A 288,358-nucleotide genomic window follows, 5' to 3' on the forward strand; every position below is an offset into this window, starting at 1 on the left:
CCGTAGAGAGAAACACACACCTCATTTTTTTGTTTATTTGTTGTTTTCATTTTAACACCGACCAAAAGCTGTTGTAGATGAGCTTGGCAGGGCGCTAACTTGGCGGAAACATGCTCACTTCACCCTATGGTTGGTTAGTGTGAAGCACCGTTGTTAAGCATCATGGTTCACTGTTACCTTTCGGGGTATCTCAATAACTTGTGAGGCTGACATAATCTTGCTTTTCACTCACATTTATTCATTACCTCTCTCTCCTTCTCTCTTTCTCCACCTCTCTCTTTTCTTTCTCTCCACTCACCTTTCTTCCTCACCCACTCGGGGTTGACAGAAGGCCCCTTGTTCAGATGCACACCGGGCTTCACACAGTTTTTCATTCCCCAACAATGAAAGGAGCTTTCAGCAAGGCTGGTTCCAATTCATCTGTGATAAATGAGAAGATAAGGCAATCAGAGCACACCATGACACGGTGTGCAGCTAGTTAGGCACACTTCGAGCCCATTCAGGTGTGCCTGTGAGTCCTGACGTTGGGGGGGCCCTCTATATATACGTACACAGTCCTGATGGTGGCCAACACTCGGGCAGGAGCTGGATGTTGGTTCCTTAGTGTAGCTTCTTTCTGTTGACAGGTCAGGTGTTGCAACGTTAAATGAATCAGAAAGCATGGAGTATGGGAGTGAGAAGATTCTCTTATCGCATGTCTCAGTATTGAATGGACAGTTGAGGAGGTCAGTATTTTCACTGGAGGCCTATGTGAGGGGTTCATGAAGGCCCTTTGAAGAGGGTCTCTTGGGACACCAGGAACACTTGAGACAGGTAAGTGGATGGTGTGGGCTGAGGGATGTTGCCACGGTTTTACTTTAGATTGACAACCTTATTGAAGTACGTCAGTTTGGATGTGGTTCACTGGTATGACAGGTGTCTTTTCTTCTTTCTTGCCTACCTGCAATCTCACTCACCGTTTATTAACATTTTCTTCTCACACAAATAGAAAGCAGCTAAATGAATTTCAAATGTGCAACCTAAAGGAATTCCTCAACTGTCTATTGGAATTCCTGCCATTGACTGACATGTCTAAACTGTTATCAGCTTTCTCATGTGCTGGGAAGGGCCAGGTTCACTCGAAGTTCAGAAGAACTTAAGATGGACGTCTTGTTAAACTAAACAGCAATTCGGAGATTTTAATATTCTTTTGCCTAAAGGTAATTTGATTTGTAAATGAGTTCGGTAATTTCACGTGTGGGTGGTTGAGAGTGCGGGTTAGCCAAGTTTGGAAAACTTTTACATATTCTGATGGCAAAACTTTGTACTTTCTAATTTAATTTAAATGTTTGTATGTATTTTTTTTGTTTGTTTTAATTATGTAGTTGTATGTAGTGGCCTTCTCTATCTACCTACTCTTTCTGACTTTTTCCGTTTCGCTACTGTTTTGTTTTACTAGTATGATACCTCAGACTCTCCTATTACCATCATTGCATGCTGTCTTCCAAAACCAGACTTTCACCTCAAGTTCACTACCCCATTCCTGTCAGTTCTATCACTTATCTTTCTTGTGTGTTTACACGTGAGCATTAGAAATATAATTATGCATTTAGAAGGGAAGTTCAATTCAGTTACCACACCTGGTTGACGGGTATGTCCTCTCAAATTAACATTAACTTTAGAATAGTGATGCCGCGTACATGTGACTGGCCAAATATGTGAGTGCTTGTACAAGTTAGTGCATTATGGGGTGGGGTGTAGAAGGACCGAACAGCATTGTGGGGGTTGCTAGTCAGTGTTTGTAGACAAACAGGCCTGCAGCTTGGTGATGTGAAAGAACAGGCGTTCTCAGACTGAATGGTGGAGGCCATACAAGCTCTCCCAGTCTACGCAACGGTCATTCACACCATTAGAAATTGAGAGCTTTGTTGCAGTACTTTGCTTATGAATAGTTTGAATAATTTTGGGTTTATTGAATTCTTAAAAAAAAAAAAACATTTGTTTTGAACTCCCAATCCTTCATTTCAGAAATTTTATATTTTCAGTATTAATTTATTTTTCACCTTGTACTATTCAAACTAAAGCAACTAATCAAATGGTAGAATTCTATATACTGTAGCTCAGAACACACACTAATATTTTAAAAACCCTGTACTTTATTTTAATGACGCAATCTCTGCACTAATTAGAAAGTTTTTGAATGAACTCCTTCATTAAGTATCAGGGTGTGAGATTGACAGCAATAGTGCATCTTAAACTTCTGACAGCTTTAAGTGCCATAACCCACAAAAGTCTCCACCTTGATTAAATGAAGTGAAAATTGTATTCTCGTCTCGCTTGATATGAAAATGGAATTTGCTATCATGAAATATACACAGTTGTCACTTCTTAAAAAGGTGTCAGCAATTTGCTTCACTGGGTAAGGTGAATATTTGCCATGACAGGAGAAGAAGAAAAGGTTTGAGAGAGAAAGACGGGGAAAAAAAGTGTGATGTCTGTGATCAATGAAAGACTTCATTGCCTTGCGCTTCGTTGATTTTTAAATAAGAGACTATAGATCTCTAGAGTTTCTGAGGTTTTGTAGCATCCATATTTCGGGTGGCATAACAACACTGCCACCTAGAGACTGATGACTATTCCTGAGAAATCTGCCTTGGTGTGTGTGGTTGTGCGTGTGTGTTTTAGCAGAGACAGATGCTCTCATTCCCACCTTTTTTTCACCCCTCTATGGACAGGAGCACATTTGGATGATGTTCATTTTGCTGCTACAACACATGGTGGTTTTATTTGAATTCCGAATTGAATTCCTAGTGTAATACAAAAAACGCTGTGTGCCTTTCCCTTTGCAGTCAAATTATATGGTTTTAGCCAATTGTCTCCTAGTGGTTCAACCCAAAATATTCCTCTTTGACTTTCACAATGTTCAACTAGAAGAAATTCAACATGCTTGGTTAGAAGTAAATTACAGTTATTGAGCTTCAGAAGAAACAGTTTGCTCAAAACACCACTTAGAACATTTTTTGTAGTTACTCAAAAGTTACTCTAACGTATATGCAAAGTGTTCTGTTTAGTACAGTTTGAAAAGGATTTGACCATTTAGAAATAAATACCCAAAATTGTCGTAGATGTTGTGTCTTTATAAAAATCCTGTGAAATGTTTTTATTTGCCAGTTACAGTTATTGAGTTTCTCTCACAGATATATGTGTTTAGACCCCAAAATCAAGCTTGCTGTTGATTGCAGGCAAGATTAAGTTGCCTCGCAGGGATTCACAGACCTGTCAGGTGTGCCAAAATACTAATGAGCGAGACTGCGCATCTAGCCATCCATCTGCAGAGGGCCTGCTGAACACCCTCAACCCAGCTGCTCCCTTCTCATGACCCAGGTGAGTCAGGCAGGGACAGGGTGTTGTGTGCAAGCCCATGATCCCCAGGAAACCTGGTTCCCGCATTGGGATCACAGATCAGTTGGTTCAGTGAAGTGGTCTAGTCTGGTGCTTTGAAGATGGAGCAGGAGATCTGGTTGTGTTGAAGCCAGGTTGTAGAGCAAGAGTTATGGGCAGAAAGCAGACTAGCCACAGGGATGCTTGGATGCTGGTGGGATTGAATGGAGTGAGATGGGCGGCATAACTGAGAGGTGCTTGTGCAACTGTTTTTGTGCATAATTTAGAAGACCATTATTTTATTTAGTTGATTTAATGTATTCTGAATTAATATTCAGAACCAGTTCTAATATTGTATCTTAATTCACTGAACATTGATATCAGAAAAAGAGTAGTTAATTACTTGAAAGTGATTTCAATTGATTTGTACTTACTTCCAATAAGGATCATTAGTTTAAAATGTAATTCAAATATAATTTAATTAAAACACATATGCAATTGTTTTTTAACAGGTGTAATATACCATAATATGGTATTCTGGAAAATATTCTTTGCATTAGTTTGTAAATTTTCATATCTTAGGCCGCAGTTTCTCTGATAAAATCCTATTAATGTTGTTGTTGTTGAAGTTAGATTCCATTTTGTGTCCTTTTCATGAGATATTGTTAGGTTTGACACAGATGTTCTTAGTATAACCCTGGCCTGCCCTGTCATATTGATTCACCCTCTGCAACGTAGGTGCTATTACAACTGGGGTTCATGGTGTATCTCCAGCAATACTGTGAAATGTCACTGAACATGAGGCTCACTGAGGAGCTGATTTTCATACGTCTAAAGAGATCAGAGCTGTTGCACTTGGGAATATGGTTTAAAGCAGTTGCATGTTATTGTGAGCCTGCCGGTTTGTCCCCACCAGGATAGATAGACAATCACAGCAGGTTTCTTTTTTGTGAATATCACCACCTAATGATGTATGGAAATTTTTATTGCATTGCATCAGCATGTCAAAGCTGTTTTGAGAGTGAACTTTGTGTTGAAGATGTTAATGGCTGCTGGACTGAATTCTTGATTAGTGCGTAGAAAAGTCAGGTAAACAGAAGTCAGAAATTATGAGAAAATATATTTGTGTTCGGTATAATATGTTTAGATGACTTTGACATATTTGGGGCGTTTGTTGTTTCTGTAAAAGACCTCAGAAGACAGAGGAAGAAACTTTACAGAATTTATGTGATTTATACAGTTCTACAGCCTTTTGTTGTCTGGAGTTATGAAGCCCTGCAGTAATGTCCAGTACACCCACACACAATTCACAGACAATAACACTCTGCAACCTGAGATTGTCCAATTCCAACAGGCACCTGTCAGAATGCTGCAGCCCTGTCGCCGTGTGGGAAATTCCTATTCGATTGCTCTCTCCCGAATGAGCTTATGTACAGAGAGTACCAAGAAAAGGATGCCAAAAAAGAACTTTTTATGTCAGACAAAGATTACTTTCTGTCGTGAACTGTTACCTACAATATTATGGGAGCCAATTTCTTCCAAATTTTTGTTAGGCAATTGTGAGATGAAGTTCAAAATGAGAAATCAAGTCACCTTATAAGATGGAGTTGCAATTATTGATTTACTGTATTTCTCATTTTAATTTTTTCTTTTCATAATTACATTTTAGTCATGACATTTTTATTTATTTATATATAACACTCCAAGGCAAAAATTGCTTCCATAGTATACAGCTGCTATTTGGAAATATATGTAGAAGGTAAATTTTGTAAAAGAATCCATCATTTTGAGAATTGTTATTTAGTTTTGCAACCAAAAATAAATCAAAAGAGAAAAAAAAAAAAAAAAACATAGTGTAGATACATTTTTCATGTCAGGAGTCTGAAGCTTTATCTCCAAAGTCCCGTCCCCCAAAGATTTTTCACTGGTGAACATACTTAATACAATAATGAAGAAGGTATATTTTCCCTATGTTCTAGTACACCAGGATCTTTATTTTTACATCTTGAATGATAGCCTGTAATTCACCTCCTTGGTGTCAAGACGTGTATAAAAAAAAGGAGTAAAGCAGTTGTGGTGTGGGGTTTTAATTGAAGCTCCCATGCACAACGAGCTGCTCTATAGGATCAATGTCAGGACCTGCGGAGGCTGGGGCATCTGAGCAGTGCTCCCTCACAGGCACAGGATGGCTGGAGCGGTGACGAGCTTCTAATTGTGCTCCACAGAGAGCGAACTCCCCTGTGGACGAAAATGAAAGAGCGCCCAGCCTGGCTGCATCTCTATTGTGTGAAAATAAATACATACAGTCGCCGCCCAGGGTGTGAAATAACACACCAGCCGTCGGATTTCACTGGTCATTTCACCCCCAGCTGCAGGGCCCAAAACAAAACGATATTGTCTTAAACGGTGAGAAGGGAGAGACTATTGTGTTTTTTAAGTGGGGACCTTGCTAAGGTTTACAAAGCGGTTCATCCATATCAGAAAGCGGAATCTGGAAAGATCTGGAAATTGATAATACCATCTTTCTCTTTGTTATTGTTATGTGAAGTAATAAATTTTCAAATGCAAAGGTCAGAAAGCAGACTGGCCACAGGGATAGAAATGGATAGTTTGCCCAAAAATAAAAATTCTGTCATTAATTACTCACCCTCATGTTGTTCAAAACCCGTAATCCTTTTGTTCATCATCGGAACACTAATTAAGGTATTTTTTAATTAAATCTGAGCGATTTCAGTTCCTCCATTGAGAGCTACACAACTACCACTTTGACGCTTCAACAAAGTTCATAAAGAGATCGCAAAACGAATCCATATGAATTGAGCGGATTAGTCCAAAATTTCTGAAGAGACATGATCGCTTTATATGATGAACAGATTTAATTTAGGCTTTTATTCACATATAAACATTGATCAGCAAACATTAAACAGAAGCTCAAACGAATCTGCTTGACGCGCGAGAACAACCCTCTTGCGGAAGCTCAATCGTGCTGCGTAACACACGAGAATAAACCTCATTGGTTCTCGCACGTCAAGCAAACATGCTTGAGCTTCCGTTTACCACAACTGACGTGTGAGTTGATGAATGTTTATATGTGAATAAAAGCCTAAATAAATCTGTTCAGCATGCAAAGTGATTATGTCTCTTCAGAAAATTTGGATTAAACCTCTTAATTCATATGGATTAATTTTACAATCTCTTTATGAACTTTTTGAAGCATCAAAGTGGTAGTTGCGTAGCTTTCAATGGAGGGACAAAAAACGCTCAGATTACGAAGATGAACAAAAGTATTATGGGTGTGGAATGACATGAGGGTGAGTAAATGATGACAGAATTTTCATTTTTGGGTGAACTAACCCTTTAACAGACCAGCAAATGTGGTAAACCATTTTGATAATACCAAGTGAATTAGGATTGGATGCACCACATTAGAAGCCATTGCACAATTCCAAAAAAATACACAACTTTGACCGCACATTCTACTGTATGTCAACATGCCCTGTTGCTACATTGATGGGAAAAAAAATCCGATAACTATCAATAATGTTTTTTCATCAATTGTGATTGTTGCCACAGTTTTGTAGAAGAAACAAGCCACACTGTAAAAAGAATTGTTGGTTTAAATTAAAAAAAGTAAGTTACCTATTTGCTTTAAAATTTTGAGTTCATTGAAATTAAAAAAAATTGAGTTAATACAATGAAAGCAGTTGGTTTAATCAACAGAAACTCAAAATATTATGTCTCATTAATTATTAAGTTGATTTGACAAAAGAAAAAATGTTCTGATAAAAAATCATGAAAATATTTTTTTTTTTACAGTGTATGCATTATAGTGATTTTTCCATGGATAAGGCTTTATCCTGTAGTAAAATTTCTGTGAAACATGTTCTCTTTGGCTTATTGCTTTAATAGAACCTATCTTTGCAAAATGATGGCCATTTCTATTGCCATTTTACTGAAATGGTGAAGAAGGTGTTGTTAGAATGCCAGCCAAATGCCTTTCTTGTGTCTATTTAATAGACAAGTAAAAATATGACATTTCAGATTGATTTGCACTTTTAGTGCCAGCAGAGACATATCCTGCCCTCGCAAACCACATCTCAGCCTTCTCTAAATAACTAGCTTGTCACCCAAACAGGAGTGTTAATGTAGGTCCTACGACAACTGTCTGATTTATTGTCCGATTCGCTCAAGACGGCGACAACAAAAGGCTGATGTTTCTTTTTTCCCTTACACCCAATTTAGCAGCCACCCGTTTAAGTGGCATTGTCCTGAACAGCATGGCAAGCAAAGAGATGTGGGCCGTCTGCTTCTTGTCACTTCCTATTATTAAGAAGGCGCTCCGTGGCACCTGGGGGAATGCCAGTCTCCGCTGTTCCCATCAGAAATCTGCATAACGCTGCCTGATGGCTGTGGCCGTCCAAACGTCCAAACACAACCTGTCATGTCTCAATGTTACCCAGTATGCCATGAGCAGCGCTGGGCCTGGGGACGCTTTCCAGCGCCCTAACACTCGATGTCTCCGTCAACCACACTAATCCAGCTCTACAAATCAGAGAAGTCACCAGGCATATTTTTACTGCCAGGCCAAGCACAACAGCCTTTCGCCACCACCGCCAGTCTAAACAGGAAACTGTACAGCAGGTTTCAGCAGTGGTCCGTTTGTCACATTATATGGGGTGAGTTGTCACAGTTTCTACATTATTATTGGCTTTGCAGCAGAATTTAAATGGCTAACAACTTAATTAAAATCTACCTTCATTTTACAGTCGATTCTGGTCTAAATGTATGCAAGTGTGACAAAAAATTGTCAGACAATTGATGCTACTGTAAAAACATACCAGTTATGGGAAAAGATTTAGATTATCATAACTGGAAAGTGGAAGATAATCTGTCAAATGGGTTAATATTTAGGAAGCTTTTTGAATTCTAACCTGTCTGTATTGTTCTTTTTCCATATTTCTCTTCTGCACTGGTCTTCTCTCTGACATTTCAACTTCTCTCCTTTATACATTTCGATTTGGGCAGAAGTGTTCCACACCACAGTTCACACAGAAAGTATGCTCTGTTTTGTAGATTACATCCTGCCAGACTTTTTACAATCCATTAGATCCTGGAGGTACATCAGAGAGAAATGGAGCTGGAGTGGAATTCCAGTCAGACGCAGGTGTCAGGATCAAAAGTTGAAAACATTCTCTGAGCAGCAGGAGGGGGTGGCATGCTTGTTAGACTTGAAAAATAACAATTAGCATCCACCATGTGACATGGCTCATCATAACATTGCCATAGTTGTCTTGAAGGTTCCACATATATGTTCTTTTAAGAGCATTGGCTGGTAAGATCTGGCTAACTTTTCATCATCCTACTAATTCGGAGTTTGTGAGATGAAATATTTGTCATGTTGTATAACATGTGCTTTTTCTTTTGACCAGATGGCTGGTCGTGGCCTTGGGTACTTCAGGTCTGGCTGTCGACCAAGTGGGTCATCAATAGGAACAGAAGAGTTTTAGCACAGTTCATCTGGTAGGGTCAGATGGATCATCTCTGGTGTGTTTTACATATGTCCACTCCATCAACTGTCCATCGAGATCAGTGCCACCCTTTTTATCCTTGTCCAAACCAAACTAGTGTCTTTTGACCAAGCCCCCCGGTAATAAGATTGATGTTCATTTAACCATCAAACGTTTGGCTAAATACTTTGATGAAGAGGTTACCTTTTGATGTCAGTGCATTATTTTAATGCCTCACTTGTTTAAGAGATCAAATTTAAACTTGTAATTAGTAACCTCTATTGCCTCTTAAAATATACACTGTAAAAAAAATGATTGTGATTTTAACAGTAAAAGACTGTAAAAATGCTATAGTAAAAAAAAATGTTAATTGGTTAACAAAAAGTTTCCGTAGATTTAACTATACATTTAATGTAAGTTCACAATAAATGTTAATTGGTTAACAAAAAGTTAAAAAAAAGTTTTTTTAAATGTTAATTGGTTAACAAAAAGTTTCCGTAGCAAAAAGTAGCAAAAAAAAAAAAAAAAAAAAGTTAAATTTACAGTTTTAGGAAGTGAAGAAGAACATGTCATTGTATAATTTACAGTGAAAACCGTAAATTGACATTCCCAGTATTCCTTCTGTGATACTTCACATTTTATGCATTTTCATTAAAATAACTCTAATGTCGTTAAATTAATGTTTATTGCATTTTTTAAATGTCATATGTGTTACCATGATGGTGTTTAGTGTTTGTGTGAATGACAATGTGTGATTTCTTTATGTTAGTATTGTCCTTCTCAGCTTGTGGAAAAGCTGCTTTGGTTCATCATGTGACTCTCTCGTCATGGTGGTTGTCTGTGTATTACAAAAATGCAAAACGGATATTAGTATTACAATAGGTTGGTAAATTAACATTATATAAGTTAAAGTGTTTACCCAAAAATGAAAATTCTGTCATTAATTACTCACCCTCATGTCGTTCCACACCCGTAAGACCTTCGTTCATCATCACAAATTAAGATATTTTTGATAAAATTCGATGGCTCAGTGAGGCCTCCATTGACAGCAAGATAATTAACACTTTCAAACGCCCAGAAAGGTACTAAAGACATATTTAAAACAGTTCATGTGACTACAGTGGTTTAACCTTAATGTTATGAAGCGATGAAAATACTTTTTGTGCACCAAAAACACAAAATAATGACTTTATTCAACAACATCTAGTGATGGGCGATTTTAAAAACACTGCTTCATGAAGCTTCGAAGCTTTACGAATCTTTTGTTTTGAATCAGTGGTTCAGAGCGTGTATCAAACTGCCAAAGTCACGTTAAGCATTGAAATTTCGAAATGATGTAATGAAGCCTCGCTAACTGAAATCACATGACTTTGGTAGTTTGATACACGCTCCAAACCACTGATTTGAAACAAAAGATTAGTAAAGCTTCGAAGCTTCATGAAGCAGTGTTTTGAAATCGGCCATCACTAGATATTGTTGAATAAAGTCGTTATTTTGTGTTTTTGGCGCACAAAAAGTATTCTCGTCCCTTCATAACATTAAGGTTAAAACCACTGTAGTCACATGAACTGTTTTAAACATGTCTTTAGTAGCTTTCTGGGCATCTGAAAGTGTTAATTATCTTGCTGTCAATGGAGGCCTCACTGAGCCATCGGATTTTTTCAAAAATATCTTAATTTGTGTTCCGAAGATGAATGAAGGTCTTACAGGTGTGGAGCGACATGAGGGTGAGTAATTAATGACAGAATTTTGATTTTTGGGTGAACTAACCCTTTAATGAAATGCGCTTTTTTTAGTGTAAATTTAAGTTAAATCTGTAAAACCTAAAATGTTGCTACCTTGTTTTTTATGGTAAATTTCTTGCAACCACAGATGCCAGGTTTTTTTTACCGTAAATCTAACAGATTTTTTTTTTTTTTTTTACAGTGTAGTCTTTGAATTGTTAATACCATGGGATCCATTTGCCTTTCGAACACCAAAGCTTTGTGAGCAATTATTTCTTGTAGATAGGATACTACTCATTACGAGTAAATGATGTCGAAGAACAGGGGTGAAAAACAACCCGACTGCCACGCAAGTGTAAACACAGGTTGTCTTTATGAGTGAGACGAAGGTGTGGCTTTTCTAATAATATACTGAGATGTCATGCCAAGAGGTCACAATCCAGTCCCACTACTGCCTGACCTGCTCCGTGTTGGGCTAACAGTGGCTTTTTTGTGTATACAATAGCGGGACTTCCAAGTGTGAGGAAGGAACGTGAATATTTGCTCAGTGAGGGGGCGCAAATTAAAGGGGGCGTCGCATTAGCCACACCACTTTGTCCCTTTCAATATACTTTTCTGCCTTACTTTTAAATCAAAATGCAGCCAGACGCGTGTTTTAATTGGCTCCTGTTCGGGCATCCAAAAGAATTGAGATGAACCTTTCAAATGGTGAGTAAGTTTGAAGTACGGTCAATTGTTTCTGTTGTAGTCGAACAGGTGTCGTTTCTTAGAGACCTTGATGTGTATTTTGTGACATTCGTCAGTGGAAGATTGGCAGGTTATGATGATGGTGCTGCAGCAGACGTGGAGCGTTTAATTAATACGAGAGGTGTTGCTTGCTTCTCTGGAGCTCAGCAGGGTTTTGCAGAGAACAAGAATATGACTGCAACATGCGGCTCCCTGAATTGAATGTTATAATAGAGTTAAACAGGTAATCATAGAACATACTGTGCAAGGAGATTCGTGGGATTTTTTTCTGTATATACTTGGATAAATGTACTTAAAACACTTTATAAATTTGCAATCTGTGCACTTTTTTTGTTTAAAAAAAAAAAAAATTGGGGGAAGTCAGTTTTGATTGCCATTACGATCAAAAACTCTGCTGACTGTGGTGTCAATGACCCTAATTCCTTACCCTATATTTATCTAATTGAACAAAGGGGGATAAAAAGAACAAAGCAGGTCTGGGAACCCACACTAAAGGCAGCGGAGGTGTCTTGAATGTAACATGCGACTCGGCTGCACCTGCCCCTTACGTCGGTCAGGCGCAATGACTGTGGGTTGTGGGCTGGATATCAAAGCCTAGTGCCACTGTCCTAGGTGGGAAGGGATGGGGGGGGAGGCTTGTGGGTGAGGCTGGAGCCAGGCCTCCTGAAGGGGATTAGTGTCTCCCAGGGAGAGGAGAGAGGATGTGGAACGAACACCTGCTACGTTGTCAATAGAATGCCAGAGAATCACGGCAATCATACACAGCACGGCCTTACTCAATGCAGGCTAGTGGCGGCTGGTGGGGGGTACGGAGGAAAGAAAGCATTGAGCAATGAGCAAACGAGTGCAAACCAATATCACAGGCACTCAAATACACAATAGCTCAAAAAGTTGCTGAAAGCATCAGCGCAGATTTGGACATGCTAGCAAATGCAGTAACTTGCAATGCTTGAGTATAAATTCATGTGCTGATTTTATGGTTACATTTTTGTGTGAATTCGTGATTTTATCCATGAATGGATTTTGAAATGTAGGCATTATATACCAGAAATGAATCCGTAGCAAATTTGAGTTGTTTAAATGGCTTTTTGGCTTTTGGTTAAAGAGATAATTCACCCAAAAATATAAATTATGTATTATTCGCCCTCATGTCGCCCCAAACGTCCCAATGCTTTTCTTTCTGCTGTGAAGCAAAAAAGATATTTTAAAGAAAGTTTTTGTCCAATGAAAGTCCAAAACAACATTAGACTCCAGTGACTTTCATTTTATTGACAAAAAAAGGGTACAATATTTTTTTAAATAATATGCACCAATGAATTTCTCAAAATAAATGTAAACTGTGCTGATTTGCACTCATTGAACAGACTCTTGCAGTTCTTCATAGTTCAACAAAAGCATGATTTCTCTGTTTGCTTTCATTTAACTTCTTTAAAGTCCTAAATATGGCTTAACAGTACTATTGTAAATGTTTTCAATAAGCCTGCACTTCATGTATAGCTGCTCCTTTTTAATTTTCTCGCTATTCAAATGACAAGAAACAGAGATTTTCCTTTTATCCCTTTCAATTTCATTGTACGAGCATTGTATGAGCCTGTCTGTTTTTGACTGCACCAGCACAATATCGCTCCATTATTTGGGAGTTTCAATTGTTAGCTCGGATAATGACCCAATGATGCTAAAAAGGGATCATATCCCCCAATTTAAAAATGGTGTGACCTCCGCACAAATTCTCCAACACAATAATTCTAAAGACAACAGTTTGTCTTTTCTGGAAAGGTTCACCAGACTCTTGTAGAGGCCTATCTTCCCATTCTCTTCTCTTTGTCAAACCCTGCACCTGAGCAGCCATTTCAGAGGGCCCTGCCTTTCATAAAGAAGTCCAAGCTGTCATTCACCCTCTTCTCCACGGTGACCTGTGTTCCTCCTTACCCCGCTTTAAGTGTTAAGTTGAAGTAGGTGATTAAGAGCCCTTAGCTCAGGCTGAGAAAATGGGGGAATTGTTAGCCTCTAGATTTTGCCAAATTGAGAGAGAAAATGGAAGCGTCGGAAAGTTCAAGAGTGGAATAGTCCTTCTAGATGATGACTGCTTTGTTAAACTTGACATCAACATCTCTCACGGCTGGCCTCAATTACAGCCAGTCGCCATTAATTATAGTACTGAGTAGTTTAAGATTGAGTCAACTTGCAATGGTTTCTTCATCTATATGCAATCTTAATTTCTTCTGTAAAGATTAAGTGTTAAAGAGATATTCTAAATTTAATGCAAGTTCAGCTCAATTAACAGCATTTGTGGCATACAAAAAAAAAATAATTATAATTCGGCCTTCATTTTCTTTAAAAACCGGAAAAAATTTGGTTATGGTGAGCCACTTACAATGGAAGTGAATGGGGCCAATGTATGGAAGATTAAATGGAGAAATATGAAGCATTTATTCCTTCATTCTTCTGTTAAAATTGTTTATTATTTGTATTATCTGTAATGTTGTTCTCATAATTTTTAGTCATGGCAATGGAGAAAAGGATAGTAATTTTGTTTCTCACTTAAACCATGTTAACACACTTACTGTTTACATCTATACTTTTTTTTGAACATTTACAGATGGGACTCATTCTTTTGCATTATAAGTGGCTCATTGTAACCCATTGTATTCACAAAACTCACTGCTATTTATCTTCAATATTAAAGGATTAGTTCACTTTAAAGTGAAAATTACTCCAAGCTTTACTCACCCTCAAGCCGTAAAATATCTAGCTTCTGCCAGACCACCTTCCTTATTCAACTTACAAAGAAAGTGTAACATCTCTCGCAGTTCAAAACGCTTATGTTACATCCTACGCCTTCCGTATTCAACTTACGGAAAAAGCGTAACTGACGTCGCGTTTATTCGTAGGTTGAATACGGAAGGCAGTCTGGCGGAAGCTAGATATTTTACTTCATAACTTGTTAAATATGGATATTTTTCTTATACAAACGCATCGATTCACTTCAAAAGGCCTTTATTAACCCCCGGAGCCGTGTGGAGTACGTTTATGATGGATGGATGTACTTTCTTGAGCTTCATACTTGTTGGTCCATTCACTGCCATTATAAAGCTCGGATGCATCAGGATATTTATTAATATAACTCTGATTGTGTTCATCAGAAAGAAGAAAGTCATATACACCTAGAATGGCTTGAGGGTGAATAAAGCTTGGGGTCATTTTCATTTTAAAGTGAACTAATCCTTTAATGAAGGCAAAATCAGACGTTGCTTTGTGCATTTCTATAATTCCTTTAGTGAATCAGGCACAGAACAGGGCACACAGCAGGCACAATTCATTCTAAATTTCCCTCATGCCTTGTTGAATGCATGAACTCTCACTGTAAAAATGAAAAATGAATTAATTTGGAATTCATTCAAATTAACTGTTGTAAACAGAACTGTCGATTACCACCTTGTAGGAGAAAACTCATCATCATTGTGACATTTGAAGACTTTTTGAACCATTTATTTTCACAGAAAACTTTCTTTTTTTTTTCATTTGAAGAGGTTGGGTTGAGTTCCACTGTCAACAGATTTGGAAGAGCCGTCTGAAACATACCTTAGCATTGTAGGAGTTACAGGCAGGTGATCGAAAGTCTATGACAGAGTGATCCTAATTGCTGTCTTGACAGAGAGTACACTGCTTTTCGTAACAGCATAATTAAGATTCCCATTAGCTGATGCAGTCCTCTGTAATGTTTTGACAGAGGTTGTTAGACTTCTTATCTTTATCATCACCTGTCTAGCGCTTCGTTTTTCTTCCGAGCCTAACCATATTGCCTGGCTTTCTCTTGTAATCGATCTGTTTGCCTCCCTTTCGCCGTTCAGCTCTTTTATTTATTTACTAAATTTGGCCACTTCATTTTGGCAGCTCTCAACAGTGATATCATTACCCATAATACTCCATCTTAAAGACGTAACCTCTAGAATTTGGCAAATAAGTGGAGTATTGACAGAGCGCTAAAGATGCCAGAGTGTCATTGTAAACCAAGTAGGCACGGCGGTCGCTCTCCTTCCATTAGTTTCTGAATGGCGGTGCCAATACAGTGAAGAGAGTATTCGGATCAGAGGGCGCATGTCAGAGTTCACTGATTGAGCCTTGTGCAGAAAGCCTCGCTGACAGTGCAATCAATGCAGCGTTGGGTATCGATTCGGCAATATCACAGCTGTCTCTTAATGAAAGGGTAGTGGAGAACGAGTCAGCGGTGGAGTGAGGGGAGAAGGGCCGAATCATCGCGCGGGCTGGAATTACCTTTCGATTGGCCCGAGTCCACTGTGTTGTGACTCTCATTTTGCTGCGGCACCTTTCTCGGCTGATCAATACGACATCAGCCAGTGAGGCGGTAATTACCATCCCTCCGGCTCCACACAAAGCCCGGCAGCAAGGGCCAGGGGGGAACGGAGAGGTCATGCAAAAAGCAGCCGGCCACGCTGAAGGTGACGGGAGGTGGGGGGAAGAAAGGATCCCCTTGCGCTCAGCGGAGTACTTAGCTGCCTTTTTAATTACTGTAATTTTCCACACAAGTCAGGAGAGCGAGCTGATGAAGTCAGACACTCTCCTCCCTGCTGTTCCTGATGAGGCTTGATGGGCCTTCAAATTACGCATTGACTTTGCTGTTTCATTTCCCAGTGTTTAGTGCTAATAACCTGTAGAGCCCCCTTTTTTCTCCTTCTCTTTGCTCCCTCCCCCCTCCGCCACCGCTACACACTTTCTACAGTCGCTTATACACATACACACACATTTTTTCTCTCTCTACCTCTGAGTCCTTGGTGTCAGTGCGGTAATTACACTGTGTGAAATCTCTACTGCAATCACAGCTGTCTGGCCCTCTTCTCGCGCCCAGGTCAACCAGGCCACAGCTAATCTGCAACGCCATCAATGACAAGATGGTAGACCGCTCTCTTTCTTTGGGTGTTTCTTCAACTATGGCTACTTTTGGCCCTGTGGACTTTAAAATAAAGTGTCTTAAAACACTTTTCTCACACTCACTAATTTAATTGATTTCTCTACTAAAAATGTACTGCATACTTCACAGAAAAGTTGGCTTTTTCCGCCATGCCTTGACATTTTCACCAGTCTCATTTCTGTCACATATCAAATTATATGTGTTTGATAATATTATGTGGTGGAAATGACATTTTAAACATTTTTGGAATGAAATAGCAGACTGTTTTGTCTATCTAAGCTTAATTTCACATCTAGCATTTTATGTTTATTAAAGGATTAGTTCACTTTAAAATGAAAATTACTCCAAGCTTTACTCACCCTCAAGCCATCCTAGGTGTATATGACTTTCTTCTTTCTGATGAACACAATCAGAGTTATATTAATATCCTGACGCATCCATGCTTTATAATGGCAGTGAATGGGACCAACTAGTATGAAGCTGAAGAAAGTGCATCCATCCATTATAAACATACTCCACGCGACTCCGGGGGGTTAATAAAGGCCTTCTGAAGCGAAGCGATGCATATGTGTAAGAAAAATATCCAGACTGCTTTCCGTATTCAACTTACGAAGAAAGTGTAAAACTCTCGCAGTTCAAAATGTTTACGCTACATCCTACGCCTTCCGTAATTCAAATTACGAAAAAAGCTGACACGACGTCAGTTACGCTTTCTTCATAAGTTGAATACGGAAGGTGGTCTGGCAGAAGCTAGATATTTTACTTGTTAAATATGGATATTTTTCATACACAAACGCATCGCTTCACTTCAGAAGGCCTTTATTAATGGATGGATGCACTTTCTTGAGCTTCATACTTGTTGGTTCCATTCACTGCCATTATAAAGCTCTGATGCATCAGGATATTTATTAATATATCTCCAATTGTGTTCATCAGAAAGAAGAAAGTCATATACAGGATGGCTTGAGGGTGAGTAAAGCTTGGGGTAATTTTCATTTGAAAGTGAACTAATCCTTTAAATGGACATGATTAATAGCATATTTTCATATTTTTGCAAAATTGGATGCTTTTAAGTCTGTTAGTTTTAATAAAAAGTCTGAAATATGTTCATTTTTAAAACATTTTGGAATTAAATCACTCTTTTGTCTTGCTAAAGCTAATTTCATAGCTACCATCAAAATTTGATGCTCTTCACTTAAAGGGATAGTTCACCCAAAAATGGAAATTTGCTGTTAATTCACTTACCCTCAGGCCATCCAGGATGTTTGGATGTCTTTTTTTCTTCAGTAGAAATGTGAAGAAGATTTTTAGCTGAAATTGTGGTCCTTGGTGATTTATATAATGCAAGTCAATGGCTACTGTCACTTTGAGAGTCAAAAAAACATATACAGGCAAAACAAAATTAATACCCGCGGCTCTTGATAATACATTGAGGTCTTATGAAGCTTATGAATGCGGTCTGTGCAAGAAACTGAACATTACTTGCAACATTATTACCTGTAATCCACAGCCTCGGCAAACGGTCCTGAGTGCATTCATGGCATTCGCAGCGCATTCGTGTTCTGAAGAAGAACATGTCTTACAGGTTTGGAACGACATGAGGATGAGTAACTGTTGTTCGTTGCTCGGATTTTCACGGAAGCTTTTATCGCTTATCAGTCTAACATGCTTGACAGACTTCTGCCTGTCAGCAGAAACAAGGCACCATAAAATCTTTATTAAAAATACATTGTGATTCTTTTTGTAGTGCAAACCGACTGCATGGCACTATACCCCACCTCTCTTCAGCGCTGGGTCTTTCACAAAGACCGTGAAGTCACACCCTCAGTTTAGCAGGTTACTTGCTGCTCCCCAGGCCTCGACACTCGCTGCAGAGAAAACAGTTGGAGTTCGAGTGTGACCGCTGATGCATAACATTCCAATTTCAGTGCCATCCCATACTGGAAGACTGCAAATGAGATGAGGGGAGAGACGAATCCTCTGCTCTCAAAGAGATTTGGGGCTGCCACGTGTTGTGAAATTCTGCTAAAGAGACAACTGTGGATGGGGGCTTCTAGATTTCTTGCATGCCAATTATCACAGTGTTTATTTCATATTTAATGGAATAGTAGAGTGTGCGATTTCTTTTTAACATCCTTGTGTTTTTTGCAAACATACTGACATATTGAGTTTTAAACTCACAAAACTAGAATTTTGGCTATCAGGATGAAGTTCTACACTGACTTTAGTGGTCTCCATATTTTTTTTATTCATTTGTACACGGTTTTGTTCTTATTTAACCAGATATTTGATAAAGCTCATATCAGTTTAACCAACTAATGTTGTTTTCTTCAACAATACCTCATAGTGTAACCTTCAATGCAACTTTGCTTTACTTTTTTTGAGCTTCAGAAGTTTAGAAAATACACTGTTCGACTCAATCGATGTGTTATTTTTGTCTATATGGCAGCCTGAGGGACCTATAGTGAAGCGTCAGTTGTCGAACTCTGGAGATGTGGCATTTCTACAGTCTTCTCTCCATTGAAAACAATGGACCTTTGGTTGCTTATTGATTTGTATACATCACCCTTTTTATCACTCCGGCTTCACTCCCGTCCTCAGAATGAATAATTGATTTGTCATGATACAAAAAAAGGTGAATGATTGGAAAAGTAGGGAATAGAATGAAGGAAAAGAAAGTGAATTGATCTCAGATGAGAGAGTAATCAAAGACCTCTCAAATACAGTAGCCCAATGATACAAAACCACTCAAAGAACTGTTTTGGAGGCCTTTTGATGCTGCTGGGCTTTGTCCAGATATGAGGACCACACTCATGCATGCCATGTTTGATTCCGACAGTTCTGTTGTGTTGGTGGCTGAGTGAACTTGAGGGGGAAATGAGGAGGCTTTGAGCAGTGGGGCCCTGTTGGTCCTGCTTTGCTCGTCCATGAAAGCAATGCTGTTCATTAGCTCGGCCAGTTCTGTCTGCCTCACTGAGCCCAAACACATACACACACACACAACAGCACACCCTCTAGACAGAGCAATTGGACCTTGCACGTAAGCCACCCAAAGACCCGTTCACACAATGAGCTTATTTATCTTAGTGAGTTGCGATCCGTTCTCAGGAAGAAGTGCGCTGGACTGAAATGGTCAAGGTGAACGCTAATTGCTTCTTTTGCAAAAAGAAGTTGAGAAAGACGTTTAATAGTCTGTCTATATTGTCTGCCTGTCTATTGTTTGCTTAATCTGTCTATATCTGTTGATAGTTTGTAATTGTATAATCTTTCATTTACACAGACACAGTCTTGGTTTATATACTTCTGTCTGTGTGTATGTATTTTACAGCATAATATCTTATGGCAAGACTTGGAGCATAGCACATAAGTTCTGTGGTCTCCATCCACTTTCATTGTGTGAAGAGTGCAGCATAAACATTCTTCAGAACTTCTCCTTTTGTGTTCCACAGAAGAAAGAAACTCATTCCAATTTGGAACGACATGAGGGTGAGTAAATAATGAACTATTGCTTAAAATGTATTGAATTTAGGTTGTAACAATTGATAAAAATTTAAGTTTGCATAAAAAGCATTGCATGTAACTGCCTAGTCCATTTGAACCTTACACTTTTGAGGTCAATTTCATCTCAGGGCTTCACTGACCTATAACCTAAGTCATATCTTGAAGCTGTCCACCATCTGAATGCTTTTGTATCTCTCCTCTCCGGCTCCAGATGTCAGGGTGAGCGCTCATGACAACAGCAACTGGAGGAGAACGAACCTTTCAGGCAACCGCTGGTGTCTTAAGCTGCGGTAGAAATAAACTATGAGCATATTGGACAACAGCAAGACTGTCATGCTGTGCAATGCCATTTTCCTGCAGGCTCCTTCTCTTACTGTCTTCAAACACTGCTGGGGTGGTGTGTACATGTGCGTGTCTCTCTGTGTGTGTATGAACAGAGCACTCGACTTTAGAGTTGATCAAAGCTAGCAGGCCTCATCCTCGCACTGGGGCATCACCGAATTGCTAGTGCTGAGTTTGTCAGCCACAAGTGGCCCAGCAGATCTACGTACCCCGACCGCGACAGAGAGTGGATTAAAGAAAGTACATAGAGGGTGAGAGCTGTTTATGAGCAGGCAAATAAATCAACAAACCACGCTGCTCAAAGAAAAATAGATCAAATGTGAGATTGTAAAACACCAGAAACAAAATCTCATGGTATTCCTGTGGCCATGTGTGGCTCTTTTATTTTTTTACAAATCTTTATTCATTTAATGTTTATTTTATTAATTAATCATCCAAAATTGAAAATAAATTAAAAAATAATGTTTTAATTTTTTTATTTGACAGTAACTTTGTAACCTTTAAGGCCCCGGTGTACTCACAGCGAAGATCTTTTTCGTCCTTTGTTTAGGGGTAAAACAAAGTTCGAAATACGTGAGCAGCGATATATGAGAATGAAACAGAAGAGATGTTGAATAAAGTCATTATTTTTGTTTTGTTTTTTGCGCACAAAAAGTATTCTCGACCCTTCATAATATTAAGGTTGAATCACTGCAGTTACGTCGACTTTTTTAACAATGTCTTTTTCAATGTCAATGTCTGGACCTTGACAGTGGTAATTAAATTGCTGTCTATGGACGAGTCATATAGGCTACATCTCGGATTTCATCAAAAATATCTTCATTTATGTTGCGAAGATGAACGAAGGTCTTATGGGTGGGTGAGTAATTAATGACAGAATTTTCATTTTTGGGTAAACTAACCCTTTAAAGCAAGCAGCTTTACAGTATCAAACATGAAAACCAGTCAGTGCCTCATTTTATCAGAAGCACAACTTCATTTAACACTATAAAGCGGCTATCCAATGTGTTTATGAGATCTTACCTCGACGACGGACTCAACAGCCGAAAAGTCAGAGAAGAGTTCTGCGTGAAAGAAGACGGAGCCTCGCGCACACCTCCTATTACGTTGTCGTCACGGACCGATAGTGTTTTCCAGCTGGAACGAACTTTTTCTGAGCGTTCACTTTTGAAAGACGTTCCGAACTCACAGAACGAACACAAAACGAACTTCGTTTTGGCCTGATTTTGTTCGAAATTACGCCACATCAGTTCGTTCTTCGATTTCGTCTGAAGTATATCGGGGCCTCGTGGTTGCAATCTGAGGTTTCATATTTCTTTGCAGCTCAAATAACATCTGAAATTTCTCGTTTTTCTAGTAAATGTTTGCCAACTATATTATCTGGAAACAGAAATGATAGGCTACTCAATCAAAAAACTTTATCGATCTTATTTTACATTTCAAAAAACAAATAGTTGTTGCAGGAAATAACTTCACTATCATGAAGCATTATTATTGGAGGTTCAATTTCAAAGTTTTCGGAAATATTTAAATATTATATTATTTACAATTGTTAAATCCACATCTTTATAAAGAAATAACTTTATATTTGTTTAAAACTATGTAATGTCTGTTAAAGTATTTTCTAAGCATTTTTACATTTAAGGCCTATTTGCAGCTTATGATCAAGGTGTGGATTTATCCCTACCAGTTTTCTCCCTGGCACCATATAAAGGCAATCAAACACCCATAATCCTTTGAAACACCAATGAGAAAGAAGCTTAGTCACTAGTCTAACAGAAAAACACAGAACCGAAATGAAAGATGGTCAAACAAGTTCGCAGAGGGTGTCATGCTGTCCCTGGTGGCCTGCAAACACCCCTGCAACCCCCAACCTCTCCTGCACACTCTTATGTGCCCTGACAGTCGATAAGAGCAGCCAGCTGGGCGGGTGGCTTGGGTGTGACCCAACTATCACATTCATACTCATGCCAGGCAAAATTCTCCATCTTTTTCTCATTCTCCCTCTGTTCTTCTGGGCTCAGAGGGTGTGAAGTAGGCGTTGACCTGTGCCGCTGGGTCTCCAGGGAGAGAGCTGTATGTCCGGCTTCATTTGCCACTCACCTCTCAATTAGAAGCAGAGCGGGGACGATTCCCGTCGCCTGTGTGTGGGAAGCAGAGCCCTGTCTCTTTCTGCCTTCGTGTGGTTTGATGAGTGCCGTGAGGTCTTGTATTAGTTTCACTCACTGTCTCCGTGGGCAGCTGGAGATTTCAGATGCTGCTTTGTGTTGAGCGCCGAGATGGTGCAGTGATGAGGGCCATAGAGTTTCCATAAAAAAAGGCATGAAAAATTGCCCTCTTTCAAACTGCTTTTTACAGTATTTCATCAGTAATTCTACCACTGCAATTGGTTATTTATAACTGCATTATTCTCAGCAAGTAAGACTTCTTTTTTAGGAATATTATGGGTTGAAAACAAGCTTTGTGGCATACTGTTGATTACAACATTTTGATTCCTCCCTCAAAAAAAAAAAAAAAGTGTGTATAATCCATTTAAAATGATCTATAGAGCAAAGCACTCTTGAGGGTTTAAAATTAGAAATGTGCAGCTCTTCTGTTTTTTAAAGCACTTTTAAGCTGCGAAGTTGCCTATTTCAGCCTTTCTCCAAATCGGGGTCTTGGGGTCCATTCTAAATTGCCAGGGGTCAATTCCTGTCTTAAAAAAATAAAGTCTCAGAAAATCATGAGAAGTGATATAAAGCCAAGTCACTGATGACAATTCACTATAAAACTGGATTTACGTCAAGTTTATCATTTATCTGTGTGTGAACACTCCTAAAAATAAGGTTCTTTATTGGCATATTCCATAAAGAATCTTTAACATCCATGGAACTTTTTCATTGCACAAAAGGTTCTTTATAGTGGAAAATAAATCCTTTAGATTATTAATATGTTGCGGGGGGGTTCTTTTAAACTTGTTCACTGAAAGGTGAACAATTGCATTGGAATGAAAACTTCTATTTGGAATCTTTATTTTTTTTAAGTTAAGTAAAACACTCATGATTCAGTTATTCAAAGTATTTTTACAAGAAGTATATGCACATTTTGAATATTGATGCATAAAATAAGATAATTACAAAGCATGCCATGTAGAAAGGGTCTTTGGTTTAAAAAAGTTTGAGAAACCCTGGTCGAAATTGTCGAGTTAGAAGGAGATCTACTTTTCTAGGAGGATTAACTGGTTATGGGTTACCAATTGGATTTAAAGCCCTTTTTTTGTGTGTATTTTAACATTCATCTGGGTGCAATATCATTTATATAGGCTATATTTATGTATTATATGTACAAAGTGAAGCTCTGAGAGACAGAGAGTGCTTTAAATAAACTGGTAAAATTCTATTAATTAAATGTCCATCTTAGAGCTATTGCAAAAAGCATAGCCAAAATAAATAAAATGCTTTCAATTTAATGTACAACAGCTGCCTGTTTTCTGTAAAGTTTCATTTTTGCAGCTTTTTGTGTTATTAGACTCTGCAGGCCCATAAAATTACTTATGAGGTCAGAACCTCGCTGAGCCCAATACTAATCCTCTATGGCCCCCTACTGGTCAGATGCATTAAATTCGTGTTGCATGGGTTTGTCACAGTGCCTGTTTGTCTGTCGCTGTCTCTGACATGATAATTCTCTGTGTCTGTCTCCTAGGTTCAAGAGCTCTTCCTGGAGCTGGAGTTGAGTGGCTTCTCCCTATGCTTATGAAAAGTCTATTTCCTCTCTTGGATGAGTCATGTGGTCCTCCCAGCTTCCACGTATAATCCTTCAGAGGCTGGGGTCACAGGCAGGCTGTAGTTCAACGGGCCCCTGACTATTTGTTTGATGAGTGTCCCTGGGCCCCCCTTGGAAAGGGTACAAGGTTTATGTAACTTAGAGGGAGGCACATGGGCTGACCATTTTTGTAATATTGGTGAATAATCGCTCATTGATGGGAGTCCTACTGTCCATGTACCGGAGTTTCTTCCAACAGGCACAGAGCACTGCTCTGCCAATAATGCTTTGATAATGGATGGTTTGGGGCAAGGCCCACAGAGTGGCATATGAAATCATAGTGGCATCTTCCTCTCTCTCTATCTGTCTCTGCTGTCCTGCCTGACGGCTGTATGACAGAGAGAGTGGAGAGTGGGCTTTTTCCTTCATGTCTGACTAGTCACTGTAATGACTGCAGATGGGAGAGCTGCGGGGGGCCCGAGGCTCCGGGGCCCTGTCATTGTTTTGGGGCCGCCCTGACCCACTCCTCTCATCCTCTTTTGCCTTCTGACGCTGAGCAGTAATTGAAAAGTATATTAAAGCAAATTGCTTGTATCCAAAGACACAATTTGTCCGAGCCGGCATGTATTTATTCTGAAATAAATAAGAGAAAGCACTTCCAGAAGTTGCGATGGATCTCCACAGCATTCACGTATTAGATTGTTTATTATTTGTCAACAAACACCGAAATCATTTGTCCACGGTGATGGTCCTCCCCTGGGATGAGGAAAATTTTAGAAGGATTAATGATGATCTGCTTATTGACTTGAATTAATGTCACACTTCGACTTCAGCCGCTTCATGTTTAGAAACACACATGTTTGTCAGAGAAAAACACCTGCTATTTTGACTGCGTATATCAACAAAAAGTTTTTGATCCTCGTGGTTTTAAAGTTTAGATGTGAGTAATACATGTTATTGTTTTGCTATGTTCCAGACATAACAATGTTTCGTTTTAGTCTGGAAATGTTTTTTGTTGTGTTCTAAAAACATCACATTGCTTTCATCTAATGACTTCAGATGTAGACACTGCTACTCTTTTAGTTGTTAATTTGAATGACGGCCGGAAGTGGGCCACAGAATGGCAGGAATTGGTCTCAGGGGACCCTCAGGCTTTGCTTATGGCCCCTGAGATGAGGGTTAGTGTTCCCAAGTGAGGGGCCACGGGGAGCAGCAAGCAGCTGTGTGGAGTCTGGCCTCCATCTTGCCTGGTACATCACCTTAGGTTGAGCTAAGCAGCCATCCAGAAACAATTTGGTTTTGTCCCCCAATGCTGTTGCTCAAGCCTGGACTCTCTTCACTTTCTTCTGACTGTACATCTTTGTTTTGAATATGATGGAAAATGAGTGTAGAGTTTTTACCCGTTATTTGCAAAATAATAATTATATATCTCAAGGTGTTGTTTCAACTATGGGCTCTTTTGACCTTAACACTCTCACTAGTTTATTTCATTTATCCAGTAAGTGGATGTACATTTAACACAATTTTTTTATTATTATTATTTTGTGTGTGTGTGTGTGTGTGTGTGTGTGTGTGTGCATTTTTTATATCCACACTGTAAACCCAAATAAGAATCAGTTTCCTCAAAATTTTTAAGTTAAGAAATTCAAAGTTTAAGTAAGCCGAACTGGCAGATTTTTATTTTGGTCTACTCACACATTTTAATTGTTCTTAACTTGAAATAGTACACTTATACATTTAACTTAAAATTATCATGTAACCCCAATGTGAACCTTTTTATTAGTGTAAAATTAGCTACCTATAACAAGCTAATTCAGAAAATGCTAATTTGCTAACATGTTAACAATAGCTTGGTATAGCATGAATGAGTGCAGCATTATGGTAACTCTCCAAAAACCCACATTAACAGAAACTCTTCTAAATTAGCATAACAAAATATTAATCACAATATTAATCTCCCACTTAACATGAATCTTGCACAAAACCACATAATTTAGCGTTTACTCTCCCTTTCGAGTGCCATGGGCAAAGCATGCAGGGAAATAGAAATCCCAGCCCAGTTTCAGTTAAACTTAAGTTCATCTAAATTAAAAGAAATAAGTTCATAGAACTAAAAACAATGAAACAGTTCAGTTTACTTAAAATACATCAGTTCTGTGAACTTGAAAGAAAAAGAAAGTGCTAAATACTCATAAAAGTTAATTTGACTGAACTAATTTGTTTAATTTAAGTTTGTCCCACTCAAACCAATTAATTATTTTGTTAGGGTTAGGGTTTTTAGGGTTTAAACCTGTTAGGGTTTGCAGTGCACAGTAAAAGAAACACCCATAAATATTGTTTGCATTGTGATGTTCATTATGTATTTATGCTATTTATATAGTGTTTATCTTACATAATATTAATTTGTTGTGATCTGCATTTATACTATTTATTCAATGATTCATGCCTTTATTGTACGTAATTTACATAAGCCAAATTTTTTATGGATGACACACCTTGAGTTAGCCTACAGCAAATTGAATACGTTACAAAATATTTAATAGCAGTGGGCCTACAACAATTAGAATATAACAAATCTTATATGATGAGACAATAATGTAAAGGGTTATGTTGAGTTTAGAAGATATTTCTGTTTAAACATGATGAGATGTTAGACTTTTACAGCTCTTCAGAACCTTATAGGAAGAGTTAGTCTTTACTCCAGACCTTCACTGACATTAGCCCTGAACTCTATAACCTCTATTGTGCTAGCACAAGCTTAACAGACCCCTCAGGTTGATCGGATTCATGAGGTCAGATTCATTTCTCAGTGAACAATGATCTGCATTAAGTCAGGATCGATAAGTCACTGTTTGTGGATGATCAATGTAGTAACATTTGATATAATGTTATAAATATTATAATTTAACATATTCACATATCACTAAGGCTTCAGCATTGGTTTTAAATTAACAAGTTAATGCATTTAATAATAATCAGGCTGAATGAAGCCTGGAACTCATGAAGTACTTCATAAAGTAGTTGCAACAATTGTGAAGTTGTCATGAAGTCCGCTTGGACTACGAATGAAATGAGAGTTTGTAAAAAGGAATTATCTTTGAAATAACAGTAATTCGCTGTACTCCGAGATTACTTCACTCTTGCTCTAAGCTCTGAAAGACTCTTGATCAAATGTTGAAAATTTCAAGGTTGACTGCTTTGAAATCAAAGCTAATTTAGGACAGATGTTGAGTGTCTTTTCAAGCAGTTAATTGATCTGATGTTTTGTCTAACTCTGAGAAGAAAACGTGGCATTAATCAAATTAGTCTCGTAAGAGAGTGTGAATGTCTTAACATTTGCTAATTAGTCTATTTCTGCTTTGGGTTTGTTAATTTGATTAATTATATTTCTAGGAGAACACTTTGATAATTAGATGAAAAAATTATCTCATGTACTTGATACATGTGCTGTTTTGTGTAATTTAAAAATTATAGATGGTTTACATGAAAAATAATGCAATCATTGTTTTGAATTAAAAAATTCAAAGTACTTAGTAGTATGTTTCACATTTAATATTTGCAAAATGCTCTATTTTTTGTACTAATATCTAAATATTAGTCATAATCTTGTAGTTGTGTACTACTGAACCAAAGCTTGTACTTCCTTCAAAAGCTGATAAAAAATCCTATATCCTCAACCTAATGCATGTTCTCATCTTGCTTACTCCATAGGCCTCTGTTTCAAGCTAAGCACACAACAGTGATCGAGAGAACTACCACAGCTGGAAAGAAAGGAATTACTAGACCCGAACGAGGGACGCCTCTCCGGCAGGACAGGGCTCAGTGTTTGCGGGACTTAATAAGCTGCCAGCCCTAATCTCAGTTTGAGGTGACCCCTGTCACTGTCTCTTTCCCCTTCACATCAGCGCCAAAGGGGGAGAAGATGCTCTCATCACAAGAGGATTAGCCGGGAAACAAGGGACCCAGCGTGTAGTAATGTGCTGACCAGGGATCCTTCTTTGCACTGGCTTAAAGTAACATAGCAAGTTATTTTGGACACTGTGAGAGTATAAACAAACATGGCACATGAGCTCACTTTGTTTAAAAAGGCTTTTATATTTCAAAATTGCAGGTTACTTTATTTGTGAGGTACTTTCTTTTAAATGATTCATCAGTTCACATCAAGGCCATAACCATGTCTTGAGGAGGATTTGTATTAGGCATACAAATACTTATTTGTATGCCTAATATGTCAACCTGATCTTACGGCAATTCATACGTATTTTACGAGGTGGCTAATTCGCGTGAACTCACTCGTACGACCTCACTCGTACTAATTTGTATGATTTTTGCTAAATCGTACGTATTTTACGTGTTGCCAAATTCATATAAATTTGTACGAATGATCTACCCTTAACCCCGCCCCTAAACCTACCCGTCACTGGGGTTTAGACAAATCGTACGAGTGAGGTCGTACGAATTTGTACGAATTAGCCAACTCGTAAAAAATAAGTACGAATTGGTCGTGAGATAGCTTTGAATATATTGAAAACGTTTCTTGTCTCATCACACTCAGTTAGGAATTACATGAATCACGTAAATTTGTTTCTTAATATTGGGGGGACTTGTCCCCCTCAATGCCTATGGTGGTTACGGCCCTGATTCACATTACTCCAAAAAGTATAACGTATAGTCTTTGAAATTTTGAAAAATAACTTCATTTAAGGCAACTTCCTTTTCCAATGACATCATTCAGGCCACATAGGCTATTGGATAATGTTAACGAATATGCAAATAGTTTACTATATGACATCCTATTTCACTTGTCGCACTATGAATGTAAATTAACTGCAAATTGGGATTCATGCTGACTAAATAAATTTCACTGCGCACCCCAAAAGACTTATGTGAAACTTCTTTTGACATTTGTAAGTAGTCCTATATTTAAACTGTAAAATTCAAATCTAGAGTGATAAAATGAGAGCTCTCTCCTTGTTTAAGTTTAGCGAAGTGAATAAACTTGAAGGCTTTGAATGCATGTGAAAATATACACATGAACCGAAGATAATAATTGCAGTGTATTCGAATGAAACTTTTTCTTTCTTTGAAAGAAGATGATATGTCTTCCCACACATTATGCATTAATTAGATAGGTGCAATTCTGTCTGAGGTGGCGATGCACTCGCTGAGGGCAAGTCTTTTCGTTAACTCAACGGAAAGGTGCTGTTTAAAAGTTGCATCTACATAACATATAATTAGACATGCTTCAACTCAAAGAAACTTAAGTTATTGTAGGGGAGGCGTACAGAGGCTCATATTACACATGTAATGTCTTTTTTGTCAGGCTGGTTTGTTCGTTGTATCTCAGTACAGAATGGCTCTTTTAGCATCCAGGTATTTGGAGAATGTAGTTTTGAATAGATTCCATTACATTAATTTGTCACAGCAAACTGAATTCGGAGAGTCACACCAGGTCTTAATTTTCGACAACAATACTTTTCCTAACCACATCTGCTTTCTGTTACTAGGACATTTCATTTGTTATAGTTGGGTTTTCAGGTGATTTCTGGTTCAGCGAACCTGGTGAGGATCAGTGAGTCGAGCTACGGTCTGTTCGTTCAAATCGACATGTGACTGGAATTGATTCAGACTCATCTGGATTTCACACTTTCTCACCCTGATGTTCCAGAATTATGCAGTTTAAAACAAATTTAAAAAAGCCAAATTGCTTCGGTCTATCACTGCAGATTTTGTCTCATTATGCTACATGACTCACAAACAATCTTTCCCATGAACTTGCCTGAAGTAATGGGCTTTACTATATGATTTAAAATTTCCCAATAGGGTTCTTACAGCCCAAAGCCTTGCACAAGTAAAGGAAAGGGAGTTATTTGCGGTAAAAGGAGTGTGAAATCAATGAGTGTGTGAGTTAGTCTAAGGCCGATACATAACAGATAGCACAGGTCAGCTCTAAGCTCTGCTGATTTGCTTTGCTTTACTCTAATACGTGTCAAGCGCAACAATCTTCTCCCTCGCTGCCTCCCCTCCAGGGCCGGAGATCCGGAGAAGGGATTGTCCTCTGAAGCTTAATCGCAGAAGATGACACCATCTCAATCGCCGGATCACTGTTGAGTAATCTAATCTGTTCCAATGAACTCGGAAACTCAGAAAGGCATAATGTTCCATGAGTCTAGTCACTAAATTTATCTAATGAGGAAAATGATGTCAGTAACACGGAATTAGACATGGTTGGGGGCTGAGGTGGCTTTCATGTTGGTCTACGGTTTTGCACTTGGGCATTAGGTTAGCTGATAATACACAGGCACTAAGCAGTAGTGCAGTAGTGCCATAGTTGAGCGAATACCAATGTGCTCAAACAGTAGGGTTGGAAATCTACTGTGTAGCATATATATATATATATATATATATATATATATATATATATATATATATATATATATATCGATTTGATTTACTTTAACGATTCCAGTTCCAATTCCTCTTAATGAAGAATTAAGTAAGTAAACAAACAAATAATTGTGGTAATCTATTTCATTCAGGCTACTCACATTTTTATGAAATAGTAGGCCTACTGACAAAAACTAGCCTACAATTTGTCAACAACTAGCTAGTCACGATTTAAGTTTCAGATGTATGCGGTGTTTGACTAAAAAAAAACAGTCATTCGTTCGGGAACTGGGGAATAGGCTACTGGTCGCAGTGTACGTAATTTATTGATTCACTATAGGTAACCGAACCCGATATTAATTAGTTCGACAGTTGAAAAATATTGTTTGCAGTGTACGTTTGTTTTTGATTCACTAGAGAACAGATTCACAACAGTCATTCTTTCGGGAATCGGACTACATACTCGCGTTTCTATGTCTGTTATTTTTTTCATGAATTCATGAAGCTTCGAAGTGTTTCGAATCAGTGGTTCAAAGCGTGTATTAAACTGCCAAAGTCACATGATTTCAGTAAACGGGGCTTCGATACGTCATAATTGTTTCGAAATTTCAATGGTTCGCCACTGGGGGGCGTGACTTTGGTATACATGCTCTGAACCACTGATTCGAAACAAAAGATTCATAAAGCTTTGAAGCTTCATAAAGCAGTGTTTTGAAATCGGCCATCACTAGATATTGTTGATACTAATAAAGTCGTTATTTTGTTTTTTTGCCACACAAAAAGTATTCTCGTTGCTTCATAACATTAAGGTTGAACTACTGTGGTCACATGAACTGTTTTAAATATGTCTTTAGCACCCTTATGGGCATCTGAAAGTGTTAATTATCTTGCTGTCAACGGAGGTCTCACTGAGCCATCGGATTTTATCAAAAAATATCTTAATTTGTGTTCCGAAGATGTACGAAGATCTTGCTGGTGTGGAACAACATGAGGGTGAGTAATTAATGACAGAATTTTCTTTTTTGGGTGAACTAACCCTTTAAGGGAACATTCCAATTTTGCAAACATAATGGGATTGTTACTTTTGAATGTTCTCTGGAACAAGTAGAACATTAAAATAAACTAAAACATTTAAGAAAAAAACATTCCATGAACGATGTATAGATAATGTATTTGTGCTAATGTTCTGAGAATTTTATGAAAGAGATAACTTTAAATAAATGTTCTGTTAACATTACAGGAAGAACGTTTGTTCATAACTTGAGAGAATCTTGCCAGAACAATAGGGAAGTTCTGAGAATGTTTCCTCTAGGTTAAGTAAAATTAAATGCCATTTCAGTCTGAATAAAATGTACGAATATCCTATGACATGACTAAAGATTAGCTACATTTAAATGACATTATAAAAAAAAGTATATAAAAATGTGTTCTGCCTTAGTGATATTTACCAAAAAACATGAACAATTTAACATTAGCAGAGTTGCTAGCGCTATAGCAATTTATAAAACAATAAACGTTAGTTAAAATCCGCACAGTTACTTTAAGGTTTAAAGGGCTTGAGTAATCACTGAACTGTAACTTTACATATTCAAAGCATTTTTACTGCTTCGTAAGCTAGTGTTATTGTTTCACTCTGATTTCATATTCATAGAAATTATGTGAGGAACCTGATATGGTCTGCTACCCCTTACATCTTAACTGAAATCTGCATCCAAATGTGTGAGCATTCTACTAATAGCAGATTCACATAAAGGGACATTATTATAATAGTATTCAAATGTCAAGTCAAGTCTTGCTTCATTGTCATTCAACCACGTAGGGGACTGTTCCTCCATACAATAATACGATACAATCAAATATAAGACAGATGCGTACATAACATACAGTGTATCATGTGGTGCGTGTTGTTCACTCATTTCAGCTCCTGTAATGCAATTTAACAATGTTGCATTTGCCACCACATATTTTATAAAGACAGTATGTTCAAGCCCCCTCAACAAGTAGCCTTCACTGCTGATGGGCCCAGATGTGTTAAAGGCACAGAACAATACTTCCACCATGTTTAATAGGTGTGTAACCTTCCAGACTCATCTTCCCGTCACCATAGTTTCAGCATTAGAGCGAGCAGTGTCCCCTTCTGCATTTGAAGCCCAGTGCATTGTATTTGATTTGCTTATTGGCGAGTTTATGCCCCACTTGGCACCGTTGATGCTAAACAGAGAAACAATACACCCATAGTAAACATATAAATATTTGCCATGTGACCTTGCTTGCTCACCTTGAGATTTTAACTTTCATTTAAAGGAATATAATGATACAGGACAAAGGTGAAAGAGATGTTAAGGGATGAGAATTGTTATATGGTAATAGTGTTTAATCCCACACTAAATTATAAAGGAGAATTAGATACATTAATGAATAGAGATGTTAAGAATAAATGGATAACTGAGAAGGAAATCAAATTCATGATAAATGATCCACCCAGTTGTACCAGTATTGTACGCCCTTCCAAAAATCAGACCAGTTTTTTCTAGTATGTGCTGTATTGCACGACGTTAAATTATAAATTAAAAAATAAGAAAAAAGAGTGCCGATCTTTCTGTTTTTTCTTTAAAAAAAGCTTTGTTTTTTTACAGATCTACACGCCCTAAGTCGGTAGACCACAGTGATTTCATCCAAAAAACTAATAAAAATGACAAAAGAACATAACAAAATTATTAAAACTTAGACTAAAATGAAAAGATAATTCAAATTATGAATAAATACTAAAATAACACTGCAACAAAGTTGTAAAATTGGATATAACTACACAGAAAAGGTTATAGTAACTAAAATTATGTTAACATATTGTTTGTCTTGTAAGTATTGGCCCCATTCACTTCCATTGTAACTGTAACCCAGATTTTTGTTTTTTTAAAGAAAAGGAGGGACATATGGAAATTATCCCACATCTGCTGTCGACTGATCTTGTGTAACTGGAAAATTCCTTTAATGACTTAATGTTACAGTGTTTTTTATAATAATGTTGAGCTTTCTTAATAGATTTGTTGAGATATCATTGTTGAGATATATCAAATTATCAAGCAATTACGTTTTGTGAAATATTTTAAGAAAAATGCCTTAGAGATATTCATTGGAGAAGATAGCACATATTAGATCAGATTAGATAGCAAATTGTTGCAAAAAGCGAAGTTTCTCAATGCTTTTGTCAGCTCTTTTGGATGAATAACTCAGATCATACATAATTACATTATAGCTGAGCTAGTTTGAACTAAGACTGACACATGCCTCAAACACATTAGAGGTTCATTAATGTGTACCATGATCACCTCCCTAACACTACATGGCCTCGTTTGAAAAGGGCACATCTTCATTAGACTTCGTGTGAAGGTAACACTTAATTAGAAACATGGATTTGGAACCTGGGGAGCGCTGCAAATGGAGTTGTTGCTACAAGCCAATCAGATGAGGTGGCGAACACCTTTTCCCAGTATGCCGATGGCCGCGTGTGACTGTGTGTGTGCATGTTGGGGAGGGGGCTGTTCAGTCGAGCATGACGGCCCCTCCTGTCACCCACTGACCTGTGAGGGGGCCCCAACGAGCGGCGAGTGGTTGTCAGCCTAAGCGCTAGTGACAGGCCCCACTCCGGGCACAGCTGTGCAGGACCCCGCTGTTGTTTTCCCACTGCCTGCTGGGCAGCTGCACTGCTGAGGGGGCGACGCTCTCATCCTCTCATCCTCTCCCCCCTTTTCCCTCTCTCTATCCCTTTCCATGTCTCTTCCTCTTCTACCCTCACTCGTTTTGACTCTTTTTCTGAATCTAAACACAAATTTTTATTTTTTTGTTAATGTTGCACCGTAATTATTTTTTTACAGAAACACAAAAAAACTAAATTAAAGTTTTCATTTAGCCGAAACTGAGTTTCGTGTTCTCGGGTGATTAATTAAACCAGTTGTTCGACACAATCAAAATGTACCATCAGGGAAGTTCTAATTAAATGTTGCTATTAAATGTCACTATTTTGGTCACTGACTTCAGCTCTCCAAAACAAAACTGGAAATTTTTTGCTGTTTCAGCTGAATATTTTTGTTTGCCAAAATTTCTGTGTATCACTACTTTTTGTCGATTCCAAGCAACATGATTTTACAGGAACTCATCCTACACTCTTAGAAGAAAAGGTTCTACTGTATATAGAACCTTAAGGTGCTTCATATATAGAACCTTTTAGGGGTTAAATTTGAATTCATTTTTGTTGAATTAAACAGCTCATAAACATACATTTCACTAGAAAAAGATTAAAATATCTCAATAAACATTAAAATATTATGCAAGCATTTAAGACATGTAGAACCTTTTTGGCATAATTCAGCTCAGAACCTTAGGGTTCTATTATAGAACTCCACAGAACCTTTTTTCCTAAGAGTGTAGCGTCATTTGGGTCTATCGTGAGCGGTCTCCCCCGTAACCAGGCTGGGAAAATGGCAGTTGGGGTTGCCGTGACAACCCCCCGCTCTTACCCCAGGGTGGACGACAGGCTTGTAGCCCTTGGGGAGCCACTAATCCCTTAGTCTGTCCTCGGAACTCAGTTACTAGTTCAGGGTCATGTAAGACCTCAATAGTTCATTAAACTCTGACATGGACAGGTCAAAGGACCTGTTTTGCTGTCCTCAGTTCAACCAGTTGCTCCATTTAAAGCTTTTCGAAAGAATTTTCCTTAAAGATCTGTGTGTGCATGCATATTAGAGATACAAATAAATAAAAAAAGTCACCTTTTGGATATGTTTAATAAACTATTATTTAACATTCATTGCATTTCAATGCATCTCTATGAACTCTTTTACATCAAGCTTGATATATTGTACTGTGATGATTTGATTTAATTCAGATTTTTTCATTCAGTGTGTCAGGGTTGTTTGGTTCAGATGTTTGGTGAATAAGTGTTATTTTGGGTTCATTTGGATTAAAACCAACTCCTAGCCTCCTGCTCACCCAGGGGGATCATTCCCTTGAGGTGCTTAGGCAGGGGTTTGTAGAACTGGTCCATCTCATTCATTATGACAACGACAGCCTATGCATATTTTTCTGGGCAGGTTTGAACCCTTGGCCCTCGAGGGAATTTCCTAGAATTTGTGGACTGGGTTTTATCACAGTGTGGATCCCCTACACCATTGGCATGAGTGAGGAGGATCCTTCTTCGCCAGAGCCCAGTCAGCTGCCTCACATATTGCAGAAAGAATGCCTAAGCCCACCGCAGACACGGAGCCCGAGCCTGCCACAATGCCAGTGCCTGAGATCAATATCGTCCCTAAGCCCGAGCCCAATGGAATATCTGACCAGGTACGTGAGCCAGCAACACTGTCCGTCCCTGAGGGTGTCCTTGTGGAGTAGGAGGGAATGGAGTTGAGCCATACTCCAGAGGCTGTGGTAAATGCCAGGGATGCCCCCTTGTAATTGAGTAGAGTGGATGAATTGGCACACTGTCTATTTCTTCACCCAGCGCCATGACTGTTTCATCGTCCTGCACCAAGCCTGTTTCGTCGCCCTTCACCACGTCAGTATTGTCTGTGATGTTCCCACCCTGCCTACTACTCCCACCTCCTCTGCGTGACTCGTGTTGGCCAAGGAGGCCATTCCTGAATTATCTGCCTGTCCCATGTCAGCCAAGGAGGCCATTCCTGAAATATCTGCCTATTCTGTGTCAGCCAAGGAGGCCAATCCTGAATTATCTGTTTTTGTTCCGTGTCACCCAATTAGGCCGCTCCTGAATTATCTGACTGTTCTGTGTTGGCCAAGCAGGCTGTTCCTGAAGTATCTGCCTGTCCCGTGCTGGCCATGGAGGCCGTTTTTGAACTCTCTGCCTGCCCTGTATTGGCCAAGGAGGCTGTTTCTGAACTGCCTGCCTGACCTGAATTGGTCAACGAGGCGGTACTCTCTGCGCGCCCTGTATTGGCCAAGGAGGCCGTTTTGTAACCTTCTGCCCATGTTACCTAGTTCTTCTCCCCTGTATTCACTGGCTCCATTCATCCCTTCGGCTCCTCTTAAGCCAACTGCACCTAGTATCTTGGATCCACCTTGGGCTTCCAGATCGCCAGCTCCGCCCTGGTGTGTCAACCCTCTAGCTCCACCTAGAACCTCCAACCTCACCTTGGCTCCTTGCTCCCTCGGCTCCACCTGGGACGGTCGTCCTTGCGGCTCCACCGGGCTTCCTCATTCCTCCGGCTCTGCATTGGTCAGTCGTCGTTCTGCCTTTGCCTTGGACTTCAAGGCCTTCGTCTACGACTCGTCCCTCCACCCTTTTGGCTCCGCCTCAGTCCTCCGGCAACCTGGCTTCACCTCAGCCACTCGTCCCCGTGGCTCCTCATTGGTCTCCAGGACCTTCAAACCAACTGCTTGCATTTTGGTCCAGCTCTTTTATTTCCGTGTCTTTGCAAATACTGATTGATCAAATATTTTAATTGCTGTCCATTTTGTTTTCAATCTAATAACTTTTTCAGAAAACAAGTGACAAATTCACCACTGGACTTGTGTGATTATATTTGGTACAAAAAAATTATATTTTATGTTGTTAGTCACTTCAGACTTACCTACCTGCAGTATTCAATGGCACCTTTGACATCTCTTCTAAAGACATTATGATTTTTCTTATTACTGACTGAATAAACTTTACATTGTTTTTCATTTCTGATAGAAGGCCTGTTACATTTTTTTAATTGTATTGATTGGCTGCCACGTGTTTTGATTTTTTTTTTTTTTATTGTTTATTTTTTTAAGAGAATTTTTTAGAGAACTTTAATGTCCTCTGCATTCACTTCTGGTTTACAGTATGCATTCACAACTGTTACAGTATGCCAAGGTATGTAATGCAGTAAATGGCCATATTAGGCTAAAATGGGCATCAAAAAATTACCATAAGATTTTTTTTTTTCTTCAGAACTAAATGTAGTGGATTTACTTATTTATTTTACTGACCTCAAGATATCTTTCTAAAGATGAAAGGAGAATGGAAAACATTTTTACATGGCATCTGTCTGCCAAATGGTTAAATATTCTAAATTATGGCTTTATTACATTTAGTTTCTGAAATCAACTCGAGTCATAATTCAGTAAATAATTATGCACCATTACTGGTGCAGTCCCTGCCAAGTTTGTTACTGTCAGATTAGTTAACAACCGCTCTGCCAATAGCTGGTTTTTGGCACGTGTGCAGTTGATGTCCTTCTCTCCTGCTCTAAATAGCTTTGCATTCTCTCAGCAGCTCTGAGATTATCCATCTGCTCTCCATTCACTGCGAGATTAAAAAATGAAAAAGAAACATTGTCTGATTGTCTTTGTACATGAGCTCTGGGCTCTTGGGAGACCGACTCATTCTGCTTCAGGCGGAAACATCGTCCTCAGTACAGATGTAGGCCTTAGTGACAGACAATTTAACACTGCCTCAAAATACGCACACACACTAGTTCGGTCTTCCAATTGGTACGTTTATTGCCATGTAAATACAAATTGTCTGTAAACAAAGCAAAGCTCCGATAATGAAATTATAATCATCCCAATAATGCTTGCTGTGCCATGGATGTAATAATTATGATGTGTTTTTGTTTGTTACTGTCCTCAGTTATCATTAAGGGAACATTTTAAATGTTACATTTAAGCATTTTGCATACGCTTATCCGGAGCATTTTGCATTGCATTTAAGGTACACATTTTATCACTTCTTGGATTCCCTGCGGGAATCAAACCTGACCTTGGTCTTGCTAGCACTGTGCACTACAGTGCAACAGTAACGTGTAGGCATTTCAAATGTTGAAATGTTTTGTGTGCATAACCACCTGTAAAAAAGAAAAATCATGAATGAGAGCACTTTAATATGATTCCCCCAGACAATACTCAAACTAAATTTGCTGAAGTGTCTTGCTTCTCAGATTTGTCTCCTGAGAAAAAGACCCTACTCAGATTTGCTGAGATACCAAAGTTTACAGTCAAAACAAGTCAGAGATCTCATCATGAACTCAAACATTTCTCATACCAAGTCTAAATTATATAAAGTCTTTCATTTAATGTATATATACCGTACTATGCATATATACAATGATTGTTTAGTTTCTGTCTATTTTTTTTTATCTTAAGCAATTTTAGAAGACATTTGAGACCAAGTTGAGCACCCACAGGAAAAAAGAAATACACTTTAGCATACTTTTAAAAAGAATACTTATTACAGAGATAATATACCTAAAAGTATGCTTCAGTAAAAACTGAACGTAATGCTTTCGGACACTTAATTGAAATTGAATGAAAATGTTTTATAGTTTAAAGGATTAGTTCACTTCAAAATTAAAATTTCCTGATAATTTACTCACCCCCATGTCATCCAAGATGTTTATGTCTTTCTTTCTTCAGTTAAAAAGAAATTATGGTTTTTGAGAGAAACATTTCAGGATTTTTCTCCATATAGTGGACTTCAACCACTAACGACAGGTTGAAGGTCCAAATTGCAGTTTCAATGCAGCTTCAAAGGGCTCTACATGATCCCAGCCGAGGAATAAGGGTCTTACCTAGCGAAACAGGTTTTTCTAATATATATACTTTTTAACAAATGCTCGTCTTGCACTAGCTCTGCAATGCGCCACGCATTACGTAATCATGTTGGAAAGGTCAAGCATGACGTACACAGCAAAATCCCCATAGTGAAATCAACTCTGCTCAGAGAACATATGGTACCTGTCTACATAGAGTTAAAATAACACTGAAGCAGAGTTAAAGTTAATGAGATAGTATGCTTTTTTGTGGAGTTGTTTATTCAAATCTTGAGAGATTTAATGTCTTTTATCTTCAGTTGATTTCATCTAAGGCTGTGGCTGGAAGTCATTTGTAGTTCTTGTGTTTCTCTTCAGTGATTCTGCTTGTTAACAGCAGGTGTTCATCACTAATGCTCAATCATAACTTAATGAATCACTTAATTATCTCATTAACTTTAACTCTGCTTCAGTGTTACTTTAACACTTTATAGAGAGGGACCATATGTAATCTGAGCAGAGTTGATTTAACTCTGGGGATTTTGCTGTGTAGGCGGAAGTACCGTGGTAGGGCGAAAAACTCCATCTCATTTTCTCCTCCAACTTCAAAATCATCCGATATCGTTGTTTTACCCTTTTTTGTAAAGGCCATTTGACATTTTGCACGTTCGCTTTATAAAAAACACTTGCTCAGTACTTCCGCCTACGTCACGCGTGACCATTCTAACGTGATTACGTAATGCATGCCGCATCGCAGAGCTAGTGCAAGACGAGCACTTGTGGTTAAAAAGTACATAAATTTTAATTTTTTTTAGAAAATGACCGATTGTTTCACTAGACAAGACCCTTATTCCTCGGCTGGGATCGTGTAGAGCCATTTGAAGCTGCATTGAAACTGCAATTTGGACCTTCTACCCATCGGTAGCCGTTGAAGTCCACTATATGGAGAAAAATCCTGGAATGTTTTCCTCAAAATCATAATTTCTTTTCAACTGAAGAAAGAAAGACATAAACATCTTGGATGACTTGAGGGTGAGTAAATTATCAGGAAATTTTAATCCTGAAGTGAAGTAATCCTTTAAGTTTATATTAAATGCAATTATTTGAACTTTGCTTTTTTTTTTTTAACGCACTTGACTAAATTTGATTTATTCTAAAATTATTTTCTATTGGAACTTGCATGTCATGTATTTAAGTAAATATACATTTACGATTTGAAGTGCACTACACTATATTTTAGCAATAACATTCTCCTACGAGTTGCAAAGAGACTCAAGCTATTGTGAACCATAAAATTTACAGTTGTTTACTGTTTCAAATGACAAGATTATTCTTCTGTGATTGTGTACATCAGAGTTGTGTGGATGCATGCAAGTGCCATCAGTGTTTTGCCCTCTGCTGTGTTCCAGAGGTTACATTGTGGTAAGCTAATTAAAAGCTTGCCCAGCCACTAGCCCGGAGCTAGCATAACGCCTGGATCAAGCGTGTGCTTGCCAGTGACTTCAAGTGATGAGTGTACAGGCCACGGCTGAAGTTATGTAGAGCTTTTCAGAGTTGGATTGAGATGTCAACCATCAGACAATGAAAATAGCAGACACACAGTTGAACCACATTCACTCCATTGATCCATTTTCTACAAGAGTAAACAAATCATCAAAGCGAAGATCCGTGCCACAAGGTGGGTGGTGTAGCCATGGCAGATTTGCGCACGTCTGAGATTTAAAGTGTAACAGGCCACTGTGGATGTTTGTATCCATGCATTTGTGTGTTTCCCTGTGCGGACCTGTGTGTGTGACAGCAAGCACGTTGTCGCCGTATAAGGGGGAGGGCGGCATTCTGCACCCTTTCTCACACTATCCCCAGTGGTGCGTGTGGCTCTGTGAGGCTGCGCTTAGTCAAGCAAGCCGCCCATGCTCACTGGCATTTCCTAAATGTGGCCCAGCTGGAGGCCGACTCTCTCGCCCGCCTGAGTGGCACACACTCTCTTAGCAGGAGAGGGAGGGACGGCGGAGAAGGAGGGAGACGTGTGGCGGCTGATGGAGTTCTGCCTCTCGTTCGCCATCACCGGTACCGCTACGGCTATTAGCCACTGCAGCGACGCATTTGATGCGCATTTCCTGTCACAGTGGTCTAGCTCCATTTCGAATGCACACGAGGCGCTTAATTTTCATCAGCCGACTGTGTGATGCCCTTTCTTTTAAGTAATGTCAGTGTCTTTTTTTAATGGTATTTCTGTCAAAAGTCTCAAAAGGTAATAAATGAAGCTTACGGGGGTAGATAGCTAGTGGGCGGGAGGGGCAGAGAGAGATAATTGACTTTCCAGAAAGCTTCTGAAATTATCTCCCGACTTCAATCATTAACATGAACGAACATCTGTCAGGGAGGGGTTGCACATGCACACAAAATGCAGCCAAACATCAAAAGATTGTTTTGTTTTTTTGGCCACATAACCTGAATTTGTTACAGTGACCACAACAGTTTCATTCAATGAGGATATGATGGTGACCAAAAATGAAGCTAGTTAAATTTCACTCTCCACAGATCATATTTTAAGATAGTTTACTATGGCTTTATTTGTAAATTTATTTTTCGCATTTGCAACTTCATATCTCAGATTTGTGCTTTTGTATCTCATAATTATGACTTCATTTATTGTAATAGCGACTTGATATCTCAAATCTTGATATTTCAAATTTCTCACTTTTGTGACTTTAAATCATATAATAGTTGCTCAATTGCTTCATATCTCATATTAGGGACTTTCATATTTTACAGTTATAACTTTTTATATCTCAATTACAACTTCATATCTTAAATTTGTGATTTCATTTCTCACAATTGCAATTTTATGACAATTATGACTTTGTATCTCATTTGCCCATTCATATCTCACAATTGTGACTTTATTTTTCATAATTGCAACTTCATAAATCTCATTTGAGACTTCATAAAATACATTCATTTGTATTTTTTATTTCTTATAAGTATGACTGTTTCTCACATTTGTGGCTATTTCTCATAATTGTGACTTTATCTTTGACTTCATATCGCTCACATTTGTGATTATATCTCAAATTAGCATTTTCATATTTTAAAGTTGTGACTATACACCTCAAATTAGCTATTTCATTTCTCATAATTGCAACTTTATTTCTTACTATTGTGACTTGATATCTCACATTTCCAACATTTGCGACTGTATTTCAAGTAATAGTGACTGTATCTCACAACTGCACCTTCATATCTCAAATTAGGACTTTCATATTTCACAGGTATGACTTTATTTATCTCAATTACAACTTCATATCTCAAATTTGTGATTTCATTTCTCACAATTGCGACTTCCTCACAATTATGACTTTGTATCTCTTTTGTCCATTCATATCTCACAATTATGACTTTATTTTTCATAATTGCGACTTCATATCTCTCTTTTGTGTCTATATCTCAAATTAGCATTCTCATTTTTCAAAGTTGTGACTATATATATATCTCAAATTAGCTATTTCATTTCTCATAATTGCAACTTTATTTCTTACTATTGTGACTTGATATCTCACATTTCTCACATTTGTGACTGTATTTCATGTAATAGTGACTGTATCTCACAATTGCAACTTCATATCTCAAATTAGGACTTTCATATTTCACAGTTATGACTTTATATATCTCAATTACAACTTCATATCTCAAATTTGTGATTTCATTTCTCACAATTGCGACTTCCTCACAATTATGACTTCGTATCTCTTTTGTCCATTCATATCTCACAATTATGACTTTATTTTTCGTAATTGCGACTTCATATCTCTCATTTGAGACTTCATAAATTACATACATTTGTATTTTTATGTCTTATAAGTATGTCTGTTTCTCACATTTGCAGCTATTTCTCATAATTTCTCACAACTTTGACTTCATATGTCTCACATTTGTGACTATATCTCAAATTAGCTATTTCATTTGTCATAATTGCAACTATTTCTTACTATTGTGACTTGATATCTCACATTTCTCACATTTGCGACTGTATTTCATGTAATAGTGACAATCTCACAATTGTACCTTCATATCTCATATTTCACAGTTATACGTTTTTATATCTCAATTACAACTTCATATCTCAAATTTGTGATTTCAGTTCTCACAATTGCGCCTTTCTCACAATTATGACTTTGTATCTCTTTTGTCCATTCATATCTCACAATTATGACTTTATTTTTCATAATTGCGACTTCATATCTCTCATTTGTGACTATATCTCAAATTAGCATTCTCATATTTCAAAGTTGTGACTATATATCTCAAATTAGCTATTTCATTTCTCATAATTGCAACTTTATTTCTTACTATTATGACTTGATATCTCACATTTCTCACATTTGTGACTGTATTTCAAGTAATAGTGACTGTATCTCACAATTGCAACTTTATATCTCAAATTAGGACTTTCATATTTCACAGTTATAATTTTTTATATATCAAATACAACTTCATATCTCAAATTCAATTCTTTATTTCTCAAAATTGCATAATTTCTCACAATGTTACTGTCAAAGTGTGACTTTCATATACTGTAATAAACTTTTTTTAAATATTACATTTTTTACTATGTGGTTGAATCTGACTTCCATAATTTAATAATCTTTTACAACTTGCAAAAATCATTATCCAGATCCAGAAAGATTACAAAGCTATACTATTCTTTTAGACTATTCTTCCCTTCAGTTCTGCCATTTTACCACAAAATTGCTTCTGCATGGCTCTTAACGTAATGTTTTTTATTATATGCACAACAATATACCTGTCTGAAATGATATAGACCCAAAAATTGCATTACAGAAACTGTTAATTGATCAAGCCTATTTATGACCTCAAAATAGTCATTCATATGACTTTTCCAAGTGATTTACTTATTCATGCGTTAACAGCAACAGCAACACTGCCTCATTTCTGCATAATATTCATATACGCTATTGGATATAATAGAGCTGTCTAGTTAATTATTAGTCATCATTAACCTGTCCCTCAAAGGTTTATTCTCAGCTCATATTCATTTCATTCTTGAAGGCATAATCACGGCTCAAAGAATAAAGGCTTGCGGTTTAATAATTCTGTGTAAATACTTAAAGACACAGGGTTTTTTATTGCAATAATACATCCGTACTAGTTAAAAACACGAAAATCTCTATGAAACAGGCTGTGTTGTGAAATTATGTTTTGTCATCTACTTTAATCACTCATTGTTCTCCTTCTAACAATGGAACCTGCAAATGGAAATTGGTGGGAAATTACAGTACGCCTGTAACAGTCGACTCAAAACATTCCATTTGTTTTAAATCCATTGTTGGACCAGCGGCACAAAAGAAAAGGAAATGTTGCATTTTGCATAAACTCTTTTAGTAATTCTCCTCGCGGACTGCATTGTCTCCGCCGTGTGTTTGAATTATCCAGCTCTAATGTGTTTTTCATTAACACAGCTCTTAAAGACCCTGCGCACTGGTGGGTGTTGTGTTGACCATGTCAGATCCAAGTAGGGAAAGAGAGACGAGCAACTAAAAAAAAACTTTCTAGTGCCATTTTGTTTTGTGTGCACTGTAATTAACTTGCCAGCAGTAGCACATTAGCATTGCATTAAGCTCTCAAGAGCGGAGCTCAGCCGCTAGGTAAACAACAGGAGATTGTGTTGGCCGTGACTTGTGTTGCTTTGGAGACTCGGTGACCCCCATTAGAGCGGTGCCCTCTTCCCGGTGCCCACAAAAGCGGGCACAGCTTTAACTGTCACCCTAGCACCAGTGTGTAATGCCCACCATTCTGGCTTGGTTAATTATTACTCATCTCTGATGAGATTGCTTACCGATGTGGCTCATATTTAACTTTTGCGCAGGCAAACTCTCTTTCACATAATGTACAATGCTTTAAGCTAAAAATTTTGAAATGTTCCCTTTTAAATCTTCACCTTCCTACTGTACATGATGTTAACTTATGATTTTATATTGACCTCAGATTCCAAAGGATTGGATGTTGATTTCAGTCCATAGGGAAACCTGGGCAAATTGTCTCAAGGGTTATATGTCAGTAGGTTTTGCACAAATATGTATTAGCAGTGTTTGTTTGTTTTTCCCCCAAACACTTTAAAGCAGTTCAAGCATTCATGTTGGGGCAAGTTGTCACGTTTTATACCACTTGTATAGAATTTTGTATAGAATTTATAGGTTAGCCAAAACAATGTTTTGCTATTTTAACTAGTTAATAAATTATTTTGTGTTTGGTCATTTTTCTTTGTTTTAATTGGTTTTTGGTGGTTTTGTATGTTGATTTCAAACACTTTGTTCAAAGCATTTTTATCGGGGAAAGTTGTCACGTTTTTTGTTTTACCAATTTTAACCAATTTTATACATAATGTCTGTTAGCCAAAACAATGTTTTGCTGTTTTTTTTATTTTAGAATTAACATTTTTGCTAGTTTGTAAATCATTTTGTGTTTCATATTTGTTTTCAGTGGTTTTGTATGTTTTAAACACTTTATTCAAATAATTTTTGTTGGGGCAAGTTGTCACACGTGTTTTATACAAATGTTTTTTTTCTTTGAATTTCTTAACTCAAAAATTTTGAGTTAAGAAATTCAAAGTTTAAGTAAGCAGAACTGGCAGATTTGTATTTCGTACCCAAACATTTTAATTGTTCTTAAATTGAAATATTTGATTAAACTAATTCATACATTAACTTAATAACTTAAATTTATCATGTAATTTCAAAACAAACATTTTTGTTAGTGGAAACTTAGCTATAACTAGATAATACAGAAAATGTTAACTTGCTAATTTGCTAACATTAACAATAGCATGGTATAACACTTGCTAAATGAGTACAGCAATATAACACATTTAACATGCTTGCTCTCAAACCATGCCACATGCAACACTTTTCACCATGATGGTAACTCTCCAAAAACCCACATTAACAGAAACTCTTCTGAATTAGTATAACACACACTTAACATTAATCTTGCACAAAAAAAAAAAAAAAAAAAAAAAAAACATTATAAAACACTCTTTTTAGCATTTACTCTCCCTATCGAGTACCATGGGCAAAGCATGCTGGGAAACAGAAATCCCAGCCCAGTTTCAGTTAAACTCAAGTTTGTGTAAATTAAAAGAAATAAGTTCATAAAACTCAAAACAATGAAACAGTTCAGTTTACTTAAAATATATCAGTTCTGGGAACTTGAAAGAAAAAGAAAGTTCTAAATACTCATAAAAGTTAATTTAACTGAACTAATTTAATTTAAGTTTGTCCTACTCAAACCAATGAATTATTTTAAGAGTTAGGGTTTACAGTGTAGCTAGTTTGTGAATTGTTTTGTCGTGTTTTGTAATTGTTAAACAGTCTGAAAAAAGCCTGTAATAGGCTTGTTCCATTGTGAACAAGCCTATTACAGGCTTTTTTAAGTACTTTAAAGTTGAATTTTGATCAAATTGAGAGGATTTGCCCTAAAAAAAAAAAAAAAAGCATTTTAGAAACCCCTGAACTGCGGACTCAGTTTAGCTGTGATATGGCGTTTTTGCCAATAATTGTGTTTTATGCATGTCTTTTGTAATTTTACACCATTTCTGATAGTCATTTTCTATGTCACAAATTCCAATTTAGCTTGTTACTCAATTTTCTAATTGTTTTATTGTTTAAATTTAGTTGAAAACCCCTTCAGTAGACTGTTAATAATGGCAGGTTCCATAGTGACATTTTGCCCCATATAATGCATTAACCTTTTTTTTTCTACATTTTGATGTTCAATAATGTTCAAGTTGAGAACATTTTCCCCTAAAAAAATATTTTTTAGAAAAACATTAAGTACTACAACTTCTAAGACAACCTTCTACAGCATTCTAGTGATTTGAGTGTGGTTTGTTGAACATTTCTGCAGCTGTGACATTTCAAACCTCTGAAAATAGCCTTGAAGCATTTGGACACCTTCCATTCATCCATTCTTCTCAATATGCACTCATCCATCCATTGTTTCTGTCCATTACTCTTCCTCCAGCGTGCGGTCGCTCCTTTAGCATTCGCACCAGACTTGTCACCCCTGATGCGCAGTGGTAGCGGGAACCCAGCAGCACTGGCTCTGCGTGTCCTGTCAGGTTGCCGTATAACTTGTGTCAGGAACAATCTGTTGCCGATTTGTCCGTCTCTAGTGGTGTCCAGCCAAGCGGCAGGTCCGCGGCCTCTTTGACCTCAGGTGATAGGACCCACTGTCCTGTCACATGATATTTACAGATAGACCTGTGCACCGTGTATGTGTTTGTGAAAGTGTATGTTTGTGTGTGTGTGTGTTTGAACCCTGTAGGCTGTTTGTACAGTAATTAGCTACAGTAGGGAGGAGGTGGCAAAAGTAATTCGAACAGACAAGAGTTTTTACACTTGAAAGAGAGATCACACACACTTAGATTTTGGAGTTTGTGTATGAGGGAGTGACTGAGAAACTGACTCGTACCTCAAAGAAATACATATTTTGTTGATGTTTTAGTATTAAAATTCTAGTTATGTCCACAATATGCAAGGTATATAAACTTTAACTCATGTGGCAAAAACATGCTGTAAACTTACTATTTATGCATTTGACAGATGCTTTTAAGCAACTTTCAGTGCATTCAAGGTAAACATTTTATAAGTTTGTGTAACAGAATTTATTTAAAGGGTTAGTTCACCCAAAATTTAAAATTCTGTCATTAATTACTCACCCTCATGTCGTTCCACACCCGTAAGACCTTCGTTCATCTTCTGAACACAAATTAAGATATTTTTGATAAAATCCGATGGCTCAGTGAGGCCTGCATTGACAGCAAGACAATGAACACTTTCAAATGCCTAGAAAACTACTAAAGTTATATTTAAAACATGTGAGTACAGTGGTTCGACCTTAATGTTATGAAGCGACGAGAATACTTTTTGTGCGCCAAAAAAACAACAACAAATTAACGACTTTATTCAGCAATATCTAGTGATGGGCGATTTCAAAACACTGCTTCATGAAGCTTCGAAGCTTTACGAATCTTTTGTTTCGAATCAGTGGTTTGAAGCGTGTATCAAACTGCCAAAGTCACGTGATTTCAGTAAACGAGGCTTTGTTATGTCACAAGTGTTTCGAAATTTCAATGGTTCACCACTGGGGGGCGTGACTTTGGCAGTTTCATACACACTCCGAACCACTGATTCGAAACAAAAGATTCGTAAAGCTTCGAAGCTTCATGAAGCAGTGTTTTGAAATTGACCATTAGTAGATATTGTTGAATAAAGTCTTTATTTTATTCTTTTGCGCACAAAAAGTATTCTCATCACTTGATAACATTAAGGTTGAACCACTGTGGAACGACATGAGGGTGAGTAATTAATGACATAATTTTCATTTTTGGGTGAACTAACCCTTTAATTGTTTTTAATAAATAAATAAATAAATATTTTTTTTATTTAAAAAATTTATTTTATTAAATATTTTGTCTATTAAAAATTTAAAATAATACATATTTTATTCAAATAAAAAATGAAAATGATTAATATGTGTGTGTATATATATATATATATATTAATTAGAAATAAAATATATGGAATATATGTATAAGTAAAAAAATTGCTAAAAAAGGAAAATTTACATTTCAATGTAGCATGAGAACATAAAATAAAAAAAAATGGCCTCTTCTTAAAATGACAAAGCTTTTTTTTTTTCTTATTCTTCTTACTTTGAAGTTAAAATTGAGAGAAAAACCTTGAGAGAACGTGTCTTAAAATCTACAGAACTACAACTCTGTAGAAAACATGCTAGCTCAAGTTCGTAACATTAAAATGTAGCAAAAGAGAACATAAAATGAAAACATGAAGTTATTATGACATTAAATCATGCAGTTTCATTATGTAGTTGTGAGTCATGTCATGTTAGGCCTTTGTTCTCACAGACACAAGACAGATCTCCTCAGTCTATCTCAAAGCATCGTAGGATACGTCACCATGTCCCAACAGGAAAGGCAGGCGTGCCCGCAGTGACACGACCTTGTGTTTCTGCGTGTGTGTGTGTAGACGTGAGGTTTTGTGTGAAGTGGTCACTGTGGGGCATCGACAGCAGCTGCGGCCGTCCACTCAGGGGTGTGTGTCCTGGGGTGTGATGGCCAGTGATGGTCTGCAGAAGGTGGTTTAGCCACAGCATGGCAAAGTCGTCTGTTTGCTGAGGAGGTGACCAGGAACCCTGGGGGAAATGAAGAGGACACATACACACATTTACCCAAACACACACGCATGCTACATTTGAAGAGTCAAACCGAGCCACCATACTGGACATTAAAACACCACATGACAGCTGAATGCTATATAGACCTTATCCATTTTAAAATGTTTTATTGCTCAAATGTTGCTCTTTAAGTATTTTATTGAGGTATCAGGCATTTTTCTTTTTAAGTTATATTTATATATATATATATATATATATATATATATATAAGACACAAATGAGATATTTGTTTACATTAAGAATGTGCTATAAAACATATAAAATGTCAGTATATCAGTAGCTCAAATAATTTATTTTTGGAATAATTTGATGAGAAATGTGTTTTGTATTTAAAAAATCTTCTAAAAATTCTTGATGAGGCCGGCAGTATAAAAAGTTTTGGACCGGATAATTTGAGTAAAATATTATTTTGTCATATTTTGTTGGAAAATGTTTGTTGTGCATCTTCTTCAGGGCCATTTTTAAGATTTTATCTCTTAATATTTTTAATTTTAAATGTTAAAAAATCAATCAAAATTAGTATTTTTTTGTTATTCAAACTTTAATTAAAAATTAAAGTTTTCATGTTAATTTTGTTTTCCATTTAAAAAAAAAAAAATCCTAATTGTCTCCAGTGTTCATAGCATAATTTGTGTAAAATATTATTTTGTCATATTTTGTTGTTAATATGAAATATCTGTTGTGCATCTTCTTCAGGTCATTTTTATGATTTTATTTTTTAAAGATTTGATCTCTTATTTAAAAAAAAAATGTTAAAAACTGTGTTAAAAATCTTTAATGAAAAATATATTTTAATAATTAATAAAAACAATAATAAAATAATACAATAATTTAATAAAATGTAATATTAAATGTCTTATTAAATCTTTAAATGAATATAAAATGTTTTTATTTTAAATAAATTTAAAGCAATATAGTAAAACTAGTAGTAATAATAAAGAAAATAAATATTCTTTTTTTAAATTAAAAATGCATATACTTCAAGGGGTGTGTAAACTTATGAGCACAACTGTTCATACACATGTAAGTGTGTGTGTGTGTGCGTGTGTGTGTGTGTGTGTTTGTTGCCTTTGATGCTGCAGGTGAGCCGGCCCCAGAATCAGTCGCCTCCTTTGCATAAGCACTAATGACAGCAGCCAGCGCATGTAAATGAAGACGCTTCGCTCTGATTGAGAGAAAGCAATGTGGCTGAGTAGCCGCACACTAATCATCCCAGCGGGGAGCTCCATCTGATTCAGTCCCATCATTCCGCATGTGTTCAACATCGGCCCATTTAAATGTCAGGCCTTGATGGGCCACCCCAACTGCAGACAGGGGAGGGGTGGGAGATGGGATGTTTGGGAAAGGGGGGGCGCGGTTGTGATCTGATGAGACGAAATTACCTTTTAATTAGTCGATTCTTTAGACTTTCATAATTGTTTTGGTCTTACAACAAATGTGAGGCCTGTAATTTTAAAAGCTATTTTCAGGATGAAAGCCCAGAGAGAGAGTTCGAGAGTTGAATATTATAGCGACAATTCAGTGTTCGTACTGTCATTGAGTGTTTATGTGATGTGTTTTAACTTCATGTTACTGCTCATGACTGGTTACTATTTTGAATCATACTTTTTAACAGTAAAAGGTAGTGAGTCTGATCCCAGGCTAGTTTCCGTGACAGGGACCTTTGACCTCAGCTTTGCTTGTCATGTCATGTTGGCTTTTTTGGGAGTCCACTTTTCTTTCAGCTCTCTGAATTATTGATTCTCTTTTGAATGAAATATTAAGATGCTCCATGTGTGTCTACCTTACTGTGATCTACTCCTGTGAATCTTTTATTTCAATATAAACAGAACAATATTGAAAGTATAAAGAGAAAGTATAAGAGACAATGAGTTTATGTGTTTGTTTCTATGGCACTAGAATGTAAAGGCACACTCAGATCTGTGACCTCACCCTCGGGACACACGCACACTCACACGCTAACACTCATATTTGCTGGAAGACACAAGTGACATTTATATTTCAATGTTCTGATTCTCTGTTCTGAATATATATATAGAGAGAGAGAAAGAGAGAGAGAGAGAGAGAGAGAGAGAGAGAGAGAGAGAGCAAGTATAGCAATACCAAAAATGTTGATCTTGTGGGGAGAGTTTTTGGTCTCATAAATCATACTACATTGTTTTTTTGTTTTTGTTTTTTTAATGTAAAAATGCAGTATTCTGTGAGGGTTGTGGATAGAAAAGGTTTAGAGGATAGAATATACAGTTTGTACAGTATAAAAATCATTATAACTATGGAAAGTCCCCATAAAACATGGAAAACCCAACGTGTATATTGCATATTTATATATAAACTGAAAGAAAGAAAGAAAGAAAGAAAGAAAGAAAGAAAGAAAGAAAGAAAGAATGAAAAGCTCTCTTGACAATGTAATGTTGTGTCGATCATGGAGTTCTGTTTCCCCCTAGTGGTCAAAATAAATACAACTGCATCTTAAATTATTTCTTTTATCACATACTTTGTAAACAGTGGAAACCCATTATATATGGATGTCCTAATTTTGCATAATTTTAAAGAAAAACAAATGGATTTTTGATGCACCCATATTTTATATTTTCATTATTATTACCTATTATAAATTTCTTATCTTTTGTGTTCTATACTTCCAGGTTTTTAAAGGGTCAGTTCACCCAAAAATGAAGATTCTGTCATTAATTACTCACCCTCATGTCCTTCTACACCCGTAAGACCTTCGTTCACAAATTAAGATATTTTTGATTAAATCCGATGGCTCAGTGAGGCTACTATTGAGAGCAAAGCAAAGATCCATAAAGCTACTAAAGACATATTTAAAACAGTTCATGTGAGTACGGTGGTTCTACCTTAATGTTATGAAGCGACGAGAATACTTTTTGTGCGCCCAAAAAACAAAATAATGGCTTTTCAACAATATCTAGTAATGGCCGATTACAAAACACTGCTTCGGAGCTTTACGAATCGAATCAGTGGTTCGGAATGCCAAAGTCACGTGATTTCAGCAGTTTAGCCGTTTGATAGGAGATCCGAATCACTAATTCGAAACAAAAGATTCGTAAAGCTCAGAAGCAGTGTTTTGAAATCGGCCATCACTAGATATTGTTGAAAAGTCGTTACTTTGTTTTTTTTGGCGCACAAAAAGTATTCGTCGCTTTATAATATTAAGGTAGAACCACTGAACTCACATGAACTGTTTTAAATATGTTTTTAAGATCTTGAGAGGTTCGGTGGCTTTGCTCTCGATGGAGGCCTCACTGAAAGAAGGTCTTACGGGTGTAGACCGACATGAGGGCGAGTAATAAATGACATTTTTAATTTGGGGGTGAACTAACCCTACCTTTGTCACTTGCAGGATTTGACTGCAATGTCCTTCATGGTCAACAGGGGGTGTCAGAATCCTTAAAATCACCAGTTGTGAATTCTTCATTTCATACAGACATGTAAGCACAAAACTGGTCTGTTTGATCTCAGCATACTAATTCTAATAATGATTTCATTAATTAAGAAACTACATCTAGTAATGATGTAGTTCTGAAATATTCCTATTATATGGATGCATGCACTTATTTTTAAAATATAATTTTGCATGTATTGGATTAGCATTTTTCCCAGAGGATGCATAAATAAATTAAATGTTGTTTGTTTGTTGTTTGATTGATCTTGGAAAATGCATGATGAAACCCATGGGTGTTCGAGATGAAATTCATTCTGCATCCACCAGTGCTCGACTAATGAGTTCCAAATTCTGAACTACTTGAAATAGAGACACAAAGGCTTACCTGTTGACAAAAGCAAAGAGCGAATGTCTTGAAAGAAACATATTCATCCCAACATCAGGTAGCTGAATATTAACTGTGAATACAAGCAGATTGATAACATTACTCCACAGAAAATAGAAACCATACACATATAAATGTAAAAGACATACAACTAAACAATCAATAAAATGATTACGTCAGAATTAAATGTAGCAGAGGAAGCTCAAGAGAAGAATCAAAACGTGTTTGAAGCAAACTTCAAACTAGGTGGCAAGTCCATTTCTAACCAGTTTTCTATGGCCACAAGATGGAGCCAAAACCCTCAAGACTGAGTTTTGTCGAGAACCAACACAACATGTGGTGTGGTCTATTCAAAATCTGACTCTATACTACATTTCTCACAAATATCACAATATTATATCAAAGATTCTTGCCAAAATTTGAACTTCAGAAGGTTAAATATATTAAAAGCTCTATGCATTTAGCATCATTAGCAAAAAAAAAACAGAGGAGTTTTTTAGGAGTTTATCAGCAATATATTAAACTATTATTAATTTTAAATATATTTTAACAGAGAAAAAGCATATGCTTATAGTCCAGGTTGTGAGTTTTTTGTGTTGACAAAGTTTAGTGGTTATGTTGACCGATTTTAAAGTAAATTATGGCATGTGTTCAGATTCTACTTATAAATTGGTGTAATTTAGGCATATCAAAGATGTCCAAAGGTTGCTTTCTAATGTGTACCTAATTAAGTTAATATACATCTATAAACTAAAACTTAGAATGAACTGAAAAACAATAATTGGTTTCTAGGATTAGAGAATGATAGGATTAGGATTTGTTTCAGGATCAAGATCGGGTTAAGCATAGGATTAGGATATAGGCTATATTAGGATTAAGAAAGGACACAAAAGAATAGGGGACATCTTGAAACACAAGATTAGATGAGACTGCCTGGTGTTAAACATGGAGTTAACAATTTGAGGTGTGAAAGACACATTATGATGTTGATGAGTTGGTTATGTTAGAGATAAAGTCATCATCCCTATAACATTGACATTGACTGTATAGCGTTTATTACATGCCTTCTCACCAAATAAATAAATACGTGGAAATGAATTTAATTTTAATTATTTTATATCTATATCATCTTAAAACTTCCGCTATGAAAACAATAATCCATCAAAATGTATAAAATTATCGTCCTAGCAACAAGACGAAGACCTCGTACTAATTACTGAAGTCCTCTGAGGTGATTTTACTACAATCGCTAAATGAGACAAAGATGGCGCCTGGTTTTTTTTCAAGCTGATGAACGATTAAAACACCGACAGCCAATCAGAATCCACCCTACTTTAAAGAACTTGAGCATTTAAAGCGGCAGACTACATAACATTGGTGTTGACGCTAATATAATTTCGTAGCCCCGGCCCTTTTCAGCGCAGCGCTCGTTGTCTTTTGACTTCCGGTTTGTATTTCCACAGCGATTTTATGTATTTATGAATGAACTGCTCGTTTTAAAATCTTCCCGGTCTACTGACATTTGTTAAGACATCTGCTTTAAACATTACAATGCTCATGATAACTTTTGTTAACTCTACATTAAGTAAATCCACTTCACCAGCTAATTATTCTTTGACAGCGATGCCATATAAAAATATACAGGGCTACCGCAAAAATGGAAGTTCTAAAGATGGCTGCGCGCATGTTTCGCTGGCGCATAAGGTCTATAGTTATCGTTCTTGTTATGAACGAACCTGGTACCATATAAGCGGACGCGTTGCTATGGATAACAGCGAATAGTAGTTGGGTCTGAGCACTGTGTACCATGATTTACCAATCAGATTTGAGTATTCCGAACTCCGGAGAGCTGTATATTAAGTGAAAGTAATATACCTCATGAAATGAATCCATCATGTATATATATATATATATATATATATATATATATATATATGCGCCTCAAAATATGTCTCTTTCTGTCTATTTATGGAAAACTCCACCCCTAAAGGGAACGTTCTACAATGTTACTGTATTGGTTCCACAAAATGGAGCAGGTCGTGAGTGTATATTAGAAGGTCTCAAACAGGAAACAGCACCCTGTAGAAATTCCAGGACACTTTTAAGCAGGGCCTAAAACTAACTTTTTGCCACACCTTCCAATTGCCAGTGACTTAAGAAAATTTACCGGCCACAAATATTTTTTACCAGCCATGAAACATAGATTAATCCTTATTAAAGTTACAAAAGTTATTCAGTCAAGAGCAATGAGTGATTGTTCTTTGTCTTTTGTTGTGTGATTAACATTAAAAACACAGACAGCAGCAGGAATATTAGGCTGCTGTCACTTTAAGAGCTAATGCACAGATCCAATAGACTGTTACACATGCGTTTTATTTCTCAACGTTTTACATTAAGTTTACACATAACTGACTATGTTTACAAGGATATTTGCCAAGATGGGCATTTTGACGATTTTGTTTGAATGTGTCTGTGTTCAAGCACAAGAATACATGAAGAGAACCCAATTCAGTATTCACACGCTGTCTGAGACACAGATTTCTGTCCGCGAGTAATGAATTGAGTTCCCTTTCACGTCTTCTTGAGCTTAAATATTTAAATTGGCAAGGCTTAAACTTTTGTAACGATGCATCACTGTCCCGAGCATCGTTCACGTTTGTTAACGCTCATGTTCTCACAATTTTTGCATTGTTAGAATTTGTAAAAATGCTATCGGCCAACTGGTGATTGACACCGATTTTTACTCGCATTTGGCGCATGTGATGAGTGTTAATTAGGCCCTGCTTTCAAGATATAAACGTTTTTTCTTGGGGAAAGGGTATGCAAAACCAAGCGTTGCGTCTGATCTCGCAATTTAAGTATAATCTTGAGAGTCTGACATTACGCTTTTGAAAAAGTGTACCATTTCACATCTTCTTTTTAGCATTCCGTGTTGGTTGACACTGTAAAGCGTTGGCTGATTTAACATCTTTGCCGCTGCTATCAGCGGGAGCACACGGGGTCAGAGTTGGCATCAGCCTGACATCCATCAGACGAGCACGCCAAGGCTGCGCTGACAAATGTCCACGATCAATAGCATCTGACAGGACAACACGAGGTTATGGCCATCCCTGTCAACGCTATCTATTCTTTTTCAAGTCTGACAGATGTGGGGTAATTAATGGACTTCATTAATCAATCAAAGCCGTTGCTAAACTCCCAATTGAATGTGCGAACACATTATTTACTGTGTGGGAAAGAAATCAAGCTCTTAAAGTGATAGTTCACCCAAAAATGAAAACTTTGTCCTCTTTTATCAGCTCTCACCTGTATGACTTTATTTCTTCCGTGAAACAAAAAGGACATATTTTCCATATAATGAGTGAGTGTTGACCACACTAAGCAATATTTTCAGTTGAATTTTCAGTTTGTTACTGACACAAAGCTTTCACTTGGCTTCAGAAGACACATACATTTTTATTTATTGGTCTTTTTTGGCATTTGACAGCTCTTGGTCACAATCGACTTTCACTCTGTGGGGAAAAAAAGCAGCTCAGACATTCTTCTAAAATTATTTTGTGCATAATTATTTTTTGATAGACTCTATAAAGAAAAGATAATTGACAGACATCAGATAAAAATCTTGTTGTTTTATTTGCATATAAACTTGGCTAAATGTCACAATAAAAAAGTCACAAAACATGTAAAGAAAGCATTTACAATATCAGAAATTACATAAAACCGTCTTTCTTTTTTTTTGTGCTCACAAGATTGCAGATCCACAGTGAAATATACAATGCACATTATTACAACAACTAAAAATGGAGATGAGAAATGAAATGGCTTAATGTTGTAATGTCATTTCCAGTTTCAAAACAAATGGAATACAATGGTATTGCAAATCTATACGATAAACAATTGTGTTTGAACCTTTACAGAAATTTACCAAATTTATCTTTGTATATCTCCTGAGGCAGTCACATTGCAAATTCTCGTCCACTTTTTTTGTGCTTAATGCACAATCAGATATTTATGATCTCGAAAATTTGCACATTCAGTCTATTCTAAACTGTAATTATAGGACAAAGCACCACAGCAATAATGCAAAATTAAATTCACAACACCCCATTTAAAAACCTTTCATCTTTTGACACATACTGTGCCACTTTATGATGAGAGTACAAAATGCTCGCCTGATGGTGTTTAATGACCTGGTAGATAAAGATGTGTCTTCTTGATTAGAAAAGAGCAAAGTCTGATTGCAGCAATAAATATCAAACCCAATGGACCCTTTGACTTGTGTGAAGTATGAACTTAACCATTTAATCCAAAATTGAATACACCACACAAGAAGTTCATTACTTTAAATAACTTTATAATAATTTTAAAAAGCACATTAACAATAAATCAGACATGGTCAAGTATTGCTGACACTTTTAGGAGTACCTTTATAATGCACTTTTTAAGATCCTGACCAATAAAAAAAAGGAAAAACAGAAGGCAACTGATGCAAACAAATTACAAATATGAATTCACAAGTTCTTCGCCTACAATAGTCATTCAAATGGTGTCGGCTTCAATCCGACTTTAAAAAATATTTCATTTCCATGCATTTTTAAATACAAGCAGTACAAAAAGACCATTCATTTTAAGTAAGGAAGAGTTATGTAGAAAAAAGGGGGTGGGGCTTTAATGAGTCTCAGGAATTTCCTGGGTTGGGGAGATCAAATATGATTGGTGGATTGGTGGGCTGGAAGCTGACTGTACATGTGGAGGAGTTGATAAATGTTGTGTAGCCATCTGTCATTATGCCATACCCTGAGAACGAGAAAGAGAAAATATTTTTTTATGAGTTTATTTTATGTACAATTTATTTAAAATGTTTAAATACTTGTTTATCTATTTATATAATATTTTCAAATTGTTTATTTTTTTTTTAAATATATGTATTTAAATAGATAAATAAAAATATTAACATACATATCAAAATAATATATATAAAATTATATTTAGTGCTGTCAAATTGATTAATTGCGATTAACAAACTTTTATGTTAGATGCGATTAAAGGGTTATATCACTCAACAATGAAAATTCTGTCATTAATTACTCACTTCATATCACTCTATACCCGTAAGACCTTCGTTCATCTTCAGAACACAAATTAAGATATTTTTGAAGAAATCCGAAGGTTCAGTGAGGCCTCCATTGCCAGCGATGTCACTGAACCTCTCAAGATCCAGAAAGCTACGAAAGATATATTTAAAAACAGTTCATGTGAGTACAGTGGTTCTACCTTAATATTATAAAGTGACGAGAATACTTTCTGTACTCCAAAAACACAAAATAATGACTTTATTCAACAATATCTAGTGATGGCCGATTTCAAAACACTGCTTCATGAAGCTTTACGAATCTTTTGTTTTGAATCAAACTGCCAAAGTCACGTGAAATATTGAAATTTTGTTTGATACGCACTCCGAACCACTGATTCGAAACAAAAGATTCGTAAAGCTTCGAAGCTTCATGAAGCAGTGTTTTGAAATCGTCCATCACTAGATATTGTTGAAAAGTCGTTATTTTGTTTTTTGGCGCACAAAAAGTATTCTCATCGCTTTATAATATTAAGGTTGAACCACTGTAGTCACATGAGCTGTTTTAAATATGTCTTTAGTAGCTTTCTGGGCATTTGAAAGTATTAATTATCTTGCTGGCAATAAAGGCCACACTGAGCCATCGGATTTTATCAAAAATATCTTAATTTGTGTTCCAAAGATGAATGAAGGTCTTACGGGTGTGGAACGACATGAGGGTAATAAATTACATTATTTTCATTTTTGGGTAAACTAACCCTTTAATCACGATTAATCGATTTGACAGCACTAATATATATGTATACATATATATAATATATATATATATATATATATATGTTATATATATATAAAATGAATGAAAGAGAGTTAAGCCCTGACCTTCATGGATTCCCCCATATGCGTGGAGTTTGGGTCGGACCCTCTTTTGTACAGTGTTGAGTAGTTCCACACAGCCAACTCTCTGAAGTTCTTTGGGGACCCAATCTCTGAACCCTGGACAAAGTCCAACATCACATCCTTAGTGGCGTATCATCACATTTATGATGACTTTAACATACAACAATCCATCTGCAGACACAAACTGATGTATACATGCTCTACATCTACAGTTACATTTACATTTCTTCAGTGCTTACCCAGAGGAGGCCCATGTGTCATAAGAATATCTACGTCTTCAGGGATCTGGTTCCACTTATCGAGGAGAGACTGGCCACGAGGTAAGTTAAAGCCCCATCCATTAAACCATGGGGTCCTGTGGGAGCAGACAAACGCATTTTACGCACTTCATAAATGTCAAAATCATCATACACATGCCTGTGTTCTGTTCTCACACACATACGGCAAAAGTAGAGTGTGTCTTTGCAAAACAATTTTCAAAGTAGGTTAGTTGTTAGGTTGCATGAATCTGTAGCCATTTTTAATAATAAAAAAAAAAAAAAAAAAAAATTATATTATATATATATATTAGACCATCATGATCTAAACCAAACAGTATCCAGATTACTTTTTCTTTAAAAAAAAAAAAAAAAAAAAAGTCTAAAAATGCCTCAGAGTATTGCAGCATCAGATTTGAGGCCATGGAACAACTCAAGCTATTCATTTCAGCCTCCATCAGGGTGTCCAGCGGTTCGGAGCGGAGCAGAGGTCATCTGCAGAGGAGGCAGATTGATCAAGCTGTCAGCACCAATGAGCAGAAGCATGTTAATAAGAGTTTTATTTCCCCTCTGGGATGGGCCTGCTGACAGCCTGTGGTAACCCGGGCCAGACCTTTATTTACCACTCTCAGACCCAGTCTGATAAGGGCCAAGTGTCTGGCCCCAGCTAGACAAGGCTGTGCAAGGCCAGGGCTAAATGTAGGCCTTGGTAGAGAGGGCAGGAACTGACCCCATGCTGATAAGCAGAGCTGGGTGATGGATGGAGACAGAGCAGACAAATGAGAGTTGGAAGCACTGCGGAGAGCAACGTCTGCAACTGCTCAACGGCACTTCAGAAGCTGCACTACAGTGCAGTATTTCAACACAGCTTGAAACAAACGCAAAGGACTAACTAAATTCAAGGTGCCTATATAATGTTAATGTGCGCATAGTTGTGACATCACAATCATAGCTGTTTCTGAGTGGCCTTTTTTCCAGCATAGTTTTAATAAATGGTCAGGGTGTGAGGAAAACCCTGGGGTAGGATTCATGAAACATTCTTAAAAAATGATGCACAGTTCTAGGAAATCACTATCGTTGTAGCTGAATAAACAGAAGATTGAAACGCTTTGATTAAACATGACTAATAAACACAAGACTACGACAATATATGGTTTATGTTACGTCGCTCCCCAGTCTAGGGGTATTAGGAACAACGAATAAGGTCAAATGTCGTAAGAGACAAGGAGGTTTTCCCATCTCCAACCCCAGAACTACAACCAAGACACTCAATCTGGTAAAATGAAATGAGTTCTTCCAGCCTTCAAGTATTTTCATGATAATAAAGTATATTTATAATGCAATGCTAATCGACATAGCTTTTATCACTGTATAGAATACTATGAAATAATGTGTGCCTTATTCTGTGTAAGGGGACACATCATCTTACAGAAGGATGTTATTTCAAACATTGACTGACATTATGAAGTGAGTTTGGAGTAAAAACATGTTATTAAATGTTGTCTTTTGTTGGACAAGAGATTCATAAATGCTTCTCATGATTGGAAAGATGTTTTACGCATGTTGTTTTTTTAAAAGCACATTATACACGACTCAAACTCACAGTGCTTTCAGAAGGAGCAGCATTTACTACTGATCACAGAGCCATGCTTCATGGACAAGCTGCGCATAAAAAAATAAAATCGCAACCTTTGCGATTTCATAACCGTGCTAATTTTGATTAATCGTGCAGCCCTATTTTGTATTCCCAAAAACATTTCTTAAGACTAAAAGAATCCTAAAAATCCTAAAAGAATGTTCTTTAAAATCATCATAAATAACCTCTTAAAGTTAGGACTTGTCTTAAATCCTCAAAGGTAATATGTTTAATGAATTTATTGGGTTGTTTCAAATATTAAAGGGTTAGTTCACCCAAAAATGAAAATTCTGTCATTAATTACTCACCCTCATGCCATTCCACACCCGTAAGACCTTCGTTCATCTTCGGAACACAAATTAAGATATTTTTGATGAAATCCGATGGCTCAGTGAGGCCTGCATATCCAGCAATGACATTTCCTCTGTCAAGATCCATTAATGTACTAAAAACATATTTAAATCAGTTCATGTGAGTACAGTGGTTCAATGTTAATATTATAAAGCAGCGAGAATATTTTTGGTGCGCCGAAAAAAAACAAAATAACGACTTATATAGTGATGGCCGATTTCAAAACACTGCTTCATGAAGCTTCGGAGAGTTATGAATCAGCGTGTCGAATCATGATTCGGATCGTGTGTCAACTAGCAAACTGCTGAAATCACGTGACTTTGGCGCTCCGAACCGCTGATTCGACACGCTGATTCATAATGCTCCGAAGCTTCATGAAGCAGTGTTTGAAATCGGCCATCACTATATAAGTCGTTATTTAGTTTTTTTGGCGCACCAAAAATATTCTCATCGCTTTATAATATTAATATTGAACCACTGTACTCACATGAACTGATTTAAATATGTTTTTAGTACCTTTATGGATCTTGAGAGAGGAAATGTCATTGCTGGCTATGCAGGCCTCACTGAGCCATCGGATTTCAACAAAAATATCTTAATTTGTGTTCCGAAGATGAATGAAGGTCTTACGGGTGTGGAACGACAGGAGGGTGAGTAATAAATTACATTATTTTCATTTTTGGGTGAACTAACCCTTTAAGAATTACAACAAAGGTGCGGTCACATTAGCGAAATGTCAGCAAAATTTTGTGTGCAAAATTGTCAGTATCGTAGAGATATATGAAGCACCACTCACAGAATTCACTTTAAAACCAAGCAGATTTCTGTTGGTCAGCACAGGAAGTTTGCATGACCAGCTTGAACATAAGCGAAATCTGTGCGGAGAACTTTTTTGCCCTTGCACAAAAATCCAGATCATCAAGATTCCTATTGGAATGACGGGATTTCACCCATAAAATTACGCTGAGCAGCAGTAAATGTGACCACAACTTAACAATAGATACATATAATACATACTACTATTACTAGGGATGTGCACAAGTACTCTGAAGTGACACCAAGTCAGATAGAAATTAATTAGTAATCAGTCCCTAATTATATAATTATACAAGGCTTATACACTACACATTAAAAAAAAAAAAAGTCATGCTGATTGCTGAACTCCCATCAAGCCTGTCTCGCCGAAAATAGTGTGCGTTTATTAAGGTAATCTGCAGGCAGTGCAAAAAAAGGGTGTCTTTAGCAAGAATGACTTACAAACTTCTTAGCATTTAGAAATTTCTTATCTTCTTTCATAAGTTTTTAGTAAATCCGGCTATGATGTGACCTGATTGATGAATCTGATGAATATAAAACAGCTTGAAATAAAAGAAACATTAGGGAAGGATGAGATTACAAACACTAAGTAGCTAAGTTGTAGAAGCTAAAAGCATTAATGAGTCTTAAAGGGCTTGATACTGCCCGTACTGACAGGCATACATTTATGTATGAGCACACATGCCCAGTTGTCCAGAGGTCATTTTACAACGAGCACTTGACAAATCGGAGTCTCTGAGAGGCAGAAGGTTAAGACTAGAGGGGGAAAGGGTTTTCACAGCATGTTCCCTTAGACCTGGATCTTTTTTCATTCACTGAATTATGCTGAAATAGACGAGGAACTAGGGCCCAGTCCTTTGTACCACCTCAAAATAACAAGAGAGAGAGCCCTGGAGCAGAGTATTGAAAACCAATTACAGAGAGAATGAAAAAAGGTTTTAGAGGGAAAAATAGAAACGCATGGAGTCTGTCGCTTTAAAATAACTGCCAATTAGACTTAGAGACCCAGTTAAACCTTGCAAGGGAACAGGGTCTGTCAAATAAAGTTGTTTTCAAAATATGCTTCCTCTCCAGACGCAGGTTCCAGCATCTACTCCGATTAAAACACACACATATAATTATGAAACATAAGTGCTAAATTTACAATTATTTTACAAATGTTTACAAGATTTATGAGAATTTATTTGGATTATATATTATATATATATATATATATATATATATATATATATATATATATATATATATATATATTCAAATTTTTATCTAATTACACAATGTGGCGATTAAATAATCTAGTCACACATCAAATTTGGCTGAGAAATTACCCCCAAAAGATAATTTAAAGTCATTATTGTGTTAAATGAGAAAAGCATCAGATAGACATCACAATAACAGACATTATTTCAACATAGAATTTACTACACAAACTTTTAGGCTACAACGGCCATGAGGGTGAGTAAATTACAGAATTAATGGGGTTTTTATTAATATGGAATATGAAATTATTATTTTTTAATGAAATAATGCTCTAAATAAGAAACTAAAACTACCAGTAGGTGGCAGTAAATGTCTAAATGAGTAAGTCATTGAGTCATTCACGGGCGCATTCAATGCGTTAATAATTTTAACACGTTTTTTTCCCCATAACTAATTAATTAAATGAACACGTTAAATGTATGTATATATATATATATATATATATATATATATATATATATATATATATATATATATATTTATATATTTATTATGCTATTATGCGATATATATATTATGCTATTATGCGATATATATATTATGCTACGCAACTGCCAATTTGACTGTTTTTAATGTTTAATATACATAATTATGTGTAGCAGATTTTGCTTATCGTTTTATTGCGTTATTTTATTTTTATATTTTCATTATAGTGTAACTTGTGAGTTGTCATTTTTATTAGTTTTTGTTTTTTAATGTTTCTATTTAGCTTTAATTTATTTTTATTTCAGTTTTAGTAATTTAAGTGTTTAAACTTCAGCTTGTTTTATTTAATTTAGTTTAAAAGCAACATTTCTTAGTTTAGTTTTTTAGGTTTAAGATGTTCACTTCACTGATATTATATTTTATTTTAGATTTATTTCAATTAATTTTATTTTTTAAGTTTCAATTTTATTTTACAATAACAACATTGATTGCACCACACCTGGTTACGACAAGGTGTAGGACTAGTTCTGGATTTGCACAGTTAACAGTCATTACCACCATTCTTTTGTGTTTAAGACAAAGACATAAGCAAATATTCAAATACAGGCTGTCACTTTACTGCCATCCTCCTTAACCAAACTTAACAGCGCAGTCATTTATGGATTCAACACTACACATCCATCATCACAGGCTGGGCTCATAGACCCTGCAGTATCCACTGTTTGTCTATCCATTAACGCTTCTTCATAGATTGGAGAGAATGGAGTTGATCGTGGATGAAATAGAGCCTGAACACAGGAAATGGCTGCTGAGGTCTCAGTGTAAGTGTGTGTATGTAGGCTTGTCCGTGGATGATTGATGGCAAGGCAAATAAAGGCGAGTGGTTGCTTTCGAACCAGGCCGGTACCCTTGGGTACAATCTCTCAAACCCTGCTAGTTTTCCTGCAAACATACTCAGGCTCGTCTGCTTTAACTCACACATAAACATCAGCGTCCAAGTCGGGCTTTCATCCGCACATCAAGCCAGTCGTCAATGAGATGTCATTACATCCCGACATAAAAATTAACAAATAAAGGAAGGCAGGATAAAAAATGTTCTCTGAAACAAGTAAATTTAAAGATCATAAAATAAATGATTAGGCATTTTACTAAATTTTAATGTAAATGAATCCCAATTTTAAATATATATAAAATAGATATATAATAAAAATTAGAATTAAATATAATTTTGTCAATTTTTTGAAACTCCAATAATCTTGAAAATAAATACAGAGAAAAGGGAGAAAAAAAAAAAAAAAAAAAAAAAAAAAAAAGTTTAAACACGTAAATTAACAACAACAAAAAATCTTTTAAAAAAAATAGGAGAGAGAGAAAGAAAGCTTTCACTATCAGAAACTGTGTTCAGTACTGAGACACAAGTGTATATTTGTGTCTGTGCGTGTGTGTTTGTTTTGGCTTCGTCAGCACTTTGTTTTGATGAACTCTCGCTGACCTGGACACACTCACACACACAGTGGCACACAGGAGCAGCCGGCTGAGCCTCAGTAACACACATACACACACTCGCAGTGCTTACTTTGGAATCAGTGTGCCACTCTAATGCACAAGCCTGCCAGTCCTTCAAACACCTCACATGCAAAAAGGATTACTGAAATATTTATCTGCCCCTGACAGCAGGACGGTAAAAAAGAGGGGGATCAGAGAAAGATGTGTGATTGTGAAAGTGATGCTGGAGACGGTTATCAACAGTCAGGAGAGAAAAAGCAGATTTGAACACGGGACAAAAGAGAAACAAGAGAGTAGAGAGGAAATGAGATGTTGGGATTTCCTGTCTAGTGTGATTTTGTGAAGGTACTAGCATGCAGCACACATCCCAAAGCAAGATTGGCAGCAAATATATTAGAAAAGTTTCTTATGCTCACAAAGGATCCGTTTATTTGATCAAAAATACAGTAAAAAGAGTAATATTGTCAAATATTATTAAATATTATTACAATTTTTCTGCTTCAAAATATTTTAAATGTAACATTCCTGTGATGGCAAAGCTGAATTTTCAGCAGTTTTCAGTGTCACATGATCCTTCAAAAATTATTCTATTATGCTGATTTGATGCTCAAGCAAAACTATTATCAATGTTGTGTTATCAGTTCTACTGATAATACTTTAAATATACATTTCTTTAAAAGAAAAGTCTTACTGACCTCAAACTTTTGAACAGCAGGCTAGCTGCTTATTCATTTATTGAGAAAAAAAATGTTTGAACCCCTGATTCCAAACAATCAAAAGAAGGAAAAAAAGACCTAGCCTCTCAATTAAAACAATACTTCATTAAAACCAAGATTAAAACAACTTTAATCTGTTTCCACTTGGATAGTTTACCACACCATGACTGTCAACAGCCTTGATGACTGGAATACAATAAAAATTTGCTCCTCTCCAAACAAAATACTTATACTTTTCCCAGCCAAGCATTTTTTTTTTAGTCACCAGCCACCACCAAGGTTTTTGATCATTTTCACAAAAATTTCATGGCCCCCAGAATATTTTGTTGTATGAATATCTGAACAAGCAATATATCAAAAGAAAGAACAGACCCTCTGCTTTACTCTGGCTTCATGCATTCTTTTTTTTATCAACACTTGAATATGGGTAAGTTTCATAAAAAAAAAGCAACATTTTGAGCAAAAAGCTAAGAAAATCATGTTTTTGTCAAAGACTACATCTGGATTGGATTCAGAACGATGATCAAAACACAGATGGAGTAGATCGAGTCCATCAACGCCCCCAAAGCTTACACAGTCCGGCCTGGGTCGACATTTCTTTCAGTAACGTTAGGCAGTTTTGATTTATATGCTGTTTAATGTTGGTGATCATGTTATTTTACATATGCTATTGCTTGTTTCTGCATCCTCTTCACCTGTGTTTTGATCAGGAGATTCAGTACACTTTCAGAAGATGCGTAATATCGCCCCCTACCTTATAACAGCCGTAAAATTTCGTCTTTGGCGGGGAAGCGTTTTCTCATAAAAGACGAGATAACTTGTCAATGGCGGGGAAAGAGTTAACCCTTAAATGCATATCCCGGGTCTTTATCGACCCGGGACATCATTCACTACCCTCCTCCTCATTCATTTTTCAAAGTTAGACATCAACCTTCTTAGTATTCCTCAATCAATTCATTATAAAGAATATAATAAGAAAAAAAATCATAAAATTGTAAAAGAATGCCTGTTTTCCTATTAATTTTTTGTAAAAATTGTATAAGGTCGCTAACGACCCGAGGTGTGTATCAGTGTACGTATATTTTTTATGCACAACAATAATTGAATCTTTGATGTCGGAACAAGCGCAATTCACCCTTATTCCACAAGGTGGCAATGTCTGATACACAATGATGAAGTAACATTTCATTCAGACAGAAAACAAAAGAATAGGCAAAACATGAAATGGCTCAGCGATTTACTGCAGAGCAAGTACCGAATGCAATCAAATATGAGTGTCGCTGTCACTTGATGGAGGATATGGTGAAGCTATCAGCGATCAAAATATTGATTTTGAAGATGTTGAAAATGATAGTTTTGAGAATATGTTTGAGATCGCGAATGGGCTCATCCTCGCAATCTCAAACATATTCTCAAAACTATCATTTGCTGAATGTACTGGGAAATGAGCTCTGACTAGGACAGTGATGATGGCATAAAACATCTGCTCAAAATGAGCCCTTCCAAGCTTCAAAAGGTAACAAAATATGCTTTATTTATTCTTCTGTAATGGTTATTCTAATATTAGGGGAGTTTTATATTATTGCGACAGGTGGAGATCCATCCATGTTAGATAGATCCGGGTCGCTAAAGACCCGAATATGTAAGAATGATTGGTGAAACATTCATGCATTTAAGGGTTAACAAGCCTTTACATTTGTCATGTTGCACTAAAGCTTATTAGGCTGCAGTTTAAAGACAAAACAAAAAAACTAAGGTAACAACTTGCCAACAAACTTTTAAAATAACCTCAGACCTCAAAGGTAGACTACAACTAAACAAAATATGTTGTGTCTGCACACTGCCTTCAGAAAAACAAATAAAACAATCCCCTCTGGAGATAAAAAAAAACAAGTGGCCCACTCCACTCTTGAAGCCTGTGAAGAGATTTGTTTTTGTGTGTGGTCAACATATTTCCATACAGCCTGCTTACTAACAGCATCTGATCACTTTTCTAGTTGGTCCATCGCTTTCTCTTTCACTATGCCCTCCACCCCCCTCAATTTCCCAATCCGCCGTGCCTGGTACCACAACCACCACCAGCCATCAGCAGGCCCAGCAGAGAAGATGTCAGCTGTTAATTACCACTGACAAATGATGCCACCTTCGGGCCAGGGGTCAGCTTACAATCAGTGACGTGAGCAGGTAGCTTGTCAGCAGGAGCCAGAGAAAACCGTTGCTTCTATAGAGGCTTCTGTTGATAGCTGAGAGGACAGGATGGACGAGGTAATTACATTTACGAACAGCATGCGGGTTCTGCATTTCCTCCATGAAGGTCAATAATGAATGAACAAAAAAATGAAAACATGAGCAAGCTAAAGTACAATGAGCATATGCTTCTGTAACTCAGTGGGAAGAGCGTGGTGCTCGCAACACTAAGGAACATGTGCAAGCCATCATATTGTTGATAGATGGATGTGAAAATCAGAAGAAAGATGAAAAACACTGACTTACAGATTCTTTTCAACACCTTAATTCAGTCAGCTCAATTCAGATGAGTCAATTAATATTCATTAGCAGACCTTCAAGAGTCTAACACTACCAAGGTGCCACACATGTTAACACACATTAAGCTCTCAAGATGTTAATAAGCCTGTAAAATCTTACATCTGTACTAAAGCCAGTGTATTTCAGGATTTAACGCTTCATAAAATGTTTGTATTTCTCATCCATGCCGGGGGGAATGGAATCTTCTAGAAAGGTGGCCAATGTACATAGGAAACCCAATAATAGGAAACCTTATGCTCACCAAGTCTGCATCTATTTGATCAAAAATACAGTAAAAAGAGTTATATTGTGAGATATTATTATAATTTAAAATATCCGTTTTCAACTTTAATATATTTTAAAATGTAATTCATTCCTGTGATGGCAAAGCTGAATTTTCAGCATCATTGGTGCTGTTTCCACCTGGCATTAAGGTTTTGGTCGATTGGATAACAAGTGGACGAGGGAGACACATTCCCGTTTACACCTGGTATTTTAGTCTCTTTTGTCCACTTTCAACCACTTTCGTCCTGATTTCTTCGAGGGAAGGGTCTATGGGTGGGTAAATGTATGGTGATTTTTTCCAGAAGCTTATGCAATTTACAAGCAATTTACAAATGAACGTGCCCAACGGAAAAACATACGTTGAGCATCAGCTTTCGTTTCTGCTCTGATAGCTGCAAGACCACGGCTAAACGCTGAGTGAGTGTTAGAAATCATGAATGGTGAGAGAACATTGTGCTTGGTACATTTTTTGTCTTCAAACCAAACTTCAGGTCTTCAGCCGACAAAGTTTCAATCCCATCTGGCTAGCACGCGTTCCATAATGTTTACACGTTAGGTCAGTAGGCGGAGAGTAGAAGGTCTTTTGTGGCTGTTCGAACGCATTCGACCACATGAGCATTTCCACTACGAAAGCAATCTGGTTGAAAGCATTTTCGACTACCTCTGAAAGTGGTCGAAAGTGGACAAGCTCAAAACATTTTACACCCTGTTTACACCTGTTTTTAGTGTCGTCCACTTGTGATCTGATCGACCAAAATGCATCTTAATACCAGGTGGAAATCCAGTCCTCAGTGTCACATGATCCTTCAGAAATCACTCTAATATGCTGATTTGCTGCTCAAGAAACATTTCTTATTATTATAAATGTTGAAAACAGTTGTGCCGCTTAATATTTTTCTAGAAACAGATCAATTTTTTCAGGATCTTTGATGAAAAAGTTTAAAAGAACAAAATATTATGTAAAATTATAAATGTCTTTACTGTCACTTTTGATCAATTTAATAAATCCTTGCTAAATAAAAGCATTAATTCTGTCAAAAAAATCTTACTGACTCGCAACGTTTTAATTGTAGCGTAATATGACAGCAATTTTTTATTTTAATACACTAAAATTACAGCTGTACACCAGTTGTCAGGAGTGGGGACACATTTGTTTGCACTTTGTTTTGTGGTTTCAATATAGAACAAAAGTGAAACTGCCCTCAGCTTTTGCTCAGCAAAACATTAAAAATTTTCAGCACTCACTGTAACACACTAACAAAAAAAATAAAACCTCTATACCATCCACTACATTACATGTATCGCAAACCATTTCATAAAATGGTGGGGACATAATCAGCCTAAGCAAAAAGTGGTGGGGACACTTCCCAACAGTCCTCACCTTAAATGACATCTATGCTACTAATACTTACTATCATCAAGTAATTAGCGCAATTAGTTTCACGCTGATTTGACCGCACACAGGGAGAAAATCCTCACACTTCATATCTAGTATCCGTACAAATGCAGATAAACAGCTTTGCTGTGTACCCTAAAACCCACAAATGACCGTTATATTGTCCCTGATCATTCATTTACAAGCACATCATAATCATAACACATTAGCACTGAGGATGAAGCTGTGATACGGTTTCTATGGCAGCAAGGGACACACCTCCACTATCTATCGCCTTGCAAACACTCACCCAATATGAACTCGGGTCACATGACTTACGTCTGCCTTTCCTAAGAGGATTAGAGAGCCTTTGATTTTCAAAAGCCAAACCACCGTCTAGCACAACAAGCTTACACGTTAATCAAACCAATCACAGCTGCAAGCTGGAATATATGCGAAACGTATCGGTGTGGATATCAGGCGTAACGTAAGTAGGATTACCAAACACGCTGTTATCAGTATAGCAGTTGCCAAGCTATGCAAGATAGCCCTGCTTCTATTGGATGATCTGGTTAGGCATACAAAGGTATATCGGATATTCGTCTGGTACGACAGAGAGTAATCAAGTCAAGGTCAACGTAACGTCAGGAGCACTGCCATGAAAGGGAATACGGATAAATAAACTGACATAAAACAGGCTCGTCTTCTACCTTGGGCCAGACGGGAGTCAAGCCTGAGCGAGCACTTTGTAGGGAAGAAGAATGAAGCCGTGTAAATGACCTCCTTGATAGCTGAGGCCCGGGGTCAGGCAGGTCAGAGCGGCCCACTGCGAGCATGCACTTGGAGGGGCGCACTGGGGTCGGCCTCACGTTTTGATCCTCTCTCCCAACAAAGCACCAGGATGTGTTGGAACAAAAAGCACTTCCTGCAGGAGAGGCTGGGAAAACTATGACCAAAGAGCACCCCCACCGAGACCACCCATCACAGATGTCTGGTTTTCCCACTTCTTACCAAAATTAGCATTTTAATTCTGCCTGGCTGGCTGAAGACCGTAAGATATTTTAGATAGATAGACTAAAGATTTGGTTTAAATAGTGGGTTTGATTCACTAATCGTGTTTTTGTGAAACCACACACAAATTGATAAGCCAATTAAAGAAAAAAATAAGATATAACTAAATTACTAATATAACATATTTATATAATAAAATAAAAATATGTAAATTACAATGCTGCATGCATTGATTGATACAGATGTTGAAGTTAAAGAGTTGAAAAGATGTCTCGCGATATTGCCATGATGGAGTATGAGGGTGAAATTAGTATAGAATATGCCACCTCTACGTTTACATTACGCCTCCACTGTTGTTTTGCTTTTTGTAGAAATAAAAACTATTTAATTCAGTTGGATAACGTTCGCTTCAATTCCATCCAGCTCATTTAACAAGAGCTGCAGAGTCGTAAGTAGTGCAGCAGGAATCAGAGTTCACTGATCATGTAACAAGAGTAAGTGATGAGATGACTGACAAGACCATGGCGGAGGATTCGTTGCACAACAGAGCCTCTGACAAATGTTTTATCGTCTAGATAAAAGCACCGCCACTCTCTATTCACAGAATACACATGATCTCGAAAGTAAAAGTAAAACGCGAACGCGCATTTGAGAGCAGCTCACTGATGCATGCAAATATCTCCCAAAATGAAAGCTATCTTAGGCTGAGCTGTGTAGTTGTAACCATCTCTTAGCTCTGTATCATGCTTGAAGAAAAATTTGGTCTCTGTTTGCACATTGAATATTGAGAGAGTACTTTTATGGTTGCACTTATTGTTTGCACTTAAGACTAAGAGAAAACTGTTATTCATTTTTATTTATACTGTTTTTATTTCTATAATCAATCTGTGGAAAGGAGTTTAGTTAGGAGGTCAAAAGTTGTAGAAGCTCATTAATCATGTATAGTTCTAAGGTCTTAAGAGACTCATATGAAATCATAAAGAAGAAAAGCCAGTCAGTTGAGTTTGTGGCAAACCTTTTACAGTGCTTGAGTATGTTTGTCTTTTACTGCATATGATAATTCATACTCAGAAAATACAATTGAAATGACATTCATTACTAGATGATTAGTCAAAACATTTCAAAAGCACCTGCTGACTATTTTTCTAGTCGTTTATTTCGTCATTGAAGATTTCTTAAAAATACGGTCTAAAACTTGTCTCGTTCTCGTGAGTTAAATGCCTTGTCACACCCCGTATTGATTAGGCAAATGAGATTAAATGAGATGAAATTTATTTAGAAAATCTGGATTAATTAACATCTGGTGGAAGTTTTGCATGTGAACTTCTTCTGTGCACAAACATTTTGTATGAAAGCAGTTTATATGAAATTATTAGTGAATGAGGCCTAATGTGAACCAGATACCAAGGACATATGGTGACCAGAAAATATATGACAATAAAAACCTCATTAATTTGTACATATATTTTTAAATAAAAGAGGCAACTGTCATCAATTTCAACTGACGCTTCAGCATCGTCTCCAGGTGATAAACTGCTTCTAGTAGCTGTCGACTACTGTGTCACACTGCCACAAAGCTCTCCGTGCCAAACACTGCTAGGCATCTATTCACACCTGAAATCTAACACAGCTCTGTTGGTCTCCCATCGGAGAGGGGGCAGCCCAGTGGGTGAGGGGTTAACTGAGATAATGTTCTGCTTATCAGACTCTGAGGTCTTTGCATGGAAGATGCCAATGTGTGATGACGGCTGTGTGTGGGTTAAGAGTAACAGAGGAAAAAAGATAGATGGAGTGAAAGAGAGTGAGTGAATGTGTGTATGTGTGTGCGTATGTGTGTAACACTATCTGTAGCGAGTGAGAACATGTCTCGTGTCCTGTGGAGCAAAAAGTACAACGGTGTCTAGCATAACCCAGGTCTACAGAGGTCTCTCTGTAGACAATCGGTTGATCTCAAAGTATAAGACAGCCATGAGAAATCATACAAGAGACATAAACCTTATTTGATTCCAATAAATCAAACACAAACTTAATGTAGGTAAGCAAGCCATCTGTTACTTAACTAACGGACTTGACATATGTTGCATATGGTTTGTCCATACAGAGCACTGATTGTGATTTATGGAGCTTTATCAAGCAAAACATCACCAAACAACGTGTCTTGGAAATATGGTTTACCAAACATTAAACTTAACATATGTACACAGTGATGGACGAAGGAATTAACAAGCCACTTTATATAAACTAAGCCTGGGTATGCTGCCTGACAGATGTAGCAAACAAAATGTAAGCAATTTGAGGACAACAATGATTTAGAAATGCTTACCATGGAGCCCCGTATATCCTGAATCCTTTAATGGTGACCTCAGAGTCCTGTAAGTACACACAGTTTGTAAGGAGGGACTGAACGTCGTCAAAATCCTCAGGCCTCAGCTTGGACACTGAGGGGAAACGGTAGTAATCCTGCTTTATGAGTTCTGCCATAAAGTCTTTATCGAAGGTAAGTTCGTGATTTCCAGCGATGACAACTTTGTACTCATAGGGAAGGCTGCCTGTAAGAGGAGACAGATAATGAGAATGACAGATTTTGGCAGCAAATGGAAAACAATATTTTGCATTATTGTGGCCATAGGACTATTTAAATGCAGCAAAGTGACATGTTAGGCCAGATTATTTAGTGACCTAGAATCTAAAAAAGATTACCTAAAGGCTTTGAAGAACCAGAAGCAAATATACAGCTCACTGTGGCTGCCATTCGTAGGCGGAAGCATGCAATTGATTTCACCAGATAAACAATAGTTTTGACCTCAGTAACCCTAAAGAACCTTGATTTCATCAAAGTGAATTGCTGCTGAGGCCAACGAGACAAGACCGAAGGGCACCTATTTAAGCCAACAGATGGGCATTTTTCAATTTCCAATTTGACCTCCTTCAACTCCAGTAAGGGCAAATGCCTTCCTACTTATTAGAAATGCTGTGCACATTGCAGCTTATTAAATTCAGTCAAAATTATGTAACAATACTGTCAGTTTTTGCATCGACTCAGGAAGAAGTTACAACTTTTAGAATGCAACTGGGCGTTTCTGAATGGTTAGTAGATAAATTTATGTAGTTGCTGTGGAGTTGATTCAACTCATCGACTAGCATGTGTCGTCATGTTAATCTTTTGAGCAAATCCAGCACTGAATTGACCCTCATTTCTGAAGAAGTCCGGCGTAAACTGATTAAATGGTAACAACACTCTACTACAACAACTCTTCTTCTCTAAAGCAGCTCAACATGGCCTCGCCCCCTTTGTTGCATGTTCTTGGGGGCAGGGTTTATGTCAATTTTAGGGTTAGTGATGTCACTAACCCAGGAAGAAGCTCATTGTAGTCCCTACCAACAATCAACCACCCCTTTAAAATAGGGCACTGCATTGGCGCCAATAGCCTCATGGGCAGCGCATCAACATATATCGCTGTCGCGCTTCGGGTGACCCGAGTTTGAGTCCCGACTCGTGGGCCTTTCCCGATCCTGTCCCCTCCCTTTCTACTCACTGTCCACTGGGGGGGGGGGGGGGAGAAGACACTGCCCAGATTTGCAAATACTAAATTGAAAACAACTTTGAGGTTAAAACAAATCCTAAATAGCACAGCTTTACATTTTTTGTTTTAAATTCTGCCACTTTTGGTAGATGTGATTTAAACAGTATCATTAATATTGACCTTTTGTTTGGGAGTTCATGCTGTGACAGCAGGGGAAGTGCTTGTCAGCAAAGGTGACGGGACTGGTATTGCGCACTTACCTAACCAGTCATTAAACTTCTTCACTTCAGACGGCAGGCCGAGCTCAGTAAAGTCGCCCGTGTGAAGCAACACATCGCCGAAAGGCATCTGGATTCCATCTGTCCTCGAGTGCGTGTCTGAGACGCAGACGAAACGCGTATGACCCACAGGCTTTGGCGCATCGTAGGGAAGTGGCTCTACCCTGTGAAAATTAAGAGTGTGTTTGTTTCTGAAGATATGTATGTATGTATGTTATATGTACAGATGACTTTTATTAGCGAATTAAGAAAAGGTTAAAGATACCAAAGAAAATTCTACAACTTTACAAAAAAAAAAAAAAAAAAAAAACATTTTGAATGTCTATACAATGAAAGCCAATGGGGTCCAAAACAGCCTTTCATTGTATGGGCAAAAACACACATTTGTCAAAATATCTTAAAAAGTCATATAGGTGAATTGAAAGTGTAAGGAGGAACATCCCCTTTTTGAGCTTCCTATATGTGAATCATGTCAACATTATTGCCATATATTGCGCTCATAAATTGCTCTGCACATTTGTTGCCCAAAGTACATTGCATCGGGTTACGTAATAGAATTTAACGACAAATAGATGTTTCTTCCACACTTAAGCTAAAAGCAATTCAATGGCACATGCATCCTGGTCGATCCCTTTTGCTTGTGCTGATGTGCCTTAATTGCATGGTACCATTGAAGCAGCAAAGGCTCAGCTAATCAGGCTGGTCCATTCTTTAGTATATGCACCAGGCCTCATTATGCCATCATCAGCATCAGTCAATAATCAGGTTTCTTTAGAGGTGAGCTCTGACCCTGGGGTCAAAGAGCTATTGTTAAAGAGCTAATCAACTCAACTAACCTTTGACCTTCCTCTGGTTAATAACAGTCTTACACTGTTTTAACCCTAACATCTCTATTACGATTACAATCAAATTTAGCCACAAATGCTGTAATGCTGGGAAAAATATTGGTTTGATATATTCAGAACCTAAAATGCTTATGTGTCTCTGGTTCTTGCATTTAGTCTTAAAGATAGTTCGCGGCTATAAACAAAGAATTAAGAAATAGCCACTAGATTTACACTGTGCCATTATCTTATAAACCTTGTTATGCACCCCCCAAAAATCTCATTAAAATGCCTAATCTGCAACAACATTAAGTTAAAAAGGTCAATTTAATTCATTACACCAGAAGTGAAGCCGCAGGAGCCTCTGATCACCTGGCGGGGCGAGATGAGACAAAAGCAGCCAGATGTCCTCTCTGTCAGCATTCTGTTCTGTCTTCAATCAATCAATTAAATCAATGTTTCAGTTACAGGAACGCTGTACACAGACACTCACATGTGGACGTGAGGGGGCTGGAAGCGGCTTTGGTTGATATTGTAGTGGGTGAAGGCCTGTGTCGGGTTGGAGCTGTACTCATCCACGGAGATGGTGACCTTCCCCTGGGAGGATATTCTGCGAGCCATGGCACCTGTGGTTGGGGCATCAGCAGGTCACAGTGGTGCAGTGCAGATCCGGTGAGCAAGCATCCTTTAGTCCCAAGGCTTGGATCTGAGTCACCACACACAGAGACACCAAGATGCAAAATGTTAATGATGCAAATCCAAATACAGTTTAACAGGAAGGTACTGAGACAGTGTCAACAGTATATTCAGTAATCTGACCTCAAGACAAGTTTAATCTATGTTGGCTATTGCTACAATGTATTTGTAGCAATAGCCAACAATACATTGTATGGGTCAAAATTATCGATTTTTCTTTTATGCCAAAAATCATTAGGATATTAAGTAAAGATCATGTTCCATTAAGATATTTTGTAAATTTCCTACCATAAATATATCAAAAATGTATTTTTGTGAGTGTTTATGCATTGCTAAGGACTTCATTTGGACAACTTTACAGGCGATTTTCTCAATATTTTGATTTTTTTGCACCCTCAGATTCCAGATTTTCAAATAATTGTATCTCGGAAACATATTGTCCTATCCTAACAAACCATACATCAATGGAAAGCTTATTTATTCAGCTTTCAGGTGATGTATAAATCTCAATTTAAAAAAAATTACCCTTATGACTGGTTTTGTGGTCCTTATTAAAAAAAAAAAAAAAAAAGATGACTAGAAAAAAACAATTTACATGAATTTGCATTCCACGAGAAATTTTCATTCCTGAGAGAAACGCAAAACTTTTGTGTTGCACCGACTCAAAAACTTTGGTGACTGAAATAATATGAGCTGGGAGGAAAAAAAAAAAGTTTCATGAGAGAACGCAATACTTTTGCGGGGAAAAAGAAAAAAAGTTTTGCAAGCAAACACAAGAAAATTGACATTTTTCCTCCAATCTTATTTCTAATTTATTCACATGAAGCATTGTACATTTTCGCAAGAAAAGTATTATATCAGATTATGCAAATCTCAATTTTTTATTTATATTATGTTAGATTAATAAAGTTCTTTTCATATCTCAATTTTAAAAAAAATTACCCTTATGACTGGTTTTGTGGTCCTGGGTTACATATTAAAAAAAACAAAAATGAGATGACTAGAAAAAAACAATTTACATGAATTTGCATTCCACGAGAAATTTTCATTCCTGAGAGAACGCAAAACTTTTGTGTTGCACTGACTCAAAAACTTTGGTGACTGAAATAATTTGAGCTGGGAGGAAAAAAGAAAAGTTTCGTGAGGAAACGCAATACTTTTGCGAAAAAAAAAAAAAAAAAAAAAGTTTTGCAAGCAAACGAAAATTGACGTTTTTCCTCCAATCTTATTTCTAATTTATTTGCATGAAGCATTGTACATTTTCACAAGAAAAGTATTATATCAGTTTATGCAAATCTCGATTTTTGTATTTATATTATGTTAGATTATTAAAGTTCTTTTCATATCAATGCAAGCGAAACTTTTACTTCCGTATTAATTTTATGGTGAGCATAAAACCTTGGCCATCTATCAAAGGTTTTATGCTCATCATAAAATTAATAGATAAGTAAAAATCTAGAAGTTCATGAGTCCCAAAAAAAATTACTTGGAAGAATAAAGAACCTGTAAGAAATAAAGAAATGAATAACAAACAACTCAAAATAGAGCAAAATATGTTAACATGTAGCTAAATGTTAACTAACTAGTCCATAGAAGAAGAAACATTGATTGCAGAGTGGTAGTCATATAAAATATTTATATAGGCTATATTTTACAATCTCTGTTGTGCTTCGTGTTGGGGTCCTAACCACCTTGTCAAGATGTATTTTGTGATAAATGACGCCTAACTGTATATTATCCCTTACATAACTTGTTCTTCATATTTTTTCCCCAGTTGGGAACCTCTGCTCTGCTTCCTGTTCTTGCAACATGGATTTCAAACTGTCAAACGCACCTTTCCCACAATGCTTTACTGCCTTCTCCCTTTAACAACAAAGACAAAAGCTCAATTCATTGTTTAAAAATGAATAAACTCTATTTATCGTTCTTAATTCATGTTAATACGTTTTGCAAGTAATCAAAGACATACACAAGACTGTTTTAAGGAAAAAATCTCCCTCATTGTTACCTGCATCCATTTATTTTGTTCAGCTGCACCGCCTCACACAGTCTCTGGCGGGCTAACCTTTTGCCATAAACTTGAACTTTGCTCACCCTCCCTGGACGACTTCAGACCGAACACATTAATAACACTTATGACCAACAGCTCGCGGTGAGCTGGCAGCCTCTGACTCCATAATTATCTGTCAACAAAAGCCAAGCTTCTAAACTGGCGTCAGACTGCACGAGGAAAGTCTATATTTCATTGTACTGGTAATGCAAAATCTGTTCTTCTTACTATGAGGCAGCTGAATCACAAACGTTCATTCAGATAGCATAAACAATCCGTAAATAACGCATAATTTGTGCACAAAGCAAGGCACGAGTAATCCTAAAGCACGTAATAATCAATAAATATTACAGCTTTCCACATAATTCCTTTATTCAGAAGCCGAGCTATGAACGTGAAAGAAACTTAACGGCGCGAAAATGTGACAATGTATCGCTGCGAAAATGTTATAATGTATCCGCTGCGCTGGTGTAAAAATGTTCCAATGTAATTCTAAACGATTTCCCTCGAACATGACAACCAGCCACCTCTAACCCATTACCGCTTTGTGCTCGCTATTTTTTCCCCTAGCGATCTTCTTCAAAAGCGACTTGTGTGTACCTTCTCTTTTGGCCCAAAACCGCTCGGGGGTTGTCCGCTGATGTGTCAAAGACGACGGTCATCGGATATTTCGGAAGCCGTGAGGGGTTGAGGTCGCGGCGGCCAGGGCAGAACCTTCGACCCCCGGGGTCTCTCTCCACTAGCACTCTCACTGAAATGCGACAGACGAGGAAGGAGGGAGACAGACGAGAGAGAACAGCTTCGATGAGGGAAGAGGGGGAGCCCGAGAGAGACGACTGCAATGAGCGCGCGCTGCCACTGGGGTCAGAGAGCACAGCAGTGGAGTCGAGGGGTAAAAAGACGGACAGCCATTGGGCAGCACCTTTCACCGGAAGCGCACGCGATAGGTCAGACAGCCAATGAATTTGGCAGCGTAATTTGCATATATTTTATATTAAGTACAGACTGCCATTAAGGTAAAATATTTGTATTTTTATAATCAAAAGCTGTTCCATATGTCAGTTTGGCTTTATGATCTAGCACAGGGGTTTCCAAATATATATAAAAAAGTTCAAATGTGTTTGTAGAACATTTTTTACAATTAATATTGTTACAGAACAGTTTTATAGAGAATAGTGCCTTACTAGTCCCAGTAAATTAAACAGTAACATAAAATTTCAAAACAGTTACATCAATAAATCACTGTTAAACATATTTATTAACACTTTAACAGCAATTTATCAATTCTTATTTTTTATAGCCGTTTTTGTTAAAGGGTTAGTTCACCCAAAAATGAAAATTCTGTCATTAATTACTCACCCTTATGTCATTCCACACATAAGACCTTCGTTCATCTTCAGAACACAAAAATCCGAGAGGTATATGACTCGTCCATAGATAGCAATTTAAACAGACACTTTCAAGGTCCAGAAAGGTACTAAAGACATCGTTAAAACAGTCGACGTGACTGCAGTGGTTCAACCTTAGTTTTATGAAGTGCAGAGAATACTTTTTGTGCGCAAAAACAAAACAAAAATAACAACTTAAAGGGTTCGTTCACCCAAAAATGAAAATAATGTCATTTATTACTCACCTTCATGCCGTTCCACACCCGTAAGACCTTCGTTAATCTTCGGAATGCAAATTAAGAAGATCCATAAATGTACTAAAAACATATTTAAATCAGTTCATGTGAGTACAGTGGTTCAATATTAATATTATAAAGCGACGAGAATATTTTTGGTGCGCCAAAAAAACAAAATAACGACTTATATGGCCGATTTCAAAACACTGCTTCATGAAGCTTCGAGGCGTTATGAATCTTTTGTGTCAAATCAGCGGTTCGGAGCGCCAAAGTCACGTGATTTCAGTTTGGACGCAGTTTGACACGCGATCCGAATCATGATTCGACACAAAAGATTCATAGCGCTCCGAAGCTTCATGAAGCAGTGTTTTAAAATTGGCCATCACTATAATAAGTCGTTATTTTGTTTTTTGGCGCACCAAAATATTCTCGTCGCTTTATAATATTAATATTGAACCACTGTACTCACATTAACTGATTTAAATATGTTTTTAGTACATTATTGGATCTTGAGAGAGGAAATGTCATTGCTGGCTATGCAGGCCTCACCGAGCCATCGGATTTCAACAAAAATATCTTAATTTGTGTTCCGAAGATGAACGAAGGTCTTACGGGTGTGGAACGGCATGAGGGTGAGTAATAAATTATATTATTTAAATTTTTGGGTGAACTAACCCTTTAATTAAACAATCTCTTCTCTTCCCTGTCATTATCCTTACACAGTTGCCGCAGTAAGCACAGTGAAGGCTTCCGTGTTTGCATCCGAATGCCAGCTCAGTATTGGCCAAAGCTGATCATGTGAACACCACAACGCATGTGTGTGATACTGACGCAGGAGCCGGCCAATAATGAGTCGCGTTCTGACGTAGAACCCGGAAGCGCTGGATGTAAACAACGTATGAGAATGACACTGAAGAGAAAAGATTGTTGAATAAAGTCGTTATATTTGTTTTGATTGACAAAAAAGTATTCTCGTCGCTTCATAAAATTAAGGTTGAACCACTGTAGTCCCGTCGACTTTTTAAACAATGTCTTTAGTACCTTTCTGGACCTTGAAAGTGTCAGTTAAATTGCAGTCTATGGACGAGAATATCCCTGTCCAATCAAATCCCGATGGACAAAATCAAGCCCCGCCCTAAATTTTTTCTTGTTCGAGAATCCATTTCACTCGGATATCCATCACAGTAGGGAAGAAATGACTATCGCAACTTTCACTTCATGCCGACTTTAAAAAATGTAAAAACTTTTTTCCATCTTTGTAGCTTGCTGGTAGTCTTGAAAGCCTCTGGTTTTCAGTTATCAATAAATGAATTGTTATCACTAATAAATCTGCATGAGTTTACAGAGTTCATAAAAGCAGGGCTGACATCTGGTTGATAAGGGCAGCGGCTGTGTCAACATTACAAAGCTTAAGGCGACTCATTTTTTCATTACCAGCAGGGTGGACTACTGCAACAGACTCCTTACCGGCCTTCCCAAAAAAAAAACAAAAAAAAAACAGACAGACAGCTGCAGCTCTTAGAATACTTAATTTCACTTTTATGTTTTTAAAAATGTTTCAACTTAACTTTTATATGCTTTATTTCTTATCTTTTTTATGATACAGATGAGATGCACTTTGAAATACTATTCAAATTAAATACTGTTTAATTAATTTATTTAATTGTTTCATTAATGCTGAGATGAATCAAACCTACACACTTGCATGCACATCCTGAAACCTTTATTTTGTTCTTGCATGGGCACGGTTGTCATTATTGTGTATGCATGTGTGTGAGAGAAGATACATTCTTTGAAGAACAGTGGGTGAGGGAGGCAGGGAAAGCAAGCTGAAAGAGAATTTCACTTCCATGGCAACCAGGCTGTTCAGGCTTCCGTGCCTTCTGTCATCCAGCTCTATACTGACAGAGCCTGGCATCACCAGCACTGCTCTCTTGTCTGTTCAGCACAGGAGAGCGAGCGTCAGATCATTACTGCTGTTTTTCATTCAGAGCAGAGTTGTATTGGTGTATGTGGGATTGTGGATGTGCTGGTGGGTGGGTGGGTGGCTGTTTTGGTTTGTTCTATAGCAATATTAGGTGCCTTTGTTGTGCATATTCATTGCTAAGCCTTATTTTGGTGACAAAATATGTGATGAATGTTCTCTAAGGATGGATCGACATCAAATCCTCTCATGTCAGGATGAGTCTTCCTCAGGAGATGTACCATATACAGCATACAGTGTTTGTGATGCTCGGATTCTCTGTTGTATGTTCAAAAGAGCTTTAAGGATTAATGTAAAATATTAATAATAATTAGCTTCTAAGGTATTCTTATATTTTTGGTCTCAGCAAAAAGAATCTATTAAAAAAAAGTAGTTTTTAATAAATTTTTATTTGCCCTTGATAATCAAAGAAAAAGAAATACAATACAATTGATTCCTGATGGATAAAAGAAAAGTTAAATGGGTCATTGACGAATAATGTATAAAAACATAATGGAGATATAATTAATTTAAAAGTTTTATTAAGAGTTAACAATGAGATTATGTGGTTTTTATAATCAATTAACATTGCTTTTTGTCATGTTTTACAAAAAAGTCATTCGGTTTAACCAAAATTTCGGTTTTACCGAATGACACTTTTGGTTATACCGAATGATGATATTTTTTTTAAAAAAATGCTAACAGGCTGATATCTAGCTAGGACAATCAAACATATTTTATTTTGTACAAGGTTTTAAAATATTGCAACATTTTCCAGTGTTTTATAGCAGTTGTACCAAATGACCTGATGTTTCGGGACATGCGTATGAGCAAATGAAAACATGAATTTTTCAAATAGTTAAAAGAGAGTTAGTTACTTTGCTTCATGACCATGTGGTTCTTTGCAGGTGTCTGAATGATGTCACATCCTGTCACATGACCGCATGACTTGATCCAAAAATGGTCCTTTTATATTGGTTACTCCGAATGACATTCAAATAAATTAAATTCATTTTTTCGGACATTCTTTCTCATAACAAAGCAAAGACTTCTATACATTTTAATACCATTTTGCACTACGTTGATATTTGATGTTATAAAATCATGCCAGAATAAAAAATATATACAGTTATTACATTTTAAGATATTTTAATCACAAATGAAATGGCTGTATTGGCCGGTTAAACCAAATGACCTTTTGACACTTCAAAATCTTTAAAATACCTTTATATGTAGCAAAATATAATTAAAACCTTTTGGATTCAATAAAAGAGATCTAGTTGTACTACCTTACATACTTGTCATGTCTTTGTTTTTTATTATTTATTAAGGCCTTTGGACAAAAAAATGACCCGTCACATTATTGACCCAAACTTTATCACTCAGAAATATGTCACTTTATGGAGGTAAAATGGATTGCATATTGACTTTAAAGAAGTATTCATCAAAGTCAATATTCAAATAAGGTTACATTTTCTAGCAGTAAAAACCACACGCAAAGTACAGTACAGTTGAACTAATTCTCTTTTTAAAAGATGACCGTTAGCTGACCTACAAAGTAATGAATAAGGGAACAAATCCATAATCTAGAAAGGATGAATCAATACACACTAATTCCACATAATGCAGTGGGGTTTGGGTCCTCGGCAGTGGTCATTGGGCATTTGCTGTCCCCTGCAGAGTTCTCACAATTGCAGCAGCTTTCCAGGAATCATTATGAAATGAATTGACTCTAGGGAGGTTGGGATAATTAGTGAAGGGGGCACACTTCTTTTGACAGTGACACATTCTATATAATTCAATTATAAGACAGCACCTGATTCAAACCATTCATTGTGATTATTTGGAATTTTTAGGGTTAAAATAACAAAAAATAAAATAATTTATACAGGCTTTTATAGAGGTTGTGATAAATGTATGGCTAAATTGCATTGAAAGCTGCATGTCTGGTTTATTTGACCTCATACCACACTAAACTAATGCTGAATATGAAATAGGAATGTATGTCTGTCATTGACTGATGTAGAGTTTGATATTGATTGCGCAACCCAGCTAACCCAGTTTATGTGTCTTTCATGAACATGAATATTTGTCAATATGTCAAAGGTGACATGGCACTGTCACTTCCTGGACCTTTGGAACTCCGGCACACAGTTTAACCCCCTTGGAGGAGGAAGGCATGGTGCCCTTTGACCTTTTCAATAATTACAGGAGGACTGAGGAGTATAATAATGGGGCACTCGGCTATTCCAATGAATAAGGAAAGAGGGGGCTTTTCTCCAGCACAGCTGTCAGTCATTGCAAATGACATGTAGTCAATAGTAAATGTGCATTTTCAGCATATACGTCAAAACAACAGGATGTATACTGTGTTATTAAGGGGTTATAAGAACTACAATGATCAAACTGAGATGTACAGTTATTGATCAAGGACATACACCACTACATACATCACTGATCGAACCGGCATGTACAGTGGGTGCAGTTTACATTGGCTATGTAGCAAAGAAGGATTGCAAATTGATTTTGAAGTTAACCAATCATTAGAAAAGATTCCCTCAAGCTTTTCTCACATTACTGCATGTATTGATGCTGCTTTCAGATACCAGACACATCCCTTGTGCCACTTGCTTTACGAAATGTCAACTATTTCAGTAGAATTAGACTATTATTGCTCATACTAAGGATTAGGAGTCCTTAACCTTACTACTGAATGTGAATAATACCAGAACACCCTAACAACAATCTTGCAATGCCCTAGTAACCACCCAAAACATCATAGCAATGCCCTAGCAACCACCCAGGACACCCTAGCAACTGCATAACAACACCCATGCAACCACCTAGAATAACTTAGAAACTGCAGTAAAACATTCTAGAAACCACTCACAACACCTAGCATAGCGCTGGCTTTTGCTCTGACAGGATTCACTAACAAAACAATTTCTTAAAAAAAAAGTTCACTGCAACCACATAGCGACACCCTAACAACTACCCAGAACACCATAGCATCTGCATAGCAACACCTTAGCAACCACTCACAATAACCTAGCATTGTGCTGGCTTTTGCTCGGACAGGATTCACTCACAATTTCTTAAGAAAGTGTACAGCAACCACCTAGCAATGCCCTAACAACAACCCAGAACATTCAAGCAACTACCTAGAAACACCCTATCAACTACCCAGAACACATTAGCATCTGCATAGCAACACCTTGGCTACCACTCACAAAAACCTAGCATAGTGATGGCTTTTGCATTTCCAAGCACCACTCACCATTTCTTCAGAAAGTGTACAGAAACCATCTAGAAACACCCTAACAACTGCCCAGAACACCCATGCAACCACATAGAAACGCCCTAGCAACCACTCATAACAACCTAGCATAGTGTTGGCTTTTGCACTGACAAGCACCACTTACCATTTCTTCAGAAAGTGTACAGAAACCATCTAGAAACACCCTAACAACTGCCCAGAACACCCTAGCATCTGCATAGCAACACCTTAGCAACCACTCACAACAACCTAACATAGTGTCGGCTTTTGCACTTCCAAGCACCACTCACCATTTCTTCAGAAAGTGTAAAGCAACCACCTAGCAACACCTAACAACTACCCAGAACATCCATGTAACCACCTAGAAACGCCCTGGCAACCACTCATAACAACCTAGCATAGTGTTGGCTTTTGCACTGACAAGCACCACTCACCATTTCTTCAGAAAGTGTAAAGCAACCACCTAGCAACACCTAACAACTACCCAGAACATCCATGTAACCACCTAGAAACACCCTGGCAACCACTCATAACAACCTAGCATAGTGTTGGCTTTTGCACTGACAAGCACCACTCACCATTTCTTCAGAAAGTGTAAAGCAACCACCTAGCAACACCTAACAACTACCCAGAACATCCATGTAACCACTTAGAAACGCCCTGGCAACCACCCAGAACACCCTAGCAACCATTCACAACAACCTAGCATAGTGTCAGCTTTTGCACTGATAAGCACCACTTACCATTTCTTCAGAAAGTGTAAAGCAACCAAGTAACATCCTAGCAACAACCTAGAACACCCAAGCAACAGCATGGAAACTCTCTAGCAGCCACACAAAACCTCTTAGCAGCCATGAAGCAACACCCTAGCAACCAGCTGGAACACTTTAGCAACTGCATAGCAACACCATAGCATAGTGCTGGTTTTGCACTGACAAGAAGAAAGTGTAAAGCAACACTCTAGCAACCACTAAGAACACCCTAGCAACTGCAAAGCAACGCGCTAGCAACTGCTTTACGTCCTGGCAACCACCTGAAAATCACCACTCACATTTTCTTCAGAAAATGTAAAAACAAAACAAACAAAAAAAAAAGTAATTTTCATGAGTTCAGAAAAAAAAAAATCTCCTGAAGATGAGACTAATGGGTTACACTATGTAGGATACTCATCAGAGGCTTGTTTTGGCTCTTTTCCCCTTTCTCAATTAAATCAAGCAATTAGCAAAACAACTTTTATGTGAATTGCAGTAAATGTTCTTTCTCAAAAAAGATATTGTTCGTAGAGATGTAAAAATGGAGTTTAAACTTATACAGGGCTTGACCTTACAAATGTGTCTTGACTTATAATGGGCCTGTGCCCTCTCTGACATTTATCAGGTCTTGGGAAAATTAAAGGTCTTAAAAGGAGTTTTTCACCAATTCCTTTTTTTTCCACAACAACTGATAGGTTTGATATGGCAACGGAAAGTAAATCTTGCCCAGCAAATGAAGTATTGATTTGTGTCTCTCTGGCCTTGCTATCACCTTGTCCTCAACGCTGTGATACACTGACTTGTTTCTATGGGCTACAGAGAGAGAGAGGGTAAGCAAGCTACAGATAGAATTTCATGTGTCTCGGTAAAGAGCTTATTTAGACCTCAACCTCGTTCCCACCCTTCCTGTCATCTCAGGACCTCTGTCTCTCTCAATCTCTGATTCAATTAATTCTTCTGTCATCAATCACTGATGTTGCCAAAGCAGGTTTATCAAAGGTTACAGTTCTTGCAGTCTTCCACAAAGGACAGATATACTTACTACTTGTTAAAATGAAAGAATTGAATTCTATTAAACACTATCAGTCCATCACATCCAATGTCACACGTTCCTCCAGATCGCACGGGTTTAGGACCACCGAGAGCCTTCATGAATTTTAATGCCTCAATTCTAATATGCGTTTCAAGTGTAGAGCTTGCGAAGCAGCAGAGATTACTGCAATGATATGCATCTTTTTGTGTCATAAATTTCCGGACGGTGCTGACAACTGTCGGGTTATTATGTGCTTGCATTGGCGAAGCAGCGAGTGAACTGCCTCGTCGCGACTCGCTGACGGCACAGACAGGAGCTTTGTTTGAGGAATTATGGTATTCAATTTCGCATCAGTGACAAACTCTCTTCCTGTGTCATAAAAACAACGATAACAGGACAGATTTTATGGCCATCTTCCTCGGCCTCCGTCGCTCAAAGTGGCTTCATGAATTTGAATAGAATGAAACAAAGCAAAGGGTGTATTTGTGTTCCAGCTGCTAAATAGGAAATTTGGTGCCGGTGTTGTGTCAAATTCTGACCCCCTGCCAGATTATTACCCGCCTAGTATTGGTAGGTTTAGGAGTAGGTGTGGGGGAGGGATTAGGATTAGGGGTGCGGTTAGGATTAGGTAGCGACTTCAACGAGGGGGGTAGTAATCTGGCAAGGGGTCGGAATTCGGCACAACACCAGTCATGGAGTTTTGCCTCAAGCATTAACAAACAATCTATAGCCTCTGTTCCTCATTATACATTAGATTCCTCCGCGCTGAGGAGTCGTGCCAATGCACAACCCACGTAAAGATGATAATTCCACAAATAACTGCAATTGCAGGTTTCAAACAGAGATGGCGACAAAGAGGCAAAACTTACGGACTGCAGCTTTAAAGGGTTAGTTCACCCAAAAATGAAAATTCTGTCTTTAATTACTCACCCTCGTGCCGTTTTACACCCGTAAGACCTTCGTTGATCTTCGGAACACAAATTAAGATATTTTTGTTTAAATCCGATGGCTCAGTGAGGCCTACATAGGGAGCAATGACATTTCCTCTCTCAAGATCCATAAGGGTACTAAAAACATATTTAAATCAGTTCATGTGAGTACAGTGGTTCAATATTAATATTAAAAAGCGACGAGAATATTTTAGTGCGCCAAAAAAAACAAAATAACATAATAACAGAATAACAGAATGTTCATTTTTGGGTGAACTAACCCTTTAATGAACAGTCTAAATGAAAAAAAAAAATGTGATGACTAACTTTTTAGGGGGCAGTTTATGCAACCAGCCCCTGGAATAAAACTGAGCCAAAAATAGCAATAAAGACTTTACAGCCTTATGCTGTTTTCATGTATTCAATTATTAATTACATTAAATAAATAATCTGTATGTGGTCTGAAAACATACATAATTATGAATATTCAATGTTAAATGTAATTTTAATGTTAAGGATGATAATGATGATGATTTAAGGTTTCAAAATTCAAAATTCATAACCCCAATCCTTTAGGCCTGAAAGTAAGGACAAGAATGTGAATATTTATTATGTGGGATTTTCGGCCATCTGATCACACAGTCAGACTAATTCTGCAGATTTTAAGCAGATCTGAATAGAGGAGTCATGTTCAAGATCACAGATGATGGATCTTCAGAAAGCCACAAGTAAACATGACACCTCCTCTCTGTCTTCATACTGTAATCCCCGAATTAAACCCTTAATCAGAGTGACGATGACCCAAATCCCATTAACAGCCCTGAAAGCGGCTGTTGCTGAGCCTAATTAAAAAATAAAGTTTACTCAGATCTCTGTCTAATTAGCGGCCTCTGAGAAAATGTGATATTATTATTTGTTAAAGAGATTTGTATCCAGTAACAAATTATCTTTCATTTTTTAATGAAAAATGTTTTTTTTTTTTTTTTTACAAGTTATTGTTTTGTTCCATATATTTTAAAATGTAAGACTTGAGTCAACTGTGTGTGTGTGTGTGTGTGTGTGTGTGTGTGTGTAGAGGCATATGGCGTTCTGTGATGTCTGTTTTAGCTCTCTGGCGCCTCTTGCTGTTATATCACAAATACAACACAATGCATTCACAAAAAATAAATAAGATATATACACCGATCAGGTATAACATTATGATCACTGACAGGTGAAGTGAATAACACTGATTATCTCTTCATCACGGCACCTGTTAGTGGGTGGGATATGTTAGGCAGCAAGTGAACATCTTGTCCTCAAAGTTGATGTGTGAGAAGCAGGAAAAATGGGCAAGTGTAAGGATTTGAGTGAGTTTGATAAGGGCCAAATTGTGATGGCTAGACAGACTGGGTCAGAGTATCTCCAAAACTGCAGCTCTTGTGGGGTGTTCCCGGTCTGCAGTGGTCAGTATCTATCAAAAGTGGTACAAGGAAGGAACAGTGGTGAACCGGCAATAGAGTCATGGGCGGCCAAGGCTCACTGATGCACGTGGGGAGCGAAGGCTGGCCCGTGTGGTCCGATCCAACAGACGAGCTACTGTAGCTCAAATTGCTCAAGAAGTTAATGCTGGTTCTGATAGAAAGGTCCCCTGTCCACCGCCTGAAAGTGCCAACAGTGGGCATGTGAGCATCAGAACTGGACCACGGAGCAATGGAAGAAGGTGGCCTGGTCTGATGAATCAAAATGGTTCAGGAATGGTTTGAGGAGCACAACAATGAGTTTGAGGTGTCCAAATTCCCCAGATCTCAATCCAATCGAGCATCTGTGGGATGTGCTGAACAAACAAGTCCGATCCATGGAGGCCCCACCTCGCAACTTACAGGACTTAAAGGATCTGCTGTCAACATCTTGGTGCCAGATACCACAACACACCTTCAGGGGTCTAGTGGAGTCCATGCCTCGACGGGTCAGGGCTGTTTTGGCAGCAAAAGGGGGACCAACACAATATTAGGAAGGTGGTCATAATGTTATGCCTGATCGGTGTATATAGGCAATGCTCTTAATGGAGCTATCGCTAGATTAGTTATATAAGGGGTCTGAGTCAAACTCAAATTTTGAGTCCAAACTAAAATTGAAATAACATCATATTTATTTAGCTGGGTAACAAGTAAAATTTCATACAATTCTATGATGAATGTAACTAACCAAAAAGTGTTCTCAGGACAAGGTTATTATTCAGATCAGGTGTTCAACTGCATTTTAAATATAGCTGAATTCAGTAAAATTTCTGTCCAACAAGATAATCATTATGTTATCTTTTACATTTTTTGCTAAATAACTTTGTTTGTGTGTGTTAAACTTCCTCTGAAAAGCCAGTCATAAGCTGTTTAATCAATGGCAGGTTCCATTGTGTAGCTGTATCTTTTTTCTGAGCAATAACGATGGAAAAGTTAATTCGATTTTTTCTAGTCGATACAAAATCTCCCCTGAGAAATATTCACTGCGCTGGAATAAAAAGTGTGAAGTGAATGTGTGAATGTGTGAGTCAGTGTGTCAATCTGGATTGGCTCCTCTAGATGGCGTACACATTCTTCACAAACAAAGTTCCCATGGCAACGTTAAACGCTGCTGAAAGACCTCACTTGCACGGGGTGGGGTTGGGGGGGTGTTCTTTTGGTCTGGCCATGACGTCATTAACAACACTGCTACTTTTCCAGCCGGTTCCGCGTTCAATCCCCGAAAGAAGAGTTGCACCGTTTTTGTAAACCAAATGGAGTCTCATACTGAGGTAATTTTCTACTTTTTCTAGTTATAAAATTGCTGCCTGAGTTAAGATATTGCAAGGGAATGTAAATCTAAAACTGTCTAGACAGTGTTGCAAAGTGTATTTAGGTGCAAACGATTTGATTAAAGTCATTTAGTGAAATTGAATTAGTGCAATTAGTGAATTTAATGCAAATGAACTGCATTTAGTGCATTTCTACTCACTTGCACTGAATATGAAAATGTAAATGTTTCTAAAGTGTGTCAAAACTCATTCTTTTGGACCTCTTCATGTTCAAAAGTTGTTGCCATCAGAGATGTTAAGTTGTTCAGACCAGTTTCTGACACTTGTACCTTTACTTTTCTCTCTCTCCAAGACACACACACACACTTCCCAATCTATGCGTGACTCTAGGTGGCAGAGGATCTCCAATATGACAGCTCTATGGCTAATATGAAACGTGACTTGAGATGCTCACTCGTGCATCGCTGGAGAAAAACGAAGCTTCTAGGACTGAGCCACCCTCGGCCCCCCAGCAAGTTCCATTACTCCTCACTTGGGATCATGAACCAAAGATCAGTGCAGATCCTTCAATGGACCAATCCATTGAACAGCGGAGCAGCCAAATGAAGGTTAGCAAAGCCCCTCATTTGATTGTAGCTTTAATGACCAAAATTAATGTCTGATAAGGGGGATCAAGGAACATCTTGATCGAGGAAGGATCTCGGAATATCTCGCACATTTCGGAGTGTAGAATTGGTTGGGAGCCCCGGGGTTTCCGATATAATGGAGGTAGGTTCGGAGACACGCCAACATCTCTGTCCTCATCACCAGCTTCACCAGCAACAGCAGCTTCAGAAAAAGAGGAAGACTGTCACCCATGCTCTCGAAGACCAGAAAAAAGTAAGTTGAGAATATTTAATTCACATTATCGGAAAAAATTCATAGCTATATTTTGTATTTGCTGCAAAAACATCTCTGAAATCTCCTTGTCTATTTTGCTCGTGAAGGGAACGTTTGGTAAAGTAGGTTATTTATTATTTTCATTCCCACATTTGTCTCATTCAAGAATGCTTGAAAATGGACAAATAACTTTTAAGACATTTTAAAGGAATTATTTTACCCAATCCCATATGACTTTTCCACTCTTTCTTCGGTAGAACACAAAAGATGATATTTTAAAGAACTGTTTCATCCATACAGTTAAAGTAAATGGGGTCCAAAATATATTTTTCAAAATATCTTCATTTGTGTTCACAGAACAACATGAGGGTGAGTAAATTATGACAGAATTGTCATTTTTGAGTGAACTATCACTTTCATAAACAAATACATCAAGTACTTGAAGTAGTTTCCATATGGATGGCAATTTCCGAGCCTTCGTTCACTGAATATTCCAAAACACATGTACTTAGAATAAATTAAAGCGAATGTTCAAGCAGCACGTCATCCATATGGTCTTCAGAGCATGGGGTGTTTCTATTGACAGTGGTACCCCAGATGCTCATATTCTAACAGCTGGGGCACCATCCATGTTCGTGCTTTGAAGAAGCCACATTCCATGTTAACTGTCAAATCCATTAGTTAATTTGCCATGATAAGTGAGGGTGATTAGATCTAATGATTTGCTGGGTGTTAGACAGAACTAGAGGCCCTTGTAGGAACTTAAACATCATAAAGAATCAGCCTCAAATCCCTCCAGACGTATGCCAGGCTAATTGTCTGGATGAACTAGGCTTATGATTAGCCAAAGTATGTTACCTCAAAAATATTAAAGGGATAGTTCACCCAAAAATGAAAATGTTGTTATCATTTACTCATGTTGTTCCAAACCTGTATGAGTTTCTTTCTTCTGTTGAACACAAAGGAAGATATTTTGAAGAATGTTGGTAACCAGACAGTTGACGGTATTCATTGACTTCCATAGTAGGAAAAAAAAATACTATGGAAGTCAATGGGTGCCATCAACTGTCTGGTTACTCACATTATTCAAAATACCTTCTTTTGTGTTCAGCAGAAGAAAGAAACTCATACAGATTTAGAACCTCTTGAGGGTGAGTAACTAATGACAACATTTTCATTTTTGGGTGAACTATCCCTTTAAGGGCTGAACTGTTTGTGTAGTTTTCCTAAAAGTTACACGCATACTGTGGCCTCAATTTTATGTATATATTAGGACTACTTTACGCCCCCTGAAAATATCTAAATTAATTTTAATTTAAAAATTAAACTCATGGTCATCATAAAAGATGAACAGTCAAGTGTTTTGTGCATTTTTAATGAATTTATTTCAGAATACATACATGCCAGAATACTTTTTAGGGTCACTGCATACTGGCATGTTCTTGTTCCTTGTAGAATGTTTCTATGAAACATCCAACATCAGATTTTTCCTTCTGTGGCCAATAAAGATCGAGTGTTTGCTCCGTTCACCTGCAGTGCAGCTGCACATTCATTATTACAATAAGGGTGTCATGGCTTGACAGTTCAACAAAGAACAGGTTGTTCTCACCAACACTTGGCAGACCCCATTTCTCTGAATTAAAAGGAGATGTTGATTTTATTTATGCAGGTCTTCTCCAGCAACCGTTTATGTGTGTGTGTGTGTGTGTGTGTGTGTGTGTGTGTGTGTGTGTGTGTGTGTGTGTGTGTGGTTTTCCAGCAAAATTTCCACTGAGGTCTGCAACATAAATCCAGATTAAATTGTTGAAGCCTTCCCAATGACCCCCCTCTGAATGCTTTTCTTTCACGACCAAGCTGAGCTCGGCCTGTGGACTTGTGTGTTAATTCACTGTTAGCCCTGTCATCACCATTAACTGGTTCCACTGACACGGAATCTAATCACTTTATAGGGGCCGTGAGGAACGAAGAATTGTCCAAAGTCCTCCTTCTCAGTGAAGACGAGCTTGCCAGTAGACATTAGGCTCTACTGGCCTGACTGACTAGCAAAGCTAAAGTTCTTTTCACTAAACTTTGCCGTGAGTGTGTTAGATACACATGTGAGCTGTTCTGATTTAGCTTTCTGTTCCAGGCACTCACCCAATCAGGTTCCACTGGGCTGAAGATCAACATTTTGAAGTTTGTGGTTTGCTTTCAAGTCTTTTGAGTTTTTCGATGCACAATTTTTCACTTGTTGGAGTTGTTGGTTCACCTGTACTTAGACAAATAGAATGTGGTCCAGCGTATATGTTTATATTCAATTCTGACACATTTTCACTATTAATCATTGACTGCTGTAAGTTGAGATGTTTACAAGTAACCTTGTTGAGCCAATAGGTGCATTGAGCCACTGTCTGAATAATTACAGAATTTTAAATTTTATATTTATATTATTGTAAGTTTGACACAAAATGCATAATTGCAGCACAAAATGTAAAGTATTATTTATGCAACTGCTTGCTCGAATTCGTTCGGCTGAGCGGCGTTCGCTAGTAGGTGGCGACAAGGGTCTGTCTTTTATTCATTCATTCATTCATTCATTCAGTCGATTCTTTCAGAAACACTTCATTCAAGAACGAAACAAATGTTTTCATGAGTGAATTATTGAATCATTAAGTCAACTGATTGTTCACAAACATTCAAAAACGAATGCGACTGTTTTTATGAGTGAGTCATTGAATCATTCTCTCCGATTTGTTCAAATCATTTCGTTTGAATCATTTAATCATTTAGTCCACTGATTCATTCATTCTGCTGTGACGTTTTGGAAAACAGCACAGGCATTGTTTTTCGAAGTTGTTGACAGACGATATTGTGCCTGAAATGTAAGTTACTTAATATTAACTTTGGTGAACAGTTATACTAAATCAACATAAATTGCGCAGATGTCATTTTAGATAATCGTTTAGTGATGTATTCGGTCAAGTTGCGTTGAGATGAGTAAACAACAGCATTGCAATGCAAAGAAGAATTTATTATTCGCGCGACAGGGTTCCTTTGTCAAGTTTTGTGGTTCTGTTTCTTGTGCGGGTTGTGTTTCTCACAACTCACAAAATCAAGTATATGTTGCCAAATATGCTTTGTTCTGAAATCTGACTTTCTGGGCAGTGATTTAGAGGCTCATATTTGTCAGGTTCACAGTGAAACTTCATTTATGCTGCTTTGACGTGCCATAAATACGAGTTCCCCAGTAGGAAATTGGACATGAACGCCCTCTCATGTCGTATTTACTACTAGAAAACTCGGAGATAATTATGATACCCGAGTTTCCGAGTTGGGCGTGCCATAAACATGTCAGAGGGGAGAACTCTCCAAGTAAGGCTCGCTGTGACTGGTATTCTTTATTAGTTTTTTCCTACATCGCCTTGTCTTGTCGTTAAAATAGCGCATATTTACATAAAAATCATTTAAAGCATATTGTATGTTTTATACACAGCAAAATTACCCTGTATTTGATCAAAATTCCAGAATCGTCAGCAAGCTGACTAGCGCGGTTAGTTAGGCTAATGTTTAGTTGTCAAACAAATGGCACGCTAAATATAATTTTGGCTTTAATAAGATTTCTCTAATAAATAGGCAAGGATAAACCTGTTGTCCTCCATGATTCTTGTTTTTTTTTTTCCGACAACAAAACACTTGAAGCCGACGAGCTCGTAATTACGACTTGAGAAGTGGGAAGTAGGACATTTCCAATAGCACAACAGGTCTTGTAGTGTAAAGGTACTGTCAAAAATGCTATCAGTAGCCTAACAGCTTTCTGAGCAGAGAAATGTGGTTTCAATGGACATGTGGTTTCAATGGAATACATTTTAAACAAAAAAGAGCCTAGTTTATGTAACAGTTTTGCTTATCAGGTGAATTTATCTTGGTTTAAAAGTGTTTAGACATTTTGGAAGACAAGACAAAGATACTCTAGGAATACGATTTTTTTATTTTGCATTGTAAACAGACATTATGACTGTCTTAAATGCATAATTCATTAACAGCATGAACTGGTAGAGTTAGCTAAAATGGCTCTGCCACCAGGACACCATTTGATGGTGAAGTCCCAACTCTACCTGTGTCACGCCACATCTCCACAAATCAAAGAGATTGGGCTGAGAGTGTGTAATTTTCACTTTCTTGATTCAAAAGAAGCTCCCAGTATTGTCTCACTGTCAGGACTGAGGTGCACTGGTGTTTGCTAAAAGCAGGGTCTCTCAGGGTCATGTGTGCAGCCTTTCATAATAAGATACTACATTCATCATTAATTCAAAGCACAATAAAGGGTCGGTAAACAGTTTTGGTCAGATTTGAACCCAAATAACAGACGTTTAATAGGGTTTCTGTTTGTTTCAGATGGTATTTGAAATGTAAGGATGCAGAAACACTATAAAAGAAATAATTTTCATTTTTGGCTGAACTGTTCCTTTAAATATTAATGCTTGAATATCATCCTCTCTTGCTGTGCCATTGGATAACATTCTCTGTAGGACACTTTTGTGACCTCTTCATTTACCTCTTGTAATGCTAATACACTTTTTTTTTTTTTTCTTTTTTTTTTTTTTTCTTTCTTCTCTAGTACCATCAGTTGCAGTTCATGTTAAATTAGGTGAATGACTAACCGCTATTGCATTGTGGAAATCATTTGTTTATTTCATCTTAACAATGTTTGAATTCAAAATATTACATCCTGATTTTAAATTTTAATTGTTTTGATTGTTCTCTTCACAATATACACTCTAAATGCTGGGTTAAATACAACCCAAGTTAGGTTGAAAATGGACAAACCCAGCAATTGGGTTGTTTTAACCCAGCGGTTGGGTTAAATGTTTGACCCAACCTGCTGGGTAGTTTTATTTAACTCAACTATTGTTTAAAAATGACTATATGGCTGGCTTAAAATGAACCCGAAATAGGTTGGAAATGAACATTTATTAATAAGTTTAATGAATAATAATTAAACAATAAATATTTATTAAATTGCTTATTAATAAATGTTCACCTTTTGATTATTATTGTTGCCTCTAGTAATTATGTGTCTGATTTTTAATTTCCAACCTATTTTGGGTTCATTTTAAGCCAGCCATATAGAAATTTTTAAACAATAGTTGAGTTAAATAAAACTGCCCAGCATGTTGGGCAAACATTTAAACCAATTGCTGAGTTTGTCCATTTTCAACCTAACTTTGGTTATTTTTAACCCAGCATTTTTTAGAGTGTATTATCTGTAAAAACCAAATAGGATCTATTGACCAGAACAAGTAAAAATTTGCTGAGTTCTTCAATTGAAAAATAAAAATTACCTCACTGTAAACCCTAACACTCAAAATAATTCATTGGTTTGAGTAGGACAAACTTAAATTAAACAAATTAGTTCAGTCAAATTAACTTTATGAGTATTTAGCACTTTCTTTTTCTTTCAAGTTCACAGAACTGACATTTTAAGTAAACTGAACTGTTTCATTGTTTTGAGTTTTACGAACTTATTTCTTTTAATTTAGATGAACTTAAGTTTAACTGAAATTGGGCTGGGATTTCTATTTCCCAGCATGCTTTGCCCATGGCACTCGAAAGGGAGAGTAAATGCTAAAATTAAGTGTTATATAATGTTTTTTGTGCAAGATTAATTTTAAGTGGGAAATTTAGTAGTGATTAAAGTTTTGTTATGCTAATTTAGAAGAGTTAACATGTTAATGTGGGTTTTTGGAGACCATCATGCGGCTTGTTTTGAGAGCAAGTAATGCTTAATATTGCTGTACTCATTCAGCAAGTGTTATACAATGCTATTGTTAACATGTTAGCAAGTTAGTGTTTTCTGAATTAGCTTGTTATAGCTAAGTTTACACTAATAAAAATGTTCACATTGGGGTTACATGATCATTTTAAGTTAAATGTATAAGTGTACTCAACCATTTTAAGTTAAGAATAATTAATGAGTACAAACTTATTCGGGTTTACAGTGTGGAGTTTAGCAAAGCAGAATGAGATGCATACTATGCTATACTTATCAGTGCATCGTTGCACCTTTACTGGAAAATTTTTTTTTTTCCATTATCATTTTTATGATAGACATGTTATGTCTGTCTAGAATCCATTGGAATTTAAGAGTCGTTAACATTGTATGATAAGGAAATTCCAAATCTTTCTTAGCAGATCCCGTTCCCCTGCCTATTTCTGTTCTGCTTCTTTTTGTGCTTCCTGTGAGCGGGAAGCTCAGTGGCACAGTGCACTGTAAATGGCCCCAGTGATTTGATGGGAGATGACTGGTGTTCTGATAGACTCAGGCAGCTGAGTTTTCTTTCCTTTCAACTCTGCCTTTGGCTTTGCTATTGTCTCTTAGCCCAGTTATTTTGTATGCTATTGAAGCACACTGGATAAGATCAGATGTAGATAAATATACGGTGAATTCAGGTGAATGTGGCTATACTCTGATCATATCAAGAGTGGCCTACCTGAATTCACCTTAAATGTAATAACATATTACACAAGAATATGTTTTCAAACTACCCAACTAATATAGACTACTGTTCAAAAGTATGAGGCTTGGGGTTAGGGCTAATGTAAAACAGTAATATTTTAAAGTTACAAAATAACTATTTTAATATATTTTAAAATGTAATTTATTCCTGTGATCAAAGCTGAACTTTCTGCATCATTACTCTAGTCTTCAGTGTCACATGATCCTTCAGAAATCATTCTAATATGCTGATTTGCTGCTCAAGAAACACTATCTATCTTTCTATCTATCTGTCTGTCTCTCTGTCGACAGGTCTTCTGTGAATCATAGGGGGTTTGGGTGGTAAAATGTAGCACGAGAAGTGTTTGGATGCTGAATTTTAACCCTCTTTCATTCATTCGTCCTCCATCTTTCCTTGTGGAGGAAAGAGAATGTGTCTTTTTAATAAGTAAGTGACTGGGACTGAGGGTGTGAAGACCACCTCATGGCAGTGATGCGTTCCTCCCCCATCCATGGCTTTGCTTCTCTAAATAATAGATGAAGTCTCAGAAATGCCTCACAATCAGAGTAAGGGGCTGCTGAACACAAGCCTCTCAAAGACCCCCAGATGGAATTCAATTGACTAGTTTCACAATGAGTGAGTAGTTCACTTACATCAGAGTTTATATATATATATATATATATATATATATATATATATATATATATATATATATATATATATATATATTTACAGCCTTTAATTTTCAGTGAAGCAAAGCACTTGCAGTATTCAACATATATTCCCTTGCAAAAGTGACATATTGATGTCTTCATGTGAGCAGAAGAAAGTTTTGCAGTCTTGCAAGTTTTGAAGTATTACAGCAAAAGCATGTTACTGGTCTTTGCTGTGATGGGGTCAGTCTAACAGTAGGTGGCAGCACTGCTGCAAAGTGCACACTTGCTTCCAAGATAATGATTATTCTCTATGACTGATTTTAAATACCATTTGACTCAAGCATCGGATTATGTCAGATTTGATTTAATTTTATTTATATGTACTACATAATCTGAAAATGAATTTTAAGCTTACACTTAGGGTTTGAGTTCATATAGATAAAAAGATCAAAGGCTAAAATAATTGGTCATTAGGGTCATTAGCCTGCTAACTCGTTGACCATTGGAAATTACCACTTCATTACGTGGCAGTTTCAAGAGAAGATATCTTTAGTTTTCCAAAATTAATTGTGCTTACTAAGGTGGGTATTTATTTATTTTTCAAATATTTATTTTTCTGATATTATATAATATTGAAATTTTACTTTCATATTTTTAAGTGTGCAAATCTACAATTTCTATCTGAATTTTAAAATGTCCCAAAAAGTCTCATAGATGTTAAAGGAGGGAGCCAGCCTATATCTGATTGATTGATTGATTGATTTGATTGATTTTTCACATATTTACTTGTGACATTTAAAATATTTATTGTAGTATTTAAATATTACTTTTTTTTATTGCACAAACTTACAATATATCTGCAAAAAATATCCCATACATGTTCAAAAAGAGAGTTTTGCAATGTAAAAGTGAAGTTACTTTTACTGTTTTTTTACTTCTTGCTGAAAATTCTGGAATCATTGCCACATTTATGCGTTAATCCCACCACTAACTTACTAAAGCTTGTAAACGTACTTCCTAAAGTAGTTCCTGACTTAATTTGTCCCAGTGGTTGCCTGTAGGCTGGTATATTCTGGTTCATTTTGCCATGAGCTCAGAAGTTTTTGGGCATGAGTGACATCACACATAGGTTGACGTGTTTTTGGGTTTTTGTGTGTTTCCTGCAATTAGCGTTAAGTTGGACTGCGGAGTCTAGAAGCGGGTGTGTGTTTAACCAAATATCAAAGCCATGAGGATTTGGCAGCGAAGGAGTCTACAATTGAACAGCCCCAAATATGACATTAATCGGATGGTTTGTTTTTATTTCTATCTGGCTCTGTCGACAATTGATTTAACATGTGTTCTTCCTTTCCTCTAATTCAAACCTTTTCAAACCACCTAAATGAGACAATTTGGAGAAGTGGTGTATTCATTTCTAGAAGTTTCTGAGAATGCTTAAGCTTTCAGCATTGTTCCTTCCACTTGAAGAAGCTACTGTTTATCTCATTGCAGTTTGCTCGTGCCTTGTCTCTCCGATGGGAGCAAGTAGAGCACAATTCCGGGTCCCTCAGACACCTCTTATCAGAGGCATTGTTCCGTTTGTGTTCCTGTTTCACACGTTTGCTTCCTCTAGGCCAACTGTGTCTCGTGTCGCATGCCACTGTGATTCTCTTCTCTATCTCCTTCTATTTATACCTTCTCTCCATGTTCTCTCTGTTCAAGCAGCACTGCCGATGGCTTTGACCTCCTAGCTTAGGAAGGAAGGCCATTCAAGGATGTGTAGAAGTGCTGTAGACCATAAAGATTGGTTTCAGTTGAGTAACATCTCCCATTCTCTTTCAGATAGCACAGTATGTGTGTATTGATGATTAATGCATACTTTGAGTGGTGATAGCCTACACTGTCAAAAAAGAATAGTTGGTTTAACTTAAAACAGTAAGTTACCTGGTTGCCTTAAATATTGAGTTCGTTGAAATAAAAAATTTGAGTTAATACAATGACGGTGATTGGTTTAATCAACAGAAACTCAAAATACTATGTTATCTGAACCACATTAATTAAGTTGATTTGACCAAAGAAAAAATGACATAACAAATCATGAAAATGATTTTTTTACAGTGTGGTGGTCTCTAAGCTTGTAACACAAGTAAGTTTGACCCCAGCTAGGAGTAACTTGGTCTTGTAGAGTCAGACTTTTGACCATCCGCATGAAGCTTTTTGAAAAATGTTTCTTATCCTGTATTTTATATATTAAATATATGTATTTTTAACACTGTAAGAGGCCGCTTGTCCAATATATAAAACTTGTGAAATCTTATTTGCTACTTTAAATCATTTATATCTACTTTGCTACTATAAATCATTTATATTTTTATTAAATATTATATTCATTTTATTTTTGTAAATGAGTACATTTTATAAAATTTAACATCTTTTGATTATATTTTTAGATGCATCAAACAGGACAAACTTCCTCAGAAGTTATGACTTCATGTGAAAACATAATTATTCTGATATTTTGCTACTCATGGTGTGTTCATTAGAGTCGGACTGATAATTGGTTTGGTTTTTTTTTTTTAATCATAATTAGTAGTTATAATAGTAATATTTCTATTACTAATAATTTATTTTTCACAATAGTAATACATCTACAATAGTAATAATTGGTTAATTATAAATAACACTATTAATTAAAGGTACAGTGTGTAAATTTTAGTGGCATCTAGTGGTGAGGTTGCAAAATTTCATTATAGAGAAGCTACAGTGGCCAACACAGGACAAAGATGTCATCTGAGACAGCAGAGAGTAGCCAGTCAAGCAAACGCGCTCTGTAGAGCAGTTTGTCCATTTAGGGCTACTGTAGAAACATGCCAACGCAAAATGGCGACTTATGTACATAGAAATGGCTCATTCTAAGGTAATAAGCTGAAAACATGAAAACATAGTTATGTATATTATATTGCATTTCTGTCAATAGATCCTCCTAAAATTAACACATTGCACCTTTAAAAAAAATATACAAATGTAATAAAATATTCATAATAAATATTATCTCTATCTCTAGTGTTTTATCTCTAGTGTTCATGAGTTCCAGTTTGTTTTAAAGCTTTTCATCACAACAAGCAAGCAATGTTTTCACAGATTAAACCTCCAGCTGCTAGTGTGGCTCATGCTAACAGGCTAATAAGCATTAGGCTAAGATGCTAATCTTGTGTGATATGTCACTAAAGCCCTTATGCTATCAGCAAGTTGTGAATGTTGCTTATCACTGCTGACTGCAAACTGAGCTGGAGATGAGTGGTTGTGGTAAGAGGATTCGAAAGCAGGTGGTCAGTGTTTGGTGCGACCTTCTGTGTTTGATTCTGAGCAAAACAACACATTAATTTACTTTGGAAACACCTTGTTACAGCTGAGACTCCTCTTTTGTCCTTTTTCTTCGTTGTGTGGAAAATAACATTTACGAAATGATAGTTAAATCATTTTGAGAGGCTCTTGCTGAATAGCAACCCAAATTTAAAATGATCATTTACTCATTTAATACTCACCCACATTTAATTTTTGATTGAAATATAAAGAGTTTTTATTGCTTAAAAGGTTATTTACATGAACATTGTATCACCACTGTTGACATTTGACATGAATGGCAGCGTATTTAGCTGTGATCCCTCAGAAGGTGTGATCTTTCTGTCCCTGAACCCAGCATATAAGCCTGTAACAAGATTGTTTGCTGACTTGGCATGCAAATTGTAATCTAATCATTGGCTTGGAAAAGTGGAATAAACTGCAGTGCCAAGAGTCCGTCTGCTGCCTCTCACCAAGCTTGTGAAAGGAAATACATGGGGTGGAACAGACCTCCATAATGACCCTGAGTTTACTAGGTCAAAGATGACCACTATGGGCACATCTTTAAAATTCATTATTAAGGTTGGTTGATTGATTGACTTTTAAAGTGCCACTTGTGTCTCTCTCTCTCTCTCTCTCTCTATATATATATATATATATATATATATATATATATATATATATATATATATATATATATATATACAGGTGCTGGTCATATAATTAGAATATCGTGAAAAAGTTCATTTTTTTTTATTGTAAATTATTTTAAAAAATGAAACTTTCATATATTCTAGATTCCCTACATGTAAAGTAAAACATTTCAAAAGTTTTTTTTTTTTAATTTGTTGATTAGAGCGTACAGCTCATGAAAGTCCAAAATCCAGTATCTCAAAATATTAGAATATTTACATTTGAGTTTCATTAAATGACCATCCCTACAGTATAAATTCCGGGTATCTTTTGTTCTTTGAAACCACACTAATGGGGAAGACTGCTGACTTGGCAATGGTCCAGGAGACAATCATTGACACCCTCCACAAAGAGAGTAAGTCACAGAAGGTCATTACTGAATGGGGTGGCTGTTTACAGAGTGTATATCAAAGCATATTAAATGCAAAGTTGACTGGAAGGAAGAAATTGGGTAGGCAAAGGTGCACAAGCAACAGGGATGACCGCAAGCTTGAGAATACTGTCAAGTAAAGCCAATTCAAACACTTGGGAGAGCTTCACAATGAGTAGAATGAAGCCGGAGTCAGCGCATCAAGAGTCACCACACTCAGACATCTTCAGGAAAAGGACTACCAAGCCACTTCTGAACCAGAGACAACGTCAGAAGCATCTTACCTGGGCTAAGGAGAAAAAGAACTGGACAGTGAACAGTGGTCGAAAGTCCTCTTTTCAGATAAAAGTAAATTTTGCATTTCATGTTGAAATCATGGTCCCAGAGTCTGAAGGAAGACTGGAGAGGCACAGAATCCAAGCTGCTTGAAGTCTAGTGTGAAGTTTCTGAAGTCAATAATGATTTGGGGGGGCCGTGACGTCTACTGGTGTTGGTCCATTGTGTTTTATCAAGTGCAAAGTCAATGCAGCCATCTTCCAGGAGATTTTGGAGCACTTTATGCTTCCATCTGCTGACAAGCTTTATGGAGATGCTGATTTCCTTTTCCAGCAGGACTTTAGCACCTGCCCACAGTGCAAAAACCACTTCCAAGTGGTTTGCTGAGCATGATATTACTGTGCTTTATTGGCCAGCCAATATGCCTGACCTGAATCTATGGGATATTTTCAAGAGAAAGATGAGAAACAGTCGATCCAACAATATACAGATGATCTGAAGGCTCAATAGTGCCTCAGCAGTGCCACAGGCTGATCACTTCCATGCCACACTTCACTGATGCTGTAATTTGTGCTAGGAGCAAGTCATTTGCTGTAATATGTCCTGCCGATCAAGTATTGAGTGTACAAAAGAACATACTTTAAAGAACTTGAACTTTTCTGTTTTGCAAATCCATTTTTTGATTGATCTTAGGAAATATTCTAATATTTTGAAATACTGGATTTTGGACTTTCATGAGCTGTACGCTCTAATCATCAAAATTAAAAAAAAAAACTTTTGAAATGTTTTACTTTACATGTAGGGAATCTAGAATATATGAAAGTTTCATTTTTAAAAATAATTTATAATAAAAAAATGAACTTTTTGATGATATTCTAATTATATGACCAGCACCTGTATGTATGTATGTATGTATGTATGTATGTATATATATATATATATATCTACTTTAATTTCAGAAGAGTAAAATGTTTTTCAATAGACAATTGACCTTTTGCCTGGAGTTTGATTGACAAGCGATCTAACCAATCATAACGCCGAATCCACCATTTTGTTCAACAAAGCTGTCAGGAGTTAGAAGATTAACCTTGGTGGACTTGAACTTGAAAAATGGTGTGTATTTACGTCTTTCCGCATTTGAAACAACATTCCTATTCATGTTTCATTGATGCTATATATTAACTAGTAGGAAGAGATGATTGGTTCACGAGCCGCTTGAGCTGAGGCACTACAGCAATCTGTCACGACACATTAAAGAGCCACAAAATGGTTTTTATTGTTCGAATTTCTAAACAAGTTACACAACTTTAAAGCTGGGACTTTGTTTAATATCATAAGTAACCTGCTCTGTCTTGACTGCCGACGTGTTGTCAGTCTCCTCTTTGCTCCGCGATGTATTTTTCACCGCGTGTGGCGTGACAGCGCCATGGCTTGTCGGACAAAGCAACAGTAACTAAGGGGGGCGGGTCTTTGCGAAGGGTCAATTAATGCATAGCAATATGTGGCAAAACTATTAACATTGGTAATTATAATCTTATTTTAAAATAAAATGTTTCTGAATAGGCACGTCTCTGAGTAGGTTTTAAAAATCAGTATGGACCGCTTTTGGCATTAGTCATTCTCCTGATAGTGTATCGCTATCTCTGGGTCTGCATCCTGTTCAGCAGAAGCTTGCTACTGTCGATGTGCGGCTGACATTTGGCCATGCACTCGGTTTAATGTTGGACATTATTGCCTGAATAGACTGTTTTGTGTTTATCAGTTGTGGACAGCACATATACTGTATATTGCAACAATGTTGGAGAAATAGGTATTTTTTGGTCAAAATTATTAACAAGAATCAGAGCGAGTGTGTGTCCACATGTGCATGAAGATGTATTTCAAAGTGCCTGCATAGTTTTGCTTCCGGACGTGATTGTGTTTCGGTCAGCAAGAGTGTAGCTGATTGTCCTGTGACTGTCCAGCAGCAGCACTGTGGAGATTTGCTGAAGTGGTGTGTCTGTTTCACATCCTGCACACACTTTTGTCTGATACGCTCCATTGATGCCCTCTGGTTCAAATTGTTCCAAAAGTGGGTTTTCGTGAGTGATGCCATCGAAGAACCAGTTTTGGTTGCCCAAAGAACCTTTCATTGATCAGAACTATTTTGTCTTAGTGTGAAGCACATTTGAATAATCTAAATAACCTTTTTTTCCACTATAAACAACCTTTTGTGCAATGGAAAGTTTCCATTGATGTTAAAGGTTCTTAATGGGACTATCGACGTTTGGGGTTAAACGGATCGTTGACCCCCACGGTTCGGCACACATGTGATTCATGGATTGCAAAGTTTAACCATCATAGAGTGAAAGTTTATCATTTGCACATGTTTTGTCACACCAATTTACACATTTAAGCGATTTTAAACCATTCCGGTACAAGAAGAGGCAAAAGAGAACTCAATTCGGTACTTGCACGCTGTTATGTGCACACAGCCGCACACACCCGAAGCACATTTCAGATGTGCGTGAACATTAAATTGATTCCTCTTTCGCATTTCCTTGCGCTTGAACGGATACATACACACAACATTATGTCAAAATACCTGTCTCGGGTATTCTCGTAAACACAGTCAGTTATGTCCTAAGTGAATGTAAACAGTTGAGAAAGAACTCGAATGTGCATCATTATATTGGATCCGTGCTAGGGCTGCACGATTATGAGAAAAATCATAATTGTCGATTATTCCCTTGAAATTGTAATTGTGATTATTAATTACGATTATCACAATTTACATCGAATGATTATTTAAATAGCTTTATACCATTGTTTGAAGCAACTGCATGCTATATTTTTGTTTAAAAAACAAGCTAAAAACGCTCTTCCTGAAATGTTTTGTTTTTCTATAGCATTAAACCTCAAATGTCAACTATACATTGGTTTGGTTTCTTCTTTAAATAATAATAAAAAGTCAACATATGCATGGTATAATAGAGGCTTTTGCATCGGGTTGTTCTTGAAATTTAAATATAGAAAGTAGCCACCAGTGTGGTTCCCCTAGGGCCTGAAGTGACGTAAACTGCGCTTGTTGTTGTTACTTTTATTTTGACGGCGCTGAGAACAGTTCAGACAGAGCCTGAGCACACAGTGCTCGCACTCTCCGTCTTCATTAGTTTACAATCTGTTTAACAGTCCTGTCTAATACGTTATTAGATAGAACTGGTATACAAAGAAAGTAGACAGTATTTGAAAAAGTATTAGCTTTTGCTGTGTGGTTGATTATCCAATGTCGCTAGCTCGGCAGAAATACATAATCATGTTTTGCTTGGTCTGCTCAAAATCATGCTGGATTTTCTTCTTAGCGTAAGGTTGAGAGGTCCATCAATCACTGTTTTCCATGTTTGTAGAGTTAGTTAGTTTGTGGAATAAATATATAGGCTGTGTACACGGCTTTTTAAAATGGCGGGTGCTGGTGTTTCGCGTGCGTTTGATATATCAGCGTACACTTACGTCACTGGTAGCTCCTTTTGTGCTAGGTTAGACCTTTTACACTCTGAAGTAGTCGTGATTCGCCTCTCACAACATAACCTGCTCTAAACACACCTCTTAAACACGCAGAGATATTTTTCCGTGTAATCGCGCCTTTGAACGATTATGAAATCGTGCCAATCGTAATCGCGATTAGAAATTCGATTAATTGTGCAGCCCTAATCTGTGCATTAGGTCTTAAAGTGACAGCAGCCTATAAAATCTGCTGCTGACTGTATCATTAATGTTAATCAATACTTTGTTATATTGTATTTATCTATGATTGTAATTAGTGTTTTTGTTCTTTTTTTTTTTTTTTTTTTTTTTTTTTTTTTCTTTTTTTTTGGATGATCCAAAAACTGATCTGACCCCTGACTCCAAAACGTAATATGATCCGAACCGTGAGTTTTGTGATTTGTTGATCCACTAATCAATGCCTTTAAAGAACCTTTATTTTTAAGAGTGTAGCATGGTGATAACTTGCTACTTTCATAATGTTGTACACTGTTACACTGGTAACAGGATAATGCTGGACACAGTAACCTCAGCAGGTTCATTGTCCATCCTGAGACCAGCGTGATGCTGACTTGTCCTTACAGTTTATGGTAACTGTGACCTAAGAAGTAACCTGGCATGCTCTGTCTGCAGAAACATATTGAGTGTGAAGTGGGCAGATGTCCACTCACAAGTGACCATATGGAATAAGCTGATTCTCTTGGGCTCTATTTAAAGGCTAACTTTGGTGAAAGAGTTGTTAATGAACTGGACAGTCTGCATCAGATGACCCCCTGTGGTGTGCACAGACTTTCTCTGGTCTTAAAGAGAAAATATGATAATTTGCTATTCCACAACCTAGCAAGCTGCCTATAGAAACAGCATTTAAGCTATCGTAGCTGTCCAGAAGGTTTTATTTATGATACCTAATTTTGGCCAGATTTTGAAGCAGTGTATATATCTTTCATAGAGATTGCATTGTGTGAATCTAGTGAAAAATGACTCCAAGATGGCGGATAAAGTAAGAGATTTTGTTAGCTTGTTACAGAAGTCTTGTTACAGTATTGCTTTGAAATTAGTTTCTATTTTATTTTCAGTTTGTCCATCCATCCATCCATCCATCGTTTTACCCAATATCTAAGAAAAAATCCATCCATCCGTCTTTTTACCCAATATCTAAGAAAAAAATCCATCCATCCATCCATCGTTTTACCCAATATCTAAGAAAAAATCCATCCATCCATCTTTTTACCCAATATCTAAGAAAAAATCCATCCATCCATCCTTTTACCCAATATCTAAGAAAACATCCATCCATCCATCCATCCATCCACCCACCCAATATCTAAGAAAATATCCATCCATCCATCCATCCATCCACCCAATATCTAAGAAAAAATCCATCCATCCTTTTACCCAATATCTAAGAACAAATCCATCCATCCACCCAATATCTAAGAAAAAATCTATCCATCCATCCTTTTACCCAATATCTAAGAAAAAACCCATCCTTTTATCCACCCAGTATCTAAGAACAAATCCATCCATCCATCCGTTTACCCAATATCTAAGAAAATTCCATCCATCCATCCATCCAAATTTGACCTTTTACTTGTTGGCCCAGATCTATTTATTACTATGTAAATGGAAAAACATTTATTTTTTCTGTTGCTGGCTGCAGTTCACTTAACGGCCACCATGCTAATAACAAGGATTTCGGAATTCTACATATAGCCCATTTAAGGACTCATTTTAAAAAATGAAATGTGGGTGAAATAGATTGGTCATGTGCTACTGCTATAGATGTTGCCGTCCAAAAGCAGTTTGCCTTCAAGGAGTATTCTTGTGGGTTCAATGATCAAATCCAATTTAACAACATGGGTCTGTAAAATTGATCCCATGCTGTGTGTTGTGGTTGCACATGTGTGTTTACCAAAGCCTCAACCTAGCAACCTGCACCTACCACCCACCATTCCTGCGGTACGTTTATTACTGTGTCCTCTGCTTGGTTCCCAGTGCTGTTTTAATGATCTGAAATGAGTATAATGAGAATCCAAGTCCAACACGCCAACATTGGTGCAAAAATATCTGTTTGTTGTGCAACCAATGGAAGACAAGTGGAGGGTTTGGTGGTGCAGTAGTCACAGAATTTGGATCTTTTGCACCTGTTGAGATGAGCTTGAGATATCACTCATTTTCATTGCTCTGTTTATAAGTAAACACTGGCAAACACATATCTGTTCGGTAGTAGTTAACATTTTGGTTTTTGAGATCCATGCTGGACTGGCATCATCTCCAGTTTTGCACATTCAACATAGTGTTGGAGTCGGTGGACAGTGGTTCTCAGAGGAAACAATGCATCAGTGCCCGGCTGCAGAGAGGCAATGGGTTTCACTCGTCCCCCACAGGGATTATTGGGTTCAATCTGTAGACACTCAAAACTGCTGCTCCAACAGAATTTCATCCTCCCAAAGCCTCGGCTCGGGCTGCGTGAATAACCAAACACTCCCTCTCTCAGCATGCTGTTAGAAACGCAACCGGGCATGGGAATTCAGAGACTTCCGAAAAACAGGGCGAATGAGACTTTTCAATCATGGTAAAACCGCATACAAAATTTTAACTGCAAGTAAAAATACTTAGGCTTCGAGGCAGTTTGAGTCTTTTACTGATTTTAATAATACCTAATAATAGATGTTTTTGGCAGTAGGTAAATTGCTTTGTTGAGATGACAACAAGAACAAACAATTCTCCTTACCATTTTGCCTCAATTAGTTGTACTTGTAGTTAGTTATGATCGCACAGCCAGACTGTTAAAAAGTATCCATTTGGATTTTCTTGGAACAGAATTAGAGTGAGAGGGGTTTTTAAATTGTGGTCGCAAGAAAAGTTCAAAGAAAAATTCTATTATTCTATTTAAATATTTGAATAATTATTCTAATAATTATTTATTTTTATATATCTTTAAATTTTAAAAATATATATTTTTATTTTTATTTAAATATTAGAATATATATTCTAATAATTTAGAGAATTTCTATTTTATTTAAATATTTGAGTAATTTGAATTCTAATACAAATTCATTTTTTATATCTTTACATTTTAAATATATTTTTAAAATATAAAGATTTTAATTTTATTTAATATTAGAATATATACTGATAATTTAGAGATTTTCTATTTTATTTAAATATTTGAATAATTAGAATTATTATTCTAATAATAATTTATTTTTATATATCTCTACATTTGAAATATATTTTTAAAATATATAAACATTTTAATTTTTTATTTAATATTAGAATATATATTCTAATAATTTATAGAAAATTTCTATTTTAAATATTTGAAATTATTATTAGAAAAATAATTCTAATAATAATTTATTTTTTATATATCTTTACATTTGAAATATATATAATTTTTTCTAATTTTTATATATTTTTCTAATTATTTTTATATATCTTACATTTATTGTTTTATAATAGTTGTAGTTATATTTATTTTTAAACATTTAAATTGTATTTAAATATTAGAAAAAAAATATGTATATATTATAATATTTATTTATTTGTATATATTTTTTACACTTTAAAAATTCTGTTTTGGAATCATGACATTCACAATTATTTTAATGTGTTGATAGCCCTAACTTTATTTTTTTTTTTTTTTTTTTTTTTTTTTTTTAAATATATAAACATTTTTTTTTTTTTTTTTTTTTTTTAAATATTAGAATATGTATTCTAATAATTTAGAACTTTAATGTCATGATTTCCAAAGCAGAATTTTTAATCACAATTATTTTAATGTGTTGATCGCCCTAGCTTTATTTCTCTTCAGGTTTATACATCTAACAGTACTTTAATAGTAGGTAGAAAAAAGGTAATATTTTTTCTTATTTTCCAAATTTATAATATTTTTATTTTCCCACAGTATAAATGGGTCTTTATACTTTATGAAAATATGCAGCTGCCTTTAATATTTCGAAATCATATTTAAGGGTCTCTGGCATCAAAAAGCTGTAAGCTAAAGCAAGACTTTTCTTCTTTGCTAGCTAATTGTCCATTTCTCTGGTGCATTAGCAAGAAGGGTGATATTATGGCTGATTAGGCTGTCACCCAGGGGTGTTAGCGTCGAGTTTTCCCATAAGACACATCTGCTGTCTTGCTAATGGCTTGTTAATCCTTCTCAAGCCTGAGAGTCATGCCTTGCTGCCACTGCATCTGGAGGCTGGTTACACTTCCATGTACAAACTGTAGGTTTCTTCTGCTCTGACAACAAATTGCATCCTGCCTTCCCACTTATCTGTGATTTCTGCCTGCCAGAGAGTGTCCGCTTCTCAGCAGCGGCTGCGCTGGGCTATATCGGGCGACTCCTCGCTGCTGTGGAACTAGGAGCAGGTGGCGGGCGGAGTCCAGATCTCAAGTCGAATATGGAGTAGAGCTTCATTGGACAAGAAAAACACTGAAGATGCTGATGACGGGGAAGGATTTGGCTGATTGTCATGGGAAAATCACATTATTAAAAGGTTTAGCAAGACGTCTGTGTGCTGCCAAGCTTTCCAGTGCTGCATGAATGTGAGTTTGTGGACACACTTCCCACTGCATTGCTCCAGCTGTTAAGTCAGCGTGTGCGGTTGCTCCGAGACTTGTGCCTCTGCAACCAGACAACTTTTTGCCAGCATATGCGTGGTTGAATGTAAAAGGAAAAGAAGATGCCTGCTATTCTAGTCGCCTCCAAGATGAAGTCGGGATTGCCCAAACCTGTGCATGGTACCGCTCTACCCATTCCAGCTAGGGTAGCGACCCACCAGAATGGACCTCTGAAGCCCATGCAGCCCAGCCTCATCCCCCTGAAGTCTCCCATCTACAGACAGCAAAGTCAAGGCACTGCAGCTTTACAGAAAAAGTACCAGACTGCCAAAGAAACATCAGGAGACCCTCAGGTTGGAACACTGATGCTTAATTTGTATGTGGCTTTGTGGTTGCATTGATTCTTGTTCTAATAGATGATCTTCCTGTAGGGATAGTTTGAATAAACACAGACAGTTTTATACTTGGTTTAAATAAAAAAAGTAATAAATAATTTGTGCATTGACCACTAGGTCAGTGAGTTGTTGCTCATTTCATTTTTATAGTACTTTTGACCATCTTGCACCCATTAAAAGACCTCATCAAAAATATAATTGACAACAACAGGTTTTTCTTGTAATTGTGACAATTACGACTTTGTTTCTTGCAATGTGACTTGATATATAACAATTACGACTTTGTTTTTCATAATGGCAACTTTTTATCTCACAATTGCGTCTTTGTTTCTCATACTCAAGAGTTGCGATCTTGCATTGTGAATTTTCACGTATATCTTACAATTACGACTTTGTGTCTTGTAATGGCTACTTTATATGTTTAAAATTACTCTTTCTTGTATGTACCTATAACTTTCTTGTAACTTTTTATCTAACAATTGCGACTGTTTCTTATACTTGCAACTTTATATCTTGCAGTGTGACTTGTTTCTCACAATTGCAACTTTTTCTTGTAATTGCTACTTTTTATCTCGCAACTACAATTTTCTTGTAACTTTTTATCTCATAATTGAGACTGTTTCTTAGTTTTGCTACTTTATATTTCGCAATGTGACTATCTCACAATTACAACGGTTTCTTGTAATTGCTACTTTTCATCTCGCAACTACAACTTTCTTGTAACTTTTTATCTCATAATTGAGACTTTCTTATTTTTGCAACTTTATACTCTCGCAATGTAACTTTAAATCTCACAGTTACGACTGTTTCTTGTAATTGCAGTTTTATATCTGACATTTTTGACTGTTTCTCCATACTTGCGACTTACTTTATATCTCCCAGTGTGACTTTATATCTCACAGTTACAACTTTGTTTCTTGTAATTGCTACATTTTATCTCGCAACTACAACTTTCTTGTAACTTTTTATTATAATTGGTAATGTTTCTTATATTTGCAACTTTATATCTCGCAATGTAACTTTAAATCTCACAATTATGACAATTATGTTTCTTGTAATTGCTGTTTTATATCTGACATTTTCGACTTTCTCTCATAGTTGCGACTTGCTTTATATCTCGCAATGTGACTATACCTCACAATTACAAGTTACAACTTTGTTTCTTGTAATTGCTACTTTTTATCTCACAACGTTTTATCATAGTTGTGACGGTTTCTTATTTGCAACTTTATATCTCGCAATGTAACTTTAAATCCCACAATTATGACTTTGTTCCTTGTAATTGTTGTTTTATATCTGACATTTTTGGCTGTTTCTCACAATTGCGACTATATCAAAACTACGACTTTGTTTCTCGTAATTGCAAATTTATCTCACAATTGTGACTTTTAATCTCTCTCACAGTGTTAATTTATATCTCACAGTGACGTTTTGTTTTTAAATCTCACATAACTTTATACAAAAACTTTGGTGGAAACAGGCTTCCATGCAAGCTGGTACCACTTTTTGCTCTCTGTTTTTGGAATATTAATGAACAGATTAACCCATGTATTTGTATCTGCAAAGTTTGAACTTCAATATGACAAAAAAACACATTTTGCAGAGTAAAGCTTGTCTATGCGCTGTGCCCAAATTCTACCATGACTTGACCTACAGCAACTGTAGGGATGGTGTAGGAATACCACTTCCCCACAATGTGTAAATTGTATTCATGTCTTCGAAACCGTTTCTCTTTGGCCACATTACCACCATTGTGACTACTGTTTGTAGAGCTTCCCGCTGAAAGCTCATGTGTTTATATATGTACATGTTAAAAATATTATGCTTTGTAAGAATAGATCCTGCTGACCTGGTCAAAGCAAATTGCCTATGAAAAGTCCGAATGTTCTTCCTTTAGTCCACGGCAGTGGTGTGTAAGTTTATGTCTATGTGTGTATGCGTACATGTGTTTATATAGCTTCATACGTTCAGTAGAGCTTTGAAGGCAGCGAAGAGCCAAGTTCTTCATGTGGCGGGGCAGAATGAAAAGCTCAGCCAGTTGGCCTGTAATTACAGCGCACACGCACACATAGACACGGTCATGGAGGTTTTACTACAGTGCTCCATTAGTGGCGGTGAGCCGCACTGCAGGTGGGCATTTGGCCATATGGACGGGATGCCACACACACCAATCCCAGAGGCCAATAGTGGGCACCCTTTAGCAAACACTGGTACTAATATATTACTATGCCCTCAGACTTCACCTCTGTCCCTCTTTGTTCTGGCCAGGAAGCTGGAAAATGCTGCACATTAACGAAAATGGCACTGAATGTGTTTTGGGACAACGTTGGTGTGAGGATTAGGTTGCCATTTCAGACACGGTTGACTGCCTTGTAAAACAACGTGACGATTGCAGTTACTAGTTTGTTAAATATCTGCTTTTAGTCTTGTGTTTGGAAATTATGGGAATTACCAAAAAAGACATGGAATGGAAAGTCTATTACACAAGTTTAGGGACCACTTTTTGCTTTCTAAATTGTCCTGCACAAATTGAATTGCTTGGGTTTTTATTGAGCTGATCTTTAAAAACTTAAATGGAACCCTAAATAGAAAAATTCAATGTAGCAGGTTTGCTTGGTTTTACAAAAAGCGCTTTGGCGGTTCCAGTTTGGTGATGCTATCCAAATGCCAAATAGTATTTTGATTCGGTTCATATTTAAATTTGGTATTTACATGGTATTCCAAGTCTGTGATACTTTAAATGGCATTAGCATGGTAAAAGTCCCACAAAACCATGGTAATACCATGGTACTATATTTTTTGTTTTTTGGAAGTATCTTGTTTTTAGCAGTGTTGTTATTGTAAAATAATTTTTAAAATCGGTTTCAGTAATTGAAATAAAGCTTAAAAAATAATATTAATAATAATAATAATAATAAAACAAATTTTTATATATATATATATATATATATATATATATATTTAATATATACACAAATATTAGATGAAAATCTTCAACTTAAAAAGCTTGCCTAAAATGTTGCCTTGGCTGAACTGAAATAATTGAAATAAGTTTACAGAAACAAAAATAAATTAAAGTTAAATTATTTTTTTAAAAACAAACTAATAAAAATTACAAAAGTTACTCAAATATATAATTTAAATTAAAATGAAAACTTAAAATATAAAAGCAACGTCAAAATATTAATAAATCCTATAATAGTATATAAATAATACTAAAATGTCACTAGGTTTTAGTCGATTGACCATCAAAACACACTTACTGATTACTCTTGAATCTTAAAGGGTTAGTTCACCCAAAAATGAATATTATGTCATTAATTACTTACCCTCATGTCGTTCCACACCAGTAAGACCTTTGTTCATCTTCAGAACACAAATTAAGATATTTTTGATAAAATCCGATGGCTCAGCGAGGCCTGCATTGACAGCAGAACAACATAACGACTTTATTAAACAATATCTAGTGATGGGCGATTTCAAAACACTGCTTCATGAAGCTTCAAAGCTTTACGAATCACACCCCCCAGTGGTGAACCATTGAAATTTCGAAACACTTGTGATGTAACGAAGCCTCATTTACTGAAATCACGTGACATTGGCAGTTTGATACACGCTTCAAACCACTGATTCGAAACAAAAGATTCGTAAAGCTTCGAAGCTTCATGAAGCAGTGTTTTGAAATCGCCCATCGCTAGATATTCTGTAAGTTATTTTATTTATTTTTTTGGCGCACAAAAAGTATTTGCGTCGCTTCATAACATTAAGGTTGCACCACTGTTGTCACATGAACTGTTTTAAATATGTCTTTAGCTTTCTGGGCATCTGAAAGTGTTAATTATCTTACTGTCAATGCAGGCCTCACTGAGCCATCGGATTTTATCAAAAATATCTTAGTTTGTGTTCCGAAGATGAATGAAGGTCTTACGGGTGTGGAACAACATGAGGATGAGTAATTAATGACAGAATTTTCATTTTTGGGTGAACTAACCCTTTAACCCTTTTTTTTTGGTTGTGACTGACTTGAGATTGATTTGTTATGATGTTTATGAACAGTTCTCTTAAAAATAGATAGTGTTAACCAATATGTTCAAGTTATTAAAATTACTGTAGGGTCTTTTAGACCCCAAACAGAACATGATGGCTAAATGCTGATTTGTTCTAATGTTATTGCGTTAACCATGTAATGCATTTTTTATGTTAACATGGAACCTGGTTACACATACCTCTTTCCCCTATGTTTTTATTATTCAAGATTATTATTCCCACATGCTGTCCACCGCAGCCTAGAGGTTTTGTTTACAGTGAAGGGGTGGAGCGGTTCTCCGGGCTCTGTGGGCAGAAATACAAACAGCCCCCTGCAGAACTCACAAGGAGTCTCTGTATTAAAACCAGCAGTGGCTCCAGTTTGAAATGGTCCATGCTTGACTCTTTATCTGCATGATGTGCAGTCACACCAGTTCTTTTGTCCCATTTAGACATAACTACACCAGCAACAAAACACCTACAGCCCTTTATTTCTGACCTCTGCACTTGTGGTAGTCAGAGACTAGGGTCCTATTGATACTGTGCTGCCTCCCAATGCTCACTTTTGTAGTTGCGTGATGATTACGAATAAAATAAAAGGGCATCAGGTATGTTTAGAATGGCATAGTACCATATTACACATGCTAATTTTGCAGTATGTATACCATACACATTATTCAAATGTTTTGTATGCATAAAATACACAATTCATTCTGTATACAACTAGAACAAACAACATTGGATACTGTATCACACAATGCAATGTGCCTAACTTCATCTATAATTTTTGAGAGTGGTGAATGATCCGGAAGCAATAACAACCACATTTTTAAAAATATTTCTTAAAATATGTATTCAAATAATGACAACAAATATTGTAAAATTTATTCAGACTGCCATTTTTTTCATTTATAATTTGTGTATATATGTAATATATTTTTATACATATACATTTTTAATGTATTTTTAAATATTTAACAATAAAAATTTTCATCAGACTGCCATTGTTTATATAAAAATGTTTATTTTAAACATTTAAAAATATTTATTCAAATAAATACAATACAATTATTATTAGTATTATTTACAGTTTTGCTATTTTTAATGCAAAAAGTAATTGGTTTAAAAATGCTAAATAATCAAATGTTCCCAAAGATAGCATACTACTGTTTACATTTTGTGTTAATGTTTCAAGATCATTTTTTTTTTTTTTTTTTTTTTTTTTAATTAGATGTACAACCTCATATTCCAGACCCTTTTGACAGCTTGCTTATATTAATTTTCTTGGAAATTTCCTTGTCTACACTCTGATATTTAAATGGTAACTGATGGACCACAATGTGGCATTTGTCTTTCATCCATGTAAGCTCTAAACCCAGAGTTAGATGTTAAGTGCCTTTTCCTGATTCGGTCTCTCTCTATTTTTCTTTGGATGAATAGATTTATACAGATTGGGCCAACCACTACCTAGCCAAGTCCGGACACACACGCCTGATTAAAGACCTCCAACAGGATGTTGCCGATGGCGTTTTGTTGGCAGAAATCATTCAGGTTGTAGGTAAGATTAAAGATATAAAAAAAATAATTTTCCATACTTCAACAAACCCCTCTTCTTCCTTCAGAAAAAAAATTAATACATAAAACCTACAATTTTGCTCCACCATACCAGTAAATCTAACCATAATAAGTAGGTAGAGGAGGTGGACTGGGAAAGAAATGGACACACATAAGTATAACGAAAACTCACCACCTTTGTTATGTTCTGAAGCTGTTTTATGAGATCAGTTCTGAAAAGGGCCAATTTGTGGATGGTTTATGAGGCTACAAACTGAGTTGTGAGCATTTTATTAAGCCAAAATGTAATAAATATATACGAGAGGAGGATACGCATTCCTATTCTCGTTCCTATTACAAATACAAAAACCTGAAGACCACACCAAGTGGATGATGTGTTCATAAATCCATTTAGCAGGTATATAACGGTGTTACTTTAATTCAGTGCCTCTGTTTTCTTTTTTCCATTCAGCAAATGAGAAGATTGCAGATATCAATGGATTCCCAGAGAGTCGCTCTCAAATGGTACGACTCAAAATTGGTTTATTGTATTTCTGTACTGCTTGTACCACAATCTGTCGAACTCGCAATCAGATATTAGTGTCACTGTCACTTGATGATAAATCTGGTGAAGAAGCTGTCAGTGATCAAAATATTGTTGAAAACCATAGTTTTGAGAATATGGTAGAAATGAGCTCTGATGGTGACATGATGATAGTAAAAACCACCTGCTCAAAATGAAACCTTCCAAGTTCCAAAGGGCAACAAAATATGCTTTTTATATTGTTCTTTTGTAATCCGTGTTAGATATACATCCGGCATGCTAAAGACCTGAATATCAGAATATGATTGGCGAAACATTTATGCATTTAAGGGTAAAGATTTTTTTTTTTTTTTTTTTTTTTTTTTTTTTTAATTATCCCGTTCAATTTGTTATAGTTGTAGTACTTCAACTTATTTTATTTCAGTTAGTTGCTAAGACAACATTTCTAATTTTTTAATGTAATATTTATGTTTTATTTTATAATTTTAGCTTTATTTTAATCAGCTTCATTTCAACTAGCACCATAAAGGTAGTCCATACAGCATGTGCTCTATATTACAAGGCTTTGTTTGAGGAACACACTGAAATTTAAAGGGATGGTTCACTCAAAAATGAAAATTACCCCGTGACTTACTCACCCTCAAGCCATCCGAATACAATCGGAGATATCTTTAAAAACATCCTGGCTCTTCCAATCTTTATAATGGCAGTGAATGGGGGCCCCGATTTTGAAGCCCCCAAAAAATGCATCCATCTATCATAAAAATAATCCATACGGCTCCAGTGGGTTAATAAAGGCCTTCTGGAGCGAAGCGATTGTTTTTTTTACATATTTAAAACTTTATAATCTAAAATAAATAGCTTCCGGCAGACGACTGTACGCATACTGCACAAGTCGACTTGTGCCACAAGAGTAACCCTAGACGCGATGTATGACATGGAATAGCATAAGCTTAGACGCCTCTCACGGTTCAAACAAATAGGGCTTTGCAACAAAATTAAGCTCCTTTTCTCTTATATAGAAGATAGACTTCTAATTCATGACCGGTGTTTTGTTTTGCTCTATCTTCTGCACTTCCGCGTTCGTCGATGCGTTATGCGTCGGTTCAGGGGTTACTCTTCCACTGCAAATCTATAGGGCTGGGATGATGCATCGATTCTCGATCGATACAATGAATCTGGATCGATCTTGATATTTTCTCTCTCTAATTGATTCTGACCTTAGTTTTAACAGCAGATGGCACTCTAGGCTAGTTTTTAACTGCACACTCAAACGCACATAAAGAATGCTTTTATGATGCGAGATTTGTAATTTGCTTCAACCTTTTCGAACTTTATGAATGATTATTTTAGGTTTAAGTGGTGTGTGTAAAGGAACTGGATGCAGGCAGTGTATGAGTGTTTCTAAAACAGTAGTGCCATCTGCTGTTTAAAAACTAAGCTCAGAATCGATTTGAGAGAGAATTGCGATATGTCTGAAAATATCAGAATCGCTCCGAATTCTTCATATCATGAATCGAGATTCGATGTATTGTCCCAGCCCTACAAATCGATGTGTATGGCCATCTGCCGGAAGCTAGGTATTATAGTTAATAAAAAAAAAACATAATTTCCCTTCAGAAGGCCTTTATTAACCCTCCGGAGCCATGTGGAGTACTTTTACAATGGATGGTTGCACTTTTTTTGGCTTCAAAATCAGGCCCCCCATTCACTACCATTATAAAGCTTGGAAGAGCCAGGATATTTTTTAAGTATATCTCTGATTGTGTTCATCTGAAAGAAGATAGTCATATACACCTAGGATGGCTTGAGGCTGAGTAAATCATGGGATAATTTTCATTTTTGGGTGAACTAACCCTTTAAGTTCCTATTCACTGAATATCTACAGTTTAAAGGGTTAGTTCACCCAAAAATGAAAATAATGTCATTTATTACTCATTTATTACTATTACCCTTATGCCGTTCCACACCCGTAAGACCTTCTTTCATCTTCGGAACGCAAATTAAGATATTTTTGTTGAAATTCGATGGCTCAGTGAGGCCTGCATAGCCAGCAATGACATTTCCTCTCTCAAGATCCATTAATGTAAGATTCATAACGCTCCGAAGCTTCATGAAGTAGTGTTTTGAAATCGGCCATCACTATATAAGTCATTATTTTGTTTTTTTGGCGTACCAAAAATATTCTCGTCGCTTTATAATATTAATATTGAACCACTGTACTCACATGAACTGATTTAAATATGTTTTTAGTACATTAATGGATCTTGAGAGAGGAAATGTCATTGCCGGCTATGCAGGCCTCACTGAGCCATCGGATTTCAACAAAAATATCTTAATTTGCATTCCGAAGATTAACAAAGATCTTACGGGTGTGGAACGGCATGAGGGTGAGTAATAAATGACATTATTTTCATTTTTGGGTGAACTAACCCTTTAAGTCAAATATACATGACTGCAAATGAGGGCGAGTATATTATGACAGAAATTTCATTTTTGGTTAAACTGTCCCTTTAAGAAACAACCTCAGGGATGACAATGGCAGGTCTTGTTGACCTTAAAATCCTGCCGTTAACCAGCATGCTGTAGTCTGTCGTCTCGCCAGTGGTCAGGATATACATTGTAATATCACAGGAACACTGCAGGACGGACCCACGGGGTTGTAAACCACAACTCTACCCTATTGAGCACCATCTGTTTGGTTATGTTTCCTGTACACCTGAGTGTAGTGTGCAAACCGGCCGTGGTGGGGTCACATTTTCCGAGGGGAGTTGGTTATTAGGCTTGATTTCCGACAGCAAGCTCTTGATGTATGTCCGTGTTTCTCTCTCAAACAGATTGAGAACATTGATGCCTGTCTGAGCTTCCTGGCTGCTAAAGGAGTCAACATAAAGGGACTTTGTGCCGAAGGTGAGCGGACTCTTAACTAATGCTCATTAATATTTGAAACAAGATGCCAACAAGATTCTTTTCTTTTTCTGCCAAACCACAGAGATCCGCAATGGCAATCTGAAAGCCATTTTAGGCCTTTTCTTCATTCTGTCGCGCTTCAGGCAGCAGCAGCAGACTTTGAAACAGGCCTCCAGCAATGTTCAGATGCTCCAGAACAACCAGGCCCACCGATGCGCCAGTCCTGCCCTGCCTCCTCACGCCTCTCCCTGTAGCTCTCCCTGTCCTTCTCCTATCCAGCAACACTACACCTCCTCCCCATGTGCACAGAAAACACAGACAGACCTGCAGTCCAGGTATTATTCTCCAACTTATCTACTGGATAGCTTCTACATAGACAGACAGCATAGCAGCTGGATTGACAAATCAATAATCAATTTTTAATCTTTAAATAATTTGGATGGAGGGAAGGATACGATTCTTGTCGCACTGGACTTTTTCTTCCTACTTTTTATACCCTTAACATTTCCAATGATTAACCTTTCATTTCCATTTCTAACTTACAAGTTCTCTGTTATTTCCAGTGTTTTGTTAGTATAATTTATATACTATTATAGTATTTATTAATATTTTGAATTTTTATATTTTTTATTTCAGTTTTATTTTCATTTTAGTTTAAGTAATTTTATGTATTTTTGTCTTTTTTTTTTTTTCATTTTAATATTTTAGTTTTAGTGTGTATTCATTCATTTTTTTTATTTTATTTTTTTTATTTAGAATTGTAGTACTTCAACTTATTTTATTTTAGTTAGTTGCCATTTCTTAAGGCTTTTTAAGTTAAGTTTTTCATCTTATATGAAATATTAGTTATATTAGTAATAGTAGAAATATGTTATTTTTTTCAGCTTTATTTCAATTAACAAAAACATGAATCATTTTAGTTTTAGTTAACAATAACAGCACTTGCTATTTCTCTAACTATTCTATTCATCCCCTTTTCTTTCTCTTTTGTTTTCCTCTTGATCTTGAAGTCATCCATCAAAAGGCTCCAATCAGAAAAAAGCTGTGAAACTCTCAGTTGCTCAGAAAAAGAACTCTAGGTCAGCTTTCCACATTTCTACGTCCACTCTATAAAACATCACAATGTGTCTAATTTACATCTCCTTGTCCTGCTAGTAAATAACTACACAACAGCACCATCTACTGGTGATCTTGTGATTCTACACAAGCCTGTCTTGTTTCCTCAAGGCCAAAAAAAACATGTGAATCCCCTTCAATAGTCATTTTGTTCTCGATCATATGATCAGAAATGGAATTTAATATAAAAAGGTCACTGAGGTTTATTTATATAATTGGCACTCTAGTCTTGGGTCTTTGCAGCATAAATAGTTATTGTTTAAAGAGAAAGGCTGACTGAACTCTTTGTCAGGCTTCAGAGCCCCTCTGTGAGGGCGGCTGGAACGGGTGGAGAGAGTAAACCTCGAACCTCGAACACCAACAGACGCAGCCAAAGCTTCAACCAGTGTGACCGATTAAAGCCGTCAATCTCTGCCTGCGCTCATGAAAGAGGTGAGTTAATCACATTCATTTTCACAATCTTGTGTGTTATGTAAGAGTATGTAAGCAGTCATTTAGCAAAAACTGTTATTCAAGCATGTATATTTACTACAAGGAAAATCGTCCTGGAAAAAACCCCCAAAGGTTCTTGCTCAGTACATAATGAATCACTCCTTGAGGTATTCAAACCTTTTACAACCTTTTATAACCTTTTATTCAGATCTTTAACCACAAGGCCACACTGCCCATGGAATCGGCAAACTTTATTCTTGCATCATTTTTTACTGAATTACCTGTGAAAAAATGTCCTTTTCCTTGCTCAAATTGGTATTGATATTTATTGGTCAAAAAAAAGAAAACCTTTTTTTTAAGAAAATAAAACTGTTACTTTTTTAAATATATAATTAAAAACTATTATTATTAAAATACCAGTTTTAGTTTCTGAAATTAATATGTAAATATATTTCTCAAAAAGTATTAAAATAGAAAAAAAAAAAAAAAAAGAAGAAGCTATTTAGAATGTCCAAGCTGCTCTTTTCTATTCAACAAATAGTAGATTTTAAAGTCTTAAGCTCTGGAAAAAAATGTATGTATATATGTATATACACTTGTATGTATGTATATACACTACATCTGTGGCATTGTGCTGTGTGATAAAACTGCACATTTTAGAGTGGCCTTTTATTGTGGCCAGCCTAAGGCACACCTGTGCAATAATCATGAATTATTCATTCCAGTATGTGTCTCTGTCATATTCTGTGATTGCTTCTGAAAAGCGCGAGCCCTCACAAATCGCACTGTGTGAAATACAGACTGAACAGAACACTGCTGTATAGACAGATGATACGCAAACTCTGTTTCTCAGCTGGATAAAGCAAACCAGCGTCTCGCTAATAATTTTTTGATGAATGAGGATTGCAATCAAGGTAAAAAGATTGCGGTGATGTACAGTAAGCACGCGTGAGTCTGTTATATTGATGCGCAAACAAAAAGTGTAACGTTATGTCCGCTCTCGACGCACTGATCCAACATTGTATTTATGCACAGATGCATTTAAGTACATTCACGTTGTTTCCACACACATTCAGGATTTGTCAGGTGTATGTTGCTGTGTTTAGTAATTCTGAATGGAGCCATGTACTGTAGTAGGTAAATGCATTCAGGTCAAGGCAGTCGGTTTACTGCATCTACTGTACATGTGGTTCTGTTCGGTATTGCAACTTGACTTGTCTAACTGTAAACAAGCTCTTTGCTGTTGCACTGTACACATAATGTACACTGTGAATTCTGTAATGTTTTTTTTCCATGGGTGCTTTGGTGTGCATACATTTGAGTTATATGGACTCCTTATATCAGTGGATAATGAAGAGAATTTAGGTCTGTTCCTCATGCTAAGTTATCGTATGGCTTCAAAAAGCTTGAAAAATGCGCACAAGTCAATTGACTTGTACTTCATGGTACTTTTATGGTAATTCATGGGCCTTTTTGACCATAAAGATAATTTGATAGTTGTTTTCATTTTTTGAGCCAGCTGTTATTGTACATGAATTGACATTTCAAGGTCTACAATATATTTTGAATCAAATGTTTCATCATTTTCATTTGAACATTTTTCTTGCTCACAATGAGTGATCCAAACCATCCTCCCTTGATGTTCCCTTGTTTAATCTCTGAGTTGGGTAACTGCTCATAATGTTCACATTTTTATGATTCTGTAATTGCATGTTGACACATTTTTGGCACGCTGTTGTTTCATTATGGCGGGTTTGGTTTACACACTTTAGCATTTAGTTATTTAGCGTGGTTGTTTCCCCTCTAACATGACACATAGTTGAGTGACTGAGAATATGTGGAATTTTTGTATTCAAGCCATATGCATTAAGCCATCTAAAAAATAATTTTCCCCATTTGCACATACATGATGTACATGTCTGTGTGCATGCATGCATTCGTGTTTGTGTGTGTGGTTTGTGTGGACTCTCAGCTGCTGGATCTGGTGATGAGGCGTTTACTGCTCACTGATTCAGCTCTAATTAGTGTACTTGTGGCAAAACCAGTGCAAGAAGAAGCAGAGAAAGAAAAGTCAATGATAATGACAGAACTTTATATACAGTGACTTCAAACGGCTAGGAAGACAAGCGAGGAAGATGACTGTTATGAATTTTGCTCAGATTGCCTGTAAGGTAAGCGCCGCTAAACTGAGTTTTCAACAGGCTAGTAAATAAATACTGCATACAAGGGCAACCACCAGTTTAGCAGCACAGGGAAATGAAATCAGGGAAACGGGGAAATAGTAAAAGAGAGTGATCGGAACAGGTAAAATGAAACGTTTCAAATGTTTACTTAAACTTTGCAAGAGTTCGGTTTCATTACATACTGAATTTTCATGCAATTCAGACTAATTATATATGCTATTTATACTATACTGTATGTAATAATAAAAGTAATTTGTCAATTTTTAATCAAATTAGTTTTATGACAGAAAGCACATTAAAAATGTGCCTTGGAAATGGTTTGTTTATATTTATCCAAATGATCATTCTTTACTCATATCTCAAATGTCATGAAATGCTCCACAGTCAGTCTCCTTTGCCAACAATCCTAGAGAAAAGACCCTGGATCTCAAAAATAAATATTAATACATTTCTTCACATACTTCAAATGTTTCTTTTCATAGTTCATGCTTCCTTTTTTCAGCACTTCATCCAATACGCTCTCATATTTTCAAACTCCCTTGGGCGTCACATTCACTAATGTCTATGTGCAACAGCTTGACTGCACTTGCTAGCGTTTGAAAGATTTGACCCACTTTCTCTGTGCCAGAGTGACTATTTGTCCTCCTGACTTGGCAAATTGCCTGTTACAGTAGTTGAATGTACAAAAAGTGACACCAAACAATAAAAAACAATATATACCTTAAAAATTACTTGAACAATTCTGTCATTAAATGCAAATAATCTTTATTTAGGTTAAATATAAATCTCACAGAACAAAAGAAATGGAAATGAGAGAACCTCGCTCTTCACCATTGTGATATTTGACAATATGGATGTGTACTTGAGGAATTTTGGTCATCTTTTTGCAAAGTACAGAGGCGGTTGTGATGAAGAGCTTATAAAATGTTATATTTCTTGAATTTACAGAGAAAACAACCCCATCACCTATAATGGTTGATCATGGACCAATCAGCTCTTCCATTCCTCCACCCAGCTGCTCCAGCGCCACAACTACCACCTCTAAACCCTGGAGAAGCAAGTCGCTCAGCGCTAAACACACTGCTACATCCTCCATGGTCACGGTTAAACAACCAGCACCAGATTCTCTTGAGGTTCCCCCTAAGGTGATTGCCCAGAAGTCCATGCTGGAAAAGCTAAAGCTCTTCAACAGCAAAACAGGTTCCAGAGCCTCCAAGGTTGTCAGTACAGATGATGTAGATGCTGTTGAACCAGAAGAAGGCCGCCAGATTTGCCCCATCCACTCTGGAAACCAGCGGCCTGTCACCCCCAGCAGTTCCGGCAGCTCAAGTCCCAAGCTAGCGCTGAAAGGCATTGCTCAGTTGACGCTCGGAAGGGCTTTGGCACCGAAAATAACCTCGGCAAAAGCATCTGAAAAAGTTAAAGAGAAGTCAAAGCTTAAAGAGAAAGAAAAGCTCAAACAGCTTCCTGTTTCAGAACCTGAACACCTTAAAGGAGACACCAAAACTGATGGACTTGTACTAGAGTCTAAGAAGGCTGTTCCCAAAGGAAACAAAGTAAAGAAAGACAATGCCAAATCAGCCATGAGTGGAATTCCCAAACCAAGCCAAGGAGGAAAGGGTTCAGCTGCAAATAAGACTGTAACGTCGCCCCCTTGTGGGGTGGAGGGAGAACGGTTACGAAACGGAAAAATAGGAGGTCTGTCTGTGCATAAAGGGCAGAAAGACAACAGAAACTACAGCTCTACATCTAGCTTAGCATTTTCAGATGGGAAAAGTTGCCAAGATCTCAATCTTGGTGCGCAGACCCACTCAACAGCCAGCAATACGGTCAGTGTGCAACTTCCACAGCTCCAGCAACAATACAACCATCCCAACATGGCTACTGTCGCCCCATTCATGTACAGGTGACACCTTTGTGGTACTGTAATGCATTATCCTACATACTCCATAAGACTCTGAACTAGCATGCTGTCTTGTCTCTACGTAGATCTCACACTGAAATTGATAAGACTGGGCTAGTGGCAGGAGTGGAGGAAAGGAGAGAACGAACAGGCCTGTGCAGCAAATCCATCCATACTTCTCTTGAGAACCTGACAGGTAAACATTATGAGCATAATGATTCACAACACTGAGAGTGAGTACAGAAAAAATAAACTTGAGTTGCAAATACCAGTGTTGGGGAAGCTACTTTGAAACTGTAATTGAAAATAATATAACTATAATACACGCTTAAAACGATTTGGCTGAGTGCGATTATGAAATTGCGGCTTGTCACAGCTTGTCAATAAGTGTAATAATGTGCATTTGAAAAAGCAACACGCTTCAAACTTCTTTCCAAACATGAGAAGCATTTATGAATCAAAAGACAACATTTAATAACATGTTTTTACTCCAAACTCACTTCATAACATCAGTTGAGTGTTTAAACTTCTTCTGTGAGATGTCTCCTTACACAGAATAAGGCAAACAACATATTATTTCATTGTATTCTTTACAGTGATAAAGGGTATGTCGATTAGCATTGCATTATAAATATATTTTATTATCATGAAAATACCCGAGAAGGCTTGAAGAACTCCTTGTAAACCATATATTGTCGTAGTTGTGTGTTTATTAGTCATGTTTAATCGATCAGAGTGTTTCAGTCTTCTGTTTATTCAGCTACAGCGATAATGTGATGCCCATAGGGATTTCCTGGAATGACGTGCATTATATCGTACTTCTGCAGGGCATATTTGGAGTTTCTGTGTGAGAGCGCCCCCTGGCTTTCAGATGGAGCAGCATTTACTACTGATCACAGAGCCGTGCTTCACTGAGAAGCTGCGCATAAAACAATCGCAGCCTTTGCCAAATCGTGTGCGGTTTAATTTCGATTAATCATGCAGCCCTAATCCACAGTGAATAATTTCACTGATTCATAAATCATTTTAGTGAGTTGCACCATTAGCAGAATTATAGCAAATCATTTTAGTTACTCATAGCAAATCTTTATGGTGATTCACAGCAAATCTTTTTTGGTGATTCATAGCACTTCATAGCAAATCATTTTAGAGTTTCATAGTGAATATTTTTTGCAAATCATTTAACAGTTCGCTGAAATAATCGCTGAAATTCAGCTTGCTCAGGAAACCATGTGAGGTAAAAACAATTCTGTTGTTTTACCATTGTTGCAATGCTGTATGTTGCTAATATTGCTGTTACTGGGAAAAACTGTTTCAAAACAGTCTAATATCACTCTACTAAACATTTTAGTAGTGTTGCCACTTTTGGTTAGTTACTCCCCAACTCTAATGCCTAGTTAGGACAAGGTTATCTACTGTGTCTTTGTATAAAACAACACTGATTAATTATGAATAAGTGAGCAGTGTTTTCCGAACTTTGAGGCCAATGTCAGGCCAGTCTGAGGGTGAACAAGAAAACAAAACAGCACTCATCTGCATGTAAAAGGCTATGAATGTCTAGGAGTTGCCAAGGCCTACCAGCATGTGTGTCTGAGTGTATTAGAGTGAGTGTGTGTGTGTGTGTGTGTGTGTGTCCTTTCTCAGTCTGTCAGAACTTTGTGTAGAGAGAAAAACTCTTCTCCACAGGGGAAGTTCCCTGGGCTGGTGTAGACATGAGAGCTGTATTCTAATTTCCCCTCTCTTTTCCATGGAGGAAAGGAAAAGGCAGGACCGCCGTCACAAGAGCTTCTTTCACGAATCAGTCGGCACATTCTCTGGGAAAACAACTCTGAATGTGTCAGACAGACCATTTATCCATCTTAATAGATGCGTAGGAGAGTCAGGGACACGTTGCCACCAGAAAAAGCGCAGGACATTAGTAGCTCTGTGAAGTCTTCTTCTGCAACCGAGACAAAGACCTGTACCACTAGAAGAAGACCTAAATGAATCTTCTTCTTAATGGACCAAGCAGAATGTCATTGTCAGTTGGCATCTCCTCTCCGAACTGGAGGAACAAGAGATGGTTCATATGAGGACACCTTAGACGACTATTCCAGTCTCAGGAGAAAGGACAGGTTCTGGGGTGTAGACAGTTTTGCAGGACCTCTAACATCATCTAAATGGTTGACTGAACACACTCAACCAAGTGTTTTGAATGAAGGGGAGCTCAACACATTCAGCTGTGTATATCAGCTGCATTTGAGCCAACACTCTTGTGTGTGGGATGGAATTGCTCGTGTTAATGAGGAGATACTTCTAACCATGTTGGATATGTTTGAGAAGCATGAAAGTGAGTAGATGTGTGTTGGATGACTATATCTGTTTTAAAAAGCTACCTAGGAGGTATTTAAAGGGGTGATTTATTATGATTTAACTTTTTTAATTTTAGTTAGTGTGTAATGTTGCTGTTAGAGCATAAACAACGTCTGCAAAGTTACGACGCTCAAAGTTCAAATGCAAAGGGAGATATTTCTTTTAAAGAATTCTCTGTTTAAGGACTACAACAAATGGCTGGTAGGGACTACACCGAGTTTCTTCCCTGGTTAGTGACATCACTAACCCTAAAATTTACATAAACCCTGCTCCCGAGAGCACACACAAAAAAAGGGGGCGAGGCTATGTTGGGCTCAACATATTGAGTTGTTGTAGTAGAGTAGTGTTACCATGCCGTCATTTTACGCTGGACTGCTTCACAAACGAGGATCAGTTCAATGCTGGATTTGCACAAAAGATTAACATGACGACACATGCTAGTCGATGAGCTGAATCAACTTCACAGCAACTACATAAATTTATCCACTAACCATTCAGAAACATCCAGTTGCATTCTATAAGTTATAACTTCTTCCTGAGTCTCTCCATCAGTGTCCGACTCCTGTTTGAACAATGTAAGGCTGAACACCGTTACTGACAATCGTCATTTTGGCTGCGTGAGATTCTCCTGTTTTGTTGTTGTTGAGCAACTGAAGCATGAGCTGTTAAAGCTCCGCCCTCTTCTGGAAAGGGGGCCGGGAGCAGCAGCTCATTTGCATTTAAAGGGACACACACAAAAACTGTGTTTTTGCTCACACCCAAATAGGGGCAAAATTTGACAAGCTATAATAAATTATCTGTGGGGTATTTTAAGCTGAAACTTCAGACACATTCTGGCCATTATAATCATGTGCGTTAACTGCACAGCTCCAGCAGATCTTTTAAAATGTTTTTTTTATTGTTTTAGTTTTAGTTAACAATAATGAACCTGCTTAGCAGAAATCTGCCATGACAGCAGTTGACTTGAAAGACTGAATAAAGACTTTTACGCTAATGTCCGCTAGTGCCCCTTGCATTGAAAATGCAAAGCATAGCCTACTTGCTTTGCATTATGAACTTTCATCCCATCAAATATCTTTGCAAATAAAACTAAATGCTGTTTTAAACTATTCTATATTTGAAGCAGTTTGAGAGGAAGCAAGTCTTTTTTTTTTTTTTTTTTACCCAAAAGGCAAGTAGAGAACAAAGATTTAGCATTAGCCTCAGCGAGCAGTTTTGAAAGAGGTTGTTTGGGGGTTTTTATAGCCTCTAGGAATGTACTTTACCACGGCACTCGTTCTTTTACACGTTTTACATCATGTGTGAGTGTGTGTGTGTGTGTGTGTGTGTGTGTGTGGGTCCGCTGTGTACCTTCTGAGCCCCTTGTGGACCCCTCATGATCAGTAAACAGCCGTTAATCCGAGCAGCCAAATCCCCTCTCACCTACGGCATACACTGCGTGTTTATTTTTAAGCAGCGGTTGGCTAACGTTTCGTACGTTAACATTGGTGCAAGAAAACAAAAAGCTCTTTTACGCAATGCTGGGAGAATTAACTTCATGAGCAAAAGGGGCAGAGTTAGTGCTGTGATGCTAATACGGAGTTTGGAGTTGCTTCATTTACATTATGCCATGCTTCTTATGGTTTTAGCTGCATTTCAGAAGCATTTTAGGTGTGTGAATGTGTGTGTTCGGACATGTCTTAGAGTTACGGTAGCAGCTGTTTGCAGACTGTGGTGATGGTGATGAGTCTGGTTTCCTCAGGTGAGGACTCTGAAGCCAAGAGGCTACGTACTGCGAAAAACATTGCTGATCTGAGGCAAAACCTAGAAGAAACCATGTCCAGTTTGAGGGGGACGACGCACATCAGTCACAGGTAAAAACAATGTGATATATAACAATTTCTCATATATTTTGTGTATGTTTTTGACTGCTGTAAGTGGCCAAAGTTAGTTTTCTTCATCTAAAATATTACTTTTCAAGTGCTTTTATAGAATTATAAGCTTCAAATTTTTGCTTTTAAATGTTCAAAAATAGGCCCCATTCACTTCACTTGTGTAGAAGTGTCTGTTCGTAACCTCCATTTTTGGAGGAAATGAATGTGGGTTGAGTTGAAATTATTTTTTGTGGCGAACTGACGATCAACCCAAAGGTTTCCCGCTAGTGGTAGCTGCTTCTTACTGCACTTTCTCTGGTGTCGGTTTATGTTCAGACTCTAAATGACTTCAATTCAGTAGGGTTGAAGTACAACATGACATTAATAATGACTGGGCACAGAGATCACAGCACAGTTCAGAAAGCACCCCATTGTTCCCGGGTGTGTGAACCCTTTTATCTCTGGGGGTTTGCGAACTGTTAAACTCTAAATGGCTTTGAGGAAGACAGTTTGATTGGCATTAGGAGCTCATTTGGGGGGTGCCGGGTTTTTGTCTTTGCCGTGATCAGTTTGATACGCGTCTCGGCCTTCCAGGGTACAAAAGCTGGCCATGAAATCGGCTGGGGGCCACCTACTGCCTGCTAATACTGGATAAAAAGCTTGTTTTAATATCCCAATGAAACCCTGTTCTGACAGAATGCAGAATTTTGCCAGAAACTCAATGCTGCTTTTTGCTTACTTAAATTCATTTGTCACTTGGTGTTGTCAGTAGTGTTACAACACTTTTTTTCATGGATTGAAATAAAATAAAATAAAGAACAAAGTAAACAAAGAGCAGATTGTATGGGAGAAAACTTGATTCAAAACTTTTTATAAATCTGAATACCAACATTTTTGTCTTTTCCATGGAATGAAAGTGAATGGGGACTCAAAAAATGACATTAAATTCCATAAGTATCAAAAAATGATCCACATAACGTTTTAAAATTTGATATACAGCAATATTTTACATTCCCAGCTATGTATTTTCTCTATCAAATTGACAAATATTCCATGAGACTGACCTATAGTTGGTTGTTTTGTCACCTTCTCATGTTTTTTCTGTCTGACCCATCACCTGCCAGCACGCTCGAGACGACCTTTGACAGCACAGTAACCACAGAGATCAATGGGAGGGCCTTGCTTACCCTCAGTTCCCGCCCTGCTTCTGCACTGCCATGGCGACTGGGCTCATCCAGTCCTCGTCTACAAGCTGGTGATGCCCCCTCTTCAGGAAACGCGTTCGTACACCACGGCAGTGGCTGTGGGCGGCACACACACATGCATCAGACCTGCACGCACAACAGAGTGGTCTGCGGCCTTGAACTCTCAGAGAAGGTGGAGGAGCTGGAGGGCGTCGCCATGGAAACGGCAGGGTACATGAGTGATGGAGGCGTCCTGGGCAAGAGCATGAGGGTGGATGGTGTCCCCAGTGGGTGAGTGTGGTTTGATGGTGTGTTTGCAAAAATGTTTCTTTCATGTGCATAACTATTGATAGATGATGATACATCAGCTTTAAAGGTAGGGTGGGTGAATTTTTTTTTTTTGTTACACTGGTTGAAACTCTCTTCACATCCTGATGGCAATCAATAATAGAAGTGGTCTAAATATTAAAAAATGTGCATATATCTTCTGTGGAAGCCTCAGGACCAAAAAATGTTTGTCCAATCATTGCACTCGGTCCGAATGCAATGATTGGATGTCCTACGTGCCTGTCAACATATGTATTTGCATACCGCCGCGCAGATATCACGTCATCAGCGCGTTCCGTAAAGCTATGTGGACAGGCCGAGCACCACAAACACACAGAAGCCGCATTTTACAGTTCCTCCTGAACCAAAACAATGAGATTGTGCTGTGTTCACTCCATGTCATAACCGTAATCACGAGATGGCATCATGGCAACCTGTGATGTTCTACCCGGAGCTCTTATCACGTCCTCAACTCGGATTTATGCGTTTCGATGGCAAAACTATCAACGCTGAAATGAATCTGCAGCAGTCAGGTGGTACAAGTAAGAGCTCTATAAGTTGTTTATGTTCATTATTATTGTAATGTTACGTGCTTTAAGACATGTCTCGTGACGCTTTGCAGAATCTGCTGTCAGTTCATGTGTTTTGATGGAGGTGCGGCTTTGGAGACACTCTGAAGGGAGGGTGGGATTTTATGCTTTCACAACTAGCTTGCTATTGCTAACCACTCCGAAATTGCCTACCCTGCCTTTAATTGAATGATATTCGACCATAATGAGATTCACTTGGACAATTAAAAGTATTACGTTTGTGTCGTGTTGTGTTAGTAGAATTTTATATCGGTATTAGTAAGTTACTAAATACAGTTTTATTTTTATGCCACCTTTTTAAATAGTGTTTTAGTAAGCATTTAGTAATGTTTTTAATTAGCTATTTATATTTTCATATTTTCAGTTTTCTTTGTAATTTTAGTTTATTAATTTTGTTAAATGCTTTTATCATTTTTATTAGCTTTTAATGTTTCTATTCAGCATTTATTTATTTATATATATATATATATATATATATATATATATATATATATATATATATATATACCCACACACACACACACTCAGTTGGTGTAACGCGTTACTAAGTATCTAAGTATCTTACTTAGTATCTTAGTATACTTATAATGTACTTGCGTTACATACTGTAAATTAGTTCAACAGTTATGTTTAAATCAATATTGAATTTAAAATCTAAATTTGTCTTCTAAAGGTAAAAATGAACGCTGCCTCTTTAAAGTCGTTAGCTGTAGTGCAGTTGCGCGTGAGTTCGCAGCTTCGCACCAGTTGGCTGTGTAGTCGCGGTCAGAAGATGTCGGCAGAAGCGAGTGGCTGTTTTGCAGAATGGAAATATTCCAATTACTTCATTTTTTTTGACACAGGTAGGCAAGAACATTACGGTATATAAGTTATGTCCTAGGGAGAAAAAACTGCGCGCGCTCTCTGAGAGACGGTCTTCAGTCAGTGCGCTCTCAACCAAAGCGCACACACATAGCCGCCTCTCGCGAGTGTCAGATTTTCACGGTTTATTACACATAAACGTTCAAATACACACACATTTATGTCAAAATGCCCGTCTTATTCGCGTTGGTTATGTGAATGTGAACAGCATGTGTAACAGCATATTGTCTCAGTCCATTAGTGACAGCAGCCTTTAAAACATGCTACTGTCTACTACTGACTGTCTCTATTATAAATGATAATCAAACAACAAAAGAAAAGCTTTAATAAGGATTAATCTATATTTAATTTATACAGTTATGACTATGCAGAGTTATTTTTATATTAGATTATTCAATTTCTGTGGTATTTTTACTATTAGACCTACCTGGAAAAAAATATATAGCATTGTTTTATTTATATTTTTATATATTTTTACCGTGGTATCGACTTTGGAATCGAGTATTGTGCACTTTTGGTGGTATCGGCACCGACTACTAGATTTTTGGTATAGTGACATCCCTATTTGTTACTAAAAAATGTTTAAGTATTATAAAGTAAATAAAAGTATTATAGTATATGTTTTAATAAAGTTAAAATGTTTTAAAAAGCTATAAAAGGCTAAACTATTCCATGTTTGACTAAATTATTAAAAGAGTTTCCTTTCTATTGTCTATCCTTTCTATTGTCTATTTCTATGTCAAGGTTTATAGGGATTTTAAGAAGTAATTAGTAACTTATTACTTATTGAGTAATTAAATTACTTTTCAGACAGCGTAATTAGAAAAGTATTTTAAATACAACATTGATGATGTAATTAGTAATTAATTACTTTTTTGAAGTAACTTACCCAACACTGTGTGTGTGTGTGTGTGTATATATATATAATATATATATATATATATATAAAATACACATACACATACACATAAAAACAAAATTACTGTAAGACATGACCGGTATCATACAGGTAAGAATGCATCTCTTTGCTGCTGCCTCTGGGTGGCGCTCTTTAGTTAGTCCTTTTTAACTAGTTTATTTTGAGTGAGTTACTTCCAAAGAAGAGAAATTAGAATCAATCGATTTTTAATTGATCAATCAACTTTTTTGAATAAGCAAAATTTTGATGATAGCTACAAAAATGTGCAATTGATCTTTTTTTAACGTCCACAAGTTTTAATGTCCGTTATATATCAAAAGATGCAGTGTTAGTGCAAGTGCGCAGTGGCTCGACGCACCCTCCACTGAATTCCTACTGTGTCCCATGAGTGGCTAGCCACAACTTTTTAGCATGTAATCATGTAACGCCGATCCAGCTTTCTTTATTCACTTCACTCTTTCATTGTGTCGTTCGCTAGGAGCTCTGCCAGTTTTTGCCTGCATGCTCAAAGTCCCCGGTATACTGCTGTGGTTTGTGGCAACATGCAAATTACAGTATGTTTAGATGGCTTTGTTTCTTGGCTCTCAGTTTTGTTTTGGACCATGCAATCACATCCCAATCTCGCCTGCTTCTGTATGCAGCTTTAAGTAGCTACTGACATAAATGTGCATTAGAGTCTCACTGCTGTACGATAACATTTTAGAAGCCTCAATAGCTCTTTCATGTTAGCAGTTGTTTTGTTCATATGTCTGTTATCAGCTGTTAATTTTGCTGTCTGTAAGTAGGACATGAAAACGCAACATGTAGCCTGTGGCAAGAGGACGGGAGTCAAGGGTCATGGGAAATATTCATGGTTAAATCCTGAGAGAGGGTGAATATATGAATATTTGGGGCACAGAGAGAAAGAGAGCACTTGAACTTACCTCGCAGAGATGCATTTAGCTGGCTTTTCATGGAAAAATCTGCAACCTTTTGACCCCATGGAAGATATCTGAGGTTATATCTAAATTTGGAAATGCGACTAAATGCACAAACACAGCAGATGCAGAAATGTCATGTATGATCTTTCCCTAGTCCTGTTCAAACAGGAATCAGACAGACACCTTTTATTGGATTCTCATATTCCTTCTGCTCAGTGCTGAATTCCAGTAGAGTGATTCTGTCACCACAAGAAAATCTTTGTGAGACATTTGATCATAGTTGGAAAGCTTTTAAGCCCAATTACTGAGACCATATATGGATGGATTTTGAAACGCAGTCAACATTGGGTACTTACAGCAAATTCTGTTTCTAAAACCTGATGCCTTGGTTTGGATTAGTGTGTTTTTACTAGCTTATCTTAGTACTATCTTAGTTACATGTTCGAATAATCGGATAAAGACAACATAAAAGGCATTTAAACAAGGTTTTGTGGGAGATTATGTAGGGAGAGTATTGATTTTATCCACTGAGATTTGATTGAATTGTGGATGCTTGTATATATTTTTTTTTATTTTATTTTTTATAAATTTCATTTCATTTTATAAACATTTACAGAATATTTTGTTAGAATTTGGAGGACAAGTACTGATTTTATCCATTGAGATTTGATTGATTGTTTGTTTTATTTTTATTTTATTCTATTTTTAATAACTTTTAACTGAATATTTTTTTAGAAAAACATAAAGAATGGGAACTGATTTTATCCATTTGGGTTTTGATTGAAATGTAGATGCTATTTTTTATGTAAAAACATTCATTTTATTTTATTTTTTCCTGCTCATATTTATTTTTCCTTGCATAGTGTCAGTTGTATCAACTGACACTATCGTGAGAAATGTATTACATTTCGATGATAATAGAAACAAATGTTTTTGTTTTTTAAAACAGGGGTTTTAAACCAGAACACCAGGCTATTATTTGATTTTGATTATACGTTGTCTATCTATCTGACAGTCTGTCGAGACTGCTGTTGAATGACTTGCAGTGGGTTACTAGGTCAGGGCAAATGAATAACCTCCATGGGAAAGAGTGTTTAACTAGTGTTTAACAGTAACCAAAGTTAAACAGAAGCCGTTGATCCCAAATGTGCCTAGTAACACACTTGTCATGGAAGTATATAATAGGAAATATTGTCCAGTCATAACATTTAAGCAGACATTATTCACAATCATAGATAACCTCTACAAAAAGTACAATGCTAATACAGTTCAGTGATGTTATCAGATGGCGGTACTTTGATGTATACCATGGTATTGTTTATTTACCAAATTCATGTACCATGCCGAGATTAATCAGTTTATTCAATGTTAAATGGTCTCACAAATCTACTAAAACACATAGTTTTGTTGCTAGATGCTTTGAAAATTAAGATTGATCAACCACAGGATTGTGAAATTCATATTTCCTGCCTTCTGATCTTTCTGATCTGAATCACACCTGATGATTCATTTATTATTTAATTACCTGAACTGAAAAACATAAATCATTAGTTTGGCGTGTGCTGTTTTGAAGTGTCCCACCTGCTCAACAGGTTAGTCATCCGCCCTGATGATGAAACGCAGTCACCTGACTCAGAGTGTGATTGCTTCACAGCAGGAAATGAGAGATTAAGGTAAAGGATGTGTGTCTGTTAAGATGCTGTGCCTTCACCATCTGCAAACTTAACAACCAAAACTAACTCACGCCCATTATAATCACTAATCTGATACTGTAAAAATGCTTATTTTTATATTGTAAATCTGCTTAATTATATATTACTTGTTAATGTTACTGTATGTAAACATTTATTAGATTATATCATAACACTTTTACTATAATGTTACATTTTTTAACATTAGTTACTTGTAATAGTTAACAAACTAAAAATGAAAAATTTTGTAATCTTATATGTTAAAATTCAACTTTTAATGCATTATTAAATTCAAATGTTGTATCTGTTAATATTATTTAATGGACCTGAGCAAATATGAACTAAAAATAAATGTATTGATAATTGTGAAATTAATGTTAGTGTTAATGTTATTGTAATGTGTATTACTAATTGTAATATCTTTAACAGGATGAAACATGTAATTGTTCTGTTAAATCTAATAACAAAAATTGTGAAATAGTTTATATACCACCACATAGTACATGGTCAAAATCTATTATTTTTTTTACCAGTACAATTTATTTACTTTAAATATAAAATTGTTGAAAAACATACACATTCTTCTTTGAAGAATAACATTCATAATAAATAACATTTAATTGTATATTATATAAATATTTATGTAATTACTGTAGTTAGTGCATTTGTTCATAATTCATTGTGTGTGTGTGTGTGTGTGTGTGTGTGTGTGTATGTATATAACATTTAGGGATGTTAAGGTTCACCAATTCGCATCGGTGCATCGGCATAAAAGTTAACGATGCGATGCATTGATTTAAAAAAGTGTGCATCGGATACCAGTTGACATTTGTATCACGTTGACATTTGTATCACGATGCATCGTTTCTAACATATTTGCATCTGTAAAAACTGATTTATTTATATATTATTATTATTAGTAGATGCACTACACTTTTATTATTTAGAAAGTGAGCAATAATTTGTGACCAGTATTTTATATGTAGATTGATTTCTCCTCTCTTAACTGTTTCTCAAGCGTGTTCTATCGTCATATCATATACACACCGAAACGCGTCACCCGTCAAAATAAAACCTCGATTTAACTTGTTACAGAAATATAGCCCTATTAGGCTACTATTGCAGTACTATGTACTACTATTGTATTACTATTGTACGGTATAATGTAACACTACTACTAATAATAATGCAATAATTAAGATTTTATTTTTGAAGGAATAATCACACAATTTTTCATCCACGTTGTGCAGCACTTTGTTTAAATTTCATTTGATTAAAAATAAATGAATGTTTTATGCCTTCGTTTGATTACCAGAAAAATTAAAAATACACAGCACAGAATTTCTGGGGGTCCTATTCACAAAAATTCATAGGGCCCTATTTTTGTAAACAAATTGAATTGCATAGCATCACATTTTGCATTGAATTGCATTGTGTTGAATCGAATCGAAATCGGATCACACTGCATCGTAATAGGGGTGAATCGTATCGCATCGCGTTGGTAGTTGCTTCATATGTATCTTTAATGTATCGTATTGCATCGGCCTCAGTTATAGAGATGCACATTCCTTATATATATATATATATATATATATATATATATATAGTTCAGTCATGAAACTCTTCCGAGCAGCTAGTTGGTTCACTTTTAAAGCCAATTGGTTGTTCAATCGTTCTGTTTTGTTCTATCTACGTAAGTATACTATTTATTCCTGACTTTGAATTGGATCAGATCATTGCAGTGCACCATGGGATTTCGCTTGCCCTCATCTTCCCCAGCACCAACTGCCTAGATCTGCTCAGGGGGTTCTCCCTATGTTTCCTTGCAGCAGCCTAAATTCAATGTTTTCATTTGCATTTTAGATGTATTCTCACTCATCCAGCAGCAGCAGAGACCTATGAGACCGAACCTATGTACATTCCATGTATATTAATAAATGCTGTTTATATTAATTCCAAGAGTTGTCATGATTGAAATATATATTAAGATTTGTTAATATAAAAACATTTTTTTTTTTTTTTTTTTTTTTTAAACAGTTCAACAAGGTGTTATTCAGTATTATTGTGTTGTAGTAGTTCTGTCATGCATGAGATGTTGTTCATTGGAAATCATATTACCCCGAAACGTTAAGCTTATCTGGTATTTGATCAGCCTGTTATCAGCTCTGCTCTCCCCCTGCTGTAGTTTTGAGTGTTTGGTTCGTGTTGCTTGTCGCCAGAGGGCAAATGACTGTCCTTTGAGAACCTGTAGAACATCCACTTAAATGGCTCAGGTTAAAACACACTGTCCCACACAGCTCACCTGTCCACTTCTGCCTGCAGTCCAACCCACAGTCGGTCTTATTTTCTCTCACTTCTCAATGCAGTGTGTCCTTAGGGATATTGGATGGGTACTTACGGTAAGAACATAAACACATAAGCACACACCTTAACAGTCAATAGACATGGTCATGTGAAACCAACTAGACTTTCTTGATAGTCGCAGTCCTAGCTTGTGACCTTTAGTGAGGTGAGTGAATATTTTAAGTTGCTTGCTGGTTATGGTTTTGTTGGTGTTAAACTGAAAGAGGCACTAGGTCTAGTTTATAGCTGCTTCATGCTAATTTGAACTGTTTTTGAGTTTAAATTCATTTTAACTAGCTAAAGAAGTTTTTTTTTTTTTTTTAAGTTCATATTGATTGTTTAAGTTATACTATGTGAGGTTTCATCTGGAACTTATCAAAGATATATGTTCAGGCATAAATGGTTTATATTTTATATATATATTTATATTTATAATACAATGTATGGGTTTGTAAATTAAAATTTTATATATTATATTTACTTTTATTTCTTTATTTTTACTCATAAAAACATTTTATGTTCTTAAATACCTTTAACAAAATATCTTGACTTTGAGGAATTCACTATGGTTTGTTATAAAATGATATCTTCCGTATCATTTGCTAGACCATATTTATGGGGGCTTCAGACCCCAATCATCTCAGCCATGGTTAAGGAAAACCAAAACCATAAAAAAAATTTACTTGAAATAAAATAAAACATTAACTGAAATAAAATAAAATATATTTCAGCTAGTTGTCAAGGCAGCATTGAGTTTTGGTTTTAAGTACCTAAAACTAAATAAACTAAAACTTAATAAAAGCTATATTGACTTTTTTTTTTTTTTTTTTTTTTTTTTTTTTTTTTTTTTAACTCAAATTAAAAAAAAAAAAAAAAAAAAAACACACACAACTAACTTACTAAAACTTTAAATAAAATGAAAATGAAAACAGAAAATATAAAAAAACGAATTAAATATTTAATCAAAAACTATACCAATAATACTAAAAAACACTGATCTCACCCTCCAAAAATCTGTAATTAATAAAACCAATATGTGGTTTATGTGATGTTTATTCATTTTCTGTATGCTTTCTGAGGTTTTTTCACTCTGAATTCTCCCCCTATTTATTTATATATTGTGTGTGTGTGTGTGTGTGTGTGTGTATATATGTGTGTGTATATATATATATATATATATATATATATATATATATATATATATATATATATCAATGACGTGACGGGTCATTTTTTTTTTGTCCAAAGGCCTTAATAATAAAAAACAAAGATATGACATCCAAAGTATGTAAGTTAGTACAACTAGATCTCTTTTATTGAATCCAAAAGGTTTTAATTATATTTTGCTACATATAAAGGTATTTTAAAGATTTTGAAGTGTCAAAAGGTCTTTCGGTTTAACTGTCCAAAGGCCAATACAGCCATTTCCTAAAAATGTAATAAATGTATATATTTTTTATTCTGGCATGATTTTATAACATCATATATCAACATAGTGCAAAATGGTATTAAAATTATGTGTAGAAGTCGTTGCTTTGTTATGAGAAAGAATATCCGGAAAAAATAATTTCATTGATGTCATTCGGAGTAACCAGTATAAAGGGACCATTTTGGATCAAGTCATGCATTCATTATCATGTGACAGGATGTGACATCATTCAGACACCTGCAAATGACCACATGGTCATGAAGCAAACTCTCTCTTAACTATTTGAAAAATTCATGTTTTCACTTGCTCATACGCATATCTCGAAACATTAGGTCATTCGGTACAACCGCTATAAAACATGGAAAATGTTGTAATATTTTAAATATAAAATGTTTGATTGTCCTTTTGCTAGGTAGCTAGATATCAGCCTGTTAGCATTATTTGAAAATATCGTGTATTCGGTATAACCAAAAATGTAATTTGGTAAAACTGAAATTTTGGTTAAACTGACTTTTTTTTGCTGACAAATTTTGTCCATCTTGTAAAAAATGACAAAAGCAGTGTTAATTGATTATAAAAAACCACATAATCTCATTGTTGACACTTAATAAAACTTCAAAATTAATTATATCTCCATTAGTTTTTTTTTTTTTTTTTTTTTTTTACACTTTTAAAAACCTTATTCGTCAATGACATATATATATATATATATATATATATATATATATATATATATATATATATATATATATATATATATATTACACAGTATGCATCTATATCCTTTCTGTACAATCAGTGGCAAAACCTTCTAACACTATAGCACTTCTCTACCTATGCTTTTCCACTAAATGTTGTAAAACTGGTTTTTCCTGTGGCTGATATCTTCAGACATTGACAAACGTTTGTCTTTACGCTGTTTGTAGAGATAATTGAATTCATTTGTTATGAAAGTGAACGTGCAGACACAACATGCTCTCAAAGGCGCTGGATAAGTATAGATCATCAGACGGCGGGCAACATCATGTAAAATATCTTTTTGTTAATGCGTCTCGCTACATATTTAACTGCAGTGTTTCACAAGACAGCCTGTTCATGCTCCATTAACAGATAAGACACCGCAATAGACGTGTAATTGCGTCTTGTTTATATCTTGTGTGTTAAACTAGCATTTGTGTGTGTGTGTCTACAGCTACATGACTGACGGAGGTCTCAACCTGTATTCCCGGAGGGTTAACCGGGTCTCGGATGGAATGAACACTGTGAGAGGGACCGTTCACCACTTTAATCCCAAGAGTCAAGATGACACTGATAGGTAGGACTTAACCTTTCACCTTTGCATTACCTGCACTAACTCACCCTGTAGACTCTCATTTTTCATGTTTTCTGTTTCTTATGATCAGTAGTCCTAAGAGTAGATCGCCACAGGATGTTCTGTAGTCAAACCGGAGCATTTTAGATGGGCAACAGAGTGGCTTTTGTTTCCTCACAAAGGAAGAGAGTAGTCATTGTCTTCGTGAGCGCCAAAGGCAACAGCTAATGGATCAGTTTAGATATACATCCACTTCTTTATGCGTGTGTGCTTGTGTTCTCACATTCGGTGTGCCTTTGTGCAGTCCTGCAAGCCCTGCGGCTGTTTAACGTCCCACATCCCTTGCCGTTTGTGCTGTGTCTCCTCAAGCACAACAACACTCTCTGTAAAACCGTCTGTGTTTTTACTAAACACATTCTGAGCTGACAGTGGATGGCATATTTATTATTAAATATGTCTGGTGACTCATTAGTTCAGAATAGAAAGATGTCTGAAATGTCAGCTTGAAAGGGGGAATGAAAAATGTAGTGATAGAAAACAAACACATAAGAGGATTTGGAAGAAATGGGTTAAGAAATGAAAGTGAAAAGCAGTGGGTGGGGAGGTAAGTAGATGTTGCAAGAATGCGCAACTGGAATGATTGATGAGAGGATTGGATCTGAAAGAAGCCTCAGAAACAAAGAAAAAAGCTGAATTTGCCTTATTCCTAGTGTATTCACAAGAGTCTTTATTAGTGAACATCATAAGCCGCTGTTGTCCAAACATGTATGTATTCTATCAAAGACTATAGAATAACATAGGATGTGTCACTTGTATTGTTTTGAATGGGAAAAAGTGCAACGTGCAATATGGCGGAATAAGTCCTGCCTTCTAAATAAGAGCCAATCGCTGATTGGTAAAGTCATCGCATCACTGCAGCGGCCGTTAGAAGCTCCGGTTCCTGTAGAAACAGTCAGACGCGCGCTTCCTATAAAGACGCACACTTAGGACTGTGCATGCGCATTAGCTTATGATTCGAGTGAAACAAAATTTATGAGACAGTTGTTGTCAGATTTCATTGGTGATTTCAAATATGAAATTTAATCGAAAGCTTGGCAAACGGCTTTGGAGAATTTGATGTTTCACAATTCAAATGGATAGGAGCTGCACTTGTGTATGCCCGGGAGGCGTTTCAGAGATGGTCGCCGAGTGAAATGACTTGTCTTAAAGGGACTTTGATTCTGTGGAACACAAAAAGAAGATATTTTGAAAAATGCATGCATTTCTTTTGTTCATACAATGAAAGTCAGTGGGGTCCAATGTTGTTTGGGTTCCGGAAGTAGAAATCCCATTCATTTTCTCTATAGGGGAAGTGATTTTTAATGATAATTTGGTTAAACTTTATCTTAAGTCTTATAAGTCTTTGTTACACTGTAATTATACATTTAAGTACTTACTATAGGGTTAGATTAGGGTTTGGTTTGGTTTAGGGTTAGTTGCATGTAATTATTCATAAGTTATAGTTATTACTATAGTAACTACATGTAACATATGTAAGTTAAACACCTTTAAATATATACCTAATGTGAGCTACAAGGTTGTTAATTAATGGTATATGTATTTGTTGAAGCCATCAGTCCATGTTATTTCAACTTATTTTTTAAATAATCATGTTTTAACCCTTTCACATGTAAGTTTAAAATATTCTGGCTGACCCCCTAGCATGAGTTTTTCAAAGCGACCATTATTTAGAACATATTACTTTATTGTTGGTGACGCTTCATTGCTTGTCATGTGATACACCGCAGCCACAATAGCGCTGTATGATCTGCTTTTTTTTCATTTTTGTTGACTATAGCATGAAATATCTGCTATACCGATTGTCAAATATGTGCAAGTGGATGTGTTTTGTTGTTTAAACACCTTTATAATGATCGCGTTAGTTGAGCTATATGTGCAATGGGCACCGCCATGTTTGTTTGTGCCGCAGCACAGAGAATCGGATCTGTTAGATTTACAACACACAAATTCATCCACTTCTCCTGAAATACATGAAAGTAAGTGAGCCGGTGAACTGGGAGAAGAATAGAGTAAACTTTAAAGTTACTTACACAATGTGTATCTGATATGAATAAGATGTTTCGTCTAATTATATTGGAAAGAACTGTTATTGCCGCTTCCATAGACATCATTGTGTATTCTACAAACTCTAAATTTATTGTTTTGTTAGTACTCATGTGTATTTAAATGTCTGAAACCTAAAATAAACATTATGTGGTTGAAAACAGCATATTTGTGATATTTTTAAAAGTGCAGAGCGCGTCCGTTTCTGGCTCGCGCAAAAGCACATTTGAATTTAGCAGTTGATCATGTGATGCACTGAATGTTCTAATCACACTGGTGTGATCGTACACTCCAGGGACCAGCCAAGGCTGATCATACCGGTGTGATCGTACGCGTCAAAAGGTTAACAGCGAAATTCCTGGTGAAAAACTACATTACCCATGATTCAGCAGAGAATCTCCACCAATCAGGGAATCGAAGCAAATTGTGGCAAAAGAACACTTTAGTGCTCATAGACTCCCATGAAGCACTGCGAATGATGTAAGAGTCACTCTCTCTACCCTCTCAAAACTACATAATTGTATATGCACATTTTGCAACATTTTTAACTCAATAGTTTTATATTTCTCCATTTTTAATTTGATTGTCATCTGCAATTCTTCATGGGATTGTAGTTCTTTCCCGCATTGGAGTCGTTAAGTACACAGTCTTGTACATTTAAGTACAGTCTTTTCTTTTTTGTCCAATTTTCAAATACTTTTTTTGGTCCTACTTTATATTAGGTGGCCTTAACTACTATGTACTTACATCAAAAAAGAAGTACAATGTACTTATTGGGTTCATGTTGAATTGCAAAACACTTTTGCTGCTATTGAGGTAAGATACAGGTAAGGTTAGGGAAAGCTTTGGTGGTATGGGTAGGTTTAAGGGTAGGGGTAAGGTGTAAGTGATGGGTCAACAGTGCAATTATAAAGAATTACAGAAATGAATTACAGATGTAATTACATGCAGGTGTTTTTAAAATATAAGTACAATGTAAAAACATGTATGTACACAATAAGTGCGTTATATCAAATGATTATTTTAAATGTAAGTACATAGTAGTTAAGGCCACTTAATATAAAGTGGGACCCTTTTTTTTTTGCTTCCAATCAAAGTTTGTAATGTTGTGATTTACCTCATACCTGGTTGGTTGGGTTATGGCTTAGAACTCTTTAAAAAAAAACTTTTATTAAAACCATTTGGACAAAAATGAATGCAAAACCAAGACGGCTTAAAAAGTTGGCAGACACTATTGCACTTTATTGACTTTCAAAATATCTTTTTTTTTTCTTCTTTTTTTTTTTGCATTTTCGTAGGAGAAAGTTTGTATAGACATGAGGGTGAGTAGATGTTGACAGAATTGTCATGTTTGGATGAACTTTGATTGGTCATTGATATTTTGGTCAGACAGTCCAGTCCTGCAAAGTGGACCAAACATTGTCTGCAATGAAAAGTTGTTTCTTCAAGACTAAACTTCCCCTCTTCATGATGAAGTCAGTGCAGAACATCTCACAGATAAAATGGCAGTCGATCAAAATCTTGGCAGAAAATGAGTCAGATTGATGACCTACAGACAAGCTTTGTAAGATCCACGGTTTTCCAAATAAGGTCATTTTCTTGAGCCCAGCCAGGTGTGTTTGCAGGATTCTGTGCCCAGTACCTGTCAAGATATCGTCTTAGTGCCCAGACTGATACAGGTGAAAGAGGGATGATCTAAGACCTCGTGAAATGTAGCTGGAGGGCAGGAATGGCGAGAATCCAATGGGAATTCCTTTTCTGTCCTCTTTCTTACTGGAAATGCTTGATGTCATGTACAATTTGGGAATTCTTTCTTCAACAGCAGCTGGTGTAAAAAAAAAAAAAAAAAAAGAAAAAAAAAAAAAGAAAAGCATTAAATCTTTTTGCTCACGTTATTTTGACTTGCTTTGTCATCAAATCTGCCAAAACAAAGTCCCGGTCAGTGAAGAAAGATGAGGCGGTGCGAACTTTAGTGATGCATCCCTCTGAGAGATGCTTAAATTCCATCGTGAAGGGAGCCATGTTGGTTTTGGAGTTGGATGAGGTGGATGCTGTAGAAGATTATTTTGATTCATTTGCACTGTACTGTAAATTCAGTGAACACTCCTGTGATCAGATCACAAGCCAAACCATCGCTTTGATGGTTTGGTGATCCTTTGCAGCTAATGATTCTTCTTGTTTTGCTTTTACTATATTTGTCTTGCAGATAATAAAATATATTTTATTGATATCTTGCTATGATTAGTATAATTAGGGCACATTCACGTAAGCTTGCTAGTGTTGTCACAGTACTGTAATTTCTAGTTTCGATACGATAACCTGAAACATACTGATATTCAATACAATTTTCGATACCACAGGGAAAAACTGCCATATAGATATTTTTAATATTATCTCATAATTTTTGTCCATCCAGTTAAAGTCTAGGTATTCAATATTTTCAAGCTCAAAAAGTACATGACACATAGTAACAGTAGTCAATTTGAATCAAGCGAATTTAGCCCAAATCTTCTGAAGAGACATGGGATTGCTTTATATGATGAACAGATTTTAATTTAGGCTTTTATTCACATATAAACATTGATCAAATTATCTCACCTAAATGTTTGCTCACTCAATATATTTGTTTTTACAATGGGGTTATTTTGTTGCAATATCTTACACACATCACAAGGAAGCTTGATTTCAAATTGAGGGATTTTTTTCTTTGTTTTTTGTTGTTTGATTAACATTAATGACAGAGAGTAGCAGGTTCATTAGGCTGCTGTCACTTTAAGAACAAATGCATGGATCCGTTTCCTTTCTCAATTTATGTATTTGACCGTTTAAGCACAATAAGCTATGAAAAAGAAGTCAATTTGGTACTCACGAGCTGTTTGAGAGGCGTCTTTATTTATGTGTGCTTTGGGTGTGAGCGAGAAACTTGCGGAAATGAGTAAAATTATATGCATACCTGCAATCTCGCGCCAAAATTCAGGGCTTGTAACAGCAACACTATTTAACCAGAGTGAATGAGACGAGCATGTGAGAAGCAGCAGCCATGTCAACTCACTGTTGGAGAAAAGAGAGGGAGAAACCGCAGCCGATATTGGTGTATCGATAATGCAGGGAAAGAGTATTTGAACCGTTTTAGATATTTCAGTACCAATACGTACCAAAAAAATCAATATTTTTGACAGCACTAAAGTATGCATAGTATGTCGGTACAATATCAGTTATTGTCCAATAGTAGTGTTTTTAATTTAATATGATTTTTTTTTAATTATTTATTTTTATTACATTTATTTATAATTTATTTAATCTAATTTATTAAGTAGTTTTAATTATAAAAAAATAATAATAATTTTTTTTAGTTGTATTTAATGTCTCAGTCAAGATTGGCTATTTTGCTAATTTCCCCTATTTTTACATTTAGAGTACCTTTGCCATCATCTAACACCCATCAAAATGAATCTTTAAAAGCACTAATGATTAAATAACACTGTTAAATGCAATCATTAACAAATATCTAAATGAATATCCTTTTTTCTTACTGTACTCAATGTTGAGATACCTAAATTCACTTTTAAGTTTTTAGTGTATTTAGACAAAAATAACTAGTATAAATTTAACTGTTATTAATGTAGCTTTATGTTCCTCATAACTGGTCCCCTTTTGCAGTCTTGTTCTTGATCTACTTGCATATATACATATTTTATGCATGTTGCACCTGTGTTTTTTGTGATAAAGGAAATAGGACCTCCCGTACTTTTACATAGACATACAGACACACCCTCAGAAATGACAGTCATCTCAAGCATGTGGTGTCTGAATCCCCGTGTAGTTTCCTGCCGGTGGAGGGATGTCTGTTTTTCAGGTCCGTGATGACTGCTACATTGTGTTTGACTGTGTAATTTGGCCAAGGCAGTTCAAACACGGCTCTGAAACATGATCGGGGCGTCTAGCCCTGGAGAAAGGGGCTTGGGGACCTCGTCTGGACTGAAAGGAGAGACCTGGTCAAATCCACACCCGCACACAGAGGAAATGTGCCATATTGCACACACATTTGTGGGTCAGTGGGTTTCTGTCCTTTCGTTTTAATGCATTTAATGCATATAAATGGCATTAGTGTGCTACATGCTCTGAACTAGATCCTAGATCAGTTTTTGCTACGGTACCTTTAAGACTTATGTATGTAAATGACCTTTATGTTATGATTGTCTAACCTCTGTCTACTTGACACTTTCATTCATCAGGGTGGGCTAAGTTACTGAATACAGAATAGACATTAATATGTAAACAGGGTCATATGTTAATGGTGTCATGGTTTTGACCTTAAACTAGGGCTGGGAAATATAGCGGAAAAATCAATATAATATATTTGAATATGCATTTAAGACTTTTGACAATATTATAAATATATCTTGATATTTATGTATTTGATCTGATATCTCTTTTTTTTTTATATATAATAGAAAAAGGCATTGTCAGAACTATATTATTCAATACATCACCTTTTCCCCTTAAGCAATATTTGATTTATGACTTGCATTGCAACTTTACACAGCAAAATCCCCAGAGATAAATCAACTCTGCTCAGATTACGTATGGTCCCTCTCTATATAGTGTTAAAGTAACACTGAAGCAGAGTTAAAGTTAATGAGATAATTAAGTGATTAGTTAAGTTGTGATTGAGCATTAGTGATGAACACCTGCTGTTAACAAGCAGAATCACTGAAGAGAAACACAATAACTACAAATGACTTCCAGCCACAGCCTTAGATGAAATCAACTGAAGATAAAAGACATTAATTCTCTCAAGATCTGAATAAACAACTCCACAAAAAACATATCTCATTAACTTTAACTCTGCTTCAGTGTTATTTTAACTCTATGTAGAGAGGGACCATATGTTCTCTGAACAGAGTTGTTTTAACTCTGGGGATTTTGCTGTGTAGAATACTTTTCCAAAGGCATTTACATTTAAATTGAATGTGCTTCTTTCTTTTTCCTCTCATTGTTTTTAGGTGTCAAAATAATTGTCTTATGCTGATATTTCTCTAGAAAGCAGTTTTGTGTGTTGTTAGTGTCCGCCAGTGTTGTTTGGCTGTTGATAAATGAATGTTTCTGCCTATTGGATTTGACCGGAAGTCTAAATCTTCCACCTACGCAAATGTGCTCTCCACCAGGAGAAAGATGCAGCTGGCAACTTGCCTTCTTGCCAACAACAAGCCCAGCAGGTACAGTCATTAAGTTCATGGGAGGGCTGAAAAAAATCTCTCCCCGCTCTCACACTTCTCTCGCACCCTCTGCCCCTCACTGCACACGCAGACTCGGCAGTAGCAGCGCAGTGGCGATAGTGTTATGGCTGAGACTGATTAGGATCTTTGATAGCGTTGGTGTGTCTGGTTCTCAGGGATCTGATGTGTGTCCCTGTGATCTGCTGTACCTGTAGAGTGCCAGATAGAAATGGACGGAGAGAACTGAACACATTGAACATGACAGACTGGTCTAAAGCTTGTGCGAGGCAGTGAAGTAAGTGTGTTATTGAGGATGACAGCTGAAGTCTCTTTGTATTTTTGTGTGAGTTTGTGTGCATTTATAGTTGTGTGTCCAGTAACAATACCTGCAATTTATTTTGGCTGGTCTTGAATACTTCTGATTAAGTGTTAATGCTTTACATAACCCGAATGTAGCATTTTATTAGATCAGATTTTTGTTTTTCTACTTGTTTTTTTTTTTTTTTTTTTCTTTATTTCTTTGTTTTTGTTGTTTGTTTTATCTTGCTTTGAAGGGTTTTGTTTTTGTTTGCTTCATTCTCATTTTTTTGTTTTGTATAATTATTATTTTATTATTTTTAACATTTAATATTTGTATTTATTTATTTAATTTTGGGCCAAATAAAAGATAAAAACCTCTTAAAGTCATGATGATCCTAGTGTAACAGATTATCAAAAAAGAAAAAAATGTAAGGGACTTGGTTATATGCATCGGTTGGTGATCGTTTTTTGAGATGTGTATTGATCTTTTCATATGACACCAGAGAAAAGTCTGTCGTTTTCACAGAAATATTCAGTTATAACATTTTGATTTAACATTAAAAAGTCAAACAATTCCTGGCTGAGTTGTTTACAAAATAACTATATGCATTTACAAAACAGATAGGGTTAATTTTCATTTAATGCCGACTTTAAGCAACATGAATTAATCGCATGTGGGATTTATTCAGCATGAATAAATCACATTAGGGCTTTTCACACTGTGCTTAACCCCGGGTTATCTTCGTTCTAAACACCTCTTTTTTAGATGCGGGGTTAGCACTGCTTTTTACCCAGGGTTATGAAACCGCTAGCACCGCTTTTGCTCTGTTATCCCCGCATTGTGGTGCCAAACTTGTACAGTGAGAAACAATGCAGTGTTAGAATGTTAAAACTAGATGCTTTATCAACCGACAACCAATCGTGTGCCTTATATTCACGCGCTTTGGGCAGTCACGGAAACACTGCGCGATGTACAGGTGCTGGTCATATAATTAGAATATCATCAAAAAGTTGATTTATTTCACTAATTCCATTCAAAAAGTGAAACTTGTATATTATATTCATTCATTACACACAGACTGATATATTTCAAATGTTTATTTCTTTTAATTTTGATGATTATAACTGACAACTAAGGAAAATCCCAAATTCAGTATCTCAGAAAATTAGAATATTACTTAAGACCAATACAAAGAAGGGATTTTTAGAAATCTTGGCCAACTGAAAAGTATAAACATGAAAAGTATGAGCATGTACAGCACTCAATACTTGGTTGGGGCTCCTTTTGCCTGAATTACTGCAGCAATGCGGCGTGGCATGGAGTTGATCAGTCTGTGGCACTGCTCAGGTGTTATAAGAGCCCAGGTTGCTCTGATAGTGGCCTTCAGCTCTTCTGCATTGTTGGGTCTGGCATATCGCATCTTCCTCTTCACAATACCCCATAGATTTTCTATGGGGTTAAGGTCAGGCGAGTTTGCTGGCCAATTAAGAACAGGGATACCATGGTCCTTAAACCAGGTACTGGTAGCTTTGGCACTGTGTGCAGGTGCCAAGTCCTGTTGGAAAATGAAATCTGCATCTCCATAAAGTTGGTCAGCAGCAGGAAGCATGAAGTACTCTAAAACTTCCTGGTATACGGCTGCATTGACCTTGGACCTCAGAAAACACAGTGGACCAACACCAGCAGATGACATGGCACCCCAAACCATCACTGACTGTGGAAACTTTACACTGGACCTCAAGCAATGTGGATTGTGTGCCTCTCCTCTCTTCCTCCAGACTCTGGAACCCTGATTTCCAAAGGAAATGCAAAATTTACTTTCATCAGAGAACATAACTTTGGACCACTCAGCAGCAGTCCAGTCCTTTTTGTCTTTAGCCCAGGCGAGTCGCTGGATGCATACGTCTGTGCGTAGTGGTTCTTGAAGCACTGACTCCAGCTGCAGTCCACTCTTTGTGAATCTCCCCCACATTTTTGAATGGGTTTTGTTTCACAATCCTCTCCAGGGTGCGGTTATCCCTATTGCTTGTACACTTTTTTCTACCACATCTTTTCCTTCCCTTCGTCTCTCTATTAATGTGCTTGGACACAGAGCTCTGTGAACAGCCAGCCTCTTTTGCAATGACCTTTTGTGTCTTGCCTTCCTTGTGCAAGGTGTCAATGGTCGTCTTTTGGACAACTGTCAAGTTAGCAGTCTTCCCCATGATTGTGTAGCCTACAGAACTAGACTGAGAGACCATTTAAAGGCCTTTGCAGGTGTTTTGAGTTAATTAGCTGATTAGAGTGTGGCACCAAGTGTCTTCAGTATTGAACCTTTTCACAATATTCTAATTTTCTGAGATACTGAATTTGGGATTTTCCTTAGTTGTCAGTTATAATCATCAAAATTAAAAGAAATAAACATTTGAAATATATCAGTCTGTGTGTAATGAATGAATATAATATACAAGTTTCACTTTTTGAATGGAATTAGTGAAATAAATCAACTTTTTGATGATATTCTAATTATATGACCAGCACCTGTATAAACAGTTGTTTCTGCGTATGATAGTAAAAATGTCAAACGACGATGGAAAACACGACAATTGGACTGAAGAAGAGACCGTCATTCGTCATCAAAAAAAACTTGATATTACAGTCAGTGTAACATGAGGACGTGCAATGCTAGAGCCTTTATATAAACAGGTCATGTGCTGCATTTGTCCAATCAGTGACACCGACACCGCAAATATGCAGATAAGGACTTTAACCCGGGGTTTAGGAATGTGCAGTGTGAAACGGCAGCTTATGAATACCTAGGACTAACTGTTAACCCCGGGTATACTATAAGCAGTGTGAAAACGTGAATAAAGATAACCCAGGATTCCGTTTAACATGGGTTTAGAATGACCCAGGGTTAACTATTTCAAGTGTAGAAGCCCTATTATTTATGACAGGCCTAATTTGATCATATTTCACATTTACATTGGCAAATATCTGTTGAAACTTTCTTGTCTATTATTGGTAAGTTGGTAACATGAGTGAAACCCAGACAGTCATTTAAGTTTGCCTGCAGGATTTCTGTACAAAGGGAGTCACAGCCTCAGTCTATTGTCATCTGTTACGCTTAAGTCATTAACCCCATCCATCGCCAAAACTGCAATGAGTGTAAATCTGGTTCTTTCACCTTAAGCCCTCAGGACAAGCTCAATGACAGCATGTGAAGCATTCTTCACTTTTAAGCTGCTTAAGTCGCCACCCGTGCAATTATTTTTTATTGGCGTGTTCAGGCAGAACTTTTGGAAACTCTATCTTTTGGGAAAATTCAAGACAAATGTTTTAAACACAAGACATTGATTGATCTGTTGTTTCGGGTTGAATCAAAGATGCAAAAGAACATCCTTCCATTTTGCCTTTAACACGTCTGGTATTGATGGAGAAAATGATATATAAAGAGAACTGCTTCCTCTGTGGTTTAGGAGGGGTAAGCATGGGCTCTGAGGGGGGCTTAGCAATCACATCAGAGCGAACCCCTTTCCAAACAGTTAAATGGATGGGACGAGAGAGAGAGAGCTCTTATCTGACATCTGAGGAAACAGCTACTTCCTTTACCACAATCTGTGCATGCAACACATGACTGGCAGCCAATGCTTAGTGGTTTCCCATCTGATGGAAATGTACATTGCTGGATGGTACCATTCAGGAGTTGTGGTATGGGAGCTGTTGACCAAGCATTATTGTTTGACTTTTTGTTCAGAGGAAAACTGAATTGCTCAGATATTGCTCATTCTTAACTGAGAACACTTCTAAAGGCCCGTTCACACCAAGAACGATATCTATATTAGCATCCACACCAATGCACGATATCATAGGGCTGGGCGATTAATCGAAAAGTAATCGAAACCGAAATTCAGAACCTCTAAACGATGTAACTTTCCCATGTTGGTTATTTCATTTTTTTTTAATCCTGTTAAAACTTTCCCCTTAAAAACATACTACCGCGTGTGTAGTCACGTGACTCCACCCCAACCAGTCGGCGGCATGGAAGCAACACGGAGGGGAACTCAAACGCCTCACAGACAGCGCGCAAGCCCCGAAGAGAGATCACTTTCGCTTGCGTCCTCACAAGTTTGTCAATTGTATGTGTTTTAAGGCTTGCCAGTTTGGACATTCAAGCAATTTTAGATCATCAGATGCAACCCACACCTTCACAATTAATAGAGAGATGGCATGACTAATTCACACACACAATCACGCTCATTAATGCATTCAAATAAATGTACTGGTACTGTGCTAATTTATCTGTATCTGATTTACACCGAGCAGAAATCTGTAAGAAATGTTAGAAACCATAGATAAAATAACTGCTGAAAGTGAGCTGTTATGTCAGAGCACTCTTTCATTAGGAAAAAAATATCCCATCTTTAACAGTCAAGCATATTTACAGTACAAACCTTGTCAGTGAACTATGAGGAAAAACAAAAACAAAATAATCGTTCATTAATTGTAATCAAGGTAAAATGTTCAATTAATTGAGATTTTGATTTTAGTTCATATTGTCCAGTCCTAAAATCCCTACGATCTGTTTATTCTAAGTGTGGTACAGTTTTGTCATCTACCGCTTTAAATGCTTGAACTCTGTAAAGCAGGATGAATTCTGATTGGCTGTCATTACATGATCATTTGTCATTACATACTACAAAATTGTAGTTAGTAACAATTACATTAAACATTTAAGTGGATATAATCCGACTACTTTTTGATTTTTTTGACCGGACTCGTTTATTACATTGATTTGAATAGGATAATCTTGTACCATATTGATATAAAACTACAAAGAGGAAGAAAACATATTACATTCTTTGTTGTCAACAACATGAAGTGCATTAAATATTACATTACGTCAGTGTTTCCCAGACTGGGAATCGTGAAGGAATTGCAGGGGTTCGTGAGTTTAATGAAAAGCTTTTAAATTATTAAATCATAAACATTTTTTAATTGTTTTTATTTTAAAATGAAATATTTTAATCAAAATAAAACACTAAAAATATTTAAAAATATATATTTTATTTGTTTACCTTCTGAACGTGTGTGTATATAAAAGTAATGACTATGAAAAATGTCACTGTCACAAATCACTGATTTGTATAAAGAAAATATTGGACTAAACAACTTTTTTCTTGATTATGCATACATAATTTTTTAGAAAAACCATGTTAAAGCTTTTGAAGCTTTTCAGGAAAGTTTATTTGTACAACTCTCAATCATTATTGTATTGCGTTGCATTATGTTTTCTCCCCACAATAAAAACTACATCGCTTTGGTCATTAAACTAAGCATTTAATTATCATCTTACTTGCATATTATTTGGAGAAATAGAGTGACAACTGATATTTTTATGCATTTTATGTAAGTAGTCTGCTATACTTTTACAAAGATCTCATTGATTTACATTACAAGCTATCAGAATTTCATCTGACTTATAAATTTATAAGAATAGATTTACAAATAGTCATAAATATCGGCGACTGCACCAAATTGCATATCTTTGCTTGGGCCTCTGAATAAAATTGAGTTTTTTTCCTATTTTGAATATGAACTCCATATTCTCACTATATCATACTATATGAGCCATACTGTAAAAGCCTAATACTCAACAAAAACACATACGCGAACTTTTTTTTTTTTTTTTTTCCCTAAAGGTTCAATGAACTTTTCCATCTTAAAAAAAAAAACAATTCTGACTATTATTTAATATGTCAGGCTTTATAGGTTAAAAGAGAATTTTTAATCCAAAATGAGAAAAGTTTTGCAGCTTGGTAGATTCTGAGCTCCACGTGTAAAAGTGTTCACATGAACAATGCGATTGTTTTTGTGGGGAGGAATCGCACCTTTAACAGTGCTAATTGGATGCTTGAGACAATGATCTTAATCACTCGGCACAGCCATCACACCCAGCAGCCCATTCACATGCAAATGTGGCAGGAGAACAGGAAGTAGGAGATGGAGGGACAGAGAAAAGAAAAGAAACAGACTGAAAGACAGAGGGAGGAGGATATCCATCAACACATGGGATCCCCATCCCCCACCGTGCGAGTGAGAGAGAGAAAGAGAATGAGAATTAGTCATATAAATGGATTGAAAAGTATCAATGATACCAAATGAACTAGGACAGTAGCCAAGTTGTTTTCAAAACAATTTTTCCTAAAATATCTATCTATCTATCTATCTAGGCTTAACTGTAGTTGAACTATAAGTTAACTTGTAGCTTAAGCTATAGTATGAGCAGTCAATATTGTGATCTAATTTTACAGATATTTAATACGAGAATTTATAGTTTAGAGAAAACGTGAAATTTACAGCTTTTGTGTACCATCATGTGCTGTCGCCGTGTGTATTCTGTGAGTGGAAGTGAGAGACAGAATGAGAACAAGAGAATATTTGTGTTGTTTCAGTGTGGCCATGTGTATTTGCAACAAAAGAACACATAGAAGCGAAATAGAGGGATGGAAACACAGAAAGGAAAGAGAACAACAATAAAGAAATTGTCATGTGCTTTCAGTGTCCTCCTTGCCCCTACAGACCCATATTAGCTACAATAAAGCACTTCTCTATCTATATTTATCTTTATCTTATGTAAATGATTTTTTGCAGCATTTGTGAGGTGAGAACTGTACTACTAGTTTTTCTAATTCTACACACTTTTTTTCTGCAGTTAATTTGAAATTAAAAAATTAAGCCTTTCACCAACTCTACCCACCATTGCTTGTGCAATTTACCCTTTATATAAATAGCATATTATTTCTGTTTAAACTCAAGAGTAAATACACTTCCATCCAAGAGAAAGTAAGCTATATAAAATGTTGCAAAATATTTCTATTTCAAATAAATGTTCTTGAGCTTTCTATTCATCAAAGAATCCTAAAAAAGTATCCACAGTTTCCAAAAAATATTAAGGAGCACATTGATTTACATTGATAATAATACTTTTTTTTTTTTTTCTTGAACACCAAATCGTGATATTAGAATAATTTTTGATGAAGGATCATGTGACACTGAAGACTGAGGCACCGTTTACACTAGGGGTTTTTCGTTTTAAAATGGCGTTTTAAAATGAAATCAATCCTCGTCTACACTGGTGTTTCCACAGCGTTTTTAGAAACAATCTCCATCTACACTACACGACCGAAAACGCATGTCACATGACCATTCATGCACACTGGGCATGCGTGTACAAGTGTAAACAGTTGCCTCTTGCGCATGTAGGCAGCTGCAGTATTAAAAAAAAAAAAGCAGAGTTTACTGCACAATGGCTGCTAAAAATGACAACAAAGCCAGCAAAGATTGCAGTTCAGTCTCCATGTTATTGTTTACACAGTCATCAAGGATACGCAGAACGAACGTGGGCAGCCGTTTTCAAAAGTCTCCGTTTTGGTCCGTTTATACTGAAATGCAACCCCAGCATTTTCAAACTCAAACGGACTCTGCAGCATTTTCATAAAGTCTCCGTTTTCGAGGGTCGAAAACGCCAGAGTAGTGTAAACGACATGCGTAACCGTAGCAAAAGTTATGTGTTTTAAAACGAAAACAAACTAGTGTGAATGGGCCTTGAAATAATGGCTGCTGAAAATTCAGCTTTGCCATCACAGGAATAAATTACATTTTAAAATATATTAAAATAGAATTGCTTTGTAATAAAATTTCACAATGTTACTGTTTTACTGTATTTTCAAATAGACTTCAGTCTCGTTTGGTCATTGCTGCATCATGTTGCTGCATATTTGCAATGAAGGCGTTGATATATACTGAATTGTGATAGGTTTTATGACATTTTTATCACACATGTTTTGGAAATCTAGTATGTTGTTGTTGCAAGGTGCTTTGCCTTTGCATGTTTAACAATTTATTTCCATATACAAAACTATGCAAATCATACTCTGCGGTTCCCTGGAGATCAGCCCAGTCACACCAGCCGACGTTTGAGAGCTGCAAGTTGTTGTCTTGTTATATTTGTACACTGTAAGAAATTATTTTCATGATTTGTTGTCACAACATTTTTTCTTTTGTCAAATCAACTTAGATAATTAATGTAGTTCAGATAACACAATATTTTGAGTTTCTGTTGATTAAACCAATCGCCTTCATTGTATTAACTCAAATTTTTAATTTAAAATTTTAAGGCAACTTAATTTTTTTTAAGTTAAACCAACAAATCTTTTTTACAGTGTATGTTTAATTAATGTTGGAGAGAAGAGAGATTGCGAACAGGATGGAGAAAGGAACTACTCAGAATTCCTCATGCTCACTAGCAGCTCTGTCATTACAAACGTCTGGTGGCAAAGGTTTGGGCACGAGGGCTGGAATCTCTCTCTCTCTTTCTGTCTGCCTCTGTGTTATTATACAAAGTCACACACTCAAAACTGCTCTATGAAGACAGAAACCTCTTGTCGCACTATATATAGTCTATACATTCCCAAAGATCTTTATTTGCACTTTTAATGGTTTTAACGCTAACAAGATTAGCAGCTACTTGTGTTTTTATGGATTTGTGTATACAAAAACAGCTCAGATGCTACATATATATGGTCTCGTTTGCCCACAAAGTTTTGTGCCAATATTTGAGGCCAAAAATGTTGTTTGCTGTTTTGGTAAACACAACAAAATTGCATCTTATGTCTCTTTGTCGGTTAGCAGGATCTTCCGCTAAGGATTAAGGCAGCTTGACCTTTAACTATGGGATGTGACCCTTAAAAAACTTTAGTGAACAACAGGGCATGAGAACACGAAGCATTGTGGAATGAACTAATCGGCCAGGTTTGGTGAAGTCTGTAGGTTAGTCAATTATTGACTTTTAGCCACAAGCTAGCCACACGCTAAACCTCAGACAGAACTGTAAACTGAAAATGGATTCCCACACTCGTATCACGGTGGACTATGCTTCCAAGCTGTAAAAACACACTTAAGCCGTAACTTATCACTAAAGTTGGTGTGCTTAAGAAGATTACTCCTTCACACACTTTTGACGTACACACAAACACATTTCGTGTAGGAACCTGCCTTGCCTCAAACCTGTAAGGTCACCTGGCATTTACGACGCAATGCAGATGTCCAGATCTAACTCGTGTGAAGACGGTATTTTTGATCATTGAAATAAAGCTGAAATAAAATATTAACATAAATATTAGATGAAAAATGTGGCAACTAACTGAACAAGTTGAAAACTTAAAAATAAATGAAAGCTATAAAGAACTACAGTTTGAAAAGAAATTAATACAAATGACAAAAGCACAAAACAAACTTACTAAAACTTGAAAATATACAAATAAGAGCTTATTTAAAATATTAATAAATACTATAATATAATATAAATAATACTAAAATAAAACTGTTCTCCTCCTGGATCTCCCGAAATTTTTAAAGGGATAGTTCACCCCCAAATTAAAATTGTCATAATTTTTTTTCACCCTCACGTTGTTTTAACCCTGTATGACTTTCTTTTTATGTGGAGCAGAAACTCTACAATGAAAGTCAATGGGGTCCAAAACAACAATGTATGGACATTTCTCAAAATATCTTCCTTTTTGTTCTCTTCTAGATATTGGTATCAGCATTGGCCATTAAAACGCATTAGTTGACCACTTCTATTTGTCAACAGTTGTCTCATTTGTGTTTATTTGACTAAGAAGAAAAATCTGAGACAACTTTAGGTTGAATTGTGAGAATTCATTTGGTCATTTAAGAGATGTTCCTGATATATGAACAATAAACAGTTGATATTAGCAGGTTTTCGACCACTTGAAAACCCAATTTGCTTTAAAGCTTTAGCTCATTCTTTCTAATCCAGCTCTGTTCTGAGACCAGTTTATAGAGTCAACACCCATCTCCTTTTGAAGTCCTGCCGGGCTTAAAGACTGCTTTGTGATCAGATTACCATTCCTTCAGTTGGTAAAGCCGCTCCCCTCAGCTTGTGGTTGGCTGCTGGGTTTGTGTGTGTGTGTGTGTGTGTGTGTGCGGGGAGAATCGGTCTCTCTCTCTCTCAGAGCAGTGAGAGGCAGAGTGAGGGAAGGAGTGCAGTGGAGGTTTACTCATGAAGCTGCCTGCCACCCAGCCAAACTTTAGCGGCCTCTCGCCGGCTGTCCTGGGATCAGGCTCTTGCCAGGGAATTCTGCAGCCCAGCTCAGACACTCTGAGGTAGAGAGGAGGAATTTTCTTTGTTTGAGGATTTATGGGGTGGAAAGTTGCTTTGCCACGTGGGACTGTTTTTGTGCGAGTGCCTGAGTGTGAAAGAGAAAGGTGTGTGGTTGCACCACTTTACTGATCTTAGATTTTTTTTTTTTTTTTTTTTTTTTAAAGCATTAGAATAAAATGAAATATGCATTTAATACATTTTTAATATGGGAAACTTTTTTTTTGTTTTGTTTTTGTTTTTTTATTTCTTTTGACAAAACGAAGAAACTGATTAAGAATTGGATTTTTACAGTAAATGTGTTTGATAATGATCGTCATCTTGTTTAATTTTATACAGCATACTCAGAAATCACAATTTAAGCCACAACTTCCAGTATGATTTATGTACTTTATGTATTTTGTAACCGTATGAAAGGTGAGGATTGTGATTGTGCTCAGGTTTGGTACATGTGTGTCAAGAAATGTCTTCCTTGCTTTTTTCAGGTATTGACAAGCTCAAAATTTAGGACACTGTCACAGCTTTTTCTGTTTTACTTTAATTAAACACATTATCATTCAATGGTTTGGGGTCAGTAAGATTTTTTTAAAAGAAATTAATACTTTTTTATTAATCAAGAATGCATCAACTTGACCAAAAATGACAGTAAAGACATTTATAATGCCACAAAAGATTTGTTTCAAATAAATTCTGTTCTTTTTAAATTTCTATTCAAAGTATCCTGAAAAAAACGTATCACACAAAAATATTAAGCAGCACAACAGTTTTCAACATTGATAATAAGAAGAAATGACACTAAAAACTGGAGTAATGGCTGCTGAAAATTCAGCTTTTCATCACAAGAATAAATTTTATTTTACAATACATTAAAATAAAACATATATATTTTAAATTGTAATAATATTTCACAATATTACTGTTTTTACTGTATTTTTAATCAAATAAATGAAGCCTTGGTGAGCATAAGAGACTTCTTTCACAAACATTAAAAACAAAATCTTACCAACCCCAAACTTTTGAACTGTAATGTAACTTTTTGAATAATTTTCCAATGTTTGGAAAGCTAAAAAACCGTAGTCGCCACCACAACAATTAAACATGAACATTTTGTCAATGACCCATACACTTTTTTTTTTTTTCTTTTTTTTTTTTTTCTAGCTGTTCCTGGTTAAAGTACCTTTTCTGATCTCCCACAATGCCTGGCAACAGGGCCGGGGTTGCTGTAGAGATGGGTATCCTTGCAGAACTAATTGATAGGCCACCCAAAGCAAACAGGACAGGGCGGTGTGTGCAGTCAAGCTGTAGCTCACAACTCCACACTGCTCTTCTAATAACAGGTCTTTGGAAAAAAACCCAATTTCCTGCCCTGTGGATCAACCCCCCCCCTATATGCTTTTACTTCTTTGGGTCTTGACACTAATCTAATGTCCCAGACGGGGGAGGGGACGGGTGCTGGTGTTTCTGTATACACGTGTTTGACTATGATGGGATAGATGACAGGTTGTTTTGGAGCAGTTTGCGCTCGGTCGTGTTGCACCTGCGTCCTCTGTCACTGCTAATTAATTAAATTTGCCAATTCATAATATTAGTTTAAGATTATTGGTGAATGTTGTCGGTGTTGGTGGTGAGAGATTGTGGGTGGAAAAAGAAAGCAGGTCAGACAGAGAGAAGGTTTCTGCCGTTTTTATTCAAAGTATCTCAGATGGGTGTCTGTTTATGATATGTGGAGATTTGACTGTATGATTTGCCTCTTTAATATCTCAGTTGTTTCTCCTAGACTGCAATCTCCTAGAGCACAAATGGAGACTTTTGCTTAAAGTGAGGGAAAATTCACCCAAAAATTTACATTTTGTCTGTAAGACATAAAATGAGAAATTTTGCACTTTTCAATGCAATGACAATGAATCCTAACTGAAGATGCCAAGCCTCAAAAAGGACACAAAATCACCTTAAAAGTATCCTAAAGAATCATAAAAGTAGTCCACACAACCCATTTGTTATATTCTAAGTACTCTGAAACCATTCAATAATTTAAGGTAAGAAACAGACCAAATTTTAGTCCTTATTCATATAAAATCTTCTTCTCCATTAAGCTGTGATCACATGAGTCAGTGATTTGAACTCAAGAACTGAGTCATTTGTGAACAAATCATTCAGAATGATTTGTTCATTGGCTCTAGAAGACCTGGTAAATAGTGCATGAGATGTATGGACTACTTTTATCAAATGTTCATGGTCTTTTTGAGGCTTAATGTTGTAAATTCACTTATGTCTCACAAATCTTATATATAGCATTTTAAAAGCAACCTCAACAATTTGTGCTTCGATTTGCAATGATACCAGATTTTGCAGATTTCAACTTTCTTCTAATACCAAATTATTTGTGATATATTATTCACATCAGTGTCTCTGTACTTTTATTGTATGTCAATGATAGTCTTATTTTAATTGAGAATATGAAAAATGAGCCATAATATTTTCCTCTGAGTGGTTGTAGTCACTTTTTAGCAGTGTTGCCAAGTCTGCGGTTTTCCCGCGGAATTGGGATACTTTAACTCTGTTGCCGCAGGTTGTTTTTCATGTCCGCGGGTGGAAGCGACCCCAAATAACATGATATTTTGCTCCTGGAATGCAAATTTTACTAGGAGAATCCCGCCAAAAACTGCAATTTTACCCCCCGGAGCGCAATTTTTACCGGGGGTCCCCCTCTGAAATGCGATTGGGCTAGTTTTGAGTAGCAATTGGGTGGGTTTTGTTGTGAAAACCTGGCAACCCTGCTCTCATAAATGAACTGTTTTATGCTTTTAATTTATTCAAAATGTTTATTTTCTCTCTGGCATTTCAGAACATTCCTTTGTTTGAATTCCATGCCTCTTTCTAAAGAGTTCAGAAGCAATATTTTGCACACTCCCCTTCTATTTTGGGCTGGTTTGCACTTGGGCAAAGCAAGGGGAGGAATGTCTTTGGAATATATTGGAAAGAAAGAAAGAGAGGAATTCTTTGAACATGTATAAAAGTACCACTTTCTGACCCACCTCTACCCTCTTTGCCACCCACACCCTCTCTTTCCTCTTTCATGTAAGATGTATTGTGTGGAACTTTTGCAGAACATTGTTTTGTTGTTGTGAAAATCAGAGAGGTTGACCTGCTGGTCAACAAGGAAATAGTATGTTGAACTATTCTGTGGTGTAACTTAAAAAATGTGACTAAATTGTAGAGTTGGTCGGGCTGACCTCATTTATTCAATACAACATATTTTTTTACTTGTAGCTAACTTTATATGTACACTGCAATAAATAGTTTACATATAGCCTTTTGACCTATTTACTTTCGTATTTATATAGATTTCCCACTTTTTTACTTTTACTAGTAAGTTGCAGGTGGTTGGTTCTCATTCTATTTAATAAAAATAATATTTATTAATGTTTTAAAGTATTCTCACACTAGAATAAAAAAAACTATTACAAATATTTTATGAATAATTTAATATTATTATTGTAGTAAATTAATATTTAATGAATATTAAAATAAGCATTTAATATTAATATAGTTGTTTTCATTCTATTTAATAATCTATTAATGTTATTTAAAATATTCTCAAATCTCAAATAATAATATTATCAATAATAAACTAATTATATTCAAAATTAATATTAATACTGTTTAATATAACTACATTTTAATATTTTTGCTGCATTTCCTTAGAAGATAAAACGCTGCGTCCAAAATCGAATACTTCCCTACTATATAGTATGCAAAAAAACAGTACGCCAAAAGAGTAGTATGTCCGAATACATAGTATTCGAAAACAGTTCACGAAAAGTCCCTGGATGACCTACTACTTGCGGCGAGATTCTGAATTGTGCATTCAGTGGACTCTTTACTGTCCCATGAGGCCACAGAAGGGGATTTATTTATTTACCAGAAGCTTACGAATTTCATTCATACTACCCATATTCATACTACAACCCGAATTCCAGAAAAGTTGGGACGTTTTTTAAATTTGAATAAAATGAAAACTAAACGACTTTCAAATCACATGATCCAATATTTTATTCACAATAGAACATAGGTAACATAACAAATATTTAAACTGAGAAATTTTATGCACAAAATAAGCTCATTTCAAATTTGATGCCTGCTACAGGTCTCAAAATAGTTGGGACCGGGGGCATGTTTACCATGGTGTGGCATCTCCTCTCCTTTTTAAAACAGTTTGAAGACATCTGGGCATCGAGGTTATGGGTTTCTGGAGTTTTAGCCCAGAGGACACGGTGTCCATGATTTCCCACAAGAATGTCAAATTTGAACTCGTTTGACCATAGAACACTTTTCCACTTTGAAACAGTCCATTTTAAATGAGCCTTGACCCACAGGACACAACTGCGCTTCTGGACCATGTTCACATATGGCTTCCTTTTTTTGCATGACAGAGCTTTAGTTGGCATCTGCAGATGGCACGGCGGATTGTATTTACGGACAGTGGTTTCTGGAAGTATTTCTGGGCCCATTTAGTAATGTCATTGACATAATCATGCCGATGAGTGATGCAGTGTCATCTGAGGGCCTGAAGACCATGGGCATCCAGTAAAGTTCTTCAGCCTTGTCCCTTACGCACAGAGATTTCTCCAGTTTCTCTGAATCTTTTGATGATGTTATGCACTGTAGATGATGAGATTTGCCATTTAACGTTGTTTTTAAAGTATTCCACAATCTTTTTATGCACTCTTTCACAGATTGAAGAGCCTCTGCCCATCTTTACTTCTGAGAGACTCTGCCTCTCTAAGACATCCCTTTTATAGCTAATCATGTTACAGACCTGATATCAATTAACTTAATTAGTTGCTAGATGTTCTCCCAGCGAAATCTTTTCAAAATCTTTTGCTTTTTCAGCCATTTGTTGCCCCCGTGCCAACTTTTTTGAGACCTGTAGCAGGCATTAAATTTGAAATGAGCTCATTTAGTGGATAAAAGTGTAAAATTTCTCAGTTTAAACATTTGTTATGTTATCTATGTTCTATTGTGAATAAAATATTGGCTTATGTGATTTGAAAGTCTTTTAGTTTTCATTTTATTCAAATTTAAAAACGTCATAGAATGTACTTTTTTCGCAAAGTAAATTCAAATTCAAATGTAGTACCTACTTAGTACGCAATTTCGGATGCAGAGAAAGACTTTTAGCAGCATGTAGATGGCTTCAGATAAACGAAATGCACTAAAATCCACAAAACGTTTATTTAGATTTCATGGCGTCTTTAAAAAGGAAGAAGTGACTCATTCATGTCTGTTTTCTTTCTATTTTGGGGGGCTTTTTGGTGTTTGTTTGCATTCGCCAACTATAGCATCTGACAGCATATGGCGAATGATGAATGGAGCAGATCATTTAAGCAGAGCAAGCAAGCAGACAAACACATTAGCACAGTGTGTGTGTGAGACCTTTTACTGACAAATAGCTCCAATGGGACCAACTTTCTCACAGCTCATTAAAACAGGAACCACAGATGTCCTTCCACGCCAGTTATGTGGAGTCAGTTATGACAGACGTGAGCTATGGGGACTAAACTCATATCAAAACAAATATCTATTCAGCTCTTTCGCAGGACGTCAGGACTGTGGTGGATGTTTGAGCACACGCCTCTCTTGATTCATGGCTGTCTGTGAATGAGCTTATGGGCTGGTTTGTTTGCCTGAATGATTCTGAGAAATGGGGAGGATTAGGTGGTATCTTAGGTGTTGATAAGATGCTTCGTTGCCACACAGTGTTGATAAAGCTAGTTCTTTTAGCATCGCTTGAGACTGGACTGGCCTAAACTGGTGGCTTGTGGGAGTTTGGGCAGTCTTTGTTTGGATTTAGTAACTAGCATGGAGGGACTTCCTGTTTACACACCCACAATACATTCATATTGGCAAATGTAATTTTCTCTCTCTTTTGAAGTCTTATAATAGTGGGATATTAGCTTTACCAACATCATTTAGCCTCATTTGAAATAAATTATCTATGATTTCTGTTTTTATTTATGATTGTTACGGAATTGTGTAATTCAGTATATTGTTTATTTTGTTTGTTTCCTGTTATTTCTGTCTATGTGTTCTTTTGCTTTGCTTGTGTTAAGCAGGATATCACGTAGCCTAATCGGTTGCGGGATGGCTCCACCTCTCTCTGCCGGGATTGGCTTAGGACGATTGAATAAGGGTTTAAAACCATCTCTTCCGCTTTCTGCAGTTGAGCTGTGCAACTTCGGGCCGGTCGCACTTCTCCTGTCTCCTCTCCAGCCGCCAGACCCCCATTACATATTGTGTATTTTTTTTTTTTTTTTTGACTCTGTTATATATTTTCTTTTCTTTACAGTGATGGTGCTCGGTAGGGTTGACCTGCCCTTTTCTTTTGAAATTAAGTTCGCTCTGTTTTGTTAGTGTAGTAAGGGTAATTTGTTGTATTTTGTTTTGATAATCTGAGGGAAGTTATTTTGGATGTTTTTTGTTTATTATTCGTTTTGTTTGTTATTTTGGGCCTTGGGTCTTCCTGAAGTTTATGCACCTACTGGTTTATGTTATCCTGGAAATTCTCAAATGTTACTCATTTTCTTTTATCTTAATAAAACGTTAGTTGTTTTTTTTTTAACCCTGAATCTAGTGGTTTTGATTGATTTATTTATTTATTTATTTTTTCCTTTGGTCTGACGACTGGGCGGGGGAGGCATTTTTTTTCTTTCTTTTCTTAATTTATTGCGATTTAACCTAGACGGATCGTAATAATGATTCTGTTATTGTCAGATATAAATAATAACCCTTTTTGCGTGATTTGAGCTAAAGTAGCAATATGTTGATTCTGGTACCGTCAAATAAATTTCTTTTTTTTAAGCCTGATACGAAATATCAATTCGAAATATCAATTGATGATTCTGTTATTGTCAAATTTTATACAAAAATAAATAAATACATAAAATACATGCCACATTTAAGCTAAAATAGCAAGACTGATGATTCTGTCAGATTTTGAAAAAATAAGGACACTTTTTTTTTTTTAGCCTGATTTGAGCTACAATTGCACAATTGTTAATTCTATTATCGTCAGTTTTCATGATTTGACAATAAAATGTGCAATCAATCCACTGTAATCAAACAGCTCATCTCACAACTGGGTTTTCCCTTTATCCAGTAGTGTCTTTGGTCCATATGATTTTGGTCTGAGTCCTGCTGAGCATCCTAATGGATTTCGTGAGGGGATAGGGGGATAGCAAAGCAGAGCGCACAGAGAATTTGAGGCGCAGAGCTAATTAAAACAAGTTTTGAGGAGCAGAGAGACGCGTCTAATGTCTCAAGCATGATGGGAATGCAGGTTTTTATGCTCTCACTGTCCCGGTACAGACTTCATGGCTCTCCACAGATGCTGTTTTTGCTTACCTTTCCTTCCATTCCTACTCTTTACGTCCACATTTTCCATATTATGCTGATCATTCTGAATCCATGTATTCTGTTTTATTTCTCGCAGTCTTCCTTTCACTATACTGATATCATGTTCCTCAGAAATTTAGAAAATAAACTGTTCTTCTCTTTGTTCTCAGTTGGGACGACAGCAGCTCAGTCAGCAGCGGGATCAGTGACACCTTGGACACAGATGACCTCAACACCAGCTCGTCCCTTAGCTCCTACGTCAACACCCCATCTGTCCCGCACAGAGACGTAGATGAACAGGTCAGTCATTGATACCAAAGGCAACTTCAGAGCCTTGTGGTCTACAGAATCAGAAACATCTGTAGAGCTTCACATGGGAAACCACAGAGCACTTAAAAACATTATAATGTCTATATCTATCTATCATTCTATCTATCATTATAGATTGATGAATAGAAAGACAAATTATATTATATTTAAATTATATAAAATTTATAATAAAAAAAAAATTCTCATCTTTCACCGGTCTTCAATGTTAAAATATTTGAGATGACCAGTCAAGTCGAACTAGGCAGGCTATGTTCACAGAAGCTGCTAAGCGCGAATTCCAGCGCGACGCTTCAGTTAAGTGCGAGATAAGATGCAAGTACATGTACACAAAAGTTTGTGTAATAAATTCTCTGTTAAATCAAATAAAATATTTCTTTCTGAATCTACTTTTTGTAATGTTCATTTGATGCTTTACACAATAATGACTTTAAATTATCTTTTAGGGGTAATTTCTCAGCCAAATTTGATGTGCGATTAATTTGCGATTATTTAGATTAATTAATCGCCACATCATGTAATTAATTAGATAAAAAAGTTGAATCGCTTGAGTGCTGTCAAAATTAGCGCGACTCATGTGCACAGAATGACGAGCGCCAGTATCGAGTTCTCTTTCGTGCTTGAACAAACAATAACACAGAATTATGCCAAAATGTCCATTTTGTCGTGTATCCTCATAAGAGTAGTCTTAAATGAGTTAAATAATGTCTTAAAAGAATTGTGAGAAAATGAGATGCGCGTCAGATCTGCGTCATGTTTGGCAGCGCCAGGTCTTAAAGTGACTAATAAACCGGTTGCTGTGATGTCTGTCATTAATGTTGATCAAAGAACAAAGGTAATATTGTAGCTTTAATAAGGATTAATCTATATTTCATTTATAATTGATTTCATTTTTTTTAATTTTTTTTTTTTACAAAATTCAGACAGATTGTTTTCACTAAATGTTGTATAATTTTGTACTTGGTAGTTAAAGGTGCAATATGTAAAAATTTTGTCCGCTAGAGGTCTATTCAAAACAAAGGCGTAGCTTAATGACGCCAAGTTTGAGCGCGGAATCTTGGGACATGTGGTCTTCACCTCAACGGACGGTGCAAAAGAATAGGGATAGGACTCGGGAAGAAATCATGTTCATGGATACGATTATTAACGTTATTGTAGTATGAAGCAGAGCAGGACCGAGTGTTGTGGGAGCTGGACGAGGCCGCTGGAGCGATTGTGCAACACACGCCTCACGAGCAGCGGAACTTTTATTATGCCACAGTCGCCGGCGCCGCTTCTGCTTTTCCGGTCATGAGTATGAGGTAACGCAGATCGGTTTATCATATTAGATACATTTGAGTGTGTTGAAAATGATGTTATAACGTTACTCCGTGCATTCGCTCGGTGGCTGCTGTGAGACACTTGTTTGAGACACACTGCAGTAAGATAGATTGATTTTGAATATCATATTAAATGCTGGATGGCTTGTGTTGATAAAAGGCATGCAATTAATTTTAAAACGTATTGTATGATGGAGAAAAATCTGTATTACTGTTACTAAAAATAAAGCTACATCTGATTATGCTATGTTAACTACTTGACAAAATAGTGTTTTTCTCTGAGGCATGGTAAAGCGTGGTACTCACAAAAAATCAAGAAAATAAGATTTAAACAATAAGACTAAACGTGTTGAGCTATATAACAACAATTACTTTTCTGTCTATAAATATATCAAAACAGTTGTTGCCTTGTCTATTATAAAGTGTAATATATTAAAGCATCTTTGGTGTTTCCATGGTTTCTACAAAATAAAACCGGAAACCGAGGCAGACTGAGGGTTAATGTGGGTATGACACAATTGACAGGCGACTCCTCACACGTCCCGGAGCCTTGGTTAAAATTGCAATTTTCTCACGATTTACAAATAGTTGGAAACATTTGGGATATTGTAAATACTCAAGTGAACAAAATATATAACACTGGCCTAGTGGTTTTTGGATATTTTACTGCAAAAATATTACATATTGCACCTTTAATATAAATAATGCATGCATTGTAAACCTTTATAGACCTTTATATTAAACTTTGAAATCTATTCATTTTAATAAAAATCAACCCCTGGCGTTTAAAAGTGGCTGACTTTGAACACCCACACATAGATATACAGGGAAATCTAGTAGTCTTGTTGAACTGTTAAAAGTCTCCTTAATTGTATTCAACATCTCTGTTTATCATTACATGCAATCAAAAACAGGCCTGCACATTTATAGCACTGCTTTGGGAGCGGTTCTGTTGCCTCATTGTCCCTTTTGATTCAATGAAACATTGGTGGGCCCTTATCAGAATTGGGCTGTACCCGCTGTGTGCAGTCTTTGTGAGCATGAGTCAGCAGACTGACTCAACTCTGCCCCGGTGATTGATCATCTTTACAAGCTCCAAGCAGGTTAACATATGCTGAACAAATGGACCAGTACAGTGAAGCTAAGATACTGCGTCTGTCTAGCCTGTTCTAACAAGATGAGCTCTGTAAATTCCAGATGTGACACCCTGGGTTGTGTGCCAATAAGTTTGTCCACATTTGTGGCTTATCAGTTTGTGCATTGGTGTTGATCTTTAAATGTTAAATCCATGACCTTATTTATCTACAGTCTTCCATATCCATTTTCAAAGATGAAAACACTCATGTTTCTGCATTTGTTTTTGATCTTTGTACTGCAAAAAAAAAAAAAGGAGAAAAAAAAAAGGGAGAAAAAAAGGCCCAGATGTGGTTTTCAGTACTGCACCCAGTGTTATTTTATTTCATTTCATTTCCATTTCCATTTTATTTATTTTTATTTTATTTTTTTTCTAATTTTTTATTTATTTATTTATTTTTATAAATTTTTGAATTTTTTTTTTTTTTTTTAATTTTTGAATTAGTTTTTATTTTTGTTTTTCATTTTAATTAAAGCTTTAGTAATTTTGTTGCATTTTGTCACAACAAAATTTGTATATATATACATCAAATTAAACTAATGTGACGTTCACACTGTCAGGTTTTAGGATTGACAGCCGCATTTACTTATAGGTGTGAGTCTCGAAATGTCCCGTTCACACAGCAACTTAAAGTAGCGTCTCAAAAACTGTCTGGACTCCAAAAAGAGGAGTCAAGCCCATATTCTCTTACCAGTAATCATAGCGACAATGACCAAAGTAATTTCAAAGATAGCAACATCGATTAAAACTGAAAAGTCTTATCACTTTTGACATGATAAGAGTCCAATTGAGCCACGAGTTCATCCGTCAAATCTTCATTAACCGACAGCAGCTTTTATATCTGGGTGGAGACCGGAGCATTTGAGTCGCTAATGGGAGCAGCTCCGGATCTAAAACATTCAGATAACACATAGCTCATATCTCAGTCGCTGTAAGTTACTGAAAGCGAAACCACACACGAAAACCCATAGGACACGTGTTTGTGCAGCACAGAGCGGCTCTCTCGCACTGTGTGACGTGACAGACAACTAGTTGTCTAGTCCGGTTCCATACTTTCGTTCACACAGCACAGATTTTCAGAGAATGCGGTCGTGAGTCCTTAAAATGTACAGGTGTGAGTTCGATTATAGAATGCGGTTGTCACTCTCGTAAATAACTGAAATGTGTGCGAACTTAACAGTATTAAGGACTCAAATACTAGGACTGACAACCATATTCTGCTGCTGTGTGAGCGTTCAAGTAACAAAAATGTTTTTTAGGGTTTTAGTTAACTATAATTGTGCTAGTAACATGATTTAAAATTCAAAGAGTTTAGAGCCGTGACTCAAAAGTGCATCTGAAGCCAAATATCTGCCACCTTTCACTTCCACACCCTTGTACTTTTTCCCTATATAGTCTCCCCTCATTCTTCGGGCTGGAGTGGAGGAAGGATTTATTGTATCGGCGTTGAGATAACAATGTTTTGGAATTGGCCTGATAACAACTGCAGACTATTAACATTCTTTCCCTGGCAATAATTTTTTATGAGGATTTTCAGTAGCAGCTGAACAACGGACTTTCTAAAAGGGGGTGATGTCATCTTGGCTACATTGTGGAAGGTCATGTAATGGACGAGTTGGCTCTTATTTCTCATATAATCAGATTTTATGATGACTGTTGATGGTGTTGCTGAGTAAATAAGACGCAAATTAGCTGGCGGTGTTATTGCATCTCAGTCATTACAGACATTATTTAATATATCAGTCTAGAGACTTTATTTACTTTTTCATGCAAAAAAGTAATTTTCATCTCAAATATGACAATCCCCTTTGGCAGGGACCCCTATAATGTCTTTTAAATCATTAACTTTTTATTAAGTGTTTTTTTTTTTTCTCTGACCATTCTCTGTGAACCCTAGAGATGGTTGTGCGTGAAAATCCCAGTAGATCAGCAGTTTCTGAAATACTCAGACAAGTCCATGTGGCACAAACGACCATGCCACATTCAAAAGTCACTTAAATCACATTTTTTCCCCATTCTGATTCTCAGTTTGAACTTCAGTAGATCGCCTTGACCATGTCTACATGCCTAAATGCACATATATATATACATACACACTAACCATAGATACTCACACATTCCATAGAATTGCAAAGAAGAGATATATATTCTCTGAGGTTCTAAGACCAGAACATTTCTTTCCGGCTAATGATTTAGTTTTCTCTTCCTCAGCTCCAGACGGATGCAGAGAAGCACTCTGCAGTAAAACACATACCCAACTGGTCCAACAACGACCTTAAACGTTCAGAAGGCGGCTCTGACGGTGGCATCAAAATGGAGACCACAACCAAATGGAACCACAGGTCCTCAGATTTCTCAGATGAATCAGAACGAAGCTTGATGGGTCGCAAGACTCCTATCTCCCAGACGGGCTCTTGGAGGCGGGGAATGACCGCCCAGGTGGGCGTCACCTCCCCACGGACGAAGGCAACAACACCTACAAGCTGCAGCTCACTCAAGACACATGGTACTAGTTTAGACGGTGATGTCGCAATTAGCATAATCTTTAATTATGCTAATTGTCTTTAAAACCTGTATGTCTCCTATCTTCTGTGGAACACAAAAGATACCTTTACCTTTAATTTATTTTTCTTTCAGTTTAGTTTTAATAAATTTAGTGCATCAGCTTACACTTATTTTATTTCACTTAGTAGCCAAGGCAACATTTCTTATTTCCATTTACATTTTTTTTAAGTTTGTTTTCATCTAGTATTTATAATTTATTTCAGCTTTATTTCAATTAAGAATTTTTTAATAGTTTTAGTTAACTAAAACAACACTGACTGAGCCACATCTGTTTTCATGTGGTTTCCTGAGGGAGGCCAGCCAAAGAAATCTCTGATCTGATCACAGTGCACTATAACACCTACATTGTCTTTTGTGTGGTGCTGTGCACCTTTGCTAAGGCTTATGTTCAGACAAGTCCCAACATGGACTGTGCTACTGTATTCAAAACTGTTGAAAACGTGATTTCATTTTCTGCTTGACAGTCCGTGTCGTTGATCATCCCACAGGTAAGACTGACGACGCCAAGGTATCGGAGAAAGGACGCTCCAATGGCACCCATTCCACAGGCGTCGACGACACCAAGAAACCTCCCCTCAGTTCAACCACACGCACCCCAACCAGTACTTTTGGCTTTAAGAAGGCTCCGGGCGCAATGGCGACAATAACCGCGAGTGGAGCTGTGGTAACTAGCGGCTCTGCTACAGTGGGCAAGATACCTAAATCAGTTGGGTTTTCTGGTAGTCGAATTGTGTGTCGGCAGACGGCTCTTGATGATGGATACCTTCCTCCAAGTGCTCGGACGACTCTTCAGTATCGCAGTTTACCAAGACCTAGTCGTACCGGTACTGCTCGCTGTTCAAACCGTACCAACAACTCGAGCCTTGATGCTAGTTTTTGCAATAAAGGTACTGCCACACTTCCCAACCTTAAAAGTCGCAACTTAGTCAAGTCCCCAACTACTAACCAGACGGACCGAGAGAAGGGTATCTTTTCCGATGTGGAGAGCCAGGTACTTAAGACTAGCGCAACTACCCAGACGGGGATGCCAACTCAGTGCCAAGCTGGAAGGCAAACAGGAGGAAAGTATTCAGAAATGTCCTCGCCAACCCTTCGTAGGTAAGTTCTCGACAGAGTTTCGCTTATGAAGATTTGAAAGACTGTTGATGAAAAATGTATTTTGCAAAGCATGATTTCTACTTGATGTGGATGAAAGCACCATTTTAGGTCCCTCAAATATTTACACAGCAGTTCTCAGCTGTGTTGTGCGAGTTCCAGAATATTCTCCTCCTTGGGTGCTGGACGGCGTTCACAGAACTCATTGTTTATCTGAGCGATTTGATGTTGGTTGAGATTCTGAGGCTTGAAAGGCGTCTTCTGGCCACCACAAGTGCATTTTCTTAGGGCTTCTTGATGTTTCTCTAAGACATGGCACAGACCAAGAAGCTAGTGTTTGTTCTAGCTGATTAGCTTGCTAGCTCTGACTGATTGCTCTCCTAGTTAGTAGAACCAGACTACAGATAGACTGATGTTATCTGACCAGTCAGTCCATGAAGTAATGAGAAAAATCAGAGATGCCAGACTTTCCTTATCTCAGATTTTTTTTTTGTGAAGAACAGGGGTGTCCAATCTTGCTCCTGGAGGACCAATGTCCTGCAGAGTTTAGCTCCAACCTGCCCCAACACACTTGCTTGGATGTATTTACTGATCTTGAAGACCTTTATTAGATGGTTCAGGTGTGTTTAATTAGGACTGAGGCTAGACTTTGAAGGATAGAGGCCCTCCAGAAGCAGGATTGGACACTCAACAAACAAACTTGTTAATGAATAGCATAACCAATAATATTTTTTGTAGAATATTTCAGTTTTTTAAATACCATTTATTTATTACAACATAACTCTGTTTTGAAAATGTATCTTTAATGATGTGTTTTCATATTAAAATAGAGTGATTTATACAAACCTAAAATAATACATCACAGTAACGGTTCCTAGGTCACTTTGAATATCCGAAAAACTGACTCACGATTCAGTGAGTCATATCCGAAACTGACTCACGATTCAGCGAGGAGTCACTAACAGCTGTGAATCTAATTTAAACCACTAACTCACAAGCAAGTTTGTAAATATTAGACTGATGCATTAAAAAAAAAAGTCATAAGAGTCATTTGTTGCAAATCGGCCATCGCAGTCTATGCTATGAACGATTCTCTTACTGATTGAGTCTGATTCAAACCGCTAATTTGCATGTGATATTGAGATCTTTTTGACTGACGCATTAAAAAAAAGGTTCACAACAGTCGTTTGCTGGGAAATCACTCATCGCATGCCTGCACTATGAACGATTCTCTGACTGATTAAATCTTACTCAAACTGCTACTTAAGTTGAGTTTGAGACAGTCTTATGAATCTTTTTTATTGACTCAATAAAAAGAACTTCATTGCTGCGTGCCAGTGATTCTGATTCATAGTTAAATCCCTCTCCCCCTTTGCAACCAGACTCTTTGGTAGCAAATCTTGTAATAAGCAAGCTCCGGTCACCACCATGGAGAACATGAAGAACTCCACTATCATCTCCAATCCCCATGCCACATCCATCCAGCAGAATGGTTCTCTGGAGATGCCATCTGTCGCCAGCGGAGGCAGCGGTCCAGTTTACAGTGACAATCTAACGGTGCCCTCTGGAGGTCATGGAGAGCAGACACTTTCCTCTGTGGCCTCCACCCCAGGATCGGCTTTTTCTCCTTGGGGAGGCCATGGCTTCCTGTCTCAAAGCTCCAACCAAACCAATAGTGACTCCATAGGTGTTTCCTTGGGAAAGGAAGATTTATGTCTTAATCGGACCAACAGTGCTAGAACTGGCCTCTCAGAGAGGTAAGAAGTTAATTGTTCAACCATGCTGCTTCCAGATGTTTGTGAAGAAATAGGGTTGCTATCTCTACTGATGATCTACCTTCCTTTACATGTACTCCTCTTTAATCATTTCTTTATCTCCTCTCCCTTTTCTGTCACTTTTATCTGCTTCTTTTTGTTTTGTCTGCCCCTGTACCCTCCTCTAGCCCTCAGTCCTCCCCCTCTGCTAGCCCTAAATTTACCCGCAACACACTGCCACGGAAACAGGACAGGTAAAGCTATGTGTGGTCAAATGATCACTTATGCTTTGTGTTTTTGTCTTGTGACGATAATTTAAAATTTACCTGTGAGGTTTTTACAGTTAATTACATCAGTTTCCTACATGCAACAAACAGTGTGAGCACCGATTCACAAACAAATGACTCTTGAACTGGTTCTTTTAAATGACTCAGTCAAAAAGATTAACAAAACAGTCTCAAACTTGCATCTGAGGGTTCGTTTACATGACAACAATGTACTAAAAATGGAAAAGTTTTTCCTGTGCATTTTTTGCCTACAAACGACACCATTGTCAAAACAAACCCGATCATATGGATCCGCAAAAACGACTAAAAACGCTGTGTTATTCTGCCACGCCAGTAGTTGGCGATGTCACTTTGTAAAGAAACACTGTGCACCCATAGACTGAACACGTAATACACATGCGCATGACGTCTCTGTTTTCACAAATTCACGTTTTTGTAGTTTACAAGGAGACGACAACAATATCATTTTCAAAAACTTGCACTTTGAATCCCCATTTTGCATTTTCAGGCCCCCAAAATGCCATTGTTGTGTGAATGAAAAGCCAAAACGCATAAAAAAAGCGGCTTAACCACAAATTATTTTTATGTGTGATTCAAAATGAACAGTGGACCGTTACTTGTAATTAAAGATAAGTTCACAACAGATTTTTTTATATATAATAAATGATATTTTAATTCTGTCAATCTAAATCTGTAATTTATCTCAAATGTTCCCTAGACAGGAGCCATGATTATGTCAGTGGTATACCAGTAAATTAATAGTATGCCAGTGTAGTTTGTGTTAACGGAGTTTTTTTATTTGTTTTGTACATGATAAGGTATTTATTTCATATATACCTGCTGGTTAAATATTGTAATCTGCAAATAAATATGGGAGTTCATAGCTGTGGACCTGGGTTTTCTGTTACCCACCATAAATTGGATAGCTGTGATTTTCCTGGCATTGTGGTGTTTTTCTTGGAGCTGTTTTCATGAGAACTTTCATGTGAAAGAAAAAACAACATTCTGTTCAATGGACTCACGTACGCTTGTTTTAAACCTGCAGGTATGCCCATGTGCCTCAGGTCAGAGGTCATGAGGAGGCCCGTGATTGGTTGTGCTCCCCCTCGGCTGTTGGACTCGCAGATTCGACCCCCTACACCCCTGCCTCTGCGCTCAGCTCGCCCTCTGGCACACGCTTCAACTTTAGCACACTGGGTAAACACAAGCAAACTTGCGTAACCTGTGTCTAACTTCTGTGGTTTATACTAGGGAGATACTATATATCGGCAAAGACTATAGAATAACACAAGACGTGTCATTCGTATTGTTTTGAATGGGAGAAAGTGCAACGCGCAATATGGCGGAATAAGTCCCATTTTCTAAATAAGAGCCAATCGCCGATTGATAATACTTTGATAACTGCAGCAGCAGTTAGAAGCTCCAGTTCCTATAGAAACAATCAGACACGCGCTTCCTATAGATCCAGCCTTTGATCCAGCCTAAAAAATACAGTGTTTTTTTGTCATGATTCGAGCTTTTAGAAACAAAATTTATGTTGTCAGATTTCATTGGTGATTTCAAATATGAAATTTAATCGAAAGCTTGGCAAACAGCTTTGGAGAATTTGATGTTTCCCCATTCAAAGAGATAGGAGCTGCACTTGTATGCCCGAGAGGCGTTTCAAAGATGGCCGCCGAGTGAAATGACTCGTCTCAAAGGGACTTTATCAGTTATTGGCCAATATTAGGGTTTTTTTTTTTTTGTATTAGTTGTAATTGGTATTTATTTAAATTTGTATTTTAAATGGAATCAGTTGATATTGAATATTTAATTGTTTAAAAGTTATTTAAAAATGTTAATTTCCCATTTTTACATTTTAGATTACCTTTGCTGTGATCTAAATCTCAAAATTAATATCCATTTTTCATGCTGTACATTATAGTGTTGTGATGCCTAAATTCACTTGTAGCATTTAAACATTGATTTTTATTTATTTTTCATTTAGTCAAAATAGTATAGAATTTTAACAGTGATTTATTGGTAATCGGCCATAGCATGAAAATAATTATCGATTTATTGGTATCACACAGTTTTTTAATATTATTTTAATATTATTATTACCTAATGCTAGCAGCTGGGTATCATAACTTGCAGTTAACTGGTAAAAAAGGTTTATGTTAGAATTCTCACATTTAATGGATTATAATTAAATTTTTTGGTTTGCATATGCTTTAACAACTGAAAAATGTACTAGTCTCCCCCTTACTGTGAACTTTGAATGCACATTCATGTCATTAAGTTTAACAGTAGTGCTTTTTTTAACCTTGATCCCTGTGTTGACACTCCAGGCAGTCCCACCACAGCTTTGCAGATGGCAACTTTGCGTGGGACCAATGGTCAGGGAAATCACGACAGCCCGTATGACCCCTACAGTGACCCACGTCTGAGGAATTCCTCAATGAGCCTGGAGGAAAAGAGCCGCACTATGAGCAGCTCCGGATCGTTCCGTGAGGGCCTGGAAGAAGGTGAGACTTCGGAATGAAACTTGTATTGAACAGAGTTTGGTTGTAGTGGAGTTTGACCTATTTTGTGTGTGTGTAATTTGCTATGTATACCAAGATTAAAACTGTTATAATTTCTGTCTGCCATCAATCCATAACGTCATGTTTTTGGAAAAGAGCAAATAGACCTGCATTGTTCTGTTACCTAATAACTAAATGATAGGTTGTCATTAATGTTAGGGCTTTTGACAACATCAGGCTGTAACGTGTGTCCTCACTTGCGCCAAAGCGTAAACAAACAAAGACTGGCTTTGTTGGCCTGGCAGCCTTTACCCCACAGTTAATGCTGATTTGATGATTAACTCGCCTGCCTTGGCTCAACACCACTTGTCCCAAGGCTCTCTTTTGCTTTCTGTATTTATGATTCATGTCTTTCTAAGGCAGTGATGGTGTTGATTTCAATGTGCCAATGAGCAGTGGTGTTTAGGCTTGTAAAAAGAACATAGTTGCTGTTCACAATGATGCATGACTCAATATAATGCCATTTTCAGGGGTATTTTTGCCCCAAGTCTGTTTTTTTTTTATTGGCTCAGAGAGGATTTACCATTAAATAAATGTGTATGTCTTGAAATTAATGTACACTGAAGACCCCCAATAGCACTGTGGTGGTACCATGGTATTATGGTATTTTGATATATATATGGTGTTTTGAGATTTACACAGTACTTGAGGTATTTCAAAGAATACCATGGTAGTCAATTCAGTAATTAAAATTACAATTATGTGATTATATAAATAGAATTATTCTCATATATACTCATGTCATGTAAATGTATTATTTATTGTTAAATATATACTAAAATTATAATAATTTGTGACATAAAGAGATGGACATGGTCAGCAACAATACTCAGGTGGGCTATGGCATTTAAAGATGCTCATTTGGTACTAAGGGCCCAAAGTGTGCCAAGAAAATAATGTTTTCGCCAAATTCTGACCCTACCATCTGAATGTCACAGCAGAAATTGAGACTCATCAGACCAGGCAACGTTTTTCCAATCTTTTATTGTCTAATTTTGGTGAGCCCGTATGAATTGTAGCCTCAGTTTCCTGTTCTTAGCTGACAGAAGTGGCACCTGGTGTGCTTTTCTGCTGCTGTAGTCCATCTGCTTCAAGGTTCGACGTGTTGTACATTCAGAGATGCTCTTCTACAGACCTCGGTTACTGTTGTCTTTATATCAGCTCGAACCAGTCTGGCCATTCTCCTCTGATCTCTGGCATCAACAAGGCATTTTTTAGCCCACAGAACTGCCGCTCACTGGATAATTTCTCTTTTCCAAACCATTCTCTGTGAGATGGTTGTGCATGAAAATCCCAGTAGATCAGCGGTATCCTAAATATTCAGACCAGCCCGTCTGGAACCAACAACCATGCCATGTTCAAAGTCACTTAAATCACCTTTCTTCCTCATTCTGATGCTCAGTTTGAACTTCAGCAGATCATCTTGACCATGTCTACATGCCTAAATGCATTGAGTTGCTGCCATGTGATTGGCTGATTGATTCATAGAATCAACAATATTCATGTTTTTCTAAGGTAAAACAATATAATGGCTTAGGTGATTAAAAAAAAAAAAAAAAAAACTTTCTTGAAAAAAAAATCTAATGTTCACAAAGTTCAGTGAGGCTTTTTGTCCAGGGTTAAAATGTCCCATTAAGCTGCTTCTCTGGAGCGTGAAGAAATCATTTGTTCCTTGAGATTAGTCATAAAACTGATCCCTTTTTGTAACCTCAAAAGCAGTTTAGTTTAAGTACCTCTTGACATAGTTATTTTTTCATTTTGAAAATACAATGAGAGGAACATACAAAATCATAATTCTTTGCGAATAGCCTTGTATCTTAACGGCACATTGAATACCCTTTCATTCACAAATAATGATTTCACAGTACATTTGTTATTTCAAGCTTTTATTGTCTTTTTGTTCTTTCTTGGTTTTTGGTTTGGCAGCACATTAGGAAAAATATGCATGTATAGCTTATCAGAAATATATGGGCTATAAAGGTATTGTTTGCTAAGGTGATAAGCACTTCATGGTGTTTCAGCATGTGCAAGCTTATCCTGCTACTTTTTCATGCTAGTTTGGCAATGACTCACATGCCTCTACGATACTTGAAGTTATTTTGACTGTAGTTTTCTTCTCTTCATAGTTCATGGCTCATCTTTGTCTCTGGTCTCTAGCACGTCATCAGTTTACTCTACGGTGAGTCAAAAGATTTTGAAATGATGCTGAATGCTAAAGTTCAGTGGTTATTTCATATGTCTGGGCTGCCTTGTGATACTTTTGTTAGCTTTGTTCGTTTGTTTTTGTTCGTTAGGTTTTATAAGTTAGCTATACAAAACTTGAAAAAGTGTGTAAGTGTGTAAATTACATTACAAATATGAGAATAAACCAAAGTTTATCATGTAAACACCCTAAACTATGCAAAATCTTATTGGCACATTACAACTTCTCTTTCTCTCAAAGGGATAGTTCATCCAAAAATGAAAATTCTGTCATCAATTACTCACCTTCTTGTCATTTCTTTCTTCTGCTGACCACAAAAGAAGATATTTTGAAGAATGTTGGTAACCAAACAGTTGACGGTATTCATTGACTTCCATAGTAGGAAAAAAAAATACTGTAGAAATCAATGGCTAACGTCAGCCTTCTGGTTACCAACATTGTTCAAAATATCTTCTTTTGTGTTCAACAGAAGAAAGAAACTCATACAGGTTTGGAACAACATGAGGGTGAGTAAATGATGACAGAGTTTTCAGTTTTGGCCTTCTCTTTGCATGGATGCTCAAACACTTTTTCAAACCATTAATCTTTATATCTTCTTCTTTTTCCATCTCTAGCCTGAAGAAAAGGCTCAGACGGAGGTGAGAACAGCATACCTCATTTCTTATAATGTAAATTATTGAGTGTGTTGCACATGGGAGCCTGTAGACTGCCCAAAACACTGTTTTTCTCAGCTGGCTTGTAATTTTAAACACACTTTGATGTAACTCTTTTTAAACCCTTGAAAATTTCCGTGTTTGTCATGATGGTCTTCGTGGTAACTGTCCTTGATATCTACTCTTTAATCTCTGTTTTTTATGTCTGCAACCAAAGTTTCTCTTTCATGCTGATCAAGGGCCAGTCTCTCCTTAGCACATTATTATATGAGAAACCACAAACTGGTTCCACATTAGCTTCAGAAATCAGCTTCTAGCAACATGACTTGTGTTTGAATAACTGACTTTAATGTGTGTTTAGATCCGTAAGCTGCGGAGAGAATTGGACTCGTCACAGGAGAAGGTCTCGGCTCTCACAACCCAGCTCAGTGCCAACGTGAGTACACTAGACAGTCGTTTTGGCATGATTACCCATAATACACCTTCAATACTCACAGAAACACTTATTTCTTTCAACTAATATCTGCATAGCATGGATTTTGAGCGTCAAGCATCATATATGTGTACAAACATATATGCAAGTCAAATGTGTGATAAAGTATTAAAAAAAAATACCAAAAAACTGAAAATTTTTATTTGATTAAAAAGTCACATTGTGAGATATAAAGACTGAGCTCCCAGTCAGCAGTGATAAGAATTTACCAACAGTGGTGCCCATTGATGCACAAGAGCGACGAAAGCTATCTTGTCTGGTCCGAGCCAACAGACAGTCTACTGTGGCACAAGTCACACACAAATTTAATGATGGTGGGAGGAGTGTGTCTATGATGACCCCTGTCCACCATTGAAAGCACCTTCAATGGGCACGCAAGCGTCGGAACTGGACCTTGGAGCAGTGGAAGAAGGTCGCCTGGTCTGATGAATCCTGATTTCTTTTACATCATGTGGATGGACGTGTACGTGTGCTCCGTTTACCTAAGAAAGTGATGGCATCAGGATGCACTGTGGGACGATGACAAGCCGGTGGAGGCAGTGTGATGCCCTGGGCAATGTTCTGCTGGGAAACCCTGGGTCCGGCCATTCATGTGGACGTAAATTTGACACATGCTACCTACCTAAACATTATTGCAGACGAGGCACCCCTTCAATGGTGTTCCCTAGTGGAAGTGGCCTCTTTCAGCAGGATAATGCACCCTGCCACACTGCACACATTGTTCAGGAATGGTTTGAGGAACATGATGAAGAGTTCAAGGTGTTGCCCTAACCTTCAAATTCCCCAGATCGCAATCCAATTGAGCATCTGTGGGATGTGGTGGACCATCAAGTTCGATCCATGGCGGCTCCTCCTCCCAACCTACAGGACTTGAAGGATCTGCTGCTAATGTCTTGGTGCCAGATACCGTAAGGACACCTTCAGGAGTCTTGTAGAGTCCATGCTTCGGCGGGTCGGTGCTGTTTTGGCAGCATGCAGAGGACAAACAGAATATTAGCAGGTTGTCATAATGTTTTGGCTCATTTGGTATATATACACGTATTTGTTAAGTGGTTCAACTGGCAATTTTTAAATGGTTTTTGGCTTCGGGAAGTTGTGGTGTTATCAAAGTTGTGGTTAGTTGTTACAGAACCGGTTCATGTTGGATTTTGTGCCATAGACTTTAACAGCTGGTAAAAGAGTGATTAAACCTTTGTTCTGGATTGTGTGCAATTGGATGTGTGTCATACGCCTTTAAGTGGAATTATCTGCTCAATAACAACAAATATGACAGCCCGCATTTGGCCTACACAACCTAATGAATCGTCACATCCTAAAACCCCTATCCATCTGTCAGCTCTCATACAGGCTTCACCTACAAAACTGGAGGCTTTTGCACTTCTGGCTGTTTGGTAAAATTTTACACAGAAAAATGCACCGACTGCTACTCTGCTTGAATGAAAAAAATCCCTTTGAGGAAGATTTATTGAAGGTTATCTGATGTTTAAAGCAGCACATGCACATGCCCAAACACAAACCTGTGACTCCCTCTGATGGAAGTCATCCAGATCACCAGTCCCTTGATTATCAGCTCATGTTGCATGTTGATACGCTTGTTGTGTTGTGTACGAGCGTGGTTGCTCATTTTTGGCGGCTACAACTGAGCAGAAATCTAAGGTACACGTCGTCCTCTGTGCCTCAGTTCACACGCAGTATATCACCCCAGAGATGTTGAAAGGCAAAGCTAACCCCACTCGAGCAGTCATTTGGCAGCCTCTGAATCATTACCCATCTTTGAGGAGGGTCTGTGAGAGGACTAAACCAAAGCGCCTCAGACACAGCAAGAGCCACGGTAGCGGGAGTAAATGGAGGAAGCGAGAATTCAGTGAGGTGGGCTGAAGATCGTGGTTTGATTGCTCTGTTTGTATTTTTTGAGCTGTTTGTTTTGTATGATGTTACCTTGAGGGGGGTTATTTTGAGGGTTTTGATTGATGATTTGGGCTTTTGAGATTAATCTTCTGTTGTTGTGTAACCGGTTGTGTGACTCATAGTGATGACTGTTGTGTATGTGCTTTAGTGAACGTTACTTTGTGGTTTTCCATATACGTACCACAAAAGTTTAATTAAATAGCAGTTGTGGGTGTGTTTTGTATATTGTTTATATCACAGTCTTATCTCACTAAGTAGTATTATCTTGAATATATTATATTATTTTTAATTATAATATATAAAATAATTTAATTATTAATTATATTATTAAAATATTAAATAGTAGTAAATAAGTATTATAAGTATAATGGTTTAAAAATAAGTAAATATTATTAGTAGTAGTAGTATTTAATATTTTGTGTACACGAGTCATTGACGAATAAGGTTTTTAAAAGTGTAAAAAAACATAATTGAGATATAATTAATTTTGAAGTTTTATTAAGTGTTAACAATGAGATTTTGTGGTTTTTATAATCAATTAACACTGCTTTTGTCTTTTTTTTTTTTTTTTTTTTTTTTTTTTCCCAAGATGGACAATATTTGTCACCAAAAAAGTCATTCAGTTTAACCAAAATTTCGGTTTTACCGAATGACACTTTTGGTTATACCGAATGACGATATTTTCAAACAATGCTAGCAGTCTGATATCTAGCTAGCTAGCCTTTCAGACACCTTTTCAGACTTCATTCACATCCTGTCACATGATATTGACCTGAATGACTTGATCCAAAATGGTCCCTTTATATTGGTTACTCCGAATGACATCAATGAAATTTTTCCGGACATTCTTCCTCATAACAAAGCAATGACTTTTACACATAATTTTAATCCCATTTTGCACTATGTTGATATATGATGTTATAAAATCATGCCAGAATAAAAAAAAATACATACATTTATTACATTTTAAGATATTTTAAACACAAATGAAATGGCTGTATTGGCCTTTGGACGGTTAAACCGAATGACCTTTTGACACTTCAAAATCTTTAAAATATCTTTATATGTTGCAAAATATAATTAAAACCTTTTGATTCAATAAAAGAGATCTAGTTGTACTACCTTACATACTTTGGATGTCATATTTTTGTTTTTATTATTATTAAGGCCTTTGGACAAAAAAAAAGACCCGTCACGTCATTGACCCACACACACACACACATATATATATATATAATAAATAATAAAATTACATAAATTAAGTACATTTTTATAATACTGTTACCTTCTATATTATATAAAAATGACCATTCTATTCAATATAGTTTCTAAAATAGTGTATTATATGTATTATTATATTTATTAGTAGTAGTTATTATTTTGTAATTTTATTTATTTGTTATTGAAAATATATTATCAATATGTTTTTAAAAGATATTTCTGTGTTTATATTCCTGGTTTGTTTACATTAGTTTAGGGTCTTTAAATTGACAATAGAGATGAATGGGGCTTTTACCAGTTTCTACAGCTTAACAACCCGAGTTCATGCCACAGCTTGTCTTTATCACAAAACCTAGTCTCACAGACATATTTGGCACTTTTAGATGCATTACTGACAAGCTGCAACCCACATTTTTCTAGAAATGTGATCGTACTTTAGTTGACTGCTCAACATCTGGTTTAACTCCACTGCTGCTTTGAGTCTTTGTCCATTTATGGCATTTTGCTTATTAAAATAAAACTGATTTACTTCATAAATGAAATTGTGTGTGTCCCCAGGCTCACCTTGTGGCGGCTTTTGAGCAGAGTTTAGGAAACATGACCATCCGGCTGCAGAGCCTGACAACGACAGCGGAACAGAAGGTGTGTGGGTTTTTTTTTTTTTAATGTGGCATGAGAATATCTGAAGTCCTCATGAAGATACTCTAACCTGAAAAATGTACAATGTGAGAGTGTCCCTATGAGGAAAACAGCATCATAAAGGGTCTAAATGGCTTCTTGTTTGGTGTCTAAAAATTCTTTTATCGTTTAATGTCGTTTTATCTGCAGGACACAGAGCTGAATGACTTGAGGAAGACCATTGAGCTCCTTCAGAAGCAGAACTTGGCGACTCAAGCCACCATCAATGGAGTCATTAACACACCAGACCCAACATTAACAAACCACAAGGGTGAGCTCTCAATGTCTTTAGTACAATCAAATAAACAGTATCACATTTATTGCCTATGCTTCATTTTTATTATTCTTTCTCTCCCTCAGTTTCTCTAGACTCTGTCAGCGGGTCGCCTCAGTCCCAGCGGGAGTTGCGGATCCACAGGCAGCCTTCCTCGGACAGCGTCTCCAGCATGACCAGCGCCACCAGCCACTCCAGCATCGGCAGCAACCTGGAGCTCGACGCTAAGAACAAGAAGAAGAAGAAGAATAACTGGGTAAGTGTTCCAGCATGTTCATCCAATGCGTACAGTGTTTCTGAAATATCTAATAGATGCTTCTTTCCAAGACTAAACAGGCTATTTAGAGTTAGATCAATGCTAGATCATTCTTGGTGTGAATGGGCCTAGAAATGTGGGTTGATATTAGCTGGCTTTAGGTGTTTGCTTTTGTTGAAAGTTTAAAATAAATATCAGTCATCAGTGTCATAAATTCATTTGTCCTCTTGTATTCAGGCTGTATCATCTGGTGGAGGAAAAGCACCTGATAACTATGTATGTGATTCTAACCTTGTTGTTGTAGTATTGATGATGATGTTGTGTGGTTTTAGAGATGGCACCGGTGTTTTTACCACTGGATTTATTTGATTTTTGTCGTGTAGGTGATCTCCCCTCCTTCAGAATGTGTCGTAGACTGGATCCAAAACACATTTTTAGATTATATTAAACTCTACCAGCTGTTAGAGCGTTTAACATTTTAGCTAAGGTGTTAAAATATGTTTTTTGTCCGATTTCCCCTGTGCTTCCATGTCATGGTACAGGTGTATGAGGTAAGATGGGATAAATATCTCCTTCAGAATATCTTTAATATAACCTTTTATATTCCTTGAATGTTTTGAAGGGTTAGTTCTTAAAGATAAACTTAAAATAAAAAAAGGATTGTAACTGCTAACAGACTTTGTGATGAAAGTATCATAGTAATAGATTTGTTTCTTCCACAGCTGCGGAGCTCCTTTAAACAAGCATTCGGAAAGAAAAAGTCTCCCAAATCGGCTTCCTCTCACTCGGACATTGAAGAGATGACGGACTCTTCTCTGCCATCTTCACCCAAACTTCCCTATAGCGGCTCGACTGCCTCTTCTCCCATGATACGCAACTCCCACTCCAACTCCCTGTAAGATCCTCACAATAATAATAATAATAATTTATTATTATTTATTATAATTATAATACATTTATTTTATTCATTTGTTATTCTTTTTTATTTAATAATAATAATAATAAAATCTTTTAATAAGAATAGTTTTACAATAAACCCAAACTAAACCCATAATTCCTTATTCTGTTTTTATTTAATCTCAGAGTAAGTGTGCAGGAGTTACTACATTAATAAAAAAATAATTTTATTAATAATAATTATTTATTACTGTTTATTATAATTACTAATATTATTAGTAGTTAGTATTATTGTTATAAATATATTTTTAATTAGTTTATTATTTCTTATTTTTATATTAATAATAATGTATTACTATATTATTATTATAAATCATATTTATATTATTTGTTATATTTATTTTATTTTTATATAAATTATTTGTTATAAATACTCAATGTATTATTATTTTTTTTTATAATAATTATAATAATCTGTTAAAGGGTTAGTTCACCCAAAAATGAAAATTCTGTCATTAATTACTCACCCTCATGTCGTTCCACACCCGTAAGACCTTCGTTCATCTTTAAGACAAAAATTTATATATTTTCGATAAAATCCGATGTCTCAGTAAGGCCTCCATTGACAGCAAGTTAATTAACACTTTCAGATGCCCAGAAAGGTACTAAAGACATAATTAAAATAGTTCATGTGACTACAGTGGTTCAACCTTAATGTTATGAAGCGGCGAGAATACTTTTTGTGTGCCAAAAAAACAAAATAACGACTTTATTCAACAACTTCTAGTGATGGGCGATTTCAAAACACTGCTTCATGAAGCTTCGAAGCTTTACGAATCTTTTGTTTCAAATCAGTGGTTCAGAGCGTGTATCAAACTGCCAAAGTCACGTGATTTCAGTAAACGAGGCTTCGTTACTTCATAAGTGTTTCAAAACGTTTCGAAATTTCAATGGTTCACCACTAGGGGGCTTGACTTTGGCAGTTTGATACGCGCTCCGAACCACTGATTCGAAACAAAAGATTCGTAAAGCTTCATGAAGCAGTGTTTTGAAATCGCCCATCACTAGATATTGTTGAATAAAATTGTTATTTTGTTTTTTTGGTGCAGAAAAAAATATTCTTGTTGCTTCATAACATTAAGGTTGAACCACTGTAGTCACATGAACTGTTTTAAATATGTCTTTAGTAGCTTTTTGGGCATCTGTAAGTGTTAATTATCTTGTTGTCAATGGAGGCCTCACTGAGCCATCGGATTTTATCAAAAATATCTTAATTTGTGTTCCGAAGATGAATGAAGGTCTTACGGGTGTGGAGCGACATGAGGGTGAGTAATTAATGACAGAATTTTGGTTTAGGTAGCACATTTCTGGAAACTTCTTAAGCCTCGTTTTGGACGGAGGAAGGATTTATAATAGACAAGCACCATTTACAATGTGATTTAGTCTAGGACTAGGTGGTGTTTTTGGAAAATACCAACCATTTTATAAACTAAAAAGTCACACACACCCAGAATTTATGTCGCTACTGAGTAACTCTCAATGTGATGGCACTGTCGGATATAACACTTTATAAATGGAAAACCCTCAGAGTTTCTCTCATGGTTGATATATGTGTATGTTCATAGTCCTCAACTGTCCTCCCTGCCTGCACACGGGCCTGTCTGGGGCTGTAGCAGCAAGACCATGAGGTCTGCCTCACTGGCACGGTAAAAGAGAATGGCACAAATCATACCAATATTTCTCAATCTCTGATGATCAGTTCCAAGAACACAATGCCAAGAACAGATGTTCAGCCAATGACTCCTAGATTAGCCTTTCAGGACTTGTTCATCCTGAGCAATTAACAGTTTTAAAACACTGTGTGCCCTGATTCATAAATAATTAAATATTGCTGCTCTTTCTGAATGGAGGTATTCATTCACTACTTCCACAGTTCATTAATGGAAAATTCACTTTCACAGTTAATCATTTTCTGATGGTTTGTGATTTTTCCAAAACACAAAACAATAAACTAATCTTAAATTATTGTGGTGTTTTATTTTGTTTGTATTTATTTATTTTGTTTATATATTGCTTGTCTTTATTTGTTTGTGTTTTTGTTTTATATTTTGCTTAGTTTTTTTTTTATTTTTGTTTTGTGTTGATTTTTTTTTATTTTGTTTTTGTTTTGCTTTGCCTTTATTTTTGTTTGTTTTTGTTTTGTTTTACTAATGCATTTCAAAGTAATCTTGTTTATTTTTTTTTAGTGTTTGATATTATGTATATGTTTGTCACAGGATCTCTGAGTGTATGGACAGCGACGCTGAAACAGTCATGCAGTTGCGCAGTGAACTGCGCGATAAAGAAATGAAACTTACAGACATCAGATTGGAAGCTTTAAGCTCTGCCCACCAACTGGACCAGCTACGAGAATCCATGAACCGCATGCAAGTGAGCATCTGCTTAAACACATTTTTTAAATGCGCTCATACATGCTTATTCTTGCTTATACATTCAATATGATTTGATGTAATGTTACCTAAATTTGTAGAGGTGTCACAAACATAATTTTATACTAATAGATTGAGATCGAAAGGCTGAAAGTGGAAAATGACCGATTAAAGATGGAGAGCCGGGGAAGCGGTAGCAGAGCTCCTTCTCAGATGTCCATCTCCCCTTCATCTGTGGGCCTTTCCTCTCAACTCAGCCTCACAGAATCCACAAGCTTAGGTATAAAAGACTTTTCAACTTCAAGAACTATGGTATTTTTCAAAGAAATCTGGCGTTATAAACTGTTGAAATTCTCTGTTGGCTTTTAGATATGTTGCTAGAAGACAGTGGAGATGGAAGCTCCTGGAAAGATGGACAACATGTGAAGGTTGTGGTCAGTCTGGAGAAAGATCCAGAGTGGAAAGAGGTACAAGTCAAGACATTTCAGCAAAAATAACCCAGTGATCTCATCAGTGTCGCTTCAAGCAGTTCTTTGTGTTGCTTTTGGCAGGAGTGTAGACCTTCTCAGTTCTTGCTGGGCTGCATTGGTGTCAGTGGAAAAACCAAATGGGACGTACTAGATGGAGTAGTCAGGCGCCTTTTTAAGGTACAAAAACTCCTTAGCTTACAATTTAGTGACATTTGAGCTGAAAAAATTCTTCGCAACACAATCACACGTCTCGTTTCTGTCACTCCAACAGGAATATATCATCTACGTAGATCCTGTCACACAGTTGGGTTTGAACACTGACTGTGTGATGGAGTACAGCATTGGAGACATCCATCGCGCCAGTGATGCAGATACACCAGAACTCCTGCCCTGCGGTTATCTTGTGGGAGAAAGCGATACCATCTCTGTCAAGCTGAAAGGTACTATTATTACTCTTTTATAAGAAACTACACCACTGCATACATTGACAAAAGAGTTCCTCATGATCCAAATCTTCTTCTCTCCCTCTACAGACTTGTCTGACAACAGTCAGGACAGTTTGGCGTTCGAGACGCTCATTCCAAAGCCAGTTCTGCAGCGATACATCTCTCAGCTTGAGGAGCACAGACGAATCATCTTTTCAGGGCCTTCTGGGACAGGAAAGAGCTTTTTGGCCAGCAGACTGGCCGAGTACATGGTCCGAAAAGAGGGAAAACAGCTGGAGCATCAAGCAATCGCCACTTTCAATGTTGATAACAAAACTACTAAGGTCAGTGAAGCTGCTTGAATAAAAAATATGGAATGCAGTCATTTATTAACAGGTTTATATGCTACTCAATGTTTATTGCCAACAGTGGGTGATTGTGGGAAGGATTAGTTCACTATTAAATGAAAATTACCCCAAGATTTACTCATGCTCAAGCCTTCCTAGTTGTATATGACTTTCTTCTTTCTGATGAACACAATCTGAGTTATATTAATAAATATCCTGACGCATCCAAGCTTTATAATGGCAGTGAACTGGGACCAACAAGTATGAAGCTAAAGAAAGTGCATCTATCCATCATAAACATACCCCACACGACTCTGGGGGGGTTAATAAAGGCCTTTTGAAGCGAAGCAATGCATTTTTGTAATTTTGTAAGAAAAATTTAACAAGTTATGAAGTAAAATATCTAGCTTCCGCCAGAACGCCTTCCGTATTCAACTTAGGAAGAAAGTGTAACACCTCTCGCAGTTCAAAATGTTTACACTACATCCTACGCCTTCCGTATTCAACTTACATAAAAAGCTTTTTTCGTAAGTTGAATACGGAAGGCGATCTGGCGGAAGCTGGATGTTTTACTTTATAAAGTGTTAAATATGGATATTTTTCTTACACAAACGCATTGCTTCACTTCAGAAGGCCTTTATTAACCCCCGGGAGTCATGTGGAGTATATTTAAGATGGATGGATGCACTTTCTTGAGCTTTATACTCGTTGGTCCTGTTCACTGCCATTATAAAGCTTGGTTGCATCAGGATATTTATTAATATAACTCCGACTGTGTTCATCAGAAAGAAGAAAGTCAGATGAACTTAGGATGGCTTGAGGGTGAGTAAATCTTGGGGTAATTTTCATTTTAAAGTCAACTAATCCTTTAAGTAATTTAATTTAATTGAAACAGTTTGAGTGCTAAAAAAACAAGGTTTTGCTTTCAGCGTGTGGTAAATTTGAAGGTTCTTGTAGTAAGGCACAATGTGTATTATACAGGAGCTGAAGCAGTACTTGTCCAACCTGGCAGACCAGTGTAAGAACAGTGAACCGGCTGTGGACATGCCTGTGGTGCTCATACTAGATAACCTTCACCATGTCGGATCACTGGCCGAGATTTTCAACGGCCTGCTCAACTGCAAGAACCACCAGTGGTGAGCAATTCACACAACGGTTTATATCAATGAATGATTCTAACTGTGAAAATGCAGATATTTTCATGTTTCACGATATATATTTAATTGTATTATTTTTTCACAGTCCTTACATAATTGGAACCATGAATCAAACCCCATCACCCACCCCAAATCTGCAGCTTCATCATAATTTCAGGTATCATCCCATTCACATTACAGTGTGATGCTCTATTAGCATTATTATCATGTTTATTCATTTTCTAAAATTATATAAATATATAGTAAATCATTAAAATAACCTTTTTTATTTTCATATATATAGTTTGGATGAATGGATGGATGGATGGATGGATAAAATAAAAGCATTTAAATAACTTTTTTTAAATTTGTATTTATGTATATGGTAAATAGCATCATCAGTTTAATTTGCTTTTTTCTTATATATTTATTTTACTTTTAAAATAAATAATATTTAAAATATAATTTAAAAAAGTGAATAATTATATATTATAGCATATTCAACTGGAGTTAGCTGGTTGCTATACCCCAAGTCTCCACAAGAGGGCCCACAAGCATTTCTCAAAGCTTATTTTGCTTGAGCTTATCAAGGTGGAACTGGTCTTATACTTGGTCTCTTATTTCAGATGGGTTTTATGTGCCAATCATACTGAACCAGTGAAAGGTTTTCTGGGTCGATTCCTCCGGCGGAAACTTCTAGAAACCGAGATCAGCAGTCGTGTGAGGAACGGCGAGCTAGTTAAGATTATTGAGTGGATCCCGTGTGTTTGGCATCATCTCAACCGCTTTCTGGAAACACATAGTTCTTCTGATGTCACAATTGGTAAGTGAGACCACAGCCAATCACAATCACCCAAATGCCTACATGAGAATTTCTCAACCCCTTCTAATGATGGTTTATATAAATAAAATCACCGCAGGACCTCGGCTCTTTCTGTCCTGTCCAATGGATGTAGAAGGCTCGAGAGTGTGGTTCACTGATCTGTGGAACTACTCCATCATCCCTTACATGCTGGAGGCTGTGAGAGAAGGGCTACAGGTAAGAGCATCTTCCATCATGTGTTGAATTTGTTGCAGTACTAGGATGCTAAAGCAAGCAAACGAACACTTGCCCATGTGTCCTGCAGATGTATGGCCGTAAGGCCGCATGGGAGGACCCGGCGAAGTGGGTGATGGAGAGCTTCCCTTGGGTGGCAACTCCACAGCAACACGAATGGCATTCCCTGCTGCGACTTCGGCCAGAGGACGTAGGGTTCGACGGGTACAATATATCTCAGGAGGGCAGCCCAGGCAAGCAACCTGCTCAGGGAAAATCAGAAGAAGACCCACTTGTAAGTTGTATCTGTATTTACTCATTATAGAACTCAAATATCTCTTATGGATATATATATATATTTTTTTACTATATACTAAGCTGTTCCTGTCACCACAGATGAATATGTTAATGAGGCTGAAGGAGACGGCCCACTGCACAGGAACGGAGAGCTACGATAGTGATTCCACCAGCAACAGTCACCAAGATGATATGCTGGACTCTTCGTTAGAATCTACACTGTGAAAACACTTTAAAATGTTAAATTACAAAACGGAGACTTTTGAATATCAGATTCGGGTTTTCTATGAAACTACAGGGTGCTGGTAACCTTCAAAACAGGGTGCTGGAAACCCTGAAAAATCATAATTGCTCACTAAGACACTAATCATCACCTGAAATGTGAGAAAAACATGCTCAAGAGCTTCAGAAAGCGTCATTTCCTCAAATGGACTGTAGATGGCGGTATAAGTCACGTTTATTTTCATTCATATTATACTAAAAGGATCTCATGTTGCAAGACTTTAATGCACTAGTGAACTTCTTTGGTGCTGAACTTGATAAAAATGCCTTACAACTTTTGTGTAATGGGTTGAGATGGGCTAGCTTATGTCTTAGATTTCTAACTTTCTACAAATACAAATAATGCAAGGACATTTATAGCCTTCAAATGGTGCACTATCATTGGGACCTAACAGAGAAATATAGTGTAATAATGTGAACTATATTGTGGTTGCTTTTTGGCAACAAAAGAGTGTTTTGGTAACTTGTTCTTATCATAAAGAGATTTTTGGAAAAGTATTGAAAATATCAAAGTGAATACTGTAAGATTTATCATTTTGTGCCAGGAGAATATTTTGTGCCTCTTAATGTAGTACAGTAATCTCTATGCAATATTGTAGCATTCAAAGAATATTTAACTTTCTGAATCTCTGGTAAAACTTTAGTCAAGTTCTGATGACAAAAAAATTCTGAATAAACAAAATCCATCACAGACATCCATCAAGTGACAATGTAGTGGCATTATACAATGCAACCCTGTTTGTTGATATTAGGAAGACTTACAATAAAGCCAAAACCGACCTCAATTTCATAAATTCTTATTCCCAGCCTCTTCCCAAATAATTCTACAAGGAAAACTGAATAAAATGGGAGTCCTCTTTGTTCAGTGTAAGAGTATGTTTTACTAAATTACTTGTTGAAGGGAGAAAGAAACTATTGTGTGCATTGAGGTCTGTACGTACTGAAGATCTTGGGGGTAGTTATACATACATTTGAAAAGGTCTGGCACATGGATCCGTGTGATGTGCTTTAGTCTGAATTGAGGGTTAGCGTGTCTAGTGGCCCCCTCAGCAGTATTAATGTGGCAAACATTAGCATGAGGTCCAAATGGATTACTGGGAGTTGCTTTATTTAAAAGATTGCATTTTTTTTGTTCACCTAGAAAATGTTGTTGTTGTTGTTTCAAAATGTTGGACCATGTTTTAATAGAGCTTATACAGTATTTCTTTTCTTGTTTTTTTTTTTTTGTTTTTTTTGTTTTTTTTTTGTGTGTTATATCCCGCCAAATAATCTTGCTGTGCTTCAAGTACTGCCAAGATTTTTTTTTTTTCACTTACATGTGAAAACATTTGTGTGAATATAGCCTATTGAAATGAGAGTTAAATTAAAATAATAAGAAGCAAATAGTGTCTAATTTTCCATAAATTGCAGGTAATCTTAGAAATAAGTTTGATTTTATTTGTGTATATTTTCTGTTGTACGATATTTTTGTAAATATTTGCCTCATATTTTTTGTTGGTAGAGTTTTTAGAGTTTTAAAGTTGTTAATGTTTAATGATGTTTTTCAGTATAGTGATCTCATGTTACCCTTTTTGGAATAAATGTGATCATTTTCCTGTCCAAATATCAGTTTCTGTCATTTATTCAGTGGCAAACGGTCAACACTTGTGTTTTTTAGAAGTTGAGGAAGGCGTAAACAAGTCGTCAGATTGTTTAATTGATATTATTGGCAGGTCTGATAATATTAGGGACCATAATAACTACTGGGAAATGTGATTCATTTCGTCTTATCACTTTTTTTCCCTTTTTTTTTTAACTTAAGGAGTTTGTTGAAACAGTCTCCAGACACTCAGTTACAAATATTGCTTGTAAATTAAGAGGCAAAATCAATTAGAAATACAATCAAATACAATACATAAATGTTAATTTCAAGGGAGACAAAAATGAAAATTTTGGTATTTTGCTTTGGATTTTTAATTTGTAAAAATATTTTTTTTCACATGTATATAAATTTTTACAAAAAACATCAGTATACAAAATAATATAAGATTTTTAAGTTAGAAATGTGCCATCTACGTATTTAAGATTATAGACAAAGTACCCAAATCATTAAGAAAGATTATAATAATCTTAGTATAAAAATTCCATACAAAATATTCATACAAAACGCTATACAAGCTGCCAAAAACGCAGCGGTTACAACATTCTCTCTTCAACTGAAAGCTTTCCTATCAATAAAGTTCACACAGCTACCGTGTCAAACAAGACAAAAGTTTTTCTCCAGTTTTGTGCATGAACAACTCATTGTGAATTACATAGTCTGTTTAATGATTATGACACGGTTATTTCCTCGTCCTCTGATTCTGAGAAGTCTGAGTGCTTGCTGGAAATGGAAGGCGAATTGAAATGGAAATCTGCGTTGAGCTCGTGATCTCTGCCCGCCTGACAGATAGGCGCGCGCGGGCTTTCTCTCAGAGCCGGGTCATTTTCAAACTTTTTTCCAACGTCGCTAAGGTCAGGATTAGGGTTCATTTTCGTCGGCAATGTTTGTTCCCTGCAACCTCCTGACGACAGAAGCTCTCTTTCTTTGGAATTGCGCCATTTCATTCTTCGGTTCTGGAACCAAATTTTTACCTAACAACAAAGAGTTAGCAAAACATTAGCACAACAATTTACCTCAGACATCCACAAAGGTACGATACAAAAATATGTTTGTGGACAACTTTCAGCTTACCTGAGAGTCTTTGAGGCCAAGTTTCGTCGCCAGTTTCTTTCTGTCTGGTTTGCTGATGTACTTCTGTTTCTGAAACATCTTTTCCAATGCTTTGCGCTGCACGTCAGAAAAGACTGCCCGTCGAAGCATTCCTCTTCTTGGCTTCCCTCGAGCCGTGAGTGGCCATGCGAAAGTTCCCGGAATGGGCACTGCTGAGGACGATGCTATAAGAAAAAAGAAACCAAAGAGATTATTTTTAAAATTCGAGCTTATCAACGTTTCCTTCAAAATGAGCAACTGTGTTTTTTTTCTAAGAACAGGAAGTAGTCATTGGGCTTGGAATGAAAGTTGGGCTTTAATGTTTTTTAAACCAGTCCGTTTGAGTGATACGGAACGAGGAAGCTAATTAGCACATTGCTTGGTTCCCAAAAGCATTGGTATGGTAACAAGGGCGAGCAGTCATTCAGAGCGCTCCAGTGAAAGATAGAGGTGCTAATGAAGCGTGGACGGTAATTGTGTAGTAATGAACTGACTGAAAAAGGCTTAGGACAGGCCACTAAAGCCATATATTACGGCCACAAAAGAGATTTACACTTAAAAACTAAACACAACGGCATGCCAGGGACATTTTGAGAATACTGATGGCGGGGGACTATGTTTGCCCCCAAATATTTTCATTAAATGGACACGAAAAGCCATTCATACTGCTCAAGTTGTTTTGTTGATGTATTCACACCGCGGTGAAAAGAATCAGTCTATTATCGTCGGTCTGAATGAGTGCACGATCCACAAGGCTATTTGTAGCCCGCATTCACTGGAGTGATGGACATGAAGCTTAACGCAAAATAGACCCACTTTTATTGGTTTTCTCTGAGGTATACGTAATAGATTTAGCGTTAGCCAACATACAAATACAGTAGTTGTAATCATTAAATTGTTTAGAGTACATTTTGAGGAACTATACAATCCATTTATATTGCTACTAGCCTACTTGAGAACACAGTAGGCTAATTAAGACTACTACACCCTGTTAAGCAATTTTCATGCTGCTACATGAGACCAAAACTTTTGCTTGGACGTCCCGTGAAGACTCCCCACACGCTATGTGGTCTTGTGAGAATATTGAAACACTGAATAGAAGCTAATAGGGGAATTAGTCCATGACTGGTAAATGCCTATCAGCAGCATGCTTAAGTCAACGACGGGTCTGTGTGTGGCTGCCCAGAGGGAGCTGACCAATTGGTCATGGTGCTGAAAGCATTGTTGCCAATCAGTAACTAAGTACACTGGCTCGGTGGGAAAAGGCAGCGATGAAGAGAAGCCAACAGTTTGCTTGTGAGAGTGGACCCGCCTTAAATTGGGACCATGACAATTCCGGCTAATTTGTGGATTAGGGGAAGCGGTGCAAAATGTCAGCAGTCACTGCGTTTGCTAAATAGGGCATCAAATTAGCGAGACTGATTCCACAATGTCCTACAAATTCCAGCATTGGAAGCAGATTCTGAAAGCCCATCAGTTTGACCGAATTAAGAAGTGACGCAGCGATTTTTTATGAATAGTGTAGGCTAGTTGACCCACCTGGGAAATATGATGCTCTGATGAATGGGTGGAATGAGCCGTCAAAACATGGGAACGGAAATGTTTTCACATTCATCCCTTGCACTGAAGGTGGTGGTGAAGCTATGACATAAAACAAAGTGGACATCAATTAAATGAAGTGTACTTGTACAAGCTGAATGTGAGAAAAGTAGGCAAATGCGTTTACAACATGAATGTCATCGCTCATTTCTTAATTAGCGTATTTTAAGCAAATATTTGAGACGTTTTATCAATTACATAATTTATAAACATAAGAGAAACCTACCGTTTCGTGTTGTTGACGCGAGAATCGCATTCACTCCAAACTTCAAGTAATTTGGATCGTTGGAAATTGATGTTTGTGGAGAGCTTGATCTTTTTGGCAAAGACGTAGACATGGCGACGTGGACTGCGCAGGAGTTGTTCAGAGTTGTGGCTCCTGTGGCCGGAGGAGATGCACTTGGGGACGGGATGCTCCTGTGCATGAAGTTGGCAGGTCTGCTGATCCTCAACAGGTCCTCCACCAGGAAACTCGAGTGCGTGGTGAACGCCGAATGTAAAGAGGGAGGCAAGGAAAGAGCTGCCGAGGGCCGCAGAAAGTTCGGATACATAGCAGGTGGCGCAATAACACTTGGCAACATCATTGCACCGTTTTATAAGAAAATGACAGCGAGGAATTCACGTGCTACTACTCTCAATGCAGAGGCTTGCGTTGATTAGAGTCCAAGAGGGCAGAATGAAGGAGCTCTTGTCCGTCTCTCTCTCTTCCAGGGGTTTTATAGTGGACCGCTGGAGAAGCCTTTTCATGGTTGACAGCTCTAACAATGAAGTTCAGCCAAATTCTCCACGTGAGTTCCGTTTACTCTAGAGGCGGCGCGCCCTGATTGGACAGAAGAAATTCGGATTGGATTAGACACCACTAGCAAACCGCAGACAACGGCCCTTTACGAGTAAAAAGACTCTAGTCATAGTCATCATCATAGTCATGCCGTTACAAAGATTGCAATAAAAAAATCTGCTTTGCCTATATACGAAACGCAATGAAATTATTATCTGGCATTCTATCTTGAGGCAAACATTAAAGGAAACCCAAGCTCTGGGGAAAAAAATTGCATACTAAAAAAACTTATTTTAATCAGTTTAACTGAAAACTTAGAAGTAAAATAGTACCTAAGTTACAACTTGGTACATGAATTCAGGGTGATTGGGACACTTTTGTCATTGAGATGACTGGGAAAAAGTGTCCCAACCAACCTGAATTCACCCTATATTAGTCTTATTCAACCACTTTAATTGATTGTCTTTTTCAAATCCTATTGAAAAAAAAAAAAAACCCTGAAAACTCAAATATGAATGAAAAAAAAGTTAAAAGATGTTGTTATAATGATAAAAACATTTTAAAATGTAGCCTAGTTTTGGACCTAATTTATAGCTACTGTCCACTGTTTGTAAAAATAATAATAATCTTAATAAAATAGGCCTACAAAAAAAGTCAACGTACAACCCCTCTTTTCTGCTCATAGATAGATAGACTAGACAACATTACTTTCACCCATAGTTAACTGAATTAGGCTTCATACAGGTCACACTCGCGCACATTTTCTTCCATTGAGATACAGAGAAAAAGATGAATTTCATTGTGTGAGGAGTTGGGTCAGAGAACATGCTGCGCCACACGTGGATAAGGTTTAATGTGCAATGGCAAAGCACATCCTTTCAAGTTTTGCTGCTGAACCGCGGGGGGAAAGTGGCCAACGCCTACCGATAAAATATATTATAAAACGAAAAAAAGTGCGAACAAAAGGATTTCTTCTAGGAGGCTTTTATTGGGACAGACGCTCTCTTCTGTCAGATGCACCAAAAGAGGTGAATCCCGAGGCCTGTGGGCTAAGACCTGTGACTAATGGCGTTTGACCGCTTCTCTGTCAGGATTTGTCCCACTAACCATTCATTTTCTTGCAGCTACCTTCACATTTATCTCCGCGGAGTCAACTCGTGCGCTTTGATTTGGACAGGAAAAAAAAGACGAGGGGAAGATATAGTCCGCGTGAGCCCTGAGCGATGACACAGCGAGTAAATCTCCATGAAATTATGCACCAGGCGTTGCTCTTTCGCACAAATGGATTGTAATACTGGGTCTTTAGACATTATTTCAAAACTTTTTCAAACTGGATCAGCTCGACAGCCTTCTTAGTCCATCTTAAGAAGTCTTAGCAACCATCTTAGTAAAAGAAGAGAAGTCTTTGTGGGGGAGCATCGCTGTGTGTGTAGAGTGGCATAGGGCAAGTAATTTTGGGACAACTGTAATTCCCCCATTACGGCCCCGTATCCCTGGCTTTGCAAGTTTTCTATTGATGTTTTTATGTTGGCCAACATAAACCCGGGATTTATAATAGTTGTAGCTTTATTATATTTAATATATCAATCACTATCTTGAATCACATTAGTGATATTTTCTTAACTAGGCTAAGTGCTATTTTGTTTCTGCTGCTTAAACAAGTAGGCCTAGCCTATTAAAATCTATCAACACGCAAATAACAAGACCATAAGTGATTAGCATGTAATTATTCCTATTTTTTTTTTTTTTTTACCAAATAATGGCCTACGACCGTTAGATTTGCATCAGTTGTTTTTAGCACCGCCCGGGGCAGTCGTATTAAGACACCTCATCACCTTCAGAAAACCCAAGAGGACTTCTGCACGTTCAAAGCACTTTATTCTTTTTCTTGCACTTGAAAATCCCTCTATTGTACCTATCAAGCAGATGGTTTGCAGGAAATATAGCTTAGCCTCGGTGACCGAAACTAATTTCTGCTTGCTTTCCAAGCCATGGCACGATTGTTTTCTCTTTACCAAATAAAGGGAGTGCAGCTGGTCGGGCGCTGAATTAAACCCATTAAAGACACATTTCTAAGATATTATATCCACATAAATGTGCCTTCCCTCCTCCAGACACACATTAACGCGCGCGCTTTTGGATAATAGATTGTGCTGAGATCATACATTTCACCTTAAATTTGTCAACAGCAAAAATCAAAAATGATTTGGTTTCATTTTACTATCAGAATTCTTTATTATTGGACTCTTAGCAACTTCAGTGAAATGGCAATGCAATGATTGCAAGACTTTAAAAACTTAGCAATTTTAACACAAAACTAAACTTAAAAACTAGGCGTAAGTAAAACATGGTTGTTATACTTTCTGTTATAGACTTTGGCAATACAGTATTGTTGAAATTATGTTTTTGTTAGTGGAAATAAACGGAAATATTACAACAGCTCAAATAGTTTGGTACATTAATATTATAATTAAATGAAATATAGGACAGTTAGGAGCAGTAATAAGTCACAAAAATCTCATCCAGTTTTGCCTATAATTGTCATTTTATTTTTTTTATAGTACATTTCTGGAAACCCAATCTGCCAATTTCATTTTTTATCGTAAATGTAGTTTTTTTTTACAGAGTAATAATAACCTAATGCAAATTATGATTGCATTTTATATTTAATTAATTATTTTTACGTATTTTAACACTACATTTGCGTCTGTTTTTAACTCCTTAATCCGTCCCTTCGCTTCGTGCAAACCCCTTTAAGACTGGCCCAGCATCTGTTTCTGCAGACCCGAGGACGGCAGAACACTGAGGAGATTAACCAAGAGCCAAAATACAGAAAAGCATTGACAAGCATTAAATTGATATTAACTCTGCATTAAACATAACGCCGGAGCAAAACACAAGTCTCAGACACCTGTTCTGTCGGTTAGCGCAACATGTCTTTGCAGAACAAAACTTTTGTCCGTTCACTTGAAGGATATTGTTATAGGTCTTAGGCTTAATTTGGTTTTAAAGCGTGTTTTGGGTTAAATAATGATTAATTTTATAAACCATATATTATAAAACATGCGTGCACAGCTCAGTTGAATGATAAGATGTACCCTCTTTAACTTAATGTTGTTAAACTGAACGTACGAATCAAATTGTTAGCTCAAATATCCACAAACAACACTGAAATAAGACCGTGAAGGTTGTGTTCGTTACTGTAGCAACAGTAGACTCCCAGTAGCGTTTTCTTTCTGCATCATCTTTGGTTCAATACATTTTTGGTAGCCCTATCAAAATAAAGTGATGTACCCCAGCAAACATTGGTCCGACGGCAACTTCGTGCCCCTGGCCAAAAATAGTCGCGGTAGGACGGCATAAATCGGTAAAAATATGTAACAGAACATTTCCTAAAAATGCATTCAGATACGTTTGAACATGTCTACAATTCTCTGGGGTATAATTGTTACTTTGACTTTTAGCTACGTGTAGTTCAATATATAATAATGAATTAATTAATTGATAAGATAACGTCTAAGATGTCCGTTCAAATTTCATTTTGAAGCTACTTTTCAACCATGACGGAACTTGACGTTAGGACGTCTTTTCAACGGTCATTAAACGTCCAAATGTTTGCTGGGACACTACAGCGTCATTACGAGTGCTCTTACCCCCTAAAACTGTGTAATTCGCACCCTGCCTGTAAGGGCTCTGCATAGGCTACATGTATATCTGATGCTGATGCATGAGATGTTGACGACTGCAATACGGAAAGAAGTTAAAGTTCCCATTCAGTCGGCTTCAGGGAACGAGGGTTACCTATGTAACCGAGACGTTAAGTGTATGTTAAACTGCCTTTTTGTCGTCATTACTTACCTTTAAATATAACATGAGTTTAGAGTGGGTTGGCTATATAAAAGGCTTTACATGACATGAAAATGTAAATGAAATTGCGATTAAAAGTTTTACTTTCTATAACCAGGATTAACAATTTAAATAGGAAACTTTAAGAGAAACCTTCATCCAAATGCTCTTAAAGATATTACCATCTCAAATATCTGGGGTGTAAATGATAATTTCTTTGATAGACATTGTAAGAAATCTTGTAATGCTGCACAACATCAAAATTACTAATATACAAAAAAAAAAAAAAAAAAAAAAAGTTGATATAAAATTAATTTAAAACTTTTTCAATTTAAAACTTTTAAACATTTCCTTCATTTAAAGGAAAGAAAAATCATTTTAATTTCAAAACATACTGCAAATTGTTTGCATTAAATGCTTTGACACAAAAATGTTTAAAATAATGGGTGGCTTTGTGTTTTGGGATGTTGATTTTCTTAGATAATTATGAAACAAAATTAAAAATCAATTTCCCATGGTAATATATTTATCATCTTCCTCTGTTCTTTTAAAGATAAGACTTTATTTAAATACATTACAATACCATATCTATCAATATAATTCACCATGTGCATTTAAAAGAAAACAACAAGCTTTTGAGAAAAAAAAATCTCACAGAATCTTCATTAGATTTAAATTGGTCATGGGAGCTCAGGCTACATCAGTGTAGCAAATGTATTTTCTTCTCATTTTAATCTCATAAAGTTTCACAGTTACGGCAAATCTCTTCAGAGTCCTCAGCACCTGGCAGGTTGTTTTGAAATAAAGCTTGTAAATGGCCCTAGTTAAATTGTGTTTCTGGTGAAGCCTAAGCGTTGCTATGCAGGCTGAAAAAAGGAACAATCCTCGTGGTTGTCAAGACCACTTTGAATTAAGGGCTTGTTGCTAACAAGCAATCAATGCTGCAAATAAAATGACCCTTGGTCATGCTAACCTGTGCCATTTTCTTGCTGATGCATGCTCATAATAGTAAAAGCCACTAAATGAGCTTAAAATGGGACAAAAAAAATTCAGTGCTTGGAGGGAGGACTCCCCATTTAACGCTAAACGCTTGTATAGGGTGGTGTTGAGAGTTTGAGCCCATCAGCACAATCTTTAGCTTTGTTTTAGACCTGAACTCAGAGAGAACCTTGTCGAAAGGGTCCTATTGAGTACGCCTGATAAGTTGAACATGGGGCAAAGCAGACGTAGCCGAGGCGCTTGTGTACTGAGGAGGAGCGCGGGGTTGTTCGCTGGCCACTTGAATGGGGGACGCCAGCACCCGTTGGCTGGCTGGTATTGATGTGGTTTAGCCGAGTAATCGGATTGAAAGTGAGCCACGGTATTTGTGTCAGTTCACATTTCGTCAAATGCATAATATGCATGGCCTTGGCGTGGGGATTCTGTATTGAGACTTTGGCTTGCAATTCAGTGTTATGAAAAGGCAAAGCCTCATTTAATTCAAATATAACTCTCACTCAACCATTTACAGATTGCTATATTTGCATAACAGCAAAGAACTTTTGCCTTTTCAATGCCTGGCTGTGTGTGTGTGGGTCCTTTTCCTGCGCTTCTCCCTGGCCAGGCCTTAAAAAGGGGGAAAATGTACTCAAATGTGCGAAATAAACGTGTACATTGTGAAGGGGTGGGTTTTCTCACAGGGATAAGCAAACAGGGGTATGGGTGAGAAGAAGTTAGACTATGACATTTAGCTTTTTCCCACTGCTGGAGCAATATGTCGAGTCGGACAACAAAGCAAATGTGCTACAGTGGTGTAATTCGCCTCAAATGGCGTGCACTCTCACACGGTGGAGATTTTGAATAGAATTTCCTTGTAGACTTTTTTAAGGTTTCAGGTTTTTAATCTCTCTTTTGTTAAACCCTCATTTGAACTGTAATTATGTATTCTTTGGATTACGTTTGAATTTATTTTTCTAAAACATGAAATTGTAATAATCATTTTAAACAATCCCCATCTTTTTATGAACAAAAAATAGAACCAAAACCAAGAACCAAAATGGAGTCTATTGCCAAAGGAGAACCATTTTTGGTTCCAGAAAAAAACTTTCTCTTCTTTAAATAACCCAGAAACCAACATGCCATAACAAACCATAATGTAACAATTATAATCTCCAAAGAATACAGCCAAATTTAAGAACTCTATACAAACAAAAATGGCTCTCGATAAGTTGCTCCAAAGAACCACTGAAGAAGCTTTATTTTGTGTAGTAACTTCAGGTATCACAAAAAAGTAAAGACATCTTATAAATACTGGATGACGCCAAAGTCATGTGGCAAGTAAAATGATACAGGCTTCTAAGATCTAAATACAGAGAGAAAGAAGAGACTTTGAGAGTAAGAAAACTTAAAACTTCATATAGTATTAACTGTTGGGACAAAGAAGTCTTGAAGAAAACATGCAAGTTACTGGATCATAGTTCTTTAAGAACCAAACCCAAAATGAAAATTCTGTCATCGATTACTCACCATCATTTTTGATGAAATCTGAGAGATGTTTATCTCTCCATTTCCTGCTTTTGCAAAAGAGATCAGAAAACTAATCCATATGAATCGGTTTAGTCCAAATTTTCCGTCCAAAGATTTAATTTAGGCTTTTACTCATCTGTTCATCATTAAAAGCGATCGAGTCTCTTCAGAAAATTTGGACTAAACAGCTCGATTCATATGGATTAGTTTTACAATCTCTTTATGATCTTTTTAAAGCGTCAAAGTGTTTGTTGCAAAGGCAGTCAATTGAGAGACAGACATCTCTCAGACTTCATCAAAAAGATCTTCATTTGTGTTCCGAAGATAAACTAAAGTCTTCCGAGTTTGGAATGACATGAAGGTGAGTAATTAATGACATAATTATCATTTTGAGTGAACTATCCCTTTAAGTATTCACCATGAACTAGGCACCACTTTGGCTGGTGTAAGAATGATTCCCCATCCTCATTCCTGAAAAAAAGCCAGACCTTTGAGCCTCTCTCCATTTTCTAGAACATGGCATAATTCAGACTTTCATGTGTTCACCACCCTCAACTTCCAAAAACAGATGCAACGGTATTCCTTCTTCCGGCAGAGAGTGAAGGGTGGGAGAGGTGGTGTTAATATCAGCATGTCGGACCTGAGATTAATCCTAATCTCCTCTCTGTGTGCTGCAGGCCGTGGGGTTGAAAGGCATGGGGAAGTACCAGTGGGGGTGCTCTGGCCTGGGATCTCCTGCCCAGAGAAGATAATGCAAGAGGCAGAGCCTGCTGGTCCCATGGAATCCAGCCGGAATCCCCACTGCTCTATGCTTTCAGTGCACACTTCCTGAAGAGGTGCGTGATATTGGCCTCCCACCTCTCGGGCCCAAAGAAAGCTCAGACTAACAAGCTGTTTCTGTACCCCAAAAGCCGTGTTTCTGGCACACATCAAAGTTAAAGCCACTTCTTCAGAAAGTGTGGAGATGTGTGCAGGGCAGATGAATGTTAATCTCCACAAGAAATAATTCTTTAAGGAGAGAGAATGTGGCAGCAACAGGTGCTCAAATCACTCCTGTCTCTGGCATCCTGGTTAAGCATAAAAGAGGAAATGATATTACAGAACTGGTTTGTACAATCAACAATCACTATAAGATGACACTAATCTGAGATGATATATGACTTTATATCTTACAATTATGACTCGTAATTGCAATTGTGATATCAATTTGACTTTTTATCTACCTATTTCGACTTTACATCTTCTAATTGTGACTTTATAACTCACAATTGTGACTTGCAATATTATCTCACTGTACATTTTTATCTTGCAATTGTGACTTTTTTTTCCTCATAATTGCAACTTCATATCTTGAAATATGACTTTATATCTAGCAATAGCAATTTTATTTCTTGTAATTGTGACTTTATCCCTCGGTTTCACAGTCAAGGCTTAAAGGGTTAGTTCACCCAAAAATGAAAATTCTGTCATTAATTACTCACCCTCATGTCGTTCCACACCCGTAAGACCTTCGTTCATCTTCAGGACACAAATTAAGATATTTTTGATCAAATCCGATGGCTCAGTGAGGCCTCCATTGACAACAAGATAATTAACACTTTCTGTGACCAGAAAGCTACTAAAGACATATTTAAAACAGTTCATGTGACTACAGTGGTTCAACCTTAATGTTATGAAGTGACGAGAATACTTTTTATGTACCAAAAAAACCCAAAATAAACACTTTATTCAACAATATCTAGTGATGGCCGATTTCAAAACACTGCTTCATGAAGCTTCGAAGCTTTACGAATCTTTTGTTTCGAATCAGTGGTTCGGAGCGCGTATAAAACCAAAGTCACGTGATTTCAGTTACGGCTTCGTTACGTCATAAGTGTTTCGAAATTTCAATGATTCACCACTGGGGGGCGTGATTTTGGCAGTTTGATACACGCTCCGAACCACTGATTCGAAACAAAAGATTCGTAACGCTTCGGGTGTGGAACGACATGAGGGTGAGTAATAATGACAGAATTTTCATTTTTGGGTGAAGCCTATAGTCCCAGACTAAAACGCATGTTCAAGCCGTTTTAACTGAAAGCTATTTGCACTGACATATCTTAAAATATGTCAGTGCCATTGTTTTGTCTCAAGATGCACACCAGTAATGTTTTTTTCCAAGGCCGTAAACCATGTCTTGAACATTGAGGGGGACCAATTTTTTTTAATAAAACATAAATAAACAGAACAGTGAAGGAAATTCTAGGTCTAATTCTAGCTGAGAAATAATCATTTGAACTATTTGCAAATAATATTTGCTAATATGTCGAAAACGTAAAACATTTCTTGTCTCGTCACACTCAGGAATTAAATAAATCATGTAAATGCATATTTTTCAATTAAAAAAGTCAGAGCAGTTTGCGTCACTAGATGTTTAAAACATTTCTATTACAAAACAGTTGACACGAATTAAATGATTCACTATTTATTTTACCTCACTCTTGTTCAATGTTAAACCGACACTTCATGCTGGAATTCACGCTCTGCTTCTGTAAACACTAAACCCCGCCTACTTTGATTTGATTGGCCATCTCAATCATTTTAAAATTGACACACGCTGTTAGACCGCTGAGGCAGACCAGACTAAAAATGTAACTTTTAAACCTTTTTGTCATCCTAACAACACACAGAGCGCTGCGTAATGAAGTGCAGCAGTGCAAGAATTTCAAATATTGGGGGGGGGGGGGACAATTTGGCCATTTCTAATTATTAGGTGGACTTGTCCCCCTCAATGACTATGGTGGTTACGGCCCTGTTTTTTTCTAAGGCACATTTAGAAAAGCTACTGAAATGCTCTAATTGAACTAATCCTGGCTTAATCTAAGCCCTGTCTGTGAAACCGGGCCTATATCTTCCAATTTTGACTTTATAGTTTCCAATAACTTAGTTTCTAATAATTGCATCTTTATATCTCATAATGTGATGTTATATATTGCAGTTTGACTTTTTAAATCCCAACAGCATTTACAATTTATCGTAACATTGACTTTATATCTCACTGTGTGACTTTAGTTCTTATTATAAACTTTATCTCACAATTACCTTTTGTGATGGAGGCAAAAACAAGATTCCATAGGTGAAAGAAGACAGAAGCCAAGAGAAGCACAATGCTTTGAAAATGGAGGTAGAGAAAGAAAAGAACAGGAAAAAAGGCCAAAGAGGGACTTCAATTCTTCTTTTCTGAGGGGACTTCATAAAGTGAACAGCCACTCTAGACTCAGTGTTATTTTCTGCTGTCCACTGATGGTCAAGACTGATGGCTGTAAAGATCTATACATTCCTGCAAGACCTTTGACCCCCTATACATTCTAAAGACCCTCTTTCAAGACTGGCACTTATTCAAGCCCCTGGCAGTGCATTGCTGAAAATGCAGATCAAATCAACCAAAAAGGTTGTTCAGGAAAAGTATAAAACTGTATATTGGCTACAGTGGAATTGTATGTGGAATAACCTGAGCAGTAGTAATGCTCACAAGACAAATTTATTGTCTTTCTTTTCCTTAAAGAAGGAGCGCTGGAGGCCTCTCCTCAAGATTTGCACAAAAACCCATCCATGAGTAAAGAGGCCGGCTGAACACTTGGCCTGCCCAGCTGCCTTGAAGTGAATGGGGTTTCTTTTTGAGGCCATTCAATGCTTTCTGTCTCTCTGCATACAATGTAGGTGTTACTGCTTAGAGAGAGAGTGAGAGAGAGTCAGGAAAATAGTCACTTGAGAACTGAGGCTGTTCTTCATTCTCAGTCAGTCATGAAATCATTCCTTCTTCAGATGAGGAGGGGTCCCACTCACAAAGGGCCAGGGGACTCTCAATGGCCATCCTAACATTTTTATGGGACCCTTTCTTAACCAGATAATAAATCTGATTTTGAATAAAACATAGTTCCTCCTGTATATTTTCATATGCTGAGGACAGCCATTAAGCCGATAACTTGTAATTTAGGAAATGCGTATTCATTAGCTAACTCAAGAATGGTAATAATCATACAGACCCCTTTTTTGTGCCTTCATATTAATTGTCATTTTGTTCTTTTTTGGATTTTATTTTGGAATTTTATAGACTATTTTTCCCTTTTTCCTTATTCTCAAGACTAGGGACAAAAGGGACTTTTTCAGCAGTCTATAACCCTCGCTGGGTCAAAGCGAAATCTAAAGACTATTAGGGCCACAGTGAGAACAAAAGGATCGGTGGGGGGAGTTTTGAAAATGGAAGCCCACCATTCTCCCGCAGTCGAAGTGGATGCGGAGATCGAAAGGTTCGTTTCTGATTTTGCCGTTTTCATGGAGGTCGAGAGCTTGAATGGGAGTCTGCTGGACGTCTACCGCTGCGCAGGGGACTTTTATTCTCCGCAGCATTTTAGGCCGCAGTTTGACTTGCTCTCAAAAGGGTGGCATGCTGGAGACCTCGACCGGAGGTGGCGAATGGTGCAGGCACGCGAGCTCGTCCTCTGGCAGGGGGTTACTAATCAACACCCCAAGTTGACTGTCGGACCCGACTTCAAGAGGCTGCCTCTAAGAGGCCAGAAAGTCTCTTCCCCTCCCCACTGATGTTTTGAGTTGGTATGGAAAGACTTTTTGTGCAGCTGTCTGCGATGCCGAGCTCAGGCCGTCAGTAGAGACATGTCTATGTTAGACACTCTGTTAGAAGACAAGAAGAGCGTGTTATTTGCAACTTCAGAGAAAAAGTAACGAAGTTTGATGGTACAGTCAAGTTATATTTTTTAAATAACATTACTGTAGATATACTGACATATCTTTTGCAATTTCATTCCCAATATCATCATTTTTTTTAACTTCTTGAATAAATGTCCTGTAATGAACATGTTTTCAATTTCTGAATTATAATTGATTTAAATATTTTATATGGGTTTTGAATTAATAAATGTAAAAGGAGGCTGAAATTCTTTTAAAAAGTAGTTAGATCAGGTTATAATTAATATTATAGTTGAATATTTAAAAAATGTATTAGACAATTTTTGTCTGCCAAATTAAAGTCAGCATGGTGCAAAGTGACAAAAACATAATCAAAAAACAAAACGTCATTTAAACCATTTAAACCACAAGATCATCGTCCAAGTACAGATCTGAGACAAAAGTACAGGCAACAAATTTTATATATACAGTCAAACCAAAAATTATTCAAACATTTTTTATATATTTTTACTAGTGGGTGCAGGACACTGTAGTTCATTTATGTAAGTGAGGATAGCAAAATAAAGTAAACTGTGACATATTATACCCAAAAATTCTTCATACAGTGGACTACCAGTAAAACTGATAAAAAATTTGGGACCAAAAGTTATTCAGACACTTTGACCTGACCGTGTTATCTGACATAATTAAGATGAATTTTTTCTGACACAGTTTAACTCTGAGATCTTGTCACATTTTATTACCATTTTTTAAAACTATAAACTGTATTAATGAATGAAATGTTTAAGGTGTCTGAATAAATTTTGGTTTGACTGTATATATATATATACAGTATATATATATATATATATATATATATAATACAAGTACAGATCCGAGACGAAAGTACAGACAACAAATAAGACAAAAAACAAATACAGTCCTCTTCAGAAAGCAATCACTTGCATGTTTTGCTCTCAGTTTGAGAGCCGTGTCATGTTCACCATACCTTCTCTAAGATTATAACACACGCTCAACCTGCCTTCCTTTCAGTCAGGGCCCCAAATCAGATTTCTCAAGGGTTGCCGTCACACACACATGCACACACAGAGAGATAAAAAGCAAAGAGGAACTTGCGGCTATTCCCAAGCAACGCCTGCTCTCCGCATATTAGCCCCTGTTGAAAAGAGGTCTCTGCAAATGAAAGCGTTCACTGGTCATTCATCTCCCATTGGCTGCTACTGGTTTGCCAAAATGTGCCATATCTGTAACACTTGAAGAAGTCCAAAGGTTAGGCGAGAGTGAAAGCCGGCACTTGATGCGCTCAGTGTCTTGGTGGTTATGGTGTTTGCTCCCTCTTTGTGGTTTCCCAGCAGGACGCCTGTTGTCCGGTCACATTCACGTGCCGTCGCCACACACTGGAGGCCTTCACCTGTTAGGGAGCCACCAGACTTTTAGCACTAGAATATCTGCCTTTGTGCTTCGCCTGCTCTGGCCCTTTCACCCGAACAGACTGTAATTTCATCCATTTTTCATGGCTTTAGTTCCCATGAATGCCTTACATTTCCATGTCTAAACATCAACAATGAGGGAATTTCATGGACCGTACAGACAAGATACTGCTGCTTGCAGCTTTAAAAACTTTGAAAAATCATATCTTGTTTAAAAAAAAAAACTATTTTTTGGTGTTAATGTACATAGTGATTATTATCAGCCTTGAGGTGTTAATAGAAGTTAGGCATTTGTGGACTTTTCTCTCCTTTTCTTTAAAAAAAGGACTTTTCTCTCCTTTTCTTTAAAAAAAAAAAAGAGCATAAATCTGGGTTACAACGAAGCACTTAAAATGGAAGTGTATGGAGCCACTTTATAAACATTAAAATGCTCACCATTTCAATCGTATAGCCACAAGACCTACACAATATGCTACTTAACATGATGTAAGTGTGATATAACTTTACACAGAAAAGGTTAGTAAGTGATTTTACCTAATTTTATAACTTTGTTGCCATGATAACTTAATGCCATCAACACTAAAACTCTTAAAATCAATGTAAAAATTATTTAAACCACTCAAATAATGCATACATGTTCACAGAAAATAATATTTTAGGTGCTTTTATAAAATAAGCTTCACATTTCTGCTTTTAAATCCCCCATAAATTGGCCTCATTCACTTCCATTGTAAGTGCATCACTGTAACCTCCATTTTTGCCTTTTTAATGGAAATGAGCATCAAATCAAGATTATTTTGTGTGATGATTAATATTATGCCACAAATGCAGTCAATCAAGCTTAAAGAGCTTAAAAGTCACGTGATTTCAGTAAACGAGGCTTCGTTACGTCATAAGTGTTTCAAAATTTCAATGGTTCACATGACTTTGCCAGTTTGATACACACTCCGAACCACTGATTTAAAACAAAAGATTCGTAAAGCTTCGAAGCTTCATGAAGCAGTGTTTTGAAATCGACCATCACTAGATATTGTTGAATAAAGTTATTTTGTTTTGTTTTTTGGCACACAAAAAGTATTTTTGTCACTTCATAACATTAAGGTTGAACCACTGTAGTCACATGAACTGTTTTAAATATGTCTTTAGTAGCTTTCTGGGTATCTGAAAGTGTTAATTATCTTGCTGTCAATGCAGGCCTCACTGAGCCATCGGATTTTATGAAAAATATCTTAATTTGTGTTCTGAAGATGAACGAAGGTCTTACGGGTGTGGAACGACATGAGGGTGAGTAATTAATGACAGAATTATCATTTTTGGGTGAACTAACCCTTTAACTTGTGTTGAACCTGGAAAATTCCTTTTAAAAGAATCTACTTTTTCGGACTTTCCATTGATCTACATTGTTGGAAATCAGCAAAAACACGCCATCTTTTCAACATTTTTTTTTTTTTCCCACTCCAAATCAAACTGTTCCATGTCATGCATTCAACTTTTCGGATTACGTTCAAGACTAAAATATGCTATCTGTTATAGTTTTCAGAAGGCTTCAGTCAAGCAGTACTTTTATCAGCTTCAAGATAATTACTTTTATCCTTAAGAGGCTGTCTGTCTTTGTTAACTACTTCTTCTCTGAGAGCAGATCTGGGCATCAAGTGGCTGAATCTGTTCGCCCTTCACAAAAGTGTACCGAGCGGTACAGACAGACGGCATTACCCCCTCCTAACGGTATGCTTTTGCATTTGAATGCATCCGCAAGCTCCTTCTCTGGCAGAGGGCCGCGCCACTAACATCTCTAATCCTTAAAATATTGTCAGAGCCCATGAATGCTGGCAATCCGGGCATATGTGTAATTATTCTGTAATTCCCCCACAAATGTGATTTCTCTTGCGTGCGTTACGAGTCGTTACCCCCCACTCTTTTGTCATCCAAATAATTGTTTCTCTTTTTTTTTAGGGATAAATCTGGGAATGGATAGGGTGGCTCAATAGATAGAGCAACATGAGCAAGTCTCATATGAGCATGCAATTTACATACTGATGGTTTCTCCCATCTCTTGATTTGAACAAAAGGGGCAGTTTGAAAAGATGAGTGAAAATGAGGATGAATTCAGGGTTGTCGTCTCAAAGAGAACAGTATTCTTTATAGACATTGAGCCAAGTCACGTCCAAGGACTTGGCCACAAGACTGTTTTTTGAGAAACTGTAAAATAGTAGCATTTCAGGATTGAAACATATATAGATCATATATATAGATCATATAAAAATAATTATATATTACAAATAATGGTAACACTTTAGTACAGGGAACACATATTCACTATTAACTATGACTTTCCCCTCAATAAACTCCTAATTTACTGCTTATTAATAGTTAGTAAGTTAGTTAAGTTTAGGTATTGGGTAGGATTAAGAATGTAGAATAAGGTCATGTAGAATAGGGCATTAATATGTGCTTTATAAGTAATAATAAACAGCCAATATTCTAATAATATGCAGCAACTAAGTTAAAAGACCCTAAAATAAAGTGTTACCCAAATAATTATATAAATGAATTATATACACTACTGGTCAAAAGTTTGGAATAAATAAGATTTTTTAATGTTTTTAAAAAAAATAAAATAAAAAAAAAATCAGCATATTAGAATGATTTCTGAAGGATCATGTGACACTGAAGACTGGAGTAATAATGCTGAAAATTCATCTTTCCATCACAGGAATAAATTAGATATTAAAGTATTTTAAAATATAATTTATTTGAGTTATTTCAAACTAATGATATTTCCCAATATTACTGTTTTTGCTGTATTTTGATCATATAAATGCAGCATAAGAGACTTCTTTTAAAAACATTAAAAAATCTTAATTATTCCAAACTTTTGACCAGCAGAGTATGAATACAAACGGTTTCAACATATCAACCATGGTAAAGAAAAAAAAAATCAGAAATGTCTTGAACATCTTAATTATTTCTCAGACACAACAATGCGATTAAATAAGGAGTAATTAAGATTTTAAAAAAATAACTTTTTCGTTTGTCTCCTGTTTCTCAGGATTTTCACTTGAGAAAAATTCCTTAGTAATCTCACATGTGACTCATCCAGAGTTTTAATACAGATCTCAACAATGTCTTAAACTGTGCTCAGATTCACCAAGACAACAAACCTTAAATTAGTCAAAAAATTCAGTATGAACTCAAACATTTCTCGTCAAACTCTTTCAAAATTTCCAAATGATCTAAGTCATGCTATCCAGACTACTTTTATAACTCTACACTTAAAAATGTTCTAATTTTTGTCTGTTTTTAATTTTCAGATATATATATATATATATATATATATATATATACTTAAAGGGTTAGTTCACCCAAAAATGAAAATTCTGTCATTAATTACTCACCCTCATGTCATTCCACACCTGTAAGACCTTTGTTCATCTTCAGAACACAAATTAAGATATTTTTGATAAAATCCGATGACCACTGGTTCGAAACAAAAGATTCATAAAGCTTCGAAGTTTCATGAAGCAGTGTTTTGAAATAGCTTATCACTAGATATTGTTGAATAAAGTCGTTATTTTGGTTTTTTGGCGCACAAAAAGTATTCTCGTCACTTTATAAAATTAAGGTTGAACCACTGTACTCACATTAACTGTTTTAAATGTCTTTAGTATCTTTCTGGGCATTTTAAAGTGTTAATTATTTTGCTGTCAATGGAGACCTCATTAAGCCATCGGATTTTATCAAAAATATCTTAGTTTGTGTTCTGAAGATGAATGAAGGTCTTACGGGTGTGGAATGACATGAGGGTGAATAATTAATGACAGAATTTTCATTTTTGGGTGAACTTACCCTTTAAATATACTTAAAATATACCAAAATAAAACACAACCAATGCTCTCATGAGCTATGAAAAAGCAATAAGATTCAGTGTTGTCTGTCTTCCTGCTCATTAATTCCGCAACAATCGTCACATTTCTAGAAAGGCTGGAATTAAAGCTTCCTTGAGAAATGAAACAGTATTTAATTCACAGAGATTGAATTGAGAGACTCGGACACCCAGAACCTTCACTCGCCTCGGCTCTCCATGACAAACTAAGACGATACCTATCCACACTGTTAATTACCAACAAGGGTTATTTGAAGGGGGACTTTGAAGATGCTGTATTCTTCTCCCTTTCAGCTCCTCATATTGGAAATAATGAGAGTGAATGGCATGGGCAGTGGAGGGGTCTTGCCAGTTTTAATTTGAAAACCTCTCCAAGTCATTGTATCTATTAAGACCTTATACTGGCAGCGGCAAACAAGCTGAACTTAAAGTGCAACTTCACACTTCTCCCTGGCTTCTTTCGGCATGCAAGAAAGGAATCCCAAATAAGCTGAGCCTGCTTGCGATTCTCTGCCTTAATTAAGACACTTGTGGCTGACTATAGGGCTTTCTTTCCCATAGTGCTGCTCACGAGTGTGTGTGTAAAACGACCATGAAAGGAGAGGGAAACCACAGAAGAAGTGTTTGGAGAGAAAAACAGAGATTAATTAATGGACAACTTCACTTGAATGAGATGGGGTTGAATGAGATGCATGTGGAGGGATCCGCTATCCATTAAGCGTCGCTCCAGATGGGACAGAAAAGAATTCCTTAAGAAACTTCTCTTTTTGCGTTATGCTTACATTCAGCAACTACACAAAAACATTTCTGTCAGAATTTCGTCAGTGTCTCTCTCACTTAGACAACTTAAACAGGTTCCCATATGAAAGCTAACAGCTTGCGCTACATAAATCCCATTCCCAGAGGCCTACTGATTTTATGAATACATTTGCTTCTTATTCGCACTCCCTTTAAAGTTCTCCTTGATCTAAGCTTATAGTTTCTCTCGACTGGGAAGACACATGGGGTCAAGGCCGGCAACAAAAGGCACAAAAAGCTGCTCTCTCATATTTCTTTGAGATTTTTTCTAATCTTCTGCATCAACCCTGAGTGACTCAGTGATAAGTCAGATTATAAACAGTGGTTTTAAAGCAGAAAGAACCTGTGATCTTGAGGGGATTTGGCCACTGCTTGGGGTGTCCAGGTTCATGATGTTACTCTTCAGGCTGTCAGTCAATATACACCATGGCCTGGTGTGGCCTTCGCTGTCATTTAGCGATGAATCGTGTTAGAAGTGCTTTCACAAGGAGATATTCTATTAAGGAATGAGTGTTTGTGTCCAATTAAAGCAATACACCACTTGAGGCCATTAAATTAAATTACATGAATTACTATATATATTTATGTGTGTGTGTCATTTGTTTATCTATCTATATATCTAGCTGTTTTTGTATGTCTAGCAACATAAAAAATCACCTAGCGGCATTTAGTCCCCCTTAAGGTAATTGGTAAAGTACAGCCTCCTTTAGTGTATTAAAGGATTAGTTCACTTTCATATAAAATTTTCCTGAGAATTTACTCACCCCCATGTCATCCAAGATGTCCATGTCTTTCTTTCTTCAGTCGAAAAGAAATTAAGGTTTTTGATGAAAACATTCCAGGATTATTTTCCTTATAGTGGACTTCAATGGCCTTCAAACGGTTGAAGGTCAAAATTATAGTTTCAGTGCATCTTCAAAGGGCTTTATGCCTTCCCTATTCAACTTACAGAACGAACGCAGCGCCAGTTACATTTTTTCCGTAAGTAGAATAGGGAAGGCGTAGGACATACAGTGTAAGCTTTTTGAAGAATATGAAAGTACGGTTTTGGCGGAAGCACTTGGAAGGCGATCATTTGTTTATATAAAGCATATACATTTACATTTTTTTCGAAAATGACCGATCGTTTAGCTAGATAAGACCCTTATTCCTCGTCTGGTATCGTTTAAAGCCCTTTGAAGCTGCACTGAAACTATAATTTTGACCTTCAACCGTTTGGAGGCCACTGAAGTCCACTATAAGGAGAACAATCCTGGAATGTTTTCATCAAAAACCTTAATTTCTTTTTCGACTGAAGAAAGAAAGACATGAACATCTTGGATGACCTGGGGGTGAGTAAATTATCAGGAAATTTTTATATGAAAGTGAACTAATCCTTTAAGCACTAAAAATAAAAAATTAAGAGATTGTTGATTTGTTACTCTAATTGATAGACTGACCAATACTGCGAGGTAAAATGCAACGGCTGTCTTCAAACTTATTTGTTTGATTAACGTGTTGTACGTAGCCTACGCTGTCATTTTCTTTCCTCGTGACAGTTCATTAACATGCGGTGGATAGACAAAGTTCAATATTACTCTTTTTCAAGAAATCACGGAAAGATGAACGAGATGGTGAAAAAGAGCCTACTTCACCTTTCCACGAGGAAACAGCGAGTGAAGCAGCACCTGAGGCTTCCCATTTCCAGGACATGCATATTTCATCACTGGACTGTAGCATTGAGACTTTCACGAAACAAATCGGCACAATTCTAAATGATTTTGTCTCATTATAACAGTGGAAACAAATTAAAATATTCCGTCAATTATGGTCATACAGACAAGAGTAATACATCATTCAAAACTGTAAAGAGTCTTTTATTTTTGTACACTCACAATAAAAAACAAATCATCGTGCTTTTGTAAAATAAAGCAAACAAACAGGAATGCCGCTTTCTGCCATCCCGGTTTCCTTTCCGTGAAGCTTGCGAAGCGCGTCACGAAAAATAATCGAAACTCAGCATATAGGCTACTAGCAAGCTCTTGCGTGCCGTCTGAACTCTTATTTTGGGTTGGGGCATAGATCATCTCTTCTTCTTCTGCTCTTTTTCCTGTTGTGGCGGTTAGCAAACAGTGTTGCATTACCACACGCGCCCCCTTCTGGATTGGAGTGTGGATCGCCTGTGACTGACTGTATCCGTCGTCTGACTGTATGCACCAAACCGTAACATCCGTGATGGTTTGGGGAGAATACATGTACCATTACACCCCTACAGTATAGTATTGATTATTCTAAGTGACTTGAATGCACAATGTCATTGACAAATCAGAAACGAATACAAGTTCTCTACATTTAATAAATATCAAGCTAGTATTAAGTATACCGTATATGTTATACAAAGTCAGTTCAATTGATTTACAAATCTGCTTTAATTTAACATCATGCATACAGTGTTAAACTTGGGTTCAGATCAAATTCTTCGCTGATGTAGGACTGAATGTATCTTGCATGAGAAAGAAGTTAGTGTCCAAATAATGGCCAGATTAGCCTGAACAGATGGAGGGGTCACAGTCCAACAGCTAAACACAGAGCACATAAAGACAATGTTTAAGCAGAGTCTATTCCCTCTTAAAGACAATGTCAATCAAACCCACTTAAAATTTTCTGATGGACATCTTTACAACATTCCTTAAACAGGTGGATAACATGCAAGTGTATATATGTGGAGACATTAAAACGGTCCTCAAAAGTTATTAATCAGCTTATCATTTTTAATGGCCGATCAAACTACTGCTTTTAGTCTCTCAAACACTAAGATTTCATTCATTAGTAGATTAAGTCAGGTCACTTTAAAAATGTGGCCGGTACCAAAGCTCAGTTAAATCCAGAAAGCGACGAAGGCGCCAAGTCTGATTGCTTTTTCTCTGATCTCTTTTGTTTTTGATCAAATCAATCAGTTTAGCGTCCAAAACTGCTATTATGCAAGTGTTGTTCTTTTTACATAAGATTTGATGTGATTTCTTTGTCTAACTCTTTGGCACGACATGACTCAATCCCTTTCATGTGATCTGTAAAAGCGCGTCTGTCGGCATCCGCATTGTCTTGTTAGCTTAAAACCCTTTGACGTTGGTGGTAATAGTTAACATGTCTTTAAAGTTGTTAAAGATCTGCTACCAAAGCCCAGCATGTTCCACTGTCAGTCTCTCCTCATTAACAAGAGAAGAACAATCCACAGGAAGGAGACAAGACAGTCAAGACGGACTGATTTCGACAAACAATCACTCACTGTACAGCTTCTTATATGTATAAGTCTAGTCTGAGCTAAATGAATTTAAAATGAAATCTTCATTCAAGTTTCAAAAGAAGCACAATGTCATCAAGAAATCAAGCATGTTTAGATATTTTGTTCATGACTATGTCCAAGAAAAAGTAGTTCCGCTACATGGTTTAACAGGCCATACCTGCAGTGGTGCAAACAAGAAGTTTGCTCTTCGGTGGGCAGGGTCTGTTGCACCCTCGTCCTTTGTGCGTGTGCAGAGAGGGTGGACCCAGTGGGCTTTGATTCTCAAACAGACTCCCTTTTCAGACGCTTCCCCCAAGCCTGGCTCTGAGCTCCTCTGCTCACATCCTCGGAAAATTCGGGAGGAGAAAAAGTTTATGGAAGCGAGCAGTAGTTTATTCACCAGGCCGCCAAGGCCTTTCAGAGCCTTGAGAGTGAGAGTCTATAAGGAGGCAATCAAGCATGTGCTGGGAATAAGCTCAGTTGCCTTCCTACCTGTGACGGCCCCCCTCAAGTGCGGCTAAGAGACTCATTGAATGGAGGGAAGAACAATGGGCGAGAGGAACAAACAATTCAGAGAAGTCTATCATTCTGTATGCTGTTATCTTAGGCACTGAATAAAAGCTGACTCCCCCCCTTTTGGCCCGACAGTCAGCACTATTTTCAGGGACCAGTAGCACTCCTCAGGTCCCTTTCAGAGGCTCTCAACAGGTTCATGAGGGCAAGAAGTGCAGTATATAAAAAAAAAAAAACGGAGGTAGTAACTTCACTTGACTGAAGTCACGGAGAATCTGAAGTGAGCAGCAAGAGCTGCTGAAAAAAGCCTTTATTTAAGGTTTCAGTGCCAAAGGGTTTTCCACAGCACATAAACCAAACAAGCAGAAATATGCTCATTAATTTTAAATATTTATATATTTTAGAAATTGATATAAAAATGCATGCATCTAAATTAAGTTTAAAATTTAAATTCAATTTATTATTGTTTTTATAAATTCATATTTTTTATAAATTAATTTACAGCAACATATTCAAATTCTGTCATCATTTACTCATGCTGCTCCAAACCCATATGACTTTAATCTGTGAAACACAAAAAGAGATATTCATATAATAAAAGTGGAAGGGGACTGGGCTGTCAAGCTCCAAAAAAGAAGAAAACTGTCATAAAAGTGGTCCATAAGTCTTGTGTGCTATATTCTAAAGCCCTGGGTATACTTCGTTTCTTTATGCATATGCTAGCATACGGTCACAGTCGAACGCACAGCTTTGCAATGCTTCACTTGACTCGCACGCATACACAGGCTTTCGACGCATGCGCAGTTTTGAGCAATCTCTCGCCACGAGTTACAACCCATGTAAAAATCTTTGCATTCTTTCATGCTAGAGTTGTACAAATGAGGGTACTTTCTAACCTCTTCGCATAATCTCTCATCTATGTAGGCCTCCATTGTCGCTGTAGCTTGCATCCGTTCAGGTCTGTTGTTTATGCAGTTTTTCTTCAACTAGTTTGTGAATCGATGCCCCCAGGACACGGTTGCCACCTTGTGGATAAACTAGTTACTGCAACAACAAAAAAATTAAATACGCATGTGCGACCTGCGCGTACAAAGTATGTGCGGTTACAATAATACGGCGGTGCGAGTACAGTACGCGCGTACACTTCTGATGACGAAATTCGCGTCACGCACACTGTACGCTGACCCTGGCGTGCACGTAAAAAGTGAAGTATAGTATATTTAAGTCTTCTGAAGCCATATGATAGCTTTGTGTGATGTAAAGACTGAAATTTTAGTCATTATTCACTGAAAATCTTGCTTTATGGCGTAGCTTTGATGTTCTACTTTAATTTCACAAAAAAAAAAAAAAAAAAAAAAAAAAATGTTGGTTTTAAAAGCCATCAGAAAATGATGACAATTTTCATGTTTGGTTGAACTATTCGTTTAAGTAAACTTGTTTTATTATAAACTTAAAGGATTTACTGTCAATTTTAAGGCGTTTTCCTTTTGCAAAAATGCCTCTATCAAAAATGTTGTTGGAGAAAGGCGAAAAAAAATCACATCTCAATCATTCTCCATTTCATCCTCATTTCTCTCCCTTTCTTCACTTTTTTTTTTTTTTTTTTTTAAGCAAAAACCCTCTTATGCCTAAGTAATGCTGTCCAAGACCGTAAGCTCTTGTGTAAAGTCGTAAAGAGAGGCTTCCTGGCCACCAGTGCTTTTCCTCACAGATGCACTGGCCCCTGCCTGTGGGAAAAGGGAAACCATGACTTATCTGAACATATGGTTTCCCAATTCAAGTCAAAATGTCTGAGCCCTGTTGCATCTGGTGCCATTTTAGTTGGTTAAAAATGCCACACAGGACTGTGACGAAAGGAGAAGAAATGGAGGAAAATACAGTTATTACACACCCATGGGCTCATTTTTTCAGCTCATTAGCCACTGGCCTCCGTGACCAATTAGGCTTTGTCACCATTGCCGGGGTCATTATGCTCACATCTTCTTGCATGCTCATTCAGCTGTCTTTAGGGAGAAAATAAAAGACGGAGAAAGAGAGCTCATTGATAGAGGCAGGAAAAGGCAAACCCTTATAAATTGATTGAAAATTAAAGAGAAAGTCACAATGAGATCATTTCGCTGCTGACGCTTGTGTCTTCATGAGCAGGAATGTGTGGGATATACAGATGATGCCTTAATGACCCCTAACTGATGCCCGATCAGTGTGCCACAGTTGTTTTACACATATAAAGTAGCAGAAACTTTTACCCAACACACTTGATCTTACATCGCAAACGTTTCATTTTTAAGCTTGTTTCGCTAATCCAACAAAGTGGCTGTAATTCTAAGAAAATAATAAACGTCTCACCTGAAGTCATAAGTTAATCTCTCCTTAAAAACTCAGCAAGCGACCTAAGGCGAAAGCCAGTTGAGAGTTCGGTAAATGCGTTGCCTCCCCTGTGCAGGTCAGTTACTGGCCAGTATGTGTAAATGGGGTCCATGGGGAGAGGGTAGAGCCGATGTCAATCACAAAGTTAGCCCACACAAAAGACCATAATTGGCGTGGGTCCACCTCATCCTTGCATCCGAGAGCAGTGTTGGCCCCGTGGGGCCTTGTGAACCCCCACCACCCCCAGACTGACCACAGTCCATTTATCAGAGATGGGGGGCAGCTTGGCAGGCCCTACACACACACACTCGCCTGCATAAGCATTGCACACACTCTCACACAAACACACACACATGCGACCCAAACAAATATGCTGCGGGGACCGTGGCAGACACACCATGTAACAACAAATTTACAACAGGCGCACCATGAAACTGGCTGGGTCAATATGATGACTAATGGTGTAACACTGTGTGGATAACGGAGCAGTGTGAAATAACCAGATTACATGTTTAGCTTTGATGACTGGAGAATCATCAAGAGATTAAAGATTTACTGGGCAAATTAAATGAAGAAAACATCAGGAAATTGATTCTGGGAGATCATAAAAATTATAAAAAGATAGATAGATAGATAGATAGATAGATAGATTGATTGATTTATGGATTTAGATATAGATAGATAGATAGATAGATAGATAGATCAAGATAGATAGATAGGTTTATCAATTTATCGATTTAGATAGAAAGATAGATTTATCAATTTATACAGACAGACAGATAGATTTATATAGATATTTATTTATTTAGTTGATAGATAGATAGATTTATCGATTTAGATTTATTGATTTAGATAGGTTTAACAATTTAGATTTATCGATTTATATAGATTTATCGATTTAGATATAAATAGATTTATCGATTTAGTTGATAGATTTATTGATTTAGATATAGATAGACAGATAGATTTATCGATTTAGATAGTTTTATTGATTTAGACAGATTTATCGATTTAGACAGATTTATTGATTTAGATAGATAGATTTATATAGATAGATTTATCAATATATATAGATTTATCGATTTAGATATAGATTTATTGATTTAGATGATAGACAGATTTATATAGATAGATAGATTTATCAATTTATATAGATTTAGATAGATTTAGATAGATTTATTGATTTAGATACATATAGACAGATTTATATAGATAGATTTCTCGATTTAGATAGATTTATTGATTTAGATATAGATAGATAGATAGATCAATTTATTGATTTAGATAGATTTATCAAGACAGACAGATAGACAGATGTATCGATTTATATAGATTTATTGATTTAGTTGATAGATTTATCGATTTAGATTTATTGATTTAGCTAGATAGATTTAACAATTTAGATTTATCGATTTATATAGATTTATCGATTTAGATAGATTTATCGATTTATATATAGATAGATTTATCGATTTAGTTGATAGATTTATCGATTTATATAGATAGATTTATCAATTTAGTTGATAGACAGATTTATCGATTTAGTTATAGATAGATAGATATATAGATAGATAGATAGATAGATAGATGGTGTTTTTTTTATCATTTTGGTGATTTTCCATTTCTGTCAGATGCAAGCAGTTCCCAGCAGGCCGTATGTTCACTCTCTCTTTAAATGAATAGGAAACCAGGCTGCTAACAGCAGGCTGAACAGGAGGCTAATTCCTTGTGTTTAATACAAAAGGACCAATTATATGCTAATCAGCACATCTCAACACTGCTTCAGCTCCTCATCCTTCACCAGCAGCAAAAGATAAAAGTTAGTCATGCTTCTTTTTAGGGCCTTTCCTCCAACTGAGTTCAACAGTTAAAGATCACTATAGGCTGAAATCTGCTATAGAAGTGTAAAATGAATTTATTAAGAATGGCGAAAATTAGCAATATATTCATTACTGTTATGTCTAAAGGTAGCATAAAGTGGCAAGTATTTGTACACTTATATCACATAAAAAAAAAAAAAATGTAGGTATGTCATTGCATTAAATTTATTTTTTACGATAAAAAGCATTAATCCCAAGCAAAACACTTTACAAAAAAAAAAAAAAAAAAAAAAAACTTATTTTTCAATGATAAAACAATAGATGTACCCCCGGTTCCACAGACAAGGCTTAAGCCTAGTCTAAGACTAAACTGCATGTTTGAGCTGTTTGAACTGAAAGCAACTTGCACTGACATATCTTAAAATATGCCAGTGCCATTGTTTTGTCTCAAGATGCACACCAATAATGTTTTTTCTAAGACACGTTTATAAAAGATACTTAAATATCCTAATTGAGCTAAGGCCTAATCCTGGCTTAATCTATGCCCTGTTCGTGAAACCAGACCGTACTGTTAAAAAATAAGTATTTTGGACATTTGGTTGCCAAATATTAGCATATATGTCACAACATATAGTTGTGATAAACAACACCTGTGGTTACTCTTTCCAGGTTAATTTTCTTGACATTTTGTCATCTAATGCAATGCAATTCAGACATCTTTAAGTGTGGTTAAAATTTCCAAATTGTATTTGGGGCCCATGGGTTTTTTTAAGCAGAGGGAATTGTCTCAAAATGCCATCAAATGTCAAATCAAACCAGTCAAAATCAGCATCAGCACCAGAAAAGCATCTGTAGAGGAAGTGTGTTGACCACAACTTGGCTAATCATTAGCAGTCTTTTGTCTTTTCGCAAAATCAAACAGCATGCCTTACACTCTTTCATCAGCCTGATTCAGTCAGCCCAATTGTTTTAATATGAACTTCCTCAAGTGTTTTCATTAAGTGTAGACTAGCCCCCTGCTATCCAAGCAGCCTCACCCCCTCAGAATATCTCCACCCCCAAAGACCCGAAGAGTCTTTCTTAATCAAATGTACATTTACTAGTCGCTTGACTTGAGACATCTGCCCCAAGCAACCAGTCAATATTGTGGCCCCAGTTCAAAGCAGTCAGTTCATTAGCTGTGTCAGCTTTACAACCAGAAGGTAATGGGTTTGAAAGTGAGCAACGACAATGCGCAGCAATACAGGCCTCATTTAATAGTGATTTATCACCAGCCAAAAGCCCTGTTTAACCTTTGGCCAGTGCAGACCTCCCTTCCTCTCTCAAAGGATCTATTGTCAGCTCCCCAGGGTATCTTACTGTGTGAATACGGAAAAGATGATCTAGTTAAAGTCACATTATATCACTAGCCATATCATTAGAAGTGGAGCAGAACACAAACAGAGTGTGGAGATAGTGTTTCATTTTCTGTTATAATGGATAATATTTCAGCATAAGCAAAAAGATTGCTGGTATTATACAATATTACTGTTCTTACTGTGACTGTTCTACTTTTTTAACCTCAAAAAATGGAAATACTGTCATCATTTACTCACCCTCGTATTGTTAAAAACCAGTATGACATATTTTTTGTGCTCCAAAGAAGGAAGTATCATGACAAATGCCCCTTTTTTGTCCGTACAATGAAAGCCAATGGGGTCCGATGTTGTTTGGACTTTGGATTATCTTCTTTTGTATTCTACTGAGGAAAGAAAGTCATACAGGTTTGAAGCAACATATCTGTCATCATTTACTCGAGGGAGATTTTCATTGTTGGGTGAACTATCCCTTTAAGAGATCATAACATCATGTTCAGCCATTTTGACTCTCATCAAATCTTAGCTAAGATTAAGTTTGAAGTATAGATGCTGCGAAAAATGCCTTTAACGTATTTTAAAGTACAAAAGACTATACAGTTTTGGCTTTTGGGGGATATTATGGCATTCTAGCAACAGAAGCATCAGGTTGAGCATGTGTTGTTATTTTCTAGTGATCTAATGCAGTTAGGTCTTGTTAAGTAGCGTAATGACAGGAGGACAATACGGATGCTTGGTGTGGTCCATATGGACCGTATAGGTCTTTGACGGCACCCTCGGCACTTTATTAACCACATGTCTTACCAGCGCTTAGTAAACTGTTTTGTTAACAAAGCTCTGGCAGGAAGAAGAAAAAAGGGGGTCGGCGTTGAAAATGTGAACAGTTGGTGCGATGTAAAGACACTGTTTTCTGCGGAGAGCCTGATGGTGCCCCCCTCCCCGTCCACCTCATCCTGCCTTCAGTCTACGCCACTCCGCCCCATCCTTACAAGGCATGGCTTAGTCACACCAGCTGCCTGGACCATTCTTCACTGGTTGAGCTGCCCCCTGTCAGGACCAGAAGCCTGAGTCTTCCATCCCTGTACGGCTAAAGAGAAAGAACCAGACGGGTTAAGTGGGCCAAAATCCAGAGGGATTGAGATGAAGTGATCAAAACAATGCAGATATTGGGACCAGAAAACACTGAGAGCAGCACTGACTAGTTAGTATTGTAATAGTAGTTAGCTATTTAACTTGGTATCATTTGGAAAAATATTATAGGAAAAAGTAGACAATTCTGCTTTAAACAAAAGCACCAATGATTGGACAGTTTTAATGTATAAAACACTTTCATATTAGAACACTTAGCCATTAAATCCTAAGATATTTAATATGTATTTTGTATATAGAACTAATATTTTGTTTTAATATTAAATAAAATGTATAATTAAATTATATTAAATATAAAAATACTTATAAGATAAATACTAGATATTATTTTAAATATTTTAATATAAATACCAAAACAATATAAAAATATATGTTTAGATTTGTGTGTGTGCAAAATATGTATTAAATATTTATTAAATATTTTGTTAAGTAATCTAAAAATGAATAATAATATAATATTAATATTCCACTATATTAATATATTTATATAATATAATGTAATTTCTAATAAATTATATATATATATATATATATATATATATAAATAATGGAATAGTTATACAATACAATAAATATATAATATTTTAACAAACAATTATATATGAATAAATACAAAATGAATATAATACATATCTATAAATACATATTTAAGATTTAAGATTTTTAAATAAAATATATAAGTTACTTAAAATATTTATAAATATTTAATACATATTTTGTCATATTTTTATGTGTTTTTCTTTTTTCTAGGGTAAACATTTAATATAATATGAAACATAATAAAAAATAATGTTTATTATATTATATTATATTAAAATTTAAAGATATTTGATAAGTATTTTGTATACAGAATTAATATTTTGTTTTAATATTAAATCAAATGTTTAATTAAATTATATTAAATATAACAATACTTATTCAATAAAATAAATACTAGATATTATTTCAGTAAATACATATTTTAATATAAATACCAAAACAATATAAAACTACATGTTTATGTAATATCTTAGATTTGTGTGTGTGTACAAAATATGTATTAAATATTTTAAGTAACATTTATTTTATTTAAAAATCTGAAAATGAATAATAATGTAATATTAATATTACACTATATTAATATATTTATATAATATTATGTAATGTAGTATATAATAAATTTGATATATTATATATATATATATATATATATATATACATACAGTGCTAAGCGTAAATGAGTACACCCCCTTAGAAAAGTGACATTTTAAACAATATCTCAATGAACACAAAAACAATTTCCAAAATGCTGACAAGACTATAACATGAAAGTAAGGTTAATAATATAACTTAGATTACACATTTTTCAGTTTTACTGAAATTAGGGTGATGCAAAAATGAGTACACCCCACTGAAAGTCTCTGGAGCAAAGCTAAATTTTAGACTACAAATGTCTAATTTAACAAGAATTCAACCACAGGTGAGTCTAATTATTCATTACACAGGTGTCCAGCAGACAGTTGACTATAAAAGGATGTTAAAACCCCTTCCCATTTCATGCTGTCAGCAATGGCACCACATGGAAGAGAAATGTCACAAGAAAATCATTTCTTTAAACCAGAAAGGTGAAGGCTACAAGAAGATCAGCAAAGCTTTACTTATCAGTCAGAATACTGTAGCAAAAGTGGTACAAAAATTTTAAAAAGATGAAACTGCAACCATCTCACAGAGACGTCCAGGTCGTCCACGGAAGTTAACACCTCGACAGGAGCGTCTTCTGATGAGAAGGGTTGAAGAAAATCGGCATGCAAGTTCACTGCAAGCCAAACTGGGATGACTATTTCCTGTGACACAATACGGCGTACACGGCAGAGGAATGGCATGCATGGGTGCCGTCCACGAAAGGAGCCTCTCCTAAAGCCCAGGCACAAAAAAGCCCACCTAGAGTTTGCCAGAGCCAGTGCTGACAAAGATGAAGACTACTGGGACTCTATACTCTGGAGTGATGAGACCAAGATAAATGTTTTTGGAACTGATGGCTTCAACACTGTATGGCGTCGCAAAGGTGAGGAATACAAAGGAAAATGCATGGTGCCTACAGTGAAACATGGTGGTGGCAGTGTCCTTATGTGGGGCTGCATGAGTGCTGCTGGTATCGGGGAGCCGCATTTCATTGATAACATCATGAATTCACAGATGTACTGCTCTATACTGAAAGAGAAGATGCTACCATCACTCCATGCCCTTGGTCGTCGTGCACTTTTCCAACATGACAATGATCCTAAACACACATCTAAGGTCACTGTTGGATTTCTGAAGAAGAACAGGGTGAAAGTGATTCATTGGCTCCTGATCTGAACCCAATCAAACACCTATGGGGAATTCTGAAGAGACAAGTTGAGCATCACTCTCCATCCAGCATCCAGTCTCTAAAAGAGGTCATTCTTGAAGAATGGAAAAAGATAGATGATGCAAAATGTCGCCAACTTGTTCATCCATGCCTAGAAGACTTGGTGCTGTCATTAAAAATCATGGAGGCCATACAAAGTACTAGATGTAGTAGTTTTTGTTGTGGGGTGTACTCATTTTTGCTAATTTGAGTATAACTTAAAAATGTGTAATCTAAGTTATATTATTAACCTTACTTTCATGTTATAAGTTAAACAGATGTTATATTAAACTTAGTCTTGTCAACATTTTGGAAATTGTTTTTGTGTTCATTGAAATATTGTTTAAAATGTTACTTTTCAAAGGTGTACTCATTTACGCTGAGCACTGTATATATATATATATTATATATAAATATATTAGTATAATGTAATATTTATACAATACAATAAATATATAATATTTTAACAAACATTTAAATATGAATAAAATACACATCTATAAATACATTTTTAAATAAAATATGTAAGTTACTTAAAATATTTATAAATATTTAATACATATTTTGTCATATTTTTACATGTTTTTCTTTTTTCTAGGGTAAACATTTAATATAATATGAAACATAATTAAAAAAAAAAATGTTTATTATATTATATTTAAAATGAACCAGACTGTATAGATTTAATCTGTGTTGATGCAATCAGAATTCTATTACAGATGTTCAGTCAGCTGTTCAAGAAAACCCACCAACCAAAACCAAAAAGAAAGAAAAAACACAAAGCAGGCGAAATGAACTCCATTTAGAGCCTTACAATAATCCTTTTCTTCCCTGACAGAATTTGTTACATTTCAATTTTCTTTGAAGTAGTTTTCGGCACATTTGATGGCGAGCTTCGAAAGCACAGTATTATCGGCGCAAGAATGGGGCTTTTCAAGGTGTTTATAGATTTCAAAGATCTCTCTCTTGTAGAGCACAGATTGTGTGGTCTGATTGGGTCACTCCCTCAAGAGTCACTTGAAAAATCCACAGTATTTGGTCTAACTCCCGATACTATGTGCGAGCCATGCTAAGACTTCAAGGCATTTGCTTTGTGGCGGAATCTGCTTAGGTTTAGTAAGCATAAAGAAGTCCTCGCGCACACGTACGCACCCTTTCCACAAAAACGTTCCCCAGTAGTAAAATTGAAGAACGGGCAACCCATCCACTAAGCAAACAGAATGAACTAATGGATCAGCCATCTTCTCCTCCCATTCCAATTATCCAGAGCCATGTTAAGAATATGGCCGCATCGGTAAACGCTGATGCAAATACAGATAATCCCTTACATACATATACATATCACATTCAGACCGGTCACTTAGCCATCGAGCCACCCAAGCAGTCAGAGTGCAGGAGTTGAGACCGCCAACAGAGAGAAAGTGCATCCTTCAGGTTTGAACAAGCTAATGAGTAATATGTAAATGCTGTGGGAGCTTATGAGATTACCACTTGTTTGATAGTTATTACAGGTGTTAGTAAACCAGAATTAGAAGCCCAGCTAATGTTGGTCCATTCAATCCCTGATTGATCCCTTAATACAGGCGTTTGCGGCCGTGTTTGCTGCCCTGAATTGTGCTGTGGTGGGTCCGCACTGTCAATAGTTGCACAAAGTTGCTCTCTAATTTCCCTATTCTTTCCACAGTAACATGATAACGTGCCTGGAAATCTTGACTAAGATGAATTCAGTTCCATAGATGTCATGTTTATGATTCTTTTTCATACCTCGATAAGAGCAGTTGTTCTGTTAAAGTATCCGTCTTATGTTTCCTTGCCTTCTCTTGCTCGCAAGTTAAAGAAGTCATTAAGCTTATCCAGACACAACAAAAGAAAGATTTTGCAATGGCAAACAAGAGTGTCAAATCAAACAGAGATTTGCCAAAGAGGCTTTGGCGAGTTGGTGGGGTCCATACCAATTTGGAGATTTCAATGCTCTCTTTCTTACTCCTGGGAAAATCACTGGACTTGTTTGAAGAGAACAAAAGCGCTAAATATGAAGAGAACAACTCAAGAACATTATGTAAGATTCGGCAAAACATTCCACCAACACGTTTATGTGCAACAAAGTGAAACTCACTATAGTTTTATAGATTTTAACTGTGAAAGTGGCTGGGTTTGCAAAGAAACTCTTAACTAAACAATTGTATCTAGAAAGATTTGACCAGAAAAGGGGAAACCAAACTATAAATTGGTAATACACCTTTTTTCATTACTCTAAACCCCTCAACTAAAGTCAGATTTCCCTGTCTGGATCAACAATTGTCAGGACCAACTGACCATGAATATCTTGTGAGCCAATCAATGTAAGACAATAAAACAGCATGTACTGCAGGAACTCAAGTAAAAACACTTTGCTCACTGCAATTTCCTTCACCTGGACAGAACAATAGTCCAACATTTGCTTGTGATGGGTTGGAAAGTTCAGGCAAATTACTGAGTAGATCACCAACCAGACTTATAGCACAACTTTCTTCAAATAGTGTCCAAAATCACAAATTTAAATAATTACAATTAATTTAAAGTAAAAGAAAAAATATATATATAATTTATAGAAAAAGTTTTCACCAAGGGGTTAAAGAAAGTACAAAAAAATCTGTAATCTCTCAATTGTACATCAAAACATAATACAATTTCAATAAAACTGAGTGTTGTTAACTAGTGTTAAGAACATTAACTAAAAACTAAAATGAATTAAGCCCATTTTGCCCAAATTATTTATTTAAAATTAATTTCTTTAATTTAAGTGAACTACAAAAAAGAAAAGTAATTGTCAATCTAAAATATACTTATACTCAAAAGTATATTTTTATACTATGCTTATACTAAAGTACAAGTATATTTTGAGTATGAATTAGAACTATTTTAGATAATACTAATCACAATCAAAAATAGACTAGAAATATATATATATAAAAAATTATTCAGACATTTTTGATATATTTTTACTAGTGGGTGCAGGGCACTATAGTTCATTTATGTAAGTGAGGATAGCAAAATAAAGTAAACTGTGACATATTATACCTAAAAATTCTTCATATAGTGGACTACCAGTAAAATTGATAAAAATTTGGGACCAAAAATTATTCAGACACTTTGACCTGACCATGTTTTGCTTAAGTGTTATCTGACATAATTAAGATTAATTTTTTCTGACACAGTTTAACTCGTGAGATCTTGTCACATTTTATTATCATTTTTTTAAACTATAGTAAATAAACTGTATTAATGAATGAAATGGTCAAGGTGTCTGAATAAATGAATAAATTGGTTTGACTGTATTATATATATATATATATATATATATATATATATATATATATATATATATATATATATATATATATTATAGTCTATATCATAATAAATCATTTACATGTCAGTAGGACTGTCAATGTAAAGACAGCCTTTTTACTTTATGAAGCAACTATTATATACATATCAGCTGTGTGAGGGTAAAGTATTTATTATTCAGAACCATGTGATCGTAATTACTGTGGAAATACATTGCAAATTCATGGGAAAACCCACTTAAATAGTCTTAGTTAGATGGCTTAAGAATTATGAATTCAAAACACTTTCTCTGCAGGATCCGCGCTAACATCGCCCTCTGCTGGTGGCCTATATATAACAGCCCAAAATAAGGACAAGAAGTGCATTACTGTTTTAAGACTTGATGGGGATTGTTTTATATTTTAAGGTTTATTTGAAAAAAAAAAAAATGCTTTTGGGGAGCAAAAGCTATGATTTTAAATAGTTTTTAATTGTTTATTTTTTATGAGTTCAAAGACTTTAGAGAGTTCAATAAATTGCAAAAATATATAAGCCTACTATATCTTTTTTTCATTCATATAAATAAAAGAAATAAATATTTTGTTGTTGTAATCCTGATAAAAGTTCTTTTTTGTGGTGGCGTCTTAAAAAAATACACGTGAATAGCCTATAAAGATTACATCACTGCAAACTTGGCATATAGCTACGATTTAAACTAGATTTAAAACCGTTTTACCTTTTATCATCTCGGACAGTCTCATTAACCCGAATAAACATTGAGATTTAAACTGCGTGAACGCGCTGTAAAGAAATCGCCTCTCTCGCGGTGCCAAAACAAAGCTGTTCCCTTGAGAAAATAGCTAAACACCATGTCATTTCAACTCTATTGCACCGTTTTAAAATTGATTGTGTTCCGCAACCTTAGGCGAATTAACGCTATGCATTTAAACGTTTTCAACGGTATGTCGGTTTCTTGTGTTCCTCTTGTTCCAAATGTGGCCAACAACACAAGCCCGGTCATTGTAACATGGCGCTATTCCTCCCTCAAAAAGACCAAGAACGATGGGAATTCAAGAAACGAGCATTATATTGGAGGTGCCACCTATTTGCTGCTCATAAATACAATATTTAGGTTGTGCTTGAGCGTTACCTCTCTGAATAGGCCCTATTCATGTGGGGGTTAAGAGTGTAGCGTGGGTCCTGTGAGGAGGTAGCGTGGGTCCCTGTGTTTCGGGGAGGAGCTGTCAGGGCTTCGGACGACCGGGAGAATAGGGACCCGCCAGAGTCGCTTGCTTGGGTTCGAACTGCGGTGATTTAACTGCATAATCGGATTGAAAGTGAGCCGCGGAATTTATGTCAGTTCACATTTCATCAAACGGCGAGTGTGAATTGAAGTCGACAGAACAGAGGGTTAATCCAGAACTAAAGCCAAAATAATTAGGGGCCCCCATCTAATCTCCTGCTCATTCTAACACCCTTGAATGACATTAAAATATGGCAACGCTTGCTGTTGGCAGTCAAATGTGTTCCCCAACTTTAAATGGGCCAATCAAAGCCTGGACTTTGAAAGCAGAGGTTTGTTCATAGAATCCATCATAGTTTTGGGTGTCAACCACAGCAGTGAATAATTCAAACAATCTTATTATGTCATGTTAAACATCTAGAACTGTAAATTAATTCAAACTAAAATATGTTATCCCATGTTGTACTTTGCACAAATATTAAATATAAAAAAAAAAAAATAGAGTTTTTATTGGCTTACTGGATTTCCTTCTACAGGTAGTCTGGGGCTAATTGTCACACTTTGTCCCAAGACACATTTTATATAGACTCGTACCTTAAAGGGTTAGTTCACCCAAAAATGAAAATTCAGTCATTTATTACTCACCCTCATGCCGTTTTACACCCATAAGACCTTCGTTGATCTTCGGAACACAAATTAAGATATTTTTGTTTAAATCCGATGGCTCCGTGAGGCCTACATAGGGAGCAATGACATTTCCTCGCTCAAGATCCATAAAGGTACTAAAAACATATTTAAATCAGTTCATGTGAGTACAGTGGTTCAATATTAATATTATAAGGTGATGAGAATATTTTTGGTGCGCCAAAAAAAACAAAATAACGACTTATTTAGTGATGACTGATTTCAAAACACTGCTTCAGGAAGATTTGGAGCGTAATGATTCAGCGTGTCGAATCATGATTCGGATCGCATGTCAAACCGCCAAACTGCTGAAATCACGTTACTTTGGCGCTCCGAACCACTAATTCGACATGCTGATTCATTATGCTCCGAAGCTTCCTGAAGCAGTGTTTTGAAATCGGCCATCACTAAATAATTCGTTATTTTGTTTTTTTTGGCACACCAAAAATATTCTCGTCGCTTTATAATATTAATATTGAACCACTGTACTCACATGAACTGATTTAAATATGTTTTTAGTACCTTTATGGATCTTGAGAGAGGAAATGTCTTTGCTCCCTATGTAGGCCTCATCGGATTTAAACAAAAATATCTCAATTTGCGTTCCGAAGATTAACGAAGGTCTTACGGGTCTGGAACGGCATGAGCGTGAGTAATAAATTACAGAATTTTCATTTTTGGGTGAACTAACCCTTTAAAGTACATAAATGCTACTGGATAATGGGCCACAGATATGGGGTAAGTTGTCACATTGTAACCTGCCTATTTCAAAAAGTTAATTATGAAATTCAATTATTTGGCCAACAAACACCATAATTATAACATTTAAAACACATGTGACAACTGACATTTACTGTATTTAGAAAAAAAAAAAAAAAGTTTCCTTCCTCACATTGACCCCTGCATGAAGGTATGCTAGTATTTCCTTGTTTACTCAACAGACAGAGCAAAAAATATGGCTTCTAAATATAGTATTTTTCTTCAATATAGAGTTTTATCTCTTCCTCTTATTTTATTGAAGGATGCTTGATGCAGGCACTCATCCGTTCATACCATATTCAGCCTAATCCAAAGTCTACTGGATAGACTGATACTTTCTTTTGTTTGCCAAATCTTAAGCTAAAGTGTCATTACATGAATATTCTCAAATACTCCCTAAAATTTACTTCCCAAAATCTAACCACCACCCCAACCCTGACCACAGCACAAATCCTGCTATGCTGGAATGTAAAGCATTTGCTCTATAGCAGTGGATGTGTGACAAACATTGTTTTTCTTAAAGACAGACATTTTTCAAATGCACTTTGGCCACAATTAACAAATAAGATTCCTTGTTTTCATGCAACTGCAAGCCTCTCAACTTGCCTTGTTGATTAGATTGAACAATTAAACCTAATCCTAATTTAAAAAAATAAATTAAACCCATAAAATCTCATAAAGTGTACATTTGTCTGTCCATGTCTGGGAGAGCCGAGGAGAAGCAGGAAGTCAGCCCAGGTCAGGAATGTCAGATAGGAAGTCCTCCCTGTGTTTGGATGACTACTTCTGAAATAGACTTCCTATTCCCTGCGATCGGTTGGGTGGTGTTTTATTTAAGGTGGTGATAGGGGAGGGTGACCACAAAACGCACAGCTGCATAGCCCTTAGCTGGTAAATAAAAGGGTGCGGCAAAGTAGATAAACTGCCAGAGGATGTAGTTATAAGGGGTGCATCTTCAACCCTCTACGAGAAGCTACGTCACCCCTCAGTCCAAAGGGAACTGTTAGCGTCAGCGGAAAAGCTCTGTTAGTCTGTCACAGTCCTCTGATTATTATGGTGCTTTGCAAAGACAGCAAAGTCTAGTCACAGCTATTTTTAGCACATGCTGCTGCTAAGGAAGAACGATAAAAGACATAGCCTTCGAATTTTGCATTAGAAGGCTTGCAAACTATCAAAAAGCACAGAACAATCTGAATCAGACAGATGAAAATTTGAGTAATGCAAAAAGTAATCAGCTAGTCTTTATAGCAAAACAAACAGAGGCAAGGTGATCAAGGCTTGCATCTCCCTAAAGGGGTTTACTTAGCAATAATGACTGACTGATTTGACATTATCCTGCTTATTATATGGCAGAAAAACAAATAAATGAATAGAAAAGGACATTAAAAATGGGGTTAAAACAGAAAGAGACTAAGGAGTGAAATGCTAGACCTTAAACTATAGTTCTTTCATGACAACTCTCTGGAGATTGATATGGTAATAGAGATTGGCATGTGGATGGCAATGTTAATGTATTTGGTCTGCTATTTTGGTCTAGATCTGCTACACTGCTACAGATCAAGTACCGAGACTTGCTACTGCCAATACATTCATAGACATTTTGAGCATGTAAGACATGCGGCTTCTGCTGCACATTTAACATACACAAATTAACCCCTGTAGCAGATCTATACAGGTGGAGCTGGGGAAGGTGGAGGGTTCCTGAAAGCGTGCTGCAGGCTGTATTTGTTTGAATGTTGAGTTGCACCTCATTGGCCGCTGATGCAATAGCAACCAATCAGCTGTGCTTTGTAGATAATGACAAGATCACTACCAAATAAGTTAAAGACCTATCAGCCTGTACCATCTAGAGTTTCATGCCAGAACTAGGTAATTCTGTAGGAAATTGTTTACTTCCGATTACTGTCAGTACAATACAATTTAAATACAATTTAAAGTGTAGAGAGCCACAATTGACCAGTCAGAATAAAACATTTCAGAGAGCTGAGTAATAATAGTCTATCTTTGAATAAACTTACACCGAAATCCATTTCAACACTTCTTCATCAACAGCTGTGTGTTCTACTACTACTTAAGTTTGTGATATTTGTGTGGGTGTGTGTTTGGTAGAGACTAGTCTGGAGACCCAGAGAGAGAGGTAAACAGTCATGGGGTAAGTCAAAGGCCACGACACTTACACAAATAAACACATTCATTAAGGGGCCTCTGAACTTGGATTCCTCTCATGTTTGCTCTACAACCAGCAGCTGTGAGGGATCACAAGACACTAGAACTTTCTGGAACAATACAAATGATCGCTAATGATTATGTCAAACCACATACAACCTTTGTTCGATTGTCCCAAGCACTTCCTCTGAAACATATTGGATTATAACTACCTCAGACACAGAGAGGCACTGTTGCACATGAAGGCCACCCCCACACTTACCGCTCACCATCTGGATCATTTGGAGGGCGGAGTGGCCGCTTTCCCTCTGTCCCTCTTGCGCTCTCTCCCTTCCTCCCTTCCCTTCCTGCCGGCCTCTGAGCAGAGGATGTGTCTGGGAGTGTGAGAGAGGAAGGCTGGCGGTAAAGTGGGTATGTACCCTCTCTCTTCTTCCCCCTCATTACTCTCTCCGTCTCTGCTGATTGCTCTATCTGGCGACACTGAGCAGGCCCTCTGGGCAGGGCAGTCTCTTAGTGGCAGAACGGTGGACGGTGGAACAACAAGCCTAAATGTCAGACGGAGACACCAATGGCCGAGACAATCATGAAGGTACACATCCTTTCTGTTTGTTAGCAATGTTGATATGCATCATGCAAGTGTTTGTTTATAAAGTCATAATGTTGCACTAGTAGAGAGATCTAGAGTGTGTATCTACATAAAAGAGAAAGAAAGAAAGAAAGAAAGAAAGGTATGTCATAAAATTAAATATAAGCAGCATATATGTTTCTGCCAGGGGAATTATGTAGGGTTCCTCCTACCCCCATGATGTCTAGCCATAAGTAATTGTAGCCTTCTTGACTTTTTGTCCTTATATATATATATATATATATATATATATATACACTGTACACACACACACACACACAAAACAAAAACTATGGGTTGAAGGACTTGAATTTGGTCAAACGCATGCATTTCAGCACCACAGGAAATTAATAATTATAAGGCCTAGTCATAATGCACAATGTACTTTTATAAAAACATTTACGAAATTTAACATTGTGCCGTGCAAAAATGCTGTCAAATAGGGAATAAACCTGAATACAGGGTTTATAAAGCACAATAGCAAGGATCTGTTAATAAAAAAAAAAATTAAATATTTCATTTTAGTAGTAATGTATAAAACGTTCAGCACATACCTACAATAACAATAAGGTCTTTAAGTGATGGTATACGGTTCTTGTACAAGCCATGAATCATTGCGGTTTTGGCCGAATTCCCAGTGAAGTACTACATTATCCATAATCCTGAAGAAAGGGCCATCAATTAGAGAAGTCAATGTAACCATGGTAACATGAATGACAGCCCAGCAACACAGCTTAATGATGTAATTAAATCAGACTCACAAAAATGGTGATCAATTTTGCTGTCCTTCTTTATCACAGTTGCCAAGTATTTTTTTTTTTTTTTTATAAATGTTAATAACTACAAAAACCATTTTTTTCAAGTACTATACATGGCTGAATTAGATCACATAATTTGCAGTGCTTTATGGGTTGTTCATTTTCTAATTAAGGATTAAATAAAAAGTCCTACACATTTATCTTTATTTCCAATTTTCAAATACCTTTTTGCTCCAAATCAAACTTTGAACTGTAATGTTGTGAATAAAAGATACGTCAACTGAAAAAAAAGTGGATGGTCAGTTGTACATAGACCACAGCTGTAAGCTGGCAAGCACTTACAACTGGTCACTGCATTATGAACCTTTGTTTTGCATGATTCTGTCATTTATCATGGAGAGGGGAAAACATGCAGTTTCTGCCCTGAAGCGGTTTCAGTAATTGTATTCTTACATACTTTCCCGTGGGTGTTTCAGCTCTTGAGCACCCATGGGATTGAGGCATACGAAATGGAAATTTTGAAACTTCAGCCTTCAAAACGATCAGGACACTTCTGAGTCATTCTTTGGAGAAGAGATCAATTCATCTGCTGAGTTTAAGACTTTGGTGAAGTTCAGTCTCTTTTAGATGTAGTCGTGTACTGGTTTAAGTAATATCTCTCTCATGAACACAAGAAAATATAAAGACTGTTAAAGTTATTCATTGTACAAGTCAAACAAGACTTTCAGAAAAAGTATGCATTCTCTTACACAATCAGCAATAACTTCCTAACATTACAGCTGAACAACTGCACAATTCACATTGGATTTTTCTCTGCTGTGGGCATTGTTCTTTTGTTTCTATATCATATAGGCTAAGTATTTTTTTTCCTATTTTGACTGACAGATGCCCTTGTCCCAGTTGAGGTGTGGCCAGAGCTGGAGAGAGCCGAATGTTTGGCTCGGGGTGCTGCGCTGAAATGGGCCTCAGGTGTCTTTTGTCGTCCAGAGCATCTGGAGAGACTTGGACAATACAGGAAAAGAGAGAGTCAACGAACTGCATCGATTCATTCAAGGTTAAAGGTAAGTAGTGATCATTATTTCAGTTCAATTAGAAAGCCTCTAAAAAGCCTAGATCTAAATCTAAAAATGTCTGCAAGAAAAGTCATCTGCTCACTTGCATTTTTAAGTCAGTTGTACAGTCCTACCTGGAAGGTGTTGACTGGGGTCTTGGTCAATTGCGAGAGGCACGAGCTGAGCTGAGAGAAGTGTCTCGTGACATGCACAAGGTGAATTTGGAGTCCAGGAAAAATTCTGAAGAAGTAACTACACTGGAGACACTTCGGGAGGTTTCTGTCAATCACCGCCAGCTCCTTGCTGCAGTTAGCAACCTTCCACGCCTCTACAAAGGTAAGTGATCCCTTGCCCTTTTCAGTGAACTGCATGTCCTTATTATTTTTGAATGCCCTCTATGGATATTTTGGATAGGTCTTGAACATCTAAGAGCAAGGTTGTCCAATCCTGGTCTAGAAGATTCTGCAACATAACTTTCTAGAAATTTCAAGTAATCCTGAAGACCTTGATTAACTTGATTGTGGTTGGAGCTAAGCTCTGCAGTGGGCCTTCCAGGAGTAGGACTGAACAACTTGCCTAAAAGCCAAACATACTCAAATACATAAAAGTATGTGAAAGCAAGCAATTCTAGCCAAGCAAGACTGATTTATGGGTCACTGAAGGACAGACTGAATTGCCGCAGAGAAGTTATAGCGGGTATAGTATAAAATGTCTTGGGTCTCCAGGTTTCTCTTTTAGGTCCACTACTGTCAAGGCAGATCAAGAATCTTGCTAAAAAAGTTGATAGTCACCATTAAAGTTGATAAGTCTATAGCTATCTATCTAAATAATAGCATAGCTCTATCACCCACTTAAGTACTGAGGTTTGTTAAGGCCAAAGTAATGTAAGATTGCACTCTAAGTATATACATTGAGGCTATCATTTGTTATGTCTTCTCTTTCATGTCAGTGCGGAGTATGGTGCTAGAGACAGAGAGGCTAGTGGAGTCTCGGAGACTACTGGAAGCTCATGCTCGGCTAATGGAACTAGAGCGCTGGCAGGATGAGGTACTGCTGCAGCTCCAGGGACCCAGGGGATCATCTGGAACAGGATTAACCTCTGAAAATGAGGAGTTGGTGCGGAATTATTTCTCAGGTGTTGGACGCCTGGTGGATGCCCTTGCCAAGGAGCTCTGGGCAGTGGTGGGGAGTGGGTTGACCCTTTGTCGTCAGAACCCCACGCCTTTTGTGTCAGCTGTAAGGATAGTGGAGCGTGAAGAAGCACTAGATCAGTTCTTTCTGGAGGAGCGGAGATCAACATTGGGACACAACACGCCCATGCCCTCTGGGAGACCACGTTGTTGGAGGGACCGCTTCTTCAAGGTTTGATGATATTGGTAGAAGTACTGGAAAAAGTTGTTTGTATGATGGCACAACTAAATTTAAAGGCTTAAAAAGGCTTGTACATTTGAATTTACTTAATATGCATGTGTTCAAACTATTGGTTAGGTGATGGAGGAGGCAGTGTCAGCACGTTTCCGTAGCGTGTCCTACTTGCACACTCAAGGACCAGGGCTTGCAAGTCACTTGTCTGCACTACAGCACTGCATTATGGGAGACCTTTCAACAGTGCGGCATGTTCTGGAACAGTGTGTTCCAGCTCACTATCGTTTAACAAGAGCTTACCTGCGCTCCTGCCACCAGTTCTTGCAGACCCATCTTGGACTGGTTAGTGGATGGGAGCTAGAGGGTGGGGAAATCTTTGCTGTTCTTAACTGGGTCCTGCACATATACAACAGGTAGGTAAAGCTTACGATTATATGTGAATTTGGTCAATTGGTAACCAAAAAGTCCAACACATTAGAATGTGTTCTTTAAGCTCAGAGATGATGGGTGAGCCAGCCCTTGTAGCTGAGCTAGACATTGAGGACCTGGGACCTCTCATATCTCAGGAAGGTCTTGAGCAGCTGCAGAACAAATATGTCCAAAAAGTTCGGGTAAGAACCAGAGTGTGGTTTTAGTCTCCAAACATTTATCATTTACCTTGTCTTGTTTGGTTTAACAGGCCACAAGTTCTTGAGAAGTTTTACTGTGATTGTTTGCAGAAGAGTGTCTCTGAGTGGATGCACAAGGCTCTAGAGGTAGAGCTGACAGATTGGCAGAGGGATCAGGAACCAGATATTGATCATGAGGGCTGCTATCACACCAGCCTTCCAACCATCATCACTCAGGTACTTCAGCAATGGCTTGATCTACAGAAGCTATGTTGGCCTTCAAAGTTGTGAATTCAAATTATGCGCCAAAATGGAATATTGCATAAAACATTTACGAACAATGCAGCGTTTCCCATGTGTTCAAGAGAACAAAATCATCACCTCCTGGGAAATTGGCACAAAATATCTGTAATAAAAATGGATTGATGAAACTCAATAAACACTGTCACGTAATCTTGTGTTTGGGTATGCAATCACATGAGACACTTCTGGGAGGTCATTATATTTTTTGGTTTCCATCGTAGTTTGTGCACATACATATCGGGTAAAAAATTTGTCTGCCTCAATTGAGCACATACTTTTTTTAAGCACATTTTTAGAATTTATGTGCATCTTGGCATTTCTTGGCATTGTTTTTTATTCATTATCTCAAAATACATATAAAATAGGTGGATGGAAGCAGCTAATGAGAAAGATTTTACCTAATATCAGCACCAATATATATGAACTGCTCTGGTGTCTGGGTTATTAGATGCTAGAAGAAAATGCACGGGTGGCCTTGAGGATAAGCGAAGCTCTGCGGGACCAGACAATCCAAATGGGTCTTTATGAGATGGAGAACCTCCTCAGCCGGTGTGTATATTTAGCAATACTGGTATCATAATTCTAAATGATAAAAATTCAACATTTTTGTTCTTTCTTCTCACTATATCTAAACAGATTTCGAGATGCAATCATAGAATTTGGGAAGGAGCATCGCAGAGATCCAAACATAAACAAGTTTTACCTCCATTATCTCCTGGCCTGCATCAGCAACTGCATCATCCTCAAGTGAGATGATGTACAAGTATCTTTTTACAGTATGTCTGTATTTATGTGATGTTTGTTTGAAAATGTGTGTGTTTCAAATAGTTTTTTGTGCTTATAAGCAGTATGTCTAAATCTTTGATTTAAATGTACATCCAGAACCTCCACAGAAAGTCTGCAGCAGCAGTTGTGCTCCTTCCCTTCAAACCGGTATTCTCGCATTTCACTTGGACCTCTGGCTGCCCTGGATCGTGCTGTGAGAAAGGCATGTCGCTTAGTTATGGACCATCTCTTGTTTGATCTACAACCTCATCTACAAGAGCTCTTGTCTCGTACCTGGCTGGACCAGGGAGATGTAACCCCAAATATGTGTGGGGTTCTAGAACGTCACTGTGAACTCTACAACAGGGTGCGGGAACCTTGTCGCCAGGTTAGTGTTTACACCAGGCAGTGGAAATTACATGGATCACACAATAAAATGAGCGTATATCTTTACCAACAATTTGTGGTTGTCCATCATCTACAGAGGCTGAAGGAGGAATGTCAATGGCTAACTGTTGTTGAGTATGTCCGAGCACTGATGCAAAAGAGACTAGTCTGCAGAAGTAATGATGAGCGAAATCAGTTGGCCCAGCGAATGTCACAGGATGCTCAGCAGCTGAGGGACCACCTTCAAAGCATGGTAAAAACCCATTTACATTCATTTATTTGGGTATTGTTGTGCTTTAGGGGCAATCAGAAGTCTGCATAGGTTTTAAACTTTGGGTTTTGGCCCAAGCCAACCAAGAACATGTTAGTATATGTTTGTGGAAATTAAATGACTTTGGCTATTTCACTGCTTTATTGCTGTTTTTACATTTAAAGGAGATTGACGGGACCATAGGCGAGGTGAATCCCACAGCTTTGATACTTGCACTGGCTGACATAATCCATGTGAAAGACCCAAGCATGCTAATACTGGATATTTCTGGACTGGTAGCCAAGTACCCTGATATAAAGTGAGATTTAAACAAAGGATACACAATAGATCTTAATATTCTGAAATATTTTCTGATACAGAGATTAATCAATGCCAAGAGATTATATTAACTTTATATTAATACAAAGTGTGTCTTTTCAGTGAGGAGCATGTCTCTGCCCTGTTGGATGTAAGAGGAGATGTACCCAAAGACGTGCGGAAGTCAGTACTAGATTTTCTGGAGAAGAACGCACCACCTTTACCACCAGGATACCGCCCTATATTCACAGAAATCCTTGTGCCCTCTTCCAGCATTCAATTTTGTCTGCCTACTGCAAAGTGTACTTGAGAAGCACTCAGAGAAACTACCTAACTGAACTGTATCCAGCCTAGTGAATGGGAAATTCATTATTAATTCATCAGTATTCAATAAGACTAGCATATTCGTTTTCTGCTTGGTCTTGTCTGAACAATGCACTGTCATTTTAGTAAATTATAATGTGCCCAAAAATATTTACATTTACAATTTCACCAAATGCTTTCTTACAAAAAAGTGCACAAACAAAATGTACATACAAGAAATTAAAAAAAAGGTAAACACATGTATGGTAGAAACAAGAGAAAGCAGTGCACAATCTGGCCCATTGCATTTTTAAATATTTAGGGGGCGATAACTTTTTAATGTAAATTTATAAAAATGTTAACGTTACCAAACACGGCATTCCCAAAGATATTCAATCAATTGCTTTAAAACTTGTATATTGTGGTGCACTATGTATATTGTGGTTGACTATCAGTCAATAAAGTAATGCATTTTAAAACAAAATTTATATAAAACTGATTCATCAGTTCATAAATTCAAGGGTATTACACTAACAACCAACAATATAAATACAATGGTACATGAATGGATGGATATGTTTGCATTTATAGGACACTGATTTTTGAGACATGGGACAAAACAGGCTACCAAAAGGGTAAATAATAATAATAATATTATTAATAAAATCATGTATGAAGGGATTATTTTCAATGAATGTGTTTAGAGGTATGAACCTCTTCGGTTGCACTCAGTCCACGGCTCAAAAACACCATCAGCTAGAAAAATAATTTCAGGCTATTATTAATATTAATGATAAAAGAAAACAACTGCAACACTAAATTTAATACACATAAAATTCCTTTACAATCTACAAACAAAAAAATAAATAAATTAATTAACGTAGCTATGTTTTTACAATCTTTTAAATCCACCTATGACAGAGAAGGGAACCACACTACAAAACTGACTGAAAGCTAAATAATGTTCAACAACAACACAAAAATGCTTTCAAAGTGGTTTCTGGGCCCAACATTCAAAGACAAGGACAGCCAATCACTTACCTTGATTTAACATCGCAACTTTGATTGTATGTGATCTGTTTCTTATTAAACACAAAACATCAAAATGACAAAACTAATAGTATTTTGGCAACGGCTGAAGGGAAGAGGCTTTTTGTGGTCACGTGATCTTAAGGGCGTGTCTTCTCGAAAAAACATGGCCGCGCCCGGAGAGATCATGTTGGATTAATTTATTTGTGAACGCTCTAGACATTTATAGTACAACAACATTCATTCATACGTGTGTTTACTTAAGACTGAAATGACAATGAAGACATTTTGCGGTCGCGCAAATCCAACAACCGGAGCGCTGGACTGGGTTGAGGAAAGCGAGGAGTATGATTACCATCAGGAGATTGCGAGGTGTGTGAACCATCTCATGTAACATCACCATACACACACAACAGCTGATCTTTGCCTGTTTGTGTAAGATTAATCTATGATATTGTTAAAAAAAATTAAACGTATCAAAATGGCGTGAAAATACTTGAGAGTGACTTGTTGCTATTGTTGTTCTAACACGTGTTGGTAACTGTGCCAGAATATCAATTACACTTAATCGAATTGTAGTCATGTGATATCCTGTCATGGGACAGGGAGGTAAATTATTTGGACATGTCCTGATAATGGTTTGTGTGTCTCTTTCCTAGGTCCTGCTATGCAGATATGCTCCATGATAAAGACAGAGTGAGTTTTGTTGTTGGACCCATACATACACATACTAAAATTACATGAAAAACGGGAAACCAAAATAATGGTTCTAAAAAAGGTCTTGCTCCTATAATGGAGTTCAATTTGCAAAATGAGTTCTTTTATGTTCCACGTAAAAAATAAAATCAGAATGACATGACAGAATCTTCATTTTTGGGTGAACAATCAAGATTAGCTTTATTTGACATATTTTCCAAAAGCATATAGACTGAAAATGACCTTAAACATCGCCAAACTTTGAACTTTCTGCCTTGTGTTCCTAAGAATGAGAAATACTACCAAGGCATTCGGTCAGCGGTGAGCAGAGTGAAGGCACGCGGTGAGCGGGTGGTGGTCCTGGACATCGGCACTGGGACGGGTCTGCTCTCCATGATGGCTGTGACGGCTGGAGCTGACTTCTGCTATGCCATAGAGGTACAATAGGCTAATGAATTGAATGTTGATTAAAAAAATGTTTGTTTTTTTTACCTGAAGACAAAAATGCCAATACCACACAGGTGTTTAAGCCCATGGCACAGGCTGCCACTTGCATCACAGAGAAGAACGGCTTCGCAGACAAAATCAAGGTCATCAACAAACACTCCACAGAAGTTACGGTTGGACCAGGTTAGATAACCATCATTATACTTATTATCCAGGTAGATCCGACAAGTTCTGTGCATTTGTGATTATAAAACTGATAATTACAGTCCTGGATGTTGATTGGTAGAAACAGCATTTGAGCAGTGTTAAAATAAATAGTGTAACTACCTATTGTATATATCACTATGCAGCACCCATAGGCACTTAAGGATTATTAAATATATAAATTTATATATGATAAATAATTTATATGTGATAAATATTTTTATGAAAATTATAAAATTAAAATGATATACCTATTATTTTACTATTTTATCTTTTTTTTTTTCATGTAATATTTTGTACGGAGCCCTGCACATGACATGTAGACAAAAATATATATATCATGGCCACGATTTAATTCGTTCTCTCGTTTTGGTTAAATCGTGGCCAAAAATTAAGAATTCGCCCCCACAACTTATTAATTCGTTCCCTCGTTTGATTTAACTAAAACAAGGGAACAAATTATTTCAACGTGGCTACAATTTAGTAAAACAAGGGAACAATTTATTATATTTTGCACAGTTTATTTAAAACGAGGGAACAAATTAGTAAAACATGCTGATGTATAAGTAAGTGATGGGAACAAATTGTTAATAAATATAATTATTTTTTTCCCCATGTCATATGCGTGGCTCCGTAATTTTGTATATTAATTACTATTCATAAATAATAATTAATATTATTAAATAATATTTTATTATATATTATATATTTTTATAATTGTAATTAAAATGAAAATTGTGAATAATTTAAATTTTATAATTTAAGAATTTTTGTGTATATATAATATATATATATATATATATATACACATATATACATTTTAAAATATTCAAATTGTGAATAATTAAAATTTTATAAATGAATTTAAGAATTTTCGTGTATATATTATATATATATGTATTTAATTTTTTATATTATATAAAATTATATATATATATATATATATATAATTAAATTATAAAATATTCAAATTGTGAATAATTTACATTTTATAATATAATAATTTTCATATATATATATATATATATATATGTATTAAATTTTTTATATTATATAAATTATATATATATTAAATTATAAAATATTCAAATTGTGAATAATTTACATTTAATTTTATAAATGAATTTAAGAATTTTCGTATATATATATATGTATGTATGTATTAAATTTTTTATATTATATAAAATTATATATATATATATATTAAATTATAAAATATTCAAATTGTGAATAATTTACATTTTATAATTTAATAATTTTCATGTGTGTATATATGATGATTATACAATTTTAATTATATACATGATTGTATATAACATTTAATTTTTTATATTATTATATAAAATATATATAAATATTAATATAAAATAATATAAAACAATAATTTGTTAATAATTGTCAAGTCGCTATATATATATATATATATATATATATATATATATATATATATATATATATATATATATATATATAATATATCTTGAGTGCCATATTGTAAATATTGTAATGGACAACCTCATTTGTATCACCTTGAATGCCTTACAAATGTAACTGAATTTGTATCTGCAGATGGAGACATGCAAGAACGAGCAAACATCCTTGTCACAGAGCTGTTCGATACAGAGCTGATCGGTGAAGGCGCGTTGCCCAGCTATGAACATGCACACATGCACCTTGTCAAGGTAAAAAACAGTCGTAAATTGCAGTTAAACATTTTGCTGTGTCTTTTAAGTGTTTAATGCTGCTGCTTTCACTGGCACAGGCAGGTTGTGAAGCTGTGCCGCACCGTGCCACGGTCTATGCCCAGCTGGTGGAGTCAGATATGCTGTGGAAATGGTCACAGATTCAACCCATAGAGGTGGATGGGAACAAACTTCTGCCCCCTTCTGCTGTAGTGGAGTGTGCAGGAGCGCCCTCTGTCTGTGACATCCAGCTTAGCCAGGTGCCTCCAGAGTCTTTCACTCCCCTCGGGCCCATCTGCACCATGTTCAGGTACGACTTTGAATGGTAGTTCTTAACTCTCTTAATCAAAACGGGCCATTTTATGGTATTTTTGCTTAATTAACTGATGTATTTTTCCACTCTAGTGTTCATTTCAGCAAGCCGGTTAGCAGTGCTGCTCAGTCCTACACGGCACAGTTCAAGGCCCAGACCAGCGGAAGAGCACAGGTAGTCTTATCCTGGTGGGACATTGACATGGACCCTGATGGCAACATTGTGTGCACTATGGCCCCTAGTTGGACCTATTCAGAACCTCATACTTACCCTGTAAGTACTGGTGCTTAGCCACTAATATTCATGTGCGAATATCAAGAATCGTCTTACTTGGCCCCTATAATACGAACGCTGTATGACAATAAGCTTACTTCGACTATAAATATATTTGATTATTTTGCATCATGTGATGTGCAGTGGAGGGATCACTGGATGCAGAGTGTCTACTTCCTTCCTGCAGAGAAGAATGTTTCAGAAGGAGAAGAGCTGAGTTTAATTGTCTCCCATGATGACTACAGTCTCTGGTACAGCCTTACGAACAGGTAAAGATGCAGTGTTTTAGACATAACGTGTCCTCCTTTAAACGGAAGTGTCTATGAGGAAGACGGTATTATATTTTTGACCGTCTGTATTTTAGTGAACAAAATGATGTCAAAGTGGCACAGTTTTGCCCATGCTGCACCTGTCAGGCCCACCTGGTCTGGACGAGGCCTCGCTTTGGGGAAATAAACGACGAACAGAGGACTGAGAGTTATGTGAACGCATTACGCAGTGTAAGTTATACTTATACATTCACTGTTGATTTACATGTGAGCTTGAAGTGCCGCTTTCTGGCGATGGCTCATAATTTAGTGTGGTTTCATGTATGCTTGCAGATTCTGAAACCAGACAGTGTGTGTTTATCGGTCAGTGATGGGAGCCTGTTACCTATTTTTTCTCATCTGCTTGGATCTAGAAAGGTGAGTAGCCCCTTTTGTTTTTGCTTGAGTCATAAGATTCTCAAATTTAGGTCTGCTTCAAAACCTGATGAGCTGCCTTATCCCTACACCTTCTGAGGCAACATCCTAACCTTCATGGAAACTCATAATTAAATTAAGTAAACTATAAGCAACTCTCTGCACCACATCCCTTGCAATTGACCAACAGAGTTTGATGATAGCATGTTACTAAGCTAACAATGCAATATAGGTTAAATAATCTATTTTAAATGAAAATTAACTATTTTTATTGAGTAATTTATACATGTTTTAAGTAAACTATAAGCAACTCTATGCACTACATGACTTAGTTGACCAGTAGAGTTTAATGTTTGCTTGTTGCTAAGCTAACAATGCAATATGTGTTAAATAATCAGTTTTAAATGAAAATGAACTATTTTTATCCAGTAAATTATACGTTTTAAGTAAATTATAAGCAACTCTATGGACTACATGACTTGCAATTGATTTCAGTAGAGTTTGATGTTAGCATGTTGCTAAACTAATGATGAAATATTGGGTAAATAATCACTTTGAATTAAACTGAATTAAACTATTTTTATCAAGTAAATTATAAATTAAGTAATTTATAAGCAACTCTATGTTCTACTTAAATTGTAATTGACCAATAAAGTTGAAGTTAGCATGTTGCTAAGCTAACAATGCAATATTGGGTAAATAATCTGTTTTAAATGAAAATGATTGATGTGTAGCAAAAAAAGTATACATTTTAAGTAAATTATAAGCAACTCTAAGCACTACATGACTTAATTGACCAAGAGTTTGAAGTTAGCATGTTGTTAAGCTAACAATGCAATATTGGGTAAATAATCTGTTTTAAATGAAAATGAACTAATGTATAGCAAGTAAAGTATACATTTTAAGTAAATTATAAGCAACTCTAAGCACTACATGACTTGCAATTGCTTTCAACAGAGTTTGATGCTAGCATGTTGCTAAGCTAACGACACAAATAATCTCTGTATTCTGGGATTGCTTTTTCTGTGAAGGATAAATGCAGTGCTGCCTTAAAATGTAGCCGAAACAAGGTATAGGGAGCATAACTATGACTCCTTAAAATACTGTCTAGGTAGGCAGCCTACTAGGTTTTGAAACAGATCATACTGTATATGAATCTTTCTTTCTGTCTTTTCAGGTGTTCAGTTTGGAAAACTCTGGAATGGCAAAACAAGTGATTGAACAGGTGAGATTTAGATCCTAAAAAATAATTGCCTACATGAGTGCAGACAGGATTGGTACTTGGTACTGAAACATTTTATCTCCTGCTCACAGGTGCTACATACTAACTCACTGAAGCATGGAGTGCAGCTGCTGGGAATACGACCTGAGCAGCTCTCATTGGCTGATTTAGAGGGAAATCAGGTACAAACTAAATAAATCTGTGTATACACCATGAGACCCTCTATATATGTACTTTACATGCATTTGTGGACTTTCAAAGACTCAGCAGAATCTGAATTTATCACAAATTTAAAATTTATCATGACTTTCCACAACAATATTAAGCAACACAACTGTTTTCAACATTGATAATAATACAAAATGTTTCTTGAGCAACAAATCGGCTTATTAGAATGATTTCTGAAGGATCATGTGACACCGAAGACTGGAGTAATGATGCTGAAAATTAAGCTTTGCCATCACACATTTTAATATGTATATATATATAATATAATTTTAAAATGGAAAACTACTGGTCAAATAAATGCAGCTTTAAATCTCCCTTCAGATTTCAGTATTGATGGGAGAGCCGTACTTCAGCACCAGTCTTCTGCCGTGGCACTCTCTGTTCTTCTGGTATTGCCGCACCGCTGTAGCCCAACTGCTTCAGCCCAACGCCGCCATCCTGCCTCGTGCTGCCACACTTTACATAGTCGCTGTTGAATTTCGGGTAAATTATTTCTTTTAGATACTTGTCGGATATACTAACTTCTGTATTGTACATTTACAGACTAGCTGACTTCTGTATTAAACATTTTTGAATTTTGAATCAGGATCTGTGGAGAATCCGAGTTCCCTGCGGTACTTGCGAGGGCTTTGACGTCAGTCCTATGGATGAGATGATTCAGGTAAGTACTGGTTACAGGTTTTGATCTGAAATCATGTTATGAATGTAGATTGAACAATTTACATGAAATTTTAATGCAGTTAATTAATATGCTTTTGCGATTAACTCCACCCACAGCAATCTTTGGATTTCCGTGAATCCTGGGAGGCAGAGCCACACCCACTCTGGGAATACCCTTGTCGTGCCCTAACAAAACCACTTCCAGTCATGACATTTGACTTCACGCAATGCGTTCCTGAACAACCAATCAACAGTGATGGAGCTGTGCCATTCACAGGGTAAAATTAACATACAATTATTATATTGCATAATACATAATTATTATATCTAATTATAAAAATGTGTTTTTAAAATAGATATTATACTATTATAAATATGCATTTATTTATAACATAGACATTAAATGTAATCAATTGTATTTTAGCATGAATTTTAAATGCTAAAATTCTAATTAATATTGCTTTAAATGTTTATATTCAATAAAATATGTTGTTATTGAAATACATTATCATTCAAAAGTTTGGGGTTGATAAGATTTTTTTTGAAAAGTCTTATGATCAGCTCTTATGAAGCTGCATTTATTTGATCAAAATACAGTAAAAACAGTAATATCATGAAATATTATTACAATTTAAACTGTTTTCTTTTTTAATATACTTAATATACATGGATATAATATATATAAATTATATATTTAATATATATACAGCAGTGCTCCTGACTGATACTGATGTTTCAGGAGAGGACGCTGTCATGCTGTCGTTCTCTGGATGGAGTATCAGCTGACTGAGGACATCACCGTAAGCATGGGCCTAACCAAGCCAGTTAGTGAAGAGGTATTTGCTAAATATTATCTTGTTTATTGTACAAACAATATCTGCATTCTGATGAAATGTCAGTCTTCATAAATCTTCCTCAATAAAGTTAAAATGGAAATTCAAATAAGACAGTAATAATCATGTGTCAATCTCCTGACCTATTCACCTTATTTAACAGGGAGCTTGTGTATGGAGCCCACACCGGAAACAAGGAGTGTTCTTCTTCAGATCTGTGAGGGAAACTTCTGGGAATGGAAGGGAAGATCTTTCCTACAATTTAACCTTTGAACCTCATACTGGTGACATTAAAATGGACTTCTCTGTCACCGAACCTTGACCAATGACTATAATCAAAAATCAAATGAACTAGTTCATCAGTTGTTTAAATTATTTTCCAAGACACTTCTTATCCAAAGAGTTTCAATGACTGAACTTCTTACATGAGCTTGTAGTTGTTTTTATCCTCCCCATAATATTTATATATTCACAGTGATGATTAAGTAACTTATCTAGACAATTTGATGTGTAATAATGTATTTAAATTAGTGATGTCAAATGATGAATCGCGATTAATCGCATCCAAAATACAAGTTTGTTTATATTTATTATGTATATATAAATAGACATGTATATATTTAAGAAATATTTACGTGTGTCTATATATACACATATGTATACAAACTTTTATTTTGGATGTGATTAATCGTTTGACAGCACTAATTTAAATACATCAGATCAGAGATATTACTTTGTGTCGTGTGCAGAGGTTCATTCTGATTGCATACTATATGGTAACAGATCGAACTGTATGGTGCTACACAAGTCCCATGATGCTGTTTAAAGTAGTGATGATATGAAATAGGTTGAATGTACTGTATATGAATATATAAGGCAAAAGTTCATGTATTATTTTAGCAAATTTTATTAAGCATTTCATTTTAGCTTAAAATAATCACATACTACTATACAGAAGGCAAAACATGAGTAACTGCTTTGGATTTTCAAATAAAACAAATTGTACTCAAAATGGTCTTTCCTTGCTTATACATGAAGATGAGATTTAATCATCTGATCTCTCTGGATACTATTTGACATATTTAAAGACTACCAATCTCATGGCAAGTGACATTTACAAACAAACTGTGCATAACTTTTTCATTTTTCTTCATGTATTAACATACATGTATTTAGTAACTTTAGTGCATTCGACAGAAATGACACTAATCTGGGCTTTGATGTTGCAGAATCATAACGGAATGTAATGTCTCAAAAAAGATTGTCTATGCATCAGCTATATCAGTGTTGGCCAGCAGAACCTTCTCCCCAGGTTTGAAGGCAGGCATGCCTAGATATGGACAGCTGGCACATCTGAAGGCATCACCCAAATAACACTAGAGAGGAAACATAAATCAGGTGTCATAATTTGTAAAAAACTTCAAAGTACAAAGAAATTAATAATTTAGTGACAGAAATACATACACTTCCACAGGCTGATTTGGGCTGGCTGGCTTTCTGAACAGCTTTACTCTCCTGTTCCAGTTCTTCAGCAAGACCACACGTGCTACAGACCAAGAACGGTCCTGTTAGTAGATGGATACATTGCTTACAGCTTTATATGTTGTTTAATTTGAGGTAATCACCAGTTTTTGCAGGCTTTTTTCTTCTTTTTGGACTCATCCCCACAGGAAGCTTTGAGGGAGGACGGGTCAGGCTTCTTCAGATCATCAGCATCCAAAAGCGCATCTGAATCCACCAAATCCTAGAGAAGTGAAGGAGCACAACAACGTGCTAGGTATAGATAATACACAAAAGCCACAAGACTGACAGATATCAAAATAGATCATTTACATACCACATCATCGTCATCCATTTCATTGGCTGATAGAGTCCACTTTTGTGCGGTGCTTGGATCAAGAGCTGGTTTCTCTGCAGAAAACAAGTGTTGTGTTATGAATGTATTGATTTGCCCCTTTTTAATTGATACATCAACATGAAACAACATTCAAAACTTTGTATAATGTAGGATTTCCAAGTGAAACGAGGCATTTTAACACTTTTTTTTATCTCTTTCCAACATTTGACAATTCTCCAAGTGGTGCTCACTGCAGAGTCACATGACGCCCAGCTCCCCCTCTCTGGACGTAATGGGTGGAGTTATGTTTAGCGATAGGGTTATGGGTAGGATTAGGTTATGGTTGGACGTCTAGCTCCACCCATTGTCTCTGCAGTGAGCAGCCTCTCGAATCTATGTTTTCACTGTTATACGGTAGGGGGCGCTATTACGCATCTTCTGAAAGAGTACAGAATCCTCTGATCCAAAAACATGTGAAGAAGAAGCAGAAACAAGCGATAGAAGCATTGCTTACTCACATGTAAGCTAATGTGATCATCAAATATTCAACAGCATATAAATCAAAACTGCCTAATGTTACTTAATGAAATGTCGAACCCACAAAGAGGTATATAAAGTTTTGTGGAAATGATCAAAAATGCTGGCGGTGACTGGCAACTTTTTAAAATAAACACTGGCGAGTAAAGAGTTAAATGGTCCTTTCAAAAACGATCTTTCTTTGAATAACGGACTGAGGAATCATGCACATTAAGACCAGAATACGGTCATAGGGTCAATTTTGACCTTGTGTTGCATTTAATGTGGAAGTGCTTAAAAACCACAGACCTGTTGTAGTTGTTTTCTTGCCAAAGGAAAGTTTCAGTTGCGTCGAGGATCCGACCTCAAAGTTAGGTTTAGATGCCGATATTCGAACCCTTGAAAGCGTGTTTCCCTGGAACCCTGTGCGCTCTTTCAGAGCTGCGGCTGCTTCAGGGCTCAGCGGCTCCGTCTTCACCTGTGAAAATTAAACATACTTTCATTTCAGCTGACATGCAGACTTTAGGACCATCTGAATTTAATGCACTTTTTATTTGCTCATTGTAATTTACAAAAAGACTGTTTCAGTAGGCCAGTTCAAAAGTGCTCATGTGAGCCATTTTGTGAGCTGAAAAAAAAAAATCAATATATACTTTTATATAGTTATATATTATACCAGCCATACGCTGAATCAACTTAATAAAATCCATGAATGCTGACCTCTGTGACAGACACTAATCCGGACAGTTTAAGAGCTGACATCACTTTCCCAGCAGTTCTCACACCGCTGTCTTCAGAACCTGAGAAGAAACGTTACAAGGCGATCCATCAGCACTGATTCATTTCACTTGAGGATGTTGTACAGCCTGTGCCGTTCTGAATCGGATACCTGTTACCGGCTCTTCTAGCACAAGTTTCCCACCAGGTTTCATCACTCTGGCGATCTCCACCAGCATTTCAGAACTGTGGATTGGTGAGCTATCAGCCAGAAGGCCTGAGAGAACCCAGTCATAACTTGAAGCTGCATGAGAAGCTGAAACAGACAGATATGAGGTATATAAACATTTTTGGGTGAACAATTTCTTTAATTTTTTAACTCAGACTGAGACTTGCAAGTAATAAACTGATATGCCTATGTACTTACAAAGTTGTAGTCTCTCCATGTTCTCCAAAGACACCAGACTCTGGTTACCAACAATAGAGCCAAGACTTTCAGCAAACTCCTTCAGTGCAGCAGGAGATGATGGCTGAGTCCATGTCAGCAGCACCCTGTCCCCCTCCTTCAGTCCAAGGTCTGCCATCACCTATTAATATATAACACAAAACGTTCCCCTGACGTTAGTATTTGGTTCCCATTTGGTTATTTTTTTGAGAACCAAATAACGTTCTGGGAACGAGGTAATGATACTGGAGTAAAGAGTTTAGGGGATCGTTCTAGGAACTTTAGAATAACATTAGAGGAATGTTAAAATAAAGTTAGGAGAACGTTAGAGGGACGTTAAAATAATAGGAGAACGTTAAAATTACATTAGGGGACTGTTAAAATAACGTTAGAATAACATTAGGGGAACGTTAAAATAATGTTAGAGGGACATTAAAATAACGTTAGGAGAATGTTAGAGGAATGTTAAAATAACATTAGGGGGAACGTTAGAATAACGTTAGAGGAACGTTAAAATGACATTAGGGAACTGTTAGAATAATGTTTGAATAACGTTAGGGGAATGTTAAAATAACGTTAGGAGAACGTTAGAGAAACGTTAAAATGACATTAGGGGACTGTTAAAATAATGTTAAAATAATGTTAGGGGAATGTTAGAGGAACGTTAAAATGACATTAGGGGACTGTTAAAATAACAGAATAACATTAGGGGAACGTTACAATAATGTTAGGGACATTAAAATAACATTAGGAGAATGTTAGAATAATGTTAGAGGAATGTTAAAATAACGTTAGAGGGATGTTAATAGAACATTAGGGGAACGTTAAAATAACATTTGAAGAACGTTAGAGGAACGTTAAGATGACGTTAGGGGACTGTTAAAATAACGTTAGGAGAACGTTAGAGGAGTGTTAAAATAACATTAGGGGAATGTTAGAGGAATGTTAAAATAACGTTAGGGGAAAGCTAAAATAACGTTAGAGGAATGTTAAAATAACGTTAGGGAAATGTTAGAGGAATGTTAAATTAACGTTAGGGAACGCTAAAATAACGTTAGAGGGACGTTAAAATAGCCTTAGAGGGACATTAGAGAAACGTTAGGGGAACGTAAAAATAACATTTGGAGAACATTAATGTTCCCCTAATGTTATTTTAATGTTCCCCTAATGTTATTTTAATGTTCCCCTAATGTTATTTTAATGTTATTTTAAAATAACGTAAGGGGAACGGTAAAATAAGGTTAGAATAATGTTAAAATAACGTTAGAGGAACATTAAAATAATGTTAGGGGAACGTTAGAATAACGTTCTACAAATCAAAAACTAACGTTCTATTTCCGTTAAGAAAACTTACCTGAGTATTACCAAAAACAAACATTTAAAAAGAACGTTCTGGGAACCAAAAATTGTTAGCTGGATATCCCAGCTAACATTAGAACTTTAAAATAACATTAGAGGAATGTTAAAATAAAGTTAGGAGAACGTTAGAGGAACGTTAAAATAATGGATATCCCAGCTAACAATTTTTGGTTCCCAGAACGTTCTTTTTAAAGGTTTGTTTTTAGTAATACCCAAAAATGTAGCGTTCCTAGCTCATAATCAGAAGGCTCAAATGGATATTTTAAGTCTTATGTCCTTGTCCGATACTGGACGACACTAACCAAATGGCCATTTACAGTAAAATCTGCTGCATCATCATGACAATGCAGTTAAAACACAACGTAAACATACACCATTGTGCATCAGAGACAGAGAGATCACCTTGTCAATGTAACGAAAGAGCTTTAACGTACCATCCAGTTTAACCAAATTATAGAAAACGCATCCACACAACAGAATATTCACAAAGACAAGTATTTCTGAAAAATAAATAAACACCTGTCCAGTCTGTTTATCGTTTCAAAACGTATTTTCCAACACCGGTCACGATGGACGTCGCAGGTTATTCTATGTAGTCGTCGCGCTAGGATGATGACATCTGCTGTTAGAATAAACGGGTAAAATTTTGGTAGAATGGCGATCCACATTGTGACCCATAATCTTTCTCTGAATGGTTACTACAATGGATATTAAAAATGGTTTTCATATCTGAACTCTATACTGTGTATTATCAATTTAATGGATAATAAAATATCTTAAGTGTCATTATTGAGGTATTAATTATCGCCCAGTTGACGGTGTTGTCACGTGGTACGTGTTGCTGTTCTCCGCGCTGACTAAAGTGGGCCAATCATCGTCGTTTGTGGTTACCTAAGAAGGCGTTTTATGTAATACATTTACAAAGACTACTGAGGCGGATAAATATTTCTGATGTCATATTCTAATACATTTAAATGAATAGATTTTTAATTTGATGTGCTTCATAGTATACAAATACTGACAGTGCAACATAAATGTACTAAAATTTGCATGCGGCTCAACGGCGAATTTCCCTATTTGTGCCACCAAGCGCCCCCTAGAGGAATAGTGATTTTAGCAACAGTTATTAGCAACAACATTTGCCGTAATGTGAATTGCAATGCTAGTCCGCTGTGGCTGGATATGGCGGCGCTGATTAGAGGACTGAGAGCTGGAAGGGCCTTGCGGGGTCTGGGCAGCGGTAAGAGGGGGAAAGTGAGAGGGCTTTGGCCATTAACGTTTCAGTCTACTATCTTTATTGTTTAAAAAGTTGACAGTAGTCACGCGTGACAGCTACCTAGGGTGTATCTTGTAAATAGTTCTGCCTGCTTCCAAGTAAGGCAAATGTAAGTCAGCTGGGCGACTAGAGAAGGTGACCATGAAGGGCAGGATTGCGTGTGCAAACATAAAGTGCATATGACAGTCCATAACATTTGAAGTTTGTGTGGCAAATGCCTATTGAAATAATGGTGAACATTAACTAAAACGTGTGCAATTGCATTACATAAATATCAGCTTTTCCTAAAGTTTTTTAAACGTAAATGCTTTGCAAAGTAGGGAATACAAATGCATGCTAAAATATTACCCTTGTTTAAGATTGTTTCACTTTAACACCTATGAATCTGATCCATTATATAAGTAAAAAACTGAACGCTCAACAGTGCAAACTTTTTTAATGTTGCATTGCAATGCTTTTATTACTTTTAGAGCATGTTTTATCATCTGTTTTGTTGCATGGTAATTATGTTATGCACTATTACAGTTGCCGTTCAAGGCACAGTCAGTCCCCAGTGCAGCAATGTGAGACGTGGATTCCATCGTGCCATCCTGTTACGACTGGCCAATGACTCTAAAAGTGACACATCTGTGCCACCTCCATCCTACCATGAGGTCCACACAGCTGGAGAGAGCTCATCTTCTTCAGCACAGGCAGAATCTTCAGAAGATGGCAAGCCAAACACCAGGTTAGAGCCCCAATCCTCCTCCAGACCTGATGAAATATAAGAAATGAATGCATGGATAATCTAATCTAACCTCATCTCAGTTTTCAAGATCAGAGTGGAGAACACGGTGAAGACTATGAGACGGAAGAGCAGCTCCAAGCTCGCATCCTGACCGCGGCCCTGGAGTTCGTTCCGCAGCACGGCTGGACTGTGGAGGCCATCGCAGCTGGAGCAGAGGTTTGGTTCTTAAAGCAAAAGAAAACCTTAAGTATTGAATGTAAATGTTATTCGATAATATAACGGTAATGATATGCTTTGTGATTCAGACTCTTGGCCTGTCATCAGCTTCCACTGGGATGTTCAACAATGGAGCCGGAGACTTGGTCCTGCATTTCGTCGCGCAGTGTAACGCTCAACTTGCCGAGACAATGGCAGAGCAACATAACCAGGTCCAGCTTGGCCAGGCGGAGTGAGTTTAATATTATTATTTAAAATGCTAGTATATTTCGAAATGTATATATTTTTATATATTTTATATCTTTATATGTGACCCTGGACCACAAAACCACTCATAAGTCGAACGGGTATATTTGTAGCAATAGCCAGCAATACATTGTATGGGTCAAAATTTTCTAATTTTTCTTTTATGCCAAAAATCATTAGGATATTAAGTATCTTCCATAAAGATGTTTTGTAAATTTCCTACCATAAATATATCAAAAATGTATTTTTGTGAGCGGATATGCATTGCTAAGGACTTCATTTGGACAACTTTAAAGGTGATTTTCTCAATATTTTGATTTTTTTGCACCCCAGATTGTCAAATAGTTGTATCTCGGCCAAATATTTTCCTATCCTAACAAACCATACATCAATGGAAAGATTATTTATTCAGCTTTCAGATGATGTATAAATCTCAATTTCAAAAAATTGACCCTTATGACTTTTTTTGTGGTCCAGGGTCACATAGGTTTTTTTTTTTAAATGGAAATTTTTTATGGTTGTGTGACGTGGATTTAATCGCGCAGCCCTTTTACGACTCGCCAATGACTCTAAAGTGACTAAAATCTCCTCTGCTGATCTTTTAAATAGAATTTTTTAGATATGCCTTTATATAGAAGTTTTTATGTAAAAATGATAAATTTTACATTACATTATATTGTTGTGGATTTAGGTTTTTATGTACAGTTGTACATATTATATCTACATATATTACTGTGGATGATAATATCTGGTTTATTTGTTTATTTTGGGTAAATGATATCAATTTTGATATTTGTAATTAAAATGACAGAGATTATTAATGCTTTACATAAGATTTTATGTAAAAAAAAAAATTGTTACATATTGCATTATATTATTGTGGATTTATTTAAGTTAATGTAAATTTGACCCCTACATATATTATATTATATTATATTATATTATATTATATTATTGTGGATTTATTTATTTATGATTATTTTGTGTAAATGATCATTAAAAACTGAGTTCAGTTGTTTTGTTGTTGTAATTGAAATTACAGGGATTAATCATGCTTGAATGCTCATTATAATATAATATATTATTATATTGTGGATAAATAATAAAAATAATTTAGTTGCTGTAATTAAAATCTACATGTTTTTTTTTTTTTTTTTATGTGTTAGATCAAAGAAAACGGCAGAGTTTCTGAGAGACGCAGTGGAAATGAGACTGCGGATGTTGACTCCTTATATTGACACGTGGCCTCAGGTATCCACTGCCTCATGTAGACTCCTCTCTCGAAACTTCAAATGTTCAACCTTAAATAAGCAATGATTTATAAGAAATTCTGAAAGTAAGAAGAGACTCTGTTTGTGTCTCTTCTGCCTTTGCAGGCCATGAGCATCCTGCTACTGCCACACAACATCCCCGACAGCCTGAAGCACCTGTCCACGATGGTGGACGACATCTGGTACTACGCAGGCGATCGCTCGACAGACGTGAGTGGCTTCTCTGATCTCACTTGCTACCTTCCTCCTAGCTTTGTTCTGCTCATCCTCCTGTTTTTCTTCTGTGTGTGTCTTAGGTGAACTGGTACACACGGCGGGCGGCACTGACAGGGATCTATAACACCACAGAGCTGGTGATGGTGCAGGACTCGTCTCCTGACTTTGAAGAGACATGGGCCTTCCTCGACAATCGCATAAAGGACGTAGTTAACATGGCGAACACGGCTAAACAGGTTAATGTGGTCTTGCTTTTCATAACTAATGAAATTACTGCCATTTTTGTGGTATTTCGCTCCCAAAATGTGATCAGCAAATATTATTACTAATATACTGGGTAATCTTTGTTTGGTTTAGGTGCAAGCCACAGGAGAAGCCGTGGTTCAGGGACTCATGGGAGCAGCAATTACGGTAACCAAACCATGCTAAAATGATACAATTTTCATATAGAAATATATTAGCCTTAATACCAAGTCTCATATTATGAGTGGATATACTAAAAATGGAAAAGTTTGTTGTTAAAACGATCCCCGTTCACACAGATCCATAAGAAACTATTAAAAATGCTGTATTATGCTGCCAGGCCAGTAGTTGGCATAGTGTTTCATTTTGTAAAGAAACACTATGCGCCTATAGACTGAACACATTATACGCATGCACATGGTATCACTGTTTTTGCAAATTCGCATTTTTGTAGTTTACACAGAGACGAATGCAGTATCGTTCAAACTTGCACTTTGAAACCCCCAAAACACCATTGTCAAAACATAAAAAAAGTTTACTGTTTTTAGTTAAAAACGGTGTCATGTAAACGACAAGCTCACTCACTGAAATTTAATATACAATTCTATGAAATACTATATTTTTTTATTATTTAATGTTTATATTAATTATACATTTTTAATTAATAGTAAATGTTAAAAATGATGAATGTATATATATTAATATAGTATAAAATACATATTAGTATAATACATTAATAATTATTAAAAATTAATGAATACTTTTCTATTTGAATTTTAATTAGGTAAATATTTATTTCATATTTAAAATTAAATATTAAAAATATTTTGATATTATTAAATGTTTAATGCTAGAACATTACAAAATCACTGAAACCATAACATTTTATTAATTAATTTTATTTAATTTTTAATAGTAAGCTTTCTTCTAAGCGTCCCTTCTCTCCTACAGCTGAAGAACCTAACAGGGATGAACCAGAGACGATGAGTTTCTTCTGATGCTCCTGCCTTTGTTTTGTCTTGTTTTCTACTCTCTGACCCCTCGACCGTGCAGCATAAACATCTGACAGCTCACTCACCCACTCTAAACCAACAACGAAAGTGTTTGTGTTACGATACAGGGTTGATAATCACATCCTTAGCACTTTTAAATGGGTCAGCTGTGCCATACCTGATTCCTCTGTCTGTATCTTAACATGAGCCCAATGACGAGCCAGTTTTCCTTTCAGGCATTGCAGACTGCAATCACGTTCTCTACATTTGTAAAAAGAAAAAGAAAAAAGAAAGAATATGAATGTAAATTGTATTTGAGAGTCCTATGTTCATACGGTTTGTCTCTGACTCATTGGCGAGTCCCTCATTAAAAGAAATAAAGGATATCCTGTTTACTGAACAGTGTCTCAGTCTGTTTTGATACAAAAATGTTGTAAAATCTTCGTGATTATTAAATATTATGATTTTACACTAGTAACCATAACTGTAGTGAACATAATATTTTGAGATAATATCACAATGACTTAATTAGTTCGCGGAAAAACAATGCATTTTGTTCCAAGTCCACAAAAAGACAGTTTTGATGTGACTTTTATTTTAGGTTGACGCATGACGATTTTTAAGGACTTTTAGTATGTCTAACCGGAAATGGTACTACAGTGATCCGGATGCTAACGGAACGAGGGCGGCCAGTGACCAATGTGCTGCTGTCGTTTGTTATTGTGCAGAAGAGGCGCTGGAGGCTGGAGTGAATGAACAACAGACCGCACATATAGTTAATTTATTTATTATCGTCCTAATCTTGAGCTTAATTTCACTATGCCGTATGCCAACCAGCCCACAGTGAAAATCACGGAGCTGACGGACGAGAATGTGAAGTTTGTGATCGAGAACACGGATCTCGCGTGAGTGATTTGATCATTTAGCTTTTTAAATCAAGTGTACTATATTAATGACATTGAAATATGTTTATCACTAACAAAAATATGACATTATTAAATGCTGCGGAGCAACGTGTAAAAACTATGGTATATGCATCTGGCAAGAACCTTGCCAAGTACCATGATATTACTGATTCCATCACTTTACCATGGTACCGCTATAGTACTTTTTTAGTGTGTGTGTGTGTGTATAATGACAAACCATAAAGATAAAATATTTTATTTTTAGTTATTTTTAACGTTTTATTTTAAATTTTTATTAAGTATTACAACAGTATTTTTTTTATTTTAATGTTTAATGCTAGAAAATTACAAAATCACTAAAAACAAGGTTTAAACTGTGTTTAGTTTGACCTGCTGAGGCTACATTTTATGTAGGTTAAAGGGTTAGTTCACCCAAAAATGAAAATTCTGTCATTAATTACTCACCCTCATGTCGTTCCACACCCATAAGACCTTCATTCATCTTCAGAACACAAATTAAGATATTTTTGATGAAATCCGATGGCTCAGTGAGGCCTCCATTGACAGCAAGATAATTAACACTTTCAGATGCCCAGAAAGGTACTAAAGACATATTTAAAAGGGTTAGTTCATGTTTAAAGTTCATGTGACTACAGTGGTTCAACCTTAATGTTATGAAGTGACGAGAATACTTTTTGTGCGCCAAAAAAACAAAATAATGACTTTATTCAACAATATCTAGAGATGGGTGATTTCAAAAAACTGCTTCATGAAGCCTCGAAGCTTTATGAATCTTTTGTTTCGAATCAGCGGTTCGGAGCGTGTATCAAACTGCCAAAGTCACGTGATTTCAGTAAATGAGGCTTCGTTACTTCATAAGTGTTTTGAAATTTCACTGATTCACCACTGGGGGGTGTGACTTTGGCAGTTTGATACACGCTCTGAACCACTGATTCGAAACAAAAGATTCGTAAAGCTTCGAAGCTTCATGAAGCAGTGTTTTGAAATCGCCCATCACTAGATATTGTTGAATAAAGTCGTTATTTTGTTTTTTTTGGTGCACAAAAAGTATTTTCGTCGCTTCATAACATTAAGGTTGAACCACTGTAGTCACATGAACTGTTTTAAATACGTCTTTAGTAGCTTTCTGGGCATCTGAAAGTGTTAATTATCTTGCTGTCAATGGAGGCCTCACTGAGCCATCGGATCTCATCAAAAATATCTTAATTTGTGTCCTGAAGATGAACGAAGGTCTTATGGGTGTGGAACGACATGAAGGTGAGTAATTCATGACAGAATTTTCATTTTTGGGTGAACTAACCCTTTAAGTACCTTTCACTGACCTTTTTTCTCTGACATTCACTCGTTTGTTGAAAGATTCACAATTCAGAAAAATTTTATTGTCTATCTGGCTCACACAATACAAATCAACAATACATATAGTACAACAATCAACATAAAAACACAAATCATCATTATTAAAAATTCAACTGGAAAAAAAGGGACAGTTTCAGGTCCTATTTTTTTTTTTATCATATTCATAAGAAGTAATTTTTTTTTAATATTGCTGTATTTTTTTTTTCTTATTCAGAGTGGCGAACTCGATTCGTCGTGTGTTCATGTCAGAAGTTCCAACCATCGGTAAGGATCAAACCATCTGTCTTCTAGATGTTTTTATTTCCAGCCCTTCTAGATAGTTTTTATACAAACAAGTTGATGTAATAATGTGTTTACATGATTTAATTATGCACTTTGTCTTTTAAATCTGTTAATCTGATGTAATGTGCTTGTTTGCCAGCTATCGATTGGGTTCAGATCGATGCCAACTCCTCTGTGCTCCATGATGAGTTTATTGCACACAGAGTGGGTGCGTATATTTAAAATCTCTCCAAATCTTTGATTTCATTTGTCTTATAATGCTAAGTGCGATCTCTCAAAGTTAACATGCTCGTGTTTTATAGGGTTAATTCCACTCACAAGTGATGACATTGTTGACAAGATGCAGTACTCACGAGTAAGTGTGTATTAAACTCTTAAATGCGGTTGCATCTGCATGAATATGAATCATCACATAAATTGTAGAGAAGTGGAACGTAACGTTTTGCTGTCTTCGGTTTCCCATCAGGACTGCACATGTGATGATTTCTGTCCGGAGTGTTCGGTTGAGCTCACGCTAGACGTAAGATGTACAGAAGATCAGACTCGACATGTGACCTCACGAGATCTCTTGTCCAATAACCCCCGAGTCATCCCTGTACGTATATATTCTCCTCACAAACTCCGGTACAGACACTGTGTGTTTTCTGATGCGCTGTGTCTTGTTCTTCAGGTAACATCCAGAAGTCGAGACAATGATCCCAATGACTACGTAGAGCAGGATGGTGGGTCAAATTCCTCTTTCTAATTTTCTGTATAATCACTCAGATGTATTTGCATTCATCATTTGGGGTTTTTCCACAGACATCCTTTTGGTGAAGTTGCGGAAGGGTCAGGAGCTGCGTCTCAAAGCATACGCTAAAAAGGGTTTTGGCAAGGAACACGCCAAATGGAATCCCACCGCAGGGGTGGCGTTTGAGTATGACCCAGACAATGCGCTGAGACACACGGTGTACCCGCTTCCACAGGAATGGTATGGTTCTTATGCAACCCTTCTTAAATCACTCACACATGCGACTACATTTTCATGCGAGGTGACTAAATAATGCCATTGGCTAATAAATTGTTAGATTTCACTCAGCAGTGTTTAAGTTAGAGGCTAAGTATAAGTTAAGCACAGATATATTTTCACTTGTCTTGAACACTCAGCACTTAAGAGAGTTTTGCTCTCTTTTTTTATTGCAGTTCATCTCAATGAATGTGTAGCGTATTTGATGCACAGTAAACTAGTGTGAAGGCACCCGACTAGCTGTCGCTTAGCTGAGAGCGCTCTGTGTTTCTTTCACACACACAAAGAGAGTGAGAGAGTCTTACATACCACATAGAATTGACGCTACATGTAAATATTTTTTTTTGTATTTTCCAGTCAAACAGAGTTCATTTGGAATTATTATGCCTTTAAGAACAAGCAGAAGCCACTGCCGGTTTCTTCAGTAGTGGGCGGAACTAACGCGCAAACGCTCACCTATTATCGTCCGTATTTCAGCAAATCGGTTGTAGTGAACGCAGACGACGTGATTAATATTCATTAATAGGGCTGGGTATTGACACAATTTTCACGATTCGATTCGATTTCTATTCACATGCTTTCGATTTGATTTCGATTCGATTAAATATCGATTATTTTGGATTATGTATATCAGATAGGCTACAATACAAGGAAAATTTTCTAGAGGAAAAAAATCTCAACTAATGCTGTAAACTACACATGGGAGTCAGTTGGTACTACATTACTATAATATTGTTAAAATTAACTTATTTATATACAAACACTTAAATTACACTCAATTATGTTTTTTATAATAACTAAAGTTTAGAATTACATAATCATATTTCTACTCCAATTCATTTTTTGAAATATAAACATTTAAATTGTGGCTGTCATAACTGATTTATTTAAACATGCATTAAATATTGAGGAACATTAAAAATTACAATGAATATGTAACGGTGCATATATTTTTCAGATAGCTGACTTTCTAGAAAATGACTTTAATTTTTCTAGCTGACTAATGAGTTTATGGTCACTGAATATTTTTTCTGAGGTAAATGTGACGTTACGTGACATTGTTTACAAGCTGTTTTATTAACGTCTTTCCGAGGTTGAAACACTGATTGAGGCATGATACGGATTCCGGTAAGTTGTACTGTATATTTTAACATACCTTCAGATGTTTATTCTTGTTTATTTCGCGCTGTAACTGGTATTAAAGCGGAGAGGATGTTCACATGCGCTCCGTACTGCCGCTTCTCTTTAACTGAGGCGCTAAAGCGATCTGTCACGTCACATTAAACAGCGCCAAAACGGTATTTATTTTTTGAATCTCATAATAAGATGGACGTCATTTGAAATCTGAGACTTTGCTTCATATCAAAAGTAACAAAGATTATTGCGATTTACTGGATTGGAGGCGCGCTAAATGTTCCGTTCATTCATCAACTGAAAACAGACTAGACTAATCGATTCTTGGGATTTAAGAATCGATATCGCTTCGTAAAAATCAGAATCGATTAAAATCGTGAAATCGATATTTTTTTACCCAGCCCTGTTCATTAACTCAGCAGCTCATCAGACCTTAGGATGTTTTATATTGTTAGTAGTAGTAGTAGTAGTAGTAGTATTATCTTATCAGTATTATTGTTAGTTTTTTTTTTTTTTTTTTTTTTTTTTTTACAGAAACACTGAATGACCAACATCTCAAGCACCAACAGCCCTAAGTTCTGTTAAAATGACAAATATGCATTTACACATGGTTGCCATGTTTTAGTTCAAATTACTTAAGTTCTATCATAAAAAATGCTTGACTGACTGATGTTAAATGTTTCATTTTTTGCATTTTTTATTAATAAATTGTTCATTAATTATATTAATATTTGTATGTGTATAACATAACATTATGACCACTGATAGGTGAAGTGAATAACACTGATTATCTCTTCATCACGGCACCTGTTAGAGGGTGGGATATGTTAGGCAGCAAGTGAACATTTTGTCCTCAAAGTTAATGTGTTAGAAGTTTGACAAGGGCCAGATTGTGATGGCTAGATGACTGGGTCAGAGCATCTCCAAAACTGCAGCTCTTGTGGGGTGTTCCCGGTCTGCATTGGTCAGTATCTATCAAAAGTGGTCCAAGGAAGGAACAGTGGTGAACCAGCGACAGGGTCATGGGTGGCCAAGGCTCAATGATGCACGATACACAGTGCATCGCAGTTTGTTGCGTATGGGGCTGCATAGCCGCAGACCAGTCAGGGTGCCCATGCTGACTCCTGTCCACCGCCGCCTGTCCATGAGCGTCGCTTACCTGGGGAACACATGGCACCAGGATGCACTATGGGAAGAAGGCAAGCCGGCGGAGGTAGTGTGATGCTTTGGGCAATGTTCTGCTGGGAAACCTTGGGTCCTGCCATCCATGTGGATGTTACTTTGACACGTACCACCTACCTAAGCATTGTTGCAGACCATGTACACCTTTTCATGGAAACGGTATTCCCTGGTGGCCTCTTTCAGCAGGATAATGCGCCGTGCCACAAAGCACAAATGGTTCAGGGATGGTTTGAGGAGCACAACAATGAGTTTGAGGTGTTGACTTGGCCTCCAAATTCCCCAGATCTCAATCCAATCGAGCATCTGTGGGATGTGCTAAACAAACAAGTCCGATCAATGGAGGCTCCACCTCGCAACTTACAGGACTTAAAGGATCTGCTGCTAACATCTTGGTGCCAGATACCACAGCACACCTTCAGGGGTCTAGTGGAGGCCATGCCTCGACGGGTCAGGGCTGTTTTGGCAGCAAAAGTGGGACCAACACAGTATTAGGAAGGTGGTCATAATGTTATGCCTGATTGGTGGGTGTGTGTGTGTGTGTGTGTGTGTGTGTATATATTTGATTTTTTTTTTTCTTTCAAAAGATGTAATGTATAATTCTGTACCTTTCCTCGATTGTCAGGCCTAAAAGTGAATATTCAGAAATTGAAGAGGATGGACTTCAAGCTCCATATGATCCTAATGGCAAGCCAGAAAGGTAAGGGGGTTTAAACTCTATCTTACACAAGGATATATGCATCGGAATTGCACATATTTTAAAAGTGTGCAAAATACAAAATGTAGACAATTTAATAATAAACAAAAAGACTAAATAACTGCAGAATTCTGTTTTATATTATGAGGAATTGCTTAAATGTGTTTGTTGCTTCAAAGCAATTTTGTGATTTTATATTTATATTGAATTTATATAAATATAAATTTAAGGCAACACATTTAAGAAATTCCTCATAATATACAAATAATTTGTTTTTATTCAAAATCATCTGTTATTTACAATTTAATTGACATTGTATATGCGTCATGTGCTTGCAAATTGAAGAACATAATAGTTAAAAAAAAAAAAAAGCATGTCAACACAAATTAACAAGATTTTTTTTTTCCATCTAGGTTCTATTACAACGTGGAGTCCTGCGGTTCACTTCGGCCGGAGACCATCGTCATGTCAGCTTTTGCTGTGCTTAAGAAGAAACTGAGTGATCTGCAGACACAGCTCAGCCACGAAATTCAAAGCGATGTGCTCACCATTAACTAAACTGCTAAAATACTGCTTTTTTTTTTTTAGATCACGCTTTTGGGAAAATATATTTTTTCAGCTGTTTTTTTGTTTCTTTGCATGAAACCTGTTGTGATGGAGAATTCTATGAATAATAAACACATTAAAACATTGTGTCGTTTAATTTTATAAGTTGCAAATGTGAAGAGAAAAAAAAAAAAACACTATGAACACCAGAGGGCAGGGTTTGTGTGAAAAATATATGAAGAGGCCATTCTGTTCATGATTGAAACATGAAAAGACAGCGTGTATGGTCATGACAAAGCATAGAACAGCATGCTGATAATGGGAACATTTTATTTCAAGCAAAACAAGCCCTGAAATGGATGTAACAAATTTACATAAAGCCTCCCCGAGACAAACTATGTAAACAAAACACATGGCTACGTGAGACAGATTGACAACAGATTGTGCAATCATATTTATTCGTCCCGTAAATTTTGGTTGTTTCAAATACACAAGTATCGAGGGATTGCGAGGAAAGTGCAGTCACAAAAACTTCTCTCTTTGATTTTAATCATGAATTCTAGTTTAGCACAAAATTACAGCAACATAGATCAAGTGAATGCATTCCTCACAAGAAGTGTGTGAGACAAATATGAAGAAACAGAACTCGTAGTCCAGCTCTAATTTGACATGTCTTCCTGCGTGTCTTCATATAAAATGCGTTTTCAAAATCGGATTCTGCGTAGACAACGATTCTGTGCTGCCACTGTCATTTCTGCCAGAAATATAAAGTGTCTGTTTTCAAATATCGTAAGGTGTGAAGGTGCGGTCACAGTAGCGATATTTCGCGGGCAAAAAGGTCCATACACAAGCTTTCTGTTGGCAAACACGGTTAATTCGCGTGACAAACTTGAAGAGAAACTAAAACATTTTCGCCATCACGCGAAACTCCAGAACGCGCGGATTCCGCCCCTTTTCAGCGCTGCGCTCGTTGTCTTTTGACTTCCGGTTTGTATTTCCACAGCGATCTTATGTATTTATGAATGAACTGCTCGTTTTAAAAACTTCCCGGTCTACTGACATTTGTTAAGACATCTGCTTTAAACATTACAATGCTCATGATAACTTTCATTAACTCTACAAAAAAGTAAATCCACTTTACCAGCTAATTATTCTTTGACAGCGATGCCATAGAAATATACAGAGCTACCGCAAAAATCGAAGTTCAAAGACAAAATTCTAAAGATGGCGGCGCGCTTGTTTCTCTGGCGCATACCGGATTTCGCCCGCGAAATTTCGCGGAGTAACAGTAAAAGTGACCGCATCGTAAGTGGCCTAAATATGTGCTCGTTTTGTTTTTCGTCAAGTATACACACCACACAAATCTACATTTTAACTTCTTTCTTTAATTACATAGTCTAAAAGAAGCAGGTGACAGCCATTATCTCGTTATTTTTCATATCTTCTAATTCACTGAGACCTATGTATATGTAAATTTCATTTCATATTATTATATACTGTACTGTGGAATACTGGCAAAAAAAAAAGACCAAACAGTGTTCTTTAAATTTGTGTATTGCTTCTTAACTGATACCACATAGATTTTTGGCACACCACATATCAGAGTTAAATGTCATAAAAATTTCATAAATATTTCTATAAATCTTTAAAATACTGTGCTGTTTCCTAAAATAAGATATATACTGTAGAGATGATAACTCTAACTCCTCTAAGGTCGAGAGATAAGCAAACATATATATAATTTATTTCTGAATCTCTTCACTGCATACTTTTAACGGTCATCATAACTTCATTCACAGCCATTCTCAAAATCTGTCGCCTTTCCCTCAGTTCTGTCGTTACCCACAGTGCTTTGAACTTAATACTGAAGGTGAAATGTGTAATGCTGGCTGTCCTTTCGTGTCTCTGTGATGTTTTTAATCACAAATATGAATATTATCTCCATTCTCATTCCATACCTGTGGGGTTCTATGGCGTTTAAAGTCCGATAAAATTGATGCATCTCTGAGAAACGAGTCTCTAACAACGGGAAAATCACAACTAAACCTTAGATGATCTAGAGATGTTGTGGTGTGTCAAATTGTAACACGGATAGGCACACATTGCAGGTACATGTTTAAAATAATAACGTAATAAACAATAACTTCTCCCAATTGTTGAGCAAACAAAAGGATTGCAGGACATAAAATGAAAAGGACAAGTTTTGGTTAAACAGGACAATGAGAATTTACACCTTGTGAACCCACTTAAAAATTGTTGTAGATGGTTGTAGGTTTAGCTGCAAAAAAAAAAAAAAAAACAACCCAAAAAAAACGTCCAAATCAAATTTCAATAAAAAAAAAAAAATGAAAATAAATAAATAAATGTATTGATATGAAGTCCTGTATCAGTTACAATTGACGACATTGATATGTATAGATTAAGGAGGTTTCCTGTAGTTTTGAGGACGTTTCTTTTTACCACCCAACAATCAAATGATTTAGCAAATTCTCATTACACTCAAAAAAAAAACAAAAAAAAAAAACATAAAAATAAATGATTGAAGAATTCACCACATAAAGACATAACATACTGGCCCTTTCAGAGTGATTGTGTCAGCATTCGACTCGAAGCTGTCAAATTTGACCAAAAAATAATTGTCAGATTCTACTTTAATCTGGTTCATTTCCATTCACCCATGAAATTAAACCTTGGTATTTCAGTTTGCAGATCCTGTGAAGATCCATTATTCCAAATAAAAACCCACTGGAAATTAATACCGACTAGCAACAGCGCACCCTAGAGTTGACTGAAGGTACAAATAAAATGTTGGTGGGAATGCTGTAGACCTCCTTACTGCATGGAAGACACCTAATAGTAAACCACAATTCAGAAAGACCAAAGAGAATTGTTGATCATTCAGACAAACATCCAATGTTAGCATATTACAAGACTTCGAAGATTCAAGATGGTGGAGAGACCTGCTGCTTGCTACGGTTACGTTTATTCGCACGTAGGGAGATTTGAACTCTGTTTTCAAGTGACCACGGCCCTTCTAGGACTGTCAGTAAATGAACTGAGGGACATCTAAATGCCCGCCGATCACATCTCAGAGATTCATGTACCTCTTGGTCAGAGGTTTAGGAGGGAAAAAAAGCAAGATATTTATTTAATAGGCAGCTGATACATAGACAAAGGTTCCCTTTTTTCCTGAAGAAATATTCTCTGTAGAATTGTCTTAGCAAATATAGAAAATGGATCCCCAGCTCTGCTGGTTTCAGTGCATTCAAAGGAGGCCAAAGTCCTTAAAAGCCAAAGGATAGTCAGCTCATATTTGTAGTTTCCATACAGTGTGTTGGCTTCAATGTCCTCTCTGGTGCCGGAGCTCTTGGAACGGAAACACAGGGAACCGTTTGTGCTTACGCGGATATTTCGAATGCTTGAGTTTCTTCAGGATGTGTCAGTTCCTAAAATCCACCAAAAGCATGATAGGACAACAAAGTGTTCAAATTAGTGAACCAAAATAAGGGAAGAGGGAAAACGAAGCTTATGAACAAGATGCGTGGAGGACGTCTCGCCCAGTCTCATCTGTCCAAGAGGACTTTCAGTGCCCGCTCGATGTTCATTCTGTGACCCACGCGAGTCACACCCAAGTCGATCAGATCCTCCTTTTGCAGGTTGGGCAGGTGGCTGCCCTCGATATCGTTGTCCATAAAGGCATCCCTGTGCTCGCCCAGGTTCAGGCTCTCAAGCCAGTCAGCCACGTCCTGCTTGCTCCACATGAGGACGGGTTTGGTGGCGAAGGGCTTGTTCGACGCTGCCTGGATGAGGGTGAGCGGGGAAGGGGAGCGGCTACGCCCCGTGCCTAGACTGAGGGGCGGTGTTGGCAGGCCAAAGACATCCGTCATGGTGGGGGAAGTGGCCGAGGTTGGGAGGGAAGAGGCACAGCTGAGACCAGAGTCCGGCGGGGACATAATAGGGCTCGGGGTGTGGTGGTGGGGAGGCAGGCTCTCGGCCTGTCGGCACGGTGACGGGGCAGGCACGTTGGGGCCAGGCTGGGCAGTGAAGGTAACGGTGGTGTTCTGCTGTGTACCTGAGATGAGGGATACACCATCCTGATTTCTGCAAGAAGACAGAAGGATAAAAGTGAAGGAATATAAAGGAATATGTATTGAGATGTACTGAAACATATGAGACTTGAGGAAGAATGTAAAACTATATTCCTGCAAAGATGCTAAGGTGTTGAAAGTGATTGGCAGTTATTTTGTTTGTTTGTTTGTTTTTTGAGCAAAATATGACTTGGACTTTATTTAAATACCAACGTGTATTGAAAGTATGAGTGTACTGTAGGTGGTTTAGCTTTAAGGAGGCTGTGAATGTGATGCTCTTTAGCAATGCAATGTCCTTGCCCCAGGTTTCTTCTTATACCCAAGGTGTGTTGGCCTACATTTGTTGAAGTAAACTTTTACATTTGCATCTGATGTAGCAAAGCAAATAAAACCAAAGATAGACTCATGTAAAGAGTACTTGAACTACTCTAAATTGATGCAATAAAAAATACATCAGTAACAATATACAGTGGGCAAGTTACACGTCCATCCCAGAGCTTGAGATTAAAAATACCTCAGTTCAATGATACAAATAACAAACATGCTAAAGTTCTATACTAAAAAAAATCTATTTCTACTCATAGTGAAAAAAACAAAAACAAAAAAAAAACATCTTTGCTCAGTGTGCGCTAAACATAGTGCTCCGCCTGGGCTACAAGTGCATTTTAGGGTCAGTTCTCTGGTCTGTAAATAACAACATCATTCAATAATGAATGAGACTTGGAACTTCATGTCAATGGCAAATCACTGCCTGTGCAATGTAGCAGCCATCGGCGTACACAACCTTTGCACACGCATATCAAGTCAATTGCTGATGTTTTGCAAAATAAATGACACATAAGCTTCAAAACCTAACAAGGTTTCTCTGTAGGAATCATCAGTAAAAAAAAAAAAAAAAAAAACTGAAGATGGCAGACGACACCAGAGAAATATTGATCGAAAATACTCTTCATACAATACTAAAAGGAATTGATCAAATTGTTTAATGTTTAAAAACAGATAATTTTACCCAAAACTTTTAAGTGCTAAGGATATATATATGCTTATTAATGTATTGCGGCGTTCTTCTCGCATCACCTGTACTGAAATCAGTTGAGATTCGAAATTCCAAATGAGACACTTATTAGGTTCCATTTCAGTTACGATGAAGCCATAAAAAAGCTGCCTATGTTGGCAGCAGGCAGGAAGACAGCTCAATAGGTTTTCTGAAAATGGGAACTCCTTATAACCCTAAATGTTTTTGTTTTTTTTAATGAAAAATAAAAGCTTTTAAGAGATTGAGTAAGAGAATCTAGAGATATCTTGTGGGAGCAGTTTGGGTGATGTGACAACAAAGTAACAAATAGACCATGCTGTAACAACACACACATACCTCCCCCCTCTGTGGTATGGTCTGTGTTCATCATCACACTGACGTTGTTCATCTCGTCCTCAAGGCCGTTCTCATTATTGGGTTGCTAGGCAACTCTTTCGTTCTCCAGCAGAGCACACACACTAATCGGAGAGCCTAAATGTAAGCCTGTGATACAGGAGGGAAAGAGGGCATACCTTGTTCCGAAGTGAGTCCTGGATCCCGTTGGAGAGTCTAACGCTTCCCCTGACTTTGGTGCTTTATCCTTGTTCACATGCTGCAGAACTGAATTGGCTTCAGGACCATGGGGGCCTTTCATCTCCGGAGGGTCACCCCACAGCTTTGAGGTTCGTTGCGTTGGAGTTTTCAAGGGTTCTGGTGGAATAGATCCAGGGGGCGGAGGTGGGACAGAGGAGGGCATTCTGAAAGAGCTCACATTCTCCTCTGGCAAAGCATCCTTGTAAAGTGCATTGCTCTTGATGGCAGGTTTGGGTTTTGGTTTGGACAGGATCTGGGACCTGTCCACCAGAAAGGCTTGTCCATCTGCATAGACGGTGCACGTGTCCAGGGTCTCACCTCCTTCAGAAGACAAGGTGGAGATGCTGGACACAGTAGAGATGGTGCTGGTGGTCTCCAGTTGGGGGTCACCGCTGCTCCGGCTGTCTACCTCGATGCCCGAGTCAGTGATTTGTTCATAGGGCTCTAGTGGCCCTGGAGGGAAGCTGGGAGGTGTGCAGTTTGTAAGGACCGTTGGTCTTTTGATTTCGGAATTCCCACCACCTAATGGGGGATAGTAGGGAGCAAGCGAAGGCCCTTTTGTACCATTCGCTTTCTGTTTGAGCAGTTCAGCTATAGTCCCTGCCTGATCTTCAGGAATGTCAAAACTGTTGGCAAACTCTAGTGGGGGTGGGAGGGGTTCAGCAAACACAAACTCTTCATCGATGTCGACAGAGGCCAAGGGCGGTGGAGGGATGCCGAAGGGCAACTTGACAGGCTCATCCACTGAGCTAACAGTTATGATGGTCTTGCCATGTGGAGCAGCTGATAGCGCCTTGGGAGCTGGGGGGTTGGTGGGAGCTGGCTGGTTGGGGTCGCGAAGCTCCCCAGGGGTGTTGTCGGGACTCACTGCCTCGTCCCTGTCGCCCTCTGACAAGCTGTTATCCTCCGATTTTGCCCCATCTGTGGTGTGTACCATCAGCAGACCAGCTGACTTTTGCTGAGAAGTGTCCACAATGTCAATCAGCATGTTCTTCTTCTCCTCAGGCCTCTTCTCAGGCTTGCCCAGATCGAGCTGATACTTTGATTCTGTCTCATATTTGGACTCTGTCATCTGCCTCCGCAGACCCCCACGGGGACGGCCCATGGTAGCGGTACTTGAGAAACCAACCTCCACATTTGGTCTAAGCTTGGTGTCAATGAAAAGCGGTTTATTGAGATCAAGTTTGGATGGGTCACTCTTTAGCGGAAGAGGCTGTGATTGCTCCCTCATGGCTCGGTCTCTGGCTGCTAATGCTAAAGCTAATGGTGAATTGGGATCTAGTGGTTTGCCTGTTACCGGGTGAACGTAATTCCCACTTCCTGAGCTGTAGGTCTTATGAGCAGGTAGACTGATCGGGCTGTGTCCTGTACGAGTGCTCAACAGTTCCCTTACCATGGTGGGCTCAGGGCTGTTGAAGTCTGTCACATTACCTCCACCTCTAGGGATGCTAAGTAGCGATGAGGGAGGTGCCATGAGCCTACGCAGCCGCTCATCGCTGCTAAACATGCCCTCATCAATAGACTTGGAGTGTCTGAGACGTGGAGCCGGTGTAGGTGCCACATCCTCATCACCTGCATCTGTGGACTTAAAAGATGGGGAGTTTCGATGAGCATCAAGCCTCTTCTCCCTGTCTCTAACTGCACCAGCAATGGCCGCTGCAAAGGGACTGCCTGAATTTAAGCCATCTTCAGGACGCAGTTGCCCTGGGTGATCTGGTGTGGTCGTCTCAATTTCCATGCTACTCCCTTGACTGCTCTTACCGCTACTGCTGGTGGAGGGCTCTTTGATTATTATTGTAGGAATCGGAATGGAGCAGGTTTTCTCAGGACTGTCTTCTACATTGGATTGTTTGACAAGCATTCCCTTCCTTCTGGCAGGTTTATTAGGCACAAACAGTCCAGCTTGACCCATCTTGCCCACATCCGAGTAAGGGTTCTCTGGGATATGGGCACGGCGCATATGAAGACTTTGTTGGGCTGTTGGGCTGTGATTGTACCCCTCGGATTCATACTGCTCAGGACTGTCTCTGTAATACATGCCTTGATCTCTCCACCCAGCACCTTCACCTCTGTCTGGGGCTGTGCTGTTTGCATTAGGACTCTGTGAAGTAAAGCCTGGTCTGATAGTGCCGTATCCTCGACCAGCTGGGACGGGAGCATTATTATGAGGTGGAGATGGAGGGGAGATGGCTGGTGGGGGTGGAATATCCTCTGATGTATCAGGCATTGAAAGGCTTCTTGTAAATTTTAACATTGGAGGAGTAAGGAACTGCTTCTCTTCTTCAGTTACTCCTGTTAAGGAATAAAACAAGAAAAATGTCGACACCAGTGTAAACCAAATATTTGAATCATTTTACAACGAGATGAAAGTTTTTTTTTGTGCAATTTGTCAAAATAAAAGGACTGTGTAAAGATGTATTTCAGCAACAAAACAAAATGAAACAACCACACACCTATAGATGTTTGCCGCCTTATGGTTCCTTTTGGTACACCCAAGAAGGGGCCTCTAGGACTCCCTGGCTGTTGTGGCGAGTCTACTGCTGCATCCTGACTATTGCAGAGAGACTGCAAAAGACAGAATAAGGCTGACAAGATAATAAGAACAAGCAGAATGCAGCACTTTTGCAGAGCATTCATTTGAACTGGGCTTCACATAATAAGTTAAAATGGTTTCATAAAAAGAGACTAAAATGAAGAAATACAAATATTGTTAAGCAGTGAAGCATACTCACAAGCCTGTGCATAACTACAATCTAATTTAAGCACACACACAAAAAAAAAATATATATAGCATGCATGGGCAACGGTCTTATCAGACTTGCGAAAAGCGGTTATTGCAGTTAGGCTACAATACAATTCTCAACAATGCCACGGGAGTCCAGAACTCTAGAGGACATTAGACAAGGCACGCTTACATTCATTTCAGGGCTAACAGCAAAACACTTGCTAGTTGGGCGTGGTTTGACTGCTGCCACCCTCACATCTGCGCTTGAGTTGTCCCACATAGGTTTCTGGGGGGGGACGACCTCATCCACTTTATCTGTAAGACAACAGCATCTCAAATTAGAAAGCAGGAAGCTACATTTAAAATAAACTCAGTATCAAATATTGCTAATTTCCTCTAACAGGATCCTCAGAGCAAGGATCTGAACCGAGCAAGAGAGGCGACAGAAATAGGTACAATGACAATGGTCAAGGTCAAAGCCGTGCAAGCGCTTCCTGGTTCCGTTGGAGAAATCTTAGCACTTCTTTCAACGGCCACTGCGCAACATGCTAGCATTTTTTTTGACAGCTCCCATGCATGGGATGATTACTTAGTGTGACTTGAAATACAATCCTCTTCTTCAGACCCTCATTATCTGAAAGCTGATCATCTACACAGAAATGGAGGAAAGGGAAATTCAGAGTCTGATTTCCTAGCATAAAAGTCATAAAGACTGAATCTTGTAACACACACACAAACACACACACACAAAACCCCCTGTACACCTGGCATTAAAATGTTTCATATCTGGATATTCATTAACTGGATTTAATTTATACCTTATACTATTCTTTTCAATCACACTTCCTCGCATCATTTATTAAACTTTAAAATCAGTGATGACAACTCAAAATGATTTCTGTCATGTTGACAGACAAAATTGAGGTATTGTGTTTCCCTACATTCAAAACATTCCCACAGTAAAATTTAAAAGACAAAAAGGCAAAGACAAAAAAGAAGAAAAGGTTTTAAGCACCCCAAGATTAAAAATCAGGAGATGTGAGTGAAAATTTGCAAGATTCCAGATTTGTTCATTAAAACAGGTGACCCGAGTGCACGATTGCAGTTTTAGTTGCATCAGAGTGTATTATTATTGTTTTGTATTATTATTATCATCATTTACACCTTTATCGAATGTGGTCAGAATGTGTCCCTGACCACCTCAGAACAGTTTCAGTGATTCAATCACAATACGTTTTAAACTTGGGTGCCATTTACATGGTCAACTGCTGACCATACAAAGGTGATCTGCAAACGCATGTTAATGACAGGACTAAAGGGGGCCACAGTTACACCTCTTCATTCAGCATTTTATGGATATATACACTCAGGCTTTAAATTTGAAATCCCATCATAATCCTGAGGCGAAGCCTATTTTAAAAAGAATACTACCAACACTGCCCATTCTGAAGAATTTGTCTAGTTCATATTCATAACAGAAGACCGCAGAAAGAGTATGTATTTGTTTTCTTTTTTGTAAACAAGGTCTTCATAATACCTAAATGTGTATTTAAAATGACTCTCTTTGATGAACACAATATGTACAAGGCTGTTTTAAGGACACAGCAGGAGTACTATGCAGCTAGCCATATTATGTAAACATAAAACTAATGCTTACAATGGTTCAGAAAATATCTCCTTCAAGAAGGCAAAGGAGTCCATTCAGCAGCCTAAAGATATTGTATTATATCCGTGCATCAGTCACACGTCATCATATTCCTGATCATTACTAACAGTGGTGATAGCTTTACACTGAAAATATGGCATTACATTTTGCAGGTGGAATGTTTCTATATTAAACATATGCAGCATTATTTCCATGGCAACGTCTTGTCTGTGATTCAAAGCTGGAGTGGTCCCTCGTATGATAATAGTTAAAAAGTAGTTCTTTAAAGGGAGAAATTATCCTAAAATGTCCAGCTTTAGGATTTTATCTTTTCTGTGAGGAGTGAAATGGAGGCAAGATCCATTATATCAGTAGGAACAAGGACATGTATCTAAAGCCAGGTTTTGGCATGGGAAATTCATGGCTCTTGTTTTCTCAAGCGTATCCTTTTTATAATAAAAGGCAGGCTGTTGAATAATATATTCTTACATTGCACTTTTGAAGATCTAGGGGGTCAATAAGTGAAGCTAAAGGCTTATGGAGCATTTTGCAGTGTAAACACATTTGGTCTGTTTTCACAGTAAGCAGTCTTCCATTCAACCGGTAAATTTTGATTATTGGAGAGAGAATACAAATCATTTGCACATTTCTTTCACTGAATCATATCAAAAATAATTACTACAGTTGCTAAGCTGAGGTGACAAATATTTAAAGAGTGCTTAGGGAAAACTCACCCTTCTTTTTCCTCAAAGTGGCTTTAATATAAAAGAACAATTCAGCTTTATTCAAGTATTAAAACTCAGAGATAATTTCCAGAAAACATGACGCGGAGAACCAACGTTTGGAATACACAGTATTCCTCCACATGGCATTGACCTGTGCATAATGTAATGCCATTTTAGACGGAAAGCAACAACAAATCCATGCAGTTAACTTTTCAACACTACACAAGACAAGTAGATTAGTATCCAATATAACAAAGTGACAAAAAAGACAATTAATTTCCTGATTACACAATATAAACAAGAATTTAATACGCATTTAATACTGCTTACCCTTTGTGCCATTGTTTAGTTACTAATAATTAAGACAGCATGACCCATCAAACCCTAGATTTAGCTGTGGTCACCAGAATAAATCCTTCACAATCCAACAACGATCCGCTCAGGTGAAATGCGTCATGCTTTAACAGTGAATGTGAAGGTAATACTTTTGTTTTCTTTAGTAGGGAGTACACAAAAACTGAGACACACAATGTCCATATAATCAAAAATCTCTGTCTCAAAAAAATACATATAACAAAGTCACATGCATGCCAGGGAAGCACAGCAGTACAATTTGTACATACAATTCATCAAAATAATTTTGTAAATAATCATATCATACCTTTATCCACTTTTAGGTCAGCATGCAGGAAAACAAAACAACATCAAAGTTCATTTCAAAATGAACGGTGGCTGTAGAACAACAAAAAGTGTCACAGGTTAAAAACGCATTCTTAGAGGCCATTCACACAAGACTTTTTTGCGTTAAAAAACAGCTAGATGCAACAGGACAAAATGGAACTGAACCTTTTAACTTAACATGTCGTCTTAAAAAACCCAGCTCTCATGTCGCGAGATACCAAAAACACAATAAAATGCAATGTGACGTGTGTGAATGGTCCCTTATCTTGTTAAAAAGTATTAAAGGGATAGTTCACCCAAAAATGAAAATTAGCCCATGATTTACTCACCCTCAAGCCATCCTAAGTGTGTATGACTATCTTCTTTCAGACGAACACAATTGAAGATATATTTAAAAATATCCTGGCTCTTCCAAGCTTTATAATGGTAGCGAACGGGGGCGTGTTTTGAAGCCCCAAATAAATGCATCCATCCATTATAAATATAATCCATACAGCTCCAAGGGGATAATAAAAGCCTTCTGAAGCGAAGCGATGGGTTTTTGTAAGAAAAATATCCATATTTAAAACTTTATTAACTATAATAACTAGCTTCCTGCAGACTGCAATACACATCGATTTGCGGCGGAAGAGTGACCTCTGACCTGACATATGACGCAATGACGAACGTGGAAGTGCAGAGGATAGAGCAAAACACCGGTCACGAATTAGAAGTCTAAAACGAGAAATTTTCAAGAGAAATGTCGATATAAGAAAAGAGGAGCTTCAGTTTATTCCACAACCCTATTTGTTTAAATCGCGAGAGGCGTCTAAGCTTACGTTACTCCTACATCCTGCATCGTACATTGCGTCAGATGTGGCGCAAGTCAACTTGTGCAATATGCGTACAGTTGTCTGGCGGAAGCTAGTTATTTTAGTTTATAATAAATTAAATATGGATATTTTTCTTACAAAAACCCATCGCTTCGCTTCAGAAGGCCTTTATTAACCCCCTGGAGCCGAATGGATTGGTTTTATGATGGATGTATGCTTTTTTGGGGGCTTCAAAACATGCCCCCCGTTCACTACCTTTATAAAGCTTGGAAAAGCCTCAGATTGTGTTCGTCTGAAAGAAGATAGTCAAATACACCTAGGACGGCTTGAGGGCAAGTAAATCATGGGATAATTTTTGGGTGAACTATCCCTTTAAGAGACACTAGACATTAAATGAGATGGTTTTGCTTGGCCAGACTGGGCTTACCTAGGTCTTCTAGCTCTGAGGTCATAGATTTTGAACGCATGGACAAGGCTGTGGAGGGAGCCCTCCGTGGTGGTGGTGGTGCTATAGCAACAAACCAAAAAAAAAAAAAAAAAATAGAGCAGGTACAGTAGATGCTTAGCCATGGGCTGTAGCATCCCCATGGGGAGGCACTGTATACAACAACAACTCATGCATTCAAGGTTTGCCCGATTCTCATTTTAAATAATGAATGCAAAAGAAGAACTTAAAAACACAAATTAGTAGTGTTAGTAAAATCAGTGATTAGTATAACTAACATTAGCATTATGGAAAAGCAATGGTTAGAATCACATGAAAGGAGTTTTGTCAGCTTAATTTTCATACGTATGACTAAACATGTTCCTTTAGTCGGGAAACCCTGAACAAATCAAGACGTTTACCTTTCTTTCGAGCTGTGTCATCAGGGTCTAGATTTCGACTGACCGTCACCACTTTGATGATTAAGTGGTTGCCGCCGTGACGGATCATGTTGACCACTTGTTTGTGGCCCACTTTGACAACATTATCCTGGTTCACCTATAAAAAAGAGGAACAATTAAGAATCAACAGTGTTTTATAAATAAATACCTTTATAATTAAATGCCTGTTAGGCATGTTCAGATGCTCACAAAGGAATAAAAAGTCAAATGTACTGTTGTCACAAAATGGCACTGTTGTGCATAATTCATTTCCTGCTTTTTGCTGTTTAAAAACACCATGAAAGGGTTTGACGAATTATTGTGTTGATGTATTTCTTACTGGGCTGGACATAACATTTGTTCCTTTTTAAAGACACACAGCCAAAACATAACTATTTTTAGAATTGGATACTAGCATACAGCTTAGTGCATACATACTTATTTAATATATATAAAGTTTGGGGTCAGTAAGAAACATACACAGACTAAAAGCTCACAAACCTCTAATTTTGTTAAATCACACTTTAGATTAAAGGATTAGTTCACTTTCATATAAAATTTTCCTGATAATTTACTCACCCCCATGTCATCCAAGATGTCCATGTCTTTCTTTCTTCAGTCGAAAAGAAATTAAGGTTTTTGTTGAAAACATTCCAGGATTATTCTCCTTATAGTGGACTTCAGTGGCCTCCAAACGGTTGAAGGTCAAAATTATAGTTTCAGTGCAGCTTCAAAGGGCTTCAAACGATACCAGACGAGGAATAAGGGTCTTATCTAGCGAAACGATCGGTCATTTTCGAAAAAAATTTAAATGTATATGCTTTATATAAACAAATGATCGCCTTCCAAGTGCTTCCGCCAAAACCGTACTTTCGTATTCTTCAAAAGGCTTACGCTGTATGTCCTACGCCTTCCTTATTCAACTTACGGAACGAACGCAGTGCCAGTTACATTTTTTCCATAAGTAGAATAGGGAAGGCGTAGGACATACAGCTTAAGCTTTTTGAAGAATACGAAAGTACGGTTTTGGCGGAAGCACTTGGAAGGCGATCATTTGTTTATATAAAGCATATACATTTTCGAAAATGACCGATCGTTTCGCTAGATAAGACCCTTATTCCTCATCTGGTATCGTTTGAAGCCCTTTGAAGCTGCACTGAAACTATAATTTTGACCTTCAACCGTTTGGAGGCCACTGAAGTCCATTATAAGGAGAATAATCCCGGGATGTTTTCATCAAAAACCTTAATTTCTTTTCGACTGAAGAAAGACATGGACATCTTGGATGACATGGGGGTGAGTAAATTATCAGGAAAATTTTATATGAAAGTGGACTAATCCTTTAAGGTCCAAATCTCACTATTATCTAACTATTAACTACAACTTTTGCCTCAATAAATTCCTAATTACTGCTTATTAATAGTAAGGTAGTTGTTAAGTTTAGGTATTGGTTAGGATTAAGGGATGTAAAATCAGGTCATGTAGGGTAAGGCATTAATATGTGCTTTATAAGTACTAATAAACAGCCAATATCCTAGTAATATGCAACCTAATAAGCCACTAGTTAATAGTGAGAATTGGACCCTAAACTAAAGTGTTACCTTCTGATTTCATGGGCTTTAACTTCTGTTTACTACATCATAGTGGAGTAAATTGATCTTGAGCATTCAGCCACCCGAAAAGTTATAAAATCTTGCAGGTTTGTAATGGTTCCTGGCAATGACACAGAACAAGCATCAAAACCAAATTTACACTAACCCCACTACATTTGTTAAAGCCCAGCTGTCAAAACCTCATTTATCTCCCAAATGCCCTATTTAAACCAGATACAAACACAAAGCTATTATTTTATCCACAATGTTTTTAAATTACCTTTTGTCTTTATAATTTTTCATCATATACACTTAAATGGTCACAATTCCAGGGACAGCTGTCATTGGAAAGGCATCAGAAGGTAGTAAATCAAAATGGGGTTTAAATGTTTAAGTGGGACATTTAATCTGCCACTGAGCCGTTACTGGCAAGCTCAGTCGCATTTAGCTACAGCAGAAACGATTTGCCAATGGTGATAACCATTGATATATGGGCAACATTCATCACCAGATATTTTTTCATCATCTCTTTTCAACAGAGGTGAAAAGTCCAATGACTCTAACTGGACTAGGGCTGTAACTAACAAATATTTTGATGATTGATTAATGTATTGATTATTTTTACAATTGGTCTATAAATCTATCGATTATTTTTAAGATTAATCTAACTGTTTTCTGATCAGTCGATTCATCCTTTAGTTGGCCTACCAATAAATAATAACCGTAACCTCTGCCATTAATCTTTCAACGTTTTATTGTCTGAAACATGAAAGGGAATTATGGGCGAACATAAACTGTGTGATTATTCCACAAAAATCAATGCACGTAATCGATTATGTTGACGCGATGTTCCAGCCCTAAGCTGGACTTAAAAAAATTTAGGGAGAAACAATTTGCATTCAACATTTGTTGTATTCGTACTACATGAAAGTGGAGCACAAACCCCCAAAACTATTTGAAGAGACTCTAAAAAACTATTTTTGACATGATTTACCAAATTTAGACCACAGAATGTTTGGAAACAACAATAGATTGTGTATTTTCTGAAGACAATTGAGTAGCACTTTCTTGTGCAAAACTCATGCCAGGAGGGTTGCTATGGGGTTCAGAAAGGTTGCTAGGGTGTTCTGGGTGGTTGCTAGGTGGTAGCTTACTGACCCGAGTCAAAAGTTCAATATAAAAAAAAATTACAAATATAAATCTGTCAAGTAGAAATGTAATATTACACCTAACCTCAACATGCCACATGATTTGACAATCACAATTGTCATTCCCTATCAAACCCTAACCTAAAGTATGAGTAATAGCAATAGTGATAAGTTCCCTTAGCAAGTAGCACTAATGACTACGAAAAGATGTTGATATGCTTTGATATAAATCGTGCAATAAAAGGCACTGCAGGCAAATTAGAGAGACACCCCGCTCCTGTGGCATTTCTCTAGCAAAACGAGAAACACCGTGACTACGAAACAGATCAGCAGAGAGAAAATGAGAGAGACAGGTTTGGGAGAGATTTTAGAGTATGCCTTTTACCGAAGAAAAGGTTACGTGAATAAGCTTGGGTAACCTAGGAAACAGCCGAGAGAGCCGAAGTCGTCTTCATGACGAAGAGAGCTGAGCTGCTCCTTTTATTCCATCGTGTGTTTGTGTGATTCATAAATGCTGCGAGCGTAATGGAGAGCAAAGGACTACGTATGTGAGTATACGAGACAGAGATTGCCATTGTTCCAATTAAATAAAATTAGCTGAACACAAGTTGGAAAGCAAGCCGTAATCAATGTGGGATCGGGAGTGAAAGGCCCGCATGGAGAGCCAGGTATGTTCAAAAAAAGTAACAGCCTTTAACGTCAATCACTGTTATCTTTTCTACATCCCTCCCTATTGTGGATTTTCATACTGTGCATTCCAGAAGGCACCAGAAGACAAAAAAACTTAGAGCTTGACCTTATGACAGATGATGTAAATTTAGAGAGACTGAGAAGGAGAGAGAGAAAGCTCTGTGAATCATGAGCTGTAACCGCAACTTACGGTGGTGCAGATTTTAGCAGTGCTCTAGATTTTGGTGAGTGCTGGAGGAGGAGGGTGGGCACAAATTTCCCAGCATTCTCACTGACCTCCAGTCTCTCGGCATGTCACACACTGGTAATGAGATTTGGGCTCATTTAGGAAGTGCTGGGACCAGATGTAGATAAAGCTCACAAAACAGCACAATCTCAGCATGGCCACTTCATCGTGATAATCTCATTATGCTGGAGCAGAGCCAAATCCAACCAAGCTGAGCCTGAGCACAGGAACCTGATTTGTGTGTTGTTTTTGATATAAGGACATGGAATATTTGGTCATTATTTACTAACCCTCATATCGTTTCAAACATGTATGTTCTTTTTTCCCTTAAGATACAAAATGATAATTTTGAAGAAACTTCAGTAACACTTTATTTTAGGGTTTGTGATGGAATTTTTGAATTAATCATAACTAACATTTATTTTTCCTTGCCGGAATAACATTTATATGCTTTTGAAACCTAAATGTTCTCAAACCTTAGGCCTAAGTCAGTGTGTGTCTGAATCATGTCCAAAAATATGAAAAGTGGAAATTAAACTTAGGGACTACGGAGCCCCAGACATGACATGCAGGAAAAAAAATAGTGGCTAAATCATGTGCACAATTTACTAATTCGTTCTCTCGAATGATTTATAAATCGAGGGAACAAAATAGTAAATCGTGCGCACGTTTTAGTAAATCGAGGGAGCGAATTAGTAAATCATGCGCACGATTTAATTTTTTTTCTTGCATGTCATGTGCGGGGCTCCGTATAGGGACAGCTAGACAACTATCTAAATATAATAGCCCCATGATATTGAGTAACCAATGAACTAATAAACACATGATTTGGGCAAATCTTGCTTTACCTAGTAACAGAGGAGTTTGACATATGAAGAACCAATCATATTGTAGAATGATTTACCATGCTCCTATCCTATATAAACTGTTGTATTCTTTTTGCTGGTGGGATTCTCTGTGATTGATACGAGGTCCTCCGGCCGTGATTAAAGCATATTCTAGGACAACAACTGGAGTCTCTGGTTATTGTGCAGTGCTGCAACTTAGACACTTGAAATCTATTTCCCAGGTTTAGTGTCGTAGGGGACGAGACGTCGTTCGACTCAGAGTAAGACTCTTAGGCGGGGCTGATTGCGGTCAAGTAACTATAACTCTTAGGCATCATATGCGGTCAGAGTAGTTACACTTAGGCGTCAACCTTTGCGGGCAGAGTGGGATTCACCTGCGGATAATTCTTGTAGGTGTCAGGGACACCAGGTTAATTTAGGTCAGGTGCGTAGGGGAAATCTTACCACAGGTTCAATTCTCACTTTTAGCTAGTTGCTTGTTAGCTTGCATATTACTAGTATTGTAGTATTGGTTGTTTATTAGTACTTATAAAGCACATGTTAATGCCTTATTCTGCATGACCTTATTCTACATCCCTTAATCCTACCCAATACCTAAATTTAAACACAACAAAAACTACCTTACTATTAATAAGCAGTAAATTAGGAGTAGTTAATTGAGGCAAAAGTTGTAGTTAATAGTGAATACTATACTATACTGAAGTGTTACCAAAAGTTTGTTAGTAGTGACCACAGGCTGCAAAACTCTAAAGACCAAAGTATACTTCGGCCGTCCACATCAGCCCACTGTCCGCATGATGTAATTTTTGTCATCAGGAGGGTCCGTGGATGTCCGCACACCTCGTTCGCACACCACATCCGTGTGCAGCCCAATTTTTTCCCAATTTTTTTTGTCTTTGACAGTCTATAAATTATCATTGCAGGTATACAGGTTTGGAACAACATGAAGGAATCTGATGTTGAGGTTCAAACCTGTATGACTTTTTTTCTGTGGAACAAAAAAGGACAAATTTTGAAGATTGTCCATCTGAGTAGGAAGTAGCTAAAGAAGGCTGAGCTACCTTAAAACAGGGTTCCTACACATTTTCCATTTCAAATTCCCCTACTTTTCCAGACTCAAATTTCCAAACTTCTCTGTAGACTTTTCAGACCATATTTAACATAACTGGTTCTTATTTTCAGCATTATATTTGGGTATACAATAGTCATCTCCAAATATTTTATTTTTCCATTGGTTTTCACGAAGTCATAACATGCGCTGAAATGTTGAGAAGAAACCTTAAAGCTTTAAAACCTGCTTATATTCACCTCTGACACATCGGTTTGATACTGCAGTCATGGTTTGATGTTGCATGATCAGCAAACAGTAAAGTACAGTGTGATTGAGATGATCGTTTGCTTCTTCATCTGTTGCTGGTTTGTGTGGTACACACATTCGTTCAGAATACAAGACTCGCTTATAGTAAAGACAAACAGTTTCGCATAATGAAATTGTGTGCCTTGAATTCATTCAGTTGTGTTTGACAATCACTAAACAATCACTAAACTTATGTCATGAAAACACTGCTTGTATGATACATTTATTTATTTTTTTAAATTCTTAATTTTATATTTTATAAACTGAATAGGGGCAATAGTCTGGAATCACAAATATTTTTCCATACTCTTTTTTCTTTTTTCCATGAAAATTCCATACTTTTCCAAACTGCGTAGGAACCCTGTTAAAAAGCGACTAAAGCAATAAAATGTAAT

General features: G+C 36.9%; 9 protein-coding genes and 1 long non-coding RNA gene across 25 annotated transcripts in view; 6 read left to right on the forward strand and 4 right to left on the reverse strand.

Annotated features, from left to right (window-relative positions):
* Positions 1-56,424: 56,424 nt before the first annotated feature.
* Positions 56,425-79,220, reverse strand: mpped2 (metallophosphoesterase domain containing 2b). Its single transcript, XM_051884628.1, has 7 exons — positions 78,924-79,220; positions 76,071-76,283; positions 74,736-74,917; positions 73,275-73,500; positions 59,026-59,141; positions 58,769-58,882; positions 56,425-57,612 (listed from the first exon to the last, which is right to left on the reverse strand). Exons 2-7 carry the CDS (start codon positions 76,196-76,198, stop codon positions 57,494-57,496), a joined length of 885 nt encoding a protein of 294 aa, XP_051740588.1. The 5' UTR covers positions 76,199-76,283; positions 78,924-79,220; the 3' UTR covers positions 56,425-57,493.
* On the forward strand, positions 77,656-79,439 carry LOC127507482 (uncharacterized). Its single transcript, XR_007928360.1, has 2 exons — positions 77,656-78,526; positions 78,894-79,439. It is a non-coding gene; the product is annotated as an uncharacterized LOC127507482 (long non-coding RNA).
* An 11,590-nt stretch (positions 79,440-91,029) lies between these two features.
* Positions 91,030-195,114, forward strand: nav2b (neuron navigator 2b). Of its 8 annotated transcripts, none has more exons than XM_051884233.1 (40): positions 91,030-91,550; positions 117,295-117,412; positions 117,881-117,933; positions 120,790-120,862; positions 120,945-121,197; positions 121,873-121,941; positions 122,271-122,410; positions 125,542-126,499; positions 126,583-126,692; positions 130,590-130,701; positions 131,826-132,176; positions 142,158-142,280; positions 167,631-167,760; positions 172,453-172,747; positions 173,295-173,904; positions 175,284-175,658; positions 175,844-175,909; positions 176,988-177,139; positions 178,273-178,449; positions 180,633-180,685; positions 181,324-181,347; positions 181,724-181,798; positions 185,543-185,626; positions 185,813-185,933; positions 186,023-186,192; positions 186,430-186,468; positions 186,915-187,087; positions 188,715-188,795; positions 189,366-189,519; positions 189,651-189,798; positions 189,888-189,985; positions 190,070-190,165; positions 190,260-190,428; positions 190,522-190,757; positions 191,742-191,896; positions 192,003-192,074; positions 192,523-192,719; positions 192,817-192,935; positions 193,024-193,227; positions 193,329-195,114. In XM_051884233.1, the coding sequence occupies exons 1-40, from the start codon at positions 91,434-91,436 to the stop codon at positions 193,452-193,454; spliced, it is 6,876 nt and encodes a 2,291-aa protein (XP_051740193.1). In that variant the 5' UTR covers positions 91,030-91,433; the 3' UTR covers positions 193,455-195,114. The 8 variants fall into 8 exon arrangements, with proteins under 8 accessions (XP_051740193.1, XP_051740188.1, XP_051740191.1 ...); XM_051884228.1 differs by lacking the exon at positions 91,030-91,550 and adding an exon at positions 111,157-111,786; XM_051884231.1 differs by lacking the exons at positions 91,030-91,550; positions 121,873-121,941 and adding an exon at positions 111,158-111,786.
* A 318-nt stretch (positions 195,115-195,432) lies between these two features.
* On the reverse strand, positions 195,433-200,707 carry dbx1b (developing brain homeobox 1b). Its single transcript, XM_051884236.1, has 4 exons — positions 198,068-200,707; positions 197,782-197,883; positions 196,225-196,427; positions 195,433-196,124 (listed from the first exon to the last, which is right to left on the reverse strand). The coding sequence occupies exons 1-4, from the start codon at positions 198,423-198,425 to the stop codon at positions 195,822-195,824; spliced, it is 966 nt and encodes a 321-aa protein (XP_051740196.1). The 5' UTR covers positions 198,426-200,707; the 3' UTR covers positions 195,433-195,821.
* A 36,400-nt stretch (positions 200,708-237,107) lies between these two features.
* exoc3l1 (exocyst complex component 3-like 1) lies at positions 237,108-243,991 on the forward strand. 3 transcript variants are annotated; one of them, XM_051883489.1, is made up of 13 exons: positions 237,111-237,351; positions 239,031-239,206; positions 239,314-239,533; positions 240,147-240,559; positions 240,686-240,975; positions 241,056-241,173; positions 241,282-241,407; positions 241,922-242,022; positions 242,110-242,220; positions 242,356-242,626; positions 242,723-242,878; positions 243,061-243,194; positions 243,317-243,991. In XM_051883489.1, exons 1-13 carry the CDS (start codon positions 237,312-237,314, stop codon positions 243,501-243,503), a joined length of 2,343 nt encoding a protein of 780 aa, XP_051739449.1. In that variant the 5' UTR covers positions 237,111-237,311; the 3' UTR covers positions 243,504-243,991. The 3 variants fall into 3 exon arrangements, with proteins under 3 accessions (XP_051739451.1, XP_051739449.1, XP_051739450.1); XM_051883490.1 differs by lacking the exon at positions 237,111-237,351 and having other exon boundaries at positions 239,086-239,206; positions 239,318-239,533; XM_051883491.1 differs by lacking the exons at positions 242,723-242,878; positions 243,061-243,194; positions 243,317-243,991 and having other exon boundaries at positions 237,108-237,351; positions 242,110-242,249; positions 242,356-242,556.
* A 662-nt stretch (positions 243,992-244,653) lies between these two features.
* On the forward strand, positions 244,654-252,778 carry prmt7 (protein arginine methyltransferase 7). The gene is made up of 17 exons (XM_051883492.1): positions 244,654-244,897; positions 245,185-245,221; positions 245,510-245,659; positions 245,743-245,851; positions 247,442-247,554; positions 247,635-247,864; positions 247,960-248,140; positions 248,285-248,409; positions 248,505-248,640; positions 248,743-248,826; positions 250,001-250,048; positions 250,138-250,227; positions 250,595-250,756; positions 250,860-250,934; positions 251,051-251,211; positions 251,673-251,769; positions 251,930-252,778. The coding sequence occupies exons 1-17, from the start codon at positions 244,797-244,799 to the stop codon at positions 252,086-252,088; spliced, it is 2,058 nt and encodes a 685-aa protein (XP_051739452.1). The 5' UTR covers positions 244,654-244,796; the 3' UTR covers positions 252,089-252,778.
* On the reverse strand, positions 252,656-257,337 carry ciapin1 (cytokine induced apoptosis inhibitor 1). Of its 3 annotated transcripts, none has more exons than XM_051883495.1 (9): positions 257,160-257,337; positions 255,264-255,423; positions 255,009-255,152; positions 254,840-254,919; positions 254,429-254,597; positions 253,604-253,677; positions 253,392-253,510; positions 253,231-253,312; positions 252,656-253,142 (listed from the first exon to the last, which is right to left on the reverse strand). In XM_051883495.1, the coding sequence occupies exons 2-9, from the start codon at positions 255,418-255,420 to the stop codon at positions 253,032-253,034; spliced, it is 936 nt and encodes a 311-aa protein (XP_051739455.1). In that variant the 5' UTR covers positions 255,421-255,423; positions 257,160-257,337; the 3' UTR covers positions 252,656-253,031. The 3 variants fall into 3 exon arrangements, with proteins under 3 accessions (XP_051739455.1, XP_051739454.1, XP_051739457.1); XM_051883494.1 differs by having other exon boundaries at positions 257,075-257,249; XM_051883497.1 differs by lacking the exon at positions 257,160-257,337 and adding an exon at positions 257,043-257,061.
* Positions 257,338-257,733: 396 nt separating this feature from the next.
* On the forward strand, positions 257,734-262,227 carry coq9 (coenzyme Q9 homolog (S. cerevisiae)). The gene is made up of 9 exons (XM_051883493.1): positions 257,734-257,880; positions 258,442-258,643; positions 258,724-258,859; positions 258,949-259,091; positions 260,272-260,356; positions 260,482-260,586; positions 260,673-260,828; positions 260,950-261,003; positions 261,787-262,227. Exons 1-9 carry the CDS (start codon positions 257,823-257,825, stop codon positions 261,820-261,822), a joined length of 975 nt encoding a protein of 324 aa, XP_051739453.1. The 5' UTR covers positions 257,734-257,822; the 3' UTR covers positions 261,823-262,227.
* A 246-nt stretch (positions 262,228-262,473) lies between these two features.
* On the forward strand, positions 262,474-269,098 carry polr2c (RNA polymerase II subunit C). Its single transcript, XM_051883498.1, has 9 exons — positions 262,474-262,732; positions 264,324-264,373; positions 264,531-264,599; positions 264,694-264,746; positions 264,858-264,986; positions 265,062-265,113; positions 265,193-265,361; positions 268,336-268,410; positions 268,821-269,098. The coding sequence occupies exons 1-9, from the start codon at positions 262,647-262,649 to the stop codon at positions 268,963-268,965; spliced, it is 828 nt and encodes a 275-aa protein (XP_051739458.1). The 5' UTR covers positions 262,474-262,646; the 3' UTR covers positions 268,966-269,098.
* Positions 269,099-269,266: 168 nt separating this feature from the next.
* The window catches only part of shank2b (SH3 and multiple ankyrin repeat domains 2b), a 113,043-nt gene continuing 93,951 nt past the window's right edge, over positions 269,267-288,358 (reverse strand). For 2 of the 5 annotated variants that reach the window (XM_051883485.1, XM_051883486.1), the window contains 8 exons: positions 282,085-282,220; positions 281,666-281,746; positions 280,407-280,415; positions 279,755-279,775; positions 277,566-277,690; positions 277,104-277,215; positions 274,590-276,942; positions 269,267-273,054 (listed from right to left, as the gene is read on the reverse strand). In XM_051883485.1, the coding sequence (XP_051739445.1) occupies positions 272,517-273,054; positions 274,590-276,942; positions 277,104-277,215; positions 277,566-277,690; positions 279,755-279,775; positions 280,407-280,415; positions 281,666-281,746; positions 282,085-282,220 (3,375 nt within the window). In that variant the 3' untranslated portion in view covers positions 269,267-272,516. Of the gene's footprint in view, positions 273,055-274,589; positions 276,943-277,103; positions 277,216-277,565; positions 278,025-279,754; positions 279,776-280,406; positions 280,478-281,665; positions 281,747-282,084; positions 282,221-288,358 lie in introns of those variants that run through there. The other 3 variants (XR_007928111.1, XR_007928112.1, XM_051883488.1) reach the window with 3 other exon arrangements.

Source organism: Ctenopharyngodon idella, chromosome 24 (genome assembly GCF_019924925.1).
Source record: "Ctenopharyngodon idella isolate HZGC_01 chromosome 24, HZGC01, whole genome shotgun sequence".
Classification (NCBI taxonomy): domain Eukaryota; kingdom Metazoa; phylum Chordata; class Actinopteri; order Cypriniformes; family Xenocyprididae; genus Ctenopharyngodon; species Ctenopharyngodon idella.

Coding starts and splice junctions, on each gene's coding strand:
- mpped2 (XM_051884628.1), bottom strand. CDS start 76,198: ATGGCTCGCAGAATATCCTCCCAGGGGAAGGTCACCATCTCCGTGGAT. Junction 58,883..59,025: donor GACACATGGGCCTCCTCTGG/GTAAGCACTGAA, acceptor GACTTTGTCCAG/GGTTCAGAGATTGGGTCCCC. Junction 57,613..58,768: donor ATATGGGGGAATCCATGAAG/GTCAGGGCTTAA, acceptor TCTCGTTCTCAG/GGTATGGCATAATGACAGAT.
- nav2b (XM_051884228.1), top strand. CDS start 111,556: ATGCCTGCTATTCTAGTCGCCTCCAAGATGAAGTCGGGATTGCCCAAA. Junction 190,166..190,259: donor TAGTCAGGCGCCTTTTTAAG/GTACAAAAACTC, acceptor TCACTCCAACAG/GAATATATCATCTACGTAGA. Junction 193,228..193,328: donor AATCAGAAGAAGACCCACTT/GTAAGTTGTATC, acceptor CTGTCACCACAG/ATGAATATGTTAATGAGGCT.
- dbx1b (XM_051884236.1), bottom strand. CDS start 198,425: ATGATGTTGCCAAGTGTTATTGCGCCACCTGCTATGTATCCGAACTTT. Junction 197,884..198,067: donor CGCGTCAACAACACGAAACG/GTAGGTTTCTCT, acceptor TTTATGTCATAG/CTTCACCACCACCTTCAGTG. Junction 196,125..196,224: donor TTGGCCTCAAAGACTCTCAG/GTAAGCTGAAAG, acceptor CTTTGTTGTTAG/GTAAAAATTTGGTTCCAGAA.
- exoc3l1 (XM_051883489.1), top strand. CDS start 237,312: ATGTCAGACGGAGACACCAATGGCCGAGACAATCATGAAG. Junction 240,976..241,055: donor GTCCTGCACATATACAACAG/GTAGGTAAAGCT, acceptor GTGTTCTTTAAG/CTCAGAGATGATGGGTGAGC. Junction 243,195..243,316: donor GCCAAGTACCCTGATATAAA/GTGAGATTTAAA, acceptor GTGTCTTTTCAG/TGAGGAGCATGTCTCTGCCC.
- prmt7 (XM_051883492.1), top strand. CDS start 244,797: ATGACAATGAAGACATTTTGCGGTCGCGCAAATCCAACAACCGGAGCG. Junction 247,865..247,959: donor CCCATCTGCACCATGTTCAG/GTACGACTTTGA, acceptor TTTCCACTCTAG/TGTTCATTTCAGCAAGCCGG. Junction 250,049..250,137: donor CAAAACAAGTGATTGAACAG/GTGAGATTTAGA, acceptor TCCTGCTCACAG/GTGCTACATACTAACTCACT.
- ciapin1 (XM_051883494.1), bottom strand. Junction 253,678..254,428: donor CAAGAAAACAACTACAACAG/GTCTGTGGTTTT, acceptor TGTTTTCTGCAG/AGAAACCAGCTCTTGATCCA. Junction 253,313..253,391: donor AAAAAAGCCTGCAAAAACTG/GTGATTACCTCA, acceptor CTTGGTCTGTAG/CACGTGTGGTCTTGCTGAAG.
- coq9 (XM_051883493.1), top strand. CDS start 257,823: ATGGCGGCGCTGATTAGAGGACTGAGAGCTGGAAGGGCCTTGCGGGGT. Junction 260,829..260,949: donor TGGCGAACACGGCTAAACAG/GTTAATGTGGTC, acceptor TGTTTGGTTTAG/GTGCAAGCCACAGGAGAAGC. Junction 261,004..261,786: donor TCATGGGAGCAGCAATTACG/GTAACCAAACCA, acceptor TCTCTCCTACAG/CTGAAGAACCTAACAGGGAT.
- polr2c (XM_051883498.1), top strand. CDS start 262,647: ATGCCGTATGCCAACCAGCCCACAGTGAAAATCACGGAGCTGACGGAC. Junction 262,733..264,323: donor ATCGAGAACACGGATCTCGC/GTGAGTGATTTG, acceptor TTTCTTATTCAG/AGTGGCGAACTCGATTCGTC. Junction 264,987..265,061: donor ATAACCCCCGAGTCATCCCT/GTACGTATATAT, acceptor CTTGTTCTTCAG/GTAACATCCAGAAGTCGAGA.